Here is a 288358-nt window from a genome sequence, read left to right as displayed (position 1 = left end):
ATCCTTCCCTAGGGAAATTAATGCAATAACACTAGGTCATATAATAATCAATCATTAACAATGTTGAAAGATTAATCCTCACACAAAGATTTTAAGGGTTCCATTCTCCATTTGCACAATATGTATAAGTAGCAAGGACAATGCCAAAAATAATATACATGACAAGAACTATGCAAATAATAATGTTAGTAATAGAAATTACAGGTAAGGTTTCATGTATCAATCCATACACCTTTATTGGTATTTACCATGGGGTTTTATTTTAATTTTAATGAACTGATAAATATCACGAAATAATTCGAATGGATGTAACTCACCTCTGGTTCTACAACTTTCCAAGTGTTTCAGGTCTATCATGTTGTCTTTCTAACCTAAGAATTTTCAGTGATACACTTAGTTGTGTCCCTTAATTTCTCCTAGCTCCTATGCATTCCTGCTGCATTATTTCTCCTCCCTCACTACGCTTCCATTGTCTCCTCCCCCTTCATTTTTATGTTCTTCATTCTTTCCTATTGTTTGAATACATATATCGGCTATTTATGGCCTAGCTCCTCTAGACCAATCCCATATGTCCCCTTGTCCCTCCTATCCTTGTCACTGTTAATCAGGTTTCCTCAGCCAAATATTCCCCTACCATTTGGCCCCTTCCTAGGGCCCGTTCTAGAATCGACAAGGTGTGCGGAAAATATCTCTTCCACCATTCAACATTCTTGTAAATATTTGGATGTGTCCCTCATTCACAACTTCCTTAGCTCTCCATACTCTAACCTCCCTTCGGATATTTGTGTGCATTCCTTCCCCAAAATGGCCTCATGGTAACACCTCGATTTCAAAAGGGATATTATTGTGATCCAATGTTTAATGATTCATAAAATACCCACAAGGTCAATTCTTATACAAATCCTTTACTAACATCCCCTCCCACCAATATTTGATGGATTTTTTTTTATAAAAGCTAGTTTTAAAAGGCAGGTTAGAGTTATACCAAATTTCATAGGCCTATCTACTACACCTTGGAAACCTTATAAGTGAAACAACTTTAAAACACGTCATCTACATAGTTTAAGCTATAAGAACACCAATGCTTATGAATATATAAGAATTTGTTAGATCTTAGTATTGAATTAATATAGTATCTAACATGTGTTCATTCATAACAAATCATAACGACTGATAAAATAATTGCCTTATGTCATTTAGGTATTTTTATTATTTTCAACATGTATATGAGGATAACTAGGGAAATATTTACAATATCCATACAAATGCAAGGTGAATAATACTACTTTTACATTATATACATGCATGTACCATGATCACTACCATTAGTACAATATCTACATTCTTTGCATGGTGCCCAAGGTCATTACAACCCTCCCCCCAAAATAGTAACACCATCCTCTATGTTCTATCAATGTAACATACCTCTTACTTTTACCAACAATGAGGTGATTATAAATTAGGTCAAATTCCCAAGATGCAGTAGCAAGAAGGGGTTTAGAAGTTTGTTAACTATTGTGAGGGTGAGAAGCCCAAAATCTTATATATTGTACAACAATCACTCATATAGTATACCATTTAACATCAATATATTGATGCATCATTAAAAGGCTTAAACTACACCAGTTTCTAAATTCTTTTCATTAAAGTGATTTGTAACCACAAGTAGTGTTATAGCAAGAGTAAACAATGATCAATCCTTGAACAATATTACCATAGGTTAATTTTTATTATGGACCAAGTGTAGGGAACCCAAATATGGATATGAGAGTAGTTGATCTAAAGAGTACTTCTTCACCCCTACAATAGAAATTATTGGAATGTTCTTTTATTGAAAGCTTGATGTACAATTCTGAATAAAAAATAAAAAATAAAAATTGGAAGTTTAAAGTGGTGTGGCATCCAATTTCATTTCTCTTATAAGATTTGGGAGAGAGGAAGTAGAGTAGCATCGGGTAGCTGTGAGAATTTTAATAATGTCTTGAAAAATGTGTCCACTTCTTGCGTTGCAACTTGAAATTACATCGTACTGGGGAAATACAATCAATGCATGGGTAAGAAAAATATGAAACATGAAATGCAAGGTATTGTAAATTGGATCTGTAACAGGAAATAAGTGGGGTATAACATTATTTTTTTTTTGGACTCTTCCACAAAACCACATATTTTTCATTTAAATTCATAGGGGGGATTCCATGGATATTCAAATTCACTTTCTAACATTGGAACATTCAACCAAGATGATAATCATCATTCCATACGTCGAATAAACTGCCCTAAACAAGTGGAGAATTAGATAGGTGGATGGGTATGACCATTGATGTAATTTGTAATCAATAATATGATTCAGCTAGCCTTGTAATTTTGACAGTTTCATGCAGTTCTAATCACCTCACTCCTTGCTCTCTGGAAAACCATAGGTACTATGAACTTATTTCAACTGATGTAATATGATATTGTACTAGAAGTTTAGAAATGTTAGGCCAAGAGGTAACTCCTCAAATGAATTTTGTTTTTGCGTTAAGGTTGATCATAGATATATACATGGAGAGAGAGACTCTTGGGCTTCATCTCCCAGTGTCTCTTCATATTCCAGTTCTCCTTATTTTCTATTTACATTATTTTACATGGATTCACCTAATCCCAATTATTAGGTGTCAACATTTCCACCCTTAATATGAAGGGATGTTGGTGAGTCCAAGCATTGTTCTGAATCTTTTGAACTTTCCTCTTCCAAGCCCTTTGGTGAAGATGTATGCAATATTCTCATTTGTGGAAAAATGGCATAGATGGATTATCTTGGCCTTAAAATGATGTTGAATCAGATGGTATTTTGTATTGATGTGCTTTGTTTGATCATGGAACTTTGTTTTCTTGGCCAACTCTATTACAGAAGTGTTGTCAATCATGAGAGGAGTTGAATGCACTTGTTTCTCCTATAAATCTTCTAGAATTTTCCTGAGCCACACAATTTCCTTTGTTGCTTCAGTTGTTGCCAAATATTCTACCCCAATTCTAGAATCTGCTAGAACTAATTGTTTGTGTGACCTCTAGGAGAGAGATCCTGATCCAAGACTCATAGCATAACCTAAAGTATCTACCTCATTTTCTTTATCTCCATTGGAGTCTAAATCAAAGTATCCAATCAAGCTGAAGTCACCCACCTGTGTATACTTAAGTCCAAATTCTTGAGTTCCATTCAAGTACTTTAGAACTCTTTTTGCAGTCGACCAATTCCCCTCACAAGGCTTTTGCATAAACCTGAAGAGGATTCCAACATCAAATAAAATGTCTAGTCTGGTAGTAGTCAGGTAGTTGAGACTTCCTACAAGTTATCTATAATTTGTTGCATCCTCAAATTCTTTTCCTTCAATCGATGTGAGTTTTAAGTTCTGTTCCATTGGAGTATTCAAAGGATTGCACTCAGCCATGCCATACTTGTTCAAAAAATATCCATTGTACTTATTCTGAGAGAGGAATATAAACTTCAAATGTTGAGTTACTTCAATACCAAGATAGTAGTGAACATACTCCAAGTTTTTCATTTCAAAACCTTTCCTTAATTCCTTATTTATGGATGCAATATAGCTCTCATTGTTCCCTGTCATCAAAAGATCATTTACATACACCACAATATATACAATTGTTTTTGAAAATTTCTTGAAAAACAAAGTTGCAACATCAAGATCATAATGTTTGAATTTGAGTTTCAGAAGATGGTCAGTTAACTTCTCATACCTGGGTCGCAGTGCTTGCTTGAGGCCATACAAGGATTTTACAAGCTTGCATACTTTATGTTCTCGACCCTTCAAAACAAATCCTTTTGGCTAGGACATAAAAACATTCTCTTTCAGATCTCCATTCAAGAAAGAAGTTTTTACATCCATTTGATGAACTTTCCAACTGTTCTGAGTTGCCAAGGTAAAGAGTGTCTGGATGGTAGGCCATTTTTTTGTGGGGGGAAAGTCTCCTCATAGTTGACCCCTTCCTTCTGTGCAAAACCTTTTTCCACAACCCTATCTTTGTTCTTGTCAAGTGAACCATCATCTTTATACTTGTTCTTGTAAACTCACTTGCAACCTATTGGTTTGGTTCCCAATGGAGGATCAACTAGCTTCCAATTGCCATTCTTTATCAAGGCATCATACTCTTTTTGCATTGCTTATTTCCATTCATCATGAGAATCAACATCTTTTAAGTAAGTTGGTTCAAAATTTGAAGACAAATTCAGTTCACAAGCATAAGAAAACATCCATATCAACAAGTGAATCGAAATCTTCTACATCATCTAACCCATTCTATCTAGTAGAGCTCCTTATTCATGTCTTTCCAATCTCATCAGGTTGAACATTTTCAAGTGTCTTTGTCAGCCATTTTGGAGGAACTTTTTGAGATGGCCCAGATTACTCAGTTGACTAAGTTGGGGCTGAGTCAAGATTTAGTCTCCCAATTCTATCAATCACATCATAGTGTCATCTGGATCAGTGGTTGGAGCTTCATATGGGGGAGAAATTGCTTTAGAAGAAGATTCCACATATTGATCCATTATAGGAATCCCCCATTCAAGATGTGGAATCTCATTATCAAATTCTTGAAAAGACTTTGCATGTCCGAATATATCCAAGCGATCAAGCTACCACTAAACAACATTGTCAGCCTTGGAAGATTCAAGAAATATCACATATCTAGATACTACAAACTTCTAATTAACTTCATCATAGAAACAATATGCTTTGCAGGTATTTTAATACCACAAGAAAATACACTTACAACTCATTACACCAAGTTTTTTTCTTTGTTCCTTAGCTATCAAGGCATAACAGGTGGAACCAAAGACCTTGAGATGCTTTACCGAAGGAATGTGGCCATACCACATTTCATAAGGAGTCTTGTTTCTAAGAGCATTAGATAGACACCTATTCTTTACATACATAGCACATAGAACTGCATCGGCCCAAAAATTCAATTTAAAATTCTTGGAAAATGTCATAGAACTTACCATATTTAAGATTGTCCTGTTCATTCTTTCAACTACTCCATTTTGTTGGGGATTATAATGCACAGTTGTTTGATGTTTGATCCCATGATGGCGAAGATAGTTTTAAAATTCATTTGAAGTGTATTATTGTCCATTATCAATGTGAATAGAGCCAATATGAGATTCTACATCATTTTCAAGCCATGCATGAAATTTCTTGAATGTTTGAAAAGCATCAGATTTGTTCTTCAATAAATAAACCCAACACATTTTGGTGTAGTCATCAATAAATGTCATCATATATTTATTTCCATTTGCAAAAGGAACAAGCATTGGGCCACATAAGTATGAATGAATAAGTTCAAGTTTTCTATGTTCTCTAGAATGTGAATCATGAAAATATTGTTTGTTGTGCTTTCCTAAGATACAAGCATCACATTTCTTAAGTTTCCTAGGAATTGTAGGAAAACCAGTAACACCACTTTTCTTCAACATACAAAGGTTGCCATAATTCAAGTGTCCAAATCTAGCATGCCATAAAAGACTTTATGGAAATTTACCTTCATCATAGTGAGAACTGTATGAAAGGTTTTGTGCATGAGTAGAGGTAACTTGCAGCTTCAAAAGTCTTTCTTCTTCTATCCCCGTCATGACAAGTGAGTGATATGATTCTTTTGTGACCTCAACCTTGTCATAAAACATAGGAATGGAGTGTCCTTGCTAGTGGATGTGGACCAAAGACAACAAGTTTCTCCTCAGCTCCAGGAAGAAATTCTAGAAGCCCAGGCAGTTTGAGCCTGATGGTGTTAAGCCTTGATGGCTTGAGTTTTGATTTGTATGCAAAGTATACTACTCCATCAACATTGTCAGTAAATTATTCAAAAAAATATTTTCTAAAATTCGTGTGGCAAGTTTCCTCTTAATCAAGCAACCAATCATTTTTCCAAGAAGCAAGTGAAGCATTAAATAAGTCTTCAGTTACTCCAATATTGCAATGTGCCACAACATAGTGAGTGGATTCAAGTAATTTACCTTTCCCTTTGTCATTGTTTTTACCTTTTCCTTCATTTATTTCTTGTTCAATTTTGTCCCAAGGAAGCTTACATGTGGATGCATCATGTCCATCTCTATTGCACTGTATGCAATGAAGATCAAACTTTTCTCCTTGGAACTGTCTGCCCACTCACTCCCCTCCCCGTGCCCCCCCTCCCGTGCCTCTAAAATTCCTTCTTCCTCTTCCTCTAGAAGAATATTATGCATGATTCTTCTCTTTATGTGCAATATACATAACTTCTTCAAAAGGTTGAAGAGTTTTCTTCTTCCCAAAATCCTTCTCTCTCTCAGCAAACTTCTTCTCAAGGGAGTCAAAGGTAATCTCCTTGAGATTTCCACTTGCTTGCAATGACTCAAGATAATTTGAATAAGTGGGATATAGTGCCTTGACATAAAATATGAGAGGAATTTATATTTCAACACCAATGGTTTTTATATCATGCATAATGGATCTTACTTCTGATGCTAAAGCAAGAGGGTCATCATTTTTCAATTCAAGACTGAACAATTTAATCATCAATTGGACAACTTCAAGTTCAGAGTGTGAGTCATACAGCTCCTTCAACTTTTGTAAGGCTTCAAAAGCATTTGAAAATGGTGAAATATGGCGACTCACTTTTTCATTTACAGATGTTGCAATTAAGGCATACGCCTTATTGTTCTTATTTTCCAAAATGGAAATCTCCTTATCTGAATTGGGCTTTGCATGTTCATTATCTCCTTCTCCTACACAAACTCCTTTCCACAACTCATTGAAAATGAGAGTGTTTTATTTTCCTTGACCATTCAGGGTAGTTCTATTTTCCAAAAAGAACTACTCCAACAATTGATATCATTGAATGAAATTTAAAATCTGTGTGTTGGCAATATACTATGGAAAAATTCATGTAGAGTGGTAATTTCTGTAAAAATATACACTGCTAGTAGAAATATTGTTGTAAAAAAATACAATTATGGTGGAAATATATATATAACAGAGGCATTATATGGAGGAGGGCTTATATTGTAGGGGCGAAGATATATAACCGGGGGAGGTATCAACTGGGGAAGGTATTAGCCACAAGATATGAGGGAAATCAACAAAATGGAGGAGGAGTAATACACGGGTTTGGCGGTATATGGCAATGTTGTTAACCAGTGGTAGCTTGGTATGGTGGTGGTTGTTAACCAACGGAATGGTTGTATTATATATGATGGTGTGGTGGTGGCTCTGGTATGTTATGAGTGAATTCAAGGTAGGTCACCACAACGTAGTCATGCCAGGAGTTGTTTATGTTGTAAGTGTTATGTCGTTGGTTTGTAAGCGGTATGGTGGTATGTAGGTATGACTGTCACGGGTATGGGAGGAGTGCAACATGCAACCACACTCTAACACACAGTCAACACAATACCATTCAAGGGTTATATAAATGTGTGATATTATTCAATGCAACACAATCAGAGAAATACCATTCAATGGTGTGATAATCGGCTCAACGCAACGTTCACCAACACAGAAATATGATATCCAGCTCACAATCATAAAAGATTCGACATACCATGTTCAAAATCTCCAAGCAGCAACCCTCCAGCCAATGCATAGACTCGATCCTCGTTCTTCAACAAAGAATACGACCCCTTCAATAGAGAATCATAGCACAACCTCCAGCAACACAGCCACAATAACGCAACCTCTAGTAACACAGTCATAGTAAGGAAAATTCTCAAAAGATTGATATCTTGCAAGGTCGTTGGGTCTTCTACCAAATGCATAGCGTACTCCATTCAGAACCACACTCCAGGGAATAATAGATTGCAAATTCTATGCAGGGATTAGACATATTACAAAAAATAATAATAGAAGTGAGTTATAAGGGTAGAAAGGGAAACCAAAAATGGCGTTGACTCTAATACCATGTCAAACCAGGACGTAACCCCTCAAATGAATTGTGTTTTTGCATTAAAGTTGATCACAAATATATACATGAAGGGAGATACTCTTAGGCTTCATCTCTCGATGTCTCTTAATATTTCAATTCTCCTTATTTTCTATTTACACTATTTTACATGGATTCATCTAATCTCAATGATTAGGTATCAACAAGGAAGAAGCCAATTTGTTGGATGAAAAACATATTGGAAACTCACATCTTATCATATATCTTTCACTTCATCCTTTTATGAGACATTTTAGTTTACCAACGTGTCTGAGAGTTGTATTGCATTGTATCTTTCTATGCACATATTAATAATCATTAAATCGTGATGTTACAGTTTCATCAGCCTTTGTTCCATCCATTTAAATAAGAGTTGAGTCAATGCGCTGAGTTAGCTCATTTGGAACAAAATTAGTCTAATCTGATCTAACTCACCAAGACATAATGAGTTTGCTAGTTTGACCAAGACACTGCAACTTCTAATGAGTTTAACTGAATGTAAATTAGTTTGACCATTTGATAGATTTGGATAGGATTTGATAGGTATTTTCCTATTTAAAAAATTTCTTGAGTTTAACTTATTGGCCAAAGTTTTTCCAATATTTTCGGGTTCCAGTCATATTCTTAATTTTTGGCTTTAGCCTAGGGTTTCCCAAGTATGATTCATGTGATTATGCTCCAACAATCTAGTGGAAGCCTGTGACCTTTATCAATTTAAATTTATGTAATTTAAAAAGGCCTTAGATCTTGTAATCATTTAGAAGAAAATTCCCATCAATGTAATTCCTTTCTTCCTTCATTATGCAAGAAAACTTGAAGAATTATTTCAGATCAAATTTCTTAAGATAGCACAAGCTCAAAAGGAAAGCTTTCTCATAATGCGCCATATTGTGCATCTTAACTCTTAAGATGTAATTGACAAGGAGCCAAGAAATTTTGTTTATTTATTTTCTTTTCATGAGGTGCCACATGTTTTGTTGTCAATAAAATAATATTGACATTTTATCTTAATGATCTTGATTCAATAGCTAAATAGAAAATACGTTTGAAAGTGAAGCCATTGAAAGTTTGCAATGACATTGGAAATATTTGTGTTTCTTTAATGAGTCCATTTTAAACATATATCAGGTTCTCAAGATTCATGTAGGAAAGGAACATATCCTTCTTGCGTCAAACTTGAATATGTTATTTGCATTTGCATTATTTTTATAGAGCATTGGTCCTAATTTTGAATTTATTGTCAGCAACTAGAATAGCATGTATCTTGGTATTGGCATTACATGTTACCAGCCAGGGGAAATGGTAAGTGATTAAGCTACACTATTCAAAGGTAATGGTATGGATTCCTTGAAATACAATATACGCTATCATTACAGTGGTCTATTTGGCAGCCAAGAAGATAAATGAAAGTTGTATAATTTTATAGCAGTGTGCTAATTTTCATTACATATACCTTACCATGTATCCTTCCAAAAGCCTAAAACCTTTTCATATACCTTCTACATCAAAGAAAATAAAAAATAAAAAATCTATGTATTGAATGGGTTTTATTCCTTGTTCACATCGATCATTCAATAGGTTGTATGTTCTATCTCCATTTGTTTCCTATTTTCATAACTACAAATGGAAAAAAAAAAAATAGATATCAGTGGACCATGCACAACTATTTTGGCGGCTTGGATCCTCAGTGCTCCTCTAGGGTCATTCAACTTAGTGCTCAACCATTAGCATATTATACAGCACTTGTCTCCCATTATTTCACTTTATTGATAAGTTGATTCAGGAATCCTAACTCTCTTCTTCATTCTTACTGCAGCACCACCAAAAAAGTAAAACTATAGGTCATATTGTGACCACTATTAGGGTCTCAAGTATGAATATGCATAAAAAATACATGGTTATGGTCAAACTTTCTGATTTTTGCATTGTATAATGACCTTTAAGGCTTTATTTGCCAACTATGGCTTGTAATGCCAAGAATACTTTTTGGATTTTCCATCATTATGCATGTCAGTCTTGAGATAATCATGCACCTCAATGTATTATTTTCAATTCATTTTTGTAATGTCTCTAATGAGATAATGCATCAATCCAATCCTTCTAAGGACAACTTTGAATTTATTAAGCATGCCAGCCAGTAATTTTGAGTTCATTGGGTCCTAACTTGCAAATAATTCCTTGAATGTTGAAGATACTAGATGAATCCATGGATATAACATAGATTCCCCTCTTGATACTTATAAATTCCATATCCTTCCATTGCAATATTATTCAGTGCTTTGTTTTTTTTTTTGCATTTCCCAACTCATTGACGTTGGTGGTAGATTCACATTAGTTGTGTTGTGATTGTATCAATCAAGGATTTAAGGAATGCTTGTAATGAGAATATTGAGATTTTATCCAACCATATTTTTCTATATGGGTGTCCACCAAGACTCGTCTTAGCAGTCACCCAAACAAGGTCACACTATATTCACATCCCAGAGTTAAGTATTTTATGTGGTACATCACTGACTTATTTATAGCTCTCAAGCTCACAATATGATAACATTCAAGCTCACTAATTCACTCCCTTAAATTATAAAAGAAAACTGATATCATTTTCTCTACCCCAAAAGAGTATAGTCATTACATATGCAGATGTCTACACAGATCATTATAATTGAACATATCAGGGAGCCATCAGATGTGTATATAATTCCAAAATGGAGGGAGTTATTCCTCTAATATGTGAATCTAATGCCAAATAGATGGATTTCATCATTCGAACATGTGGCTCTAACATTGAAATGAAGAGATTCATATATTCATTTTTCACCCTGACGCCCAGTGTTAGAACCTGGGCTCTAATACCATTTGTAACACACCTCTTCTTCTTTTTTTGAGTGTGGTTATTTACCATTAGTTGGTTCCTTTCTCCACTTGAGGTGTTCTTTGAATAACTTGGACTTGTCCATTTTTCATGTTGATTTCCAACACCCTATCGCGAAGGTTGGGCTTACTATCATTGCTCTCCTTGATGTGTTTTAAAAGTTGGATTTTTATAGCTACATTTGCCAAACTGGAACGTTTCCCTCTAGTTTCAAGTTGAAACATTAAATATGTGGGTTTCCTTGCACACCCAAGCCTGGTGTGACTGTAAACCCTATTTTTAAGCTAAGATGTATGCATTGCCGCATAACCTATACTTGGTGAGACCAGGACCTTCTTGGGATTTGATAGCTTAAGGTTTGGGTGACTATCACTTAGTTTATTGTCATTTTATCAGGGCTTCCTCAAGTACTGGTGGATGACATACCATTAGAGGTGACCAGACAGATTCGTCTGTATTGCAGACGCTGGTATCTACTAGGCTTTCTAGGTGTTAAGACTGTATGCCATATTATAGTTCAACCTTGGAAATGTGTCTATGGGAGTTCAGAGTCTTCCCTATACCTAGAGTTTTATATGGGTGATTTGTTTTTGGTGGAGGTTCCTCATTGGTTCTCCTTGAAGCTATTGCAATTACAATATTGACTCTCTCTATACTTGGAAATTTAATTCCTACTTGCCTCAGTTGTGACTCTTCAATAAAGGAGTATGTTCCTAGATTTGTGTGTGGTTGAGATATTCTCTCAACCAAGTGATTGTGTGTCCAAGATAATCTACCTATCTTGAGAAAATACTAAATGTATTTATATGTAACATTATTTAATATGAATATAGAATTTAGTGTGAATTATCAAATTTTAAGTTGGTATCAGAGCCCGTATGGGCCTAGGCCTGGCCTCCCTCATCAGAGTGCTGGGGAATAGAGAGTATATTTTGTTTTAATTTGTATTTTTTCCATCGATCAAGGTTCTGAGAGTCAAGGGAGTGTAATGTTGTGCGTGGAGCATTGATTTTCCCTGTTGATTAGTTAGATCTTGGAGTGACAGTGGTGTTTGGATCTTGGAGCAGTAATGGTGTCTGATCTTGGACCTACCCACAGCTCCAGCAGTGCACGTTCTTCCTTTGGGATCTATTTGTGGGCTACTATGCTTGATCAGTTGTTGTACGGAAATAGGGTGTACAAGACCACTGAGAAGGGTCGATTCCTCGAAGGCTAGTTGTGATTTGTTGTCACCGGAGGTGTTAGAGCACTAGTAGTCATGGTGCATGTGACAGGCCACCATGCCATCATTATGTCGACGTGGAGCGATCGTGGTGTGGCTACTAAAGTGAACCTATTGAAGTATCGGTGGAGGATCAGTTGCAAAACGTGCCACTTGGGGGTCAACTATGGTTTCGTTGTCTGGAAGAGAGTAATTGAGGGTGTTGTTATGAGAGCTACCTTTGTGTCGAATGCATACGAGAGCTGCTTCGAGCCTGGTTGGAGAGGCTTTAAACCTGTGTGGCGTGGTGTGTGATCGCAGAGGGAATTTTTGTCAATATTCATCAGTTAAATTTGATCATAGTCGTTACAGTGAAAATATCTGTTGTGAAGGCATGAGTTTGAGGTGTTAAACATCGAGCTTGGCAGAGGAAGAGCGTTTGATTTCCACATCATAATGGGTATTCAGGCTGCTAAAGATATCACCATATGTATTTCAAGTCAATTCTTATGTAGGATATCTGAGTTGTGTTAGACGAGGGGGTGAATTCTAGGCTTGTTGCCAATGGGGATGCGGTCATGGCCCTTCCCGGACCAAGGGAGTATGTGTGTTTGTTCTACCTTATGCACAATGCTATGGAGGCCATCAGTTTGAAATGTGGATTGGTCATCTTGGTGATGGATGAGCCATAATACTTGGAGAGATTATAAATACTCAAGGGGAACAATGGGAACTTCAGTTAAAGGGTGCTGGTAAAACTCCTCTAGTAGCTTCAAGGTGTACGTGGATCACAGTTGGGTTCGAGTCTCTTCATTAATCTTTCACCATGGTAAAATGAAAAGTAATTTTTCTAAATTTACTTGGAGTTTGGTAAGTTAAATAGATTGAGCTTGATCAACTTAGTGTAGAAATGCAATTTATTAGAAATTATTATAATTGCATGTTTAGAAAACTCCAAAAGAAAAAAGAAAAAAAATTAATAGTGGTATTTATAAATGTTTTGGAATTAGAAGCATTGAGCCTAACTAACTCAATGGAGTGGTTTTGTTAGAATTAGCTACTCTAACAAATCGCGCAGGTGAATCCAAGACAAAAATTAAACCAGAAAAAGAAAGAAGAGACTAAAGGCACTTGGTGGTCAAGGTTGAAGTGCAACAAATATTGATTTTGTGCAACAACAACAATGAAAATTTGAGATGATGGACAACTAAGTTAAAGTTAGTGTGAGTTTGTGGAACAAACTCATGGTGTATTATGTGTCACATACATTTATTAGTAAGAAAGTCTAGGATGTTTTGTAGTGGTCTTTATAATGTATGTACCTAGTAACTCCAAGAGTTGGAGTGTGTAATGTAAGCCTGATGAGGCATGTGTACTCTCATAAAGTTCATGGTAATCTTAAAACCACTTTGTGATTGTAGGTTTGTGGTAAGCCGAAAACCACTTTGCAGTGTCGATTTGTGGTAAGCCAGAAACCACTTGTGAGAGTGAAGTGACAAGGATTCTTGTAGGCATGGTTTAGGGTCAGCTGAGAAAACCCTTGGCATGGTTAAGGGTGAGCTAAGAAAACCCCAGGCCTGGTTGAGTTGGGTCTATGGTGAGCCTTGTTGGCTAGATTATGAGCCTTGGTGGCTGAGTTGAGCCTTGGTGGTTGTGTTGAACTTTGGTGGCTGAGAGGCCTTGTGGGCATGGTTGAGGGTAATCTGATAAAACCTAGAGCATGTTTATGGTTAATCCGATAAAACCCATGATGATGATGATGGAGGGGGATTTGTAGGTACAGGTACATGTATGCAGATAATGGTTGACAGAATCGTGTATGTGAAGGGCATCCTAGTAGACTAGCAGTTGCACCAATTGGGCACCCATGCATTCTGGTGGATGGTTTCTCCTTTATATGGACATTGACATATTATTTTGTCATCTTTGACCACAACTAGACTTTTCATATTGAGATTGAGACAAGTAGATATTAAGGGGGTGACTTGGAAATTTAATTCCTAATTGTCTCAGTTGTGACTCTTACTATGTAAAGGAGTTTGTTCCTCGATTAGTGTGTGGTTGAGATATTCTCTCAATCAAGTGATTGTGTGTCCAATATAGTCTACCTATCTTGAGACAATAGTAAATGTATTTATATGTAACATTATTTGATATGAATATATAATTTAGTGTGCATTATCAAATTTTAAGTTCGTATTAGAGCTCGTATGGGCCTGGGCCAGGCCTCCCTCATGGGAGTGCTAAGGAATAAAGAGTATATTTTATTTTAATTTTTAGTTTTCCCATCAAGTAGGGTTCTGAGAGTCAAGGGAGTTTAATGTTGTGTGTGGAGCATCGATTCTTCCTCTTGATTAGTTAGATCTTAGAGCGGCGGTGGTGTCTGATCTTGGATTTTCCCACAACTCCAATGGTGCCTATTCTTCCTTTAGGATTTGTTTGTGGGCTATTATGCTTTATCGATTGTTGTACGAATAGAGGGTGGATGAGGCCACTGAGAAGGGACGAGTCCTCAAAGGCTGGCTATGATTTGTTATCACCGGAGGTGTTGGAGCGATGGTAGTCGTGGTGTGTGTGGCAGGCCACTGTGCCACTGTTATGTCGGCGTGGAGCGATCATGGTGTGACTGTTACACTGATATGTGGTGGATTGATCAGCGAGATGTGCTATGGAACCTATTGAAGTATCGGTGGAGGAGTCGGCATGTGCGGGCGGGGTTTAGTGGTAGAACGTGTCTGCTGGGGGTCAACTGTGGTTTCATTGCCATGAAGAGAGTAATAGAGGGCGTTGTTGTGAGAGATGCCTCTGTGGTGAACACATACGAGAGCTGCTTCGAGGACTCTACCCTTCTTGGGATTTGACATCTTAAGGTTTGGATGATTTTCACTCAGTTTATTGTCATTTTATAGGGATTCCCAGGTATTGGTGGATGACAGACCACTAGAGGTGACCAAATAGATTCGTATTTATTGCGGAAGCTGGTCTCTGCTGGGATTTCTAGATGTTAAGACTGTATGCCATATTATAGTTCAACCTTGGAAATGTGTCTGTGGGAGGTCAGAGTCTTCCCTATACCAAGAGTCTTATATGGGTGATTTTTTTTAGTGGAGATTCCTCATTGGTTCTCCTTGAACCTATTGTGGTTACAATATTGACTCTCTCTATCAGCATTTTTGTCTAGAGGACAAAATCGCTAGCACAGTTATGAGATCTTGGGACACTATGAATGAATCTGAACTATTGACCTAGGAATTTATCCAAGAGAGCCAACACAAGAAGACTATCTAGAGGGATGTATAATCATGAATCCTACAGCTAGTCTTCCATTCACCATCTAACTGCTACCCCTAAACAAACCCTATATTTTCCACAAAGGAAGGCCACTCTATATTTGTTATACATGCATCTTGTCTATGAGAAGATTTAATACGTAGTTACCAAGGTAGATGCAATAACATGACGTCCCTCAGTTTGTTTCAGAGTGTACAATAAATGGTATTCCATCATATATTGCAATCCATGCATTTCTCCCTATGTAATAAATGTCAAAATTCATATCACAAAAGCATCAACATGTTCATGACTATTCCAAGTTCCTAATGCTATAGATACCATACAAAAATTTATTGTCTACGTATTTAGGCTTATCATGGATACACCTTCAAGTAATTGATTCTCTTATTTGGAGCAAAACTAGCTACGATTTCAGCTTAAAAGACTTTATATCCTAGTCGTCTTTTGCAAAATTTGTACAACAAAATGGACATCCATTTATAACATCTATACAGTGGAATTCACATCCATTTTCAATGTATTAACATAGATTTGAGCAGACCATTAATTTGATTTTCAATTGTCAACGATTTAGTCATAACGATAACAATTCAATCATGACTATCTCTTTGTTGTTGTAGTTTTGTTTAGTGAACCCACATCATAGTTTGTATTAAAATAATGGTCACATGCCTAACCATGAATGACTCTGTATCTAGTATTACGGCTACACAAGACAGTATGCCCAAAAAAAAGCACTACGTCCTGCCCAACATTGATTCTAAACTATTACTTGAAAATATTATTACATCATGCTTAATTTTCAGTCAACTCAACTAGAACGTACAAAAATGCCATATCGTCACTAGCTTTTATTTCTCATACAGTTAATAGTTTTTGTTATTTTCATTAGAGAGGGCATATAAACTTAACCTTGGAATTAGCAGCTCAGGAACAAAACAACATATGTCAATAGAGCATGAACAATGCTACACTAGGATTAGAACAACATATGTCAACAAAGCATGCAGAATGGAGTCACAATTTAATATTCCCAATTTGTGCAACATCACTCAATAGAGCATGTGCAAATATTAGACTAGGAACATAATTATTGTAAGTCACAATTAATATGTCAAGTTTGTACACAAATTAAACAATATCACTCTAAGACTCCACGGAATGTTGGGTTCTGCACCTATGAACCTCACAAATTACAATTGAGGCAATAAAGGAAGACTTACCATGTTATCATATGGTATGTCAAAGTGTGAGATTGTGATATTTGGTGGCCCTGTCATAAGCGGACCTAAGACCTTGCCTTAGGTTTAATGTTTCCTAAGATAAATATCACCCCAGAGGTCATTAATACCATCCAATTTGGGGAACACATGTAGCATATGGGGTAGACACAGTGCCTAAGCGTACAACATTGTGTATGACTAAAAAATCAACCACAGTACCTAAATGTAATGCATTGTCCATAACTGCCAAATGATGACAAAATAGCATGCAATTTATGAAGCACTAAATTGTAACCCTGACATGTGGTGAATTGTCTAGATGATTCTGGACATGCATCAGAGTTAATAAGATACCTCAGAATGGCATTGAGATAGGGTTCATTTTTTTCCTCCCAACCATTATCAAGTTTCCAATAGTGCAGCTGCAACCCCCTAGCTTATGAAACTTGTCCCAATGTTCAGACTAGAGACTTCATAGGTTTTGTCCCACCTCCACCCTACATATAAGAACTAGTCCCAATGTATCGACCAAGGATTCCAAGGGTTTTTCCCCACCTCCACCCTGCATATAAAAACTTGTCCCAATGTATTAACCAAGGGCTCCAGAGGTCTTGCCCCACCTCCGACTTGCATATAGGAACATGTCCCAGTGTACTAACCAGGGGTTTCATAGGTCTTGCTCCACTTCCACCATGCAAATAGGTATTCAATAATAGGTTTTGTACTAAGATTCCAGAGGAAATACTTCTCCACCCCTCAGTCAATGAGGCGTTTTAGAGGTCAAGTTCCCCACCCTTTCTTATTTTATGGATTCCATGGATTTTCCTCCACCCTGAGGTTGCTCAGCAACTCCACCCAATACTGAGAATCCAGAGTGTGTTAATTCTAAGCAAGGAACTAGCATAGGGTAGACAAAATTTCTCCACCGTGAAATTACAATTGTAGTACCTCAACCTCATGTTGGGAATCTAGAAGGTACTAAATATGATTATTGGGAAAAGAAAAACCAGTGAATTCCTTCATCTAGCCTCCATCCATTTTGTGCTGAGGGACTCCAAAGTGTAATCCTCCACCCTAAATTTAATTAAGAACCCTAGAGAACCAATCAATAGATATACCTAATGGCGGGCAAAGGGTTTAAAGTTAGTTTACATTGTTATGGGACATGAAAGTTATCCCATTTATTCTATATCAAAGGTGACTAGCCAACATAATGGTTGTAGGCATCCTTCCCTAGGGTTTTATTTTGATTTTAATGAACCAATAAATATCATGAAAAAATTTGAATAGATGTAACTCACCTCTAGTGTTGATACTTTCCAAGTCTCGTAAAGTAACTTGTTGTCTTTCTAACCTAAGCATCGCCACTGATACACTTATTTTTGTCCCTCAATCACTCCTAGCTCCTCTGTGTTCCCATTGTGTTCTTTCTCCTCCCTCACTACACTTTCATTGTCTTCTCCCCCTTTATTTTTGTGGTCTTCCTTCTTTTATATTGTTTGCATAAAACTCTCGATTAGTTAGGGCCTAGCCCATACTGACCAATCCCAGAATTCCCCTTGTCCCTCCTTGCCTTATCACTGTTAATCAGTTTTCCTTGGCCAAAAAATCCCCTACCATTTGGCCCCTTCCCAAGTATCATTCTAGAATCGATGGAGTGTGTGGAAAATATCTCTTCCACCATGTGTTAGCATTCCTGTAAATATATGAATGTGTCCCTCATTCACAACCTCCTTCGCTCTCCATCCTCCAGCATCCATTTGAATATTTGTGCGCAGTCCTTCCCCAAAATGGCCTCATAATAACACCTTGATTTCAAAAGGGAAATTATTATGATCTAAGGTTCAATGATTTCGAAAAATACCCACAAATCCCATGATTATACAAATCCTTTACTAACATCCCCTCCCACCAATATTTGAGGGATTTTTTTTTATAAATGCTAGTTTTAAAAGGTGGGTTAGAGTTATGCCAAATTTCATAGGCTTATATACTACGTCTTGGAAACCTTATAAGTGAAACAACTTTAAAACACATCATCTACATATTTCGAGCCATAAGAACACCAATTCTTGTGAATATATAGAAATTTGTTAGATCTCGGTATTGAACTAATATAGTATCTAACATGTGTTCATTCATAACAAATTATAAAGACTAATAAAAGAACTAGATTATGTCACTTAGGTATTTTTATTATTTTCAACATGTATATAAGTATAACTAAGGAAATATTTACAATATCCATACAAGTGCAAGGAGACTAAGACTACATTTACATTATATACATTTATGTACCATGACTACTACCATTAGTACGATATATACATTCTTTGTAGAGTGACCAGGGTCACTACACAATGAGAAGATCTCTACAATTTTTGGCTCTGTGGAGACTTGTGACAAGGAAGTTTCGGCCCTAAAGTATAGACCTTTGACAAGAAGTTTTTAGGACCTATGGAGACCTTTGAAAATGCAATTTCGAGCTTTTCATAGTTCATAGACCTTGACCCCCTTTGTGGAATATCTCGACCTTATCTTAGAGAAGTTTTCAACCCTATTTTGAGAGAAAATTTGAAGAGCATACATGGAGCATACTTAAGACCATTGTTGGAGCTCTCTTTTCAATACCTTGTTGAAGGAAAATTGAAGAAGATTAATGTGCAAACTTATGCTCAGTTTTTGAAGCAGCCCCTCTTGTATTCTTTGGAACAAAGTTGAAGACCTTTAAGCCATCATTAGAGTAGTTATTGAAGATTTTTTGTGCAGACTTGAAGACAATGTTGGAGCAAACTTGTTGTGGAGACCTGAGACCCTTATTGAAGCAACCTTATTGAAGACTTGTTGAGATGATATAGGTCTCTTGTTGGAGTAGACATCCTTGCCTATACTTGGAGCATTATTGAAGACATTCTTGGAGCATTATTGAAGACATTCTTGGAGCATTATTGAAGACATCCTTGGAGCATTGTTGAATAAATTGTGGAGCATTTTTTAATTAAGTATTTCTTGTAAAGTTTTGGTTTAACCAAGTTGGAGCTTGGAGTTGTTGAGAGGATTGGAATCATCATTTTTTACCAAGTTTGAGCTTGGAGTTGTTTATAGGATTGGAGTCCTCATTTTGACCAAGTAGGAGCTTGGATTTGTTCAAGTTTGGAGCCTTGAAAAATTCATAGATTTTATTGTACAAGTTGGAACCTGAAATTATTGTAAAAGAGGATTGGAGTCCTCACTATTTTTTATCAATAAAAATCTTTGTGTTCTATCACTTGTGTTTTGGTTTATTTTGTGATAAAAATCTTAACTAGCATAACATAACAACTAAAAGGAATATTGATTCACCCCCCTCTCAGTACTTCCAACATAACATGCTTTTGAAATTTAATATTTTTCAAAAATTTAAATAATTTAATTAAGAATCATTTATATGAAATTCAATTTTCTTCTTGAAAAAGTATACATAAAAGGATGAAGGTGAGCTGAAAGATTGCTAGTTGGCCAAAATATCAATTTTGCATGGTATTCACTTTCATAAAAAATGATTTCTACATTTTTTGTTTTGATAACTTATCTACCAAATCACAAAGCTTTTCAAATTTTGAAAATTACATGTGTCACAGTGAAAAATAGTTTTCAATACTTTGTGTGTTTTGTTTATATAGATTTGCATTTATTAATTCAAATGAAATTTTTAAATATGTGTATATAAATAATATACATGTATATATTATAAATAAATAAAAATGACGCAACCATAAATTTGAGTAAAGTAAGCAATTTGTGGATGCACATAGGTGCAGAAGATCCAAAAGTTCATATCAAGTAACTGGTATTTTTGTCCTAAAATCATTGAAATATTGGTAACACAAAGATTCACAGACATAAACCCAACAAATATAGAAATAAGGAATGGGACTGGTTAATTGATCGGTTTGAAAAAAAAATCAGGATGGACACTCAAATGGTTGATTGTGGGTGGTCGCTTGACTCTCATTAAGTCTGTTTTACAAAGAATTTCAATTTACTAGATGAAATTTTTCATGGTGTTGATGACAATTGTGAAGAACATGGACTCGATCATGGCTAGATTTTTATGGTAGGGTCTCTCTCAAGAGTGGAAGTATCATTTGGTAAGATGGGATACAATTTCTAAGTTAGTGGAACAGGGGGGATGGGGCATTATGGACTCACATAATTTTAATCGGGCCCTGATCATTAAGAATATGTGGAGGGTGATGTCTAGTGAATGTTTGTGCTCCTATATCATTAGAGAAAAATATATGGGTGGTCAACATTTTTCTATATGGATCAGAGGAGGAGCCAAGGGGCGAAATGGAACTTCTTATATATGGAGAAGCATGCTAAAGAATAGTCAATGGTTGATGGGATTTCTGAGATGGGACATTGGGAAATGGACACAGGTAGAGATCAGTCTAGATGCCATCAAGGGTTTCACTAGAAACCACACTATGTCATAAGATCTCATCCACTTCCTTCATGACCGAGACATAAAGTATTTTTCCCAGATCAATGAGGTACACAATAATTTACCCTTCCTACAAAAATGGTCCAAGGCGTTGGATTTGGAATTAACTGGAAATCATGATATGGAATGGGAAACATACATTTATAAGTTACAAGTAGCATGAATTAGCATTTTGGAGAATGAGGATAGGATGATATGTGACGTCCTGCATAAGAAAAAATGGTGAAAGTTAAAGAAATATATCAAAGAATCCCAAGAGAAGTAAGGGTAGACACATCCTATAAATGGTTACAAATAGCCTGGAAGTGGGAGATGCCACAAAAATTCAAATTTTTTGGTTGGTTGGTTATTCATGATCAAGTGCTTTCAGGGAATTACCTGAAACGAAGGGGTTTCTATGGTCCCAAAATTTGCCTATGTGCAGAAACCATTATGAGGAAGTCAATAATCTACTGTTGAGGCGTCCCTTTGCCAGGGTGGTATGGGATGACATTCTGGATACTCTTAACATTGGCCATGTGAGGGACTTTCAATCCCTGGTTGTATGTTTTTGGATTTGGTTGAAGAACCTCACCTCCCACCATATTCTTCCCTTCTTTATCATTTGGCCTATTTGGCGAAGTGGAAATTCTATGATTTTTGAACTGAAAGTGCATGTGGTTAGGGATGTCATGGTCAAAGTAGTGGCATTTAATGAAGAGAATGGGATTAGGACAAATCCCATTCAGAAGAGGAATCCAAAATTTAAGAACATTTTGGAGGTTTTCCCTATCGGATTCTTTGATGGGGCATGCCAAAAGAGAAAGTGTGGCTATGGTGTCTTCATCATTCTTGAACCTGGATGCTATTATCATTTCTAGTGGGAGGGTGGAATTGGGACTAATAGTAAGGCCGATATTATTTCCCTTTGGGGCCTCCTATTATTATCCAACTGGATGGGTTTGGACCACCTTCAGATTTTTGGATATGCAAAGGGCATCATTGACTAGGTAAAGAACTTTTTAGGCTTCAACCCTCCTATTTTATCTAGCTGGATGAGGCACATTAGGATGTTGGTAAGCTCTTTTCAGGACATTACTTTTTAGCACATATATATGAAACAAAACTAGGTCATCGATATCCTCTCTAAAAGGGGCATCTCAAAGGTTATGGGTATTTTATATTTTGCATCCTATGAACAGGAGGTCCTCGTCAATGCAGGTAATATATTCTTTTCTTAGAAGGAATCACAGGAGATCCCTGTACATGCAAAATGGTGAAATTTTGTTTTAGATGTAACTACTGAAGATTACACAACTCTAGAACCATCACTGTGAAGGTGTTTTTTTGGAATCACAACAATTTGTAAGAAGAAGAAAGCACAGGGATATACTTTTTGATACACCAAATAGTTTGAAAGATGTAAAGAAATATAGTTTTGTACTATTAGAACTGAAGATAACTACAAACCAAAACTCTAAATATTGTACTCTCTTTTTATTTTCAATGAAAAGTTAGTATTTTTTTTCCTCTAAAAAAAAAAAAAGAAGGTTCACAGACATATTTAATAGTGGTCAAAGACTTGATAGGTGAGTATGCTGAAAAGAATAGTGGGTTATCTCTAGTTTAGCAAATACATCCCGTGGAAAAGGATCAAATCTGAGTCTTTTTGAGGTTGTGAAATCAACATGCCATGAAGCCATATCATTAGTTCCTGAAGGAGGCTAACAAAACCGCGTAGAGGTTACCACGCTATTGGGCCAACCCATAATTAAACTAATCACGTTAATTGTTTATGGTTGCCCAAGTTTTTATTTCTAATTTGCGAAGTAATTGGTAATATGATGAAGACCAGCTTACAAGGGGTGATGACAGAGAACCCTCTACTAAACTTTGATCAAGGTTGCTTAATAGAGAATTTTCTTCATCTTTATTTTATAGGTTTTTCCTCAATTCTTTATTGAAATATTTCTTCTCTTATTTTAAACCTTTTCTTATTTCACTATTTTCATATTTTTCACTTCTTAATTTGTACAAATAGTTTTTAGTATAATTTTTTCAATTAGAAAGTTCCTTAGTATTTTTTCCATTACCATTACTTCTTTGTGAAACATATTGACGAAATCTTTATGTTTTTGTTCTCATACTTTTTTATTTGAGAAAAAAGTCTTATACTTTCTCATACTTCTTTCAATTCTTGAACCATATGTTATTTTTATAACTTTGACAAAAAGTATCTCAAAATTAACAACTCGCAATCTATAATATACTCTCTCTCTCTCTCTCGATATTACAAAACTAAAAAATATATACACACCACTTATATATTACAAAACTAAAAGAAAATATATTTCACTATTTTCTTATTTTTCACTTCTTAATTTGTACAAATAGTTTTTAGTATAATTTTTTCAATTAGAAAGTTCCTTAGTCATTTTTCCGTTACCATTACTTCTTTGTGAAACATATTGACCAAATATTTATATTTTTGTTCTCATACTTTCTTATTTGAGAAAAAAAGTCTTATACTTTCTCATACTTCTTTCAATTCTTGAACCATATGTTATTTATTTTTATAACTTTGACAAAAAGTATCTCAAAATTAATAACTCGTAATCTATAATATACTTTACACATACACTCTATATATATATTATACAAAACTATATATATATATATATATATATTAGTTTACAAAACTAAAAGAAAATATATATATGAAATTCATAATTCCTTTAAGTTTAAAAATGAACTTTCTTATAACTTTTTATGATCTTCCTTCAAAATTAAATACATTGAAACTCGTATTTATAGATACGGTACACGAAAGGACATTGAAGTAAAAGGGTATTCAATATTTTAAATATATATAACCATTTCCTTTTTAAACCATTGAATATCCTTTTACTTTATTGCAATGTTCTTGTGTGTAACTTGTGAATATGTGTATAATATAAAATATTTTATATATAAATATATCTTAGAATGTCGGTTTTTTTAACTTTTTTAATCGAGTTTTATAACCTTGAATATCCAAAGAGTAGCGAGAATTCCTCATACCATCCACCACAGGCACGAGAAATACGAGGACACTCACAACTCCTTCGGTCTTCAACTCGCTTTACAATCTCGACTTAAGGTGATCTTTGAACAAACTGTTCTCAGACAGGCGGCCTAGCAGGCTTCAGAATTAATTCAAATAATTATGTTACATACCAAGTTATGCCTCAGAGTAGAGTCTTCTGGTCTCTGATCTCTTAAAGCACAGAATACAAACACTCTTTCACGCTCGCACACACTTGCACACCCTAAACATCTACACACACTTATTTATAAATCTAAAAACATATGAGAATTATTGAAGGTCCTGTCAGACATTTCTAGTCCAGACGGTGTCTATTCAATATTCTTGAGTACAATAATTAAAAGAAAACACACTACCACGGTCCCATCGGGCTTCGGTCACTATCATAATCTTGGTCCAGTTCATCTGCTTTTGACGAGGATGAGGGAAGTTTTTTCTTTAACCATGATCGATTTAACCATTCTAAATATTTTGTTTCCCATGTATGGTCTTGTTGTTCCTGAGCATCTTGGTACAAGTCTACGAAAATGGTTTCTTTGGTTTCTTTTTCCTCGAATACCTTCTCTTTTCCTTTTGCTGTAGCTGCTTTTTCTACTGTTGAAACTGTAAAAGATCCTCCTTTTACTGGTGCCCTTGATGATTGTCTTGTATCAAACTTTATCATGTCGGTTGTAACATAGAGATTCTTTTCTGGAAAGAGATATTGGTTGTCGACTTTCGTCCACCAATTTACATAAGCCATTGGATCTATCTCTATGTCAAGGAAGGAATCTTTTTTGCTTTTACGGAATTCAGGCACTGTTTGGACTGACAATTCGACTCCATCTAATAATTCCCACTTGAAAATTTGAAACATGCTGACTGAGCGTTCTATGGCGCATTGGACCCATAGCTTGCAGTTATGATTGATATTCTCTTGTTGTTGCCAACCTAATTCAAAGATCATAGATGAACATACCTTGGTTGATAGTAATAAATTTATCAAACAAACTACATCATCACTCCAACTTCCTACCATAACACTAACAGTGATTAATGCCTTTTGATTAATCAACAATTTTATTACTCCAAATCTTCCTTGAAGTGTTTCTAATGTTCTGATCATAGACAATTTTTCAGGCAACTTGAGGCTATGAAATTCTTTAAGCCAAAGAGTGATTTTCTTGATTTCTTCATGATTATTGGCTATCACAGATGCAGCAACTCTTTCGGGTCCATATAATTGTGCGAAAGGATTAGGGACAATAGGATTTCTAAATTCTAAACTTTGATAATCCCAGGGTGTCGAGAAAGTTCTTAGATACTGCAATGTCCTTTCAACACATTGAGAAGCTCTCATTTGTGGCTTCTTCTAGCAACGGCCATCTTTTATTTCCCAATCTGCAAATGGTTCAAAAAGTTCATATTGGGGAAATGAATCTGTTCCTACAAAATTTTCATCATTTCTTTGCAAAAATGCAGCATCAAGTTCTTCAAAAAGATCAGGAATTCTCAGAGACTTTAAAAATCTTCCAACCCTTTCAGTCATATTTATTTCATCCAGATCCAGCATTTTAGCAATAGTATAAACAGCAAAAGAAAAATCTATACCTCCAATGATCTGGTAATAATTCAAAGTTTGTAAAACCTTGATCATGCATTCAGTGTACTCTTTAGACCAATAATCATCAAGAGTCTTAAAATAAAGTTTCACCTTCATATTGGGTAGAGGATATACCTTTACCAGTTCTTCATCTAAACCCAATAAAACACCAACATTTTTGGACTGCCAGGCTTGACATCTTTGTATCCATTGATTTCTTCTCATTCTTAGCCCAACAATCTTTTTAATTTCTTCAACCAAATCACCAAGAACTAATTCAAGAATCTGAAATCTTTTTACAAAGGTTTCAAAATTATCATCTGCAGGGGTCTTACTAGGAATAACAAAAATATCAGTTCTCTGATTATGAACATGGACCTTGTTCATGTCTCTGGTAAGGGAATCGGCTAAATAATTTGAAATACCTAGAACCCATTCAACATCAAAATCATACATTTGAAACCATATCTGCCATGCCAATAATCTTCCTTTTGCAAGTTGTTTTGATATTTTTGCTGATAAGAAATATTTGAAATTCATTGAGTCTGTTCTTATCAGAAATTTGGCAGGGGCTAAATATAACTCAAATTTCTGTATGCCATTGAAAATGGCAAGAGTTTCTTTTTCTGTTGGAAAATAATTTTTCTGGTGAATTAAAAATTCTCCAAATGCATATGCACATAAAATTTCTTCTCCCATATCCGCCTTTCTTTCAAAAAGGATTGCTGCCCAAAAATTATCTGATGCATCAGTTTGAAGAATTAGAAATCCATTACCTGGCGGTTTGAGCTCGGGAAGATTTTTTCATTCAGCTTTTAATAATTGAACTGTCGTTGTAGCTTCTGGTGACCATCCAGAATGCAAATGTCTGCGAATTGGAGCAGTTTTTTCTGACAATCTAGGAATATATTTATGCACATAATTTAGTATTCCTAGAAATCGCTGAATCATTTTAGTATCCTGTAGCTGATCAGGAAATTCAGATAGTTTGGTTAAAACATGAGGCTGCATCTGAATTCTACCCTTTATAACATGGATACCCAAAAAATCAATATTATCCTAAAATAGAAGCATTTTCTTTTCAGACAAAACAATACCATGCTGTTTTACTTCTTCAAGGAATATCTGTAAATGCTTCAGATGTGATTCGAAATCTTGACTGTGAATTAATATGTCATCAATATAGACAACAATAAAATCATATTTACCAAAAATATAGTCCATTCTCCGCTGAAAGAAAGCTGGAGCATTCTTCAGGCCAAATGGAACTACTTTCCATTGGTAAAAACCTGCAGGACATGTAAAAGCAGTTTTGGGATGATCTTCTTCTTTGATTTGTATCTGGTAATAACCAGATTTCATGTCGAACTTACTGAAGATCTTGTTGTTCTGAATTTTTTGCATAATTGTTTCCTGGCGGGGCAGAGGATAATTAAAGCTCTTTGTTATTGCATTCAATGGCTTATAGTTGATTACCATTCGGGCTTTACCTCTGACTATTTCAGAGTGATTTCTTACCAGGAAAGCAGAACAAGAATAATGAGAAGAACTTGGTTCGATCAGCTTGAGATTTAATAGTTCTTCAATCTGCTTTTTTATTTCTTTTTCATCAGATGGAGTACAGGGTATAAGTTTTCCTGTAACCCCGTTGTCATGCAGAGTAACTATTTCTTGCTGGGGACTCTCTACATTCCAGAATGCTTGAGGATTTTCAGAACAACTTTTTAACAATTCATCATAAATTGCCATTTGTTCAGGAGACCAATCAGGATTTCTGTTTGCTTTTTGTTTAGTTTTTGTTTGACTCCTTTCTTCATAAATCTGCAATACTTCTTGCCAATTATGGGAATCGTTCTGGGGTCGTTTCATACCGGCCTTCTTTTGGCTATTTTCTTTTCTGGCTTCTGAATTAGCCAAAGTCAATCTTGGAACTGAGATTGCCTTCTTTTTTATATTTAGAATGACTTTGTCATCACTAATTGTAACAGGAAACACAGAATTAATAAACGGCATTCCAAGAAACAAACTTGCAGAAGCATCATAGTGTTGAATTGCAGAAATTTTTACAATACTCCCCCCAACTTTTAAAGATACGTTATCAACATAGTGGGTGAGATTGACGAAGCCACCAATGGTCTCAGAAATTAGAATATTTTTGTAGAGGCTTCCATAAACCTTTGAATAAAGATGGGCGAGCTAAATTATTGGAGCCACCTGTATCAATGAATGCATCCATAGTGATCCATTCTCCTTTAACTTGGACTTCAATAGGAATATAGAGAAGATTGTTAGTTTTAACAATCTTTTAAGAAAAGAACTTTCATCGATATTAACAGATGTGGGAACAGGCAAAGATGATGATGATTGAGAAATTGTCTTTGGATAAGGGCAAAAAGAATTCATCGTGGATTATGGAGGCAGAGAATTTAAAACGCATTGTGAATTCTTGGTACCTCTATCTATAGATAGAGAATGAATAGTAGAGACAGTATCATCTGAAGTATATTCAGTTTTCACATCAATATAGTCATCTGAGCTAAAATCTTCACTAAAATGCAAATCAATTTCATTCCCTGGGTCAGAACAATCATAGCATATATTCATTTTCTAGCACATGTCTTGAACTAACTCATCATCTGACAAGGAAGCATCAGTTAATATATACACATCTGATACTTCATCTTGAGAATCAACTATAAACCAATTATCTACAAAATCATCAATTTCTATACAGGCTTTCAACTTGTTAGAAGAGCTTTTTGGACATTTTCTGGTGAAATGACCTTCTTGCTTGCAAATGAAACATGCATTGTCTCTTTTTGGTTGTCGGCGCTTTTTTAAATACTTGAATTTTTGGAACGGCCTTCTGGGATTGGCTACTCTCTTTGGCTTGAATTTTCCATATCTTTTAGATTTTCTCTTTTTGAATGGTGTCCATGGTAATACAGAGCGACAAACATCAAGACCAGGAGAAAATTCTTGAGCTTTCTTCTGCCAACAGAGATACTTAACTTTTTCTTGACACCGAAATAAGAGATCTATCCAATAAGTCTGTTCAATATTTTTCCCTTGAACTTCTAGATCTTTCATAATCAAATCACCTAAATTACCAGGCAATTTGGACAGGAATGAAATATTCTGAGTAGAATCATTGGCAAGATTAGATTATAGATCTTGGCCATATAATCATTACCAAACTGATCTAAAAACTTTAAATCCTTCAATTCCCTTCTTGTTAGATCTGTTATAATCTATTTCTTTTCATCTGTTGGTTCAGGGACAGATTGAGTTTTGAGTAGCAATTCTAAGGTAGCTAATCCTGCAGCAGCTACATGCATTCTTTCTTCTTTTGATGGTCCCATCCACCAGTCATAAACAATTCCGGCCATTCGTTTTTCAGTTAAGGCAAAAATAGAGATATTATCTAATCTAGAGACAACTTGCATTTGATATAGGGCACCAATCCAAATTCTAATAGATTCTACTAGATTTGTGGATTTGTCTAAATCTAAAACATATCCAGTAGAATTGGCTGCAAACAAGTCTTCTTCAATCCTTGGATATTTTGGTCCTTCACGGAAAACATGGGCTTTTTGGAGAGACAGCAAAATAAAGGAAGGAAATTTAGAGGCAGCATTTTATAAAATGGCTATCTCACTTTTGGTTTTTGAAAATTTATTCATTTTACTGGCTCTAGTCTGTGTTCATCTTGGGTGCTGGATTCAGCTTCACTTCCTTCTTGCTTTCCATCTATATCCCAATAGTTAGGAGTATCCATTGAAATCGAAAATTTGGGAGTTTTTTATTCTCTCCTTTTCTTTTCTTTTTTTCTTTTTCTCCTTCGCTTCTCTTTTTGCTTTTTCTTCTTGTTGTTCATCATGGAGAAGCTTAAGATTAGCCAGAATTAACTCAGTCTGGGATCCTAAATCATCCAGAACGTCTTCAGCATGTGCACACCATGTAGTAAGGTAGTTACCTATTTGATAGGTCTGATCTAAGTCAGTGGTGTTTAATGCATTATGCTCTATCAGGGGAGCACAATCAGCTCGTGTTGCTGGTTGTTTTGACATAGAAGAGGTGGTGCAAAATTTTGTCTTGGGAGGCCATTTCCCACCTTTTACAAAACGATGATTTGCATATTGCCATTCGTCAACAGGAGGAAACTGGGTATGAGAGATACGATGCATCTTATTTACAGCAAGAAACGGTTTAGATTCAGGTATATACAGTTCAGTTGAAGATAACTGCGGTTCGGAGATACGGACTTCTTCAACTGGAGGAAGATCAACTCTTCTAGAAGAAGAAGCTTCAGTAGAAGGTACTGGAATTACATAACGACGAGGCCTAACAATGGGTCAAGGAATCTCTAGTTTTTTAGGAATAAGCTTGACTTGACCATTATCAATAGAGATTCTTTTGAGTTTCAACTCAGGCTTTCTATCATCAGCAATTGATTTGTATTGAAAATACCAATTGCTTGGTAATTCAATCTGATCATAAAGGACACCCTCAACTTGAGCATTAGAAAAACCAACAGTAACACAATCTTTCAAAATAGGTTGTTTAAGTTTAGGATGGGTTGTGTTGGTTAACTGAAAAGAAGCTTGAACCAGTGTAGAAAGATACTCACTATCTTCTATCATTTGAAGACCTTGAACCCCAATCAGGAGTTTCCAACAATATTTGAGATGGATATCTGCTAAGCTGATTGAATAATCAATAAATATTGTACCATATTGACAGCATGTAGACAGATTACCCATAATGGTTCCTATCCTTGCATGGTCATAAGTCTGGTGACAGGTATCAAATACTTCAGCTATGTAGGGAGTATTTAATCCATGTTGGAAAAGAGGAGCAAGACCAATTCTAATACCACCAAAATGAATATAGGAATACTTCTAGTCTTTAACATATTGTTGAAATTTCTTGATCTCATCATCAGAAAATAGATTTAAGGCGACAATTTGAACTGCGGGACCAGAAATTTTTATAGTGACTTCCACTTCTTTCAAAAAAAGATTTTCTTTTAAAAGCATAAGACAGAGGAACTTTATAAACATCGGTAATTCCATTTTTCAGGATGTTCAATGGCTTCATGAGTTTCAGTAGATTCTAAATCAGATTCGACAGCCCTAGAAGAAACTTCAGTTATAATTTTACGATCAATAGAAGAGAAAGAGCATAACAAATTTGCCATGTTTACAAACTATACTAGAGATTTACTAAAGCAGTGTTTATCTACTCAGTAATTGTAGAACAAGAGCTTTTCGAAGGCTTCCTGGCTGGCTTTAGACTCTGTAACTTACTTGAATATCTGAAGAGTACCTAGAATTCCTCACACCATCCACCACGAGCATGAGAAATACGAGGACACTCACGACTCCTTCGGCCTTCAACTCGCTTTACAATCTCGACTTAAGGCGGCCTTGGAACAAACTGTCCTCAGACAGGCGGCCCAGCAGGCTTCAGAATTAATTCAAATAATTATGTTACATACCAAGTTATGCCTCAGAGTAGAGTCTTCTAGCCTCTGATCTCTTAAAGCACAGAATACAAACGCTCTTTCACACTTGCACACCCTAAACATCTACACTACATTTTTTAATATCACTTATCAATAATGTCATCACAATGGTATTTTGAATCATTAATAATGTGTTTTAAGATTTAGTAAACCCCATTTAAGTGATTATTGACGTCACTAGTATGTAAGGTAATGGGAACCATTGACTATCATGATCAGAGTGAAAACCCACACATATCTTAATAGTTCTTCGTATGTTAGTAGGTGTGTGCAGGTTCGTAATGTATAACAAAGTTGTTTATAAGAGGAGTTGTAGTTTTTACTCGGAGGTTGGTCATACAAAATCCAAATCGCAGCCTTTTTCCTTTGGCATCAGTGCTCACTAGCCAAGTTCAGGTTTCTCAATTGTAGATTCCTACAAGAATATTTTTCATATCAATGGTGTTGTATATGTGTCATTTAGTGATTTATCTTTTGTTTTGGCAAGATATAGCTATCACTCCCTTGAAGAAAAGAGGTCTTTCAATGAAATTCTGGGATTAGAGGATAGAAAAGGCTCTGATGTCTACAAATCTGATGGTTGGTAGGAGTATAATAGAGAACCAAGATATTAAATGAATTAGAAATTATTCTTTTAACATCAATCAAATTGTACAAATATCTATAATAACTTATTCCAATAATAATGTTAAAGATATTTCAAACTATTGTAACAAGTAAATTTTTCGGGATGTTTTTTTCCTAAATTATAATTTCTACAATTGATATTTTACCCGATTTCAAAATTGAAATAGATTTATCTAAGTTTTAAATGACTAAAATATAATAGTGGTATAGGACCTAATAATGAGAGAAAATTTTGAAAAATGGGATTGGCTAAGGGCCTAATTAGACAAACTCTGAATGAAGTGTGGCCAATAACCAAGATTAGAAAACAAGGCTTTGATACCAAATGTGACATATCAATCTGGTTCAAATCACAAGTGCCCAAAATATTTGGAACATTGTAAATAAATCTATGTGAATAATATAAAATAATATATAAAATGTATGGGAGAGAATATAACAAGATAGAATGATAAAATACAATGAAGGCCATGTTGAAAATATACCTAGTGTCGGCCTTCACGGTGTAATAAAATGTATTTTTTATCATTGACATATTTATTATTATTATTCTTATTTTTTGTCAAAATGTGTTCTCCATGCTTATTGGAGTGAAAAGAGACAGAATTTATTATGAGTCAAAAGAAATGTATTTGAGTCAGTCTCATTTGGACTTTTGAAAGAAAAAGGAACATTAGAGAACTTTTGAGGTCTAAAATGGCCTCCTAAGAAAACAACCAAAATAAATTTTATAAGAACCAATAGGATTCAAGATGATGATGTCAACCATGGGGGATGATTCACCATTTTTGGAGTAAAAGAGTAAAAATATTAAAAACTAATAAAATAATAAAACTATTTTTTCAACTTGTATTTTCAACTTATCTCCCTAAGGTTTTACTCAAATTTCAAGTGGGAGTACTCGTTGGATACAAAATTATATTCCTCATCCAAGGATTAACTGTGTTGCATACTTTCGATGGACCCTGCTACACGAAAAATAAGAAATACATGAAATACATGATTGCAATCACTTTTTTCATGTATTTCTCATTTTTCGTGTAGCATGGTCCATCGAAAGTATGCAACATGGGTACTCCTTGGATGGGGAACCAAATTATGCATCTAATGAGTGTTCCCGCTCTAAATTTGAGTAAACCCGTCGGGATATAACTTGAAAATACAAGTGAAAAGGTAGTTTTTTCTTTTTTCCCTCTAAAATTTGATGATGTAATCTAAACTTATTTTATTATTTCCACTATTATTTTTTAATTTCCTTAGGAGGCCCATTTTAGACCTATTATTTTTTAGTCAAAGAGTCAACACAAGGCTAAGTCGGCCCTCCTTGGACAAGTCGGCCAGTAGCACATATTCGACCCTTCTCGATATCTATGTATAAGAGTCAAATCGACCTCTTGGAGAACCATTCATTCATTACATCATCTTCTATCTATCTTTGCGATTGATCAAGAAAAAAAAGAAAAAATCAAAGCCAAAGAAGAGAATTAAGACAAAGGAAAGAGAAGATTGAAGTTTTCTGCCATAATTTAGCTCACACATGTGAATTTTTCCAAGGCCTTTTTTGTGCTACTATAGGCCAGAAATTACAAGAGTTGACAAAATTTGGAGAAGGTTGACTACCGTTGACTTTGAATTGATTGGAGGAGGGTTGACTTGGGTATTTTTGGTAGCCTTGGTCTTGGTCATGGGTCTTGGATATCTCATTTTGATCTGATTCTATAAGAGAATGATTGTTTTGGTTTTCCCCTTGTGGGGTTTTGCCCTAGCTTAGAGCCTAATTTTTGGTGTTCTTTGTCTCTTTTTTATCTTTATGGTTTGCATATTTGTTTGATTACTTAATGAAGAAGATAATACAAGTAATAAGAAGCCAACAAACATTCACAAGTAATTATAAAGATAAGAGAAATCAATCATTATCTACTGGCACTTGGTTTCTCAACATGGGATCAAATCCAGGTTAGAGGAAGGTAGCTTGAAGATCACAAATTGTTGGCACAATTGAAGACATCTTTGTAGCAACCATCTCTTCTCTCTCTTTTCAATGGAAAGGTACATGAAGGAAGGCCTCAAAGCTCTAAGAAGTCTCTTTGCCATCAAAGGATGTAGCATATAATTTCAAAGATTGGGAAGAATTTTATATGTACGATCTACATCAAGAATTCTCAAATGTTTACAATGGAAAAGTCAAGGAGTGTATATGATAGATCTATACCTGTGAACAAATCCAAAACTTTTATGTCACATGAAATTTTTTGTGATACTATGACATGCAAGTTATGTAATCTTTGTGGCATATGAACTTCAGTGATACCCTCTCTCTATGACATGTGAAGTACTTCTACTTCTGAGGATCCAAAAAAAAATGTGGCAATATACCTATGTGATTATATGATAACTATGAGACATATCTTGTTTTGGGGACATTACTTTGTGTTACATACAAATAATAGAATATGAAGGTCTGTAGTGTACTCTTTGTCCAAGTTTGATAACTTTGTGGAAGGTTTGAAATTAATATTCTTGCTCAAATTGCATTGATATCCAAGATCTAGTTCAATACCAAGTTTTTTAGAAAGAAGAATATATGCACTCACTCAAGCAAGAAAGGAAGGTCAGATCTTTGCAATAATTACCTATGGAATATGAATTGTCTGAAGAATTTATTGACTGTAACACACAAATATATAAGGATCCTTGTGATGAAAGTTCCAATGGTACCTTTTCCTACAATGAAGTATGATCTCTATAACACTTATGAAGCTTCAACAATGGTTCTGAGATCTGAAAAAGGAACAAAACTATATGATGATGCAAGCCTTATGACATATCTCCTTATCTGAGATACGGATCTATGTCTATTGTGTATCCTCATTCAACGAAAGGAAAGAAAGACAATCTGAACTGTAGGCATCTGAAGCAACATATTTTTGAAGATTCAAGGCATCTAGAAACATCGATACAAGATCTACTTGAAACTATATATATGGAAAGAGAAAAATATGAAGTTATATCTCTATGGAAAAAAAAGAGGATTTCAAGGTTCCTATTTTCTGCTAGAAGGTTCAAGACTTCTCTTCATGATAATGCAAGTTCCTATAATATTTCTCTTACTATATACGAAGTCCTGAATGGATCATCTCTTAAGATTATAGGTTGTGACTTTGTGATCCAAATTATTGATGAGACGACTTATCAGTTTAAGAAACAACATTGTATCTCCTTGTAAGAAGGATTGTGAAGGTATAGGAAGCTCGTGGCACAAGCTTGTGAAAATAGCCATGATACCCTTCTCATACATAAAAGAAAGATGAATTCTATCAATCAAGTTGACCTGTCTATGCAGTCTTAAAGGAATGGTTTAAAGAACCTAAAGTGTATGCAGATATTAAACCCTCCCTTCATAATATCTTTGTGATTTATATCCAACATAAAGGACATTGCAAGTAGCCCAAAGATATCGTTGTGGTTTTATAGCTAAAAGATATGAAGTATGTCTAATGGAAGAAAAAGATACATTGAAATTGTAGATAACTCAAAGGACCAGATCTTTGCAAGAAGGGATAAGGTAAGGTCAAAAGAGGTGTGTATTATACTTGTTCATTTTAAAGTTGTCTTGCAAACTATTCTAGATCATGGTGAACTCACATGAGGAACAAGCTAATGAACTTACGCTTTTTTTAAACTTAGTGTTGTATTATGAAAAGATCTATGTAAATATGTTAAATATCATTGACATAACATTTGAAGTCTCCCCTTGCATTTGAAGAATATGTTTTTATGATCAAGGAATAAAATATTTTGCATAGAAGGCTTATCAATAGCATCTCTAGGTTTTTGTAGCTAACTCGTTATTATGCTTCTAGAATTTTCAATTCTTTAATGGCAGGTTTTGAATACTTTGGAACTTGTAGCATCTAGGGTTTGTAAACCCTAACAAATGTTTGAGTTAGAAAATCCTAGAAACAAAAACATTAACTAATTATTTTCGTTGTAAAAAAGAAAACATATATCTTGAGAATGATATGAATTGCATCATGCTGATGTGAGGACAAGATTGATGAAAAGGTCCAATTTTAAGAGGGAGTCGACCTTCTTCAAAAGATAAGTACTCTAAATATCCTTGATTACTATTATTACTATTATCTTTGTACTTTTCCTTTTGTTCTTTCATAGTCTTCTAATAAAGGTTGCAGGTCAAGACAAGATTTATCTAAGCTTCATTAACATATGGAAGAATTGGAAGAACATGGCAAAGCATGAAGATTAAGAAGGAGGAACTAGTTTTGAAGTATGCATCAAAGAAGTCAATTAGATGGCAGCATAAAATAAGTTCACATACCTTAGTTGGAAAGGAGTTGTAAGATCTTGGATGGATACTATACTAATTGAATCTTGACATAAAACCCAAAGAAGCTTGTAATCAAAAGGAAAAATGACAGATCTATGGAAATATCCTTTAGCAAGAAGTTGAAGAATTATGATGTGGTTGATGTTGATAGAGATGTTATTGATGGTTGGGGTTGGTATGACTTCTTGGAAGAAAATGAAGTTTAACTTTTTTGCAATGCAAAGGAAGAATATATGAAGGTTTATTAAGAAGTTTGACTCCATAAGGTGATTCGATATGAATATTGTTAGAAAACCAGGAAGGTCGAATCTCGTTATGACATGATGTAGATAGGATCCAAGAAGCTACAACAGATCTCTATGAAGGAATAGGTAGTTGAAGAATATATGAAGTTCCTTTTTGAAAGGATGAGTATTTTTAAGACAAGCTTAGGCTTGTGTTTATTTCTCCATGTTTCAGAGGGAGTGAGGATCTCCTCCTTGGTTGAGAGGGAGTGAGGGTGGACATTGTATTCTCCATGTGTCATGTACTATGGCCAGGACTAACAACGGTAATCCTAGTAAAGGCACTGGTAAGGAGAATGGTGGATTGGATAAACGTTTAGGACCGGTATTATGAGGATTTGTACTTTAACTAGGACTAATCACCAAAAGTCAAGTACATTAATCCAAGATAAGAATAAGACTTGAGGACCAATATTTCCAGGTTTCAAATATTCTGATAATGGATAAGGAAATAGTCCTATGAGGACATATCTAGTGAACACCTGGGTAGGGTATGTGCCTAAGAGGCGACAGTGTCTAAATTTATGCCTCCCAGCATTATGCTCTATTCTAGTGGGGAGATAGAGTATGTTAGTCAAGACCTTGCTATTTTTACAATGTTGGTTATGATGATGTAAATCGTGATTGATGCTTATCAATCTAGATCATTTCTTATATTAATATTTCAACTTGAGATTGTCATGTTGAGTCATTATGAATACCTCCCTAGTTAAGAGGGAGTGTTGAAAATGTAACTAGTGTCAGTCTTCATAATGTAATAAAATGTAATTTTTATCATTGACATATTTATAATTATTATTCTTATTTTTTGTCAAAGCATGTTCTCCATGCTTATTGGAGTCAAAAGAGTCAAAAAGAATTTATTATGAGTCAAAATAAATGTATTTGAGTCAAGTCCCAGTTGGAATTTTGAAAGGAAAAGAAAAACAATTTTACTTTGGGTCCAAGAGTCAAAACAAGACCAAGTCAGCCTAGTAGCACCTATTCGACCCTCCTGGACATATATGTATAAGGTTCAACTCGACCTCTTGGAGAACCATTCTTTCATCACATCATATTTTATCTATCTCTGCGATTGGTCAATAAAAAAAGGAACCGAAGCAAAGAAAGAGAAGCAATGCAAAGGAAATAGAAGATGGAAGTTTTCTTTCCTAATGAAACTCACATGTGCGAATTTTTTTGAGGCATTTTATGTGCTAATGCTAGCTCGAAATTTTAGGAGTTGACTAGATTTGGAGAAGGTTGACCAACATTAATTTTGACTTGATTGGAGGAGACTTGAAGGGTTGACTTGGACCTTTGTGGCAGTCTTGGTTTTGGACTTAGGTCTTGGATATCTCATTATGGTCTAATTCTATAAGAGAACGATTGTTCAGGTTTTCCCCCTTGTGGGATTTTTCCCTGGCTTGGAGCCTAATTTTTTGTGTTCTTTGTCTCTTTGTGATCTTTATGGTTTGCATATTTGTATAATTACTTAATGAAGAAGATAATATAAGTAATAAAAAGTCAACAAACATTCACAAGTAATCATCAAGATAATAGAAAGCAATCATTATCTACTAGCACTTGGTTTCTCAACAAGCCCCACTATAAATACCTACACAGTGTCACCAAGGTACATGTCCCTTCATTAAAGTGCCTTATTTATTATAATATATTTTCATTATTAATTATTATTTAATTATGTTGATATTTATATTTATCTATGTTTATTACATTTACTTGTGAATATAGGATATACTACTTCACACACAAAAGTGAATATTTACATATCCCAAAGTCATAAAGTGACTTTATTAGATAGTAAGCTTTATATTCTAACAATGATGACCTTATATGAATTAAAACAAATATTGTAGCAGTGATGGTCTTATATGAATTAAAATAATTTCCTCAAGCATGGAATGAAAAGATTAATAAGTATATTGAATCCAGACATTTCAAAAGAAGTGATTATAATCCTAACTTGTATATCAAATTAAAAAATAAATAAGTTATCATTATGGTTGTATATGTTGATGACTTAATTATTACATGTAAATGTAATAACTTGATTATAAAAGAAAAATACGATATTTGTGAAATATTTGATATGTGATTTGTAAATTGTCGTTGATATTCCACTAAATAGTTCATTACAACATATCTATTAAACTAATTTTAATTACATATTATGAAGGATTAATTCCTTTAGATTCTATATTTGTTATTACTTATTTTTTAATTTATGGATGTAATATTTAAAATGTGAAAAATGGAGAACAATGAAATAGAAACACACATTAATCATAATGAACACTAAGATATGCTCTAGGAAACCCTCTTAGGAGAAAACCTAGCTAAAATGTGAGGCTTATTTGCTCTCTTTTTGCCGAGAATGGAAATAAATTAAATACAAAGGTGAAGACATTATCTATGGAGTTATCTAAGTCTTGTGGCACATGCTCTACTACATAATACAAACCCCTTTTTATGTGTCTCTCTATCCACTCCTATTTGCTCTACTCTACTATGGAGCAAAATAAACTTGAATAGAATAGAACCATGTTTCCTCCTAACATCTCAGTTATAGCACATCCCAATAGCCAACTAGGGGTTAAGTTTGACTCTTTCAACTCTCAACTATAGTTACCACTTTGACCCTTCTAGAGTATTCTTCATAGTGTTCATGTGGTTCTCCCATTTCCCATGAGTAACAAGGTTTGACATGGAATCTTCTCGAATTATGAGGGTTAATCACGATAGGTCAAATTCCAAGAGGCATAAATTTTGCATTTGAACACTAGTTTACACAACTCTTACATCATTGGAAAGGTCTTTGAGCATAGAACGACATCATGGTGTCCAAAACTTGAGCAATAATTTTTTACCCAAAAAAAAATCAGTTGAGGCCTCAAACCAATCCCAAAAGGTTTCAAACCCCAAGTCTCCAAATAGGGTCATATCGATAAAACTACTTCTACAAGTTGATTCCTTCAATTTTTCCATTTTGAAAGCATCAAGATAGATGACATTATATAGTGATCCAATCCAAATCAATATGACTGAATTTGAGATTATTACATTATTTTTTGGGCATGAAATCTCGCAACCAAACAAGATTTTCATCTCACAAGAAAAGTGTGCTTTGGAATTGTTCAAAATGGAATATTGTAATCCCAGAAATGGAGGTAAAATTAAATCCTTCGAAAGATAATGCATCTAAAGTAGTTAATGAATTTATTTATCATCAATTTGTCAGAGAATTGATTTATCTTAACACTATCAGACCAAACATAAGTTTTGTGGTTCGAACATTATCAAGGTTTTTATTTTTTCCCAAGGAAACACATTCGAATGCAACAATGAAAGTAATTAAGTATATCAAAGATACCTCACAATTTGTATTGTACTAGATAAAAATGATAACTTTATGTTGAATGATTTTTCAAATGCAAACTAGAAAGGAAATATAGACAAAATGTGGAAAATCAAAAAGGAAGAAAGATTTTATTATATTGATAATTACTTGTGATATTCTTGTGTTCTTATTAGATTTGTTTATGTTCTTGTTTTATCTTCTTTTCATCAAGAAATAATCAAATCAAAACATGAAGATCAAGGACACCAAATATAGGCACTCAGCGAGGGCTAAAACCCCTCTCTAGGGGAAAACCCAGTCAAACTTCCACTAATCAAATTGAGATGGACCAATACCTTAGACTTGACCAAAATACATTCCTCCTCCACCAAGTCAGCCTTCCAATATGATTCAGCAAACTTCAGTAGTCTCTTCTAGTACAGCAGCTACAACGCAACAACAATCTGAAATTTTGACCTAGCTACTCTAGAATTTCATCCCAACAACTCTAAAACTTTAGCTCATGTACAATACTGCAATTTTGGCCCTTCTAGAAACCCAACAAATTCACACGTGTGAAACAAAGAGAGAGAAAATACCACTTCTTATGCTTGACAAATACTTCCTTCTTATTTTCTAAGGTTTCCTTCCTCTTCCTTGAATTTTGCACCATTTTTTGCCTCTAGCAATTGCAGATCAAACTTGTTGTGAATGTGCTCCAAATGAGGTCGAGTTATTTTATTTATATATTATATGGGCCCCCTCAATTAGGTCAACTTGTTCAAGTTGACGCCAACTTGGTGGAGGAGGCCTAAAAGGCTTATTTTACATAAAAATAAATTTCTTGATTGATTGATAAAGCCCAAGAAGGGTCTATTACATTATGACATGGATAAAGACACTTGACATATACCCTAGAAGCCTACAATGGAGGCTTTGACCTAAAAACCATTGACCCAAGCATGAAACCGTGCTTTAATAAGTCAATTTCTTTTATAATAAAATTTATTTTACTTTCTTTTGACAAATACTATCATGACTTAAATACAATTATGAAGAGCAACACTAGATGCATTCTTCAACATTCCCTCTTAACTATGGAGGTATTCATAATTACATACATATAGAGGTACATGGAAGATCTCAAAGTGATCTATGAAGAGTTCAAAATACACGCAGTGCTACAAATTAGATACCTGACCAAAGTACTATAATCGGGTGGGACTAAGGTGTACTCAAGCTTTAGCCACTTTAGGTACCATCAGGGTTTTAGTCTCTAACACCAACCCAAGGATCTAGGTGTGTATCCAAGGTCAAAGCTCGATGACGAATGCCACCCTCCCTACTTCGGATCTAGAAATCAACACATAGGCCAACTAGATTTCATCCCAAGGATCTTGTAGCCACAAGATGCTTCATCTCTCCTTTTCAACTAAATTAGATATATATCCACCACTCTAAGCATGCTTCAAGTGTTCAATCTTTTTACGGAGAGATCTTGCACAATCACAACCCCAATTAGTATTAAACCTTCAAATATATACAAGTAAATACAAACCTTCGAGGTCCTCAATCATTCAAATGCTATTTATATCACCATCACGTTATCCTAATACAACTTGTCAAAAGCTTTCCTTTCATTTCTTTAGTAGCACCAAATACAACCTCAGTACTTTTCAATTTTTTGCAAATTCATGAATTGTGAACATCTATCTGTAGTACTTCCATTCAATCTTTGGTTTCATTCTTTATTCAAGGTATTCATTATGACTGTCATAGTATGCCCTCCCTCTTTACTAGGGAGATATATGTTTTCTTCTATCCAAGTTCCCTCTCAACTTAGGGGAATCAACAACTTCTATTGGAGTAACTTTATCCATTTAAGGCTTCAGTTCTTTCTCGTGGCATCTTTGATTATCATCATACCTGTAGCTTCCTTTACCATGCTCATCATCATCTTTAATTACAAACATCTTCAACATCTTGAAGATTATGTACCTACAAAACTTTAATAGCAAGTACAACCAAATACAAATATATAGAGGTATGAAGTTAACTATATCAAAATCATATGGAAGCATCAAAACATTCAAGCTTTAGATATCAAATATCGAAACCTAGTTAGGTTCATACTCAACAAGGGTCACATCTTTTTACATACTAGACTTCAACTTCTTGCTAGGGTTTTGTCATAAACCTTAGACTCCAAAAATCCAATCATAGTATTATACATCTAAGGTTTCAACAATATGCTTTTAGAATTACATGTCAAATTTTACTAGGGTTTGTTGCAAACCCTATATTTTATCATCAAAGCTAAATCATAACAAAATAAAAAACAATATCATCATGTCCTAGAATATCAATCTCTACTAGGGTTTTGTTACAAACCCTAGATTTCACAAACTAAAACATGAGTATCAACAATTAAGTTAGCATACTTGCATATACATATCTAGGATTTCATTAGCATGCACTAGCATCTCATATCAATATCTATTAGGTAAACCCAAGATACAAATATCAATATATCAAAATAATTTTAATACACCTAGGGTTTCATTCCTGCACAATCACAACCCCAATTAGTAATAAACCTTCAAATATATACAGGTAAATACAAACCTTCGGGATCCTCAATCATTCAAATGCTACTTATATCATCATCACGTTATCCAAATACAACTTGTCGAAAGCTTTCCTTTCATTTCTTCAGTAGCACCAAATACAACCTCATTACTTTTCAAATTTTTGCAAATTCATGAATTGTGAACATCTATCTGTAGTACTTTCATTCAATCTTTGGTTTCATTCTTTATTCAAGGTATTCATTATGACTGCCATAATATGCCCTCCCTCTTAACTAGGGAGATATACCTTTTCTTCTATCCAAGTTCCCTCTCAACTTAGGGAAATCAACAACTTCTATTGGAGTAACTTTATCCATTTAAGGCTTCATTTCTTTCTCATGGCATCTTTGATTATCATCATACTTGTAGCTTCCTTTACCATGCTCATCATCATCTTTAATTACAAACATCTTCAACATCTTGAAGATTATGTACCTACAAAACTTTAATAGCAAGTACAACCAAATACAAATATATAGAGGCATGAAGTTAACTATATCAAAATCATATGGAAGCATCAAAACATTCAAGCTTTAGACATCAAATATCAAAACCTAGTTAGGGTTATACTTAGCAAGGGTCCCATCTTTTTACATACTGGACTTCAACTTCTGGCTAGGGTTGTCATAAACCTTAGACAACACAAATCCAATAATAGTATTATACATCTAAGGTTTCAACAATATGCTTTTAGAATTACATGTCAAATTTTACTAGGGTTTATGGCAAACCCTAGATTTTATCATCAAAGCTAAATCATAACAAAATCGAAAACAATATCATCAAGTCCTAGAATATCAATCTCTACTAGGGTTTTGTTACAAACCCTAGATTTCAAAAACTGAAACATGAGTATCAACAATTAAGTTAGCATACTTGGATATACATATCTAGGATTTCATTATCATGCACTAACATCGCATATCAATATCTCTTAGGTAAACCCAAGATACAAATATCAATATATCAAAATAATTTTAATACACCTAGCGTTTCATTCCTTGGATCTTACTTTAGTTATTTACAATGGTTTTGCTCATAAACCCTAATTCACCAAATTCTAAATATCTAGGGTTTCATTATATAACTTTGACAAACCCTAAAGGGTCGGGGTTTTATCATGACATTACCAAAACCCTAAACTTCAAAAGAATAGGATTTCATTATATGTTCTAGACTTTATCAACAAACCCTAAGAAGACTAGGGTTTCATTATCAAAATTGACATACCCTTAGCAATAATAGGCTAGGGTTTTACAGTGAACCCTAAAGATTAGGGTTTCACAAGAATGATCAAACAACGAGATAGAATAATGAGGGTTGATTCAATCTAATGATTAATCACCCTAACAAGAATTTTTATGATTCAAAATCCTAGACATAATGATGTCAGTAAAGAAAATTTCAATGCAGAATGATCATACCTATTGTATGAAGAGAACCTTGTACCAAAATTTGTAGTTTAAGACATACTTTATGTTATTCTTCACAAACCTTGTAGGACTTTAATTCTTGAATGACTTCCTTCACAATAAAACTTATTTCATGGTTCAAATCTTTTATGTTATTAGTATTCAATACAAACAAATCTCGATGTGAGGAGGAAACTAAACATAAAATAGGAAACAGGGAACAAGATACTTATCTTTTAGTAAAATGGTAGAGGCTACCTCTTAATCTAGTCCTTTGAGGGATACCTTCACTTTAAACAATCCAAAAATGTTCTAACAAGATATATTAGACCTACAAACTCTAGAAATCAAAACATAAAAGAAAACATTACAAAACTTAAAATAGAAGGATATGTGAGTGATAGTATTCCCTAAGAGTCTTTAGTAAATAGATCTTTGATTTCGGATTCTTCAATCTTGTTTCTCTTAGGTGGAGCTTCATCAACAACATTTGTGTGTTCTCGTTCTCTCTTCTAATTCCTTGGATCTTTAGGACAATGACTTTTATAATGACCCATCTTACAACAATTGTAACATTCAATCTTGGATATGTCAACTTTCTTCTTTGGCCCTTTGAACTTCTTGTATGTTCCCTTCTTGTGATGAGTACAGTAGGCATTTGAAGTGTTGTCTTCTTCATCTTCTTTGTTACTTACTAATGAGATGTGGGCTTCTTCTCGACTGCATGCATTCCACATTTGTTCAAAGGTTGGTGTATCCTTCCAACTGCTAATTCCTAAAGCAAAAGAGCTCCAAGACTTCGATAGACCTAGTAGTGTAGCAATCATGAGTTATTTCTCAGGTATAACTTCATAAAACGCTTGGAGTTCATCTGTTATTCTAGAGATCCTTACAAAATATGATGACACAGTATCATCTTTCTTCATCTTTATTGTTCTTAGCTCATTCTTGAGACTAGCTATCCGAACAATATTTTTGATAGTGAACAACTTGGAGAGGGATTCATACATTTCTTGAGCGAAATCTATATTGGATATGTATGGGATTAGATTTTCCTTCACTCCATCTACTATTAGATTCATGGCCAAGATGTCAGTTTCACTAAATTTCTCCTTTCCTACATCATATGTAGGTTTCTTAAATTTCCTTGAACAAGATCCAAAATTTTGTGCTTAACAAGGATAATATGTATCCTTCTTTTCCTTGCCCTGTAGTTGGAGGCTCCTTCTAGCTTGTTTTCTCCCTTAATTGTAGTTAACATAATTTCTATAGATAGTAGGCTTCTCTTCTTATATAATCATTTTCTTCAATGACCTTCCTTTGATCCCCTTTTCTTCAATAGATCTTCAAGTTGCCTTGTTCTTCCTTCTTCACCTTAGCTCTGATACCATGTTAGAAAATCGGAAAGGCAAAAAGATTTCCTTATATTGATAATTACTTGTGATATTCATGTGTTCTTATTAACTTTGTTTGATTTTTTTTTAATCTGTTTTCATCAAGCAATCATCAAATCAAAACATGACAATCAAGGACACCAAATATAAGCGCTCAGCAAGGGCTAAAACCCCTTTCTAGGGGAAAACCCAATCAAACTCTTCCACTAATCAAATTGAGATGGACTAAGACCTTAGAATTGACCAAAAGACCTTCCTCCTCCACCAAGTCAGCCTTCCAATACGATTCAACAAACTTCAGTAGTCTCTTCTAGTCCAGCAGCTATAACCTAATGACAATCAAGAATTTTGGCCCAGGTACTCTAGAATTTTGGCCCAGCTACATTACTACAATTTCAGCCCTTCAAACAATCTAGCAAATTCACACGTGTGAAACAAAGAGAGAGAAAATATGACTGTTTATGCTTGAAAGAGACTTCCTTCTTCTTCGCTAGGGTTTCCTTCCTCTTCCTTGAATTTTGCACCATTTTCTGCCTCCAGCAACTACAGATCGAACTTTGTGAATGTGTTCCAAATGAGTTTGAGTTACTACCTTTACATAGTAGATTTCTTCCCTCAATTAGGTCAACTTGTTCAGGTTGAGGCCGTCTTGGTGGAGACCTAAAAGGCCTATTTTACATAAAAATAAATTTCTTTGTGGATTGATAAAGCCCAAGAAGGGTCTATTACATTATGACATGGACAAGGACACTTCATATATATGCTATAAGCCTACAATGGAGGCTTTGACCTAAAAACCATTGACCCAAGCATGAAACCCATGCTTTAATAAGTCAATTTCTTTTATAATATTTGTTTTTCTTTCTTTTGACAAATACATTACATCATGACTTAAATACAATTATGAAGACCAACACTAGTTACATTCTTCAACACAGAATATATATGCATACCCAAACACACACACAAGATATTATGATTTTACCCTTGGTGGTGGTGTGATTTTGTGGACAAGTACAAAGGAACCTTCAATATTGTTTTCAACAACATAAGTATAATACAAAGCAGGTATTGAAGTAATGTGATTATGTATAATTTTATATGATTTGAAGTTTCCATAAATGCAACATATAACTTTACACTTTGACAGCGAAAGTGCCATCAAGATACGGAAAATAGGAAATAACATTCAGAAACAAAACAGTTGAAATTTAACATCATTATATTAAAGAACAAGTATAGATAAAAAAGATATAGTTGATTTATTGCAGGTTCCAAGATCAAGTGGAAGGCATCTTCATCGAGGAACTCAATTGGGATACATTTGAATTTTTTTATAAATGTTAAAAATTGTGGAAAATGAAATAAATATTGAGAGGACCCTCTAGATATTGTAATTTTTATTTCATTAATAATAAATGTATTATAATAATGATCTAATATCATAAAATGGAAATAAGTCATGCAATAAATGAATTAATGCTAATGTCATTATGAAATTAAGAATAAGGAAACTTGCTAGATACATATACAACATTATTTTATGCAATCAAATGCACATTAGCATTGACATATATCCAACACCACTTTATGTAATCAAATGTACATTAATACAATACGTCTTTTTTTTGTCTCTCCCTCGTCATTTAAATATTCTCCATAACATAGTTTAAAACCCTTCCCTCTCCCTTCTTTTTTAATTGTAGTCACTTCCCCCTTTTCTACTCATTTTATTAAAAGGCCCCTTCCCCTCCATTTTTTATTTCTCTGCTCTCTTATATTGTTAGTGTAGAGTTTCCCCCACTCCCTTTTGTTCTTTCACGCTTGTAGTCATCCTCATTTAATACCTTTATTTTCTCCTCCAATTAGCTTTTGTATTTCTACTTTTTTTCCACCTTTCTTTCATCAGCCTTTATCCTCTTATCTTAATTACTTACTCCCAACTTTTTTTTTTCTTACTAAAAATTTTGAATATTATATTCCTCTAATGCCCTAATCCTTTTTCATTTTGTCCAATGTTCTTTAATTTTATTTTATTTTTCCAAATACATATTGTATTTACAAATTTATGTACAAAAAGGCGTGCACACACACACATATATATCTATGATGGTAACCTTATCCTTATAACAACAATCACATAAATAAAGTAAAGAAAAAATCAATTAAGTCGAAATAGTGAGTATTTTTTATTATTACAGCCAATTTGGCCTAAAATTGATGGCATATTTCATCCCACCACATAGAATAAAAAGAAGACAAAAACTATCCTCATGCAACAAAAAATAAAATAAAAAATTACATAATTTTTCAAAGAATAAATAATGCAAAGATCATCATACAATGCTAATTCTATGCAATTGCATAGCAAACCTGAAACGAACAATCACCAAATAAAGCATGCCACTAGTGACTGCTACCCTAAAACACCCCAAAACACCAATCGTCAAGAAATCTCTAATGCCACTTGACAAGCTAACAATCCCAAAATATTTATTTAACCACCTTTGAATGCTAACAAGCAAGACAAAGGCCATCAAAGAATCCATCCTTGGCCAACATGGTATTGGATGAAACTCCATAATATATAACTAGCCATGCAAAAACTCTTAAATTATATGAAAGTTATAACCAAACATGGTGTAGGTGATAAATCCATCTATACTTTCAATCCATGGAAGTCATTGAGTATTCAAGACCAAGGGCAACAAATGTTTTTGATAAAACGTAAGTTACAAAAGACAAGAAATGCACTACAAAAGCAAGAGACCAAAGCACCAACTCCAAACCCTCCAAAATGGCCTAAGCATGTCAATTTTCATTTTAAAAACTCAAATTCTAAGATAAGCCTCCATAACTCCATAACAAAGAGACAATCAAAGGCAGGGAGGTCATACTCCTTAGCAAGAGCATGCCACTCCAAAGAATGAATGTGGTTGAATTCCACACATCACCTATGAGAAAATGAACGTCATACTCAATCTACGAGAACAGATGTGAAGCAACTCCAACACACATGAAACTTGAACCCTCCAACTCCAAATAATATGGCAAGTTAGGTCTTGGGCTTTCTTTATTTGCTTGAAAGTATCTTCTTTTCTTCTTTCTTTAATTTTAATTATCTCTCATCCTCTTTTTGAATACTTATTTCTCTTTACTTCAAAGTTTACATCACTTTTTCAACCTACCTTTTTCTCTATTCATTTTTCCTTTATCCTTGTTTTTCATCCTCTTCTTGAATACTTATTTCTCTTTCATTTAATATTTGTATTAATTTTTCAACCAACCCTTCTCTCTATTCATTTTTATTTTATCCTTGTTTTTAATTTATTTTAAATTTCTACTAGTTTTCATTTCAGCATTTCTTCTTTTTTCCATTTTTTTCTTCTTACTTCTAAATTTGAAATATAAATGCATCTCACCCATCTCACCCATTATGTTTGCAACATTGAATCCATTCTCTTTTGGCCCTCATGCTGAGTAAGTGCTCACTTGAAATATGTTAACTGTAAAAAGTTGTTACATAGTTTTAAACCAAACTAATCAATGGTATGTTATTTTTCTGAATTTTAACTTGTCAGCTACGTAGACCTTGTATCTATGGTATGTGGCTCTTATTAGTAATAGATATCATATATTGCCAAGATACAAATAGACATAGCTAGTCAAAACTTCTTCTGGATCACAAAATGTACCTTACAAACTGCTGAGATCTTAAATTTGTGTGGAGCTAATAGCAGTTTTACCTTGATAGATGTAACTCGATCAATGTTTGTATTTGTTTTCTCATATTAACACAAATTATTGCTTTTTCCTTATTAAAAATTGATAGAGGTAATTCCAAAGGATTTGAATACAACTTTGTTTATCATAAGTCAACAGTAAAAAGGATTTACATATGGTCATCCTCACTCTATCATTGCATTTTTGCAAGAAACCTCTTAAAGCATGAAAATTTCTCTAAACAAAAAAGATTATAAATCATCATAGCAAAATTCCTTATATTCTCTTATATAAGTTGGCCATTTTCTTGGGAAATGAGATGCTCAAAAAATATACACAAGGCACCTTTGTTATTGTCTAAAATTATAGCATGCCTCCTTTGCTGTCCAATATTAAAGATAAATTTAAAAAACATCAATCCAAATATAAATTGTATGAAATTGAAAATATATTAATTTCCACTAGACACCAAATTAGACAGCAGGATTAGAAAGTCTACAAACCAAAATGCCAATAATGGATCGACAAAAGCCATCTCGCAAGAGTAGAAAAATATGTTATAGTAAGAAGAAGCATTAACCATTATTATTCTCAAAACCAAGAATGACAATATTCACACCAAGAACATATTCAATGGTGTCCTATAGTGAATGGTCTCCATTGAATGGACCTTTGGGAGTGACCCATATTGGCCTTGCACATATTCGCTCTAGGCATAAGATTAAAAATTAGAGATAAGGTGGAGGCCAAGGCAAAAACTCTCCTAGCATCCAAGGATGAAGAACTCCTAGAAGGAGAAAAGTCAATTACCAATTCATGAATCATAGCATTGTGTTGGTGCCACCGTTGGGAAACTCTACTCCTTCCAATGCTAAACTCACCCTGACTTGGAGACCCACTAGAGTGTATCAAGAGAGGACTTCTAATTGACATGTGATTACACCTCTATGTAGTAATTAGCATCTATATAACCCACTTAGAAGTTGTAATGAGCTAGGTGGTAGTTGTGACTATTGCGCAAAGACGTTGAAACACATGTCTAAAGGTAGATGTCTCCATACAAATAGAGCCAAGCACCTATGATTGGGGTCTCTAAAGATATATATTGAAACTTTACGATCCCTAAAGGGCAATGGTATCTACCTTGTATCCCATGATAAACAAGGCAATAGAAGAAGTTTTCCTCTAACTCTACTTTATTAAGAAGCATAACTTGCAAATATGTTCCTCCCTAGAAATATGTACTCTATGTCCACCTCAACTTGTGCAAACATGTCAAAAGTTGCCCAAGAGGAATATGGAGCCCATGCAAAATGAGTACGAAACATAACCTGGTTAAACAACAAAGCCTTGAAATATTTGGAGGAAGTACTCACAATATCAAGACAATTTGTGACTAAGGATTCTATACAATGCAATCAAAAAGATCCAAATCTGGCTTGTGTGGATGTCCTTCTAATGGCTATGTTAATCTTCTATTTTAGAGCTACTTGGTGGGTATTGGGGGGCAATACTTGACATTTCTATCAAACATTTGTCCCCATGCAAGAGATCTCTCTAAAATAATGGGCCTTTGAAAGCCAACAAGGTCGTCTACTTGACTAGTCTAAGGATACCAATCTCTGAAAGGAGCTAAGGAATAGAGGACTAAGAAAGGATATATCTCACAACCTGAGGTAATGACTTCCATCTATTGCAACCTATGGAGGTAAGAAACAACATTGAAGGTGGTCTTAACGTGGATGGGGGGAAGCTCTAAACTCTACTTGGATAATACCCTAGGGGCCAATCTATTTGCAACAAATGAGTTGTTGAACAATAATTCTTTGAACTCACGCCACAAAAGCCCAACACAGCTGAACCAAATTTGATCCCCAAACCTTAGAACCATATAAGAATGTTGATTTGAACAACAAATCAAAAGGCTTCACTTTCAATGAGATATCTTAGGCTAGAAGTATTCTCAAGCATTGCCAAGGACGCATATAGTTTGTAGATGGGGGATGGGAAGTGTGCTTAAAATTGAAGATAGTTTGTAGATGGGGGATGGGAAGTGGGCTTAAAATTGAAGATGGGAAGTGGGCTTAAAATTGAAGATAGGACCAATACACTGGAACCCTAAATACGTATAAGCACTAATGATTTCCATTAGTTGATCTTGAAACATGAAATGAACGCTAGAGAGTGTCAGAAGGTAATAAAAATAAAATTGATATAGGTTGTCTAGTTGCCATTATAAACCCTCAAGAGATCAAGCCAGAAAAATCACGTCATCCACAATCAAGAGAAGTGAAATAAGGAGACAATGAAGGACAGAACCACCATCTACATGTGTGGTCTCCGTTATAAAGTGATCTAGTTCATGCAGATCCCAAAGGCAGTGGGGTAGAGGGAGTAGCCTTGTTTTACCCATATGGTACTACAACTATTCCAACTACTATAGGATGAAATTTTATACCAAGGTCCAACAGTTTATTCACAGCTTGCCAGATATCTGCAAATTTGGCAAAACAGTTAGGCAGGGTTTAGCGAAGTACATAATACTGTACTCAAAAAGACAATGACTAACTAATTTGAAGGCATTGATCTTCACTATCGTTTTGGTAAATATTGGAAAAGGATGGGCATATTGTATCACCATATGCAACTCCCATTTATACAATAAGGTAGACTTTGCCATTATAACCATAGTTCAAAAATATAAATGAGTGTTGAGTGCTTCCAAGTTAAACTCCGCTCAGACCTAAAGCTGAGCCTAGTTAACTCCCCAGTTTGACTCTTTGGCAGTCTTATGAGTGCTCTTGAATTAAAAAATGCTCAGACCTACTGTCAAGCCAAGTTAACTTGGGCCCAAGTTTGACATTTTGGCAGTGAGTTAAACTCATCAACAAGAAATCAGGCATGTCAGAACTCGTGAGTACCTGGGAGTAACTCTCAGGCTATTTGCTTCCAGTCCAACTCATAGGCAGATGGAAAATCTTGCTGGGATTAAATATAAACGCCACAAAGGAAATGGCAACCCTTGCTTTGAACAGATTCCTGCTTCCGAGCTTTTGCAGAGTCCAAGTCAAACCCTTACACTCCAGCTTTAGTGAGTAGTTTGCCAAGTCAAGTCTTTCAACAATTAAGAACCATCAGCCCAATACCCCCATTCAGAGGCTATGATAGTACCTTGGGTGAAATTACAAGGGCATCCTAAAAACCAAGTGAAAGACGTGCATTTTATGTCAGATAGAGGAGCGAAACAACATAATAATTGTTAAAATAAAGGCCAGCAAAGAGTAATAATGGAACTGCAAACACTCCAAATAAAAGTAGGCATTAAATCCATTGGGCATTGATGTAAGCTCTATAGAGTCTAAACATACCTTCAAATAAGTTTACACCGTATTCGTACCACATTTCAATAAGGGTACATGATACATTTGTTGCAAGATGCTTAAAAGCAACTCTCGAGTGTCAGATAGACTTCCAATGAAAGAGCAAGATATCCAACAATAAATTAACAGCAGAACCCTATAATACACAAGGCTTTGGGAACATAAGCACTTTTCTTTGGCTACCCCTAATTCAGAGGCTCTGATAGTCCCTTGAGGGGAATTACAAGGGCATCCTAATAACCAAGTGAAAGACATGCATTTCATGTCAGATAGAGCGGGAAACAACATGATAATTTAACTGTTAAGATCAGGCCCAGCAAAGCGTAATTATGAAACTGCAAACACTCCATATAAAAGAAGATATTACATCCATTGGACTTGGATGTAAGCTCTAAAGACATACTTTCAAATAAGTTTACACCAGTAATCACAGCACATTTCAATAAGGTTACATGACACATTTGTGCAACTCCCAAGTGTCCGATAGATTTCCAATGAAAAAGCAAGACATCCAACAATAAATGAACAGCCAAACCATATAATACAAAAGGCTTTGGGAACAGAAGCCACTTTTCTTTGTCTACCCTTGAACTGAGACTATGCATTATCTGTTATGTTCAGATAGGAGAAGGAAAAGCTCATCATCTGTAATAGCACCTATCTCCATTGCTCTCTGTAATGGTGTTTTACCTCTCCCATCAACAATCATTGGATTTGCACCCCTGAAAAAACACAGAAAAGGTTCACATTAAATTATGGATTGATTTAAAGCAAAGATGTACAAGATTTCTCTATTGACAAATAAAATCTAATCATGAATTTATTTGCTAATAAATACTAAAAACTAATATACCTTCTTATCAGCAGCTTTGCAAACTGATTCTTCCCTTTGAAAATACAATGATGAAGAGGCACTCTTCCATAATAATCTTGAGCATTTACATCTGCACCATACTGCAATAATAACTCTAACATACCCAGATCACCAGTATGGCATGCAAGATGCAGCAATGAGCATCCTTGCAATCCACCCTCGATTTCACTTAAATCGTCAGAGTAAGCTACTGAACTTGGGCTTGATGTTCCTGAATCTGGGAGCTGCAAGTTTCCCCTATAACTGTTTTGTGATATATCATAATCAGTTGGAATCCCCTTCGAAAAATTGGAAAGGCTACTTGACTTAGACTGCTCGTAAGTAGTTGTAACATTTGCATCATACATGACAAGAAGACGGTAGACCATTTGTTTGTTATTTTTTTGAACTGCATCCCACATACGATACTCCAATGGTGGTAACTCCGCATCAAATTTTTCCTTTGATACTAACCGCTTTTCAGCATACTGCACAGTTTTTATATTTTTGAAGAACCGCATGTCAATGTTAGCTCTGTTGCAAAATCTAAAATTAAATAATTCAAACGAAAGAAAACAAATCTGAAATCTGCAAAGAGAAAACACAATAGTCGAGGACCTGTTGATATTCTAAAAGTAAAACTGCAAATTTGTGGGATTTTCTCAAAGCCATACATCATAAATATCAGTCGAAATATAATTTTCTTTGATGTTTGAATTGCTCAGTAGGACATATTGCTTCCTATATCCATATATATGGTGGACATTGTTGACATTGAAATTTGTATATTCGTTAGTTTCTTTAACTAATATTAGGCGAAACATATCATAGTCAAAAAGTAATTATTTGAAGCAGGTTGATAGGAGGAAAGCTATAATGATTTTTTTTTGGAAAACATTTCAATTTGGCAAGGGATATCCTTCTGCAAAGCATGGAAGGAATGGTGGGAGCAAGCCACGCCTGAACAGCTCAGAAACTTACCTCCATTAGTCTGTTGGGGCATTTGGAATGCGAGGAACAGAGCTACCTCTATTCCAGATCGGGTAGCAGCAAAAGTGGTCACAGATTATGACATGATCCCAGTTGATGAAGTCTCTCATGCTCATCAGAATATTGTCACTGAGGTGGACAGATCTCAACCTTGGGCTTATTTTGATGGAGCATCTTCAGAAAAAGGAAATTGTGGCAGGGAGCTGTCCTTTATCTCCACGAAAATCATTTTTATAAACTTCAGAGCGGTCTGGGGAGGAGAACTAACAATTATGCAAAACTTCTAAGCCTTAAACTACTTCTCCTTTCTACTTTTTGCAATTGAAAAGGATTGTCATTCTCTACAAATCTTCAGCTTTTTGCAATTGAAAAAGATTGTCATTCTCTATAAATCTTCAGCGATTCTATGGTAATTATAAATTGGTTTATAATGTGACAAATCTCCAGCATTGTCACATTCACACACTTAATCCCATTCTTGAGGAGGTTTTACAGCTTAAACAATATTTTGATATGGTTTCTTGTCATCTGTTATGTAAAAAACTAAAAAAAAATATGTAACAGGGTAATTATGTAATTGGGTTTTCTCGAAAAGGCTCCCAATGGCTTATTTAAGCCAGGGCCCTCTTTGTAAAAATACATCATTCAAATTCTTAATACAATATATATATTTATTTTTCTATGAAGTAAGAATATTTTTGCTCCATCTAGAATCAAGAGCCATCTCGGTCCTCTGGCATCGCTATAGTCTGTTCAGTGTTGCTGGTCGTCTTCAGTCCGCTGTTTTGTCCGTCTATCCCTTGCTCTCGGGCAATTGCCAACCTTACAAGCCATTCTTTCCTGTTCCGTTGTGAACCCTTGTTTCATCTGCCGGTGAGCCATCCACAACCTACCACCACCACATCAACCACATCATTTCCCCGTCAATGAAATTCCAATCAGATTTTCAGGTCCATGAATCTCTGTAAACCTGCCAGAGTTTAACTAACTTCAAGCAATTCAATGGTAAGCAAAATATTCCTTAGATGGCGCCACAGGCCTTTTCTTCACTTGATCAACAAATTTATATGAGACCGGCCCTTCTGGTGGCTGTTAATGGCTATGCATAGACCTCCTGGTTAATGTTTCGAAAATACATACCGCAAGCCTTAGCTGCTCTAGCTTACAAGGGCTAGTTCTCCTGTTATTGATTTCTGGGCGGGAGGTGGCGCAATTGAGGGGGTATTCCCTCGCAGGTACAGTGAGGTCATAAAACAGTAAAAAACACAAGAGATTGGAAGGCCCTGTTAAGGATTCTGAACCAATTTGTAGATTGTGGGAATTCAGTTTTATTCATGATGTGCACCTCATTGTACGAAAGGCGTAAACAGGAAGGCAGCATGAACAGGCAGAGTGAACAGGTGGGCAAGCAGAGGACAGGGTTTTGTGAGCACAGTGGACAAGCAGCGTGAACAGAATAGGGTTTCGTGAGCACAGAGCAGTGAGGCAATTAACTTCTAAATAAGTAAACGTTCAGAACATGGAAAATGCTCAGAAGAGCCAAGGCGTAAAGAGCAAGGAAATTTCAGATTTTGTGGAAACAAATCATTTGGGTCAAGTCAAAATTGCTTCAACAAACAAAACAGGAAGGTGGATTTGGGTAAACGCAAAGCAATATGAGGGCATTTTAAGGCGTAAGATTGCTTGCCTTAAATGGGGACAAATGAGAAGAAAACCAATCAAGATCAAGAAAAAGAAAAAGAAAATAAATAAGAGAAACAAAAATAAAGAAGAATCAATCATTTATAGTCCCACATCTACACCTCTTACTTGGTCATGAGATCTATATGTCCAAGAACTGATGAAGGTCAAAACAAAGCTGGAGATTTTGGAAGCCAGAGAATAGGAAAGAGACCGCAAAATTTCAGAGATCACAGTTGCAAACCAATGTCTAATGGAAGGTAATAGAATTTTAAAAGAACATGTAACAATGTTACAAGAGGCTCTAGAGACAGGAAAACAAGAATGGCAAAATATGAAAGAAGTAATAACAGCAAACAAAGATGTGATAATTTCTAAACAAACTCAGGTAGATACACAAGTATCTCAGCAAACAGAGATTTCCAAAGGGAAGGAAAAAATGAACAGTGGAAAATATGGTCCAAAAAAAATAAAAGATAGAGCTGAAGACACTAATGGTTACATAAGGACAGAGGAAGAAGATGCAAGTGATCGCAGAGCACGGGAAATAGAACAAAAAGAAAGACATGACAGAAAATCAAACTTTATTATCAGGGGAATAAGAGATTATGGGAAGAATGAAAGTACTCTCAATTTGACAAGAGACTTTCTGAAAGAGAAACTACATTGGAAAGGGCAAATTTGCCAAGCAAGAAGGGTTGGGAGGATATGTGAAGAGAGGCCTCGACCCATAAAAGTCACCATGGCAAGCGTACAAGAAAAATGACAGCTTTTGGGCAAAAAGAAACTCTTGAAAGGCTCATACTTCTTCCTCAATGAAGATTTAACCAAAAAACAACAAGAGGAGAGAAGGGATGAAGTGGAAAAAATTAGAACAGCAAGAAATGAAGGGAAAAGGGCATGGTTGTACAATGGGAAATTCGTTATTGCAGTGTTTGGGCCTCTAGGCAAATCAGGGCAGCAAGCTGACAATAGACAAAAAAACAGAGAATTCAATAATAGAGACGAAAACAACAAGAAGAACATGGACAAAAATGGGTGAAGACTCAAATTTGATTCTTATGTGCCAAACTACGTAGCAGTCAAATCCTACCCAGGTCTACCTAAGTTTAGTTTGTTGGAATTGTAGAGGTTACCCTTCGAGGAGGGGACCTGGGTTAGGGCCTATTGCGGAAGGTAGAGACATAATTTGTCTCACGAAAACTCATGAGCATGATGGTTGCAAAACTCCTGTGTTTGATGGTTATTTGAAGTTGGCAGTTTGGAACAAGGTAGCAAAAAATGGCAAAAGGTATGGGGGAATACTAGTTTTAGTGAAAGAAAAAAGGTGGTCATCACATTCAGTTAATTAAATAAGATGCAAATAAACAATATTTATGGTTGAAAATATCAGAGAATGAGAATCACATAAGAATTGCAGCATGCTATTTTGCCCCTCAAGTCTCAAAAACTTACAAAAATAAGGGGCTTGACAGCAAGGATCCATATGCAGCTTTAAAACAAGATATTGTCGTGTACTCTCAGCAGGGAGAAGTTCTTTTAGTGGGAGATTTCAATGCTAGAACAACAAATAATCAAGCTAGCATCCTTTGTTGCAAAGAGGATAACAATCCTATTTAGCTCATTGAAGAGGAGAATCCCCAATGGATGAGGTGTTCAGAAGATGACAAAGTTAGCAATCATTTTGGAGATGAGTTGCTTACACTGTGTGGGGCTTTCAACTTAATTATTTGCAATGGTCTAGATAGATGGAAAAGGTCTGGGAACTTCACTTGCAACACATACAATGGGGCAAGTGTCGTTGACTATGTGATGTGTTCACAAAGCTTAATAGAAAAGATAGATGAAGTCAGTACTGGAGAGCATATTTGGGACTTAAAATCAGACCATAACCTAATTTTTATAAGGTTATCATGGTTGGAAGAAAGGCAGCATAAGAGGAAAACCCAATGCTCTCGACAATCACTATCAAGGGGCAAAATTCTTCTAACACAAGAAAATGGTACTATCTTCAAGACAATGTTAGAGAGATTAATTCAAAAGGAGAAAACTAGTTTCAAACGCTTCAGCAGCCATGAGTTAACAAATATAATCCAAAGTGCACTTGAGAAGTGCAAAAGAGCAAAAAATAGGAAATCAGAATCAAATTGTTTCCCTGTAAATGCTTGGTTTGATGAGGAATGCAAAATGGCAAGGACAACCTTGAAAAAGGCAGGAAAAGAGAATATGAATGTAAAGTTATATAAGCAGATACTAAAAAGGAAAAAAGACGAGTTCATGCAAACAAGGAGAGAAGAGTTAATATATTTAAGCAAGAATAATCCAAAACTTTTCTGGCAGGAACTACAACCAAGGAAGAAGCAAATTGAAAATAATATTACAACCAATCAATGGTTTGAATATGCAAGGCAACTCTATGAGAAAGAATCTGAGGCGGAGTCCCCCCTAGGATCAACACAAATTCAAAGCTCTTCACATTACAGGAGGTGGAGAATGGAATTAAGAAGTTGAAAACAGGAAAGGCAAAGGTCTTGGTTGAACTTCAAGCAGAGTATCTAAAATGGGGAATGAACGCTTTTGCACCGCACATCATGAAAATATTCAACAACATCATTCAGGAAGGATTCCCAAGAGACTGGACAACTAGCCTAGCAATACCCCTTTTTAAAAGTGGAGACATTAATAATCCATCCAACTATAGAACAATTATGATTAATCCTTTGTTTTCAAAGATTTTTGGCACCATGGTAGAAGACAGAATTAGCAAGTGGGCAGAACTAAAAGAAAAGAGGGCAAGAGGACAAGCGGGTTTTAGGCCGAAACATTCGATAGTGGATCATGGCATCACGTTGAGACACATTATTGAAAAGGTTTGGGAGGACAAAGAAGAAGTATTTTGCTACTTTGTTAACTTTAAAAAATCATTTGACACGGTCCCTAGGGATAAGTTGTGGCGTAGAATGGAAGAACTTGAAATTCCTGTGCATTATAGAGCCGTTGTCCATAGACTTTATGAAGTGAAAGTCAAAATTAGAACCTCATCAGGTATTTCAGAAAGCTTTAGAAGTGACATTGGAGTCAAGCAAGGTTGCCCTCTATCCCCCACTCTTTTTGGTCTATATATTGATAAATTGGAAGAGTGGCTAAATCTGCAAGGTGGAGATGGTGTTCGGTAGGGGGAGTTTGTGATAAAGCTTCTTTTATATGCTGATGATATTGTGTTGATTTCTAAATCGGCCCATGGATTGCAAATGCACTTATATGCCCTTGAACATTTTTGTAGAGCAGTGGGGATGCAAGTCAATACTAGCAAGACCAAAATAATGATTTTTTCTAATAAAAGGAAGCAGAGCCATCATACTTTCTTCTTTGAAGACAACATTCTTGAAGAAGTAAATGAATACAAGTACCTTGGGATTGATTTCAACAACAAACTCAATTGGGAGGACTGTAGAAAGAAGAGAATTTTAGGAGGGTGGAAAGCATTATATGCTCTTCAAAACAAATGTAGAGAGGCAGAGTTATGGGATTGGAAAACGATTAAAGTGCTTTTTGGACTCCTAGTTTGTCCAGTGATGCTATATGGGTGTGAATTGTGGGCTAGCAGCACTCCCGTCTCAAAATGGAAACGAATTGAGAAAATCCAAAAACGCTTGATCATGAGCAAGTTCAAAATAAAAAGTTTGGTACCTTATGAGATAATGTTGAGTGAAACAGGAGCAACTTCCATTGAAGCAATCGCTATGGTGCGGCTCATAAGATACCTAAAAAGAATTGAACAAATAAGAGTAGGTAGATGGCCTAATGTTATCTTCAATGAAGGCATCAGTGAAAGAAAAAAAAACATGGATGAAACAAAACTAACATGGATGCAAAAATGGAATATCTACCTCAATGCCTGTCCCACAAATAGCAAGGAGCTAAAGGAATTTGTTATGGAGAAGATTCGTAAAAAGATATGGGGAAAAGAGTTGGGTAGAAAGAAGAAATATTACATTAAGGAATTCAACCCTACGTGTGATTTACAACAAAAAGAGTTCATTGGAGCTAGCATTTCGTGGAGGGCAAAGGTTCTTATTGCTCAATTAAGGACCAACTCACATCAACTTCAGTGTGAAACAGGATGATGGAAAAGACCTAAAGAAGCTTGGGAAGCACGGGTGTGTACATTTTGCATGTCTAGGGCTGTGGAATCAGAAAAGCATTTCATTTTGGAATGTGATGCATTCAAAGACATCAGAGAAAGTTATGAGAACATGTTAGCATCAATTTCTTGGCATTTTAGCAAGGACATTGTTGGAAGGTTGGGTCAGCTCATCATCAATTTGAATAGGAAAAGCACTGAATTGCAAAGAGTGAAAAACAAGGAACTAATGGTCTCATAGACTATTTTTAGTCTCATGGACCTTAAAATATCATTTCATTTCAATAGTCCCTGCCGCCTTTTTCTGTATTATCCTTGTACCCAACGGTCATAGTCACTCTATCCTTTGTTGTCTTGTTTCCTTCCTGGTCGTCCCTTTCTAACCGTCGCACATCTCCCGTTGACCATTGTTCATTCTGGATTCTATGTCCGTAGGTTATTAAAGTCACACTTTTAGTTCAAATGTTAATAGTTATATGTGTAGTCTTTTAATTAATTATATAATTAATAATATTTATGATTAATTATATAGTTAATTAAATTATCATATATATAAAATAAATTTATATATATATATATATATATTAGGGTCAATGAAGGAAATTAAGTTGGATAAATATACACCACCACATACTCGATCAATGTCTTCATCAATGACGATGAACAATTTTAATTAGGAAATTGATAGATCTTGAGAATAAATTCACTGGACATGTTGAAGAAATTAAGGAGCTCCAGGGCACAATAAAATGTATAAAGAGTCAACTCGAGCAAAATCATAATGAATTTAAAATAGAACATGCAGCCCTTACAAATAAGGTTGATCAAAATCATAATGAAGCAATGGTGGCACTGAACTTTCTCTGTCAAAACTTGAATATTACAACTGATCAACTACATTAGAATAATGAGGTGACTCCACAACCAGATTCTTTAAATACATCAAGCCCATCAGGCTCACATCGTATCCATGAATCTCCACATACATCTCATTAAATTTTGCAGATTTAAAATTTAATTTCTGAGATCATAAACCATAGAAGACAGTGAATGAACAATGAGACACAAGGTTTGGTCCAAGACCAGGGAAAAACCCCACTATGGGGGGGAACTCTTTTTAAAATGTCCTAATAGATTGTCTTCAAATGTTCAAGACAGATACATAATCAGCGCGTACAAAACTCCTTTTACAGATGACAGTGGTAACAACCCTTTTCAATATGACAGCTTCAAAATACCACCACAAGCCTCCAAAGGCTTCCAAAACAAGAGCATTAAACACAAGTGCGTGAACAAAATGCACAAGTACGAGAGCTAAACATTGAGAGCAATATTCGCCAAATGCAAGATCAGAATGCTACTGAAGTCGGTGCAATATACCAACAATCAAACTCTGGTGCGAAAGCATCAAGAATAGAATATCTTTAGAGCGCGATCAATACAAGAGCTAAATACTTTCGGTGTGAGAGCAATACCAACTGCAATAATACTTCTCAACAGCGAGAGCATTAACAAGAACAAAAACCACTGGTGCAAGAGTTGAACGAGAGTTTTGAGATCTATCAATAGATCTGCCAAACAATAGATCTGCCAGATAATAGATTTGTCAAACAATAGATCTATCAGATAATAGATCTGCCAAACAATAGATTTGCCAATGATGATAAGAGATCTGCAAATCTGCAATATATCTGCTACTAATAAGATATCTGCAAATGATAATAAGAGATTTATCAATGATGATAAGAGATCTACAAATCTGCAATAGATATACTATTGAGAATAAGAGAACTACTACTAATAATAAGAGATCTTTCAATGATGATAAGGGATCTGCAAATTTGCAATAGATCTGTTATTGATAATAAGAGATATGCTACTGATAATAAGAGATATGCCAGTGATGATAAGAGATTCGCAAATATGCAATAGATCTGCTACTGATAATAAGAGAGATAAATCACTGATGAGAGGCATTGATCACCAATACGAGAGCTAGATCACCAAAGCGAGAGAGAGAACTCGATGTGTTGCAAATGAAGGCTTTAGGTGTTTTGGAAGCTCCCAAAGTGATCCATTTGAATTAGATAACTTAAGTGATTTTATTTTGCACATGTCTAATTGCTTCATAAAATACTTTTGAAATAACTTTTACTCTTATGAAAAAAAATTTGCTCTTCAAGGGTGAAAGGGGTTAACCACATAAAGTGATTTCTAGGGAAATTTCTCCCTAGTTGCTCAAAAATTCGACACTCCCTCTCAACTAAGATGAATTTCCATCAATAAAGCCAAAATAGCTCAACTCAAAAGCTAAGAATACATGTTTTTCAAGAACACCAGCATCTATGTTGTTCAAGAACACTAGCATCTTTGAACTTGAGCGAGATACAACTTACCATGACTGGTAAGGATCACCATCTGATCTCAAGTAACCAGCACCCATTGGCCAGATGGGTGGGAAACAAGATGCATCACTGGGGCATACCCCTGATTGGAGGTCCCTCATCCCCAGGAGCTCACTAGCTCAATTCCTCATCCCTAGGAGCTCAATCAAAGGGAAAGAGCACACATCTCAGTGTTCTTGATCAGTCGGGTCCCGAACCCGAAAGAGGTACATCTCTTAATCCAAGCATATCTCTTAAGACTAGAAATTTCTTCTTCGGTAATGCTTTGTTAAGTGTATCATCAATCTACTCATTAGTCTAAATATGGTGGAGTCTCACTGCTCCTCTCTATACCATGTCTCAAATGAAATGATATTTGATTTCAATGTGCTTGGATCTATCATGAAATACGAGATTCTCAGACAATCGGATCCCACTCATATTATCATAGAATATCACTGTAGTATCCAAGACTTGCTCAAATAACTCTCCAAAGAGTTTTCTTAACCAGATAACTTCACAAATAGCTAAGCTAGCAGCAATATACTCAACTTCTACGGAACTGAGAGCAACTGATTTCTATTTCCTACTCATCCAAGAGATCATGGCAGATCCCAAACTAAAACAACATCCTGAAGTGCTTTTTTTGTCCACAATGTTGCTTGCCCAATCAACATCAGCATAACCATGCAACTTTATGTTGCCAAGAGTGAAGACTAAAATTAATTGTCCCATGCAAATATCTAAGCACATGCTTAGCAACAACCCAATGATTATGTGAAGGCTTGGTCATGAATTGACTCAAGGTGTTTACAACTTAGCAAATATCAGGAGAAGTGTTTACTAGAAACATCAATGCTCCAATCAACTGACGATACTCAGATGGATTAGATAAATCAGGTCCAGCTTCATCACCACAGAGTTTCTTGAAGTTCATCTCCATGGGAGTGCTCATGGATTTGCACTCTACCATTCCAAACATTTCCAATAGATTTACAACATACTTTTATTGGCAGAATAATTTCGCCAAGTCTTTGTCAGACCTCCAGGCCCAAAAAGAAGTGCATCATCCCAACGTCTTTCATTTCAAATTCAGAGGCAAGCTCCCTCTTACATTGAATCATAAGAAGTTCATTACCTGTCAAAAACAGATCGTCAACATATAATACCAAAATCAAAGGCATACCTTGTACAACTTTGAAGTAAAGGTTTGGATCAACACTGCTCCTCGTGAATCCCAACTTTACAAAGTAGTTGTCAATGAGAGAATACCAAGCCCTGGGGGCTTGCTTTAAGCCATAGAGTGCTTTATTCAATCTGCATACATGGGTTTTTTTCATGTATTTCAAAGCCTTGAGGTTGTTCAACATATACTTCCTCCTAAAGAGCACCATGAAGAAAAGTTGTATTGACATCCATCTAATGGAGAGTCCACCCTTGACTAGTGGCTAAAGCAATAATAGAGCGAATGGTGGTAATAATATGTCTTCACAATCAATTCCCTCTTTCTGAGAGAATCCTCGAGCCACAAACCTTGCTTTATATTTTTCAATACTGCCATCGATGCCATCTTTTATTTTGAACAGCCACTTTGAAGTCACAATTGATTTTCCCTGAGGTCTACAAAAAACTTCGCATACATCATTTTGCATAATGGCTTCATATTCTTCTGCCATGGCATCCTTCCATACTTGGTGCTTTTCTACTTCTTCAAATGATTGAGGTTCACTCTGTATGATAGAACTCATAGCAGTATGTTTTTCAGCATCCTGTAGAGTATCAAGAAGCCATAGAGGCCTTTTCCTATATGGAGGAGGATTTAACAGATCCATAGGTTCAACAGGTTCATCTACATCCTCATGATCAGGTTCATGGGTAGAGGGATCCACATCATCATTTGTATCTTTAGAAGAGAGAGAAGGATGGTTAATTCTTACTTTTTCAAGAGTTGCATCTTCATCAAATGTTACATCTCTGTTGAAGTCTATTGTTCTTTGACCAGGTACATAAATTCTAAATGCTTTAGAATCTTCACAATAGCCCACAAACATACCTTTTTTACCTGAAGCCTCAAGCTTGTTCCTCTTTTCTTTGGTACATGAAAATAAACAAGACAGCAAAAGATCCTTAAATGATTGACATCAGGTTTCTTGCCTGTGAATACTTCTTCAGGAGTCTTGTCATATAATGCTCGATGAGGAGTCATGTTTTGTACATATACGACAGTTTTGGCAGCTTCTCCCCATAGGTACTTTGGCACATTTTGATCATGTAGCATGAGTTCTATTTTTTCTTTCTACCAAACCATTTTGTTCAGGATTATATGGTACAATGGTCTTGTTATGAATAATATATATATATATAAATAAATAAATAATATAAATATAAATAATGATGATATTTTTAATATTGATTAATTTATTAGTAAAAGTACTGAAGAGGCATGTCTAAATGAGACATGACCTTCCATGAAGAGATACCTGCCTAGGGTATATAAGCAGGCCCTCACTCTCATTTGTAATATCATATTCTCATTTATACATTTTAATATATATTCTTGTATCCTCAATAGGGATCTACATATTCCGAGTCTTCTAGAGTATTTAACTTAAGTACGAACTTTGTTTGTTACATTGGTATCAGAGCTATTCAATTCTTTGGCCGCTCAACCGCTGCACAGAGCTAGTCTGATCCAGCCTTTAGCCAGTGACTCTTTGTCAAACTTCATTGCTATCGCAATCAAAGCGTTTCACTACAAAAGTTCATGGAGATTCTCCATATTGCTGTCAGGTCTTTGGCCATTCAAAAAAAAAGAGTTTAAATATTTCAATAAAAAATTAAAAATTAAAAATTAAAAAAATTATATTTATAAAAATATTAAAAAATATACATACAAATTAAAAATGTAAAAATTAAAAAAAATAAAATAAAATAAAAAAATTAATTAATTAAAAAAATAAATCATTTAAAAAAATTATAGGGAAAAAAATTATAAAAAAAAGAGGAGTCAATATAAAAAGAAAAAAAATTATTAAAAAAAAATTAGAAAAGATTTATTTAAAAAATAAATAAAAACACTTACCTCGCTAGTAAACTGTCGTAGGCTGCACAGTCGCCTGTTTGCCTGACCCTGACAACCAGTCGTTGCCAACGCACAATTGTCGCTTGACAGGAGACGTTGTTACGAGCTCCAACAATACGACATTGCCACAAACTGAATCGCAAGCAGTTGTCGTCCTGCCCAGCTCGCACTGCACCACAGTACGTCGCCTCTGTGCCGCCGTCCGAATCTGTTGTGATCGGATCACCCTCCGATACTGCTTACCTCATTGTTCCATTTTCCTTCGTGGAGTTTCCACAACCACACTTCCCTACACTTCTATAGCCACGCTTCCCTACAAAAGCTTGGATCACTCGAACCTATAATCATACATCTACATAAGAGAATTCCTAATAATCAAACAAAGGAGTGAAGAACAATTCAACGTTGACCATCTGATAGCCTGTTGGTTATAGCTTGGATCCATTTGAAGAAGAAGTTTATTGAGGTTCAATTCATGGTGTTCTTCTTCCATTGATCTGTGGTATGTGCTAGTTGTGTGCCATCCTATATTGCGTTAAATGGTTTGTATGAATTGTTATTTCATTTGTCGATGATAAGAGCATTCTATTGGAAAAAATATATTTTTTTATCTTAGGTAATCTAATTCACCATATGATCTAATGATTTCACTTGAGAAAAATTATAAAGATCTGCTATTACACTAGCCCTTGGGCTCCAAGTTCACAGACTGTGGGAAAGAGCCGACTATGTTTGGGCTCTAGGATTTCTATATGGTATTTTAATTTTGCAGAAGGGTTTGTGGCCAATATTCTAATTTTTCGAAAAATACATTTATCCACTGCTATTATTCAAAAAAATTCTCCAAAATTTTAATTTGCAAAACATTGTATATTTGTAAATATTTTGTAAATAATTTGTAAAATAAAATTTGTGGATTATTTCTAATCTATTTCGTTTTGTAGCACTCGGTGTTTTATTTTGAGGTTTCATTTTTTGTATATATATCTGGGGCTTGGGAATTCTTTGATTCATTTGTGCAGGTGAGCTTCAAGGTGATTGAGAAAAATTTTGCAGGGGTTTTTGAGCTAAATCTAGGCCCTCGAGGCTAAGATCTAGTCTCAATCAATTTTGCAGGCTCAGCATTCAGCATTCTTGCAGTAGTTTCGTTGAGAAAATTTCATTTGCAGGTCCCTGGAAAAAAATTTAAACCCATGGGGAAGTCGTCCAACCTTCTTGGCCTAGTCATGAGCCTCTACGGCTCTCTCCAACCTCTCGCCCCCCCTCTAGAGGAGCCATCCAGCCTAAAGGAGGCTTCAGCCCTCCACTTCAGCCTAAGCCGCAGCCCTTTTAGGGCTTTTCTCCATAGCGGCAGCCCTTTAGGACTAGGCCACAGCCCGTAAGGGGCTTTCTCTCCTAAGCACAAGCCCTTTAGGGCTAGCAGCTACCCTACTAGGGCCTTTAGGCCCTAGCCGCGAGCCTTAGGGGCCTTTTTATCCCTGGCCACAGACCTTATTGGTCTTTTCCCTTCCATCGTTGGGGTTTTGTGGGGGTTTGCAACTATATTTTAGCAAATTTTTGTGATTGCAAGCTTGTGGCATCATTGAATATTATTTGGCATTGCTTCCTAGTAATTTAAATTGAGAGTTTGGGTATATTTGGCTAACAATTGGTTTTGAAGATCTACTAGCCTCTTGGGCTAGGGTTTCAAGGGCCACAAGTGCCATTCAAAGCCTCAACCAGCCATTAATGCCCTAGTTCCAATCATAAGAGGGCTAATCCGTTGGCTTTTAGTTGACAAATTTGTGTTGCGGGCCATTGGCGACAACTAGTCATTAAACTAAGCCATTAGGCCCAAGGGTTTGCTCTCTTTCTCCATATTTTCCTCCTTGTTTTGTTATGTAAAATCTGAATCATTTTATTACAGCACGGCTCCCTACAGGGCAAAAACGCCGTTTTCCGGATCTGATACGTATCAGGCGTTGAAACGGAAAAAAAACGCAGGAAATACGTTTTTGGGGATGCAAATACGTTTCCAGATTTTCAAAGCCGTTTTCCAGGCGTTTTTACCTGAAAACCCTCCCATTCAGCGAAAACTTGATACGTTTCAGAGTTTGCGGATCCGTATTTCGGATATTTGAAAACGTATTAAAAAATCTGCAAACGTTTTAACGAAAAACCAAAACGTTTTGCTTCTCAGCCGCCGGGAACGGATTTTGTGTGTTTTTTACCTTTTATACATTTTTTACCGACGGGTTATAACTTATGTTACATGTATGTTCATTATTCATTTACCCTAAAGCGTAAACGCTGAGTTTGTCGCCGCTGCCCCCGCTGCCGCCGCTGAGTTCCTGTTCCAGTGTTCCGGAGTGTTGCCGCCGCTGCCGCCATTTGCTGCTGAAGTCAACAGCTGTAGTTACAGTTTAAACTTTACTTCCGCCTTCCAAGTTCCGGTGAGCCTGTGCACTGTGCAGTGTGACTCGTGAGTCGTGAGGTTAGTTAATAGTTAACCTTTCTCAGTCTGGACGAAACGTTTTGGTTTTGGTTTCCGTTTTGGTTTTCATATATTACAGTACTAAACCTTACGGCTCGTATACAAAAACATATCTCTGCGTAAGAACAATGACTTTGTGCCTTATATTTGTATATGGCTCGCTTCTCCTCCTTAGAGGCTTACATCGTAATGATTGGTTAACACATTCTATTGCTTGTGATAGATAAAGGACCAATTTTATCACGAATGTATGAAGCAGTGGTATACATAGAAAGATAATTGAGTATATATATGAAGCTGAATTAAAGTCTGAAAGGTATAAATTCACTGTACACAGTATTAAATAACAAGTCCCATTTAATAACCCGCCGGTGATTTCCAAGACTCAGGGCTGCATTAGCTGTTTTCTGGCTGAGTTTGCTGCCATTACATTTAGATTTCTCCAAGTTTTTAGTACATGATTGTCGATATAACAAATATTGGACCCAAACGTGTGTCTTCAAAGTTCAATGTCTTGAGAATAGCCTTGTTTTGGTTTATTGCCAAATACAAGGGAAGACTTTATCATATTCATGGGATGCTAGCATGGTTGCATCCGAGCATTTGTTTCTACCTATGTTAGAGTAAGATAGTAAGAATAAACTCAAACTGAAAGCATTGTTTCATTTTATATTCCCTTTGGCATTTTTTCTTGTGACTCCATGGAAAATCCATTTTATGAAAATTTCAAACAATTACATTGTGAATTGTGTTATTTGGGACTACATAATGAGAATATGAAACTATCCCACCACAAGGTTTCTCTCCATGTTAGGGGATATAGCTAGTCTGGCATAGATTTGAGGTCCTCATACACTTGCTTGAGTGCACGCCCCCATATGGAGGCAGGTGTTACCCTTCATATAGCATGAGATTCTTGGTTCGCCATGATCCACTGACCTGGCATGTCACTGTTAACCTGTTGTGGTTTTTGGATAAATCTGGGCAACAATATGCTGTTTATTGAGCTAATTTATACACAGGTTTTTAAATCAGTTAGCAATAGCCCAGATTTCTGCAGTTTCCTCTTTGCACAATGCAAACTATACTCGAGCTTTAGCCTTTTTCGAAATATGCCAGACTGGTTGGTATATACTATATATCACATCAAACTATTAACATTGGGTGTGCTGTTTTGATTCTTATAACTAAAGTTGTTTAATTTGATTGAATTGATAATGATTGATTCTGTTTCCATGATAGGAAACAACTTGTTTTATCTAAAAATTAAAATAACACATAAGATTCGATATGCACTCTTGGTTTCTCGAACAGTAGGGATTCCTGTTGGGGGTGCTGATTTATCATTTGATGGATGCTGGGTAATATTTCACATAATAGTATAATACTTATGCCCAGTATTTGTCTTTGATGAAGGAGCCTTGGTTTCATGAATAAAATTTTAAATCAAACCCCAGATTTTGAAAGTTTGAAACTTGAATCATGAATGTTATAATAATCGTTAATGATGATCCAGATGATGGCAATGTTGAATCATGAATGTTTATGCCATATGACATATGTTGAAACTTGAAACTTGAATTGATGATTATGAATCATGATAGATCATAGATGATAATTTAGAAATTAGATTCTGAATTTTGAAATATGAATGGTAATATGAATTTTTTATTTTTAATATATATATATATATATATATATATATATATATATATATATATATATATATTATGTGCCGTTTCCTGCCGTATCGTATCCAGATTTTTTGAAAATTTGCCGTATCCGTTTCAAACCCCGTACCCGTATCCGTTCCCGTATCCATTTTCTGGTAACTTAGACTAAAACAATCTAAATCTAAAGCCTAAATCCACTAATTAATCATATAATACATTGAAGAATATTCTTGAGTCACCAAAGATTAAATCTTGAATCATATTGATTGCATGCAAGTGGATTTTGTGAGTTGTTCGATTAGTTTTCAGGTCTTATTCACATACTACAGCCATCTACATTTGAGTTACAACAGTGATTAAATTCATAACAATGACATAATGTAACGACCACTAGTCGTATGCGTGGCAGAAATATTTAAAATACTTCGTAGACAAAGACATCCATGGTAGGGCAGTAATTGTAAATTGTATATTGTATAAAGAATTTATGTAAGGTGATTACAAAGGAGAATGAGGGTCTTGTATATACAGTCAGGTTAGTACCCTCTCACGAACAGGCATGTCTCAAAGATATGCCTTTTCATTATTAACTAACCATTAGTTCATTTACTTATTATTTATTATTATATTTATATTATTATGATTATTTATTATCTATTTTTATTTATTTTTACATAATTTATGTTCATAATATTGCCTTCCCCTTCAAAAAGTTGTCCTAAAAGCTTGTTGATGAAAGGGCTTGATCTCTTTTTTTGCTACGAATGTCTTCTGCTTAATCTTTTTTTCTGCTATGAATGTCTTCTCGTCTCAAAACAGTCATCTTTGTTGATACAAGTTGATATAATCCTCTAAGTGACAAACAAAATTGTCGCACTAAGAAGGGATCTGACCAACCTAAATTAATTTTCTGTCGAATATTGCAGTGACTCAAAGTTTGTGATGAATTGTTATCACATGAATGGATTGCACTGAGATTAGTATTCTTCGGAACATCAGGTTATTGTTTCTGTTCTAAATGTGAAAATTCCTAAACCGGAATCCCTATTGCAACAACAAATGATATTTCCCCTACTTGTTAGATTTAAATGAACAAGTTATTTGTAGTTTTCTATGGAAAATATTGAAATACATACACTGCAGCCTTCACTTAATTAATTTTTATGCGGAAACAGGAGACTGAGCAAGAAAGAAAATACAACACAATAACACCGTTATTTTTGACAAATGTCCCCAAAAAAATCCAATATGGGAAAACTAGTGTAGCAGATTTGAGAGTTTTATTATTATGCAATGGTAAATCTAAGTAAAATTCTTGGATGCTCAACTAGCAATCTGGTATAGAGAGAAACTGGACAAAATGAATGGTGAAGTACTCTCACCCTGTCACTGGGAGAATATGAGCCTGATCACATTGAACTGGAGCCTCTGCATACCCTCTGCAAAGAACTGTGTAAGCCTCACACAGTCCATGCATCACCCCTGTCGGGTATCACGTTGCTCCTTCTTCGGACCCTTTGTTGGCTGGAAAATCCGAATCTTTGCCTCCCCATATCACACCCTAGCAACCAACTTCTGAAACTCAATTTCCTCAACAAGAATTCGATCTCCCTCTAAGGCGTGCACTGCCACTGCGTCATCTCTGCATGGGCTAGTGTCTCCCTCTCTCTGGACATCGTTCTGCCCTCTCTGCCTTGCACTCTCCGGCCCAGGAAAACTTCTTTCTTCAGGATACTCATTGCCTCTCACTGCAAGAGATCTCTTCGATCACTCCTCTAGCAACTGCTGTGCTGCCCTCTCTGAGAAATTCGATCTTCTTGATCTCTCTTGGTGTGTTTTCCAAATGACCCTCAAACCTCCTTAAATAATCTCTTCGTTGACATCCAACGGCCCAAATTAGAAGCTAATCAATGGCTAAGATCATTTCTGCTTGATCTTCGTCGTCTTCTATAATTTACACCCACAATTTATATTAATTAACTTTAATTATTTTATTTTCCTAAGTTTAGACTTAGGGTCCCTTTAAAATAATAATTTATTTTAATAAAATTGTTTCTGGGTGGAATTTCCCAAAATGCTTTCTGGGTTCTTAGGAATACATGTACCCAAGCCTCCCTGCAAAATTTGAGACTTAAAGCACAACCGATGCGACCAGAAATCAACACTAAATACATAGCTTGATTGAGTTGTCTACTCTCATGATTCGGGTGTCGATAAGGAATTCTGTTGATTTGATTTTCCTTTATCTTGTTTGTGTCGTTTTCTTGCTTTATTTGAAGTATCTGATTTCCTTTAGCTATGGAAGTTGCATGGTTAATTTATGGATCTTCACTTGAATCTTTTGTTGCTAGAACTGCAATTTCTAAGCACATCTCTACTTCACCTAGCTTGTCCTTTTTTAGAGTTGTGATATTGATGGAATTAGTATTTGTTGTTTTTTCGTCAACCAAAATTTCTACATTTGATGTTTCATTCTCGATAAGTTGTTGTACCTTGTTTTCTAATGACTTCTTGTCCTTCTTAATCTTTTTAATTTGTGTCAGTGATTTTTCACTATGGTCTTTAAGCCGAGAAACTTCTTCCTTTTTGTCATGGTGATCTTGTCTATTTCTCTTTGCAAGTTTTGTATTACTTATTTACCTTCTTGAGAAATTATTTTTGAAATATCTTGTATGTCCTCTAGTGTTACTGAATTTGGTTTCAGAGTAACAACCTGGAGTGTTATTTTCTTGTTCTTGTAAGAACATGTTAAAAACTTCTTTTGCATATTCAGGATGAAGGAACCAAGGGTTTCCATCCATGGAAAACCCAGAATAATGTCACTTTGATTGCTCCATAGTGTTTGAACTGAGAATTGTGAAATAGTTGTATAATCTTCAATGTTTAATTGTAAATTGGTTATGTCATATTTTTTGTTGCCATAACAGTGTAATTTTTCAATTATATTTGACACTGGAATCACTAATTGGTTTGCGATTTCATGCGTTATATAAATTTTATCTTCGACAGGGGAGATAGCAATAGTGACATCTTTTCTCGCAATAGACCCTTTAATTCTAAATAGCACTGAAACATAATTAACATCCTAGAGTGTTATTTTATTGTTCCTGTAGGAAAACGTTAAAAACTTCTTTTCCTATTCAGGATGAAGAAACCAAGGGTTTCCATCCATGGCGAACCCAAAATAATGTCAGCTTGATTGCTCCATAGTGTTTGAACTGAGAATTGTGAAATAGTTGTATCATCTTCAATGTTTCACTGTAAATTGGTTATGTCATATTTTTTGTTGCCAAAACAGTGTAATTTTTCAATTATATTTGACTCTGAAATCACTAACTAGTTTGCAATTTCATGTGTTATATAATTTTTATCTTCGGCAGTGGAGATAGCAATAGTGACATATTTTCCCGCAATAGACCCTTTAATTCTAAATAGCACTGAAACATAATTAACATCCTAGAGTGTTATTTTCTTGTTCATGTAGGAAAATGTTAAAAACTTATTTTTCCTATTCAGGATGAAGGAACCAAGGGTTTCCATCCATGGCAAACCCAAAATAATGTCACCTTGATTGCTCCATAGTGTTTGAACTGAGAATTGCAAAATAGTTGTATAATCTTCAATGTTTAACTGTAAATTGGTTATGTCATATTTTTTGTTGCCAAAACAGTGTAATTTTTCAATTATATTTGACTTTGGAATCACTAACTGGTTTGTGATTTCATGCGTTATATAATTTTTATCTTCGGCAGGGGAGATAACAATAGTGACATCTTTTCCCACAATAGACCCTTTAATTCTAAATAGCACTGAAACATAATTACATGAAGTTTCTGGAAATTTTCCTTCATTACTGGCCTCCATTTTTTTCTCTTCAATGGTTGATTCAAAATTTACCTTTTGTCAAAATTATAATCTTTTCTCGATCACTTTAATGAATTGATCACTTTTTTTCTTTTTAATCTTTTAAACCTTTATATATATTTCACTTAGTAATTCCTTGTCTTCAAGTGGTACTTTTAATAACTTTCTTATTCTTTTATATATATATATATATATATATATATATATAATAAAATACCTCCCCTTTTTTTAATATTTTTATAAAAAGTAAATAAATATATATAGAAATCACTTTATATATATTTCCATGAATAAAAATCCCCCTTCACTTGTATTATTATTATACGATAAGATTGATTGAAATTAGGATATTTTAATTTGTTAATTAAAAATGGCAGATTAATATAGATGGGCGAATGAACGCGATGGATAGGACAACACCCTTAGACGTGACGGTCGAATGAGGATGCAGGCTTAGACACAGTGGGGTTGTGTTATGTCAGTCAACAGTGTGTGCAATGGATGCATACAATTGAGCGAAGTGTGTAATTGTAAGTTGTGCTGCAAGAAGTGGTACGAGGGAGGGAAGGCTAGCAGCAAGGCATTAAAAACTGGTAGTGGAGCAGATGGTGGAGGTGTCGCAGAATTGAGAAAGTGCTTGAGAAATGTGGCAGCGGTGGCGTAGGTCAAGCTTCCTCAACCAAACTGCCTCACAGCTAGCCATGTTAGCGGCAATATACTCTGCCTCTACCGTCAGAATCAGTGTATCCATGAAGTCGTACATCACCAGTAGAATACTCAAACCAACGTTAATCGTCACATGCAAATATCTCAATACGTGTTTGGCAGCAAACCAATGTGCCTAAACGGGCTCAGTCATGAATTGACTCAAAGTGTTCACTACAAAGCATATATCCAGACGAGTGTTCACTAGGAAAATCAATGCCCCTGCTGACCACTGGAGTGGCCCTTGATGATTATATGAAGACTCCATGGCCAAGGATGAACCAAAGGACACTTGTCCCATTAGATATCATCATATTACCAAAGTTTCTAAATTCTATTTCTTCTTCATTATTTTCTGTTGTACCCAAATTCCACACCCTACTGGAGTACGACTTGATGGTGAGGCCTTGGGTGAGTCCTCGTGTCTAGGGTCAATGTTTATTACCATACTACATCACACAAAATTTGGTGGAATTTGGTTAGGTCTAGGTAGTCATTTTTTAATTTTATAGATTTCTCATAGCATGGAAGTTGCAATAAGTGATGTCTAGAGAAGTTGTATGTGGTATGAGTATTATAATGTAATAAGTGATGTCTAGAGAAGTTGTATGTGGTATGAGTAATAAAGTTTGCACCTCTCACCCTCAATCTTATACTATGACACACTTTGAAGGGTTAAAAATGTGTTTTGAACCCTCAAAACCCACTTTTCCTAAGTTTAGTAGGAAATCTGGCAATTAATTAAGCCAAAAATTAAATAAATGGAGAAATATAAATATCCACATATGCTAAATGTTGCGGAAATGAGATGGAAAATTATGGAGGAGTTAAAGTGAAGTCTCTAGGTGATGTGGACTCCCAAAATCAAGGAAATGACATGTGCGTAAATAAAATCGAATCTTTGGCATTAAATGAGAAAACTGCTTACTTGAAAATTCGAATTTGTGAAGTTAATGTGCATTTGGGAGGATTTGGGAGAATATTTGGTGGAGATATTTGTAGGAAATTGTCCCCACATGGGTTACCACCCATCTACACTTGTCATTCCATCATAAAATTCGAATCTGACACATAAGGAAAGAAGAAAATGATGTCCACTTGCCAAAAATTAATTTTTACACTTGGCATTGCAGCTCCATTCAACAAATTTGAATTTCTCATTGGGATTGTCACCTCATATCACTTGTTTAATCACTTCTACATTGGGATTTGCTCCCAACTCTATATAGTGGAGTCATGGACTCTCATATTGTATCACATTATGAGGTATTGGGCTTCAGGAGACTTTGTTTGTTTATACTTGCATATTTTTAATATAATGAAGACTTTGGGGCTACATGGTTTATGTTCTCTTGGCATAATGAGGTGACTTATTTTCATGCCATTGTTATTATTTTCATTTCATTTTGCATATTGAATGAGTATTACCATCTTATTTGGATTGGTGTGTGCACACTATCTTGCACACCCATTGATTTAGAGTAATATTCTAGGAATAGGCTTTCTAAATCATTTTAGGAGGAATGTTTGGTTATTTTGTTTATTGTATTGCTCTAATTCATGTATGAACTAATGTTTATTTCAAGCGTGTAGGGAAGATTTTTGTTTTGTGTGCAGGAATTCATCTGGAAGTGGGAGAAATCTTCACGAGATCAACCAACTCATAGAACCATAGCAATCCAAGACTTAGCCATCTTCCATTCCAAAGCCTTCCATCCAACAAAGCAAGAGGAAGTTTCTTTACCCTATAGTTACTTGATCATCATTTAAATATTTTTTTGATTCTAGTTTTTCAAAGTCATATTTGCTATTCAAGAGCAATAATCAAAACTAGGCAAGTATGGGGGTTTACTCCCAATACTTGAAATAGTATTTTTGTACATTAAATATGAATCCTAGTTTGTTTACTTTGATTTATTTTTAACGAACTCTTGGTTTTCATTTTGCGGCCCATAAGCTTGAAGCACTGGACAACAAAGAGCTTGGAGGAAAGACATTGAGAAACTACTTACTTGTGTGCATGCAAGAAACCCTCACCCATTTTAACAACTGATTTTCAAGGGAGACCGTGGACCTTATTACGCCTTGTAGTTTATTGTTTTATATTCTTGAGAGAGTGTCTAGCGTTGTTAAATTTTTGCAAATTGTAAAAATCACTCTCATATTGCGGTCAACCCTTTATAGGCATTTTAACCCCTCTCAAGCACTAATAAAATAAAAATTTTGTTTTGAGGAAGCTTGGGATTTTTCCCATGGCATCCCCTTTTGCTTCTAGTTTTCCTAACTTCTAACACTTAATTTCATGTTTAAAGAATTAACTCATGTTAATCCACAAACAATTTTTCTTAATTTTAAATTTCTCACATGCATAAGCTTCAACTTGTAAATTTTGAGTAAATTTTATCTTATGTGCAAACATTCAACATTGTGGGAAATTTTGATTTTGCCTTCAAGTATATGCTTCATTTTTTATACACATTGGTAACTTTTGAAGCAATTCTATTTGAACAATCGCAATTTTAAAGCAATCTACTTCATTTGCTTATTTTCCATGCAAGCACATATGAGTTCATTTACATGCTAAATTCTCAAAGTTTTACAAACTATCTCATTTTCCATTTATGAAGCATTTGCATGTAAGTATATTTTAATTGGGGAATTAACACAATCTGCACTCTCATCTAGGCATTTTAGTAAGGGAAAGCTTCCAAGCCTCACTAAAATTAACCTCCAAGCATAAGCTTGGTTCATAGAAAGTATAGGAAAAAAAGTTTTCTTGGAAAGTTCTTCCATCTGGTACGAGGTAAGGTAAAAGTGTTGTGACCCTGCAGTTATGAAGGTGGTTTGTCCCCTTGTAGGAATGAAGGCACATGCTAGCTCGTGAGACTCAAAGGACGGGTATAGTTAATGACACCTCAGTGTTTTCGCCCCCTCTTTCTTACAGTGACACCAATTTTTACTTTTTAGTAAGAGCTTAAGAAGAAGACCTCTCACTTAATTTGGACATTTTAGATTAAAAATAATCAAGACTAATTGCATCCAAATCTAGTATAAGTGCATCTCATACTAATACATCTGATAGTTTTACTTGCAATTGTTTATTCTACTTGTCATTGTTGAATATTTCATGTTGGCAAGCATTGTTTCATTTTCCTTTTGCAAGTAGAACACTAATTGTTTTTCCTTGTGCAAAATATCTCTTATGCTTTAATAACGACCAAAAGTCGTATACGTAGCGGAAATATTTAAAATACTTCAAAGACAAAAACATCCATCGTAGAATAGTAATTGTAAATTGTACATTGTATTAAAGAATTGATGTAGGATGATAAAAATGAGAATGAGGGTCCTATATATATAACCATGTAAGTACCCTTTCAGTAACGGTTATGTCCTTAGGGATAAACATTTTCATTAATTGCTAACTAATTAATCATTAATCTTATTTGTTGTCTTTTACATTATTTATGACTATTTTTATATAAATTTAGTTTGTTATAGCTTTGATTTAGGCATTGATTATATTTTGAAAGCATTTTATATCTTGTATTGATTATCTACTAACATCTTTGTTTCCATTTCAGGATTGTTTTTATTTCATTGTTGGAAGCATTCTACTTTTGTTTTGAGCAAATGTATCTTTTATTCCTGTTGAACAATTTATCTTAAGGCACTGGTTTTATGGTTTTATCATGTTAATGATTTTACTCACATCATATTTTACTCATATCATAGCTATGGACCACCCCCCATAGCTAACCTAGCAGATAGCTTAAACGGAGAAAGCAGGGATTTAGTGTGACAACCCCTTCTCTTAGTTCCCTACCACCATCTACACCCTATGGGGTTGAAAGCTTTTCTTACTGACTTGTAAGTAGATGTAGGCGACAGGATCAACATCTTTGGCATCGTTGACGGAGACAAGTTTTCTTGTACCTGGGAAATCGACTAACTTTTGGTTTTTGCATGTTTGATTTTAGAGTCAAGTTCCTATTCAAGTGGTGACTCCACTTATTTCATTTTTTGCAAGGATTTATGCTTGAAGCTTGCTTCTTGTCGACTTCTTGCTAATCTTGGACAGGAGCCTCTCTCTGGTATCCATTTGCTCTTTCAAGGTCAAGTGAGCATGACATAATGAATGATTTGTTCACCCCTTGTGATTTTGCTAACATTCCAGGCTATCCAAATTTTATTCTAGATGAAGCCATTGAGGCTATTGAAGAGTTGCCTATTTTCTAGGTAACAATACCATTACTACTAAAACTCACCTTAGGAATTTCCACCTTTGATGTGAGCAAACGGTGCCATGGTATTAACCATGAGGATGTCAAAATGAGACTTTTCATCTTTTCATTAGATGGAGATGTTATGGATTAGTTCATAGACTTACTAGCTAACAGTTTCGATTCTCTAGAATTAATCATTGACGCTTTTGAAGAAAAATATGGGGATGAAAGAAAGATTAAAGCAAAAGTTGATGAGAATGATAAGGTTCTCATCAAGGGGTTGACTCAAATGATTAAGGATATGCAAATCAACCAAGTTCAACTCATTAAGAACATGGAACTCAATCAAACAAGATTAATAGCAGAACATAATGAGTACCATGGAGGTTAATCATTCTAGTCAAATGGCTACTCTTCAAAACAGATTTCTTGCCATGGAAGAAAAACAAGTGCAATTAATCAACACCATGGAAACAAATCATGCCAAGGAAATAAATGTTATGAAGACTAATCAGATCACTTTTCAGAATAGGTTGGAGGAAATGGAAAGACTACAGGTACAAAAATTCCAACTTAGGTCAAATGACGAATGGTAAGAGAACAAAGACACAAATCATAAGCCTCTCGATCCACTAAAGCAATCTTCATCTCATTATGAGGAGGTCATTTACTCCATTGAAAAATGGCTAATTGATGGAGACCTAGATAGCAAGGAAACTAAGGGGAATCAGGTTTATACGTATGAGATTGATCCATCACCCATCTTAGAGCAGATGTGGAATGGAGAAAGACAGGTCACAGAAGTCTTGGATACTTTAAATTTTCCATCTGAGCATCTTCAAGATTGAGCAGAAAAGCCTACTTTTATTGCATCAACATCAACATCACAATCTATTAAGAAGAAGAAGAAAAAAAGCGAAGAGGATTTGGTAAATCTAACGACCATGTACAACACATTGTTGGGACAGATCAAAGTCCTAAGATATTCAGAATTGGATAGGGCACATCAAAAAAGCAACCCATGGATATGCCCGAAAGTAAGCATGTTCTCAGCATGAACTTCATAGAGGATATATGATGCCATGGGGCATCTTTTTGTAACATATTTCTAACCTTATCCCTTGTCATTTTTGGTTAAGTAGTTTTATTTCATGAATAAATTGTCATTCATGCTCTTGGAATAAATTTCCATTTCTTCATTTATGTACTTTACTTCATTTGATGATATTTTGAATGGATATTGCAGATATATGTCTTTTGTCGGCGGATGCAGATTCCAGGTTCTTGCACGCTATCACTTTATATCTAGCATGCATCCCCATATGGAGCCAAATGTTGACAACTGGAGTGGAACTTCAAGATTATATGAAGACTCCATGCCCAAGGATGAACCAAAGAACACTTGTACCATTAGATATCATCATATTACCAGAGTTCCTAAACTCTACTTCTTCTTCTTCATCATTTTCTGTTGTACTCAGATTCCACACCCTGCGGGGACATTGTAAAAGTGTTTCTAGTATGAGGAGTTTTAAGTCATGTAATAAACCTAGCTAGCTTGGGACCTTGTCATCAAGTGAGTATTACTTTGGGAGGTTATTTTCACTTCATTAATTATCATTTCCCTACCAAGATTTAATAGTTAATTGAGTTTTTTTCCTCCAAATATACGTCAAATCCAGAGTACGACTTGATGGTGAGGCCTTTGGTGAGTTTTAGTGTCTAAGGTCAATGTTTATTACCATACTAGATCACACACAAAAATTCGTTGAATTTGGTTAGGTCTATGTAGTCATTTTTTAATTTTTAGATTTCCCGCAGGGCGAAAATTGCAATAAAAATTGTATTTGTAATGTAATAAGTGATGCCTTGAAAAGTTGTATGGAGTATGAGTAATAAAATTTGCACCTTTGACCCTCAAATTTCTACTATGACACACTTTGAGGGGTTAAAAATGTGTTTTGAATCCTCAAAACCCATTTTTCCTAAGTTTAGTGGGAAATCTGACAATTAATTAAGCCATAAATTAAATAAATGGAGAAAAATAAATATCCACACATGTTAAATGTTGTGGAAATGAGATGGAAAATTATGGAGGAGTTAAAATGAAGTCCCAAGGTGATGTGAACTCCAAAATCAAGAAAATGACATGTGCTCAAATAAAATCGAATTTCTAGCATTAAATGATAAAGTTGTTTACTTGGAAATTCGAATTTGTGAAGTTAATCCACATTTGGGAGGATTTGGGAGAATATTTGGAAGATATTTTTATGAGAAATTGTCCCCACATGAGTTAACACCCATCTACACTTGTCATTCCATCATAAAATTTGAATTTGGCACATACAGGTGTTGGCATTATGATTCAAGTGTTGTCCTTGATGGCAACTCACTCAGAGGTTGGTACAGATGCTCAGAAGTTGGTACAGGAGATGGCAACTTAATCAGAAGACAGATCCTAGTACAGCTTGCCAAGGAAGTTCATACACACAGGTTTGTTAAGACCAAGTCGCGTGTACACGCAGGTTGGCTTCAGAAAAAGCGCGTGTATGTGGAAAAGTACCTTTGGTCCATGGCGGTTAGTCCTTGGAAGTTGTGCCTATGGTTTCGGACCATTATATCTCGACGGACGTGTTGATCCCTAGTTTCGAGGTTGATGGTATTGTGTTTCTATGGTTTTGGCTCTTGGTATTGAACAAGGCCTAAGGCTATATAAGGAGAAGATCACTAGGCAAAGGTGAATGGATTGTGGGTGTCTGACGCAGTGAGAAGATCTGGTATTGCTGGTTATCTGTTCGGGACGCTTGGCAAGGGTCGGATCTGACAGCAAAGGCAGAAGTAATCATTTCTAGATCTGCAAGCGGGTTGCCTTTGGAGAAAGCGCGTATACACGCGGTTTTGGTACAGTGAAGTAGCGTATGCATGATAAGTGTTAATATTTCAGGTTGCTGCTGATTCTGGTGGTTGTTGCAGAGTTCTAGATTCTGGTTTGGGTTCTGTGTTCTTGATGACAGGGTTTCAGTGATTCGGTATTGGGTTGTTTAATGAATTATGATGCAAGTATAAGTTGATGATTGTATTGCGGTAATGTTTGCTTTGTACTCTTGGATCCAGTATGAAAATGTATGAAACGTGGTCCCTGAAGGTTGTAGGGTCAGCACCTACGTACTAGTAAATGGATCAGCTAGTACAAGAGCTAAGGGGGTTGTAGCTCCCTTCCAAAAGTAGTTGGAAAACGAGAGAGGGTTGTAGCCCTCTGCAGGTTGTAGCCTGCGTACTGGTAAAGGACTGCACCAGTACATTGTAAAAGAAGTTTCTCATTAATAAAGAAAGAGACAAATTGCAGCAGGTGGTTTTCACCCACATTGGGTTTCCACCTTATATCATGGTGTTCATGTGTGTGGCTTTTGTGTGATGATCTATTCTGTTATACTGCATCTGTTTACTGTTAATATGCTTAATAATATCCTGATGCATTTACTGAAGATAAGATTAACTGAATCATAAGATCTCTGCATATACGCTAGTTGCTTTAGACACAGTCGCGTGTACACGCGGGTTCACTTAACTGAAGTCGCGTATATGTTTCTGAGTATGAAATTGAAAAGTTTTATCTGATCTGATAATACTGATTCACCCCCCCCTCTCAGTATTATTTCCAACAATTGGTATCAGAGCAGGTCCTTCAAAGAAAGCTTGATCGCTTGAAGGAAAAGATCCATCAAATGGCTAATCCAGAAAGAGAGGCACACATCAGGCCACCAGTCTTTGACGGGAACAATTTTACTCACTGGAAGATAAGAACCACTGCATATCTACAGTCGCTTGGAGCAGAAGTTTGGGGAATCGTAGAAGGAGGATACAAATTCCCATCAGCAACTCCTACAGATCCAGCAGAGAAAAAGCAATATGAGCTCAATGCCAAAGTAGTTACTGTCCTATTGAGTACTTTGACTCAATCAGAATTTATGAAGATCATGCATCTCAAATCAGCTAAGGAAATATGGGACAAAATCGTTACAAGCTACGAAGGAGATGATCAGGTAAAAATAGCAAAGCTTCAAACTCTCAGAATCCGATATGAAACTCTTAAGATGCGAAGTAATGAAAGCGTAGCTAATTATTTCCTGCGTATGGATGAGATTGTGAATTGTATGAGGGATCTGGGTGAAGAATTTGAGGAAGTTGTCTTAGTTCAAAAGGTTTTGAGATCTCTGTCTACTAAATTTGATTCTAAAGTATCTGCCATAGAAGAAAAGGAGAATGTGCGGAAAATTACCATGTCACAGCTTCACGGGATCTTAACTGCTTTTGAAATGCGACAAGAGGTACCACCAGAGGCCGCATTCGAAGTGTCAGAGGAAGAAGATGAGGTAAATTTTGTCAAGAATCTTGAACGGGGATCTGAACGGTTCAAAGATAAGCTACCTTTCAAATGTTTTCTATGTGGTAGAGTTGGTCACTATGCTGCTAGATGTCCTCATAACAAAGAAAAGATATATGAAGAAGATGGTAGAAGCTATTATACCCATATTAAAAGTTCATTAAATGATAGTGAGGATATTAGAAGTCTCATGGCACATAAGAAGAAGAATGCTTCATCCAATAATAGCGAGGATATTAAAAGTCTCATGGCACATGAAGAGACAAATGCAGAAACTGAAGAAGTTGCCAAACTAAAAGAACTATTGGAGACAGAAACCAGGGTAAGGGAGAAATTGCAGGATATAGCAAAAGATCAGAGCACAACTATTCAGAGACTTGAATCAAAGATCCTCTCTCTAAAAGAAGATCTTGAAGATCAAGAACATGAAGTGATCAAACTAAAGCGACAAGTGGAAGAAGGGAGAAAAGTTGAAGAAGACCTAAGGAAGAAGTATCTGAAAAAGGAAGAACAACATCAAGTTGAGGTAAATATCTTGAAAGGTAAACTAGAAGAAAAGGATAAGCTTTTACGATTTCAAGATAGTTCTAAAGTCTTGGATGATATTCTTAATAGTCAAAGATCTCCTGCTATCAAGACTGGTCTTGGTTTTCATGAATATGTTGAAGGTGAATCTAGTTCACAAGGTGAGACAAGAAATTCTAATGAGAAATCTGAAATGCTCAAGGAACAACCAAGGAAAGAAATTCCTCAAGGAAGATCCTTTACTCCTAACTATGGACGTGATAGACGATTATTTCCTCCGCTGAATAATGTTGAATGTTATGTATGTCATAATCTTGGACATGTTGCAGCCAGATGCAGAAGTAGAATGGTTCAAGAAAGATCATAGCATCCCAGGTACTTCAGAGGGTATTGCTTTGCCTGCAATGCATATGGACACAAAGCAATTGATTGTGATAGAAGGAACATGAAAAATATAAGGTGCTATACATGCAACAACTATGGGCATAAAGCAAGGGAATGCAGGAGCAGATTTCAAAATTCAAGACAAAAGGACCATACATCATCACAGTTGCAGGAATTGAAGAAGACAGAGACAGAAAGGTGTGGGATAACTCAGTCAGTTGACATAACAGACACAGGGGAATCTGAAAGTGAAATTCAGTATTCCATCCTGCATACGCTTATATAATGAAGACAAGTCGCGTATATACGCGAGTTACAGGCTGCAAAGTCGCGTATATGGATAAAGGGCAGCAGAACAGACCCAGGTTCAGTCATGGTTGGCTCAGGCTCAGGGGGAGCAGAACAGACTCAGGAAATGGTTCAGACATGGTTGGCTCACACTCAGGGGGAGCAGATTCTTCAAATAATTCATTGTTGGCATTATGGTTAGAAGTTGTTGATAAAGTCTATGAAGCTAAATGATACATCTTGCTGTTTAGGAATGGTATTGCAGGCTGATGCTTATGGTACAGATCATGATGCTGCTGGTGGCTTTCATAAGTTTTGGTCTAGATATTTCATCACTATGTCATGTATCTCTTTGTGATATCTCTTTTATGATGTCAAGGTCATGTAACGGCCTATGTTGGTTTCCCCACTATGCCTGGGATGAATGATGAAATGTTTATGTATTGTCACGAGTAAACTCTTAATGTATCTCCACATGGTTAGGTGGATGAGTCAATATTGGTATATCCCCACTAAGTTGGGTGATGAATGTATGTATTGAGTCTTTGGTGATAGGAAGGTCTTCTATAATATATAAGTCTTTGTTCTTCTTAAAGAACATCTTTTGCAGATCTTGCCTACAGTCAAGGGGAGCATGAACAGCACAATTCAGCAAGAGCAGGATGGATAGATTGGTACACTTTGGCATACACAAAGGGGGAGCACATTTGGAGATTTCAGCATGTACTCAGGGGGAGTATGGACAGCAGTATGGACAGGAGAGGGTATACCAAAGAAGAGAATATCTTGGTCCACCCTTTGCCCTTGATGTCAAAGGGGGAGAGTGACTTGGTGTGGTGGTTGCCATCAAGTCCAAAGGGGGAGATTGTTGGCATTATGATTCAAGTGTTGTCCTTGATGGCAACTCACTCAGAGGTTGGTACAGATGCTCAGAAGTTGGTACAGGAGATGGCAACTTAATCAGAAGACAGATCCTAGTACAGCTTGCCAAGGAAGTTCATACACGCAGGTTTGTTAAGACCAAGTCGCGTGTACACGCAGGTTGGCTTCAGAAAAAGCGCGTGTATGTGGAAAAGTACCTTTGGTCCATGGCGGTTAGTCCTTGGAAGTTGTGCCTATGGTTTCGGACCATTATGTCTCGACGGACGTGTTGATCCCTAGTTTCGAGGTTGATGGTATTGTGTTTCTATGGTTTTGGCTCTTGGTATTGAACAAGGCCTAAGGCTATATAAGGAGAAGATCACTAGGCAAAGGTGAATGGATTGTGGGTGTCTGACGCAGTGAGAAGATCTGGTATTGCTGGTTATCTGTTCGGGACGCTTGGCAAGGGTCGGATCTGACAGCAAAGGCAGAAGTAATCATTTCTAGATCTGCACGCGGGTTGCCTTTGGAGAAAGCGCGTATACACGCGGTTTTGGTACAGTGAAGTAGCGTATGCATGATAAGTGTTAATATTTCAGGTTGCTGCTGATTCTGGTGGTTGTTGCAGAGTTCTAGATTCTGGTTTGGGTTCTGTGTTCTTGATGACAGGGTTTCAGTGATTCGGTATTGGGTTGTTTAATGAATTATGATGCAAGTATAAGTTGATGATTGTATTGCGGTAATGTTTGCTTTGTACTCTTGGATCCAGTATGAAAATGTATGAAACGTGGTCCCTGAAGGTTGTAGGGTCAGCACCTACGTACTAGTAAATGGATCAGCTAGTACAAGAGCTAAGGGGGTTGTAGCTCCCTTCCAAAAGTAGTTGGAAAACGAGAGAGGGTTGTAGCCCTCTGCAGGTTGTAGCCTGCGTACTGGTAAAGGACTGCACCAGTACATTGTAAAAGAAGTTTCTCATTAATAAAGAAAGAGACAAATTGCAGCAGGTGGTTTTCACCCACATTGGGTTTCCACCTTATATCATGGTGTTCATGTGTGTGGCTTTTGTGTGATGATCTATTCTGTTATACTGCATCTGTTTACTGTTAATATGCTTAATAATATCCTGATGCATTTACTGAAGATAAGATTAACTGAATCATAAGATCTCTGCATATACGCTAGTTGCTTTAGACACAGTCGCGTGTACACGCGGGTTCACTTAACTGAAGTCGCGTATATGTTTCTGAGTATGAAATTGAAAAGTTTTATCTGATCTGATAATACTGATTCACCCCCCCCCTCTCAGTATTATTTCCAACAACAGGAAGAAGAAAATGATATTCACTTGCCATAAATCAATTTTTATACTTGGCATTGGAGCTTCATTTAACAAATTCGAATTTCTCTTTAGGATTGTCACCTCATGCCACTTTTTAATCACTTATGCATTGAGATTTGCTCCCAACTCTCTATATAATGGAGCCATGGGCTCTCATATTGTATCATATTATGAGCTATTGGGCTTGAGGAGATTCTGTCTGTTTGTAATTGCATATTTTTAATATAATCAAGACTTTGGAGCTATATGGCTTATGTTGTCTTGGTGTAATGAGGTGACTTATTTTCATGCTATTGTTATTATTTTTCATTTCCTTTTGCATATTGAATAAGTATTAGATTCTATTTGTCATCTTATTTGGATTGGAGTGTTCAAGTTATCTTGCACACCTATTGATTTAGAGTAATATTCTAGGAATAGGCTTTCCAAATCATGTTAGGAGGAATGTTTGGTTATCTTGTTTATTGTATTGCTCTAATCCATGTATGAACTAATGTTTCTTTCAAGTGTGTAGGGAAGATTTTCGTTTTGTGTGCAGGAATCTATCTGGAAGTGAGAGAAATCTTCACGAGATCAACCAACTTCTGGGATCACAGCAATCCAAGACTTAGCCATCTTCCATTCCAAAGTCTTCCATCCAATGAAGCAAGAGGAGGTTTCTTTACCCTATAGTTACTTAATCATCATTTAAATACTTTTTTGATTCTAGCTTTTCAAAATCATATTTGGTATTCAAAAGCCATCATCTAAACTAGGCAAGTATGGGTGTTTACTCTCAATACTTGAGGTAGTATTTTTGTACATTAAATTTGTATTCTAATTTGTTTATTTGATTTATTTTTAACTAACTCTTAGGTTTTATTTTGCAGCCCATAAGCTTGAAGCATTGGACGACAAAGAGCTTGGAGGAGAGGCATTGGGAAACTACTTACTTGTGTGCATGCAAGACCCTTTCACCCATTTCAAACATCGATTTTTCAAGGGAGGTCGTGGGCCTTATTGAGCTTTGTAGCTTGTTGTTGTATATTCTTGAGAGAGAGTCTAGCCTTGTTAAATTTCTGCACTTTGTAAATATCTCTCTCGTATTGTAGGCTGCCCTTTAGAGGCATTTTAACCCCTCTCAAATATTAATAAAATAAAATTTATGTTTTGATGGAATTCAGGATTTTTCCCATGGCATCCCCTTTTCTCATTTGAGAAGGGAATTCTTATGGTTTGACTGATTTTTTGCTTCTAGTTTTCTTAACTTCTAACACTTAATTTCGTGTTTAAAGAATTAACTCATTTCAATCCACATGCGATTTTTCTTAATTTTAAATTTATCACATGCATAAGCTTCGACTTGTAAATTTTGAGTAAATTTTATCTTATATGAAAACATTCAACATTGTGGCAAGTTTTGATTATTCCTTCAAGTACATGCTTCATTTTGTATACACATTGGTAACTTTTGAAGCAATTCTATTGTAACATTCACAGTGTTAAAACAATCTACTTCATTTGCTTATTTTCCATGCAAGCACATATGAATTCATTTACATGTTAAATTCTCAAAGTTTTACTTGCTATCTCTTTTTCTATTTATGAAGCATTTGCATATAAGTATATTTTAATAGGATAATTAACACAATCTACACTCTCATCTAGGCATTTTAGTATAGGAAGGCTTCCAAGCCAAGCTTCCTAGCCTCACTAAAATTAACCTCCAAGCATAAGCATGGTTGATAGAAAGCATAGGGAAAAAATCTTTTTTGGAAAGTTCTTCCATCTAGTACGAAGGTAAAAGCATTGTGACCCTATAGTTATGAAGGTGGTTTGCCCGCTTGTAGGAATAAAGACAGACGCTGGCTCGTAAGACTCAGGGGACAAGTATTGTTAATGACACCTTTGTGCCCTCGCCCCCTCTTTCTTACAGTCACCCCAATTTTTACCCTTTGGTAAGAGCTCAAGAAGAGGACTTCTCACTTAACTTAGGCATTTTAGATTAAAAATAATCAAGACTAATTGCATCCAAATCTAGTATAAGTGCATCTCATGCTAATACATCTTATAGTTTTACTTGCAATTATCCATTCTACTTGTCATTGTTGAATATTTTATGTTGGCAAGCATTGTTTCATTTTCCTTTTGCAAGTAGAACATTAATTGCTTTTCCTTTTGCAAGATATCTCTATATGCTTTGGTATAGGCATTGATTATATTTTAAAAGCATTTTATATCGTGTATTGATTATTGTGCTAACATCTTTGTTTCCATTTCAGGATTGCTTTGTTTTCATTTTTGGAAGCATTCTACTTTTGTTTTGAGCAAATGTATCTTTCATTCATGTTGAGCAATTTATCTCAAAGCACTAATTTTATGGTTTTATCATGTTAATGATTTTGCTCATTTCATATTTTGCTCATAATTTGTAAAAGTAATAGACTTTCACTTTAACATCTCTCCTAGAACCTCACATTTCTTTTAATTTAGTTTTCCATAAAGGGACCACCCCCATAGCTAACCTAGGAGATAACTTAAATTGAGAGAGTAGAGATTTAGTGTGACAGCCCCTTCTCTTAGTTCCTTGCCACCAACCACTCCTTGTGGGGTTGAAGGCTTTTGTCACTGACTTGTACGTAGTTTTAGGTGGCAGGGTCAACAGCCCCAATCAACTGTCAGTACTCAGAAGGATTCACCAAATCAGGTCCAGTAGCATCTCCGCATAACTTCTTGAAATTCATCTCCATCGGTGTGGCTAGGGACCTGCATTTAATCATTCCAAATCTTTCCAATAGCTTCACAACATATTTTTCTTGAGAAAAGAAAATCTCACCAAGCCTTTATCAAATCTCTAGTCCCAGAAATTAATGCATCATACCAAGATCCTTCATTTCGAATTCAGATGCCATCTCCCTCTTACACTCGAGCATCAGAGGCTCACTACTTGTCAAGAATAAATTATCAACATATAAAACCAAAATCAAAGGCATACCTTAGACCACTTTAAAGTAGAGGTTTGGATCAACACTGTTTCTTATGAATCCAAGCTTCGCCAAGTAACTGTCAATACAAGCATACTGAGCTCGAGGAGCTTGCTTCAAACCATATAGTGCTTTCTTCAACCTGTAAACATGAATCTACATGTCCTTCACTTCAAATCCCTTAGGCTCCTCAACATATACTTATTCCTGTAGTATGCCATGAAGAAATATTGTCTTTACATCCATCTGGTGAAGTGTCCATCCTTGGCTAGCGACAAGGGTAACAATTGATCTAATAGTAGTGTAGCGGGCAACGGGAGAAAATATATCGTCATAGTCTTCTCCCTCTTTCTGGGAAAAACCTCGGGCCATGAACTTTTCTTTGTACTTCTCAATGCTTCCATCAGCTCCATGCTTGATCTTATATAGCCATTTTGAAGTTGCGACAGACTTTCCTTTAGGTCTTGGCGCAACATCCCATACATCAGTCTTCATAATCGATTCATATTCTTCGGTCATTTCATCCTTCCAAACCTCTCCTTTTACAACTTCAAAGGTAGAAAGCTCAACTTGGATCATGGTACTCATAGCTACAACGTATCCTTGATATTTGCATGGCTTCTTACTTTCTTTAAAGGTCCTTTTGGCTGGAACATATCTCTGAGCATCCTGTAAAGTATAACAACGCCATAGTGATCTCTTCCTAGCAAGGAGATCACTTGGAGGAAGATCCAAGGGGTCCATAGGCTCCATGTTATCATCGACTATGTCCTTCTCAAATTCTGACACAGAAGGACCTTCTAATATGTCATCAACACCTTTCTTCTCAGTAGGAGGAAAATCTCTTTCTTTTCCAAGGGTGGCACCTTCATCGAAAGTTACATCCTTGCTAAACTCGATCTTCCTCTGACCAGATATGCATATTCTAAATGCTTTAAAAATTTTACAATAACCAACGAACATTCCTTTCTTGCTAGTGGCCTCCAGCTTATTCTTCTTGTCCTTTGGCACATGGAAATATATGGGGCAACCAAACATCCTGAGATGTCCAATGTCGGGCTTCACACCTTTGAATACTTTTTCAAGAATCTTGTTGTCCAATGCTTGATGAGGTACTCGATTTTGGACATATATTGTTGTATTTGTAGCTTCTCCCCAAAGAATTTTGACAACTTTTGAGCATGCAGCATAGTTCAGGCAGCTTCTACGATGGCCCTGTTCTTTCTTTCAGCGACTCCATTTTGCTTGGGTTTGCTTGGGTTTGTAAGGTACGATAGTTTCCTTCTTGATTCCAACCTGCTTGCAAAAGTCAATGAACTCATTTGAAATGTACTCTCCACCATTGTCGGATTGGAAGACTTTGATCTTCTTCCTTGTTTGATTTTCTATCAACGCCTTGAAGTCCTTGAACATATCAAAAGCCTCATCCTTATGCTTTAAGTAGTATATCCATGTCTTCCTAGAGAAGTCATCAATGAAGATTATGTAGTAGAGATGTCCACCAATAGAGTGCACAGGCATGGGTCCACATAGGTCAGAATGAATGAGTTGAAGAATATCATCGATCTTATTCCTGCTAGAGGGGAATGGTCCCCTTGTCTTCTTTCCACTAGCACACCCCAAACAAACTCCATCATGACTGGCTTGAACATCAGGCATCCCAGAGACTAACTTCTTCAATTTTGGTAGGGCTTCATAATGTAGATGTGCTAACCTTCGGTGCCATAGCTCACTTTGATGATTAATGTCATGGACCATTGCTAGAAGAGGTCTTCCATTGACTCTATAGAGTCCTTCAACTCTAGATCCCAAGGTGAAAGCATCTCTCATGCAAGATTCCATAGGCCATGTGAGGACTTTTCCTTTGATGAACACTACTCTCATACCCTTTTCTTCCAAAGAAAAAATAGATACCAAGTTCTTCTTTAAACCCGGAACATACATCACATCATGAAGAAGAATGGATTCACTAAATGAAATTTGATGAAACCAAAATACTTCACAAGATGAGTAGAAATGTCTCCAAGAATGATTGTCAAACTTGTCTCCCTCTCAACTAGGTTAGAGAGGACTTACTTGTACATAGAGAAATGACCAAAAGCCCCACTATCTACCAACCAACTATCATATGAATCTGGAGGGGAAGAACTAGAAAGAGCAGAAATAAGAATATATTCAAATTGATTAGCAATTGCATTGTTTTCATACCTGGAATTTCTTGTTCTCTTTTGAGGACGATGACCTTCTTCATAGCCATCCAGAGTATCCCTTCTCCTTATGTCATCACTTCTTTTATCATCTCCTCATCTTTGATCATCATTTCTTCTCCTATCATTGCACCTGTTGTTGTTGAAGCCACAGTTGGATCTAGGAGCATCTCTCTTTCTTGAATAGTCTCGAGCATAGTGACCATACATGTGGCAGTTGAAGCATTCAACTTGAGGCCTGTCTTTTCTCAATCTTCTCTTGGAGTCCTTCAATTCGGGAGAGAACTTTCTTGAATTCAATGGTCTTCCTCTACCTTTCCTCTTATTTTTTGTACGAAATATGGAGGATTCTCCTTCTTCATGCTTTTTAATCCTTGCTCGGGCAATCATCCTTGTTTCTTCTTGAGTGAATTGTTCAACGAGCTAATCAAATGTCAGAAGTCTATTGTTGTTGCTTATAGTAGTAATGAAGGTTTCCTAATTAGGAGGAAGAGCTTGAAGAGTGATCATCACCAACTCTCTATCAGATATAGTGTCACTAGCAGTTTGCAATTGATCCCTTAGTTGAGATACCCTCATAATACAGGATTGCATAGATTCTCCTTTATTCATTTTCAATTCTGTGAGCTTATTCTTCAAAGAGAGGATATGATTCAAATTGTTGACTTGATATGTCCCAACAAACTTATCATAAATGTCTTTAGAACTCTTCAAATTACCAACATAAAAAAGTAAATGATCTTGCAAACCATCAATGAGAATTTTCTTAGCTTTAAGGTCACCTTTCTTGTACCTGGACTTGATAGCAACAGAAGCATTCACTAGAGGTTTAGGTACCTTTCCTTGCACATATTCCAAAACATCGTTGTCATCTAATATACCTTCCAACCTGATTTTCCAAGCAGCAAAGTTAGATGAGTCACCCAGCTTCTCATTACCCTTGAAGTAAGAAGTAACATCTTGATCAAATCAAATAAGCTCCTTCAGCTTCTTTCAAGAGTGATTGCTCTTTTCTCTTGTATCCTTGGGCTTGTCTTCACCTTAGCTCTAGTTCCATGTTAATTTTCTATTGTTCTATGTTGTTACAATCACTTTAGCCCAATTCTTTTCTTTAATTAGCAATATTTCAATACAATTATTCTTCCAATTATCAAGAGCAATTGTAGATAGAACAGTAAATGCAATAGACAATAGAAGACAATCAAGAGCAATGAGAGACACAAGGATTTATTCAAAGACGAGGGGAAAACCTTTTCAAATTCTTCTTCTTATTAGATTGTCATAAAATGTTCAACAAAGAGAGAGTACAATGTTCCAATTCACCAATCACAAGACTATCCAGCAAAACCAACCAAACAATATCCAAGATATGAGCCCAATAGATAGATCAGATTTAGATCAAAGTTTCCAAGCCTGTAGTCAACAGTCAAAGTCTGCGGTCAAATGTCTAAAGTATCTTAGGTCACAGCCGTGTAGCTAGTGACCATGCATGCAGCTAAAGCTTTCCAACTGGAGGGAGCACCCTATCATGCGAGCAGCGACAATCGAGAATCTTCTATTCGAACCCTATGGCTACAAATCAAAATCCCTTCTTCACACATGCGAGCTCAGACCCTGCAATTTTGGACCTGTACAAACCAATTTCGTGAACCAACATCAGACTTGTGCGAGCCAAAACAAAGAAGAGAGAGAGAAGAAGATGATTGTTGATGATGTCCAAATGAGGGTCACTTGACTTGCATTTATATGCTTCCAAGGGTGTCCAATTTCTCTTTAAAGGCGACCTGTACTTTTGTGCACATGTGGATTTCCTCCTAAAAACTACATTTTCCCTAACTAAATTAAATTCTTCCAAGGGCTAAGACGGGTCTTTCTTGATGAGGAATACTGCCCAAAAGAGGGAATTTGTCCCTAAGCTGCAAAATTAACAAGAAAGACACCAAGATCCATGAAGTGTAGCCGCGAAATGGGCAATATGTGTCACCTACCGAGATTAGCCACGAGAGCTAGCCATCACTAAGTCAAGGTACAGTGCACAAAGAAGTGGCCAACAAGAGCCAATACAACAAAACAGACAGGTCAACCCAAGCATTAGCAGGAGCCACCATTGAAGGAAGAAAGGCCATAGGTTAGATCGAGAAATTTAGCCAATTGCCCAACAATAAGCAATCACTACAGAGATAAGTCGTACGAGTACAACTAGAGACACCAGTTAGAGTCGCATGTGGTGTGTAGGAGTTGAGAGTTGGAAAATCGAAAAGGCAAAAAGATTTTCTTATGTTGATAATTACTTATGATACTCTTATGTTCTTATTAACTTTCTTATGTTCTTCTTTTATCTTTGTTTCATCAAGCAATTATCAAAACAAAACATGAAGATCAGGGACACCAGATGTAGGCGAACAACGAAGGCTAAAACCCCTATATAGGGGAAAACATAGTCAAGAACTCTTCCTTCAATAATTCGAATTGAGACGGACCAAGACCCTAGACCAATAGACCTTCATCCTCCACCAAGTCAGTCTTCCAATGAGATATTGCAACCTTCAATAGTCTCTTCTTGTTTAGCAGTTACAGCCCAGCATCAACCCATAATTCCGATCCCAGCATCGGAATTTTGGCCTTCCCAGCAACTGCAGAATTTCAACCCCTCCAATAGCTTCACAGCTTCAATGCATCTTCACAACTTCGATGCAGCTTCACAGCTTCGATGCAGCATCACAGTTTTGATGCAATTTCCCAGCTTCGATGTAGTTTCCTAGCTTCGATGCAGCTTCAGAATTGCGTTACACATGAGAGAGAGAGAGAGAGAGAAACCCAAAAACTTCGATTCCAACTTCCTCCTTGAACTTCACACTTTTTTTGCTCCCAGCTATTGCAATTCGAACTTGTGAGAGATGTGCTTCCAAATGAGTCGAGTTGCTCCAATATATAGTGAGTTTGTGAGGTCGAATTCCTTTGTTGAAGCCGACCTGTCCTTCCTTGAGGCCGACTTGGTGGAGGAGACCTAATTGACCTAATTTACATTAAAATAATTTTCTTTCTTGAAAAATAATTCCGAAGAAGGGTTCTTTACATTGTGATATGGACAAGGATACTTAACATAAACCCTAGAAGTCTTCAATGGAGACTTTGACCTAAAAACAATTGACCCAAGCATGAAACCCATGCTTTAATAAACCAATTTATTTAATAATAAAATTTCTTTTTCTTTCTTTCGACAAATACATTTCAAATATAATTATGAAGACCGACACTAGATACATTCTTCAACACTCCCTCTTAACTAGGGAGGTATTCATAATTACATATATCTATAGAGGTACATGGAAGATCTCCAAAATGAACTACGAAGAGTTCAACATACTCAGTGCTAGAGACTAGATTCCTGACCAGGGTAATCTATCCAAGTGGGACTAAGATGGGCTAAAGCTTTCAGCGAGTCTAGGTACCATCAGGCTTACTAACTAACTATCAACCCAGGGATCTAGCTGCATATCCAAGGTCAGAGCTCCAAGTCCAACGCCACCCTTCCTCTTCGGGATCTAGACAACAAACACACATAGGGTTAGATGCTTCATCTCTCCGTAATAAACTAGATATATTTATTTGTCCAAGCATGCTCCCAAAGTGTGGTTGGTAGAATTGGCAGGGTAGCGGGTACATTAGCTTGATTTGCCAGCAGTATTGTTGGAGGCCAACCTTCAAAGAGAGAGAGAGACCATACCAATCAGTGGTTTTGGAGAAAATAATTATTTTGGGATGTTTCAAAGGAACAAAACACAAATCCATGAGAGATCCTAGCAAATCTATAAACCAACAATTTATTCTTCTGGGTGCTCGAATAGCTTAGACAACAAAAAATTATTAGACTGAGAGGTGGCAACAACCAGTCTTAGATTCAAGGACTGGTTGGATGGAGCGTCAACTTTCCTGCCCTAGCAGACAACGGTTATGTCATTGCTGAAGGAGAATGACCTTTGGGAGATTGTGGATAAGGAGAGCCAATCGCCAATAGATCCAATAATGTTGGCATCCCCTAAAAACGAGAACATTAGAGCTCAACATGTCATCATGAATTTCGTGAAGGATTACTTGATTCCTCAATTGGCAAAAAAGATGACAACTAGGGAGATGTACAAAGTTGTAGTGGACCTGTCCCAGAACAACATCAAGAACAAAAAGGTGATCTTGAGATATAAGCTCAGATCCATCCAAATGTCAGAGTCTGATAATGTTACCAGTTCATGAGGATCACCCAGACATAAAAACATAAAAACACAGAGAACACAAGATACAGGATCCAAGCCAAGCCAAAACCCCTCCAAGGGGAAAACCCAAAAAAATCCCTTCTTATATAATCAGATCAAATGAGACATCCAAGGCCCTTCCACCCTCTAGAAGCCAAGTCAAACCTTCCTTTTGCTCAAATTTTGGCCATCCTCTTTTATCTGCTAAATTTCATATCAGATGCTCCAAATTGTGTGTCCAAAATGATCTCCAACTTTCTTCTATTTATACTTGTCCAAAGGGTTGCGATCAGTCATATCCCTTGGCGTAGAGCCTACATGACAAGCAGGGCCAACTTGACTTCTAGAAGGAATTTTTACCCAAAATACATGTTTAAAAATTCTTCATCTTTTTTCTTTACAATAGGTCCAAATAGGACTTTGAATCAAGAAATCCTAGAAGCCTGAAGACCCTTCTTATCTAATAAAGTAATAATAATTATTATTTTTTTCTTCTTTTTCTTTTTACATAAAATATACAATGATATAGGTACAAAGACCATTACAAAGACCGAACTTAGTTACATTTTCTAACACTCCCTCTTAACTAGGGAGGTATTCATAATTCCACAACCGGTACAAGGATACATCTCAAATTGAAATATTCCCATAAGAAGAGATCCAAATTGATCACTCATCATAGCCAGCATTGTCACATTACCAAGGCCTTGACAGGTACACTCTATCTCTCCACAAGATCAGAGCACAATGTTGGGAGGCATTCCATGGGACACCACACCGCCTCACCAAGATACATACTCCACCTAGGATACCCGGAGTATGTCCTCCACCAGACCATTTCCCTCAAGGAAATGTTTGTCCACCGGACCATTCTTTATCCAAGTCCATGTACTTGACTTAGGATCTCCATCCTAATCCATCACAGTACATGACTCAAGAATGTTTGTCCAAGATGCTTATCCAATCCACCATTCTCCTTATCCATGTCCATGTACTTGACTTAGGATATCAATCCTAATCTATCACAGTACCTGACACAAGGAGAACCATGCTTATTCAATCCATTCTCCCTATCTGTGATGCATGCACTAGACTTATGGCAATTAGTCCTGGCCTAGTACATGACACAGGGAGAAACAGTGTCCAAACTTACTACCTCTCACCCTGAAAGGAGAAATCCATGCTCACTCCCTCTCAGATAGGGAGAATTCACCAACAAGTCTCAGCTTGTGTTAGATGTACTCCCTTACATCAATTACCTATTACAGTTGTAGCTTTCTCAGCCATCCCTCTTATCACTTTTGATCATCTTGCATCTTCTTGATAATCATGTACTTGAGGTCTTCACCTACTGCATCCTAAACTGTGTCCAACACTAATTCCTGCACTACGCTGCTCCTTGCATTGCTTCCTGCCTTGAACATAGTCCATCACACAATTCCTTCACCTAACTAATTATCACAATACAAGGTTAGTCAATTTATTGTTCAGTCAACCTTGAACACAAATTGGCTAACCTTTTCAATCAGTCTCTATCAGTCAACACAGTTGCATAGCCTCAATAATTATGCCCTCTAGCTACTATTCTCATCTTCCCAAAAATAGCCAACACTTAGGGTCTTCAAATAAACCATCTTGTCAGACATCTAGCTACCTCCTAGATGACTGTCCTTAGCCCTTTGTCTTCAAATTGAGAGTCCTTAGGGCACCAATCAAACTGCCTTTCAAAAGTGGCTTAGCTGCTCTAAGATTACTATCATAAGTTCTTCCAAGCACAACATAATTTGTATTGAATGTCCACTACTTCACTATCCTTAGGGTTTTTACTATTTAGAAATCTATCTTCACAATGGTGAACCAGCTCTTGCACTCATTGTACAAAGAGTTTCTTCAAGTCTACCCTCTAAACAATAACAAATCAGAGCTTGCACCATTCAACCCTATCTAGGGCTTTCTTGTACCTGCAAAAACAACAAAAAACTCTCACCAAAGGGGAAATAAAACATCATAGTGTAGATTTCAGATTTTCTAATATATTTTAGTAGATCCGATGTGACGAACTATCCAATGGAATATCCACGATGGTTTACAGATCGATTTGCATTAATGAATTAGATGAATCTCAATTGTTGATCTTGAGTGATGTTGAGATCTTATCTCAACCATCAATCACTTTGGATATTAGGGTTGTCGATGTTAATTTTTAGGGCTTGATTGTTCTCTGTTGTAGATAATTACATTTTCAAAACTTTTCATCATTTACATATTACATTCAGCCCATTACACAATATCATCATTAGCAATTATGGGGAGAGAACAATAACATCAACTATACAATAGAGTAGTAAATAACAACAAAAGAAAAACATGCACAAATAGAGACACCATGATTTAGGTCAAAGACCAAGGCAAAATCCCGGAAGGGGGAAAACCCAACCAGATTCTTCTTCTATTAGATATTCATCAAATTCTCAGCTGAGATACGAAGAATAATACCAAGAGACATTAGTGTTTCATCATCAACCACACTAGGCCACCTAGGGCCAACTCAAGTTAGTTCACAACTTCATTTGTGAACTGAGTAATCTGACATATGATAATCAAACAAGTCCAAGAGAGTTGCTATCATGGAACTATATCATTCATGTCACTACAATAAGTTTCATCAATATCAATGTCAGGAGTCATCATTGTTGTCATGTATCATAAAAGCAAGGTTATTGTCACATGTATCATTGTCACTGCCATATAAGAGTTACTGTCACTGTCACTATCAATAACAAGGTCACCGTCACTGTCTATGTCAAAGTCTCTATCATATATCAAGGTTTTGTCATATACATTACAATCATGCATCTAGGTCAAGGGTATAAAGATTACAATTGTTTCTCCAAGTCATTGTAATGTAGAATGTTGTCTTATATCAAATTGCTAGCCACAGAAATTTATTGTTAATTTTTAAGCCATAGAGTATGATCGATCAATGCCACTATTGTTGTAATATGTAAAAGCATATGTAATGACACACAGAACCACTGTAGAGATAATGATGCCATATAAACCATGGCGATGACACTCAAAGAATAGAGATGTCGTCAGTTTAATGCGAACCATAGGGAGTCTGTGATCCACTGTAACTACAAGCCACAAAGACATACAAGTTGAAGCATCAAAATTGTAGGCTTGTTGGCTTTCAGTAAAAATACACAAGAGGTATTTTGTAATAATAATTTATTAATATATAAAAATGTACAAGTGATGAATGTTACAATGAGGACCTGCATATATGTACCTAATCAGGTGTCCTTTCGTGACTAGGCATGTCTTTTAGACATGCCTTTTCACTTAACTTAATGGCTATTTAACATAATCAATATTTGATTATTTAATATTTACATTTATTTTATTTATTTACTTGTTATCAATTATATTCATAACATAGCCCCTTCCTTTAGAAGCTTTATCCTCAAAGCTTATTGTCGACATTTTCCTTCAGTTTGCATTTGTCATCTCGGCATATGTAATTTGACGCCACTGGCACCTCTGTCTGTATAGTTTGCTTGGTAACACTATCTTGAATCCAAGGTTATCTAATTTTTTTATTTTTTTTAATAACTCTAAATAATTTTTTTATAACTCTAATTTTTTTTAATTAAAAAATTTAATCAAATTATATAAATTAATTAATTAAATTAATCAATTTATATAAATTAATTAAAATTTAAATAAGTTATATATATATATATATAGTGTGTGTGTGTATATATACATATATATATAGTGTTTAATTCTATATATTTACCCATGTTTGATAATTATAAGCTCAAACCATTGAGTGACCCACCATAATTATACATTCGAACCACTAAGTAACCTACAGTATCGACAAAATACAACATGTTGTATGTATATCTCGAGCCAATTATATGCTCTTTCGAATGAACATGTTGTATGTACATCTCGAATGGACATGGTGCTTGATGGCAGAGACTGTATCAGTTGACCTACAAACACGGTGCTTGACGGTGGAGACTGTAACGTTTTAACTGTATCAGTTTGTCCGAATGGCAAGGAAAGGTTGCAGTGGACAGTAGAGGGGCAGAGTTGTTGGAGTGGTCGGGGAGCACGGCAGGGACGCAGGTGGACGCAACGTTTTAACCACTTTCAAGGCAGTGCGACGACATTCTCTCCATAGGTAGCTCTTGCATACTACCTGTGAATATTTTGTTGCCAGCCCACAGTTTCTTGCATTCTTGACCACAAGTTAATAACCAGAACCCCAGACTCAATTGCAACTTGTATACAAGATTTGGCAAGTCTCGACAATTTTATTGATTTGTTCTAGCAGCTCAAGGGGATTCTTTCCATAGGTAGCTCCCATTTTATTAACTCCTGATTTAGTTATTGTAGCATCACCAACTCCAATACGAATCCATGCAGAAGGAATCATATTATGGAAAGCAAAACATGTGCATGTGCTTCTACCAGGTCTCTCACTGCCACTATCAGAAAATTGACAGCTATGTCTATCAAATGAATCATCCTCCCACAAATGGTCTCCATTTCCTTTCCTAGGTGACAATTGTAGCGTCAGTCCAACAGATGCATCTAGATTATCCTTCTTCCATAGAGGTTGATCAGGATCATAAAAATCTGGTTCATTTTCTGCAAAAACAATTGGCATCCCATTTGTGCGTGCAACATCCTCATTCGCTCCATATTTAATATTCTTATTGTATGAGTTTTTGCTACTTAATGGTAGACTGGAAACAACAGTAGCTAAGGGTCCAACTGGCCCAGTTTTCATCCCCAACAAGTGCCCACCTGAAAGTGAAACTGGAAGATTGAACTGAGAAAGGCTCTGAACATTTTCTACAACAATCCTATTTACACCATGCTCCATTGGGCACATGTCCCCTCTAAGACAACATCCCCGCTCCTCAAAATCCCTGCACCGAGGGCGTCCCATGCCCATGGTTAATCCAATGGTAGGATTCGAAGGGGGGGCTCGTCCTTGCATTCCAGCATGTAGTGTATGCAACTGCTCCAAACCACCATCAGGCATTCCAGGAATTAGCCCAAATGCATTCCATAATGAATTTGCAGAATTTCCACGATTTGATATAGGCCTTGTAGGATACATATTTGAAGACGTAGGTCCCTGAGGCATTGCTGACGAAAAATCAACTGTCTCCATGGAGGTGAACCTTGAATCATGTGGAGCCCAGCTACCTATACTCCTTCCCCTTCCTCTTCCTAAAGGAGCATGAAGAAAGGAATTTTGCACATCAAACCGAGGAGGTTCAACACGATATGTATGACTTCCCTTCACCGATTTTTGACCTCCATCCACATTCAACTGGGCAAGGGGTGAAGAACCATGACGCTTCTTGTCAAACTTTACAGATCCTTCTCTCTCTATTTGTAATGGAGTATATTCCCTACAGCGATCTGAAAACTGTGCCTCACCTTCTTGCAATGGTTGGCCATTATCTAAAAGCTTGCCCCGCTTCTTGATAGGTCTCGTCTCATCATCCTCTTCACCATCCTGATCAAAAGATTGAGACTGAGTGACTCTCCTTATATGTTTATCGTTGAGATCATCATCAACTTCCTATGAATCTCCTTCACTACGACCAAGTTTATCTTCAACACTAATGTTTTGTGCATTATTCTCAACATTTTGATATTCATAATCTTCATCCACATCAATGTCTACTTTAGCATCTTCCTCATTGTTATGATATTGTTCATCTTCTTGTTTTTCGAGATAGTCCTCATCCACCTCATCTTCATCTTGATCTATATCAGCTTCATCAGTATATTGAACATTATAATCATCCATTGCTTCATTTTCTTTCGTTTCTTCACTGTCGTTATCATCTTCCTTATTATCGATTCCTTTTCGACATGATTCAACTTCTGCATATGATTTTTCTAAACGCTGAAATGATTATTGAATTTTAATAAATTGTTCTATGAATTCAGGACGTGAACATAATGGCACAATTGTGCGGCATTCAACGTTAAAAAACCCGCATGATTATATTGTGTGGCATGGCTCTGATACCACTAAAACATCAAAACTATAGGCTTGTTGGCTTTGAGTAAAAATACATAATAGGTATTTTGTAATAATAATTTATTAATATATAAAAATGTACAAGTGATGAATGTTACATTGAGAACCTGCATATATATACCTAAGCAGGTGTCCTTTCGTGACTGGGCATGTCTTTTAGACATGTCTTTTCACTTAACTTTATGACTATTTAACATAATCAATATTTGATTATTTAATATTTACATTTATTTTATTTATTTATTTGTTATCAATTATATTCATAACACGAGTCAATTGTGATACACATAAGTCACTAAGTGATAGTGTGAGGCACATACCCGACCCTCAGAGCTAGCCCCACAGACTCGAGCCTCATAGTGAGAAATAATAAAGAGGTGATATGCCATTGAAAGATGTGTCGCCATTGTAAGAGAGACATGCAATGCCTTTGTAAGATGCGGCCACTGTAATGTGTGATGTGAGCCACAAGAAACAAACATATTTGTAATGTATGAGCCATTGTAATCTAATCAAGTTGCAATGATGCAATCCATATTGAATGTGAGTTATTATGAGACCGAGCCACTATAAATTTAAATTTAATCGAGCTATAGAGATGCAATCAAATGTGATCGCCAAATAGAAATTGTGAGCCATGGAAGTGTGTGTGTGTGTGTGTGTGTGTGTGTATATATACACATACACATGTTAATTTTTGGTATGTTTTATGCTTAAGAGCAATTTACTTCAATTTTCTTATAAGCCCAATATCAATATCCAGATTAGCAATCACATCAGCATGATAGTAAAATGCAGATAGAACATAAACATAAACACTAGAAGACAAGCCAAGACAAGAGGACACAAAATGTGGCACCAGCCAGGGGCAAACTCCAATGTCGGGAAACCCTTGATCAATTCTTCTTGTATTCTTTAAGAGTTCAGCAGAGAGAGAGATAGTACAAATATACAAAACTGATATTTTATGACAGCAGCAGTAAAGCCTTGACCAGAGAAGGCAATGTTGGTCAAACATGGCAAAATTCTACCTCTAGGTAGCTTGATCGAACCTAGGCAACTTTGGCTTGCAACTGTAAATACAATCAGCCCAAACACTGCTCATAAATCTGATTTCATTTTGCAGTAGATAGCTTTTCTAATTAGGGTACTTGTAGCAGCCCTAAGCTTCCTTGACAGTATTGATTTGTTGATCTGGTTAGGGCACTTGAATAAGTCCTTCCTATGAAACTGTGGCACATCCTTGACTGCCCTTAGCAACCCTTACTATGGTGCTATGGCCTGCGGCCTAGCACATAGCCAACCACCCTTAACGCAACAGCATTTAGCCTATAAGAATGCCAACACTTTAACTTGCTGCAATGCTGCAATTCTGGGACTAGTTAGGGCACTAACCACAGTCCCTAACAGCCCATCAAACTGGCCCAGAATTGCTCCTATTGACTGCGGTTGTCCTCCAATGGGATGCTGCCCTCCATGCTGCTCCTTTGGGGCAGTTTCAAGCCCAACGCATAGACCTATCTCTCTAACACAACTGTGGCACCCAAACAGCCTCTCTTTCCCACGTTGTACCTATAGCATCCACGCTGCTTCTAGGGCTTCTTTTGCTCTGTCTTATGACTTCTCTTAGCTGTGGATTAGGGCTCCTTCTAGCTGTGTATAAGAACCTTCTTTTGACAGCAGCTAGGTCTCCTTTCAACTGTGGCTAGGGCATGCTTTTGCTGCGAATTAGGAGCCTCTATTAACTGCGGCTAGGGCCTCCTTCTTTGACTGCGGCTAGGGCACATCTGATCAGCGGCTAGGACTCTCTTTGATGGCTCTTTCCATAACGTCTTCCTTGAGAGAAGACAAACCCAAAACATGTGGAGAGAGAGATCATGAGATAATGTGTGCCTCAAATGATTTGAGGTCTCCTCTATTTAGATGCAACGTTGACGTTTAGCTGGGGGTAATTTGCTTGCTGTCCGACCTTGACAAATTGTTAATAATACAAAAAAATTCATATCTCCATAAATACATGTTGGAATTGGATGATCTTTAGATCAATCCTATACCTCTCGAAGAGAGGAATCCAAGAAAAATATCAGTTGCCATAAATAAGGTGACCCATATGGAGTTTGGCCCTAGTTGCCAATTTTAACGAGCCTCTACAAAAGTATGCGAGCCAGGGTAAATACAATACGAACTATTGTAATTTATGCGAGATATAGAAGAGTAGAAGTGAGATGTACCAAATGTTATCTTTAGAGATATATGTGACCCAACAAGCCATTGGTATATTGTGCCACTGCAAAGCGAGTTATAGAGAGAGATGAGCCACTGTGATATATAATGAACAATAGAGATACAACCTTAGAGAAAGATATGCAAGCCTCAATGTGTGATCTGAATTTGATATGCCCAATTTATAGTTGTTGCTTCCTATGAAGGGTCACGACCATTGGGCAAGCCGACATGTCAATAATGAGAGGTTGACTTGTAATCTTTGGAGGGAAACCACAAATTCTATTATCAAATATATTTTTTATGTTAACTTTAATGATTGCTTGCCCAAGCAATTTTTGTGCCATATTAAACAATAATATTTCTTTCCTTCAATTGAATTCTCTTTGGAGCAGTTGAGCTTCCTTTGAGGCAGTAGGGTCTTCTATGGTGAAATTTGTCCAATAGCTGCCCAAATTTCAACAGTCGATTCGGTCAATAACTCAAACTTATAAAAGAAAGGTTGATCCAAGGGAGAAAACAAATGTTTTAGCACAATACACAGTGAGATAGTGAGATCTTAGTTATTAGGTGGAGAAGAACTTTCATCCAAGTGTGCAGGGTTCAAGGAAGCATGCACGAGGCAGCAAGGGAGAAAGATCCATATCCGCCAAAAAAGATCTACAAAGAGCTTGATCAGCTAGATCATTTCTAGGTTTTTTTTGTATATGTATTTTTCCTCAAAGAGCCATTATCCCAGGAAGGAAGCCCTTGTATGCTATAGATAATTGTTAATGAAACAGCAGATATTGAAGGGCATAAATTATGTGTCTATGTGTTTGAGATTGGTTAATATTTGCTTTCATTGTTATCTATTTTATTTATGTGTTCAAATCTTACCCGTGCTTTTTGCTAAGTAGATCTGTGTAAATTTACAGCAAGTGATTTGCTCGAAAATAATTAGCCAAGTTGTTGGGATTAGAGAATTTAACAGAATAGTGTTGGAGTGTTTACTTGAAGGTACAGTTGTTATATTTTTGTCAATATTTTGTGGATGTGAATGTTAATCTAGGTTTTCATTGATGTCAATAGTTGATGTCAATCATGGCAATGGCCAGAATGGCAAATATTCTTGAAAATGCCAAAAGATGACTACAACTCTTGTTTAAGTTGATGAAGTGTCAATCATGCTTCTTGATGACATGTTTATGATAAAAGACTACATGATGACTTATGTGGACCATGATGATGACTTAGGTGGACTACACTTGGAAGACTGCCTATATGACATAAACATGATGACATGCCCTACCTCCAATGATCTTCATGATGACACCACATGATGACAAACCTCCAATAATGTTGAAGGAGACAAGGTGATGAAGAAGGCAATCAAGGACATGATGGTGTCCCTACATTGAAGAAGGCAAGCATGATGATGACTCTACATTGAAGAAGGCAAGGGCATAATAATGATGACCCTATGAAGACAAGGACATGAATATTAACGAAGGAATCACCATGAAGAAGCCCTACACTCCATTTCTGCACTCATAAAGGATTAGTCACATTAAAAAATTTTTTTGCTACCTTTGAGGCAGAATTCTTCCATGAGACCTACACCATTTTAAAGAGCATAATTTTGCCTTTCCAACGAGCTATTACTCAGCCTGAAACTCCAAGAGGTTTAAAAGTTATCGATTTTACAAATTGATGGTGTAATTCTAGTCACTAAGCTGCCCTGAAACTCGGACCTGTCAAAGGCTTGTTGAAACTTGTTTCAAGCTCAGGATTACACCTTGCCTTAGTACCTCAGTACTACACTCCTGTGATAAATTGCGGACTTTGGGACAGTGCTCATCATTGGCATCATTTGAAGGCAGCACTAAGTGAACAAACTTCTTGTAGGTGATACTTGAGGATCATTGTAAAGCAACACTTGAACCCTTGAAGAGGTATTGATCAATGGAGTGAAGAATTGAAGGCTTAGAACAGTAAACATTGCAGAGGCTCAAAATTGTTGGCATTTCTACCTTGGAACTTCAGAGATTGAAGATCAATTTTGAAGCAACACACTGACATTATTTTGGACTAGACATTGAACTAGTATTAAAGGATCTTGTGAAGGCTTGGTTCAGAACTTGTGCAGCCCATTGAAGAGACCTTGAAGTATTCTTGAAGGAGCATTGTTCTTGAAGCATCATGAAGCAAAGGTGATGTACATCTTGGAATTGTCTTGAGGATAGTCTTGAGCAAACCTTGGAGTATCATCCTAGAAGTACCTTGTGAAGATATTATTAGAGACCATGATGCATTGAAGACATCATGAGGTGACTTGAAGAAACTGCTTGGGTACGATGAAGTGTAGTGACGATACCTTCTAATTGACAAGGTTTTCATTGATGATGTGATGTGACAATTAAGTGAGGGGATAGCTGAAGATTGACAGGGCTCGGTGAAGAACACTTTGGGAGCCGTGAAGTACAACCAAACATATCTTGACAAAGCAAAGCTATAGGATTGGTGTCCTTGGAGTTGGTGCTCCTAAACTCAAGACCGGTGCCTTGGATAAGATAGGGTTGGAGCCCTGGAGCATCAAAGTCCTCAAAAAACCAAATTGGAGTCTGTTCCAGAGAAGGGTTGGTGCCGTAGGGGTTGGAGCCTCTAAACACAAGGTCGATGCCTTCAGAAGATAGGGTTGGTGCCCTGGAGGTCGAAGCCGCACAAAAGTCCAAGTTGGTGCTTGGCTACAAGTTGGAACCTGGGAGATTGAAGATTGGTGTCTTCATCTAAAGGTTGGAGCCTTATATACATTGTACTTGATTTATTGTGAAAAAAGAAATTAATAAAAGCATTTATTCTTATTGTTCATTTTGTGTTCTAAATATAAGTGATCTAACTGGTAAGAATAACAATTGAAAAGAAATATTGATTCACCCCCCTCTCAGTATTTCCAACAGCGAATGCTTGTTGAAGGGGAGTGTTACATAACCAGTTGCACATTCACATGTTAGCATTAGTAATATAATGACAATTAAATTAAAAAATATATTCTAGATAAGTCCATATATAATATACATAATTGGCATTAGGTTTATTTGCATTTTATTATACAATTTGTCACTTAACATCAACCGACATTTGAGCAACGACATATTTTATTATAATTATGAATTATCATCTTATTTTTGAAATTTTCATTGTTTGAAAATGAATATGGCATATAAATATATGCAATAGGCATGTTAGCTTATCATTTTATATTTTTGTATATACAATGCATACATTTCATGTTGAAATTTTGACGTTTTGTGTTGCAACAATTACTTATTCCAAAAACTTATTTCTTCTACAATACTAATTAAGCAACTATAGATAGAACATACACCATATAAACCATATGCAAAATAGAGGAAAGCCATGAACACAAGTACACATAGAGAATTTAGTAATGTTCCACCAAGTTTCAGGGATGACGGGGCAAGGGAGCGAGGATACGCAAGAGCGGCCTATGCAAAAGCTCCCCACCAATTTTTAGGAAATGTGGGGGGACATCGGGGTCTTAAAAACTTATAAATATAAAATATATATCATTGAAATTTTAATATTTATAATGTAATTGTCTTTATCATTATATAATACATATAATATAACACTTACATCATGAAGGATAAATGATAAATCGATGAATCATATAACTAAAACAAATTTAAAATGAAAAGCATGATATCATATAATCATACATCATACATGTTTGTAACTGTACAGTGTAACTACTAAGTTACTAACAATGTATAATGAAAATAAAATTATAAATATTTAAAGTTTTAAAGTTTAAGCCACTTTGATGTTCCAACTATGAACATTGAATATTGAATATTGAAATAAAATTATAAAAGTCAAGTCTGATACATCAAGCGTCAAAATTTTATAGAGTCAAGACTCAAGTATAATATATCATGATTCATATATCAAGATTCAAAATAAACTAAAGTCTACAACTGAAGTTTGAAACAGAAAAGCAAATAAGTTAATAACATAAGAACATATCAAAAGATAAATGAGCATAATTGCTAAAGGCAATGCCCCACTAGTCTCTGCATCCAGTTGTTGGATGAATAAATCAAGATCAACCATGTCACCATCTGATTCAGAGTCACTTCAAACATGCTAAGTGGCACACCAACCAACCCCATATATGTCTCATCAAGTCTCTCCTCCATATCTACCTATGCATCATCCTCTGGATCAGCATCCCATCGTGTTGTTGGTCCCTTCAAATACTCAGGCGTCTTCCTATGCTCAAGACGTAGGGCACTGTGCACAACAACTAACTTCTCAAATCTTTTAAAGGTATGCTTGTTCCTCTAGATATAGTGGATGAAGCTATATGTAGACCAATTCCTCTGTGTTGCAAAGGAACTAGCAATCTGAGACAACAAAGGCATAGCTAGAAGTTTGAGCTATGAAGCACCATCGCCATGCATCCTCCACCAACCAATCGGGTCATCTTGGGCTAGATCTATGCGATTTTCCCAAGCACCACGTGTGTTGAAGGGGCCACTAAGAGATGCACACTGAGCAAACTATCTTCAAAAAATTTCTCTGTCCTCCTCATTGTACATCTTTGCAATGGCATCTAGGAAGCCATTCTTTACCTCAGGATCATCAATAGGAGGCACTCTCCCAGGCCTTTCAACATACCATTTTGGGTTCAATGCATATGTTGCCATGTGCCAAGGTGTGTTCATGCAATCCCACCTATGCTGAACGATGGGTCAAATATGGGATGTATAGAACTCTAATGAGGGCTCCCTCTGTTGAATGGTTGCCTTCACATGACCCAATATGCTATCAAGGGTCTCATAGATTTCTCTGAGACTAGGAGCAGTTGAATCAATGTAACGAATGATCTCCACAATAGGGCCCAAGAATGACACCAAATAAAAACAATTTGACCACCAATCATTTTCCAACACCGGAAGCCTGACCTTCTTCCCCATGTTTGTCTTTGATTTTGACCACCTTCCCCACTCTAAACTCACAACCACGGATTGTAGAGGTGTTGGTACCTCTACCATCCTCTCCAATAAGAGAAAATAGCTAGCATATCTAGTATCAGTGGGCTTGAGGAATTCCTTCCTCGTGTGAGCCCTGTACATGGCCAAGGAGGTGTGGTGGTTGCAGATAAATATTTGCACATCTCTAGCAGTTGTCACCAAGCTTGATATCCACTAAATTTTACCAATGTCCTTCAGTGCATTATTGAGTGCATGCACACAACAAGGAGTCCAAAGAATATGTTGATATCGGCTTTGAATTAATAACCCAACTGATCTACAAATTGTTGTTGCATCTGTCACAACCTGCACCACACTATCAACCCCAACATCCTCTATAGCTTCTCGAGTAAGCTCAAATCGGAAAGATGCATCCTTGCGCTTTCCAGAACAATGAATAGCTTTAAGAAAGAATGGACCTTCTGCAGATGTCACTATGAAGTTGATTAGTGGGCGTTTTCGGATGTCAACCCATCCATCCATAACAATAAAGCAACCAAACCTCAACCATGTTTGTCTCATTCTCTCTTTTTGCACATTAATTTTGGACACTTGTCTATCTAAAATTGTTGTTCTTAGCTTATGTTCTCTGAGTGGTACATACGAAGGCCCTATTCTTGCAATTGCTTGGACCATTTCCTTGTAATAAGGAGAACCTAAATTGCACGATACGAGGAAACAGGTACGAGTTTCCGAAACGGGTACAGGTATGGAATGTGACCCCCCCGGCTCAAATTTTGGAAACAGGGAAATGCAATATATATATATATATATATATATATATATATATATATATATATATATATATATATATATATATATATATATATATATAAGGCCATTTAAGAAATATGTGCAATCATAAAGCATACATGATACATTATAATTTATTACATTATGATTAAATTGTCCAATGTCAATGCATAAATTGTAAATATCTAATTTACATCACATTTACTCATGAATGATCACATAATGAAAATAGCAATATCCAAAATCAACCACGAGAAATTTCTAATTTCTTGTCTCGTGCTTGATTGGGAGTCTCCTCCTACATAGTCGAACGACCTGAGTGCTCTTAATTAAATACAAGTTCCATACCCTAGTACCCTAGGTGCTCTTGATTATTGGAAGTCTCCCCTGCAAAGAGGGATTGGTTCTCTTGATTAAATATAAGTTCCATACCCTAGTACATGACAAAAGCCAATGGAAACATTACAATCCCCCAATCCTGAAATCTTGAAAAAATGATAACTTTGTTGGATTTTGAATGAGATCTAAAATTGTACTTTCTCCATATGAAATCCAATGAGGGTGAAACCACTCTCAAACATCCTAAGTCATTTCATGGTAATGTTAAAAATTTAAGTAAAATGATGAAAATGAAAGATAAACGAGAATGTCACTTTTACTTTAAGAATTTGACATTACCATGAACTACATATCAACACTAGGACCATAGGCTTGAACATTAGGCTACCCCACTCAAAAAAAAATGTTCCCAATCTTTAATAGCTCCCTCTATCACTGTTGAATTGGCAGGGAACGAAAATAAAAAATTAAAAAAAAAAATACAAAAAGAATATTTAAAAACTGAAAAAAAGTCACTTTATCACTGAAACGTGGTTGTACGACGTGGAAACACATTTCAGGCCGTACTAGGCCACGTTTCCCCCACGTGAAACGTGGCAATACGGCCTAAAACACGTTTCCAGGCCATACCAAACGCATTTCCGTACCCTTTTTGCCCAAAAACGAGCTCAGGCCTAGTGTTTCCTGCAACATAGACGAAAACGAACAATATGAAGAAATTTCAACCCCCACTTCGATTATCAGTTTTCCTTATCACTCCATGCATTTAGTTTTAAATCCAAGCATGATAAAAATTCTAAAATCTGGAAATGATAATATTTTTCTAAAAACACAAATTTAGAGATTTCACAACTGCTGAAATTGCAGAAATAAAACACAGCAAAATTATGACAGCCATACACAGAAAATAACACAGTGATTTTTGGTTAATGTGACCCTGTAAAAACCCCCGACAATTCTTGGGGAAAACCAGTTTGAGAGCTCTTCTTTATTTATGAAAATGTTTTTACAAAGAAACTGAAATACACAGTAAAAATTCTAGCAACCACAAATTACAACTTATCTCGATTTTCGTGCTTGAACTCCACCTCGAAAATCGTGCCAATCAGCAAACAGCCAAAATAGAAATTTTTACAGCAATAAAATAGCATTAAATTTTGTACGGCCAGCCTCGAAAAATGTGCCCAAAACTTGTTGTCCCTCTTCCTCGATTTCTGTGCCTTTCTCCTGCTGTATGGTTTTTCCTTGGGATGCGTGCCAATAAATGTTGTTGCCCAGATTTGTTGAAATGTCTTCTTGCTGCTCTCCTTCACTTCTTCACTGCTCAGAAATTTTCTCCTTGCTCTCTCCTCTTTCTCTCAAATGCTCATGAAAGAATGAATTGATATTTTCCTCTTCTCCTTCTCTTCTCTAAATGACCTTTTGGGTTACCCTAAGATCTAATGGCTGAGATTCATTTAGATCTAGGGATTTTTTAACTCACCCACTTAGCCTTTTATTTCCATAATCACTTTTTCACTTTCTCATTCTTCATTCACTTTAATAAAGTCAACTTTAAATTAGAAAGTAACTTTACCACTTATAAAGTCACTTTTAAATTAGAATGTAACTTTACCACTTATAAAGTCACTTTTAAATTAAATTGACTTTACCACTTATAAAGTCACTTTAGGAGAAAAGTAAAAAATAAATTTGGACGCTTTTCCCTAGGCCAAAGATCAAAGCCTTAGGGAACCACTTGTCCTCTGGTACCCAAATTTTAACACTCTCTCTTACTGAGGAAAGTGTTCCTCGCCACTCCCATCTTGTCTCTGAAGTACACATGCTTGCCCCGTGGTAAGGCTTTGGTGAAAATGTTCGTTACTTGCTCATTTGTGGAAATGTACTCAAGCTTGACAGATCCCTTTTGGACATAGTCTCTAATGAAGTGATACTTGATCTCAATAGGCTTTGACCTGTCATGAAAAACTGGATTCTCCATGAGTTTTATTCAACTCTAATTATCACAGTAAATTACTGAAGGTCTCAATGCCTGACCAAATAGACCAACCAACATCTTGCGAAGCCATATGGCCTCACAACTAGCCAAACTAGCAGCCATATACTCTGCCTCAGCTGAACTCAATGCAACTGACTGTTGTTTCCGGCTGATCCATGACACAACTGCCAAACCCAACCCAAAACAACACCCGAAAGTACTCTTCCTATCTGAAGCACAACCTGCCCAATCTGAATCCATGTACCCTGCCAGTCTCACTCCATCACCCTGTCTATAATCCAAACCAAAATCCATTGTCCCCTACAAGTAACGAAGAATGTGTTTTGCAGCCACCCAGTGCACTCTCCCGGGCTCACACATGAACTGACTCATAGTGTTAACTGCAAAACATACATTTGGTCGAGTGTTGACCAAATACATCAAACAACCAATCAATTGTCTATATAGAGTAGGATCCACCAACTTGGAATCAGAAGCATTAAGCTTCTTCCATTAGTGATCATAGGTGTAGACATGGGTTTGCAGTCCTCCTTGTTAAATCTGCTAAGAATATCCACAATGTACTTCCCTTGTCCCGGGAAGAAATGCCCCTCCTCCTGCCACACCTCCAATCCCAGAAAATAATGCATCAAGTCGATATCCTTCATCTCAAACTCTGAAGCAAAATCTCTCTTGCAACCCTCAATGAGTTCCTCTACACTAGTGATGATCAAGTCATCAACATACAACACCAGAATGAGAGGCTCCTCACCCACCATAATGAAGTATAGGTTCGGATCAGCCTCACTCTTTGTGAAACCCAACTGCTGCAAGTATGTATCAATCCTCGAGTACCAAGCTCTAGGAGCTTGCTTCAGGCCATAGAGTGCCTTTTTCAATCTGCATACATGGGACTCCTTCCCGTGCACCTCAAAGCCTTACGGCTACTCAATATAAACCTCCTCCTGAATGAAGCCATTGAGAAATGTGGTCTTTACATCCATCTAGTGGATTTTCCAACCCATCTCTGCTGCAATCGATATAATGGAGCGAATAGATGTATATCGAGCTACAGGAGCGAAGGTCTCCTCATAGTCAACTCCCTCTACCTGTGAGAACCCTCTCACCACAAATCGAGCCTTGAACTTCTCGATGTTGTCATCTGCAGCATGCTTTATCTTGTAGAGCCATCTGGAAGTAACAACTGATTTACCTTCAGGCCTCAACACTACCTCCCAAACATCGTTCTTCATAATAGAAGAATACTCCTCCATCATGGCCTCTCTCCAGACCTGCTAGCCGGCTGCCTCCTCATAACTAGAAGGCTCGGAGTCAACAATGCTTGTTACTAATTCCATGTAACCACAGAACCGCTTAGGTGGTTTACTCTCTCTAACCTGTCTCTTTGGCCCAACAACTGATGTGGCCTTGCACAAGGTATCTTGAAGCCACTTGGGCTTCCTCTTCCCTGAGCATACTTCTCCCACTGGAGTGAAAGAATCCTCATCATCATCAGAAGCCTGAACTCCTGAAGGCCTGCCAACTGACCTCATGCCTGAATCTGTGCCTGTAGATGCTGAAGTACCGTGCGAACTGTCCATTAGTGGACTACCCTGTGAACTGCTCTGTGGACTGCCCTGCATGCTGCCCGAAGAACCACCCACCTGACTCTGAGAGCCACTGCTCACTGATGGACCTGACACTGTAATCGATGTACCTCCTAATCCCTAACCACTGGATCCATGTGACTGACTCAACTGCTCCTGAGGGTCTGGTGACTCTGGATACTCTAACTCCCGTGACCTCCTGAAAGCTCTCTCCTCCTCGAACTTCACATCCCGCCTGACAAGCACTTTCCTCTGCACACGAATATAAATCCGATAAGCTTTCGAGGTCTCGCTATAACCCACAAAGGTGCCCTTGCCTTCAGTGGGCTCTAGCTTGGTCCTGTTTTCCTTGGGGACATAGGAATATTAAGGCACCCAAAGATACGAAAGTGCCCAACATCAGGCTTCATCCCAAAAAAATCCTCCTCCGGAGTCACATTCCCCAAGGCACGATGTGGACTCTTGTTATGCAAGTACACAACAGTGTTGCAGGCCTCTGCCCACAAAAATAAAGATAACCCCTAATCATGAAACATGACTTTGGCAGCCCCTGCAATGGATCTGTTCTTCCTCTCTGCAACCCCATTCTGTTGGGGGTAGTAACGAACTGTGAACTCCCTCCTAATGCCTGCCTCAGCACAAAAATCAACAAACTCACCAAGGGTATACTCCCCTCCATTGTCCGACCTGAGGACCTTGATTTTCCTACCTGTTTGGGTCTCAACAAGAGCTTTGAACTCTTGAAACCGCTTGAAGACCTCACTCTTGGTCTTCAAGAAATAAATCCAGCTCTTCCTGGAGTGGTCATCAATGAATAAAACATAGTACTCATAGCCACTCAATGATACATGATACATTCGACCAATCACATCGATATGTATCAAGTCAAGGATCCCGATCGCTTTGTTGTCATTGCTAGGAAAAGGGGATCTGACAAACTTCCCAATAGCACATCCTCTGCATACATCAAGGTGATCAGAACTAAAATCTGGCACACCAGTGGTGATCTCTGGCAATTTACTCAAGGCCCCATGATACATATGCCCCATCCTGCGGTGCCAAATCTCACACAACTCTTAACTGCTAGATCTATGGTCGGTCCTGTCTCGGGTGCTGCTGCTCAATGCCATCAGGGGCTGGAATGAGAACTTGTACACCTTGGCATGGCGCACACCAATCTCTCTAGTTGAAGAAGATGGAGTTCCCCTAGGATGTATAAGCACCTGCCCTCACCTGAACAACACATCATACCAATGTTGCACTAATCGTTATCGGGATAATATCGGCACAAGGAAAAAATCGGGAAAAATCGTAATAATCAGGAAAAAAATCGGTAATAATCAAGAAAAAATTGTTTGGTACAAAAATATTCATTTTTTTCAATTTTTTAATATCTAAATCATCTACAACATAAAATAAATACATTGACACATAAATATGATAAAAGAACTAATATATAAGATGTTTAATATCATTTCTAGTGATAAAATCACACATAATAGTGAATCATGTCCTGGATAGTAAGTCCTAACTCCTGAGTCCCAACTCAGCAAATATCAACAAAAAATATAATAATGTATCTCATATCATAAGTCATAATGTCATATACAATGAAATGAACCAAATAACTAATACTATTGATTTCCTTTGCCCCTCTTTCGAGAAAATGCTATAGCTTTCCCTTTCCCTCTAAATGTAGATGCTGGTGCTGGTGGAGTTGGCAGTGGAGTATGCTGTGCTCTAGAAGCTAAAGAACTAGAAGTAGGAGTTGTAGGAGGTAGACCATGTCCTCTACTGGTGGCAGTGGTAGCCCGGGCAAGTGGTGTCACCTCCTCCTCCTCCTCCTCCTCCCCTTCCACTACATCCTGCACTAACCAATCATCAACAGACTCCATGAGAGGCCTCTTGGCCTCAACCTTCCATGCAGCAGTGGTGTCAATCCCATCCAATGAGATGGCCTCTATATCAGGTGCCCTCTCAAGTTGTCTCACCCACAATCGAAGATTGTATTAGACGTAGACCATGTCATTAAGTCATTGGGACTCCAACCTGTACAAAGATCATGAAATAATAATTAATAATTATAAAAAAAAATATTCTTTAATAAATTCAAAAATTTATTTGGAAATTTGCAATATTTTAAATTTTTAAGTGTTAACCTGTTGCACTTCTTGTTGTGTATTTTTTCAAATACACTCCAGTTGCGCTCACATCCTGAGGAGCTACATGTTTGGCTGAGGATTCGAATGGCAAGCTTTTGCAAAAGGGGTATCTTGGGACCATACATCCTCCACCATGCATTTACAACAAAATTACAAATAAAATTTTAAATAAACATAAGAAAAAATGGAATTTGAAGAGAATGAAATTTGAAACAAAGTTACAAACTAAAAAATACCTGGCATTTTAATCGTCCTATCAGTCACAGCCATGTCAAAGCCAAATGTGCCACCTGCCATCCTATATGTCTCAAGTTCTTTAGAGATCTCTATACGTTCTGCTAGAGATCGCACCATCTTCTGGACATAGGATAAGAATCCATCCATGATCTCAGCATCAAATACAAACCCACATGCGTAAGAAAATGTGGGGTTCAAGAAAAGCCCAGCAGCATGAATGGGATGATGGAGTGTGTTGTCCCATCGCTCATCAATCACTCCCCATAGGAGGAGTTGTCTCTAAAACCCCTCATCTCCCTTATCATCATAGTAGGCCCAGATGGCTTCTTTGGCCCTATCCATGGCCTCATACAAATAGCCCATTGCGGGCTTCTCACCATCAACTAACCGAAGAACCTTTACCAAAGGTTCAATAATGGCGCACACCTCCTGCACTCCCACCTAGAAGTCTTCCTGGTATGAAACTAGTCTGCATATGGCCTCTCCCTCTGGTTTGTGGCTCATTGGCAAAGCACGCCACTCCTCTGAAAGAAACATTCTCTTCACATCCCACATAGAATTCAAGAGGGATTGAAGAGATATGAAACTGGTGGCAAACCATGTAATGGTGGGGCGCACTAACTCTTTGTTGTTGGTGAATCTTCTCATCAAGCTAAGCACAGATGTATGGTTATATATAAATTTTGTAATGCTTTTGGATGACTCAACAATATCTTTGACAAAGGGAATTTTCCCTATGTCCTCCAACATCAAATCAATACAGTGTGCAGCACAAGGTGTCCAAAATAAAGTAGGATGTCTGTCCATAAGCATCCTACCAGTAGCAACATAATTTGCAACATTGTCCGTTATGACTTGGACAACATTTTCTGCACCCACCTCCAAAATAAACACATCTAGCAAATCACATAAAGTTCTTGCATCTTTGATTTGTGCAGATGCATCAACAAATTTGATAAACATAGTCCCCTTGCGACAACTAACCAAGAAGTTTATAAGGGTTCTCCCCTTTTGGTCAATCCAACCATCTGACATCACAGTGCATCCTGTTTGTGCCCATGATGCCCTAAAATCCTCTAATCTTTTGGTGCATTCAAGCTTTTCATTTTGAAGAATCCGGCCTCTGAAATCATGATAAGAAGGGATTTTGTACCCTAGGCCAACAGTTACAATAGCATCAATAGCAGGTTGGAAAAATGTATTATTCCTTACAATGCTGAAAGGAATATCACTCCAAAGGAAAAATTTTGCCAACACCTTGTCAGCTTGTTCTTTCTCAGTTTTTTTTAGCATTGAACTGATAGATGGTTGTGAACCAGGTGTGGTTTGAGGAACAAAAAACGATGAGGCAGCTGCCGGATTGGTTAATGTTGCAGTAGAACCAGTGCCACTTGCTTTTTCAGCTGACTTTTTTAGTTGCCTCTTCACTTCTTCTTTGACCTCTCTATTCTGGTCTAAAGTTTCCAATGCTTGCATGGCTCTTTGGATGAGTTCAGAATTTGTATTTTTGCAAGGCCCTACATCAATTGCAAGGTGATACTTCAATCTGTACACCCCCCCGGACATATGTTGCCAACACAACTTGCAAGTCAAATTTAGTCTATCATTCGGAGCATCAAGGTCACCAAATTCCCAGAAAGGGTCCAATTTCCTTGGCATGTTTCATTTTGATCTTTGAAGTTGAAAACTTGAATGGTGTTTCAGTGAACCTATGGAAAAATAAGGATTACAATTTAGTATTTACAAGTTACAAACTTACAATTTAGTATTTTACTATTTACATCATACAAAAACTAAAAAAAATTACATACAATTTAAGAAACCCCATTCCAAACCCAACCAAAAAAACTAAAAAAACAATACAATGGACAAATGTCAAAAACCCCATTCCAAACCCAGCCAAAAAAAATTACATTGGACAAATGACAAAAATTCCATTCCAAACCCAACCAAAAATATTGAATAAAAACAAAAACAAAGTTTCAAAACAATGAAAACAAAAAACATTGGTGCCCATACCGTTTTTATGGAGATAATCAGTCTCCTCCTTAGCACACTCTTTGATTTTCTCCTCCACATAGTTGATTTAGCTCCAAAATGGCAAAATCTCCAAGCCTCTCCAACACTCCAAGTCTCCAAACCCCTACACGCGCTCTGCTGTCCAAATGAAATAAACAAAAATCATGTTTTTCCCTTTTAAAATCGCGTTGCCCGAGCCTCCCGCGATTTTTACCAAAAAAATCAGCTATATTTACAAACAAACAAACAAAAAAATCCGAGTACTAACCGCAATTTTATCTTTTTGTTGAAAAAATCGCGATTAAATGATAATATCGCGATTTTAACAACACTGCATCATACCCTCTATCCTCAAGTGCTGAGACAAATATCAGGTTCTTCTTCATTCCAGCACATATAGAACATCTGACAATTTCAAGGGAGGTTTGGGTCCTCTATCAAATGTCAATGTCCCCACACCAACTGCTCTAACAATGTTGTCATCACCAAGTACTACCTCCATATCAGTATTACCCTCTGAAAGCTCTGAGAAGTACTCTGTGACTCCTGTCATGTGGCAGGAAGCGCCACTGTCAACATACCAAATGCTAAAAGATGCTCTGCTAGTAGCGGGGAAGGCACACTCCCTCTGAACCTGTATGGCGGTGATCCTGCACTAATGGCCTCACAAGCTATGAACCCAAACTCTCAATCAAATCTCTCTGAGAAGCTCTCTATCTCTGCAGAAGCTGCCATGGGTTTGTCTTTCCCTTTCTTGTTCTTCTTCTCCGAACACACAACAGCATAGTTTCCCAACTTTTGACAATTCCAACATTTGACTTTGGAATAGTCCTTCTCCTTGTTCTACTGCTTGGCTTTACCTTTGCTTTTGCCTCCACTGTTGGAAGCTTGCTTCTTTGCTCTGCCCTTCTTGCCTCTTACTAACAATGCCGCATTGTCATCCTCCTCCACCTGTTTGGCTACCCCAAGATGGTTCCTTCTGATCTCATTCTGAATGCAATCATCCCACAACCTCTCCCAATCGGGAAGGTTTTCCCGTGCAACAATGCCATCCACAAAATTCTCCCAAGTCTTAGGAAGACCATTCAAGGCAATTCTCACCAACTTAGTGGGTGCAATGATCTCACCTACAGCTGCCAACTCATCTCTCACTGACGTGATCTTTGTGAGGTATGTTGTAGCATTGTCAGTCTTAGCCAATTTAATGGCCTTCAATTCTCCTTTAAGACCATTTTTCTGTTTTCATTTGAGCTCTGGTAAAGATTGGTCAAGGATGTCCACATCTCATGTGCATAAGTCTTTCCTCTCACATGAGGAATGACATGGTCTTTGATTCCTTCCAGAATCAATCTTTTTGTCTTAGCATTCTTTTTGTTAAACTCTGCCAACTGTACAGGGTTAGCGGGTACTGCAACTGGGTTCTGTGTGGTATTTACCATCATGCTCCAGACTTCTGCTTCCTCAAAAATGCTCTGGATTCTCTCCTTCCATGCACTGTAGTTGTTCAGCCCATCCAACTTGTCTTCAACTCTCAAACCCAAAGACATGTTTCATTGTCCTACCAAATTGAAATTTTCAAATCTGTGGTAAAGGTTTCTATTTTTTGTGTAAAAATCAGCTCGCTGTAACTTTCACTTCGCTGTCCCAAACTGCACTTTTCCGCCAACCAACCTCTGATACCATGAAGAAATTTCAACCCCCACTCCGATTATCAATTTTCCTTATCACTCCATGCATTTAGTTTTAAATCCAAGCATGATAAAAATTCTAAAATCTGGAAATGATAATATGTTTTTTTAAAACACAAATTTAGAGATTTCACAACTGCTGAAATTGCAGAAATAAAACACAGCAAAATTATGATAGCTACACACGGAAAATAACACAGTGATTTTTTGTCAATGTGACCCTGGAAAAACCCCCTACAATTCTTGGGGAAAACCAATTTGAGAGCTCTTCTTTATTTCTGAAAATGCTTTTACAAAGAAACTGAAATACACAGTAAAAATTCCAGCAACCACAAATTACAACTTATCTCGATTTTTGTACTTGAACTCCACCTCAAAAATCATGCTAATCAACGAACAGCCAAAATAGAAATTTTTACAGCAATAAAACAACATTAAATGTTGTACGGTCAGCCTCGAAAAATGTGCCCAGAACTTGTTGTCCCTCTTCCTTGATTTCTGTGCCTTTCTGTTGTTGTACAGTTTTTCCTTGGGATGCGTGTCAATAAATGTTGCTACCCAGATTTGCTGAAATGTCTTCTTGCTGCTCTCCTTCACTTCCTCACTGCTCAGAAATTTTCTCCTTGCTCTCTCCTCTTTTTCTCTCAAATGCTCATGAAAGAATGAATTGATCATTTCCTCTTCTCCTCTTCTCTAAATGACCTTTTGGGTTACCCTAAGATCTAATGGTTGGAATTCATTTACATCTAGGGATGAGAATAAATGTGCATTTAATTCTCACTTTCTATTTTTTAACTCACCCACTTAAATAAAGACCCACTTAGCCTTTTATTTCCATAGTCACTTTTTCACTTTCTAATTCTTCATTCACTTCAATAAAGTCACCTTTAAATTAGAATGTAACTTTACCACTTATAAAGTCACTTTTAAATTAGAATGTAACTTTACCACTTATAAAGTCACTTTTAAATTAAATTGACTTTACTACTTATAAAGTCACTTTAGGAGAAAAGTAAAAAATAAATCTGGACACTTTCCCCCCTAGGGAACCACTTGTCCTCTGGTACCCAAATTTTAACACAATATGGAAGGGAATTCCATTGGCAAAAAGAAATTTTCCAATTGCATCATCTATCATCTCGATCTAGAACATTGTACATCCCAAACACTGTAGCACCCATTGCACAAGAATGAGATGCACCAATAGAACCCTTTGTCTTTTTTGATAAAGCACTGGATGAAGGCATATTTGTGCGTGGATCAACATTTTTGCTAGAAACAGTCCTTTTCTAGTGGCTTCCCTTTCTAGCCTCCAAAGTTGCTCTCTTTGAGTTGGATTCACGTTCTTTAGGGGACACATATTGACTCCTTTACTAGCCAAAATATGTTGCTTCACCCTGGTATAGTTGCCAACAAAGTGATGCCCACAAATATTGCAGAACCAATCACGTGAGCCACCACCAACTTTTGGAATTTTTTTTCAAAAGTCTGGTTACATAGATTAGAAGCAGTTTTAGAGGATTAAATGTCCCCTTTGCAAATTTTTCCAAATCTCTTGGTGGGCCTTCAGAATCTACACCATGCAAAGGCCTATTCTGATTTCCTGCCCTCCTGTGACTGCTTTCAATTTCTTCTTGTGCATCATGTGACTCACTACCACTGTAGTTGTTGTCACTGTTCCCATAATAACTCTAACTCATAGTTGTAAGTTGAATGTAACTTGTATGTTGTAGCCTGCAACAAGGGTTTACCGTTTAAATTTAAATTTTATTTTTAATAAAACCTTTAGGCTTTATGGCATATGCACATTGATACATAGTGAAAATAAAAAAATTTAAAAACATTACACAGGCTTACGAACACTATACGTAGTCAACACTGAAAAATATAAAAAAAATTAAAAAAAAAAATAATACACAGTCAACACTGAAAATGAAAAAAATTTAAAATTTACAAAAAAATGAAAAAAAATTACACAATGACAAGCTACAGCGTTACTTACTGTGTAGTGTGCACTGTGGTCACGCAGAGGTGTGATGTATATGGTGCAATGGGCAGCACTAAGCACAGTCGAATAATCTCAATGGGCGTCGGCACAATGTTAGGAGTTGGCAAAATGGATGGGAGTCGGATCTCGATGGGTGTCAGCACAGTGGACAATCGGCCCTCAGCATAGTGAGGCAACGCTGCAAAGTCGATGGGCGAGGCTGCAGGCACAATGAGGCAACGCTGCAAAGTGGATGGGCGAGGCTACATCCAGCAGCGGATCAGCAATCAACAACGTCCAGCAGTGACGGTGGTGTCCGATGGATGGACCATGGCACAATGCAATAAATTTTAACTTGCACAATGAAATAAAGATAAACCCTCCAGGCGACGTGTAAATTCTAAAAATAATAAAATTATGATTTAAAAAAAAACTTGTTTCATTAAAAAAAATTGAATCTTGTCCAAGGAAACAACCCCTTATGACCCCCTTTTGAGGATTCAACCCTGAAAGTAGAGGACACTACCCCTTCCAAGTTTCCGCGCGTACCCTGCTTTTTGGGAGCGTGGAGAAACGACCCCTAGTCGTCCCCAAGTCCCCAAAGCGTGAGGGAGCTAAGAAACTCAACCCCCAAGTGGGGGGGCGTGACCCTGTGGGACACTAGAATTTAGGTACAATGACCAGGGCAAAACCCACAAGGGGAAACCCAACCAGATTCTTCTTCTATTAGAAATCAATTGTTCAGCAGAAATACATAATACAATGAGAGAAAGAATAAGTTCACCCAAATCTGAAGAATATCTTTGATAGTTGTAACTGATGCAAATAGTGAATTACTTTGGCTCACCAAGATCTGCTCTTACTCTTCAAGACTCTCTCTCTCTCACACAATTCTTCTCTAGTCTCTCTAACTCTCTCTTTCTCAAGTTCGTACTCTTCTTTCACAATGCACAAGTGAGAAATAGAGAGGATGAGAGGCACAAATATATAGGAAGAGCAAGGAGGTCGAATTCATGAAGGAGTGACTCCCATGCCTTGAGGAGGAGTTACATATACCAAAATAGGAGTGTAACTTATGCCATAAAGGAGGTTCACTTTGCTTTAATAACTCATGCCATCAAGAGGGAGTATGCATGCCTTAGTAATTTGAGCCATTAAGGAGAAGTGTAACATATGCATTAAAGAGGTGTAAGAGGAATCTTTTATGACGAGTCATTAAAGTCTGTAAGAGTGTAGGAGGTGCATAAGAGCATTAAAGAGAGAGGAAGAGAGAGTAATATAACATTGAATGAGAGAGTTTGATTTGCCCTCAAGGGGGGAGAGAGATTTGAAGTGGCATGATTTCATGCCAAGTAAGAGAGGTGACATAGAATTTCATTTTAAAAATAATATTATAGTATCATAAAAATAAATTAAAAATTAAATAGTAGAGATTGATTAAGGATAATTTAAGTGATTTTCCATCATATATATATATATATATATATATATATATATATATATATGATTAACAATTGAAACAAGGTGACTTGCTAATTTTAGAAAGTCATGGTTGCAATGATAGACATGACTTTCTATTTTTAGAAAGTCACTCTAGAATAGTCAGAAATGAAATTTTATTCAAGGAAATTCATCCCTTAGCTGCCAATTTTCAACATTTCTTATATGCCAAACCTTCTAACTTCCTTTCCCATATCATGCTTGTTTCCCATTTCTGTTAGTTTAGTGCTTAGATGTGTGAAATGTTGGACAAATAAATATGTTCAACTTACAACAAAGAATAGAAATACTAAGATATTTATGACACCAGTAAATCTTGGGATGAAAATGCCTTCCATAGTTAATGTTTAAATTACAGGAGGCTTAAATGAGTCAATTTCAAATTGAACTGTAGACATGCTCATTTCACTTAACAACAATTAATATTACCTTGATATATTCCCAATGCAAAAACTACATTTCACTTGTATGCTTTTTGGGTGAGACACCATTTTTAGACATTTCTCAAACTGCAGCTTGCAGCTTCTATCAACACGGAGCTAATTATAGAACCATATTTGTTTTAACCATTTGAAGTTTGTAAAGTAATGAGAGCAAAGCAGTTGCATAGAACAATGAACAAAGAAACGAAATAAAATATGTAATACCTTTGACTGGATAAACTTCTCCTTAGTTGAAAGAGCATCCCTGGCACTTGGTTTGTTGATGGATATGCAATATGCCTTATGTTCACGGCAATCTAATCTGCATGAAAGAATCATTTAAAATGAACACAGTTTTATCTTCAGTCCATCTAATCCAGGTCCAGCACTCTACTGTTCTTCACTAAAAGATGGTGACGTTATAACAGTAATGACTTGGAACCTTTCAAAAGGAGTTTCCCAATCTTATTTAGTTACTCACCTGCTATTGCAATCAATGTTGTCCTGCCCAATTTCTAAAAGCTCCTCCCATATTGAATTTGCATACATATTACCAAGAGACTGGAACAAATTAATAACCGAAGGTTCCCAAACCTTTACATCCAGCGTTAGAGATCTAACCTGCATCAGAAAAAAGCGAACTGTTAATGCACCAAGCCATAGTGTTCTATGTGACATAAATGGAAATATTTATGTTTATTGGCTGAACAATCACTGCTTTATAATTGCCACGAGATATTTGCTTCAGGATACCAACACTACTGGCCAGAAGTTCCATTATTTATTTCCCTGATATGCATTATACATGATCTTTGGTGTCCCCTCAACAGCATTGCATTGAACTAAACATTACTCCCCTGTTGGTTTCTTGGAATCTGCCTTGCCTTTTTCAACTAATATAAGGTTTTTCCTTCATAGTAAATTAACAGATTAATTCCCGTTTATATGCAACTGAAAATCAACGATATAGATGGCTATGAGCCCTAAAACCATGTCTTCCCCTTTGGTGATTGCTGGAAAGCTCCTTTAATAAAAGGTAAGCATCGTTAGTATTTACTAATATGTACATTACACAAGCCCATTTCAAAAGGTAGATACTTACACCTGACTATGAAAGCGCCTAGAGAACCATTTTGGCAATCAACATGATAAGATGTAAAAGTCTTGTTTTTAACTAGATATGTAAATGTATAAAGCTATAAATGTTGTGTTTGAACATCTATCGTTTGTAGAGCACCCTGTATAAGTTTACTGAGACTCTTGCTGGAGCTTTCACTAAATTGTAAACCAGAAAAGGATTATACACATGTACATTAATGCTCTTGCACCATTGGATTATAATGTAAAGATTATATGTCTTTGAATGTTTTAGTTAATCTATAGTTTGTTGTTTTTCTAGTGTAATCAAGACTAGTACAATTTTTCAAACAGATAACTACTTCCAATGATACAAATTGACTTCTTATAGCATTCCCGTTATTAAGAAGTTATACATGAAAAAATTCAACCATTCACTTTCTTCAATAGGGAAATAGAGATCACAGTAGGCAGTAAAACAGGAGACAAGAGACACCAATATTTAGGCTAGCAGCCAGGGGAAAACCCAACCAATCTTTCCTTATGAGAAAGAAATTCAGTCCATCAATAGTACATCAAAATATTCCAACAAGATTACAAATTTCCTGACCTCAACAAATGCCAAGTCAAACCAGTCAACGGAGAGAGAGAGTACAGTCAACGCTGGTGAAAGTTCAGTCTGCAACAGAGGGCCAAATTTTGGCCTGAGGTAGCTGAACAGAGGGGCCGAAATTTGGTCCTGAAATAGCCATAGAATCACAATCAACGAACCAGTCAAATATCAGTCAAAGTACAGAGTTGACCTGTGGGCAACAGGCCCATGAACAAGAGTAAAGTCACAGTCAAACAGAGTCAAAGTATCCATGAAATATTCGGCCTCCAAAACAGTCAAAGAATTCGGTCAAACAGAAGTAATCTCTCCAATTCAGTGCTTGTCAAACAGAAAACTAGAAGGCTGGTCAACGCAGAACAGATTCTCCTTTGAATTCTTCGCACGTGTGGATGCCTGCTTGCTATTTCAGATTGAATGAAGTGATGTGGATGGATGCCAAATGAAGTTCAACAAGCTCTTATTTACGTGTTTTAGGAGGTGGCTTTTCCACATGTGGGGCTGACTAGTGCACTTTTGGGCCGACTTGGTCAAACATCAAAATATAAATTTTCTCCATCAATTTGCCAATGAAAATACCGATCATAGCTCCCAAATTTTCAACACTCCCTCTTGGCTAGGGAGGTATTTTTCATTCTCTCTCAAGATCAATCTCCCTGACCAATCCATAGGTCTCTCAGCCACAGCCCAAGGGAGAGATCAGATGTACAAGTCTCTCTTTCTATCAAGATCAATCTCCCTGACCAATCCATAGGTCTCTCAGCAACTGCCCAAGGGAGAGATCACAAGTCTCATCATAAGGAAAGATACATATCATCAAAACACATCCCATAAGCCAAAACCCAATGGCATCCAAGTCAATGCCCAACTGACCAATGGGATCAATCAATGAGGCAACATTCTCCAATCATATACACAGGGTCCATCTCCCAGACCATAACAAGGTCTCTCAGTCCACAACCCATGTGTTAATTTTTTTGGTATGTTCTATGCTAGAGCAATTTATTTAATTTCTTTTTCATATTAGCAATCACATCAGCATAAAGTAAACTACAGATAGAAAATGAATATAAATTGCAGAAGACAAGCCAAGACAAGAGGACACAAAATGTGGCGCTAGCCAGGGACAAACCCCACAATGTGTGGGGAAACCCTTTGATCAAATCTTCTTTTATCTTCAAAGTTCAGCAGAGAAAGAGAGAGAGAAAGAGAGATAATACATTGACAACAGAAGTCAACACTTTGACTTATCTAGATCTGAGCATAGATCATTTCCTATAATGATGAGATCAGTTGAAGACATTCTGCTTCAACTGAATCTCCTAGGTGACGACTTCACCTATCCATTTCATTCATCTGCTACACCTTACCGTGTAGCACCATCATGCTCCTCATGATCACTATGCTGCCCATACATCAAGTCGTCCATGACTTCATACTTCATGCTGCCCATGCTGGTATGAATTATCGTCATCATGCTGCCTTTGCATCATCATGTTGCAACACTACAACACTGTCAGATCTGCACTGATGAAGGCTTACGATCACCCAATCAAGCCTCCAAATTTGCTCCCACAGGCTGCCCAACAATCTGATCCAAAACTGGTCAACTTCCTTGACCCAACACAAGGCACAAATTGTTGTTCCAATCTGTTTTCGCTGCTGTTCCTAACTGTGACTGGTTAGGGCATCCATATGCTGCAACAGCCCTTAACCAAGTCACCAAACAGCCTTCAAAAACTGCGTCCTACCCTTGTATAAGTCCTCTGCCTCCACGCTGTTGATTAGGGCTCAATCTAACCCCAAAACAGTCCCACGCAATGCCTTTTCAGTGGGGTTAGGGCCTGCGGCCTACCACAGGTGGCTTCCTGTACCCACGGCCTGCTGAAACAGAGTTTCCAACCCACACATAATATTCAAAACAGCCCAGAATTTTGTCTCCTTTATTGTGGCCTTTCTACTGGTTAATTTTCACTCCAAAACAGTCATAGGAGTGACCTAAAACGTCCCTTTTTCCTTCACTGGAAATGCCCTTACCTGCGCCCAATAAAACAGAGATTTAGGGCCCAATAGACTGCAGATTCACCTCTGTTTAGCGTGTAAGCGCCTCTATGGACAGTGTATAAGGGCTCTTTAGAACTGCGGATTTAGGCCTTCACATACGGCTGGTTCAGCCCTTTCCAACTGCGGCTTAGATAACCTTTATGACTGCGGCTAGATCTCATTTAGGGTTTCCTTTGACAGCGTTCAAGCCTCCCTTTACTGCGTTATGGAAGCCTCCTTGACTGCGTAGATTAGGGCTGCTGATTGACCTGCGGCTAGGGCACTTGAGCTCCAATCAGACTGCGGTTATGCCTTCTTTGACTGCAGCTAGGGTAAGGCTAGATCAGCCTTTAGAACAACGTATTCTCCTCTAGATCTCTCTGTCCACAAAACCCAAACACGTGGAGAGAGATCACAAGAGATGTGTGTAAAATGTCTTCAAGTTCTCTTCTATTTATACTAAAAACGTAGAGGTTGAATAGACATGACGTTTGGGGTTCTAGAGCCTACATAAGAGCTGGTCGGCTTGATAATAATTACATAATCAAAATAAATTCATATCTGCTTAAATACTTATCAGAATCGGATGATCTTTAGATCAATCCTACACCTCTCGACGAGAGGGATTCAATAAAAATATCAGCTGCCATAAATAAGCTGACCCACATGAAGTTTGGCCCTAGTTGCCAATTTAACACTCCCTCTCAACTAGGGAAAACTCCATCCACTAATCCATATGCCCAGTTGTACTATCTCTGCCATCAGTGCTTTACACTGCTCTGCTCAGCTCTGCTGGCTCTACTGGCTCTACTCTGCTCAGCGTTGTTGGCTCTACTGGCTCTGCTCTGCTCAGCTCTGCTGGCTCTGCTCTGCTCAACTCTGCTCAGCTCTGCTGCCTCTACTGGCTCTGCTCTGCTCAACTTAGCTCTGCTGAACCATGAGGAAGAAGAATTGATCGAGAATGAGTCATACCATTCTCCACTGACCCGAAGTCAGTCTCAGAGTGCGTACCACTGATCCTAGACCAGTCTCAACCGACCCAAAGTCAGCGTCATAGTGGGTACCACTTCTCCCACTGGTCCCAGACTAGTCTCGCAGGCTTAGAGAGTGTACCACTGGTCCCAGACCAGTCTCACCGACCCGCAGTCAGCGTCATAGTATGTACCACTCTCACTGGTCTCAGACCAGTCCTGCACTGACACGAAGTCAATCTCAGAGTATGTACCACTGGTCCCAAACCAGTATCGCAGGCTTAGAGAGTGTACCACTGGTCCCAGACCAGTGGTGCACTGACACGAAGTCAGTCTCAGAGTATGTACCACTGGTCCCAGACCAGTCTCAACCGACCCGAAGTCAGTGTCATAGTATGGTACAACTCCTACCACTAGTCCCAGACCAGTGTCATTGATCCCAGATCAATGGAGGTCATCCTAGCATAGGGAGTACGGTAGATACAACGATGCGTCCATCGGTACTACTATTTGGTCCCTAACTTCATTTCCCTGCACATTGATCAAATGAGAGGTATTTTCCATGAGTCCCACACTGCATGGGTGTGATGCCTGGACAGGAGAACTAATCAATCTTGTCCTCACAGGAGAACACATCAATCCTGCTACAATCGCCATGGAGAACACATCAATCCAGGTCGCCATGGAAAACACATCAATCTAGGCCTCACAGGAGAACACATCAATCCAGGCTTCACAAGAGAACACATCAATCCTGCTATAATCGCCATGGAGAACACATCAATCCAGGCCTCACAGGAGAGCGAATCATCCTATTCCACAAGACAGCGAATCATCTTGTCCCACAAGAGAGTGAATCATCTTGTTCGAGTGCGCACCACCAGGGGACGGTGAATCACCCTGTGGTCGTATGTTGCTCCAGTAAGAACCGCAAGCCCCCCCCCGAGCTCCCAGGGCTCAATGTATGCAACATGAAGGACCCTTTTACAAAGGCCTCTCGACAACTCCAAGTCGTTCAGGAAAATCACAAATTTGATCTTTCCCCCGGGGCTGTAGCGACCTATACATCATCTCAATGCGATGGAGCCTCCTTGCTCATCGACTTTCCATATCCCAGATAAGGCAATATCTGATGTCTATCTGCTTGAGCAATTGTCGAATACAGGATTCCTCAATAATTGAATCCCACCTGTGGTTGTCACAGAGAAAAACAGCTCACTTAAGAGCTTCTGCAACCATGCAGCGTCATACGAGATCATACTCGTAGCCATGTATTCGGTCTTGGCAATGCTTATAGCGAAAGACTTTTGCTTCCTGCATCGAAGCAGAATCCAAAGAAAACCAGCACTGAAAAGTGCTCTAGTGATCCTCCACACTGCCTGCCCATTCAGCATTCGAATAATAATGCAATTTCATCTTTCTGACAATGTATCTCAATCCATGAGAGATTGTGCCCTGAAGATATTTCAGAAGATTCTTGGCACCAATCCAGTGAGGCTCAACCAAATATGAGCTCACCAGGCTAACTGCAAAACATATGTTCGGACGGCGGTTCACTAAGAACATCAATGCAAATGAGTTTATCAAGTCCGACATCACTACCATATAACCTCTGAATGTTAAGATCTTCGAGGTAGTCACAGGCTAGCAGTTTATCTTTCCACATTCGGAATCCAACTCCCTCTGTCTTCTACAAATGAGAGGGCCTGTACCTATCAGACATAGGTGTCGGTATGAGAGGCCTCTCATCCACAACCTTCAGATGGTTTGGATAGATTTCACTCCTAGTGAATCTCAGCTTCATCAGACAGCTGTTGATCCTCTCATACTATGCTCGGTGTGTCTTGCTTCAAGCCATAGAGGGCTTTCTTCCACCAGCATACGTGAGATTCCTGATCATCAATCTCAAACTCCACAGGTTGTTCCAAACCTGTGGACCTGTTACATGAGGGGAAATGGACCCCTTGTAAGATTTTCCTTCGATACATCTCAGACATGTACCTACATGCTCTTTTGAATTTAGGCATCTCTGTCACCATCTGACTCACAGACCTCTTGTGCTGTGTCTATGGTCCCCAATGGACTTCCTGCAACTTGATACAACCCTGAACTCAAAAACATCTTCGAAAATTCAATTTTCAAACATGTACCTTTCCATTGACGAATGCCACCATAAAACCTTTGACTTCCATTCCCTTTTCAAGATAGGTGGCATCGGCTCCAAGTGTAATCCCACGATTGTTTCCATCTCTATCAAATTAGAGAGTGCACCCTTCTATCCGATGAAGTGCCTTGAAGCACTACAACCAATATGCCAGATTCCCAAAGAATCTGAAGGAGAGGGCCAATACAAGATAACACTTCTTTATCAGAAACAATATTTGATTCTTCTTACCAGGGTTCATTGCTTCCTTGAAGAGTCGGCCATGTCTTTGATGACCTGCATCTCTGTCATTCGAACACTCCTTCGCATAAGGGCCGAACTCATAACCAAGACATCTACCTTTCCATCCACCCTTAGATCCGAACTTCCCAATGAAGTGATCTTTAGGTATACCATCAGAAGTTCTGTTACGCCATTCTGATAATATGCTCTGCTTCGACTTCACCCTAAGTGAAGTGTAAAGAACCCATTGATCCTTTTGTCTTGTCCCAACTGTCTTTGGTGATTGCTCTTTCACTCTTGCTTGGGCATTGTCTTCACCTCAGCTCTGATTCCATGTTAATTTTTTTGGTATGTTCTATGCTAGAGCAATTTATTTAATTTCTTTTTCATATTAGCAATCACATCAGCATAAAGTAAACTGCAGATAGAACATGAATATAAATCGCAGAAGACAAGCCAAGACAAGAGGACACAAGATGTGGCGCTAGCCAGGGACAAACCCCACAATGTGTGGGGAAACCCTTTGATCAAATCTTCTTTTATCTTCAAAGTTCAGCAGAGAAAGAGAGAGAGAGAGATAATACATTTACAACAAAAGTCAACACTTTGACTTATCTGGATCTGAGCATAGATCATTTCCTATAATGATGAGATCAGTTGAAGACATTCTGCTTCAACTGAATCTCCTAGGTGACGACTTCACCTATCCATTTCATTCATCTGCTGCACCTTACCGTGTAGCACCATCATGCTGCATCATGCATCTTCATGCTGCTCATGATCATTGTGCTGCCCATACATCAAGTTGTCCATGACTTCATACTTCATGCTGCCCATGCTGGTATGAATTATCGTCATCATGTTGCCTTTGCATCATCATGTTGCAACACTACAACACTGTCAGATCCGCACTGATGAAGTCTTACGATCACCCAATCAAGCCTCCAAATTTGCTCCCACAGGTTGTCCAACAATCTGATCCAAAACTAGTCAACTTCCTTGACCCAACACAAGGCACAAATTGTTGTTCCAATCTGTTTTCGCTGTTGTTCCTAACTGTGACTGGTTAGGGCATCCATATGCTATAACAGCCCTTAACCAAGTCACCAAACAGCCTTCAAAAACTGTGTCCTACCCTTGTATAAGTCCTCTGCCTCCACGTTGTTGATTAGGGCTCAATCTAACCACAAAACAGTCCCACGCAATGCCTTTTCAGTGGGGTTAGGGCCTGCGGCCTACCACAGATGGCTTCCTGTACCCACGGCCTGCTGAAACAGAGTTTCCAGCCCACACATAATATTCAAAACAACCTAGAATTTTGTCTCCTTTATTGTGGCCTTTCTGCTGGTTAATTTTCACTCCAAAACAATCATAAGAGTGACCTAAAACGTCCCTTCTTCCTTCACTGGAAATGCCCTTACCTGCGCCCAATAAAACAGAGATTTAGGGCCCAATAGACTGCAGATTTAGGGCACCTCTGTTTAGCGTGTAAGGGCCTCTTTGGACAGCGTATAAGGGCTCTTTAGAACTACGGATTTATGCCTTCACATACAGCTGGTTCAGGCCTTTCCAACTGCAGCTTAGATAACCTTTATGACTGTGGCTAGATCTCATTTAGGGTTTCCTTTGACAGCGTTCAAGCCTCTCTTTACTGCGTTATGGAAGCCTCCTTGACTGCGTAGATTCGGGTTGTTGATTGACTGGCGGCTAGGGCACTTGAACTCTAATCAAACTACGGTTATGCCTTCTTTGACTGCAACTAGGGTAAGGCTAGATCAACCTTTAGAACAACGTATTCTCCTCTAGATCTCTCTGTCCACAAAACCCAAACACGTGGAGAGAGATCACAAGAGATGTGTAAAATGTCTTCAAGTTCTCTTCTATTTATAATAAAAACATAGAGGTTGAATAGACATGACATTTGGGGTTCTAGAGCCTACATAAGAGCTGATCGGCTTGATAATAATTACATAATCAAAATAAATTCATATCTCCATAAATACTTATCGGAATCAGATGATCTTTAGATCAATCCTACACCTCTCGACGAGAGGGATCCAATAAAAATATTAGCTGCCATAAATAAGCTGACCCACATGAAGTTTGGCCCTAGTTGCCAATTTAACACCATGGGAGGAATCCTTATCTCAATCCCCGACTATATAGTCTCTCGGTCCACAACCCAAGGGAGAGAACTCATCCTTCTTGACCAAACTCATGGGGCCTCTCAATCAACAACCCAAGGAAGGGAACTCAAGATCAATCTCCCCAACCAATCCATAGGTCTCTTAGCAATTGCCTAAGGGGGGGATCACAAAATCAATGTCCCCGAACAAACTAGTCTCTCAGTCATCATGACCCAAGGGATCACTCTATGCCTCAAGAACCAAGCTCCTCGACCATACTCACTAGTCTCCCGATCAACTGACCTAAGGGAGTGACAATCTTCCCAACCAATCCATTTGTCTCTGTCGCAACCCAATGAAGATTGAAGATTATCAATCATATGATGTTGTACAATCAGTGCTCCCTCTCTCCCAAAGAGGGGTTCTCAACCATAGTTTTTAAAACTGGTCGTCCTAACCGATAACCGGTCAGCAAGGTCATTTCGCCTATTTTAATCCCTAACCGGTCCTAACCAGCCGATTTAGGACAGAACTGGCCAGTTAACTGCCATGGTTGCAGAGGACCCACGCAGCGACTTTAGGGTCTGTGTACTTGATGTCACTTTCATCAGTAGAATGTCTTGTGGTATATATTATCTAGCAGGGTTCAGATTGCAGTTTTGATAGAAGATTTCAGTTCTCTGTTTTTTTGAGTAGGTAGATTAGAAATTAGACTAGGACAGTTATCGTGTGCTGAAGAATTTTAACTTAACTGTGGTGTGATTGTGAAGGCCCTTTTTTTAATTAAATCTTACTGCAGACTGATATGATATCTGAATATTTGGCAGATCAATGTTCTATCATCAAGCCCATTACAACAACAATGCAACCACCTATAGTGTAACTATGTAAGATACCCCACTTGGAATATCTTGGAAATCCACGAAATTTTTCTGAGTTTTTATGTAATGGTTTAGTCACTAGTGTGGTAATTTTACAAGCAATTTGTATATTGAGTGTTGTAGGTGATTGTTTTGGGGTTTTAACTCCAATAAGAAAGCACAATGAACATTTATGCAATACGAAACTTGAATATCACATAAATAACATAACAATCATACAGTAGCAAGGATTTTGAACATGCCAATACCACTTGTATTAAAATTGAAAGTACACCTACCACTAATAGCCCATGTGCCAGCTAAGAAATGTGAGATAGACTAAGAGATACCAACAAGAAAATAAGAGATATATGAATGTATATTAGTTTCGCTTTAATATATACAAGATATCATGATCCCCCAGCAAGGTGACCAATCATATCCCATCTATTTCATCCCTGCTTATCATGCTTTTCCAATGTTGCAAAAAATGAATATAGTTGTTCATTCAGGGTATGAAAAAACAAATTCTAGTATGCCCTTCCAAATAAACATGAGTATTATATTTGTCAATGCTCTAGTTGTTTACAATATCGATGTTCTATGACAGTGACTATCATCAATCCCATTACAACAACAATGCAACCACCTATAGTGTAAGATACCCCACTTGGAATATCTTGGAAATCCACGAAATGATCATGTGTACACTCATCACTGTAGACTTGTAGTAGGCCAATGGCCTCATAGCTTGCAACATTGTTTTTGGACTTTATAGGCCATTTAGAGCCTCATTGCTTATGTATTTTACTATTTTGTCGATGATATGTATTGCACTCGGTGCCATTTTGATATATTCACCTTTACATGGTATATAAATGAGCAAACTTTGCATATTTTGTCTCTATTGGCTTGGAATCATGGTTTTAAATTTTAAAAATAGTTTCCTTTCATTAAAAATTAATTATTCAATGTATTTTTCTAAAACCGATTCGATTAGACTTCGATTCCACATTCTTCGGAGCCACTTGTATCTCATCATCAAAGTCCAAGTGTGAACCCTTGGACTTCCAAAGCAGCATCCTCATCAAAGATAACATCCTTGGAACTTTCAATAGAATGTTGTCCTGGTACATAGACCCTAAAGGCATTTGAATTTTCACTGTAGCCAACAAAAGTTCCTTTCTTCCCAAGATGTTAGGACTAACGAACATCTGATGCAGAACCCTACCTCTCTTCATGGTTGAAGGTATGCCTTTGATATTTGGTTTTACATGCTAACAATTTATTTCTGGCAAGATCAAATCATCACCGTGTTTAATGCTAGAAGAAGTTAACCTTTGGTCCCTGAGATTAGAAATATAACAAAGAGATGATGGGGACTTCGTTATGGGAAGTATGTTGCGACTCGGCATGATGGATTACACTGAAACAGTTGAGAGAAACTCCTCCTCGGGTTCAAATTTGATGAGTTGGCAGCCAGATGAATACTTGCTTTGCATTATGTACTTTGAGCCAGATAAAGCTTGTATGTATATTGGGTTGCTGCTAAACATGTGTTGAGATATCTACATGAAACTATTATTCATGGACAGGGTATTGAGAAATCTATAGGGAAATGATTATATTGATTTCTCTTTACTTGATAACTGCTTGTGATGTCTTTTTACTTATTAGCTTTGTTACTTATTATTATATGTGTGTATCATCAAACAACTACCAAAAACAAGAAGAACAAGAACATAGAATATAGGTTGCAAGCCAAGGCCAAAACCTCTCCACTTGAGAGGAAAACCCGCAAATCTCTTCTCTTCCTTATAGATTCTTCAATTGACGAATTCCAAGACCTTAAGACTGACTTTAGAACCCTCCAAGACCAATACCAACCTCTCTGGATGATGTGCTAACCTTGATCCAGTCAAACCCAGTCAAATCTCTTCCAGTAGCACTTCTTCGACCTCCAGCTGCAAAATTTTGGCCTCCACTGCAGATCTGAAATTTTGGCCCCCCCAACAATTGTTGTTGCCACACATGTGAGCTTCAATCTGCCTTTTGAGCCTTCCCTTGACCTTCGCTTGCCTTTCCCTCACTTCTAGAGCTTGAGGATGACCCTTGGTGACCTTCACTTGACCTACTTGCCTTCTTTTCTCCAAGATCAAACTTGTAGATAGAAACCCTAGATCTGTTGCAGAAACCCTAGTTCTCCTTAGCACATGTGAGAGAGAAATAACCCAAATAAATATCTTCTTCGTCCTCTTCCTTCTTCACAGCCTTCTTCTTCCTTCTTGTTCGCTAGAATGAGAGATGAGTGAATATATCTCAAGGAGGACGAGTTCCATCCTATATATAGGCCCTCTAAGGTGGATGAGGCTCTTCCTTTTAGGCCGACTTGCCCGCTACCAGGCCCACTTGGTCTTGGAGGGTATCTGGACCATTTTTAAGACAAATAATTTCCTTTACAAGATACAATGTGCCCGATGGGGTCTTCATCTTATGACAATCACTCTTTTGACTTCTTGACCTAGGAAAAACCCTAGAAGCACTTAATGGGTGTTTGACCTATAAAATAAAAGACCTTGAGCATGAAACCCATGCTCCAAAAATAATAATAATAATAATTTTTCTTTCATTTTACACTTTACAAGAATCAAAAGTACATTTCATCTATATGAAGACCGAACCTAGTTACACATTTTTCAACACTCCCTCTTAACTAGGGAGGTATTCATAAATGGTACATGGACATTCTCAATCTGAAGAGATCTCATAAGAAGAGTTGGATTGGTAACCCATCTGTAATAGCATCATACCAACCAGCATTGTCACATAGCAAGGCCTTGACTAACATCTATGTCTCTCCACAAGATCATAGCACAATGCTGGCGAGACCAATGATTTATAGACACCATAATCATTGTCTCTCAAGGTACATACTCCACACGGGTGTTCACAGGGTAGGACCTTTTTTGGACTATTCTTATCTTGGATAGTCAGTCCTCAAAGAATATCGGTCCATGACTACTCTCATCTTGGATGCCCTACCACAGAGTATCGGATGCCAAATGATTACCCAATCCTCCATTTTGTCTTCCCAAGTGAAGACAAGATTTATGTGCCTATCTCTCTCTCTCAACTAGGGAGGATATATCAACCAAACCAAGCTTGTCTCTCAAATACACAAGCTTCTTATTAGGAAGAGATTTTGTCAAAATGTCAGCGACTTGCTCATCAGTGGAGTTATACTGTAGCTGCAATACACCATCTTGTACTAGCTTCTGAATATAGTGATACTTGTTTTTTATATGCTTTGTCTTTCCATGGAATATCGGGTCTTCAAACAATCGTTTACAACTGGTGTTATCACAATGTATCATTGTAAGGTCCATAAGTCCTGCAAATATGTCAAATAGCAACTTCCTTAACCAAATCGCTTCTCTGCTTACTTCACAGGCTACAATGTACTCAGCCTCAGCACTACTCAAAGCAACTGTATCTTGCTTTATGCTCATCCATGAGACCATGGAGGATCCCAAACTCAAACATCATCCTGTAGTGCTCTTTCCATCTTGCTCACTGCCTCCCCAGTCGGAATTTGTATATCAAATCAAGTGGGCATCATTCCTTCTATTGTACTTTAGGCAATTGTGGATGGTTCCTTGCAAATATCTCAAAATATGTTTTGTTGCTATCCGATGATCATGCTTTGGTTCCACTTGGAATTGACTAAGAACATTTATTGCAAAGCATATGTATGGTCGAGTATTCACCAAGTACATCCGTGATCCAATCAGTTGTCTATACTTGGAAGGATCCACTAGGCTCGATTCAGAACTCCTTAGCCTTTTCAAGTTTGTGATTGTGAGAATTTCTAAACTGAAATTCTACTGCAACCACTAATTTATTTCACCTACTTATTCTTCACAATAAGTTATTTATAAAATCCCTTCAGCAAATATTAAAATAAATTCTACTGCAGTTATCACATAATTACACAGAGAAAATACATGCACAAGAACCAATCACATCAACACAGTGGTTTTTGCACAATTGTCTTCGGAAAAACCTAATGCGGGAAAATTGGTGCAACAGATAAGGGTTTTATTAATCTTCAGCAACAGTCGCTTTTCCAAGAAATGATTTTATAGAGAAACTTAAATAAAACACCTAAGACTTTACCTTTGAAACTTTCTAACACTTTGGAGACCCTTCTCCCACTCCTACGTCACTCTACGTGGCTCTGCGTCAGCCTGTGTGAGGGCTACGTCTCTCCTCTGGACTGCATCTCTCTCTGCGTTGTCTCTCACTATCCCTGTGTCACCTCCTCCTCAATCACTGACTGCTGTTGATGCCCTCCTCTTCCTCCACCCTGCAACTCTCCCTCTGAAATCGATCTCCTTCTCTTGAGAATTGATTTTCCTTGAGATATTGAGTATCTATCGTTGTGTCTCCAAATGATCCTCAAGTCTTCTCTTATACTTTTCTTGTTGATGAATCAACGGCCGAGATTAAGTCCCTAATCAACGACTAAGATTAAAACAAACTTGATCCTCATCTCTTAGAAGCTTCTCGCCCTTATCTTTATTAATACCCATTAAAATTTTTATTTTCCTAAGTTTAGACTTAGGAACCCATTAAAAATATTATTTATTTTAATAACTCCTCATCTGGGTGGAATTTCTCAAAACGATTTCTAAGTCTTGGAGATCTCATGTGCCTCAGACTCTCCCCCAAATTTCAAGGCTAGAGCACATCTGATGCTGCCAAAAATCAACACTCCCTCTTAGTGAGGAATGTTCTCTAACAATGCCTAACTATAGAAACATCACACTAATCTTCCGCATTGGTACTTGTGGCAATGCTTGGCCTACTGCCTCACATCCCCTGCATTGTTGCTTCTTGTACCGCTGCCTATGACACTATCACTGCTACATCTGTACTGCATCTCCCTCTTAAAATGTTGCCCATAGCACTGCCACTTCTAACCACTGCACTGCAACTCCCAACATTTATCCATTTCTGTTACTGAAATGGATTCTTCACCATCCCCATCTTCTCCCTGAAATAAACAAAGTTTGTTCTTCCTAAGGCCTTGATGAGGATGTTTGCCACCTGTTCTCCTGTAGAAGTGTACCTCAACTATACTACACCTCGCTGGACACAGTCTCTGACCAAGTGACACCTGATATGAATGTGCTTCGACCAATCATGAAACACTGGATTCTCAGAGAGCTTGACACAAATCTGATTATCACACAAAATCTTGGTCGCTTCCATCCTTCTCCTGAATAGATTCACAAGCAATTTCCTAAGCCATATGGCTTCGCACGAAGCTGTGCTAGCTGCCATATATTCTACTTCAGTTGAGCTCAAAGCCACGGATTTTTGTTTCCTACTACACCAGGAGGTTATTCTTGATCCAATGATGAAATAGTACCCAGTTGTACTTTTCCGATCTACTGAACTTCCAGCCCAATCTGTGTTAGTGAACCCACTCAGCCTGATGTCATTGCCTTGGGTGTACAATAGTCCATGATCGATTGTTCCTTGTATATACCTGAGAAAAGGTTTGGTGTGAAAATTTCTAAACTGAAATTCTACTGCAACCACTGATTTATTTCACCTACTTATTCTTCACAATAAGCTATTTACGAAATCCCTTCAGCAAATATTAAAATAAATTCTACTGCAGTTATCACATAATTACACAGAGAAAAAATACATGCAAGAACCAATCACATCAACACAGTAGTTTTTGGACAGTTGTCCCCGGAAAAACCCAACGCGGGAAAACTGGTGTAGCAAATGAGGGTTTTATTAATCTTCAACAACAATTGATTTGACAAGGAATGATTTTACAGAGAACCTGAAAGAAAACACATGAGACTTTCCCTTTGCAACTTTCTAACACTTTGGAGACCCTTCTCCCATTCCTGCGTCACCTCTGCGTCACTCTGCATGGCTCTGAGTAGCTCTGCGTCCCTCTACATCAGCCTGTGTGAGGGCTACGTCTCTCCTCTGGAATGTGTCTCTCTCTACGTTGTCTCTCACTGTCCCTGCTTCACCTCCTCCTCAGTCACTGACTGTTGTTGATGCCCTCCTCTTCCTCCACCCTGCAACTCTCTCTCTTGAGAGTCGATTTTCCTTGAGATATTGAGTATTTGTCGGTGTGTCTCCAAATGATCCTCAAGTCTTCTCTTATACTTTTCTTGTCGATGAATCAACGGTCGAGATTAAGTCTCTAATCAACGGCTAAGATTAAAATAGACTTGAACCTCATCTCTTAGAAGCTTCTCACCCTTATTTTTATTAATTCCCATTAATATTTTTATTTTCCTAAGTTTAGACTTAGGAACTTACTAGAATAATGTTATTTTAGTGTTTAATGCTCACTTATGTATTTTATTCGGATAAGATCATCTGTGATCTTATTAGCAGTTTCTTATTAGAAACTTGTTGTTTCCGTTTCTTAGTAGAAACTTGTTATTTCTATAAATACATCTGTATTATTTATTGAGCTTCATTGCTCATTGTAAATCAATTCAATTCATTCATTCATTACGGTATCAGAAGTCGGGTATTTTTTTCGAAATAATTTTTCATTGTTTGAAAATTTTCGTGCTTCATTTCGAAATTGCTCTCTAGGAGTCTGAAAATTTTTTTACTGGGGCATACCAATTTCTGAGCCGCAATTTTTTTAATTGGGCGTCGCGTTTGTTTTCCGCTGGAGTTCGATAGGTGCGAGTTAGTTTGCGATTTGGGATTCGAAGCAGGCCTTGGCAAACACCACGAGAACCTCCGTAGATATCATCCTGACATTCTCGTCATCTGACTTCATTATCGTCTTGTGTTAGTTTTAGGTATGTTCTATGCTAGAGCAATTTATTTAAATTTTCACAGTTAGCAATCACATCAGCATTAAGATAAACTGCAGATAGAACATAAATATAAATCGCAGAAGACATGCCAAGACAAGAGGACACAAGATGTGGCGCTAGCCAGGGACAAACCCCACAATGTGTGGGGAAACCCTTGATCAATTCTTCTTTTATGTTCTTCAAAGTTCAGCAGAGAAAGAGAGAGAAAGAGAGTACATTTACAACAGAAGTCAACACTTTGACTTATCTAGATCTGAGCACAGATCATCTCCTATAACAGTGAGATCAGTTAAAGACATTTTACTTCAACTGATTCTCCAAGGTGACTCCTTCACCAATCATCGTGTTGCAACTGGTCCTCTAACTGCACCACTGCATACTGCACCATGCTGCACTAATCATGATTATCATCATGCTACCCATATTCATGATCTTATCCATCATTATGCTACTCAAACTAATGTGCATCATCATCATGTTGCTGCCTCTACTCCATGTATCATTGTGCTGCTCATGCACATGATCTCATAGTGTTGCCCATCATGCTGTTGCGTCTGCCTTCTCGTTGCTTCATCATGCTGCAACAATTTGCTTCTGTTGATATCAGCCTTAGCTGCTTGCTATGGCTTGCAGCCTAGCAAAGCAGCTAGGCTATAGATCCTATTCGGCAGACTTCTTAAACTATCCTTCTTTCTGCGTTAACAGGTCTCCATGTGTTAACAATTTTCCATTACAGCGTTTACAGGTCTCTATTACAGCGTATAGGGTTTCTCCATGAACCAGTGTATCATGTAGTTACCATGACAGCGTATGAACAGCGTGTGTGATTCTTCAAGGTGCGTATAGACCCTTTATCATGAAGTTGTTGCGTATGATTCCTCCTGCGTGTATATATATCCATGAATCCTGTGCGTTTATATATTCATGAATTTTGCTGCGTATGATTCCACCTGCGTGACTGTATATCCAGAATTCACCTGCGTGATTGTGGCATCCTAGACCAGTGTATAGGGTTTCATCATATTGCTACGGCTATCCCTCATAGTACTGTGGCTACTCAACTCAAGGCGAATACCCGAGTTATGCTTCATGTGAACAGCGTGTATATATATAACATTGGGCAGCGTATATGCTCCATAATGAACAGCGTATATGCCCAGCGTGTATATAACCTTGACTGCCCAACGTGTATTCATTGCCATGACTGTCGAGCATGTATTCATTACCATAGTTGCGTTTATTCAACAGCGTATATATGCATGGCTATTCATAGCAGCATGACTGCGTTATACTAATGTCTGCATTCACCATAATGCCATGTATGTGTTATTCATAACAGCATGTACGCCCATACCACCTGCATATTTTACTGTGCGTGTATATTTCATTGATTTGCTGTGTATCCACCTGCGTTGTGCATATATGTATTCATGAAGTTGTTGCGTATATAACCATGTGACTATGTTCCATTTATATGTGACTGCATTCCACTGCTGACGTTTATCCCTTGAATTTGTGTGGAGTTTTAGCATATGAGTGCTCTCCATGTGTTATATCACCAGCGTATAACCTCCTCAAAGAACAGTGTATCACCTCAGGCTGAGAAAGGCAAACTCCAAGGCAATATCAAACCACTTAGCCTCGTAGCTAGCCCTACGGGGTAGGAGAGGGCTCTCTCCGGTATATCTCAGCAAAGATCTTCAAAGGGCGGAGATAACCAATAAAGAACACTGATTTTAGGCTAGTAAACTGATAAAAGGTTTGATTTGAGATTTTTAGGATTTTGGTGGAAAATCGGGGAAAGGCAATTTTGGGTGCGGGGATTGGACACAGTTTTCGCAGGGGGCTCTTTGGGGCAAGATAGGAGACTGTATTGATGCCTTTGAAAGAGTTGGATGGATGAGAATGACTGGTGAGGAGCTAAGGAGAGCAAGCAATCACCTTGAATTCCCCTTAAACAGATGAAAACATTGATATTAAGCAAACTTAAAAGCAGAGCATGGCAATCATGAATTCTACTTTAACACTTCATTTACCTAATTTGCAGAAAGAAAAGTAAGAAGATGATTCACATAACAAACTTACAAGTACAAAGAGAAACACACCATCAATACATGTAACCACAGGAATCCCAAAAAGGACTGCAAAACCCTGGTCTTTCTTCCTTTGCCAAAATTGCAGAGATACAATGAGTAATACAATAGAAGCTTTCTCCCTCAAGAGTCCAACCATGAAAATGACCAAGAAAGTACATAATATAGGCAATCTAACATCTTTCCTTGCCTCTAGGAGTCGAGCTCACTATCCTAGGAGTTGTTTCAACCAATTCCAAACTGAGAACTAGAATCTAGACAGTCAAAACAACTTGCCTCTATAAGCTAGGAAACCAATTCATTCATTAAATTTTTGCCTATTTCATGAATGAATCTTCTAGAAGAGATAAATAAGTGTCAAAGTAACATAAAATTACATCATTTACATCAAGGAGGATCAAAAACCACTCCAAAAAGTCAAACCTAGTCAAAATTGCGTTTTGCTGAGCTGTAGGTGCATTTCTGTGAAAATAGCCTAATGCGTAGCGCCTTGAATCTCAACGCGTAGCGCGCCTTTGGGCCTGCTTTTGAGGCACTTCCCGAAGTCCAAATGAGGCAAAAGTGGGCTTGTTGGAAAGGTCTGGATGTCTACTTTCCAACCCAAGTGGAATTTCTGAATTTGGTGACCATTTGCCCCTCCAAAATTGCAATCTCCCAAGACTGCTTCATGTGTGTCAAAAAAGTGGCAGAAAGTCATTTTTTGCATGTTTTTTGACCTTCTGGAGGCTCAAAACTTGGTGAAATTTCTTGGCAATTGCTGAGCAAATGTGTTTTTGCATGACAAATCCAAAAATGCTGAGTTTTCATGAAAAGGAGTTGCCCATCTTCAGGGTAGCGCGCGGCGCGCTACGCGTTGGGGAAGAAAACCTGTGTTTGGCACAAAAAATTCAAAATTGACCAAAATTGCTCCAAATTTTTTGAAATTTGAGCTGGGGGTGTCTCATCAAGTACCATGCTCCTTCAAAGAGGCTTCGGCCAAAATTTGGAGTGGATCGGGACTTTTTCTCCGTTTTAGTGCTTTGCTCAACCTCCTTGGATCTGGCGATTGTATTTTTGACATTTCTCTAAAACCATGACACCTGTGTAAAAAGTGAAGGAGGTTTTTCTTCTTTGGCATGTTGTGGACAAAAACCTCTCTCAGTTTTCAAAAATTCATCTTTGATTGCTCTGAAACATCTTTTGAGTGAAACTTATCCCGATGTGTGAAACAAGGAATTTTGTCGAAATGAAGCGGGATGAAGGGGATAGGGGGCTTCTAAATTCTTGAGGAAATTTTGGGGAGTAGGGAGGGATGTTAGGAAGTAGGGGAAAGTGGAATCTCAGAGATTGAGTGAGGGGAGGGGGTCCAAAAGGGAAAAACACAGGCCCGACTTAGAAAATTGCCAGGTTGTAGCAAGAAACTAGGGTTTGTGAAAAAATGAGGAATTTGGTGGATCTCAGTGATGGGAAGTGTTTGATAAGGTACATGAAAGATAGGGGAAGGTGTATGAACATCTAGATACAAGTTTTGCCAATGATTTGACCGTCCAAGAGAAATTAGCTTTCAAAACCCTAGGAGAGGGAAATGACCTTGCCTAGGTGCAATTGAAGAATGAACAAGGTGTAAAATGACTCATTAGACACTGACATGATAATGACAGCCCTATGAATGATGATAGACTCAACTGAATAGTGACATAGATTGGCGTTTGGACAACTTTAGAAGGAGTGAAAGCAAACCCTAGATCTAATGCCTAGTGACCAAATTTTGCTTGAAGACTCACTGAAATGACAAAATTTGACCTTAACACTCTGAGACCACTTTGTAAGAGCATATTTGATCACTGGAGGAAGACCGGAAAGACTAACACTAACAGCTTCATCATGTTGCAACAATTTGCTTCTGTTGATATCAGCCTTAGCTGCTTGCTATGGCTTGCAGCGTAGCAAAGCAGCTAGGCTATAGAACCTATTCGACAGACTTCTTAAACTATCCTTCTTTTTGCGTTAACAGGTCTCCATGTGTTAACAATTTTCCATTACAGCGTTTACAGGTTTCTATTACAGCGTATAGGGTTTCTCCATGAACCAGTGTATCATGTAGTTACCATGACAGCGTATGAACAGCGTGTGTGATTCTTCAAGGTGCGTATAGACCCTTTATCATGAAGTTGTTGCGTATGATTCCTCCTGCGTGTATATATATCAATGAATCCTGTGCGTTTATATATTCATGAATTTTGCTGCGTATGATTCCACCTGCGTGACTGTATATCCAGAATCCACCTGCGTGATTGTGGCATCCTAGACCAGTGTATAGGGTTTCATCATATTGCTATGGCTATCCCTCATAGTACTGTGGCTACTCAACTCAAGGCGAATACCCAAGTTATGCTTCATGTGAACAGCGTGTATATATATAACATTGGGCAGTGTATATGCTCCATAATGAACAGCGTATATGCCCAGCGTGTATATAACCTTGACTGCCCAGCGTGTATTCATTGCCATGACTGTCGAGCATGTATTCATTACCATAGCTGCGTTTATTCAACAGCGTATATATGCATGGCTATTCATAGCAGCATGACTGCGTTATACTAATGTCTGCATTCACCATAATGCCATGTATGCGTTATTCATAACAGCATGTACGCCCATACCACCTGCATATTTTACTGTGCGTGTATATTTCATTGAGTTGTTGCGTATCCACCTGCGTTGTGCATATATGTATTCATGAAGTTGTTGCGTATATAACCATGTGACTATGTTCCATTTATATGTGACTGCATTCCACTGCTGACGTTTATCCCTTGACTTTGTGTGGAGTTTTAGCATATGAGTGCTCTCCATGTGTTATATCACCAGTGTATCACGTGGCTTAATTAGGGCATCATCTTTTGGATCTTTTCTCCATCAAACCCAAAACAGGATGAAGAGAAATCACAAGAGAGTAAGTGTGAAGAATGGCTTAAAGTCTCCTTCTATTTATACTAAAAACGTGGATGATGAATGGACATGACTATTGGGCTTTCGAGCCTACATAAGATGCAGGGCGACTTGACAATTAGTCTTATAATACAAATAAACTCATAACTCCATAAATACTTATCGGAATCGGATGATATTTAGATCAATCCTACACCTCTCGACGAGAGGAATCCAATAAAAATATCAGCTGCCATAAATAAGCTGACCCGCATGGATTTTGGCCCTAGTTGCCAATTTGACATCTTGATTCTCGCGAGAAGGAGACTGTGATTTCTGAAATCGACAGCGTGCCCGATTTCCTGCATCTGGTTAGCCCAGAAAACCTCGATCTATTGCTGCTGGTGGTGAGAGTCTGAGACCGCTGTCATTGATGCCTTCGCGTTGCCCTTGTGACCCGCGTAGTACTCCCGCCACCCGAAGGTGCCGATGCGCAAGCTCATATTCAAATTTGAATCCAGCGTGGACAGGATACCTGCTGCGTCTAGACTAGCGTATCTGATATCGGGATCTGTCGGCGACGGAGAGAAGGTCAAGAGAATCCTGCAGGCGATTTATCATCCAAGGAATCAATATCTCTTGCACTTGGACAAGGCAGCTCGCGATGCCGAGAGGATAAGTCTCGGATTACACGTGCAGTTGGTGCCTGTTTTTGCAGCAGTGGGAAATTTCAATATAATTGGACGTCTGCCATTGCCGTAATTCGATCATTGGTCGGTTTTTTTGCGAGGGATTGGTCTCGTTGCTCTCAATTACGTCTAATATCACTCCCAATTTGCCCCTGACAATTCTGGTAGCTCTGACTTTCAAAATTTTTACCCACCCCTACCCGTATCAATCTCTCTCAGTATATGTTTTTGGTTTTTCAGAAAACATAGATTTTTTTGCATACATGTTAGTTTTTAGGCATGCAATTATCCTCCAAGTTTCTCCCTGCCTAAGCTTCTCAGAATGATTTCTGGTTCTATTTCATATTGCACCAGCACCTATCAGATTTTGTCCAGATCAGCCGGCATCTGCATTGAAATCCGTGCCAGACTCCTTTGTTGTTTTCTATGTCTTGGGAAACGTGCAGATGGCCTCGCTAACCAACCTGATGTTGGAAGGCAATCAACGCTTTAATGGCACCAATTATAACATCTGGAAACAGAGAATGTTGACCATTTTTTAATATAGGCGTCTTGACCAACTCGTTTTGGGCAAAGAGCTCAGTCCTGGTACACCTGGTGCAGATCAAGATAAATTTGATGATCGAAATCGAGAGGTTGTTATGCTTCTCAAACTCTCTGTGACTGATGATCAATTACCACAGATTCCTTCCAGCAAGACAGCTGTCGAAATCTGGCAACATTTGAAGGAATTGCACGAGACATCCGACAAGAGCAGAGCTTTCTTTCTAAAGAATCAAATGTTCTCCATCATGATGGACGAATATATGTCTTTACAGGAACATATTAACAAGATTAAAGACATTCAAGATCAGCTCGAAGCCATTGGTCGGACCATGGAGGAAGAAGATATGGTAGTCATCACTCTGAAAAGTCTACCAAAATCTTATGAGCACTCCATAGAAACACTCAACATTACCTCCACTAATGTTGATATGAAGTTTCCGGAGTTGTGCACCAAACTCCTGCAGCAGGATCGTTGAAAACAACAGTTTGGTAGTGGTGCTTCATCAACCTCCTCAGAAAATGCTTCTGTTGCCAAATATCAGTTCTCTCAATCCTTTCAGCAGAAAGGTTTTTCTCAACCTTCTGATCCTGCTAAGAAGAAAAATGTGCAGTGTAATTACTGTCACAAGTTCGGCCACATGAAGAAAGATTGCCGACATAGGATTGCTTCTCAACAGAAGAAGCAAGGAGGGTCTCATCAGAAAGCGAATGTTGCAGAACATTCCGAGCAGAAGGAATCTGCCTTTTATGCCTTTATGGCTAAGAGGTCCTCAGATCATGCCCCATCTTTTGCCTAGTACATTGACTCTGGTGCATCACGTCATTTCTCTCACAAGCGTGACTGGTTTACTAACTTCTCATCTTTCAGTGATTCCATGGTATTTGGCGGAGGTGAGGAGTACACAGTGGTTGACAGAGGTACAGTTCAAATCCAGTCTGATGGGCGCACACTCATCTTCCTAAATGTGTACTATGTTCCTAGTATGGAACTTAATCTGTTGTCTGTCAGCCAGATTATGAGGAACTCTCCTCAGCTCGATGTGGTGTTCAGTGCACAAAAGTTCTCCATTATTGACAAGGAAACTCATCTTACGGTTGCTGTTGGCCTAGAGGATCATGGCCTATACATGCTTCTTGACACTGGTGATTCTCCAGAAGTGGCTCTAGCAGCTCGTTTTTCTCCCATCAGCACTTTGTGGCATCAGAGATATGGGGATCTAAACATTCAATATCTCTCTCAGCTATCTCGGGAGGGACTTTAGTCAGGGTTACCTGATATTCAGACTCAGCATTTGGGAGTGTGTGGCGCCTGTCAAGCTGGCAAGCAACATCGGTCTTCATTCAAGGATGGAGAATCTTGGCGCGCATGTAAGGTACTCCAGTTAATTCGTGTTGAAATTTTTGGTCCTATGAATACATCTTCAGTTACTGGTTGCAAATATTTTTTGCTTATTGTAGATGATTTCAGTAGAAAGATGTGGGTGTACTTTCTAAAACATAAATCTGATGTATTTTGTATCTTTCAGAAGTTTAAGGTCTTAGTTGAAAAAGATTCTGGCTGTAATATCATAACTCTTAGGATAGATAATGGGGGGGGGAGTTTTGTTCTTCTGCTTTCTCCAACTTCTGTGATACCCATGGCATCAAACGCTAGTTAACTACACCCTACACTCCTCAGCAGAACAGTGTTGTCGAACATCACAATTATACGGTTGTTGAAATGGCTCGTTCCACGTTACAACACAGGAGTGTTCCAAACAAATTTTGGGTTGAAGCAGTGTTTACTACTGTCTATCTTCTTAATCGATCACCTACTCAGGTTGTTAAGGGGAAGACCCCAGAAGAGGTTTGGTCTAGTCGTAAGCCTAAGATCAGTCACCTCAAAGTGTTTGGCTCAGTTGCATATGTTTGGATTCCAGCTGGCTAAGCACTCTAAGTTGGATTCCAAAAGCCGAAAACTCATGATGACAGGGTACACAGATCACCACAAGGCCTATAGGCTGATAGATATAGACACTGATTGTCTTATCTTCAATTGGGACGTAGTATTTGATGAAGACAGAGGGTTCTTTCAATCCCCTCCTTCTGGGCAGTGTTCTGAGGATCAGCCTCACAGTGTTCTTCTTCCGTTAGGTCCACCTGATTAGAGGGATGATGCAACATCAGTGTTTGATGATGCACTACCTGAGTTCCCTCCGAAAAATAATCCTCCTCTCACTGCTCTTGTTGTTCCTGAGCCTCCTCCACCTACTCCAGATATTGGTTCTTCTATTCTTCAGCCTAAATGGTGGGCTAAAACTATTGGTGATCTTTGGGATAATGAGCTCCTTGAAGGTAGAACTTCCAGAAATAAGAGCAAACAGCAACCTATAGTAAATTTTGCTCTTATGGCTAACCTACACATTGTTTTTGAGCCTCAAACCTATTCAGAGGCTAAGGGTATACTTGAGTGGGAACAGGCTATGGAAGCTAAATTCCAGAGTCTTCAGAAGAATCACATTTGGACCCTTTCTAATCTTCCTATAGGGAAGAAGCCCATTAGCTGCAAATGGGTGTATAAAGTGAAATACAAAGCTGACGAAACCCTAGAAAAGTATAAGGCTCGCCTTGTTGCTCAAGGGTTCTCACAGAAGGAAGACATAGACTATGAGGAGACCTTTGCTCCTACAGCCAAGAGGAGTACCATACGGCTCGTCCTTGCCTTAGCAGCTCAGTTCAGTTGGAAAGTCCATCGGATGGATGTAAAGAGTGCTTTTCTGAATGGTGACTTACAAGAAGAAGTCTACATGACGCAGCCTCCAGGATTCAAGGTTGTCGGTCATGAACAGAAAGTTTGTAAATTAGTCAGAGCACTCTATGGTCTGAAACAAGCCCCTCGGGCTTGGTACATGAAAATTGATAAGTACCTAATAGATCATGGCTTTCAAAGGAGTCCATCTGATGCAAACCTGTATATCAAGCATACTGGTGATGATATTCTGTTTGTGGTTGTCTATGTGGATGACCTTATCATTACTGGCAGTTCAGCGCATTTGATCCATGGGATCAAACAGGATTTGTGCAGCACTTTTGATATGAAAGATTTGGGACTTCTTCATTATTGTTCGAGGGTAGAATTCTGGCAGACTGAGAACAACATCGTTCTCTCTCAGTCTAAGTATGCCAGAAGTCTTGTGGACAAGTTCAGAATGCAGGATTGCAACCCTACCACGACTCCTATGGAACCAAGGCTCAAACTTTCAACTCAGTCATCCTCACCACTTGTGGATGAATCTTTATTCAGGCAATTAGTGGGTAGCCTCATCTACCTTACTGCCACTAGACCTGATATCATTTTTGCAGTAAGCTACATTTCACGCTTCATGACAACTCATAAGGTTGATCATTAGATAGCAGTGAAGCGTGTGCTGCGTTATGTGAGTGGCACTCCTGATTATGGACTTCTGTACACTCGGAGTTCAGATCCTACACTCAGTGGTTACACAGATTTCGATTGGGCACGTTCAGTTGATGACCGTAAATCTATAGATGGGTATGTGTTTAGTCTAGGATCTGGTGTTGTCACATGGACTAGTAAGAAGCAGCAAGCAGTGGCTCTCTCCTCGAGAGAAGCAGAGTATCGGGGAGTAGTTAAGGCATCTTGTGAGGCAGTTTGGCTTCGACGTATGCCTGCGGATATGCATGTTTCCCAGGCTACTCCCTTGTTTTGTGATAATCAGGGAGTGCTCAAACTCGCCAAGAATCCAGTCTTCCATGAACGAACAAAGCATGTGGAAACCCATTGTCACTACATTCAACAGCTTGTTGAAGACGAACCCATTCAGTGGATGTATGTTCCCACAGCGGAGAAGCCAGCAGACATCTTCACCAAACCCCTTGGTCCTGATAAGTTTGTAAATTTCAGAGGGTCTATAGGTGTTGTAAATAGATTAAGCATTAAGGGAGGGTATTAGAATAATGTTATTTTAGTGTTTAATGCTAATTTATGTATTTTATTCGGATAAGATCATTTGTGATCTTATTAGCAGTTTCTTATTAGAATCTTGTTGTTTCTGTTTCTTAGTAGAAACTTGTTGTTTCTATAAATACATTTGTATTATTTATTGAGCTTCATTGCTCATTGTAAATCAATTCAATTCATTCATTGATTAGAACTCATTAAAAATATTAATTATTTTAATAACTTCGCATCCTGGTCGAATTTCTCAAAACGATTTATGTGTCATAGAGATCTCTTGTGCCTTAGCCTCTCCATCAATTTTCAGGGCTAGAGCACATTCAATGCTACCAAAAATCAACATTCCCTCTTAGTGAGGAATGTGCTCTAGTAATGCATCACCATAGAAACATCACAATGATCTTCCGCATCGGTACTGTGTCGATGCTTGGCCTGCTGCCTCACATCCCCTGCATTGTTGCTTCCTGTACTGCTGACCATGACACTGCCACTACCACATCTATACTGCAACTCCCAACACTTATCCATTTCTGCTACTGAAATGGATTCTTCACCATCCCCATCTTCTCTCTGAAATAAACAAACTTTGTTCTTCCTAGAGCCTTGGTGAGGATGTCTGCCACCTATTCTCCTATAGGAGTGTACCTCAATTGTACTGCTCCTCGTTGGACACAGTCTCTGACAAAGTGACACCTAATATCAATGTGCTTCGACCGATCATGAAATACTGGATTCTCAGAGAGCTTGATGCAACTTTGATTATCACACAAAATCCTGGTCGCTTCCATCCTTCTCTTGAATAGATTCACAAGCAGTTTCCTAAGCCATATGGCTTCGCACGAAGTTGTGCTAGCTGCCATATATTCTGCTTCAGCTGAACTCAGAGCCACGGATTTCTGTTTCCTACTACACCAAGAGGTTATTCTTGATCCAATGTTGAAATAGTACCCAGTTGTACTTTTCTGATCTATTAAACTTCCCGCCCAATTTGCGTCAGTGAACCCACTCAACCTAATGTCATTGCCTTGGGTGTACAATAGTCCATGCTCGATTGTTCCTTGTATATACCTAAGAACATGTTTATCTGCTACCCAGTGCGCCCTTTTGGGTTCCACCATGAACTGACTGAGGGTGTTGACAACATAACAAATATCTTGCCTGGTATTGACCAGATACATCAAGGACCCTATAAGTTGCCTGTACAAGGTGGGATCAACGTCTTTATCTTCTGATGCATCAATCTTCTTCCAGGTGGTGATCATTGGAGTAGCCATAGGTCTACAGTCCTACATCCTGAATCTCTTCAAGATCTCACCCTTCTGCTGTCAAACTTCCAACCTTAGGAAATAATGCATCTGTCCCAAATCCTTTGTCGAATTATGTGGCTAGGTTCTTCTTGCAATCTTTGATGAGCCTGGATGATCCTATCAGGAAAAGATCATCCACACATAACACTAGGATTAGAGGCTCATTCTCTATGACAAGATAGTAGAGATTAGGGTCTGTGTCACTCTTGACGAACCCCGTCTTCTGCAAGTAGCCATCAATTTGACGATACCATGCTCTAGGTGCTTGTTTAAGTTCATACAAGGCTTTCTTTAATCTGCATACATGAGATTTCTTCTCATGTTTCTCAAAACCCTCTGGTTGTTCAATGTATACTTCCTCTTCTATTACCCCATTCAAGAATGTTGTCTTGACATCCATCTAATGAATCTCCCACCCCATCTGCGCTGCAAGAGATATCACGATTCTAATAGAAGTATACATGGCTACTGGAGCGAAGGTTTCTTCGTAGTCTATCCCTTCCTTCTGAACATACCCCTTAACAAACCTGGCTTTGTATTTCTCCACATTGTCGTCTACAGCATATTTGATCTTGTAGATCCATCTGGAACCTACCACTGACATGTCCTAAGGCCCAGGTACCACTTCCCAGACATCATTGACCATTATAGAGTTGTACTCCTCCACCATAGCATCTACCCATACTTGATGTTGAACAGCCTCCTAAAAACTAGAACGTTCCCCAACCTCAGCTACTAAGGCCTAGTATCTGTCTGGGTGTCTTCGCTCCCTTTTATTATTCCTAGGTGCACCAATGAAGTCCTCTACATCCCGTGGAATCTGTTGGAGTTCCCGGCTCGTTCTTCCACTGGTAGTGGGCACATCTATTAGCTCTTCCTCTTCCTGAGATTCCTCCTGTTCTGAAGCTTTGTCTTCAGGAGAATTTCTGGTACTAGTTTCTACTGGTCAAAGTGCTTGGACCAACGGATCATCTTTCGACTGCTCCTGGAAAGGCATTTCTCGGGATTTCCTGAAAGCTCTGTCCTCCATGAACTTTACATCTCACTGAACTACTACCTTACTATTCCCTGGAAGATAGATTCTATATGCCTTAGCATTCTCGCTATATCCCACAAGATATTCTTTCTCAACAGTTTGATCTAATTTCTTTCTCTTTTCCTCGGGTATAAGGAAATACGCAAAACTCCCAAATATCCTGAAATGACTGACTTCAGGTGTCTTCCCGGTGAAGACCCTTTCCAGAGTGATTTTGCCCAATGCCCTGTGGAGTCCTGTTCTGGACATAAACTGTCGTGTTGCATGCTTCTGCCCACAGGAATTTGGGCATATCCTAATCATACAGCAGCATTGCTCCGGATTGTAGGGAGTTGTCCACTCTCTTCAAATGCCTTCCTTAGTGCAAAATTTCGTGAAGTCCTTGTCAACATACTCTCCACCATTGTCTGAGCGCAACACTTTTATCTTCTTTCTTGTCAAATTCTCCACTAGAGCCTTGAACCCTTTGAATCGACCAAAAACCTCATTCTTGGTTTTCAGAAAGTAGATCCAAGTCTTCCTGCAATGGTCATCAATGAAGGTGACGAAGTATTCGGCAACGCTAAGAGCTTTTGCGGACATCGATCCGCAGATGTGTGAGTCTGTCAATCCTAGCACACTCTTACCTCTATTGTTACTTCTGTAAAAAGTTGATTTGGCATACTTGCCCAGAGCACACCCTCTGTATACATCATCTCATTCAGTACTTAGTTCTGAAACTCCTCATACTGTTTTCCTGAGAATTCTCAGAGCCCCATGGTGTAAGTGTCCCATCCTACTGTGCCATAGTTCATTCAAATCTTTGTCTCCATTGTTTCCTATCAATGCCATTGGTGATTCTCATTGTAATTTGTATAACCTGTTACTTCTGATTCCAATCTGGGCCTTCCTTTTCCAACTCGGGTGTTTGACATATACTTTCTCCTTAATGAAGAAAATGTCATATCCCTTGTTTTGAAGTTGAGATACAAAGAGTAAGTTCATCCCCAATCTTGGCACATGCAGCACATTGGTTGCTCAAAGCAGCTCTCCTGCTTCAGTTTGAAAGACTACAGTACCTCTTCCTACTAGGGTACACTTTGCCTTATTTCCCATAGTGATCTAAAAATTCATTCATTCTTCCTGATAATCTGAAAAACATTCTCTAATTCCTGTCATATGCCAAGAAGCTCCATTGTCCATGTACCAAACCTCCGAGGAGACAGAGCTTGCTAGGCAAGCAACTTCTTCTTCCAATCTGGAAGCTAACATAGAATAATCGTGATTCATGTCCCTTGTGCATTCTTCTGGAAGTCTGTGTGAGTCCCTTTGAGTTGACGCCTCTGCATCATGCTCTTGACCCATAGTCGATTTTTTCTCTCCTGTTGTCGGATCTCTCCTCTCATACAATGTGAAAATTTCTAAACTGAAATTCTACTGCAGCAACTGATTTATTTCACCTACTTATTCTTCACAATAAGTTATTTACGAAATCCCTTCAACAAATATTAAAATAAATTCTACTACAGTTATCACATAATTACACAGAGAAAAATACATGCACAAGAACCAATCATATCAACGCAATTGTTTTTGGACAATTGTCCCCGAAAAGACCCAATGCAGGGAAACCAATGCAGCAAATGAGGGTTTTATTAATCTTGTGCAGCAATTGCTTTTACAAGCAATGGCTTTACAGAGAACCTGAAAGAAAACATCTAAGATTTTCCCTTTGCAACTTTCTGACACTTTGGAGACCCTTCTCCCACTCCTATGTCACCTCTGCATCACTCTGCGTGGCTCTAAGTAGCTCTGCGTCCCTCTATGTCAACCTACGTGAGGGCTATGTCTCTCCTCTAGACTGTGTCTCTCTCTGTGTTTTCTCTCATTGTCCATGCGTCACCTCCTCCTCAAACACAACCTATTGTTGATGCCCTCCTCTTCCTCCACCCTGCAACTCTCCCTCTGAAATCGATCTCCTCCCTTGAGAATTGATTTTACTTGAGATATTGAGTATTTGTCTGTGTGTCTCCAAATGATCCTCAAATCTTCTCTTATACTTTTCTTGTTGATGAATCAATAGTCGAGATTAAGTCTCTAATCAACGACTAAGATTAAAACAGACTTGATCCTCGTCTCTTAGAAGCTTCTAACCCTTATCTTTATTAATGCCCATTAATATTTTTATTTTCCTAAGTTTACACTTATGAACCCACTAAAAATATTAATTATTTTAATAACTCCTCATCTGGGTGGAATTTCTCAAAAGGATTTCTGGGTCTTGGAGATCTCATGTGCCTTAGCCTCTCCACCAATTTTCATGGCTAGAGCAGATCCGATGTTACCAAAAATCAACATTTGGCTGTTGCCCACTGCGCCCTCTTGAGTTTCACCATGAACTGACTGAGAATGTTGACAGTGTAACAAATGTCTGGCCTGGTATTGACCAGATACATCAGGGGCCCTACAAGATGCATGTACAAGGTGGGATCAACGTCTTTATCTTCTAATGCATCAATCTTTTTCCAGTTGGTGATCATTGGAGTAGCCATAGGTCTACAGTCCTGCATCCTTAATCTCTTCAAGATCTCTGTAGCATATCTCCCTTGTCCAAGGAAGATCTCACCCTTCTGCTGCTAAACTTCCAACCCTAGGAAATAATGCATCTGTCCCAAATCCTTCATGTCGTGGCTAGTTTCTTCTTGCAGTCTTTGATGAGCCTGGATGATCCTGTCAGGAAAAGATCATCCACATATAACACTAGAATTAGAGGCTCATTCTCTACAACAAATTAGTAGAGATTAGGTTCTACGTCACTCTTGACGAACCCCATCTTCTGCAAGTAGCCATCAATTCGACCGTACCATGCTCTAGGTGCCTGTTTAAGTCCATCCAAGGATTTCTTCTCATGAGTCTCAAAACCCTCTGGTTGTTCAATGTATACTTCTTTTCTATTACCTGTTCAAGAATGTCGTCTTGACATCCATCAAGTGAACCTCCCACCCCATCTGTGCTGCAAGAGATATCACGGTTCTAATAGAAGTTGTTGTCGCGCAGATTGACACGACAACGCTCAGACCGGGGGCTGTCACTCTGATCCCCGATCCCTCCGTTTAAGCCTGTCTCCCGCGGCTAAGGGGGGTAGTCCCTGTGAGATGATGAGACCAACTGTCGACCAGTTGGTTGGGAGACACGAGACACGATATGAAAAACACCAGATAGATTTGATTAACTTAGCAGACCAGTGCCTTAAGAGATTGTGGTTAAAACGATTACTTGTGAACAACAATCATTTGTCATCAGCTAAATCACAATGCTCTTAAAATGACCAAAACGATATCCAGTAACTGAAAATTTTGAAAGATGAATGCTTTAAACCACCACGAGTCATGAACCATTAACCAGATATCATATTTCGTATCTCGACTTGAAAATTTAGATCTCAGCATGAAAGATATAACGTGAAAACCACTGAATCTGGCAAAATAACTTTCCACGAAATTTTTATATTTTTTCGAATTTTTAAAAGAAAAACGAAATTTTTTTTTTTTAAACTATATTAAAATCTAAATAAAACCTAACTTAAACTATAGAAAATAGATTAAAATCTAACTAAAGTTAAATTTAAAAAAAAAATATAAAATTAAAATCTATTAAAAAAACAAAACAGAACTACGCTTACCTCTTTTTTTTTTATATATTATATAAAATGAAACTTTAAAAAATCTAATTTAAAATCTATGTAAACTTTAAAAACTAAGGACTAAATAAAAAAAAATCTATATACATAAAATCTAAAAGATTTCCTAACACTAATGATCCCTTTATACACATATATCAAAAGGCCTAACGAAGTTTGATTTAAAGCTTTGAAAATAAAAAGGAAAAACGAAACAATATAAAAAACGATAAGCGCTCAGCTGTGAAATGATATGCAGGCAGAACCGACCGGCGAATACGCAGACATAAAAAATTTTACCCTAACTGCGATGGAGCATTACCTGCGAGTTTCTAAAAACGATTTGGAACGATCATCTTACCTGGCTGCCGACGGAAATGATACGCAGACACAAGAAGTAAACCTGGACAGATACGTAAAACCTGAGCCGGCGTGAATGAGATCTGCGTTTTATGTTTGCAGGTGCCACGTGAGGAAAGATTTGCAGGAATGATTGACTCAAGATCTGCTGCCTGAATGAAATTGGAGGCTTCACGAAATATACACTTCGTTGTTCATTTGAACGCTGGGCATAATGAGCAAATGATTTGCCCAGTCAATGCCCAGACTTGTGGTCTCCAGCTCCCGACGGCGGAAAGAACAGCGTGTGGATACAAGCGTCTGCCGATTTGAAATGTTTAAATGAGTTGAAGGATTTTCGATCTGCCTTTGATAACTGGTGTCCACTGCATACCGACGAGATTTTGATAGCCACCTGAGCTTTTGAACAATCTACGCAGCAACAAATTACCTCACCATCTTTATTCTCTCAACTGTTCCCTTAAACCCCACACGTTTGAATCAGAACTTCATCAATCACTGCCGGCGGCTTGAAATGGATTTTGGTAATAATCTTTTATATGCCACAATGATGCCTTGTAATAACAGATATTCAACGACACAGGGCAGACACTAATCATTTGATAATGCTCAAATCAGTGAGGATCAAGGCAGGCGGGAAGTAAAAATGAACGAAGTATGCATGATTTCGTTAAGCCATCACTGAAAACCTCGCAGCTGCAATCACAAGAAAAGAAAACCCTGATTTAAAACTGTGTAAAGCAGAAATTTAAAACCCTAGATCAAAAAAATTGAAACCCTAAGACAGCTGATTAATTTACAAATTTGGCCCCTTAGCAGCCAGATTCATCAATAAGCACAGAAAATATTTAAAGAACAGAAATTTCAGATTGTCACTGTGAAAAACTTCAGAAAATCTCTCATGCAGATCAGAAAAATAAAACTGAATGATAGACCCAGGATCAAATCCAACTGGGCTCAGCAAAAAAAATGCTTGCGGGAGTTGGCTGGTTCAGCCGAGAACTTCCCCGAACGCCCACAAAATTTCCTTCAATGATGTTTTCTGCACAGCTCAAAACAACTGTCAATAAAGAGGGCAAAAATGCTGCTAGATCTCAGGAAGTAATGGAGATACCTGCCATTACTTCAGAAACCCTAACAGCACCCAAACCCCAGCAAGTGAACAAGATACCTGTGCTCACAATACTCTACAAAAAGCTATTATTAACGGCTGAAAATAACATATGCAGAAAATGAAACAATCTCACAGCATTTTAAGAGAGTAACACCAGCAAGATATGGACCCCAAAGTCTTCTTTTATTAACCAGAAACAGATTTACAATAGAGCTTCTTCAGTCTCAGACTCACAGATCGAATGATCTGAAATGACCACCTAAGACCCTATATAAAGGAAATGATCCCAACGGCTAGTTCGAATGATCCATGTAGAAATGATCTCGACCGTTGATGAGGATCAAGACATCTCTTGATCTCATCCGTCGATTTATTCACTTAAAATATTATTATTTTATTAGTTAGGGTTTTTGCTTTATTTTTTTAATTTTTTATTATTTTTTTATTTATTTCATTTTTTAAATTTTTAAATTTTTTATTATTTTTTTTATTTATTTCATTTTTTTAAATTTTTAATTTTCTTAAATTTTTTATTATTTATTATTTTATTTCATTTTTTAAATTTTTAAATTTCTTAATTTTTATTTATTTTATTATTTTATTTCATTTTTTAAATGGATCATCGAACTAAGCCTTCGGAAACATCACCTAGGACCTAGGACTTAGGACTCACGAGGGGATTTAAAACATTTTCAACCCTCAAGACACATTTCATGATGACTTTTTACAATTTACATCTCAAGGGGACAAACCCACTTAATACAGACCCTCACAAAACACCCAGTTCTGCGACACAACTATAATCTAGCAGATCAACACACTAGGATTCTCCTAAAGTTCTAATGACAAAATCCATCCCGGCTTTGGGGTCAGGTTTGAAGGAAAACTCTGCTGATCCATGGATCGGTGAGACGAAAAACCTTCCGGGATGTAGATTTCCACTAGAAAGTTAGGTCCACCTAGGCAATACACATACACGACTCATGTCTGCTAAGATTATTTACAATTCATACATGCAGACTGGGTTTACAATCAAAATGATCAAGCTGCTGATGACTGCAGGATGGCACGGAAACGCTGATCAGGTGCTGCCCCTTTTTGCAAAGAAAAGGGGGGTGTACTGCATGGGTAGTTGACCAGTAGTGGTCAACAGAAGTATACCTGGCTACTGGGGTGAAGGATTCTTCGTAGTCTATCCCTTCCTTCTGAACATACCCCTTAGCCACAAACCTGGCTTTGTATTTCTCCACATTGTCGTCTACAGCATATTTAACCTTGTAGATCCATCTCGAACCTACCACTGACTTGTCCTCTCCACCATAGCATCTACCCATACCTTATGTTTAATGACCTCCTGAAAACTAGAAGGTTCCCCACCCTGAGCTATTAGGGCTTAGTATCTGTCTGGTTGTCTTCGCTCCCTTTTATTATTCCTGGGTGCACCAATGAAGTCCTCTGCATCCCATAGAATCTGTCGGAGTTCCCGGCTCGTTCTTCCACTGGTAGTGGGCACATCTATCCGTTCTTGCTCTTCCTGAGATTCCTCCTACTTTGAAGCTTTGTCTTCAGGAGAATTTCTGGTACTAGTTTTTGCTGGTCGAAGTGGTTGGACCAACGAATCGTCTTTTGACTGTTCCTCGGAAGGCATTTCTCGGGATTTCCTGAAAGTTGTCCTCCATGAACTTTACATCCCGCCGAATTACTACCTTCCTATTCTGTGGAAGATAGATTCTATATGCCTTAGCATTGTCGCTATACCCCACAAGATATCCTTTCTCAACAGTTTGATCTAATTTCTTTCTCTTTTCTTCGGGTACGCGGCAATAGGCTAAACTCCCAAATATCCTGAAATGACTGACTTCAGGTGTTTTCTAGGTGAAGACCCTTTCCGGAGTGATTTTGCCCAATGCCCTGTGTGGAGTCCTGTTCTGGACATAACTGTCATGTTGCATGCTTCTGCCCACAGGAATTTTTCATATCCTGATCATACAACATTGCCCTAGTTGCTTCCACAATAGTCATGTTTTTCCTTTCTGCTACACCATTTTGCTTCGGATTGTAGGAAGTTGTCCACTCCCTTCTGATGCCTTATTTAGTCCAAAAATCCGTGAAGTCCTTGTCAACATACTCTCCACCATTGTCTGAGCGCAACACTTTTATATTCTTTCTTGTCAAATTCTCCACTAAAGCCTTGAACTCTTTGAATCGACCAAAAACCTCATCCTTGGTTTTTAGTAAGTAGATCCAAGTCTTCTTGGAATGGTCATCGATGAAGGTGACAAAGTATTCGGCGCCACTAAGAGCTTTTGTGGACATTGGTCTACAGATGTCTAAGTGTATCAATCCTAGCATACTCTTAGCTCTATTGTTACTTCTGGAAAATGTTGTTTTGGAATACTTGCCCAGAGCGCACCCTCTGCATACATCATCTCGTTTAGTACTTAGTTCTGAAACTCCCAATACTGTTTTCCTGAGAATTCTCAGAGCCACATGGTGTAAGTGTCCCATCCTCCTGTGCCATAGTTCATTCAAATCTTTGTCTCCATTGTTGCCTATCCATGCCATTGGTGATTCTAATTGTAATCTATACAACCTGTTACTTCTGATTCCAATCTGGGCCTTCCTTTTCCAACTCGGGTGTTTGACATATACTTTCTCCTTAATGAAGAAAATGTCATAGCCCTTGTTTTGAAGTTGAGATACAGAGAGTAAGTTCATCCCCAATCCTGGCACATGCAACGCATTGGTTGCTCGAAGCCGCTCTCCTGCTTTGGTTTGAAAGACTACAATATCTCTTCCTACTGGGGTACACTTTGCCTTATTTCCCATGGAGATCTGAAAATTCATTCTTTCTTCCTGATAATCTGAAAAACATTCTCGAATTCCTGTCATATGCCAAGAAGCTCCACTGCCTATATACCAAACCTCAGAGGAGGCAAAGTTTGCTAAGCAAGCAACTTCGTCTTCCAATCTAGAAGCTAACATAGAATAATCGTGATCCATGTCCCTTGTGCATTCTTCTGTAAATCTGCGTGAGTCCCTTTGAGTTGATGCCTCTGCATCATTCTCTTAACCCATAGTCGATTCTTCTCTCTTGTTGCCAGATCTCTGCTCTGATACCATGGGAGAATTTCTAAACTGAAATTCTACTGTAGCAACTGATTTATTTCACCTACTTATTCTTCACAATAAGTTATTTACGAAATCGCTTCAACAAATAGTAAAACAAATTCGACTGCAGTTATCACATAATTACACAAAGAAAATACATGCACAAGAACCAATCATATCAACACAGTTGTTTTTGGACAATTGTCCCCAGAAAAAACCCAATGCAAGAAAACCAGTGCAGCAATGAGGGTTTTCTTAATCTTCAGCAACAGTCGCTTTTACAAGGAATGATTTTACAGAGAAACTGAAAGAAAACACCTGAGACTTTCCCTTTGCAACTTTCTGACACTTTGGAGACACTTCTCCCACTCCTGTGTTACCTCTGTGTCACTCTATGTGGCTCAGCGTGGCTCTGAGTGGCTCCGCTTCCCTCTGCATCAACCTACGTGAGGGCTACATCTCTCCTCTGGACTACGTCTCTCTCTATGTTGTCCCTCACTATCCCTACGCCACCTCCTCCTCAATCACTGACTATTGTTGATGCCCTTCTCTTCCTCCACCCGGCAACTCTCCCTCTGAAATCGATCTCCTTCTCTTGAGAATCGATTTTCCTTGAGATACTGAGTATCTGTCGGTGTGTTTCCAAATGATTCTCAAGTCTTCTCATATACTTTTCCTATTGATGAATCAACGGCCGAGATTAAGTCCCTACTCAGCAGCTAAGATTAAAACAGATTTGATCCTCATCCCTTAGAAGCTTCTCACCCTTATCTTTATTAATACCCGTTAATATTTTTATTTTCCTAAGTTAGACTTAGCAACCCATTAGAAATATTAATTATTTTAATAACTCCTCATCTGGTGGAATTTCTCAAAACGATTTCTAGGTCTTGGAGATGTCATGTGCCTTAGCCTCTCCTCCAAATTTCAAGGCTAGAGCACATCCGATGCTACCAAAAATCAGCATTGATCATCAGAGATGTCATTGGTTTGCACTCCATCATGTCAAACCTCTTCAACATCTTGATCACATACTTCCCTTGACCCAGATAAATCTCATCAGGTCCTTGCCAGAGTTTTAGTCCCAAATAGTAATGCATCAGCCCCAGATCCTTCATGTCAAATTATGGTGCTAATTGCTTCTTAAATTCTTCAATTCGAACTTCTATACTTGTCAAGAAAAGATCATCTACATACAAAAGAATGATTACTAGTTCACCCTTCACAACCTTAATATAAAGGTTCAAATCAGCAGAACTCTTTCTGAAGCCTAACCACTGAGGTTATGTATCCACCCTAGCATACAATGCCCTTGGTGCTTGCTTGAGGACATATAATGCCTTCTTCAATCTGCAAACATATGCCTTTCTGTCTTTAACTTCAAATCCCAAGGGTTGTTCTATATAGGCTTCCTCATCAATTGTGCCTTTCAGAAATGCAGTCTTGACATCCATTTGGTGGATGTTCCATTCCATCGATGCTGCCAAAGAGACCAACAAACGTATAGTTGCATACCTTGTCATCGGAGCAAATGTCTCTCCATAGATGATTCCTTCAAGCTAGCCATAAATGTTGCCTTATACTTGTCAATACTTCCACCTGCTACATGTTTGATCTTATAGATCAATTTGGAAGTTACCACAGATTTGTCATCGGGCCTAGGCACGATCTCCCAAACTCCATTCTTCATTATAGATTGATATTCTTCATTCATGGTGTTATCACTCAGGTTGTTCCCAAAAGTTGTCCAATATGTTATCACTCAGGTTGTTCCTAAAAGTTGTAAGAAAGGGAATACGGCCGAGGTAACCACAGACCAATCTTTTGGATACAAATTCTAGCCAATCTGCATCCAGAGAGAGCCCTCTTTGGATGCAGATTGGCTAGAATTTGTATCCAAAAGATTGGTCTGTGGTTACCTCGGCCGTATTCCCTTTCTTACAACTTTTGGGAACAACCTGAGTGATAACACATGGCATCCTTCCATTCTTGATGATTGACAACTTCTTCAAAAGTAGATGGCTTTGCTTCTATTAGTTTTGTAATGTAGGTTGCATACCCATATCGTTTGGGCTTCTTGCTTTCCCTAAATGTGGCTCGAGTTGCTCCATGACCTTCTGCATCAGGTAGTGTTGATTTCAACCAATTAGGTCTCTTTCTTGATTCGAGGATTACCATAGGTTAAATAGGTTCACTGGGACCTTCATCTTCATGGTGAGATTCTTCTTCCCTGTCAACTTCTTCAAATATTGGAAGTTCTTCATTATCAAAGGCCATGGGAAGTTCCTTTGATTTCTTAAATGCAATAATTTCATCAAATATGACATCTTGACTGACTTCTATACAGTGTCCTTTTATGTAGATTGTATAGGCCTTCGAATCGCTACTGTAGCCAACAAATGTTCCTCTCATGCCTAATGGATCTAGCTTCTTTCTTTTGTCCTTCGATATATGAATATATACAGGACAACCAAATATTCAGAGATGATCTACAATTGGTTTCTTCCCAATGCATACTTCTTCCGAAGTTTTGTTATCTAGTGACCTATGGGAACTTCGATTTTGAATATATATAGTTGTCTTAGTGGCTTCTCCCCACAGAAATTTTAGTAGATGTTGATCATGGAACATGGCTTCTACACTTTCTTCAATGGATCGGTTCTTTCGTTCTGCAACTCCATTTTGTTTGAGATTGTATGGGACTATCAACTCCCTCTTAATCCCAGACTCCTTACAGAAAGTTATAATTTCCTTAGATGTATACTCTCCTCCATTATCGAACCTTGGTATCTTGATTTTCCTTTCTATAAGGTTCTCAACTTCAACTTTGAATTCTTGAAATTTTGTAAATACTTCTTCCTTGGATTTCATTAAGTAAACCCAAGTTTTCCTTGAATGATCATCTATAAATGCGACATAATATAGATGACCTCCAAGTGATTTAGGAGTCATAGGACCACAGACATCAGAATGAATAAGATCCAAGATTTCTTTTGACAGTGAAGCACTGCTTCTAAATAGTGTTTTGGTATTCTTACCCAATGCACATCCTTCGTGATCTTCTTTCAATTCGTGGACTCCTTCTACTATAGAACTTAGAGTTGGAAGGATTTTGAAATGAAGATGGCCAAATCTTCTATGCCAAAGTTCACATGGGCTGATTTCAATGTGAACCAAAACTTGTGCAAGAGGAGATATCAACCTGTAAAGTCTTCCTTCACAAATACCAATTACTCTAGCATTCTCTATGCTTGAGTTCTTACTCCATACTACAACTCTTCCATCAATGAAAGCTACTCTATCACCCTTATCTTCTAAACTTGAAATAGAAAGTAAGTTCTTATGCAAACCTGGAACAAATAGGATGTTGTTGAGATGAATGTTGCTTCCATTTTCTAGCTCTATAGAGGTTGATCCAATTCCTCTTACAGGATAGCTCTTATTATCTCCAAGTTCCACTGAGTAAGAAGATTTTCATTTTCAATAATGTCTTCAGTTGTTTGTGATGACCAATCATGTGTCTAGATGCACCACTATCGATTACCCAAATGTTCTCATCTTGGAATGTGCCAGTGAGTGTTGAGAAGAGTCCTTCATCCTTTATCTTGGTTACTTCCTTCTTTGCAGTGAATAGAAGATTCCATGCTTCCTTGATGCCTTTCTTGAGATGGCTTGCTACCTTTGAAAACTTCTTGAAGAGCTTCCTCAATGTAGTAAAGATCTTCATAACGCCGTTAGCCAACCTTAGCTCTGAAACCATGTTGAGAAATCTATAGGGCAATGATTATAGTGATTTATCTATACTTGATAACTACTTGCGATGTCTTTTTACTTATTAGCTTTGTTACTTATTATTATAGGTGTGTATCATCAAACAACTACCAAAAACAAGAAGAACAAGAACACAAAATATAGGCTGCAAACCAAGGCCAAAACCTCTCCACTTGAGAGGAAAACCTGCAAATCCCTTCTCTTACTTATAGATTCTTCAATTGACAAATTCGATGACCTTAAGACTGACTTCAGAACCCTCCAAGACCAAGACCCACCTCTCCAGATGATGTGCTAACCTTGATCCAGTCGAACCCAGTGAAATCTCTTCCAGTAACACTTCTTCGATCTCCAACTACAAAAATTTGGCCTCCACTGCAGATCTAAAATTTCGGCCCTCCCAGCGGTTGTTGCTACCACACGTGTGAGCTTTGATCTGCCTTCTGAGACTTCCTTTGACCTTCGCTTACATTTCCCTCAATTCTGGAGCTTGAGGATGACCCTTGGTGACCTTCGCTTGACCTACTTGCCTCATTTTCTCCAAGATTGAACTTGTAGATAAAAACCCTAGATCTGTGGCAAAAACCCTAGTTCTCCGTAGCACGTGTGAGAGAGAAATAGCCCAAATAAAGATCTTTGTGCTCTTCCTTCTTCGCTGCCTTCTTCTTCCTTCATCTTCGCTAGAGCGAGAGATGAGTGAATGTCTCAAGGACGACAAGTTCCCTCCTATATATAGGCTCTTCAAGGGGGGCAAGGCTCTTCCTTTTAGAGCTAACCTGACAAGTGCCAGGACGACTTGGTCTTGGAGGGTATCTGGACACTTTTTAAGACAAAAAGTTTACAAGTTACAATGTGCCTGATGGGGTCTTCATCTTAAGCCAATGACTATTTTGACTTCTTAACCTAGGACAAACCCTAGAAGCACACAATGGGTGCTTGACCTATAAAATAAAAGACCTTCAGCATGAAACCCATGCTCCAAAAATAATAATAATAATTTTCTTTCATTTTACACTTTACAAGAATCAAAAGTACATTTCATCTTTATGAAGACCGAGCCTAGTTACACATTTTTCAACACAAAGAGACACTATCAGAAACTTGATGTATGTACCAATGCTAAATGAGGTTGAAAAATGTAGTTGACGAGAAAAGCACATGTGGGTGTTGTTGTAGCTTGGGGTCTACCATGATTTCCTGGATGAGCCAGAAACGAAAGTCAGATTGATTTTAGTATTGCTGAGGTAGAGCAAATTGTTGCTAGCATGGCTAGTTGTGAGACAATGTGATTGAGAAATCTCTTTGGAGAGTTGTTTGAGCATGTGTTGGACATGACTGATATACTATGATAGTATGAGTGGGATCTAACTTTCAGAGAATCCTGTGTTTTATGACCGGTCCAGGCACATTGAGATTAGATATCACTATATCCGGGATATGGTGCAGAGAGGAGTTGTAAGACTCCATCACATTTCAACTAATGAGCAGATAGCTGATATACTTACCAAGACTTTGCCGAAAGGGAAGTTCTTTGTCTTCAGAGAGCAACTTGGACTGGTGAATGTGACCATTCCAGGAAGTGGTCAGGGATGATCGAGTACATTGAGATATGCTCTTCCCCCCTATTTAAGCTCCCAAGGAGAGGAATGGAGCCAAAGAGCTCTTGGGCTTGAGGGAACTCTGGACAATAGGATAGTTTGTGATCATTACCCCTTACGGTAAGTATGTATCTCACCTACTATCACTATAGGGTGTGTTTGATCCTTGCCACTTGTGGTAAGTGTATATCTCCCCCCTACTATCAAGTTAGGGATATTGCCAACCATTTGGCCAATGGGTGAGGAGACTTGAGTGTGTGTATGATCCTTACTTCTCATGTTAAGTGGTATCTCGCTCAAGTGATGGGATGCAAGTGTTCTACCACTTCATTCATGAGAATCAAGGTGGGAATATTGGCAGACAATAGGATAGTGTGTGATCCTTACCTCTCATGGTAAGTGGTACCTCGCCTATTGTCATTGGATTTAGGGTGGTAGATTGATCTCCCCTGTGATGATTCTTTTTCTTTAGATAGAGACATCATTGCTTACCTAATGATCAAAGAAGACAATTTAAGACGAGATGTGATGAGAGGAATGTCTTGTCGATGCAGCTGACATAAACGTCATGGAACATGACCTAGAGACTTGTAGGGTTTAGAGGATCTAATTGATCTCCCCTACCATCGGTTGTGGATTATTCTTCTTCTATGATACGACATGATATGAGATGAGACATGATGCAACAATGATGAGACATCCTAGACGAGACATATGATAAGGATGGGTAAATGCTAAAGAGCGATAACTAGGGCATCACAATTTAGCATCCTTGAAGGCAAAATTTAATAAGATTTTGAATCATATAGACTCCATAGCCCACGGGTAAGGCACTAATCCAAGATAAATTAGTGACCACCCTCATTTCTCTACTCTTTTTCACCTTTCAAAAAATTTTGGCCCTTCCCTAGACAGCCAACTAGGGTTGCCTACAAATTGCATTAGAGAGGAGCTCTTGCAAAATCGCTTGGAAAGGCTACTATGATAGTGTCTTCTCTAGTGCTCCTCCAAATTTTAGGCAATTCCTACAGTCGATTTGTAAGAAAACTCAAGCCCTAGTTGCATTCCTGGAAATCATCTTGAACATCTTAGTGAGAGATCTTCTCAAGGGTTTATGTGCATAGTATTCAATGGAATAAATCATTCAAAACCCTTTCCCTACACTACCTTGACCTAGTTGGCTCTTTGGAGGATCTCCTCCCATAGTTATTCATAAACCCTAGGTTACGTATGGTCCCATTCTAGGTTTCTCAAAAACAGTGAAAGCCTATTTAAAGGTATCTAATCATATAAATCTTCTTGAGACATCCTAATCATATTTAGAGCCTTGACCTTAGGCATTCTTGTCATTATTGAGTATCACTAACCCTAGGTCTAGGTCCCCTCATAGGTCTTTCTTGGAAATCCCTCAGCTTCTCTTAAGGCATTGAGCCCTAGTTGAGCCTCTCCTTGAATGGGCGTTGGAAATCACTTTATAACTTGTCATTGATCTCAACATTTTAGGTGATTTCCCTCATACTAAGACACCTCCCATCAGTGAAAGTACGTAAAGAGCAAGGGACATTGACTGAGGTGACAATGGGTCTTTGTCCCATTGTTATCATTTGGTCTAGTAGTTGTCCCTTAGGTACCCCTCATAGGACCTCTGTTGGATAGTGTGGCAACAGGTCTTTGGGGTTTGCATTACAATTTCAGTGGCTCGCTTTATTGGCTCAGATTACATTCAACAGTGGCTCGTATGACTCGTATTCATTTTCGTAGCTCGCTCAACGCTTCCATTACAGTGATTCTATGGCTTGGCTAATTTTTCCTGTGGCACGCTATATACTCTGAGATCGTTACAGTGACTCGTTCTTTATGACTCACACTTCATCACAGGTGGCTCACACCTCCCTGTGGCACGTTATGTACTTTGAGATTTGAGATTTTTACAATGACTCATTCTTTATGGCTCGCAATAGTTCACATATTAATCTTTGTGTATTGTGGCACGTATTATTTACTGTGTGGCTCGCATGATCTATCTATTTGTGGATCACACTGCATCTTCCTATGTGGCTCGTGGATTGCATCGCATCTCTATATGGTTCGAATAATATACAATGGCATCACCATGGTATTACTCTCATGGCATCGAAGTTTATAAAGTGGTATCTCTACATTGAATGTTATACAGTGTCATCACTTCATTGAATTTTATATAGTGGCTTCGCTTGACTCTGTGAAATCGTATTACGTCACTGTGGCTTGCCATCACAATGGCTCATATTACAATGGCTCTCTTTTGAGGCAACTTGTCTTAATTCTAAGAACTATATCTTTGTGGCTTGCATCATGATGGTTGGACAATGACCTTAACATGAGATAGTTATCTATGTACCAATGAGGTTGTTATCTATATCAAATACTGTGACAATGATCTTGATCTATATGACAAACCCTTGAGATGGCAGTAACCATATTACGACTATGATCTTTGATATAGAGCAGCAACCTTAGATAACAATGAGCTTGTTGCAGAGCCTTAAATGACAATAACCTAATTGCAGTGACTTTGATGACAGTGACCTTGTTACATATTAGTGACCTTATAACAATGATGGCAGAGTCTCGATGACAGCTACAATGATGTAGGGACAGGGGCAATGATGTATATTGTGTCCTATGACAGTGTGATATCCCTGCTACTGGATTGTCCTAAGAGTACTAATGTGTTGGATGTTGAAAGTCTGATGTTTCACGATATCTGTACGTTTTATCTCAGTTGAACATTTGATGAATATCTAATAGAAGAAGGGGGTTTTGCCCTGGTCTCTGACCTAAATCTTGGTGTCTTTATTATGTACTTCTCTTTTGTTATTCTTTACTGTTCCACTGCATTGTTGATGTTATTGTTCTCTCTACATAATTGCTAATGATGCTAAGATGTTATGGGGTGAATGTAATATGTAAATGATGAAAAAATTTGAAATGCTATCTTCAGCAGAGAACAATCTAGCCCTAAAAATTAACACTCATTTCCAATATTTAATTTCGTGAAGATTGTTGTAGTGAATTAATCATTATTTATCGTAATTTTCTGAAGACAAATAAACTACATAAGTTAGAAGAATAATATCCAGTTGTTGCAATCGCGGAAATTTCACATGGTATTAGAGCAGATCTGGGTGCAGAGGGTTTGCAGTGGTAAATCAACGCAGGGCACAAGAAGAGAAGCACACATGGGTTTTTACCCAAATCAATTTTCTATAGATTTCTCCAGTTTATTTGAGTTTGCAAATTTTTCCAGAGATGGCCTCATCAGGATTGAGAGATCAGGACAAGTTGGATGGAGCCTCAAACTTTGGAGTCTGGAAGGCCAAGATATTGTTCTTGTTGGACGAGTTTGGTCTGAAGGAGTTTGCTACAGAAACTATCATTGTATCAGCAAATCCCATCTTGATTCCAAAGTGAAGAGGATGATTCTTGATGGAGTAAGAGATCACATCGTACCACATATCGCAGAGAATAATACAGCGAAGGAAATGTTCAATGCCATCATCAAACTATACCAAGATCCTTCAAAAAACACGAAAATGATCCTCAAGAAGAGGCTGAGAACCATCAAGATGCATAAGAGCGAGGATGTAACTTCCTATCTCACCAGGGTCTGGTATGTCAAAGATGAACGAGTTGCAGTTGGAGAGAAAGTGAGTGATGACGAGCTAGTGCATGTAGCACTCGATAGGTTCACCAAGGAATGTGTAACAGCCCTTGGTTGATTTTCCATGTAAATAAAACAACACCAAGGTCCTGGGACACGTATTACAAGTTGAAAGTTGGGCAAAACGTTATAGTGGACATCACTTGTGATTAAATAATGGCTATGGAATTTGGCAAAGGCATTTGCAAAGGCAAAGAGGCAATAATTGGCATTTAATTATTAAAATAAAAGAAAATAGGAAAAAAGGAAGGTGAAGAGACACAAATTTGCATGCAAGGGAAATTATAGGAAAAATGTAGAAAAATGAAGAAAATGGAGGCATCAATAATAAAAAGGCATTAGAGAATCAATTGCTAGTTTTTTGAAAGTTTTAGTTGAGCTCTTCTTTCATTCTCTCGTACTCTTGCACACTTAGAGCATTCTTGGAGCATGCTTGGAGCACTCTAGCATTCACTTGGATTTGGAGAAGCAAGCAAGGGAAAGCAAGGAAGCGCAAGGAGACAGTTGGATCGGCAGCTACAACAAGCTTACTTTCCAGGTAACAGGTTGCATGTGTGATCTCCTTATTGATTTTTTGATGCAAGGTATATGCATGTGGTTCTTTGGCTCTGTCTTGTCATTGGCATGGAGATTTTCTAGGATTGATAGTGGTTTCATCCTTGCCTTGCCATTTCCTGGATAGCCATGCTATTGTGGGTTTCCCAATTGTTTTTCTGATTGGTTCTCAAGTTCCCTATGGTTGTGGGTTGGAACAAACGCTCTAGAGCCCTGGAATAGCTTGGGTTGAGTTACTAGTTCCTGGAGCCTATAGGTTGGGACAACCGCTCTGGAGCCTTGTGGGTTGAGTTATTAGTCCCTGGAGCTACGGGTTGGAACAAACGCTCTAGAGCCCTGATTTAGCTATGGGTTGAGTTTACTAGTTCCTAGATGTTAGTGATTTCTGGATCATATCGGTCAGATCACTACGGTTGAGGGTTGAGGTGGTTTGGCCTCTGGTAGCCCTGGGTGGTTTTGTTTTGGTTTAACCCTTATGATTCCACATTCATACTCGAAATATAGTGCAAGGGTGATTGGCAGAAAGAGAGATTTGGTTCAGCCCAATCTACGGTCGAGTGGTACGTGGAAGTCCCTGAATTGGTTGGCATCTTCATAGGTTAATATGAGATATTTTCCTATTGTGATCTATGAGCATTTGTAGTCATTATGTTGGTGATTTTGTGGCTAATTTGCCATGGTTTCCATTATGTTTATATGTTGGTTATATGATGTATTTTATCTATGCATCTTGACATGTTTTGATAAGTTATTGAATGGTTGATGAATGCGTGGTCTAACAAGTGTTATTGCACTAGCTAAAGAGGGATTGGAGCCTTCTTGGTGATTCTTAGATGAAATTCAAAAGTTTTTGTTCAGATATGCATTCATGACCTGTAGCTTTCAGGTTTACCATATCTTTGACGAAATGTCTATCATGGATTAGGCATGTGTAGGTCAATTTCTTGCTTGAGTTATGAATGGTTAGCATTGTTAGCATCTTGTTTATGTTTCTAGAATGTTACAGGCAGTTTTGTGCAGTGGTTTAGAGGCTAGCTTGAAAAAGTGGCTCAGATCTTAGAACTGCTAGAACAAAATTAGAGATTTTGGGTCATAATCGCAGGAAAGCAGGCCAATGTGTGTGGTTGGGACATCATAACTACATTGGTGTTGTGTTGTGCGCGTAGTTGAAGAGTTTTCCTTGTGAAAAGAAATCCAGCACAGGGATTGATCACCTGGGGTGGTGTGCAAGCTCTTGAGTGGTATGTAGTCCCTGAGGGATGTTTGTAAGTTATCAGTGTGTCGGCCCCACTTCCATAACAGATTTTATAGCAAGACGGGTCACTCACATAGACCCTGCAGTTTCTACCAGTACCGACCAAAACCTGCATAAAACTCGTCTACCCACATTGAACTCGTGAAGAACCGCATATGACACGCATAAAACCCGTGGAGACCCCCAAAATTCGATTTTTTTTATTTTTCTTATTTTTTTGGAGATCATGTGAAGGGAAGAAAATGGAGGCCAAGTCTTATACGAGTCGTTCCCGAGTCTTATACGGGTCGCTAAGTCAATAGTCAGATGAGTCTTATACGAGTACAAGTCGTGCAACATTGGATGAGACTAAAGGAAAGTGGGCTAAGAAGCAAGGAAGACCTCAAAATTCAGGTGATAAGGAGAACGTGGCACCTTATAAGATGTTCAATGTAGTTAACAGAGGACATGGATTTCAGTCTGAGGAGCAGAATAAGGGGGATGGCAGGAAGCCTTTGCAGTGTTGGATTCATGGTGGAGAGCATCGCAGGAGAGATTGTCCATTACACTAGGTTGGCAGACCTCAGATTTACAATGCTCAAGAGGCATAGACAATTGGAGATGTTGGGCAAAGTATTCCTCGAATTTATGCAGCAATGGATAATAGGCAGGTTGATCATCAAACATCCATTATCAAGACGGAATGTAAGTTTTGTGATCAAGTTATTTCCATTTTGATTGACCCTGGATCTAACTATAGTTACATCAATACTGACCTGGTGGATAAGTGTTGCTTCAATAAAGAAGTGCACGCAGAATCTTGGTTGGTGCAGTTGGCTACAAAGACCAAGAGAAGAGTTCATCATTGGGTGAGAGCTTGTGCATTTGAGCTTAATGGTATGCCTACTTTAGCACATCTAAATGTGCTTCCTTTGCGATCATATAGTATGATTTTGGGCATGGATTGGTTGTTCATTCATAGGACTAAGGTAGCTTGCTATAACAAGGTTATGGAGTGTCTAGATGATGATGGGGAAAGGAGAATCTTGCAGGGAAAGAAGAAGCCTATATCAGTGAGAATGGTTACAGCTATGCAGGCAAAGCACAGTTAGAGAAAGGGGTGTGTATAGCAATTCATATTGCTAGAGACAAAGAGATGGATGTTGAGGATGATGAAGTCCTGAAGAGGTATCCTATTTGCAGCAATTTTAGGTTGTGTTTCTTGCAGAGATTTTGGAGTTGCCTCCTCATAGAGAGGTGGACTTTTCTATTTAGTTGATGTCAAAAGAACACCAACATCTAAAGCACCTTACAGGATGAGCACTCCAGAGTTGGTGGAATTGAAGTTGCAGCTCAAGGAAATGCGTGTAAAGGGATACATATGGCCAAGTGTGTCACCTTGGGGTGCACCGGTATTGTTTGTTAAAAAGAAGGACATTACTCTCATGTTGGGTATTGATTACAGGGAGTCGAACAAAGTGACTATCAAGAACAGGTATCCATTGTCGGGGATTGATGATTTGTTTGATCAGTTGAAGGAAGTCGCAGTGCTTTTAAAGATTGATTTGATATTAGGATATCATTAGGCACGCATCAAAGAAAAAGACATCTACAAGACTACATTTTGTACCAGGTATGGGCATTATGAGTTTGCGGTGGTTCGATTTGGTCTTACTACTGCTCCAACCACTTTCATGTGTTTGATGAACAGTGTTGCATCCTTACCTAGACAAGTTTGTGATAGTGTTTATTGTTGATATATTGATGTATCCTAAGAATGAGGAAGAGCATGTAGAGAACATAGCAGCAATGTTGAGATTGTTGAGAGAGCATCAGTTGTATGCCAATCTCAACAAGTGCAGTTTCTTTTAGTCTCAGATTCATTACTTGGGACATGTTGTTTCCAAGGAGGAGATATCGATGGACTTAGAAAAGATTAAAGCTATCATGGATTGGCCTCCGAGGAATCTGGATGAGGTCAGATCATTCATGGGACTAGCAAGTTATTACAGGAGGTTCATCAGGAACTTCTCAAGGATTGGTTATGCTATTACATCTTTACAAACAAAAGGGAAGAAGTTAGAATGGATTATCGAGTGTGCAGCTAGTTTTGAGCAGTTGAAGCATTTGCTTACAAATGCTTCGGTCTTGAAGATTGCATATCATGATAAGGAGTTTGTAGTTTGCACAGATGCCTACAAGGAAGGACTTGGTGGGGTCCTTCATGCATGAAGGGAAGGTGGTATGTTATGAGTTAAGGAAGTTGAATGAGAACGAGCAGAACTATGTGACGCATTATCTTGAGTTGGCAGTGACCATTCATGCATTGAAGTTGTGGAGACATTATCTTCTTGGCAGGAGGTTTGCCTTGATGAGTGATCATAGCAGGTTGAGATACTTGTTTGACCAACCCAATCTAAATGTCAGGCAAGCTAGATGGTTGGCTACCCTCAGTGAGTTTGACTTTGAGATCAAATACATTAAGGGTAGGGAGAACAGGGTTGTGGATGCTCTCAATAGGAGAGTGCAGGTGAATCACATTTCAACTATGAGTTCATATGGACAGATTTACTGGAGCGGATCTTGCATGCAGGGCAGCATGATGATAGGTACCTACTACCAGCAGCTGAAGCAGAGATTGCAGTAGCAGGGTGAAGGTGATAGTGATGAGGAGTATCACCTCACGGTAGATGGCTTGGTCAGATTTAAGAACAGGATTTATGTGTCAGATTGTAGTGAGCTCAAAAAGCTTATCTTGACGAAGTTTCATGTCAGATAGTAGTGAGCTCAAATAGCTTATCTTGTTTGGACTGTCAACACGTGAAAGGAGAGTGTAAGCATCCATTTCGTTTGTTATAGCCTATTTCGATTCCAGTGTGGAAATGGGAGGTCATTTCCATGGACTTCATTACAGGTTTGCCGAGGACATCGAAGTAGAATGATTCCATCATAGCTGTGGTTGACAAGTTGAGCAAGGTAGCTCATTTCATTGCAGTGAAGTCTACAAATTCAGCTAGTGAGGTAGCTCAGATCCTCATCAAGGAGATAGTGAGATTGCATGGTGTTCCAAGGAAGATCATATCAGACAGAGATGCCAAGTTCACTTCCATGTTTTGGAAGGAGTTGCTTGCAAGCTTGGGGATAGAGTTAGCCTTCTGTACAGCTTATTATCCGCAAACAGATGGACAGACATAAAGGGTTAACAAGATTCTTGAGGATATGTTGAGAATGTATTCATGCATTGGCAGAGGAAGTGTGAGTATCTTCCACTGGTGAAGTTTGCATATAATAATGGGTATCAGGAATCCTTGAGGATGAGTCCATTTGAGGCTCTTTATGGGTTGAGTTGCAATACTCCTATCAACTGGAGTTATCCAGTGAACAGGGTGTTTATTGGACTGGATATGTTGGCTGAGTTGGAGCAAGAGATGCAGGTTACTAAGAGGAATTTAAAGACATCACAGTACAGGCAAAAGCGCTATGTGGATCAACATAGAGCATTCAAGGAGTTTCAGGTTGGGGAGCATGTGTACTTGCACATCAAGCCCAAGAGGAGCTCCTTGAGGATTGAGTCATGTGCCAAGCTGACACCTCGGTATTGAAGGCCTTTTGAGATCCTTGAGAGAATTGGACCAGTGGCCTACCGACTTGCATTGCCACCAACTATGAAAATCCAAGATGTTTTCCATGTTTCATTGCATAAGAGATATGTCTCGGAAGCTAGTCACGTGATTGATTGGTTTGTATTGCAGGTGGAACCAAAGAGAGAATTCTGGCCAAAACCTCAGTAAATTTTGCAACGAAAACAGCTCATGCTCCAGAAATGAGCAATAAAACAAGTTAAAGTGCAGTGGAAGCACTTTGGGCCCGATGAAGCTACATGGGAGATGGTTGATCAAATGCGGGCTTTGTATCCTTCTTTATTTGTTGGTTGAGCAGATGTGTTTGGTTTATGTGTTTTGGTTTATATTTATATATGCATATGTGTATTGTAAATACTGCAATGAGCTATGTTATAAAGCTCCAATAAGCAGTATGTTGTAAATACTGCATCGAGTTGTGTTATAAAGCTTCAATAAGTAGTATGGTGTTCATGGTTTTAGCAATTCGGTATGTTGTAAATGTTGCATTGAGTTGTGTTATAAAGATCCATCCGCAGCATGTTTTGTTGGTTATAAGCATTATTGAACACCAAAGACGGTGTTCCCCCAAGGGGGAGTGGTTTGTAACAGCCCCCGGTTGATTTTCCATGTAAATAAAATAAGACCAAGGTCATGGGACATGTATTCCAAGCTGAATGTTGGGCAAAACGTTATAGTGGGCATTACCTGTGATTAAATAATGGCTATGGAAATTGGCAAAGGCAAAGAGGTAATAATTTGGCATTTAATTATGAAAATAAAGGAAAAGAGGAGAAAAGGAAGGTGAAGAGACACAAATTTGAATGCAAGGTCAATTAGAGGAAAAATGAAAAAAATAGAGGCATCAATGATAAAAAGGCATCAGAGAATCAGTTGCTAGCTTTTTGACAGTTTGATTCGAGCTCTCCTTTCATTCTCTCATTCTGTCATACTCTTGCACACTTAAAGCATTCTTGGAGCACTCTAGCATTCACTTGGATTTGGAGAAACAAGCAAGGAAGCGCAAGGAGACAGTTGGATCAACAGCTACAACAAGCTTACGTTGCAAGTAGTAGGTTGCATGTGTGATCTTGTTTCTTTTTGGATGCATGTTATATGCATGTGCTTCCTTGGTTATGCATTGTCATTGGCATGGAGATTTGTCTGGATTGATAGTGGTTTTAGCCTTACATTGTCATTTCCTAGACAGCCATGGTGTTGTGGGTTTCCCACTTGTTTTTCTAATTGGTTCTCAGGTTCCCTATGGTTGTGGGTTAGAACAAACGCTCTAGAGCCTTGGAACAACTTGGGTTGAGTTACTAATTCCTGGAGCCTATAAGTTGGGACAAATGCTCTAGAGCCTTGTGGGTTGAGTTTCTAGTCGTTGGAGCCACGAGCTGGAACAAACGCTCTAGAGCCCTGATTTAGCTGTGGACTGAGTTACTAGTTCTTGGAGCCCTAGACAACTTGGGTAGAGAGCGATCTCGTTGATGTTAGTGATTTCTGGATCGTATAGGTGAGATCACTATGGTTGAGGGTTGATGTGGTTTGGCCTCTGGAAGCCCTGGTTGGTTTTGTTTTGGTTTAACTCTTACGATTCCACATTCATGCTTGGAATATGGCCTCGGTTGATTGGCTGAAAGAGAGATTTGGTTCAGCCAAATCTATGGTCAAGTGGTACGTGGAAGTCCTTGACCTGGTTGGCATTCTCACATGTTAATATGAGATATTTTCCTATTTTGATTTATGAGCATTTGTAGTGATTATGTTGGTGATTTTATGGTTGATTTGCCATGGTTTCCATTATGTTTATAGGTTGGTTATATGCTTGTTATATGATGTATTCTATCTATGACACTTGACATGTTTTGATAAGTTATTGAATGGTTGATGAAAGCATGGTATAACAAGTGTTACTGCAGCTAGCTAGATAGGGCTTGAAGCCTTCTTGGTGATTCTCAAATGAAATTCAGAGGTTTATGATCAGATATGCATTCATGACTTGTACCTTTCACGTTTACCATATGTGGTGATAGTGAGCTAAGAATCCACCGTTGCCCTTAACCTAGCAGTTGCCCTCTTAGGAACCCCTTTTAGGTCCCCTGCTGGTTTGAGTGGTAACAGTGAGCTCATTGATGATGTAGATGGTGTGAACTCATTGATGATGTAGATGATGTGAACTCATTGATGATGAACTTCATGGATGTGAACTCCTTATTGATGTCTCTGATGCTGATATGAACTTCTTGATGATGTGAATGATGATATGGACTCCTTAAGGATGTTGATGTGGACTCCCTAAATGATGCATACTCTATGACGTTCAAAATGTGTATTCCTTGTTGATGATGATAAGTACTCCTTGCTGACGAGGATGTATGACTCATTGATAATGTAGTTTGTTTACCACTGGAGTGGCACCTAAAGATTTTTTGAAGCATCCATGCCCAAGGATGTACCAAAGGTTGCTTGTACCATCAGAGATCATCATATCACTAGAGTTTTTCAACTCTACTTCTCATCTTCTTCTGTTGTACCCAGATTCCACAAGCCCTGCAGGGATGATGTAAAAAGATGCCAGTATGATGAGTTTAAGTCATGTAACAGACCTAGGTAACTTGGGACCTTGTCATCAAGTGAGTCTACTCTAGGAGGTTTTTTTCACTTGGTTAATTATCATTTTCCTCCAAGGATTTAATAATTAATTGAGTTTTTTTCCTCCAAGCATACCCCCAAAGTCGAAGCACGCCTTGAAGGCGAGGCCTTGGGTGAGTCCTAGTGTCTAGAGTCATTGTATATTACCATACTAGATCACTCGTAAAATTTGGTGGAATTTGGTTAGGTCTAGAGGTCATTTTTAGATTTCTCGCAGGGTAAAAAAATTGAATAAAATCTTATTGTAATATGTAATTAGTGATGTCTAGAGAAGTTGTATGGGGTATGTGTGCTCAAAATTACACCTCTCTGTTATGAATATAATTCATAACAATTAAATAAATATAAATATTAAATAATTAAATTAAGCGAAAAGGCATATCTAAAAGACATGCCCATTCACGAAAGATCACCTGCTGAGGTATAAAAGCAGGGCCTCATTGTAACATTCAAATCATCATATATCATCTTATACAATTTTATATATAAATTAATTAATATTACAGAATACCTCTTGTGTATTTTTACATTCAAGCCTTCAAGCTATCAGTCTTTTGTGCTTCAGCATAGTTTTTATGCTACAGTGGTATCAGAGCCATGGCACACGATATAATCATGCGGGCCTTTGAACGTAGTTCGCTGCACAATGTGCCATTACATTCACATCTTGATTACGTTGAGCAGTTTAGTATTCAAGAAGTATTTCAGCATTTAGAAAAATCATGTGCCGAAGCTGCAACATGTTTTAAAGAGAGTTATGCAAAAATCGATAATAAGGAAAATGATCTAGATAATTATTCTGGTGAAGTTGATATAGGTCAAGATGACGATCCAAATAATGGTGATTTAAAGAATTGTAATCATGAGTGAGGAAAGTGTATTACCACAGCTTAAACTGGCAATTAGTAGTTACAACACCAAGTTTAAGCTAGAAGTTGTTGGTACAGGTGATCTTGATATGGCTGTGGAGGCAGAGTCAAAAAGGAATGATGAGTCCTTTGAAGCCATGGGCTATGTAAGTGGAGAAGAGTTGCGCAAGGATCATTTTGTTTCTCCAACAAATGCTTCTCAACCATGTGATCACCATCTTTTGACAGGGGTTCAAAATCAATTGAAATCAACAAATATTGTAAAGCCCATAGAACAAGGAAGGAATGCTCCAGGAATACCACCACCTTCAGTTGAAACTGTAGGCACCGGCACTCGCTTGAATTCAATTAGCCCAGCATCATCTTTGAAATCCATGTCTTCAGCAAAGGAGGAGTCCATTTCAGGACCAAACCATCTTCAAGAGCAGATTAATATTTCTCTCCATCTCATCGATGTATTTCGACCCCAGATTCCGTCAAATGACCATACTGGATTCCGACAGGCCGTGGCCATGGCGATTGTAGAGGGCCACAATGTTACCTATTCATTCACTGTTGATGACTACGGCGTATCGGCGTGTATATACAAGTCCCGTGACAGGGACAAGATGCTGAGACACACATTAACGGGCACCGTCTTCTGGATGGCATCGGAAGTCATATTATGTGGAAAGGCGGGACTGGGAGGATATGACTGTAAAGCTGACATTTGGTCTTTGGGCATTGCCGTCATTGAGCTCGCTCAAGGCCGACCTCCTTACTCTGGGAGTTAGCCGCTGCGAGTCATTACAAACCTGGCGAAAGGCATCACTTCAAAGCTTACTGGTGCAAAATTCTCGAAGTCGCTCCGGGAGATGGTTTCGTTGTGCTTGCAATACGATCCAGCGAAGAGGCCGTCTGCTAAGGAATTGTTGAGACATCCCTTCATCACGAACAATGCCCATTCGGCTCAGTATCTTGTTAAGCATTTATTGAAAGGACTGCCAGAGCTACCACAGCGTTTGAAAATTTTTTGGGAAGAGGAGTGTCTTGTTTTCGCTAAGAAGATGCAGTCCCCGTCTTGTTAGAGAGAATTGTTATTTAAATTGGGCCACCGCTCAACATATACAACCAAGTTATGTCTCACGCATTGGAAAAACCCTAATTACGACATTACCTTTTTGCTCGACAATAACACCAAGCAGTTCTCTGCCCACCATATCGTTCATAACGTGCACACTTAATTCAGGGGTCAACCGCCATATTTCCCAAGTTGCAACCTTTGGCTACACATATTAACCGATGAATTAATTATTGGTTTATAACTATATAAATTATATAATATATAATTTATAGTTATAATTATTTTAAAAAAAATTGAGAGTTAAAAATAAATAAATAAAAATTGGACTTGAAAAAAAAAAATTATTATTATACAAGTTGAGTAGTGACATCAAGTTACTTATGCCAGGGTGATGAAATTAAGTGAAGAAAATTCTTCTGGATTAGGGTGAAGGAAACTACCAGCAATATAGCTTTGAGGACAAAGCTTCCGAAGGAAGAGGCTATGTTATGAATATAATTCATAACAATTAAATAAATAAAATAAGTATAAATATTAAATAATTAAATATTATTTAGGTTAAATAGTCATTAAATTAAGTGAAAAGGCATGTCTAAAAGACATGCCCATTCACGAAAGGTCACCTGCTGAGGTATAAAAGCAGGGCCTCATTGTAACATTCAAATCATCATATATTATCTTATACAATTTTATATATAATAAATTATTATTACAAAATACCTCGTGTATTTTTACATTCAAGTCTTCAAGCTATCAGTCTTTTGTGCTTCAGCATGGTTTTTATGCTTCACTCTCACTCTCAACTTTGTAATATGACTCACTTTGAGGGGTAAAAAATAAATTCTAGACCCTCAAAACAAACTTTTCTTAAGTTTCGTGGAAAATGTCGCAATAAATTAGCCCAACAATTAAATAAATGGAGAAAAATAAATATCCAAACATTCTCAAATGATGTGGGAATGAAGTGGAAATTCATCTAAAAGTCAAAGTTGAGTTACCAAGTGATGTGGACTCCACATAAGCCACAAATCAAGCAAATCAGATTTTTGTGGAGAAGACAAAGAGTTCCAGTGACAAGATCCACGATTTGAGCAAGTTAACTCAGGCTTCAAGGAGATATCAGGAGTTGTCTTGAGATTGGATCAGAGTTCACTTGAGTGACGTGGAGAGTGGTCTCTTACCACTCCAATTCACTCTTCCACATGATCTCTCATCTAATTTGAACTCCCTCATCAAGGATTGCATGGGCCTCTAAGGAAGAAATCAAGTTGCCACTTGGGAAATTCGAATTTTCTTGAAGGAGCATTGGGATGGTCATCCATTTGTCTTGGGATTGACACCATTTGCCTTGGGATTGGCTCTCAAGCTTCTATATAAGTGAGCATTGGTCTCTCGCTATGAAATCATTTTTTTACTAGCGATTATGCTTGCGGAAGCACTGTTGCTTTGTACATTTTTCAAGAGTTTTAATAAAAACACTTCAGGGGTCCATTCATAGGTGTTTTTTTTTGGAGCATGGTGCATTGTGAACTATTGGTAATATCATTTCTATGCTTTGAATTTTTCATTTTCCATATACTCTTGTAGACTTGCTAGTGAAAAGATATCTTGTATTAGCATTTGATTTGGAAGTAGGCTCTAGTTATTGGAAGTTCTAGTTTATTTCAAACAAATTTCTAAAAGTTTCAATTCATTGTTTGCTTATCAAAATATATATGGACTAATGTGTGATTAGAGTATTGTAGAAGAATTATTTTTGGATCAAGCGTGAAGGGAAGTCCTTGGGAGACTAACCCACTGTTGAAGCACTTTCAAAGGAACTCTCATTTGTTATTTGGATTTTCAAATTTTATCTTACGAAGAAGTGTCGTATAGGGATTCGTTGGGGCATAGCTTGTATATAAGCAATCATTTTAAATTTTAAATCTTCTGAAATAATGCTTCATTGATTTTATATTAGCTACTTTAGAGCCTTTCTACACTAAACCAAATGATGGGGTTCACTTCCATCACTTGATTTGGTTTCTTCTATACTATTTGTATTTTATCTAGTTGTTTTACATATTCTCTCCACACTAATTTGTCTCTTGATTTTGCAACCCATACGTGAAGTATTGGTGACAGAGTATTGAAGAAAAATCACAGAAACTCTAACCATTTTCTTGTAGGACATCTCAAGCCATTCAAAGTTGATTTTTGAGGAGGTCGTGGACACTTAGAGAGGGCTACTATTTGGCAAGGTCGTGGGCATTTGAGGACGATTAGCTCCTTGTCTTGTGCAAGCTTCATTCACCATTGGAGGCTAAGCTTGGGAATACCAAGCGACACTTAACACCTTCAATCTTGAGAGCATTCTCATTGTACTTACCTTAGTTACTAATTTTAACTTTCAAGAAGGAATTCTAGTGCTTGAAAAGCTTCATATACTATAAAGATTATTCTTGAAGTTTTACTTGAGACCTTTAAAGAAGGTTTCTCATCTTTGTAACAATCTAATAAAAAACTTAGTTTTTCTTGTGGGAGTTTGGGTTTCACCCAAGGCATCATTTTCTCCTTATTTAGAAGGAGAAACATGTGGGTGGATTGATCTTGCATTGTTTTTCTTAGTTTTCATTTTTGCATGCCTTAAGAATTAACACAATCTCACCATCACAATCTAACTTTCTAAATTTAAGTTTGCTTCTAGTTCCCATTTTATGTCCTGTATTTGAAGTTTTGCTTTTAAGTACAACTTGGAATTTCATTTTTGGAGCAACTTATTTCATTATATGCAAGCATTTCAATTGAAGAGGAAGGAAAAATCATATTGGAACCTGGAGCAGTCATAGAAACAAGAACCCGACAACTATGAAAACGATCAATTTCAGAGTATCTCATCAATTGGAAGAACTTACTCGCTGAAGATTCCACATGCGAGGACAAGAATTTTATACAGAAGCATCAAGAACTACTAAAGCGTTGAGGACAACGCTTTTTGAAGGAGAGGGGCATGTTAGGCCCCTATACTACTAGTGTAACCCTTTATTGTTATTAGTACAACCCACTTATTATATTGATATACCCATGTAGTGCCCATATTGTTACTATTGTGCCACATAGAAGCCCACTATTATTATTATTGTGCCCTTACATTATTATTGTTATGTCGGCTCTGATTATGTTATGACCCCTTAGACTCATATATATAGAAAGGATGTCTTTTCATTTGTATCATCCAAGAATTGTTCATTTGTGTAATGTAAAGGAGGTTGCCCCCTCGAAGAGGCTAAATTCTAAGGCGTTGATCTCTCTTTTCTATCTTTTTGTGAGTTGGTTTCATAACATGGACTCGTTGATGATGTGGACTTGTTGATGATATTGATGATAATGATTTTGACTTGATGATGATATGGACTCTCTGATAATATAGATGATATGGAGTACCTATGTGGACTCTTTGGTGATATGGACAAGGTCAACTTCTTGATGATGATATGACTACTTAATGATGATGAAGATGTGGACACAATGACGATAATGATGTGGACTGCTTGATGACTTGGACTCCATAAACTCCTTGTTAATGAGAACTCCTTAATGATGATGTGGATTTCTATGATGATGGTATGGACTCCTTGATGATGTGACGAGATTGACTCAATTTGAGAAGGCTAAGATCAACAAGGAGTTGACACACTCTCAAAAGATGAGTATTATCTTGATTGTTTCTATTGATTGTTTCATTATGAGTCTCTTGGCTTGCTTGGTTGTTCTTGTTCTTCCATAGAGTCCTCGTGAAGATTGCAGGTACATAATGAAGACTACCAAGGTGTGGCATATCGTTGGAAATATTGGAAAAACAATGTGACAAAAGGACTCATGATAGGCATTGTACTCAGAGGGAGCAAACAAGACCAAGCACATTTCTATCAAGGTGGCTAGAAGTTTTTGAACACTGATGTTGATATAGATATGCTAAAGATGAGCCCGTGACTTTTCTGCTATGTAGATGACTTCTGTGTAAAAGGGAGTTGTTTTTGAGGCATGAACCTAGTGATATCCTTGGCACAATGGACTGCAGGTCCATCGACATCTCCCTGATGAATGATTTGAAGAAGCTACAAGAATCTAATATTGATTGGTTCATTGATCTATCTGATGATGTTTGTTTCCACCGAAGCCACTTATTATCTTTTGGATTCGATAATGGTCTGTTGAATTCTCCTATGGTTGTTGATGTCTGCATGGTGAGAAGTCACTTATCATTTGATAGATTCGATTATGGTCTACTGGATTCTACTATAGTTGTTGATGCCTGCTTCTGTGAGAAGCCATTTATTATCTATTGGATTCAACTATGGACATTGATATTTGCTTCTATTGTTGTCGATGCTTGCTTTTGTGAGAAGCTAATGTCGAAGTCTATTATTGTCCGTTGATAATTGCGGATGTTTACTTCTAAGAGAAACCCTAGCTAAAGTGGAATGAACAACTGAATGTTGAGACCCACCGTGGCTACATTTTTGAGGTTGAATTGGTGCTAATGTGAAGAAACAGGAATGACTGAGAATCCCCTTGAAGAAGGAGAACTAATCACATAGCATCATATTATGGATCATCTCCTGTAGGTTGTGTGCTATGAGACCTTGTAGTCTGAAATATGTATTGTCGATTCCTCATGTAGGTTGTGTGTCGTCAGAGCTTGTGGTCCGAAAGATGTATTGTTGATTCCTCATGTAGGTTGTGTGTCGTCAGACCTTGTGGCCCAGGAGATGTATTTTTGATTCCTCTTGTAGGTTGTGTGACGTGAGACCTTGCGGGCCAAGAGATATATTGTTGATTCCTCCTATAGGATGTGTTGTAAGACCTTGTGTTCCAAGAGATGTATTGTTGATTCCTCCTTAGGTTGTGTGTTGTGAGACCTCATGGTTGGGGTGATGATTTGAGATGGATGCTATGTATTTTTCCTTATAATGAGACTGATGATCTCTCGCTCAGTTTGTGGGTTGTGAGACCTATAATTGGTCGAGGAGATTGATCTTGACAGAGAGAGAGAGATTGGTATTTGTGATCTCTTCGTTAGGTTGTGGGTTGTGAGACCTATGATTGGTCGAGAATATTGATCTGGAGAGAGAGAATGAAAAGTACCTCCCTGGCTAAGAAGGAATGTTAAAAAATATGGTAGCCATGGTCGGTATTTTCAACTTGAAAAAGAAATGGAAAATTAAATTTTTATGTTTGCCTCCAAAATTATTAGGTCGATTGGGCCAATAAGAGGCACCCATTCGACCCCAACTTGAAGGCTATATAAAGGAGATCATTTCTCCTCATTTGGGCACATCAATTTGGTCTCATGCATCTTTGATCCATCGAAATTACAGGAGGGCCATAATTTTAGGAAGAGGTTGAAATTTTAGAGGAGGCCGAAATTATAGGGCGGGTTGAAATTTCGGGGACTTGTATTTTGACATGGCACTTCATCATGATTCTGGATACTGGTTTGGTTAGTATTCTACTATTGTTATTTATGATGTATAGATGAATCTGGAAACTCTCTCTCTTTCATAAGGAAGAATTTTTATTGGGTTTCCCCACGTGAGTTTTCCCTTGGCTGTGTGCCTAATTTTTTGTCTTTTGTCTCTTTGTTTTATGGTTACTTTACTTCTCTTTCATGTTTATTAGTTGATGTTTTTCTTCTGTATAACTTCATAAATGATATTAAATTTAATGCTATGTGAAACTAATGTTTAAATTGATCGTTGAAGTAGTTACCAGGTGAAGAAAACTTTATTCTAGCAGGTGACCTAGAAAATCTACATTGTTGAGTGGTGTTGGGAGGTTGGCTAGATAGTCGCATGGGCTCCACGAGGGCACAACATGGCGAGCTGATGGTGTGCCACCATTTGATTCGTTTAAAGTATAGGTGGTCATATCTCTCGATCTGGAGGTCGGATTGGGACAAAATTTATACCACCATAATCGTTTCAATGATACAAACGCCATGAAAGCATCCATATGGAGCTTTAAGAGAGTTGAGAAAGATCGAAATTTTAGACCCCATTTCCATAACGTTGCCTTGGATCTCGAGTCAACATAGTGACCACCTCCTTCTAACCTATGTTTTGGTGGGATTTAAGAGGGGGTGTGTTACAATCTCCCTTTCAGAGTCTTCTAGATAGCTATGTTACCAAGTTAAATTTCTAATACCAGCTAGATTTATTTTCTCACGGCAATTTAAGCTATCCCCTAGTAAATTATTTATTTACCCAAGTAATCATTGAATCAACGATACTTCTAGATATGTGTAGCAAAAATAAACCAAAGATATCATCATGCGTAACAAAATAAATTCACCCATAGCAATTCTCTGTGATTTCATTATCTAGAAATTCTGGGTTTTTCGACCCACAAACATACAAGGAAAAATACAAAACCCTGGAACATGTAACACAGCGCCCTTAGAATGAATTCGGCCCAAGATGACTCGACCTCAAGGAAATCAGCCTCTAGATGAAATTGACCTAGAGAACTCAGCGCAACAACTCTGGTAGCAACTCGACCTGTGCCCTTCTTCTGTGCCATTGATGCGCACTACGGAAAACTCGATCCTCCAGCAAATCAACCTCCTCTATATTAATTCAATCTCCCTCTAGCAACTCGGCCTTACAATTTCCTCCAACTCGGCCCTTTTGGATTCGCATTGGTCCACTGAGCCACTTGCACTTAGAGAAAATGACTTTCCCTGAATGATAACTTACTCACACAACTTGTGCTCTTTGTGTGCTCTTCATGTGCCTTCAGCTCCTCACTAGGCTTCCTTTATAATCTTCATTGAGTCCAAATCCCTAACCCTAATCTCCCTTCTAGAATCATCTTGGAGATCAACGGTTGAGATTTTTTCTAAGTCACTTAAATAATTAAATTATTATCCCCAGAAAATAACTCAATATTCCACAATAATTAATTTACTTTAACTATTGTACTTTTCCTAAGTTAGACTTAGGATAGAAGACAAATCACTAGAAAAGGCAAATAATTTTGTCCACTTGCTAAGACACCAAGCCTATGTAGAAGACCTTGTGAAGCTACCACTCACATCAACAAGTGGACCCCTGCCCTGTATGTCAATTGAGCAAATTACTAAAACCTTAGCAACCCTGCTAATCAGATCAGTAACAAGACCAAATATAAGGTTACAATAACCTGGCTCCAATACCACTTGTCACATACATGAACACATGATGAAGAAGCACCAAATAAAGAATACGAGAATATAGGGGCATATCCAGCCAATTACAGATGTCAAGAACGTAACATTTCTTAATGCATTGTTGTCCTGTTAAATGGATGGTAACTTTAAATATATTGCAATACTTTATTGTAAATAGGTGTTCCTTTTAAAAGGATAGTATCTTTAAATATACTGCAATGTTTTTTTCAAAATAGGTGTTCCTTTTACTATGTCAACTACATCCCTCTTTTTTTTAAATGCTTCTCATATTAACGACAAAAATAAAAAAAACATAGTCCATATTCAGATAACCATACAGAATTCCTAATATATATCAACTACATATTATTAATCCGTTTCCATGACAACTATCTTAAATTTTAGTTCTTAAAATTTCTAATAGCATTCTTTCCAATTCAATAAGAGCTTAGAATAAAAAGTACGATCTGTTTCTTATTTTGAGATACAGATAATTGTCTATGATTGGACATGAACCATGCATTATGTAAGATTACCTTTGAAATATGAACACCAAGATTTCTATGAACACCGGAACATTCAATGCACAGCAAAATACCCAGATTTAATGAGGCCCAATCTGGATCATGACAACCACAGTCTGCACACACATCATTGCCATCAACTTTTCGCAGTATCTCAAGGGGCCTTTCCTGATGTTCAGCTGCCAAGAAACCCTGCATAGCTCTGACAGAATTATCATAATTGGATGGAACATAACCCCTTGCTGATGTAAACTCTTCAGGCATTAAGTGCTCAAAATCCGAAGAGCCACTCAATGAATTTGTTTCAGACGGTGCGCCTTGATGTCCGGTGCCCATCATATTTTGAGAAACCCTCTGGCTATAACCCACCTAAACAATTCCAAAAGTTGGAAATCAATTCATTAGAAATTCAGAGAAGAGCTCCACATCGAAGAACTTATCTATTACATTTTTGTTTATCTTGTTCATCCCTTTTCAATCAAATGATTAGGTATTTAATTTTGGTTTCTGGCCAAATAAAGCATACACTGAAATTGTATTCAATAAGGATGGATCCTTTCATAACCGGGTCAAGAGGTTGATTGTCATGACAGATTACTGATAAATTTGAAATAGGCACAAAGAAACAAAATTCTCCTTGCCTGTTCAGGCAAGTGAGAATTCAGAAGCGATGCAATCACTGCAGTTATTTTGTCAATCCAATCCATTCGATCTATAGCATTCTCTGCCTGCAAAGAAGAAAGCAAGGAATATCCATAACGTTATCGGATCAACTGAGACCATTCTGATCAACGGGCAGCATACATACAACTTAATATGATAAAAAGATACCTATAATGAGACTTTTTGAATTTTCTTACTCAATTAAATTCAACAAAGAAAACACTTTCAACCTTATTCAATTATAAATCCTATAATCAAATTGATGTAGAAATATTTAGTTTGAGAAGATTCCATGCATAGACACCTGTGAGAGATTAAATGTGGACATGTACCTGTAGAGTATAGATCTTTAATGGAGAAATTATCCTGAAACAAAAACGTAAATCTGTCTGCTCTGCATCAACCTTTATGGTAGATGTAAGAAGATTCACAGTATGATGTGTCACAGACTTCTCATCCTGGGGTGTCCCATGGTGAGAAGAGAGTAACCGTCCCAGCAAACCAGTTACATGCTCAGATGAATGGGAAGCTTTCTGAACTGGCTGTTGGTTTGCAGCTCCCTGACAAACAATCAACACAAATAACTTGCGTTATAAAAGCTATGCTAGAGAAAAGAGACTTACGAAATTATTTAAGTGGATTGGGAAACTTGGGAAACTTTTGTGAGCATATACTCCCTCTTGACAACAACAACAAATGATAACCTACCACTGGCTTGCCCCATTGTTTGCGATAATAATACAGCATTCCACGGCTATCGAGTACAAAAAACCTCCTCTTCCAATCACCCCTCAAATTTGAAGATCGTTTCAACAAGTATCCTTGTTTTATTGTTTGCACCTGAATCATTAAGCATGAAGATATATGAACTATTTACAAACATGCTACGATACACAGGTATAAAGTCCAAAAAGAATGTATGTTTGAATAGCCTTCAATTTTTTAATCAGAATACAACTCCTCAAATCTAATATCTACCATAAAAAGTTTTATAGTAACAACTGCAATAAGTAACCAACATCATTTGTTCTGTGCAAAAAAAGAAATATGTCAATCCTAAAATAAAATTATCAAAGGAGTACTACAACATGTACCTTCCCCTTTGTAGTAGATTGCATAACTGCTTCAATCATTTTATGGGAACTCCTGCCAACTGCCTGAATACCATCCCCAGAAGGAGAAGTCTCCAATTCACTAAAAGAGCGCTGATTTTCTTGTTCTATCTGCCTTCTAAACTCCTGCATTCTTTCTACAAGAGCGGCTTGCTCATAATTTGTCCTTTCCCTGGACTGTTGTGCATATGTCAAAACCTGAAGACCATAGACACAGAAGAACAGTTACACCTTCTGCCTCAGCACTGCTATCAACATTTTGAATTCAAAAGTATACCTATCGAAAAATATCTCTACCAGAATTATTGAAAGGAGGTAAGCAGCCCATATACTACAGTGATCACAGGCAAATCATAGCTCACATGTGATCAATTTCTCCACTAAGTAGTACTGAAGATGAATACAAATCAAACATGGGAATTTGTATTTTCCTCCAATTTCCTTCAAACCATCAACAGAGATACAATGATGCACCAAACCCAGAGGTACTGTTCTAACTTCTAAGCATAGAACCATGATACTAAACAATTAAAACTAGCCCAATATAAAGTTCAGAAAGAGAGCCTTTCATCTTGCTGACATATTGTAGGTTTTAACCCTGTACAATTCATTGTTGCAAATAGATTCTTAATAAAACAGAAAAGGTGCAATGGAAAACACACACATTAACACAGATATTTACCCTAGAAACCCGTACCTAGAAAAACAGAATGTTTTTTCAATATATTCCTGTTTACAGTATTACAATACTATATATATATATATATATACATACAACAGTAGTTCCTTAACCGAAACTACAAAACCATGGGCTAAACCACCATGCACCACAAAACCACTAAAAGTGAAAACTGTGAGCTGAAAACTGCCAAAAAAACGGATGCAAAAAAACAGCCTAAAAAATATTTCAGGGGCGCTGCCCCCAAACCCCCACGCAAAAGTACCCCCTGCAAAACCTCCTGTGACTCCCTCTGCACCCAGCGCACCATAGAGTGCATTGAGGTGGTCGTCCAAAGCATATAACAAATACCCAACACATATGTCATAATCCTGCTCCTAGTGGCAAGCAGCCTATAACTAGTCATGAAAAGCTAGTCATTATTGTACGGGCAGTCTCTTGATTAGGACCTGGGAGAAAGTGAATCAATGGCACAGTAGTATTGGTGTTTCCTTCAATTCAAAATTAGACTTTCAAAAACTTAAGTCACTGTGATTCAATTAGCATTGGCACACTTTTTCAGATGGAACATTTTATAAAACTTCTGATTTCATCATGATTAGACAAGACCATTTAGAGAACCAAAAATGCTGGTTATATTAGAAAAATGTTCAAGTTTGTATGCCCCAATCATCAGCACAAACTATACTTCGAGGATAACAAGTAGAAATAAAACCTTTCAAAGTGCTTTATGTGACAGATTAATTTTGGCCAAAGATATATCTTATTTTGGTTTCATATAAATTTATGAAATGTGTCCAATATATCAACCTGGTGTATGTACGGTTCCATTTGATGCAGCAACTCATACCCCTGCGAATATACAAAACCAGTCAATATTCAGGCAAGTACATGTCTTGTTTCGAACATAAATCATCCTTGCAACTGCAGTGTTACCTGCTTAAAATAGCGTAGATGGGCATCCATTGTTCCACTCACAGCTTCCAAGAATTCAAACTTTTTCTTGGCCTCAATATTTGAAAGGGCAGTTACCTGGACTTTTCAAATACAGTTCACTTGTATGAACTTGGGGTGGGCAATTAAACTAGATGCACCAATATTACATTTTGTGGCAAATAAGATTGTATCTAAACAATGGTAACATTTATGTCGAAATCAACATGACAAGTGAGTGAAGTCATACATACTAGATTGAAGCGGGCTTGCTCAAATGCTGATCTTGCATTGCGCAATTCCTGCGTTCAAAGTTGAGCAAAATTTATAAACTGGATAACACATCAGTCACACATACACTTTTGCAATGATTTCTACTTAATCATCTGATCCCAATATGTCATACTTACCTCTTCTGTTTCTGAAACAATGTCCATCCTTGTACTTTTTCTCAATGACATAAATTTTTCACGTACCTGAAGTGAAGGCACAGGATTAGAGTTGTCAACAAAAAAGAAAATTTGTCATCTTACTCATCCTAACTAACAGGCCTAATTTCTACACGTTCCAATTTTAAGTGAACGATATATCCATAGCTAGTTAAGTTTGATTCGCATTCCCAAAATAACTGCCTTGGTGTCGGATTCCTTGTGTTTCCTGGCTCTTGATGAAATCTAGTGTCGAACTGGGAGAATTCTCCTTGCCTTTCAGCTATTCTACCAGGGATCAACAATTACTCTGCCCTTAGCAGAGAGGCCAACTTGGACTGTACTCAAAGAACAATAGCAGACAAAGTCCACACCACAAAGAACAATAGTGGGTTCTGTGCATGTACCAGTCTGGTTAGAGCACACCAACAAGCTTACACCGGTGCCCTAATCTTCTCCAAACAAGCCGCTTACTTCAGCTGAAGGATCCACCACTCCAACACTGTAAACAAGCCTAACATATAGGGAGAATACCCCTGTTTTGCCTCGTTGTCCTTAGAGATGACTGCGGCCTGGTTAGGAGGGCCTTTCTAGGCCTCTCAGCCATCTAAACTTCACCTCCCAACTGTTGTTGTAGCAGTCCCTCACTGCGGCCCTATAAACAGAGATATACACCCCAAAACCATGCACAAAACAATCATTAAACTCACCTATAGTCTGCGGCCTGATTTGCAAGGTAAGACTGCTCCAACGTGTCACAAAACAACCCTCAAGCCATCCTTCTTGCCTCCTGCAATGTGGCTAAGAGTTGCGGCTCTTCTTCTCTAAAATCCGCACCCAAAACAGTGAGAATATCTCCACAAACTCGGCTACCTTCTAGACTGCGTAGATACCAACGTATAGGTTAGGGTTGTCCTCCTTGTAGCGTTAGGGCTTCTCACTTGACTGCGTCCTCTTGGTTAGGGCAGACTGTGGCTAGGGCATCCTCCTCCTAGATCTCTCTTCCACTAAGACCCAAAGCGAGTGGAGAGAAATCAAGAGAGAGATGAGTGTGAAATGACTCTCAAGTCATCTCCTTTTATACTAAAACGTTGAGCACATGTGGGTTTATTTGGTTGCTGGCCGACCTTGATGAATTGACTTATAACACAAATAAATTCATAACTCCATGAATACTTATCGGAATAGGATGATCTTTAAATTAATCCTACATCTCTCGATGAGAGGGATCCAAGAAAAATATCAGCGACCATAAATAAGATGACCCACATGGAATTTGGCCCTAGTTGCCAATTTTAACAATATTTCTATCATCCATACAGTTTTTGACAAAAGGCTTCTCAATCTTGACTAAATATATGTCCAAAAATACATCCTCGCAAAGCAATGTTCCACCAAGTTTTCGAGGAAGGGAGGACACAAGAACAGGGAGATGCACAGGAGGATGTCAGGGTGTGTGCGTGTGTGTAGAAACATAATTCAAATTCAATAATGAATATACACCATAAATGATTCAATGAAATAAAAATAGTAAAATATTGTATACATTGATTTAAATTCATTATTCATCATTCTAGAATCTACATTGATTTAAATTCATCATTTATCATTCTAGAATCTACATCAATTTAAAATCATCATTCAATATTTTAGAATTTGATTAGTACTAAGCAAAATAGTAGATACTAATGTTTGAAGACTAAAATAGCAAAATTGAAATTACTCAAACTCAAAAATAGTAAAAAGTGACAAGTCAAAGACTCGGTTTGAGGTTATCATTATCTAGAGCCAAAACTCAAAAGTTAAAACTGAAAATGAATAGTGGACAATGAATCAATGTTATCAGAACCAAAACAGTGATCAAACCACTTGACCCCAAAATCGGGAACCAAAAAATAAAGAAGATTAAAAGAAGGGGACCAAAAAAACGATCAACCAAAAAATACATAAATATTCAAATTTTAAGAAAATACGTAAATATTCATGTGCATCCATGAGTCCAAACCACAATACACAACATGCAAAGCTTCTCATATATATTTCAAAGTTTTTCACTAGGGTCATGACAGAGGAGTTCAACAATCACTGCAACCAACTCTGAGGTGTGTGTATATATATAGCAACAGAGAGAGAGAGGGCTTGGTGCTCTTTATTAAATGCTAGTTTCCATACCCTTGTACACAACAGAATCTAATGGAAATGTAGCAATCCCTTCAATCCTAAAATCCTAAAAACCGTTAAGTTTGCTAGATTTGGAGTGAGATCAGGGGGGCCAAACTTGTGAAAGATAGCCAACAAAGTGCAAGACAAATATCTGGAGACCAATTTCTCCAAGTTCCAATAGTTGCGCTTATTTGTATCTTCAAAGGACCATTTTTGTTAAAATCTGAAAGTTCTAAAAGTTCTACAACAATTGTGGATAGAACATAAACTTAAGGATCATATGAAGACAGCCAAGCACATATATGAGACACTGAGAGTTAGGTCCAATGACCAGGGCAAAATCCATTAGGGGAAAACCCAATTCTTCTTCTATTATATTTCTTCAATTTTTTAACAGAGTATAGAGAGAGAGAGAGAGAATAAGAATGAATAAAGTCACCAATGTTTGATCAAATTGCAGTTGAAGTGCTCTTGCTCTTTGCTGGAAAATCTCCTCCGCTTGATTAGATCTTGCCCTACAAACTTGCTCCTGCTCTTCCCTTGCTCTTACTCTTCACTTGCTCTCACACTTCTCTTGCACACACTCAACTCTAGCTCTCCTTCTTCACAATGAACATGTTACTCTCAACTCTCACTTGCTCTTGCTTAAATAGATGAGAAAGGAGAGTTACAAAATGAATTCATTCCTTGAGCCAATAATAGGAGAATTGAATTCCATGAGGGAGGAGTTACTTGAGGAGAAGTGTAACTCATCCCAAGAATAGAGAGAGAGGTACACTTGTCTTGAGGAGTTACAATTCAAATTAGGGAGAGAGAGAGTATTTGGTGAGAGTTACAAATCGAATTGAATGAGGGAGTTACAAGTGCATTTAATGAGTAGCAGTTACACTTCTGTTATACATTGAATTAGAGAGGGAGAGTTACATTCTCTTAAGTGTGAAGTTACTATTTTATTCCAAGAGAGAGGTTCAATTTGCCAAGTAAGAGATTCTCAATTTAATTTACTTATTTCATGAGAGAATTCGTTTTTATTAATCCATTAAAGGTGAATGACTTTAGACTATTTTATAAATAATAGTATCATAATAATAATAATACTAGTAAGGATAAAAATATTAATTCTTGACTTGTATAATCATGATTGATTTGATTTTAAAGTGGATTCCATATGTCGAGATCATCCTTGATTATTTAGACATGACTTTCTATTTTTTGAAAGTCACTTCCAAATTGAGATGTTACTTAATATTTTTGGAAAGTCATATTAGAATTGTTAGAAATGAAATTTTATTATATGTGGTTCAAACGGAACTGAAAGATATGATTTCTTTTAGGAGAAATTCATCCCTAAGCTATCAAATTTTAACAATTTTCCCTAGTAAGGGAGCCCATGATTTCTCTGAGAAAAATTAATAAAAAGAAATTGGAGGGTTAAAATAATTGTTGTTCTTGTCTAATTTTTTTGGGTTATTTTCTGAAATATTTTTCACTACAATTCATTTACTAGGTAAAATAACTTCTGACGATAAAATAATTGCATGAGACAGTCTAAAACTGGCGCTTGAAAAATAACATGGTATCATAGCAAGAGCAAGCTATGTGAGGGAAACATCAATGGACAAGGGTTTCAAACAGAAAAACTTTTTTTTATAGCATATTTTCTTATCAAAGGTTTTGTGGCTAAAATCAATCTATTAAAGATGGCATCATCAAATCTGAGATTTCAAGACAAGTTGGAAGGGGCAGCAAACTTCAATTCATGAAAGAGGATCACATTAGTTTTATGGGCAATAGCTTGTGGGAATTCGTTGATAAACAGATTCAAGTTCCTTTGAATCCTACACAAGCACCTGAACACAATCTAAAAGATGTGAAGGTTAGCCCTGAGTGGTTTTACGAAGCAATGGGCTACCTTTGTAACAGGTATCCTTGTTAGAGACAAGCTTCATGATTGGACTAGGTTATGGGACAACTACACCCAAAAGGAGATTTGGAGAATTCGATATCTGGTGGAAAGCATAGAGGTGGAGATGAGGAGAATTTTCTCTTGCTAGGCAAGTAAAGAAGGGCAAGGGAAAATGCAAGCAAAACCAAGGTGGACAAACATCTTCACAAGGAGAGAAAAAAGACATGTGCAAAGTTAAGTGCTTTGCATGTCATGAGTATAGTCATTATGAAGGATAGTGCCCAAACAAGAAGGGAGGCAAGAGGAAGACATCAACGGTTGCATCAACGCATATGATGGCAGTGTCGAGAAGTATAAGGCGAAATTCGCGGCTAGAGGGTTCTCCCAAAAGGAGGGAGTAGATTATGAGGAGAATGTTGCACCTACCACTAAATATGCATCTATTAGGGTGGTCATATATATTGCTTCAGAGAAGGGCTGGAGGGTACATCTAATGGATGTGAAAACTGCTTTCTTCAATGGGGTAATTAAGGAAGTAGTGTATATTTAACAACCTCAGCTATTTGAGGTGCATGAGAGAGAGTTCCATGTATGTAGATTGAAGAAAGCCTTATACGAATTTAAGCAGGCACCTTGTGCATGGTACTCTAGGATTAATGTACCTAGTTGGGTTGGGCTTCACCAAGAGTGAAGAGGAATCCAACCTTTACTATGTACTTATGATGGTGAGCCGTTCATCCTAGTACTTTATGTTGATGATCTCTTTCTAACAAGATCAGAGAGGCTCATAGGGATGTGTAAGAAGGACCTTGCTTTGGAGTTCGAGATGAAGGATATTGGATTGACGCAATACATTTTGTGACTAGAGGTGTGGCAGCAGCAAGGAGAGATTTTCATTGGATAGGGCATGTATGCCGTTGAGATTTTGAAGAGATTCATAATGGAGGATTGCAAGCCTATGTCTACACATATGATTACTAACTTGAGGACACAGATGCTTCCAAAAGTGAGTTGGTGGATCCCACTTTGTATACGCAATTGATTAGGTCACTGAAGTATCTGGTCAATACTAGATGAGATATATATTTTATTATGAACACATTCTGCCAATTTATGGTGGAGCCAAGGAGGGTTCCGTGGGTGGTAGCAAAGCATGTTTTTAGGTATCTTTGTGGTACAATGGAGTTTGGACTAAGTTATGTCATAGTTGGTGGAGTGTTGTGCAGGGCTACATAGATTCGAATTGGGATGGGAGTTCAGTGGAGAGGAAGAGTACTTCTTGATGTTATTTTAGCTTGGGGTCAGCAATGTTCTCACTGTTTAGTAGGAAGTAGCACTCCATGGCACTTAGCTCACAAAGGTCGAATACACGGTAGCGAGTCTGGCAAGTTGTGAAGCCATATAGCTTCGCAAGATGCTAACAGGATTGTTTGGTCTTTAGATGGAACCTACAGTAATCCAATGTGATAACCAAAGTTTTATCAAGCTTTCAAAAAATACAATATTTCATGACAAGTCCAAGCATATAGATATCAAATTCCACTTCATCAAACACAGGGTCAAAGTGGTGTTGTGAGATTGCAATAGATATCCATAGAAGAGCAAGTGGTAGATATTCTCACCAAGCCCTTAGTGAAGGGAAAGTTTGCTTGCTACAGGGACAAGCTAAGGGTGGTGGAGGATCCCTTCCTTGCTAGGAGGGAGTGTTGATTTTTTTGCAACTTCGGAAGGTCTTCTGCATGCAAAAGAAGTCCTCTTTAGGTGGATGTTCAGGAGAATTCTTTTAAATTAGGAAAATTACATTGATTAATTATTTGATTAATGTATACTTTGGGCTAATGTATTTCTAAGGATAAATAATTAATTACTTAGGTGACTTGGATCTAATCTCCACCATTGATCAAAGAAAGCTAGGATTTAATCCTAGCCCTCAATCACTATGGAGATTATTGATTTGGCCTATGGAGAATTATAAAACCAACCTAAAGGAGAGGATGGAGTCACACAAGAGAAATTTTGAGAGAGATATTTGGCGAATGAGAGATTCATATGCTGAATAAATCAGAAAAATGTAATATTCCTAATTAGCCATGGCTAATTGGAATATTCGATTTTGTCCAAACTTTGCCTTCTACAGTTATTTGTAAATAATAATAAAAAGTGAGGAAGGGGGACATAACTCACTTTTAGAATAAAAAGTCACTTCCTAGTAGCACAACGTTGTGATTTAAAGGGGAGCCAAGGGGGCCAAAGGGGGACGCAGAAATGGAGCCCACGCAGACACATGGAGGGACTACGCAGGAGGGAAGACACACGTGGCAAGAGGGGAATCACGCAAGAGGAGGTGAGCCTTGGGATTGAGAGAGGAGCCCCCTCACTTTGATCATTCTATTATGATCATTTGTGATAGTCATTTCGACTTAGAGCACACTGGCTATTTAGATAGTCTGCAGCACTGTTTAGTGCATTGATGTCTCCGTTCAGAGATCTCACCCTTAGCCCCGGGGGACTTCGAGTGCCTGCTCAGGCAAGGTATTTCCATTAGCATTTCAACAGTAGCTTCATCAGCATTCCAGCAGCAGTTTCATCAGCGTTTTGGAGGACTACGCAGCACTGGGAGAGGGACGCAGTTCTTTCTGGCAGGAGTCTGGGTTGAGGGTTTTCCGTAGGATTTGTGTTGAGAGATTGAGCAGGGGATCAGCCCTTGCATATTGGAGAGTTTTGGCAGAGATTTCAGGCAGATTTTTGAAGGGTTTCATTCAGTAGCAGCACAGAACCCCAAGGGGGTGATTTTCGAGGGTCAGCCATTTCAGAAAAGCTTTCTGAGTTTTTCTGGGTTTCTTGAGTAGAGTCTAATTCCAAAGTTTCAGCCTTTTCCGAGGAGGAGAGCAGCCCCAAATCCTCATTTGATTTCTAGCAGCAGCAGCATCATCGCAATTTCCCAGCAGCTTGGACGCAGATCAGAGAGGGGCCATTCCTTCGCTATTCTGAATGTATTTCTTCACTTGCCTAGTGCAAGTAAAGGTGCCATCTTCCTGATCACCTCCTGTACTCATTTTATTACTCAGTATAATAAAATGGCTTAGCATTCTCTTTGCATTTCTTGTGTATCTGCTTATGGTTTATATATTGTATCATTGTTATTTGTACCTCTTTGAGCATTCTCGGCTATTATACCACTTGTGTGTTTCTATTATACTCTTAGACAGAGTCTGGAAAGGGCCAGGTAGCCTCCGGATCTTGTTCTCTCTTTAGAGGCGACATATCTGGTAAATACCCTCCCAATCCATCTCTGGTTGGAGTTTGCTTGTGTTTGGGGTATATTCCTGATAAGGGATATTACAAAAAATGTGTAGCTGAGAGGTCGATTGATCACAATTTTGAGGTGTATTGCACAAGAGGAGGGTCAAAATTCGCTTGAGGATGAGGCTGAGGCATGTCACAAGCTTGGAGAGGCTAAGAGGGTCAAGGCCAAGTTTGTGGAGTGGTGATGCAAGTGCAGGGAGGCCAAGAGGATTGAGGCCACACTAGTGGAGGGGCCAAGCAGATTCAAGAAGGCTAAACTTGTTTAAAACAACTAGCAAAGTGCAGGACAAATTTCTGGGGGCCGATTTTGCCAAGTTCTATTTGCTGTATTTTCTATGAATTTTCAGAGGGCCATTTTCCTTGGTAAGGGAGTCTGTAATTTCTCTAGGAAAGTTCAATGAAGAGAGATTGGAGGGTGAAAATAATTGTTATTCTTGTTTGATTTTTTCTGGGTTATTTCCTGAAATATTTTCCGTTGCTATTTGATAAGTTAAAGTGCCAAAGAATTTTCTATTTGTAGCTTTCAGATTTTATTTACAACGAAAAATTTGTTTACTGGGTAAAATAATTTCTGAGGTTAAATATCTGCATGAAACATTTAACCTGAAACTGGCACTTGAAAAATAACATCCTAAAATAATGAAAACTATTAAGTCTATTGGATTTTGATTGGGATCTAAAATTCTTCTTTCTCCATATAAAATCCAATGAGGATGGACCGCACTCAAACATCCTGAAACAATTAATGGTAATGTTAAAATTTTAAGAAAAAGATCACAGGCGACATTGAATGTTGCCTGTCACCTTTTACTTTAAAAATTTAACATTACCATTAGTTAAATAGCATTAGTAAGGCCCTAGGGTTGAATATCAAGCTTTCACTATCATAAATTATTGATTTTAGGCAAAATTAAGGGGGAATGTCCAACCCTTACCCCAAGCGCCCCCCACACCCCAGGAGCATGGAAAATGTGGGTAGAGCGCCCCCACCTTGGGTTATGCATCCTCGTGGAACATTGTCACAAAGTCAAACAATTTACTTGCATATTTTGCTATGACTCTCTAACACACACTGCCTCTCACACTCTTGTTCTAAAGCCCAACTTTTGGAAAGGCATATAGAGTGCTACATATATGCTACTTGCAGATGCCATGAGCACAAAACTATTTATACTTGAAATATTTGTATTAGATATCCAGGAGCAAAGTTATCCTAGTTAGCTCCAACATAATATTCATTTTGAAATGGCCACTAACAAGGAAAAAGGAAATAAAGGATTCGCAGACCTGATCATAATGAACAGTAGCTTTGTCAAAGCGCTTCCGGACCTCCTGTATTATATTTCCCAAGTACGTCAGTATAGTCTCCACCAATGTTCAATCAAGAAAACAGAGATAGTCATCTATAACTAGAATAAAGATGATATACCATTCAAGCTGTATTCCTACATAAAATTTGCAACGTCTTTCATGTATAGAGAAGGTCCAGAGGGCCTAGAATGAACATTGGTTCTCAGAAAAGAATCAGAATTGGATGTATTGCAATGATTTGACTGTGAATCACCCAATTTTTACCTCTCTACATAACTTGTTTGTTATGTGAGAATTTTATAGCTTTAGCCAAAAAACAATGATTAGACCAAAAATGAATGTTATCATGCAGCTTTTTCACCAAGGTCTGCACTTCATCTATGTTAGATTAATCCTCCCTAGAAAATTCCACATAACACATTGTTCAGAACCCAGCTACATTTGTAAAGCAAACCACTGCCGGTCATAGGACAATTGAATTAACTAAAGAACAGTGATCATGCTAGTTACAACAAATGCATACTACAGATGTGGGAAAAGAAAATATGGATTAAAAACCTAAAAAAACTGCAAAAAAAGGCATGTAGCATCTAACTGCTGGATATTCTCTATGCTGGTTACAGAAAAATATGCAAAGACAATTTTGCTTTCCAACATGAGCAGGTTTACTGGTTTTAACACTCCTTTGGAGAATTACAAAATGCATGGAAATTATGATTCATCCCACTTTCTACCACTATTCTTTGCATTTTATTTCTCTTTGCGTTCAACGAAGGGAGAGTGTTTCACTTCATTGCCAATCTGCAGAGAAAGTATCAGATAAAAGTACCTTCACATCCTGTAGATCAACAGTCACAAACTCCATCAACCTGTCATTTAACATATGCTCCACCTGAACAGGAGAAAGAAAACAAGATTTTCATGCAGTCAATCAGATGTTGATCATGTGAACCAAGACTTCACTAATAATATGCACAATTGCAAGAAAGACACAATGAAAGTTTCAGGTCAATTCTTCCAGCAAAATCAAAATTGGTGAATGGAATTATGGAACCCTTCTTATTGCAATAAAATAAGTTAATAACCCCTCTTAACCATGATTATATAGTAATATTTAATATTTCACCTTTTTGTAGAATCATGAAAGCAGCATACGAATGATTTCCTGTGCTTGCTCATCTCAAGCTAAGTTTCTCAGAAAAGTTACACACTGGTTGGATGAAATAAATGAATCATGGTCCAAAAAAATAAATGTTGCCACTATTGTAAAAGTAAACAATAACTGGAAACTTGCAGGTGTGTCATAAATGTTAAATCTACAAGAATGAGCACCTAAATAATCACGTATACATAGACCTGACATCCCTATGTCACAGAAACTTGGGCCTCAACGACTTGCTACTCTACTGGAAATGTTTCTGTCATGGAAACTTGTACAAAACACGAAGAAAACAGCCCAAAAATGTTTCCCAGCCATTTACTCTGAGAAATTTCAGGAAATGCCCAAATTAATGCTAAAGTTTGTGTGATAATTAATGCTACTAAGAATGCCTCTGCAAGGGCATACACAGATCGCATTGCAGCATTGACTGCAATCAGGTAGGCTGCCTTGATTTATGTATTCATGCCTTTTGTATAATATAAGAAGCATCTTTTCAATTAAAAATATTTCAGGAAATGTTTTCTAGATGATTGCGACAAGTTTCTTTTGCACAAGTCTTTCTGGCCCGAAAAATTGGTTCACTTTATTGTTTTTCCGTGTGTGGTGTGAAAACCGCCCCAAAGTATAAAACAGAAATGAAAAAAACACAGAAAACGTGGATAAAACAACATAAGAAAGTAAAGTTGTATCTGCTATTATGAAAATTCCACAATTTTTCAGCCATGGGATGCAAGCTAGGTTGGTGAAACGGGGCATTATTACAGCCCTCAGCCAGGCCAAACTCCTCAAGAAAGCAGCGGGTTTGCCTCAGAGCTGGCATGTTCCTGCAAGGTGGCTGTTGGTAAGTGGTAGAGTTGTGGTTATTAAGTTAGGCCTGGCCTCATACCTCATGCCTCCTAAATGTCAACAATGTCCCACCTCTTGATAGATGGTGGATACTCAATAAATATAGGTAATTTGAAACATCTTCAGTCATTAAATTTTAAACCCACAATTTTTTGCTAATAATTAAAAATATCTAAAATTATATTTACATGTAAATAAAATTATATGTTATATTTTTAAGTGCTTCCTTTAAACTCTAGAAGCATTACAATTGACGTGATTATGTCAAACACCAGAAGCAGCCTTTTGTCATAAACAAGAACACACTGAATGGGTGAACCAATAATCACAAGCTCCTTCCTTCAGCTATGTTGTCATGATAGTGCGTACACTTCCATCAAAACCACCAAGGACTTGCACTAGTTCCCAACCACTTATTCAAGGCTTTGGAGGAATTGAACCTTCATGGGTGGCCTTTGATCCACAAACTGCTGTGGATATTCCACCGGACAATGTCACTACAGATCTAATAAAACTATATTTAAAAATCTGAAACTACACTATTAGGGTTTTATTTCTCTTTAGATTTCTGAATCTATAGATTACTGCTAATTGTGTATGCATGCAAATTAAAATTATGCAGAAAATAGAGAACAGCAAAATAAAAACTCACAAAACCATGATTTGGTACAAAACATAACGTGGGAAATCCTTTTGGGAGAAAACCCAGCTAGAAGGTGAGGTCACTTTGCTCTCTTTCTCTAAATAGAAAATGGTTGCAAGTACAAGAAAGTAAGTGTTGAATGGGATTGTTATTGATGCCAACGTCGGTTCTTGAACTCTCTTAATATCTGTCTAGATTGCATTAATTGAAGCTCCAATGGTCAAGAAGCCCTAGAAAGCCCTAGAAGCCCCGCACTTGTTGATGACTTTGAGGATGAAGATCAATGGATTTGCTCCTATGACCAACATCACTGGATGCTCCTTGTCGTGACGATTCCAACAATATATGGCATGCCTTGTGGCTCCTCATGGTTTGAAAGATATGCTTTTTGGAAGGTCAAAGCCCCCTTGTTGTGGTCAAAGTCCCCAAGTGTGGCAGCTCATCAGTTGAAGACCAAGGAGAAATTTCATTAAAAATTGAATTAAATATGTTGTAACTAGTGACCAATGTGCTTGTGGGGTTTCGGGTTCATGTCAAAGTCAATCTCAAGTATTTCTCCTTGTTGATCAAGTCAGCCTCACATTATGGCTCTAAAAGACTTTCAAATGTCAAGGTCAAGTATGGCTCCCTGCCAGATCTGACTTCAAAGCACTCCCTTGAAGATGGGAGTATGGAGAAGAATGCTATACTACCTCTCAAAATAACTGTTGATGATATACTGTACTGATTATCCACATGATGCCAAAAGTTGATCTGAGCACTGATTTGGAGGTAATGATGCCACAGGGCATAAATAGCAGGAGAATAAGGTATGTCCGGGAAAAATCAAGCTAAAATGTGGGATAATTATTAATGGCATCAAGGAATTCATCCAGCAGTGAATATAATATGACTTTTCAAGAGGCACTGACAAATTCCAAGCAATCAAGAGGACTCTTACTCATCATTGCTGGAAATGAGTGGACAATGGATGATCATGATGAAGAGTTTTGGGCTGCAGTAGAACTCAGAAAATCTCTTCCAGTCTTCTATTGGTGCTGGAAATCGACAACATGGTGATAGAAGTGGTCTACAATGGAGGGTTCTATGCTCAGCTATTTTAGCTTGTTTCTCAAGTCCAGGAATATTATGCTCTAAGTCTAGTGAGTTCTGTCTATATTTTGTCATTGCATTCTAACTATATGTTTGATAGGAATGAGCTGAGAGCTCCCTTTTATGGATTATACACATTTCTGGAGGCTGTTACAAAGCCTACAATTGAAACTGCCTCTTGTATCTTCAGTCTTCAGACCATAATAAAACCAAACAATTATAATCTTTCAACAGATATTTACAGTGATAAGCCAGTGGAGCCAGGTTCAATCATTCTGGAGAGCTTTTCCATTTAATTATACTCCTATAAAACAGATGGCCATCGATGTATGCAATCTTACTATTTCTGTTTCTTTTTTAAATACAATTAATCAATGACAAGCAAACCAGTCACAAAATGATTATAAAAACTCAGCTAAATGCTAAACTGTTTTTTCCTTAAACAGCAGTCACTAACACTAAACAATAAATAGAATACTACTTTCTTAGATTTGCTCCTATCAAATATAAAAACATCAGTGAAAAACGAAAAAAAGAAATGAACATAAAAATTTACCTGGGACCGAAGCACTTCCTTGTATGTCCCTATCTCACGCAGAGCAATAGTGAATTTTGTCATCACAGGCCCTGTGACAAAGATGAATCAAAAAATTAAATGACTAATCCCAAATTCATGGGCAGCTCAAGTCCAGTGCATTATATGCTATATTAAGGAGATCCAATATATCCCTAATTCCCAGTTACATCAACATACCTCTTAATATTATCACATTAGTACATTACATGTCATTTGTAACCATAAATATTTCTTTAGCACTTTAAATGAACATATTCATGATAAAAAATAGTGGTTTGTTGAGAAAAGTTGACAGAGGCCTTTGCAAAGCATTTACCTTCACCAACAGGTGCGTACAAAAACCTGCCTCAAAAACTCTCACCTTTGAGACTTCATATTATCTAGATACCAAAGGATGAAGCTAACGGCACATCCAGGTCAAACAGAAACTTGCCCATCAATTTATTTTCATATCATTTTACACATGCTTTGATAGCAGACAAGATCAATAAACAAGTTTTTCCATAAAGACCTTATTTATTTGATTATAATAAATTGAATATTAAGTACAGCAGAAACCCAATAGCAAGAAATCAGATAAATAAACATCTTAATCATGAATAAACAAAGTGAAACAGCATTTGTATTGTTACCATTGAATTCACCCACGGTGAATTCAAGTATTATGGTTCATGAGCACATTCAATATTAGGCTGGCCTCTGGACTTCTTAGTCCATCTTGATTTTTTGGCATTGATGGTTCATGAACACAATTTGTATAGATTCTATAGCCATGATCCTTACACCAGAGTTGTTAGATTTCAGTTTCCAGGGTTTCAGTAACATCAGTGTTTTAGCAGGTCTTTGGTTCAGGCTTGCAGAGCTTGTAGGATGCTGTATCCATGTTTCTTATTGCCATGAGTCAGTGGAGATTATTTTTGGCGACGTGCAAATGGCTTGTGAGACTACTATGTTTGGCAAGTAGTGAGGGCAAACTCGCATGGCAGATTTGATGGTATATTATTGTTCCTTGTGATCATGAAAATCTATTGGGGCCATTTTCACTGACAAATAAGTCTGATGAGCATGTTTTCAATGACATGCGAGGTGGTAATATTTTTCGTAGTATCTATTTGCCGACATATTATTTATAGTACACGAATCTGTTGCCCTCGTAGAGGGAACTACTTCCAGAGACACCCTTTCAAGAGGAGTTGTGTTGCTGCTTGCATGATATCTCTTGCTCATATTCACCAGACTTGAACTACTCTTTCGCTTTTCTCCTTCAGACATATGATTGTGTTAGCTCGGACATGGTATATCAGTTCCCGTCTCTCACATCTCAGATGACACATGTTTTTACAGTTGGCACACTATGCTTTCATTGCACATCCTATGGCACTTTGGTCTAGAATGTTTACTTCACTTACTGTGCCATGTCCGTGTGTATGGGTTTGACACTTAGACATGTTATAACTTCAAAGCTAGTTGTAAAAGTGGTAAATATTAAAATGAGATCTAATTACACTTCATAACATCAAAGATTTTACTATCTGCCTCATTGTACCATGAGGGACATAATTATCCTTTAGAACTGTTATCAAGTCTCAAGTCAAGTTGTACTACGATGAATCTCGTTAAGGTAGCATGTTTCACATCTTAACCATACTTGACACTTTCCAATTTTCCCCACAACACTTCCATCCCATTCATACAAAAATTATTCCCAGCCATGTTTGATTTGTCAGTTGTCATTTACAAAGGTTTAAAAGAGAGCCTAAGTCAAATAAGCCAAACACGCTAGAGGTGAAGAGCAAATAAAATAGTTATGAGCAAAAAATGATAAAGACTGAGCTATGTGACCTCACTATGAGGTCAATGCCCATGCTTGTCTATGAATATGTAAAGAAAAAGGGACTTGATAAATGAAAGAAAGAAAATGAACAAAGAAAGAAAACAAAAGAGTATTAAGAAACAATTTCAAGGAAATGGTAACTCAAAGCTAAAGCTCCCTCTTGAAGGCTTCTATATTAAATCCTAGCTCATGAAATCTGGTCAAAGTTCAAACAAGTCACCTACTTATAACTTAGTGATCTAGGAACTACCTATTGTCTTAGGATTTGTCGCATGTATAAAAGTTAAGGTTATCCTCCCAGTATAGAACTTAGGCTTGTCACATGTATAAAAGTTAAGGTTATCCTCCCTGTATAGAACTTAGGCAAATTTTTAAAATAAACTTGTGTTATGTTGTTGCTAGGGATCCATTTACAATGCCTCAAGATCCATGTTCTATTTACAATGCCTTGAGATCCATGTACTCATATTGAAATTGGTGACACAGCATTGGGATTTGTGATCTTGCTTTGGATCCATTTACCTGCATACATCCATATATCTACATTAGGATCCATTTACTTCATTGGGATACATATCACTACTTTGGGATCCATGGCACTGCATTAGACGATGACATGGACTCCACATCAAAATCATTTTCCATGTGGACAATTATTATAGAGTCCTTGCTTTGCTAAATCATTATTCCCATATGTGTGGCTTATTGTGCTTCATTATCCACACGTGTGAGGTTGTTTATGGGGTGGTTGCAATTAGTTATATGTTGTTACAATTGACCACTTTATTGGGGGGAGCACCTAGCTTGAGGTGTCGTGTGTGCCATTCATCTTGAGAGCATTACATTTGATGTCCCACATGTACGCCATTGACATCATCATTTTGTGGGGAACATTTCACTTTGAGATAATATATTCCTTGCTTCATGAGGTTTGTATTAGCACATTGTATTTACCCATTGTATAATGAGGTGCCTTATCTATATAAGGACTGAGGAGGGTGCCTCCTCATTTGCACTTGTTGGAGAATATTGAGAAAGTCTTGTCTACTTTTTCTTTTGTTGTGTTCCTACCTTTTCTTAATTGTGTTCAAGGGTAAATTTTAAGGAATTGTTTTTTTCAAGTATGTTGGAGGAAGGAACCAATGCAACGTCAAAGAAGGGCACCATGCTCCATTGAGAAGGGAATTGAGGTATAGTGTCTCTTACCCAATTCCTTGTAATCATCTATTTTTGTTTCTCTTGCATTGAGTGTGAACAGCCTAAGGTTCTACCCTCTTGCATTAGGCCAAGGTTAGAGTTCATCGTGTAATACTTGGGAATGGTTTTTTTAAGGCCCATCCCCGCAACGATACTTGAGGGATAGTCAATGCCCATAAGGTAATCCTTCTTGGTGCCCATGACTTTGCCAACATAGACATAGAATCACACTCAAGAGTGTATCTAGTGACCCCATAGCCCATTGATAGGCACCGGTCTTCATTCTCAACTTTTGCAATGAAAAATATAAATTATTTTCCTTTCATTTTCTGTTTTTAAAGTTGAATTCTAGCCAAAGTGGGTAATTTGCTTGACCGCACTTATTTGGGTTAAAATCCACCCTCCAAGACTGCACAAGCAAGGTAACCAACAATATTGCAAGTACCAAATTGTAATGCTCGGCATGCAACAACATTTTAATTGAACAAGACTAAAACATATTTTAGGTCTAGACCCTACTTTAAAAGGCACCATTGCTTAAATGCATCATCATCTAACATTCATAGTAAGAAAGCCAATGCCAGTTAATTCTTTAAAACCTTTTTGCTTGTCATTTCCCTAAGCACCTATGCCTTTATCTCCTTGCCTTGACTAGAAAATAAGACTTACGCATCATCTTTATTTATTGACTCCATCTCCAAGAAATTATCCATCCATAATGAATTATTTCCTTAACTTTCTTCTATTTTAAACAATTTTTCAAGAGGTGATTTGTCCCTCTCCCTCGCCTGGTCTATTCCACGATTCTGTCGTCAGCTACTAAGTGGGTCTGAAAGCCCAATCGGGCTGTGAACCCCCTTTTTTCTTTTTTTCTTTTTTTAATTTTTTTAACTTTTAAAAAAATTGAGTTTGGTCATCTTGATCTTCAACCAACTGCACTGTACATTGTACGGCTCTCGATCTCAGCCCCCCTTTAAAAATTTATTTTCCCTATATGACCGCAGCCAAAACCTAGCTCTAGGGATCCTGTACAAACCTGCCACCCTGAGATTGGTTCTCAGAGTCTATTACTCTAATACCATGTTAGATTTTCTTGCAAACCTAGCACCTGACACTTGCTTACTAGTTGATTATTGATCTATTGATTAATTGCACAACTACATTCATTAACATAATAAATTCAATGGACGCAAAATATATCAATCTCAATTACGAAATAGATGACACAAAAAATTCTACCTAATCATAGTTCTTCATTAACTTTCAAAACTTACTTGGGATCTCGTCCTAGGAAAATGGCCCAACTGAAGAAATATATACAACAATTGTAACTGGTCTAGTTGATCAAGCCCTCCTTCATTGATCTGGAACTCCTTGCTACCCTCTTCCTTCGATCCAACACACTCACTGAGATGCCTCTCTCAATCTTGTGTTGTTGTATGGTGTGTCTTCTCCTTCTCCTTAGCCTTGCTTTTATAAATTTACATTGAACTATATCCATAAACCTAATCTCCAAAGGACGATCGAGATTAGATCTCGCCTCACTTGAAATAAAAGGTTGAGAACTTGAGATTAAAACATAATGACTAAAATATATGCTATACTTTATCTAATATTCTTTAGCTCAATTAGCCAACATCATGTGTTTTTCCTAAGTTAGACTTAGGCTAAGTTACAAATGCAACATGTTCACACTTGAGCAAGTGTTCTATGGAGACTTTGTGTTGAGCTTGGGGCAACGATAGGACGAACTTCCCCATTGGAACCAAACAGCCCTAAAGGAAGCCCAACTGCCCCAAAGAGAATTCAAAAGGAAGAAAGAAATATTATTATTTAATATGACACAAAATTTGGGCAAAGAAATCATTAAAGAAAAATATATTATTCTGAATAAAATTTGAATTTATGGTTTCTCCCTCCAAAATATGTCAAGCTGGCTTGACCTTTTAAGGCATCTTAAGTGTATATAAAAAGAGGGTCTATTTATCTCCAAATATGGAATTTGGATCTCACAATGGAGAAGGTATGAGGTTACTTTATTAAATCGTGTGAAAATTTGTGGCTAGTTTTTACTCTAAGGCTCGATTATATAATGTTCTTTGTGGTTTGCTTTGATATGTGAGGCTCGCACTCTGTCTCTGTAACCATTATTATATTCACAGTATGACTCGCATAAGTTTATCTGAGCTACATTATGACTCGCATAAGTTTTTTCTGAGTGGCTCACTAGATCATATTGTGGCTTGTTTTCTATTGAATCGTATGACTTTTCTATTGGCTTGTATGACTTTGCTTTTCTATTAGCATGTATGGCATTGCTTTCTATTGGCTCATCTGGCTTTGGTTTTCTATTGGCTCGTATTTGTCAGTGGTGTCACTCTAGCATTGCTACATTGTGGCATTCGCATCACATTAATAGCGAGTCGTATCGCATCAGTGGAATCACATTATACAGTATGACATCGCATTATATAATATGACATGGCATTATACAGTATGGCATCGCAATCCTCACAGTGGCTAGTTCTTGGCATTGCTAGACTTGCAGTGACATCGCTTGGACTTTCAATGAATCGTTCTTGGCATCTGTGACATCGCTTGGACTTTTGTGCATCGAATTACCTCACAATGGCTCGTTCTTGGCATTAGTGACATCGCTTGAACTTTTGTGCATCGAATTATCTCACAGTGGCTCATTCTTGGCATCAATGACATCACTTGACTTCTATGGTTTGCATATGATCTTTGAAGATTGCATTCTAAATGGTATCTCGCATTGTTGATGTTGTTGTTCTCTCTACATAATTGCTAATGATGTTATAATCTTATGGGGTGAATGTAATGTGTAAATGATGAAAAAGTTTGAAAATGCAATTATCTTTAGCAAAGAACAACCTAGCCCTAAAAATTAACAAGGTATCAGAGTTGGGCTGAAGAAAAAACATTGAGATCACCCCCATGAAGACACCTATGATGAATTTCAAGAGCAGAGTGAAAGGGATGAAGATGGTAGAGACCTAAAAGAATGCTAGGGTTTGAAGAAAACCCTAGGGAAGCCTTTGTTCTTGCAAATAGAAGCTAGGGTTTGGGAGAAACCCTAGGAGTGGTCTTGATATGGAAAAGGCCTTAGTATGATTAAGAATTTCTTTATATGATATGATTTATGAGAAGTTATTAAGTTACTTGGGACAAATTCAGAGAAACCCTAGGTGAGGATATGATGCAAGATCTAGTGGTCATCAATAGTTGAGCTTGGCCACTGATGAAGGAAATTAAGATGGCGCATTTCTTCTGCAAAACAATATTGACATATTGGACAGTTGCGACTCATGGAGGCAGGATCAAGAGGTAGCTAGTTCAGGAAGAGTAAACGCCATGACGGAGCTGGTGCAGAATAATGAAAAATCTATTCTCATATTTGGAAAAGATAGACAATCCTACCTCATCATCAAGTACACTTTCATTATGCTTATTTATTCTGCCATTATTACTCTTGCCCTTGTCCTAGGGTCATCAGGTGCAGCAGACAAATGTGAGGACCAAGTCCTCTATATCAAGATTGAGAAGAATGATGAGCCATCCCATGATTAGCGTGGCACTTGATAAATGGACAAGAGGTCAAACCTTGAAGGAAGGATGCTGTCTCTAAGGTTGATTTCTCTGGTTGAAGAGGTTTCCTATTCAGAGGGAGTAGACTGTCAAGTTGAATGCAACTGTTTGATGAGATGATGAGAACAATATGCCCTTCATGCAAGGATCATTCTAGATGACATGTAGTAGTGTCAGATGCTTCCATGATATCAAGCTCAACAATGATAAGGAAGATATTCTCAGAGGGAGAGGACTGTGATAATATCCTAGCACTTGTTGCCAAATGTATGTGAAGATGGTTTCTCCCATGATATTTAAGAAAGTAGCATACTTAAGGCTACTTCAAGGCTTTGAGGCACATGAGATGAGACCCATGATTACAGAATGAAGAAAGTCCCATATGGCCTCAAGAAATTCCCCTGGACATGGCATGCTTAGATTCATGGGCACCTGATGTAGACCCCGACCTCATCTCATCATACCTGAGAGAGTTGACCTTTGAGCCTCAGAAATCTACTTATAAAGAATTGTATCATTGAGATGATGAGGACTTCCTTGTCAAGAGAAGTTTATTGACAAAGATTTGGCATGATGACTTACACTTAAGCAATTGAGAAAGACTCTTCTTCAGATTCACATTTGATGTATCCCATGATGAGCTAGCAATCAGATGAATTCTTGATTTGCAACATGAGCCAAATAGAGTCTGGATATGTATGTTGGGTTGCCAAACATGTGTTGAGATTTCTACATGAAGCTATTAATCATGCACTGAGACACACTACCGAAAACTTGATGGATACACCTGTTGACCACTACGTGTCAACGACCCATAGCAGTACACCCCCTTTTTCGCAAAAGGGATAGCACCTGATCGACGTGTTCCTGCCATCCAGCTATCATCGTCAGCCTGAGGATCATCTTATAATGTAAACCCAGTCTGCATGTGTATAATGTAAATAATCTCAGCAGAGCCGTGTCATGTATGTAATCACCTAGGTAAACCCTTAGTCACCAGGTTTGGCGAATTTGAAGAAATAAGTTCAAAATTCGTCGAACTTCAAACGAATACGAACTTATTCGTTCAAGTTCGCCGAATTTTATGGCGAACTCGAATTTAATGCCAAATAAAATCGATTAAGTTCGTTTTTGGTTCAAAGAAAATCGTTTTGATTCAAACTTTTTTGTTGTTTTAAAAAAGTTTCCAAATCAATTGCGGGCCCGTTTTACCAAATCAATTGCGGGTTTCATTGTTCGTCAGAGGGTTAGTTTCATTGTTTGCGTCGTGCGGACGGTTTCAGTTTGAATCGTTTGATACACAGTTACACTGCCAGTCTACAGACTATCTGGTTTTCATATAGTGGGCGGATCTCCGTTAAAGAAAGCTCTGCGATGCAATAAACTTCATTAGCTGCGAGTGACGTTGGGGGACTTATAACCGGATTGTTGACATGTTTTGGGTGGGTTCGGGTAGGAAAGAGCAAAAAGTGAATCGCCGTGACGAGAGCTTCCCAACTTTTCCTGCGAGGAAAGATCCTTGCTTTTCTTATATTTCCCTTTTTATTTTCAATGAAGTGATCCTCTCAATTGAGTTTAATATTTTTTTGGGGTCATGCATTGTGCAACTTAATGGCTTTTGATGGTCACATTTTCTATCCAATGAGAAGGCAAGATTTATTATTGTATTTCCTTGGGCACATTGATTAATAAATGGTAAATTTATAGTTATATTTTATCAATATGAAATTTTTAAAAAAGAATTTTTTTATTGGTGGAAGGTTTTTTTTTAATTTAAATAATTATATTTTTAAAAAATTACTTTATTTGAAGTGGTTTGTTTTTTTAAGTGGTTTGTTTGTTATGTTGTATTTTGGGTAAAACTCAATTTGGTGGAGTGTGTATTTATGTGTTTCTAAGGTTCTAATTTAAATAGAAACTTTCTCTTTAATTATTATTTTTATTGGAATTTAATAATGATAATCATTAAGTTATGATTTTTACTATAAGTTCATTTCGAGAATGACTTTGCAAACAAATTTAACATAAAACTAACAACAATATATATATGAAATTGATAATAAATATACAAATTTATTAGTCAAATAATAATGAACTCAAAAACTAGTTTAAAAAGAGACAAGGTTTCAAAGTAAGAAAATGATTTGAAAATGTTTCATATGACAAAGGGCGGTTACCCATGGTTGATGGGAAGTGATTGTCATGCATTTAACATTTAATCAAATTGCTCCAGGGTTATCTATAACCAACCTTCCACTCCATATTTAAGGGAGAAAGAAACTCACAATTGTTCTTAGTATTGAGTAGCCAAAACAAGATGTATGGCTAATGTGCAAATTATGATGAACTTATAATGTAGGTAACACCTCTAGAAGGTTCGTACAACATCAATAGATTGTGGGAACAATGTAACATGCAAGTTTCCCATGAGTTTGACCCCCTCCTTGGACACAAAACTTGTTGGAATTCTATGACATGAATAGAAACTCAACTAAAGAATTATAACGATCAGTGTCCCTTAATATATATACATTTTTTTCGAATTTCTATATGTCGAATTTTATGTCGAACTTTATCGACAAAATTTTAGTTGCTGAACTTTATTCGAATTTCAAGGTCGTCGAACTCGAACTCAAACACGAACTTAGGGCAAACCTAGTTTTCTGGTAACGATCTACATTCTGGGAGGTTTTTTGTCGTCACTGATCCACTCTCGGATGGTCGGTAGAGTTTTCCTTCAGCCTACCCCAAAGCCGGAATGGATTTTGTCACTGGAATCTTAGGGGAGTCCTAGTGCTCTAGATGGAGTCTATGTAAAAGTGATTTGGGAATATTCCTAACTATTTGGTTAGGTTATTTTATTACAAATTGCTTGATCTACTAGATTATATTTGTGTCGCAGAACTGGATAGTCTGTGAGGGTCTTTTGCAAATGGGTTTTCCCCTTTGAAATGTAAAAATGTAAAAAATCATGATGTAAAGTGTCTTGAGGGTTAGACAAATAATTTATCCCCTCCTAGGTCCTAGGTCCTAGGTAAATTTAAGTTTTCCAGAGGTAAAATTCGTGCAACCTTTAAAAAATTAAACCTTAACAGGTCCAGGGACAGAGGTTAATTGATTATTTTGCTAAATTTTATGTCTTAGGTCCCTGGGCTCAAGTCAAAGTCAAAGTTTTGAGGAAATAAATGCAAAATTTTAATTTTTGAATATATTAAAATTCATTTAATTGAAAAATTCGAAATTTCTTCAATATTTAAAATTTCGACGGATGAGATTAAAAGAAATTTTGATCCTCATCAACAGTCGAAATCACTTTGACAAGGATCACTCGAACTAGCCGTTGGAGGATTTATCTTTAAATAGGAGGTCATTTGTCAATCAGTAAAATTCGGTCTTTGAGTCATGTGCTAAGTGAAAGCTTTCTTGTAATTTTTTTTATGAGTAATAAAGGAAGACTTTGGGGTTAATTTCTGCTGGTGTTACTCTTCATGGAAATGTTGTAAGATGTATTATTTTCGTGCGTAATTTCTTTTTTGCCTTTAATAATAGCTTTTGAAGAGCGATTTGAGTACAGGTGTAATGGCCCATCTAAACTAATCCACTATATAAAGTTTTAAACTTTATAATAAAACAGATATGATGAACTTTAAATAATAAATATGATTAAGTTTTATAAATATAAGTTTAAACCTTATAAAATATATAAATTAAACTTTATAAAATATATAAATTAAACTTTATAAAATATAAATTAAACTTTATAAAACTAAACTATATAATAAAAATAAAGAAAATCAATAGAAGCACCCTTATACAAAGGGGACGCTTAAAACCTGCTGGATATTTATAACCGAGCGCATATGAGTTCAGGAAAATATCTGAGAGCCGTAAATGCGTGGAAGGCGTGTCGGGACGAGGGAAGGCGGTGGCTGCAGGTAGGAGGGCGGTCACCGCCAGGCTCGCAGATAAAAACCGGAGGTCTGAACCAAGAGAAGGGGGCAAGAACGGAGTTAGAAACGAGGAGGAAATTCAGCAGTGAGAGAGGTCTGCCATTGGAAGAGCTTTAATCCGTCTGAGGTTCTGGGCACGGGGGACAGTGGGCTTCTGTGAGAAGCTTGCTGGATTGAGCAGCCAGTCTCTGCTCAGTCAGGCTGGGTGGAATTGGTCTCCCTGGGTAATTGGAGCAAAACAGCAGCAGCATCATCAACTTCACGGGATCAGATAGCAGTTCAGGTAAGTGCAAATCAAATTTTTTTATGGTTCCTGCTTTCAAAGTTTATGATTACTACACATGGTATCAGAGCCTGTCGTTCAAACCCTTCGGGACCTCACAGGCCCTACACAGTTAGAATTTCGTATAAACCTCTGTCTAAGCGTATAAACAGCTACCTGAGCATCTGTCTGACGGCTAGAATTTTCAAATCTCTGGTTAAGTGAGCGTGGATGGAACACGTGACCCAGTAATAAACCGAAATTGCTGTGAATTTCTATTAATCCGTAATCAATTTAATTAGTTAAAAGGGTAATGTTTCTAACCACGCAGATGCCAAAGCCCCTGGTATCATCAGACCGAAAATTGCAGAACAAAGACATTTTGTACAGGGATTTGCCCTCGATCAGCGGTTCGAGAACCCTTTCCTCGCGGCGGGGGTTGGCCTAATATTCTCGAGGATTCGTTTTTTTTTTCTGAAGAGCTTGAGAAGATGCGTCTGCCGCGAGTCGAACCCGCGTCTTTCGCTTGAAAGGCAACGGTATTTATTATGCTTTCCGATCGACTGGAAATACTCCGCAGAAAAGCGCATGAGAACGCTTAAATTAGATGTGTTTGTCGGGAGTGGAATCTGGGTTAATCAGAGGAGAATCTTAAAAAATCCATTTAGTGCGTAGTTTAAGGTTCATGCGGTCGACATTGACATTGTGTATGCATTATTTAGGGAAACCGCAGAAGGATTCGATCCATGGACATTGTATATGCATGCGTCCAAGGTTCTGTTTCATTATGATTCGTTCTTTTATTTTTTGATTCACTGATGTAAAGCAGATTTGCCGAGCGTTTACGGCGACGGGAGCGTGTCCGTACGGCACGAGGTGCCGCTTTATTCATCGCCTGAATCTCAACCATAAGAACGGGCACGAACTCAATTTGCCGGCAAGCGTGGACGAACTGCTGGACGCTACGAATAGAAGTCAGTGTTGGAGCGGGAATCGAACTCTCGGCCGACGGCTGCCAATTTTTGAACAAATCTGTCCGATTTCGGCCGACTCTGTTTCCCTCAAATAAATTTACATTTTTAATCTTTATTTTTCATGTAACTCAGTGCATCTAGACTTCTAGTTCTTAGGAAAGATCTGGAATATGGTGAGTTTCTGTGATTTCCAGATTTATAGAGCAGAAATAAAATGAGTCTCTTGGGACTGCTAAGTACATCAGTGTTGAATATGAATAAAAGGATTTCGTTAATATAGAATTATAGATGTGTATGAATCCTCTATGAATCCTATTTCAGTCAAATAGCGTTTTGCATCAACCATTAAAGTATTATGTGCAATTTATAATAATAAAAAAAAAAAAATTGTACTAATTACATCCTTGGACGGAGCCATTTTTGAACAAAACTGGTTCTCGAAATCATAAATCACATTTTATCCTAATTTATTTTATTTTTCTCCGTTTAAATCCAATCTACTTTTATGATACACTGATGAACTGTGTCTCTTCTAGATTTTAATCAGGACATGTCTATGGTAAATTTTACGGCTAAAGGTCAAACTAATATGGAAACTTTATATAGTGGATTAGTTTAGATGGGCCGTTACATAAAACTTTATATAGTGGATTAGTTTAGATGGGCCGTTACAACAGGTATCTTGCTCAGTCACCAGGGTTTGAATGATAATTTAAGTTTTGAATATAATAGCAGGTATCTCTATTAGATCTGAATTTTATTATTGCTTTCTCGCTCTATGTTGACGGTTGAATTGAGTTTTGTAGGAAAATCATTGATTATTAGATCATCGGGCATTCAGGGAAGTTCTCGGCTAAACCAGCCAATCCCGATCCGTGTTTTCTGAAAAGCCCAGTTTGAATTTGATCTCGGGTTTATCATAAGATATTTTTATGGGTGATGCATGAGGGTTTTGAGCTCAGTACCTCTTTTAAAAATTCAAAAAAAACTTAATTTTTTTTTTTGTGCTAAATCGTTAGATTTGGCTATTAAGAGCCTTAGATTATCAAATCTGGGAGCGAAGTTGGACTCATACTCCTCAAATATGATAGATCTATAGATTATTTGTATAGATTTGTTGTTTACTTGTGTAGAACTGAAATTTTGTAACATAATTTTGAATTTTAACACTTGGGTTTTTGGAATTTTCTCTATTTTTGTACATATTGGGTATTGGGTTTTTCTCTTTTCACTTGTGCAGAAATAGATCTGAGAAATCAGCCAAGAAAATCTTCAAATCTGAGCTAGATCTAGACCCTAGAGGGCAAAATCTTGGCTCAAAGATTGTTTGCAGGAATAGATATGAGAAATCAGCTAAGTAAATCTTCAGATCTGAGCTAGATCATAATCATCTTAAATCTGGAATACCTTGCGTGATACAATTTTGGGCATTTATTGATTAGTCATGATTATCATTATTCGTCACATATTGAAAATCGTTCTAAACAACTTTTTTTATTTAGTTGATGGTTAATTCAAATATTAAAGGCACTGGTCTATAATCGTTTCTATCTTGTGGTCGTGTCTTGTTTACATTGGCAGTTAATCTATTCTTTTGATTTACTTGAGATTCATCAAGTTGTCCGTTATTAAAATCTCCTAGAGTCTATTTGTCACAGGCTATCCTCATCTATTCACCTAGGGACTACCCCCCCCTTTGACTTGTCTAGGAGAGAGTCTAAACGGAGTGAATATGGTTTTAAGAGTGACAGCCCTTACTCTAAGCGTTGTCGTACTGCTTGGACATTCTGTGCGACAACATTTTTTCGCGCCATTGCCAGGGATATTTTATTCTCGGCGTTTCAACGACTTTTCATTTCTCATCTTTTCATTTGAGTCGGCAACGACAACATTTTTTGGCATCATTGCCGAGGATCAATTTATTGGGCCTGGGCTTTATGACATTCATCTTTCATCTTTCTATCATTCATTTTAGCCGGCAACACCAACATTTTTGGCGTCGTTGCCGGGGACATTTTATTCTCGGCGTTTCAACATTTCCTCGTCATTTTTAATCATCTCATCTTTTCCGCCATTCATTACCCTGTCAAGAGGCACAACATTTCTTGGCGTCTTTTGATCTTTTCATCACCGTACCTTTCGTCATCTCGTTAATCGTTTCATCTGCACCTTTTAGCACTTGGACATCTCGGTTCGTTTCTTGTTTGGGTGGCGACTCCACTTCTTCCGTTTATTATTTCTCAAACAATAAGCCCTCCCTTATCTCCAGTTGTTTGTTGCCTTTTGGATCCCAGAGTTAAATTCATGTTCAAGTGGCGACTCCACTTCTTTCATCTCTTGATTTCTTAAGCAGAAGTCTCTCTCTATCATCCATTTGGTCCCTCATTATTCATCATGGATTATTCGTTTACCTCGTATTATTTTACTAATGTTCTCCACGATATTCCGAAAGTGGCCATTCATAAATTGTCTTTGTTCTCGGGTGGTGATTCAATCGCTGTTAAAAAGCATCTATGCAGGTTTTCTCGTATAATGCTCATATATTGTAGTTCTCCCCAATATGATCATGAAGATGTCAAAATGCATTTATTTGTCTTTTCTTTAGAGGGTGATGCTTTGAATTGGTTTACTAATTGTCCTAAAGATTCTTTCACTTCTTTACAAGACATCATTCATACTTTTAAAGATAGATATGGGTATCAAGATAGCTCCCCTTGTACCCCTAAAATTATGCAATAGAATGAAAGTGATCTTGTGAAGGGTCCAGCTGTCGATGAAAGATTTCAAGACAATTCTCCATATCAAAATGTGCCATCCACTTGCACCGTTACAGATGAAATCCATAACAGTGGAAAAGCAGGAACAAGTTATCGAATCAGTGTTGACAATGAAAGGGAAAATCATAAGCAAATTATAGAAGAACTAATGCGGCTGGTAAAAAATATGGAGCTTAATCAAGAAAAAATTGTCACTGCTTACGTCAAAGATATGAGAACTTTATACACCCTCCTGGAAAAGCGAGACAAGGAGATGGAAACCATGAAAGCTAATCATGACAAGGAAATTAATTCTATGCAAAACAAGTTATTAACTATGGATGAAGAAATGACCATCATGACATTCGGTTATAATAATCAGTTGGCTACCATGCAAGCAAATCATAAGAAAGAGATAAACCATATGCAAAATTGTTTCATGGGCATGAAAGAAGAGAATGAAAAAATAACAAAAGATGTGGAAGCTAGTCAGATATGTCCTCAGAATAAGTTATTGAGCATAAAGGAAGACCATGCCAAGGAAGTCAAAGCTATGAAGGTTGAACACTCTAGCCAGATGGATGCCATAACAATACAGGTACAGAAATTTCAACAGCGGTCAAAGGATGAAAGAAACAAGGAGACGGTGACAGATCAGAAGCGTCCTTATCTGCTGCAACAAGCTCCATCTTATTATGAGGAGGTCATTTGTTCCATTGAAAAGTGGTTAATTGAAGGTGACCCGAATAAAATTCAAAACGATAAAAATCAGATGCAAAATGAAGAAAGATATGTCACACATATCTTACATACTTCATCTAAGAGTTTTGAAGCAGAATGTTCCATGTCATCAGTGATACACCCTACCACAACGAAAAAGCGCAAGAGAAAGAGAATGAGAAAGCGATTCGATGCATCAAATGGCCGCAAACAACTTGATTTTCAGATAGAAAAAAGTCATACCATATGCAAAATTGGACATGGCACATCCGAGAAACAGCCAACAGATTTGCCTAAAAGCAGGCAAATGCTCAGTATGCACTATATTGAATGCATCTAATGCCATGGGGCATCCTCTGTATTGTATTTCTAACCCTACACCTTGTCATTTCAGCATTTCATTTCTGTTTTAGGATTAGATTTAGTTTTCATGTTACTAGATAGTTAATAAATGAAGAGCTTATATCTTTCCTGTGCTTAACATTATATGATGATTTTTGGATGGATGCTACTTATGTTTTGTTGTGTGTTGCGTGGATGCAGATTCTGGATTCTCACATTCCTTCAGTGCAGCAACGTGTCCCCAAGTTGAGCCAGATGTTGACCACTACGTGTCAACGACCCATAGCAGCACACCCCCTTTTTCGCAAAAGGGATAGCGCCTGATCGACGTGTTCCTGCCATCCAGCTATCATCGTCAGCCTGAGGATCATCTTATAATGTAAACCCAATCTACATGTGTATAATGTAAATAATCTCAACAGATCCCTGTCGTGTATGTAATCACCTAGGTAAACTTATTTTTCTGGTAACGATCTACATTCCAGGAGGTTTTTTGTCTCACCGATCCATTCTCAGATGGTCGGCAAAGTTTTCCTTCAGCCTACCCCAAAGCCGGAATGGATTTTGTCATTGGAATCTTAGGGGAGTCCTAGCGTTCAAGATCAAGTCTATGTAAAAGTGATTTGGGAATATTCCTAACTATTTGGTTAGGTTATTTTATTACAAATGGCTTGATCTGCTAGATTATATTTGTGTCGCCAAACTAGGTAGTCTGTGAGGGTCTTTTGCAAATGGGTTTCCCCCTCGAAATATAAAAATGTAAAAAATCATGATGTAAAGTGTCTTGAGGGTTAGAAAAATAATTTATCCCCTCATAGGTCTTAGGTAAATTTAAGTTTTCCAGAGGTAAAATCTCTTGTAATTTTTTTACAAGAGAAAGCTCTCTTGTAAATTTTTTTTTTTTTATGAGCAATAAAGGAAGACTTTGGGGTTAATTTCTACTGGTGTTACTCTTCATGGAAATGTTGTAAGATGTATTCTTTTCGTGCGTAATTTCTTTTTTGCCATTAATAATAGCTTCTGAAGAGCCATTTGAATACAGGTATCTTGCTCAGTCACTGGGGTTTGAATGATAATTTAAGTTTTGAATATAATAGCAGGTATCTCTATTAGATCTTAATTTTATTATTGTTTTCTCGATCTATGTTGACTGTTGAATTGAGTTTTGCAGGAAAATCCTTGATTATTAGATCATTGGGCATTCGGGGAAGTTCTCGGTTGAACCAGCCAACTCCCGATCCGTGTTTTCTGAAGAGCCCGGTTTGAATTTGATCCTGGGCTTATCATAAGATATTTTTATGGGTGATGCATGAGGGTTTTGAGCTCAGTACCTCCTTAAAAAATTCAAAAAAAACTTAATTTTTTTTGTGCTAAATCGTTAGATCTGGCTATTAAGAGCCTTAGATTATCAGATCTGGGAGTGGAGTTGGACTCATACTCCTCAAATATGATAGATCTGTAAATTATTTGTATAGATTTGTAAATTATTTGTATAGATTTGTTATTAACTTGTGTAGATCTGAAATTTTGTAACATACATTTGAATTTTAACACTTGGATTTTTGGGATTTTCTCTATTTTTGAACATATTGGGTATTGGGTTTTTCTCTTTTCACTTGTGCAGAAATAGATCTGAGAAATTAGCCAAGAAAATCCTCAGATCTGAGCTAGATCTAGACCCTGGAGGGCAAGATCTGGGCTCAAAGACTGTTTGCAGGAATAGATCTGAGAAATCAGCCAAGTAAATCTTTAGATCTGAGCTAGATCATAATAATCTTAAATCTGGAATATCTTGCGTGTTACAGTTTTGGGCATTTATTGATTATTCATGATTATCATTATTCGTCACATATTGAAAATCGTTCTAGACAACTTGTTTTATTTAGTTGATGGTTAATTCAAATAATAAAGGCACTGGTCTATGATCGTTTCTATCTTGTGGTCGTGTCTTGTTTACATTGTCGGTTAATCTATTCTTTTGATTTACTTGAGATTCATCAAGTTGTCCATTACTGAAATCTCCTAGAGTCTATTTTTCATAGGCTATCCTCATCTATTCACCTAGGGACTACCCCCCTTGACTTGTTTAGGAGAGAGTCTAAACGGAGTGAGTAAGGATTCAAGAGTGGCAGCCCTTACTCTAAGCGCTGTTGTGCTGCCTAGACACTTTACGCGACAAGAAGTAGTAGTGTCAGATGCTTCCGTGATATCAAGCTCAACAGTGATAAGGAAGATATTCTCAAAGGGAGAGGACTGTGATAATATCCTAGCACTTGTTTCCAAATGTATGTGAAGATGGTTTCTCCCATGATATTTAAGAAAGTAGCATACTTAAGGCTACCTCAAGGCTTTGAGGCACATGACATGAGACTCATGATTAGAGATTGAAGAAAGTCCCATATGGCCTCAAGAAATTCCCCTGGACATGGCATGCTTAGATTGATGGGCACCTTATGCAAACCCCGACCTCATCTCATCATACCTGAGAGGGTTGACCTTTGAGCCTCAGAAATCCACTTATAAAGAATTGTATCAATGAGGTGATGAGGACTTCCTTGTCAAGAGAAGTTTATTGATAGAGATTTGGCATGATGACTTCCACTAAAGCAGTTGAGAAAGACTCTTCTTCAGATTCACATTTGATGTATCCCATGATGAGCTAGCAATCAGATGAATTCTTGCTTTGCAACATGAGCCAAATAGAGTCTGGATATGTACGTTGGGTTGCCAAACATCTGTTGAGATTTCTACATGAAGTTATTAATCATGGACTGGGACACACTACCGAAAACTTGATGGATACACCGATGTTGACTGCCATGTAGTAGTGTCAGATGCTTCCGTGATATCAAGCTCAACAGTGATAAGGAAGATATTCTCGGAGGGAGAGGACTGTGATAATATCCTAGCACTTATTGCCAGATGTATGTGAAGATGGTTTCTCCCATGATATTTAAGAAAGTAGCATACTTAAGGCTACTTCAAGGCTTTGAGGCACATGAGATGAGACTCGTGATTACAGATTGAAGAAAGTCCCATATGGCCTCAAGAAATTCCCCTGGACATGGCATGCTTAGATTGATGGGCACCTGATGCAGACCCCAACCTCATCTCATCATACCTGAGAGAGTTGAACTTTGAGCCTTATAAATCCACTTATAAAGAATTGTATCAATGAGATGATGAGGACTTCCTTGTCAAGAGAAGTTTATTGACAAAGATTTGGCATGATGACTTACACTTAAGCGGATGAGAAAGACTCTTCTTCAAATTCACATTTGATGTATCCCATGATGAGCTAGCAATCAGATGAATTCTTGTTTTGCAACATGAGCCAGATAGAGTCTAGATATGTATGTTGGGTTGCCAAACATGTGTTGAGATTTCTACATGAAGCTATTAATCATGGACTGGGACACTACCGAAAACTTGATGGATACATCGATGCTGACTGAGATTGAAAATGTTATTCACAGGAAAAGCACATCTGGATGTTGTTGTAGCTTAAGCTCTGCCATGATTTCTTGGATGAGCCGGAAACAAAAGTTTGTTGACTTGAGTACAACTAAGGCAAAGCAAATTGTTGCTAGCATGACTCGTTGTGAGGCAGTGTGGTTGAAAAAGATCTTTGGAGAATTGTTTGAGCATGTGTGGGACATGACTATGATATACTACGATAATATGAGTGGGATCTGACATTCAAAGAATCTTGTGATCCATGACAGGTCCAAACATATTGATATTAGATATCACTATATATGCGATATGGCGCAAAGAGGAGCAATAAGGCTCCAACTCATCTGCAAATGAGCAAATAGTTGATATTCTTACCAAACCTTTGCTAAAATGGAAGTTCTTGGTCTTTAGAGAGCAACTTGGACTGGTGGATGTGACCCTCCCAGGAAAGGGTCACAGCTGATCGAGAACATTGGGCTATGCTCTTCCCCCTATTTGAGCTCCCAAGGTGAGGAATGGAGCCGACGAACTCCTAGGGTTGAGGGAACTCTGGACAATAGGGCAGTGTGATCCTTACCACTCAATGTAAGTGTTATCTTGCCTATTGTCACTGTAGAGTGTGTGTGTGATCCTTGTCACTTATGACAAGTGGGTATCTCCCCCTACCATCAAGTCTGAGACTTGACAGAGTATACCCCAGTATGCATCCTACGCACAAGTTGGGCTTGTTGGGATTGCCAACCATTTGGCCAAAAAGTGAGGAGACTTGAGTTAGTGTGTGATTCTTACCATTTTTGGTAAGTGGTGTCTCTCTCAAGTGATGGGATGTAGGTGTTCTACCACTTGATTCTTGAGGATCAAGGTGGGAAGATTAGAGGACAATTGGATAGTGTGTAATCCTCACCTCTCATGGTAAGTGGTATCTCGCTTATTGTCATTGGTCAATAGGATAGTGTGTGATGCTTACCTCTCATGGTAAGTGGTATCTCGCCTATTGACATGGGATATAGGGTGGCAAATTTATCTCCCATATGATGATTCTTCTTTTTTAGATTGAGACATCATTGTTCAGTTGATGATCAAAGGAGACAAGTTGAGATAAGATGTGATGAGATGGATATCTTGTTGATGTAGCTGAGATGTTCATGAAACATGACCTCGAATTTAGTAGGGTTTGGAGGATCTAATCGATCTCCCCTATTGCCAGTTGTGGATTATTCTTCTTCTATGAGATGAAATGAGACATGATGCAACAATGATGAGACATTCGAGACGAGGCTCATGATGAGGATGGAAATCCTCTCTAGCTAAGAGGGTGTGTTGAAATTGGGGCATTTATGGGACGAATTTCCCCATTGGAACCCAAAGACCCTAAAGGAAGCCCAACTGCACCAAAGAGAATTCAATAGGAAGAAAGAAATATTATTATTTAATATGGCACAAAATTTGGGCAAAGAAAACATTAAAGAAAAATATTTTATTATGCGTTAAATTTGAATTTGTGGTTTCTCCCTTCAGATATATCAAGTTGGCTTGACCTTTTAAGGCATCTTGAGTGTATATAAAAAGAGGATCGATCCATCGCCAAATATGGAATTCAGATCCCACAATGGAAAAGGTCTTAGGTTAACTTATGAAATCATGTGAAAATTTGTGGCTCGTTTTTAATCTAAGGCTCGATTATCTAATGTTCTTTGTGGTTCGCTTTGATATGTGAGGCTCGCACTTTGTCTTTGTAACCATTATTATATTCACAGTATGACTTGCATAAGTTTATCTGAGGTACGCTATGACTCGCATAAGTTTTTCTGAGTGGCTCGCTAGATCATATTGTGGTTCATTTTCTATTGGATCGTATGGCTTCGCTTTTCTATTGGCTTGTATGGCTTCGCTTTTCTATTGGCTCGTATGGCATCACCTTCTATTGGCTCGTTTGGCTTCGCTTTTATATTGGCTCGTATTCTTTAGTGGCATCGCTTCACTGTGGCATTCACATCACATTAGTGGCATCACATTATACAATGAGTCGTATCACATCAGTGGCATCACATTATACAGTATGGCATTGCATTAGTGGCATTGTATTATACAATATGACATCACATTAGTGGCATCACATTATACAGTATGGTATCACAATCCTCACAGTGGCTCGTTTTTGGCATCGTTAGACTTGCAATGACATCGCTTGGATTTCTAGTGACTCTTTCTTGGCATCAGTGACATCGCTTAGATTTTTGTGCATCAAATTACCTCAGTTGCTCGTTCTTGGCATCAGTGACATCTCTTGGACTTTTGTGCATCAAACTACCTCAGTGGCTCGTTCTTGGCATCAGTGACATCGCATGGACTTTTGTGCATCGAATTATCTCACGGTGTCTCGTTCTTGGCATCAGTGATATCGCTTGGACTTTTGTGCATCAAAGTATATCACAATGACGTCGCTTGGAATTTTGTGCATCAAATTATATCACAATGACATCACTTAACTTCTATGGTTTGCATATGATCTTTGAAGCTTGCATTCTATATGGTAGCTCGCATTATATTTCTCTGTGAAACCAATAGGACTATGACCTAAATTTTGGTGTCTCTATTGTGTATGCTTTTCCTTTGTTGTTCCTTATTGTTTTGTTGCATTGTTGATGGTGTTGTTCTCTCTACAAAATTACTAATGATGTTATGATCTTATGGGGTGAATGTAATGTGTAAATGATGAAAAAGTTTGAAAATGCAATTATCCTCAACAGAGAACAACCTAGTCCTAAAAATTAACATTTGGGCGACTTCTGCATGCCTAGACACTTAGGCTTGTGCAGAAGTACCTATCCGAGTTACCAACAACAACAAATAGTTAAGTCCTCTTTAAGGACATGATGATACACTCACTCAATCGTCATTTTTTAGACAGATAACAAATCCAATAGTTAGGTCTTCATCTTCCTTTTGAATGAAACTCTCTCTACTATCCTAAATGTGCAAGGGATGATTATCAGTCACACGCAACTTGTTAACGGAGTGTTGTAGCATTTCTAATTGAATGCGATTTTCTTATAAGAAGTCAAGCTAGCAGGCTTTGAGCTTTGAAATCAAATGAATTAAAGTTGGAATTGCCCTCTTAGGACTTAAAAGTATTATCAAGGGAATGGAAGCATGGTGGATGCCCTTTCGTCCTATTTGTAGAATTTTTTCGTAGCTTTAGGCTCAAATCCAAAGGATTGATGTCTTTGGATCACTCTTTTGATTCAAGATCAATTAATTCAATAGTGTGTGGTCTATGCTCCTAATCTCAATGTGCAACATCATAGACTCTAGGACCAAATGGATTTCTCACTCCCAACTGCGGAGTGGATTACTAGCAAGGATTTTAACATTGTGGAGAGGAAGGATGATAGATGTGGAGGCATAAATGCACTAATTAATGGGGCCAAGAAATAGAAATGGTTTCAGTGTAAGGGCTTACAAATATTTGACCCTATTACGCCTTATATTGCATGAGGTATTTGATATACTTGAAGATCCTACTAGGTAGGCTACACTTGGAGCATTATGGTTTTGAACAATATCATGTTACTAGAAGCATGGATATCAACGACAATCAATTGGCATTTTCCCTCACGTAAGTTAGTCAAATCCAATAATATCAATGGGATACCATGATGTATAGAGGGGTGACTTAGCTTGTGCCCACATTTTCCTCGACACTTCTCTAATGACTTCTGTCAACCACCTCTAGGTGGGTTTTGAGGTGTATTGAGTAGGAGTGTTGGTTAGCCTAATGTTTTTCTTATTATCCCCACCTCCTCCACCCTAGATTAACTTTCTCTGGAGATTGCAGGGATTATTATTTGTGTACTTTGGTTAGAGGATGTATATTGTCTTCTTCGTTTGACTATCTAGCAAGGTGTTTGATTATTCATGTGGAATGCTCTAGACATGCACACATTATTATGGTGATCCAGCCATCCAAAAAGCTATATTTATGTATGGTTGGTTCACAATACATTGGCTTGGTGAGGGACCATTCTAATGGAGCTTAACCATTTGGAATTGTCATGGCTTTCTTTCATTGACAAGTTGTTAGGGTGAGTTCAACACTCTCCTTGTTGTAATCATTGCACATTAATTCACACAACTACCCACATTAATTGCAATCTAAGGTGCACTCTATTTGCAGGTTATTATATTATTTTTTGATGTGAGGCTCTAACCACTATGGAACACTTCTCAAGGGCAGACCTATATCATGGATTATTATATGATTTTGCTTGGTCAGGGTGCTTCCATAGCCACTGTCCATGCACATATCTATAGGGCACACTATCATTTAGGAGTTGGTAAGATACGCATGCACATTGATAGATATTTGGCACATTTATTGAGAAGACCTAACCACTTTTGCACATTTATTGAGGTTGTTCCACTCCTTTTAGTTGGTTATAACAGCTTTCTAGACCATTTTTCACACATCTCTAGGTTATTTACTTGAGGGTCAAAGTGGTTATCTTCCTAGAGAAAACACCCTAGCAAACTAGCACTATTTGGGCATGTTCAACCTTCTCTAGATGATCCAGTGGAGCACTCCCTTATGTGGACGGTGCTCCCATAGCCACTGTCCATGCACATATCTATACGGCACACTATCATTTAGGAGTTGGTAAGATACGCATGCACATTGATCGATATTTGGCACATTTATTGAGAAGACCTAACCACTTTTGCACATTTATTGAGGTTGTTCCACTCCTTTTAGTTGGTTATAACAGCTTTCTAGACCATTTTGCACACTCTAGGTTATTTACTTGAGGGTCAAAGTGGTTATCTTCCTAGAGAAAACACCCGAGCAAACTAGCACTATTTGGGCATGTTCAACCTTCTCTAGATGATCCAGTGGAGCACTCCCTTATGTGGGCCTTCTATTCTATTTTTGGAGGCTTCTAGTAGACTAAACCCTTAGAGGGTAATGTTTATCATTCTATGGAGATTTTTTCTTGGTCAAACCCAAAGTTCTAGGAATTCATTTTGCATGAGATACGGGCAAGTGGAATTCCCACTATCCAGTCCATTTTACTTAGTTATTTTATTGTTAAGGTTGTTGACTCGTCAATTGTTAGTTGGAGGATATTGTTGTTTACTCCTCCCTAGGAGAGTCTAGGGTCTAGAATTGGTTATTATTATTTGAGTCGATGAGATTTTGAGCTCTTCATTGATATAAGATAAGCTCCTCATATTGTAGTGGTTATTAATGGAATAATGAAGAATACTCTCTTTGGTTTTTCCTTATCTTGAAGATCTTTTAATGGCCATGTAATTGGACTTTTCATATGTGTCTCATTGTCGATCCTTCATATTGTGCTGATTTTATATGTTGGAAATTTTCTTCAAGCTACTACAAGGTTTCAAATTTCAAGCTAAGGGGCAATTTTGTTAGTTGGAAAAGGCTTACAATTAGGTTCATTCTATCTAAGTGTTTTATTGTTTTTATTCCCTTGTTGAATCCTCTATGTTAGGCCATTTTTGCAAAATACGGCATGTTGATTTTCAGCTAATAGTAAGATCACACTTTATTCTATTGCATATGTAAAAGGCATCTTTGGAAGAGGCTTTTGTTGATTTTTCCATGGCACTTAAGAATCAGGTTTGAGTCTAAGATCATGATCACAAACACACTCAAATGCCACAACACAAGCACTTTGCACAACGGAAAACATATAGTAGTGAATCAATCTCGTGCACATGATAATATTAAACCCAAAATTTATTATATTACAAATCTTAATAGAACAAAGATAGGGCTCCCATACCAAGGATCATGGCCCTTACATATAGCACTAACACAGGATGACTAGGGCTTGGAGTCAACAACCTATGACTACCAATCTTTCCCTGAACAAAGTACACTTGACCTATTTGTTGATCACATCTGGCAAGTGTTTTTCCTCCTCTTCTGTTGATCACTGTAAATTTTGCAACCTCATAAATGCTTGTATCTTCAGCCGTCCAATCTGCCACTATCAATCTTCTAGCTTCTTCTAGAATGACTGAACATAGGTTCACTAATCTGCCCTCTAGTAACCCTCTTGCTCCACCAAGATGGATTGCTCTTAGGGACTTCACCACATGCAAATTTGAATTTCCCAAGTAGCCATTTGATTTCCTTTAGAGAGGCCCACGCAATCATTGAGGTGGAGAGGACATGTGTATGTGAGTAGAGTGGTAGGAGACCACTCTCCACTCATCTCTTGTGGAACTCCAAGTCAAGGCCCACCAATGGGTGAGTCACCTCCCTAACTCGACTTATCCTCCTAAAAAATGCAATTTTCTTTTGTGAAACTCGTGGTCCCCTCAAGGAAATTCAATTTCCCTTTTTTGTCGCATATTTCTCCTTGATTCTTGGTCCACACCACTTTATAACTTGCCTTCAACTCCTTGAAGATTTTCCACCTCATTTCCACATCATTTATCATGTGTGGATATTTATTTTCTCCATTTTATTTAATTGTGGCTCAATTTATTGCCACATTTTCCACTAAACTTAGGAAAAGTGTGTTTGGAGGGTCTAGAACTTATTTTTTACCTCTCAAAGTGTGTCATAGTAGAAAGGTGAGGGTGAGAGGTGTAATTTTGAGCAAACATACCCCACACAACTTCTCTAGACATCACTTATTACATATTACATTCAGATTTTATTCTAGCCATTGGTTCAATGACAGCCAGTGGTGTCAGATTTGTTTATGGCTCATCTTGATCCTCTAGATAATTCTCCATCTTAACAAGAATTGTCTATGAGTCCATTGGAACTCGTTCCTCATTGTCCAACGCCAGCAATTTTGTTGTAGTGTCTTGGTTAGAGCTCTCTACATTGGGTGCAACATTTTTGTATTTAGTCGTAGAGGGTGCAACACACTTCTCTATATCTTTCTTCTTTAATTTTTTTCTTCACATGTTTACTTTCTGAAGGTCGCAAAACACCCTCACCTTCTCCTTCTTTGACACTATTTTCTTTTGTACAACTTTCTTAGTTACCCGATTTGAAGGAGTAACACTTTCATCCCCTTTACCTTCACCTTCCTTGTCAATTTTTATCTTAGAGGCAGTTTGTGTGGCTTTAAACTTTGCTAGTATACCATGCTCTTCACCATTTCTTTTGTCGGAACTCATCTTCTTGGGTGTAGTTTGTTTCATTTTAGACTTAAAGGCCATAACACCCTTTTCACTATCTCCTTTCCTATCAATTTTCGCCTTCATTGCCGAGTATTTGGCTTCAAGCTTTGATGACTTACCATCATCGTAATCACCTACTCTTTTGTCAATTTTCACTTTGGGTGCAAATTACTTCGCTTCAACCTTCAAGGGCACAACACCCTCTTCATCGTTTACCTTTCTATCACTTCTCGCCTTCGGTGTCAATTGCCTGGCTTCAAGATTTGTTGGCTCAGCATCCTCATCCTTTGACTTGTCCAACTTTTCACCATTTATAGCATGGTCAAAACTTGTTTTCCTTCCAATTTTCCTGCTTTCAGATCCTTGCCATCCCTATATCTAGAGTCCGAACCTGAACCAACAAAGCCATGGCCATAATGGAGAACCTTTGAAATTTGATTGCTTCCATTGTCATTGTTGTTTTTCCTCTTTCCCATTAATTCAAGAATCTCTTTGGCATCTGAGACCCATTTATTTTCATTTTTTGTTCTCAAGGTATGATCTTGTCATCTTGAATTCCACAAAGAAAAGTTAGATGAATGTCCCTTGTTATAAAATTCACCATCTGAAGAAGTTTGGTGTTCACTAGCATCAGAAGATTGAGGTCTTTTATTCCTTACCTCTTCCTTTTTTAATGCATGTGTTTTAGCTACATCTAATCCAAGTTGCTTTCCTTCCAAAGAATTTTGGAGCTCCCTAATTTCCTGCATTATATTCTCTTTATAAGGGATTTCAAGCGTTGTAACCCTTAAAACTCCTTTCAGAAAACATGTAACAGCAAGCCTTACCTATCCATCTTTGTTCTTCAATAGCCTGTATTCACTCAAGTTAGTCACTGTTGGGACCATGGCTGCTAGAGTGAATAAGGAAAGTGGCCAGAAACTAAATGTAAAAAGCCTTAGGAAAGTGTTCCAAAACAGTTGATAGAAAGAGACGATATATCGGTTAGGATGGGATCATAACCATCGACACCATTCAAAAGAAAAAGGTGTTGAATTTTTGTAGTTATGGTTGGTCTTCATAGTTTATATTTTAGCCCTTGTAATGAATAAAGAATTTGTAAGACATGTTCTTCATGTCATTTTGATTATTTAAGCACTTGAAAAAATTATTATAAACATTCTTCATGTCGGATTTAAAAGAGAATTTCTAAATTTGAATTTTGAATTTTTGGCTCCAAAATAGTCAAGTCAACCCTCCCTCAAGTCAAGTCAGCCCAGTGAAGAGACACACCCATTTTGGACAGGCAAATCACTATATAAAGGCATTTGACCTCCTCCATAAAGGCACCATTCGACCTCACACAACTAAGACAATCTTTGGGCATCCAAGCAAAGGACAAGAAGGATGAAAAGGACGAAGATCATCTTTCTCTCTCTCTAACTCACATCTCTCTCTCCTAGCTCGCACTTGTGTTTCTGGGCAACATATTCTAGACATGCCAAAACTTTGGGCAGGCTGAAATTCTGGGAAGGCCAAGTTTCTGGACATATTCTAGAGGTCAAAATTCGGCCAAGGGAAGATCTAATTAGAGCAAGTTGTTGGGGATATTTTGGTTTGTTCGACCTCATAGTTGACTAGTTGCATTAGATGTATCTCTTGTTGAACAAAAGAATTTCTCTAAGAAAAAGGTTGTTGGGTTTTTCCCCCAAGTGGGTTTTCCCAGGGTAAATCTTGTGTTCCTTTTGTGCATTGTGACCTCTATTGTCCTTGTGGTTTTATGGTAGAATTTCTCAAGTGTAATTGCTTAATGATAAAATGGAATTGTTAAAAGATCTATATCATTTGAAATAACTATCAATGTTTCAAAAATTAGTGCGTGTGTTTATTGCACTTGAAAACTCAAAAAAAGGGTCTTAAAACCCTCAAAGCCTCAACTCACAAAACAGAAATATCCATCCACAATGATGAGAAAACGATTTCTACTGTCTTATTTATAGATTCGTTTTGGGGGGCCCTTCTCCTTATTTTAATGTGAGGGGGTTACAAGTTTCCCTCCACTTAGCCCCAATTCTAACTTCCTTCATAAGTTTTGCGCCAATTACCCCAATTTACCCAATGTTGCCCCAAAAGCATTAGATAATGGGTTTCCCCCTTTATCATTGACTATAGCCTACAGTGTTGGATAGGCTACTTCATCCTCCCATGGGCAATTAATTAGAAGGGAACATTTCACTGCCAGCCACAATTAAACGTTGATATGCCATGTGCCTCCACCATTTGCATCAGCGATGTGCCTCTCACCATCTAACATTAACACTTAGAGGAAGGTGGGTTGCTATTCAAAAGGTACTTTGATCATTTTGCAATCAAGTGCTTGCACTTGTTTGTTTTGGGCATTCAGTATGGATAGCCGGGTGATCTGGAAGATTGACAGACCTTGACCGTATTTTTGTTGTCTCACCTTTCCAAGGGGGTTAATATTTGACCCTAGTCCACTGGGACCTCCCTTAAGGCCCTTTAGGTTATAGGGAGGGCACTACCTTAAATGATTGGCATAGCATGTTCTATTTTATCTATGTCATACTTAGCACCTTCCATCCCACATTTGTTATGAACATAAATTATGTAAAAATAAATAAAACTAGATAATAAATAATAATCATAATAATATAAATATAATAATAAATAAAAGTAAATTAACTAATGGTTAGTTAGTTAATAATGAAAAGGCATGTCTTAGAGACATGCCTATTTGTGAAAGGGTACTTACCTGGCTATATATACAGGACCCTCATTCTCATTTGTACTCATCCTACATCAATTCTTTTATTCAATATACAATTACAATTACTGTCCTACGATGCATGTCTTTGTTTACGAAGTATTTTAAATATTTCCACTGCGTATACGACTTTTGGTCGTTACATTGGTATCAGAGCTGTTCGATCCTCTGGTCACTCAACCATTGCACAGAGGCGTGTTCTCTGATCCAGGTCTTTGACTGTCAAATTCATCAACATTGTTGTCGTTTAAGCATTTCGCTACAACAATTTGGAGTTTCTCCATTTCACTATCAAGCATTTGGCCATTCAAAAAAAAATTAATAAATATGGAGAGAAAATAAAAGTAAAAAAAAAAAAAATTCAAAAAAAAAAAAAAAGAAAATAAGTACATATAAAGATTATAAAAAAATATTTAAAAATAAACAAATAAAGTTAGTCCATGTAAAGTTTGAAGGAGAAGATTCATATATATAAAAAAAGTTCTACATTATTGATAAAAAGTCTATAATAAAGATAAGAGAGAATCTTTCCAAATATATTTAAAACTATACGTAAGAAAAGTAAGAGAAGGAAGCGTAGATAATATTATCTTGATTCTTCATTAAGTGGTTTACAAACCTGTGTTTATAGAAACCCATGTTAATTGCCCATGGTATTTTAAAAGTAAAAGAAAAGCAAAAGGAATACAGAATCTCTTTATGTAAATGGTAAGTTTTACTTTTTACATGGAGAAACCCATGGTTTAGAAACCGTGGTAATTTAGAAACCCGTGGTAATTGCCCATGGTATTTTAAAAGTAAAAAAAAACAAAAGGAATACAAAATCTCTTTATGTGAATGGTAAGTTTTACTTTTTACGTGGAGAAGCCCATAGTTTTAGAAACCCATGGTAATTGCCCATGGTATTTTAAAAGTAAAAGAAAAACAAAAGGAATACAAAATCTCTTTACGTGAATGGTAAGTTATACTTTTTACGTGAAAAGTAGATAATATTATTTTGATTCTTCATTAAGTGGTTTACAAGCCTGTGGTTTTATAAACCAATGGTAATTGCCTGTGGTATTTTGAAAGTAAAAGAAAAACAAAAGGAATCCAAAATCTCTTTATGTGAATGGTAAGTTTTACTTTTTACGTGGAGAACGTTAACCAAGTCAAAAGTACATAAGTGAACACATATTTTATAATATATGCCAAAGGTGAATAGCCACGTTTCACTAGGGTTGTAACTTTTCAAAAAGAAAAAAGAAAAAATATTATAAATAAAATATATATAAAGAGAAGTATTATATTATAAAGGGGTATTTAAAGAAAAGTTCACGTCATAAAATTATTGAAAATATATATAAGTACAAAGCAAGTATTATTATAAAAGGTTTCATAAGGAGAGAATATCAGTTAAGAGTTAAGAGTTTACGTTAAAGTGAAATCGAATTAAATTTTAAAGAGTTATATGAAATTTAAAAGACAATAAGATATTTAAAAGAAGTCAAATGAAACAATATTTAAATATTCTTTTTAAAGTACAAAAGGAAAAAAAAAAAATAAGTAGAATTATATAAAAAGAATACAAAAGAGTTTTGAAATATTAAGGATAACAGGAAATTGGATTAAAAGGGTTTTGAAGAATTATATATATATTAAAAAGGCACTTTTAAAGGAGGTTTGAAGTACAAAGTCCAAAGGAACTTTAAATATAATACCTTAAGTCATCACAACAAAACAAATGGGATCAATCATTGAAAAAAAAATGATGGGGCTCAATTCTAAAATGATGAAGAAAGAAAGGTTTTCCTATAATGGTCTTTCAGTTACAGATCATAGAGTAATTACATTAAAAGGAAATATCCAAGGAAGAGAAGTTAATGTCGCCATCAACCCAAGCAATGATAAAAATTATATCAACCTCAACTAGGCAAATCAACTATTAATGCCAAAGCTAAGCATTGGTGTAAAGAAAAATAAAGTTGACCAAAACGAGTATAAAATTAGTGATCTACAAGTGACAATAGGTCATTATGACTACATATCTCAATTTCATGTTGTAAGGACAGATAAAAACACTGACATCATACTCGGTCAACCCTAATTTAAGGATTTGGGTACATTCATGTTAAACATAAAGAAACAAGTTTTGACATGTCCTTATAAAGGGAAGATGGTCATGTTTCGAGACATAACAAGTAAATCAAAATCAATAAAATCTTCATTAGAAGACCTTAAGGATATCTTAGATTTGATGTTTCAAGATAACGAAAAAACTATATCAAAGAAGCAAAAAGAGCTTGAAAAAGTCATCTGCAACAGAGACAGAAATTTCGTGCCTAAAAGATCACCAAGAAAAGCTACTCGAACAAGTCAAGAAAACTAAAGCATCAAAGAAGGAACTCAAGGAGCATTTATTAGAACAAGAAGAAGAAAGATTGCGTTTAAAGAGCCTTAACCAAACATTAGTAGAACAAATCAAGTGTTTAAAAGACAAGAAATGTGAAGGCCAAAATAAAGTTGACTCAGAGAATGAGGAATGCTTACGTCTCAAAAATCATAATCAAAATCTGCTCAAACAAAGTAAAAAACTTAAGGACGATAAGAAGTCATTTACGAATAGGTTCAAAGAACTTGTCGCAAAGGAAAGATCAAAATCTCCAAATGTAGCAATCCAAACTGAAGAAACAAAGATCAAGACCACTAATCTCGCAGTTCAGGCAAATCCAAACCTTATTGAAGTAAGAGTATACTCAGATGTTGTCGTTCAAACAGAGGACACCCCAAATAAAGATTCAGTAGTTAAGTCAACAACAACAATGCCTGATGGAAATCAAGAAACTGTCATAAAAACATTAAAGGAAGTTCAAACAAGACAAACTCCTTATCTACATCTGAATCACAAGAGTAGACACCTTAATCAATCTACAAATCTGTATCACTCAGAACATAAACAACAAACTTATGTTACAAAGAATATTGAAGTGAGCTCAATTCAGTCTACTGATAACAATTTGTTACAAAATTCCAGTGATCAGAAGATTCCACAGAAGGTTAATCTAGGATGGTCTGATCCATTCTCAGTAAGACAATTTTATATATCACTCCAAGGATCATATCAACTTGTATCGACAAAGATGATTGTTCCGAGACGAGAAGACATTCGTAGCAAAAAAATATATCAAGTAGAAGACATTCGTAGTAGAAAAGAGATCAAGCCCTTTCATCAACAAGCTTTGAGGACAAAGCTTTTTGAAGGAGAAGGCAATGTTATGAACATAAATTATGTAAAAATAAATAAAAATAGATAATAAATAATAATCATAATAATATAAATATAATAATAAATAAAAGTAAATTAACTAATGGTTAGTTAGTTAATAATAAAAAGGCATGTCTTAGAGACATGCTTGTTTGTGAAAGGGTACTTACCTAGCTATATATACAGGGCCCTCATTCTCATTTGTACTCATCCCACATCAATTCTTTATATAACATACAATTTACACTTACTATCCTACGATGGATGTATTTGTCTACGAAGTATTTTAAATATTTCCGTTGCGTATACGACTTTTGGTCGTTACAACATTACAAGCCCCAAATCTCATCTCCATTATTCGAGTACAACTTGTCATTGGTTCTTGGGGATTTGGCAATCATATGTTGACATACCTTGAGTAGGGACCAGAAACTTGGCCCTGGGAGGTTGGTGTGGCTAAAAGAAAAGGAAAGAGCATATCATGACTTCAAAGGATTAGGTCTCCCAATTTTAGCCTACAAAGACTTCTTATGTCTTAGTAATCTTATCCTAGCAACACCCACCCTGTAACAACGGACACCCAATCTGAAGTGAGGAGGGTTTCTGTGGTGACATTGGCATCCCTCTTGAGTTACCCTTGGCTTGTATTTTCTCTTTGGACAATCAACTGTAAGTGCAAGATTAATTGGTAATAGACCCACTTGGGACTCTATTAGGGGACAGGGATTTTATTACTTTGATCACATTTGGTTATAAAATCACAACCAAGGCATTGGTTTTAAAAAATCCATTCAATTATCCAATATGTGGGGTTTCACAAGTAGACTAGTTTAGTTCATGAGAATTTTATCCTTGACACAATGGTTTATGCATGGGAGGGTATAGAGTGGACCTAGGAGACTGGCCAACAATCCCTTGTCCTTTAAATTATCTTTAACAAAGCTTATGATCAAGTGGAGTAGTTGTTAATTCCAAAGATGTTGACTTGCCTTGATTTTGGCCTATGTTGTGTGGCTATGGTTAGTATCCTCTTCACCAATGCTCTCGTCTTTGTCTCAAGCAACAATATTTTTACCCTGCAATTTTTGTTGCATCAATCCATTCACTAGAGGTGCCCCCTTGATGCTTATCTATATGCATTAATGACTGATGTTCTAGATGGCATGTTGGAATCTACTCCTATTGCAGGGTATCCCTTTTCGGGTTGCTTTGTGGCTAATAGCTATGTGGGATTGGTGTCTTTAACACATTAGAGCAAGTTGCAAGTCTAGCATCATAAGGACCTTCCCTTTGCTAGGAAGTCCTATGTTGTTGGATGCATTCTTTCGACTCCCCATGCCTATTATGCTTATTTTTGGTTCCCGTTACCCACCAAAAGTGGGCAACCCATAGAATATAATTTTTGTCCCCTTTGGTCAGCTAGCCAACCAACAACCCTATGATGATACATGGATAGATTTTCCTTTAGGTCTCTTCGCCTATGCTCCAACCAGTGCTCTCTCCCATCTAGCATGCTTCTTGAAGGAAGGTGGGCCATCCATCAAAAGGTATGTTAATTTTTGAAGCCAACATACTGGCACTTAATTCCTAGCAAATTTATCACAAATATACTGAATAAAAGCACAACTAGGTTCTTAACAAAAATTCAGCATAAATAAAATATTAACCAATCCCAATCATACATTTGACACACAAATATTGCCCAATCAACAACTCTTCATTAAATCTTAATCAGAACCTATTTGGGCTCCCATCCTAGGATAATGGCCCAATTGAGGAAAATACATATAAAACATACCCTAGAACGATCCAGTTGATCAAGCCCTAAACTTTTCCTTGATCTTCTTGGATGATCAGGATCTCGTATGTTGCACCCCTACACCTTCCTCGGACCCGGCACACTCAAGTATCTCATTCCTCACGATAAAATCTCTTTCTCAATGTCTTGTTTCGTTGTATGGTGTGCCTTTCTCCTCTTCTTAGCCTTGCTTTTATAACTTCTCTCATCGAGCTAAATCACTAACGCTAATCTCTAAAATGATGGATGGCCAAGATTAAATCTCACCTCCCTTAACATCAATGGTTGAGACTAAAAAATAATCACTTTTCCTAATTTTCTTTAGCTCGGTAGCCAACATAATTAATTATATGTCTTTCCTAAGCTAGACTCGAGCTAAATTACAAAAGCAACTTACTCAATATTTGAGCAAGTATCCTAAAGAGATTTTGGACAACTTTTGCATGCCTAGACACTTAAGCATGTGCAAAAGTACATGCTCCAGCAACAATCATCAACAAGGTACACTAACCATTTATGTAATCATGTTTTTTCATTTAATTTTAAGCGCATTCTAATATGAATCATAGGCTAAGTTGGAAGATTAACCACTCATAATTGTACCCTTATTCCTGCACTTCACTTGGGAGGTTATCCTTTGACCCTAGTCCAATGTTACCTCCCTTGAGGCCTTTTCTTTCCCTTGTTCAGGAGAGGCATGACTAGGAGGCACTAATTGATATAGAGTGCCCAAAGTAATCCATACTTGGTCATTTTCCATCTATCCCTGATATTCATTTCCATTCTTTGGTTACTGGAAACCTAGATCTACATCTCTGAGTGAGGGCCTGGAAACATTGCCCTGACTCAAGAAATTTATATTCTGTTTTTGGAGATCTTATCCACACTTCTCTCAAGAACTGGTGCACTTCACTTAAAATGTTATATTTTGCATGGTGGCTAAACTATTATCCTCTGGTGGAGCCAAACTTATTAGGAAGGGACCAGGGTTCTAGTTCCATGCATGGATAATAGTGCAGACAACGGTGTTCCACTAGGGTTTATTCTTGATTTCTCTCTCATTTTTTTCTTGAAAACTCTCCATGTCCACCATCATTCTCATCTATAAAAGAGGTAGAGAGGCAAAAGATGAGACATTGACCGTTATTTTCCTTGATTCTTCTTACTCTTCCATTATTTTGTCCAGTTAGAGAGCGAGACAATGCATCTTTGGTGAGAGATTGGAGGTCGCTTCTGTGGAGAAGCCTTGAGTGTATTGTGGTTCTATACAGAGGTAAAGCAATTGGGAAGGATCTAATCCCCTCAATTGCTCTATGAATATAGCTTGAATTTTTGAAAATTGTATTTGCAGCTCTGGTTATAAAGGTCATACTTTTGGTAGCCAATCTGGATGTGTTTTGTTTACTATTTCTAGTCTCTTTCAAATCATACAACTTAGATTCAGCATCTACTTATGCAATTTTCATCTTTCCTAACTCCATAACCTAGTCCATTTTAAAGATAAAAATCATTTATTTTATGTTTTACAGAAGTAGTACTTGCAGATCTGTGGGTTATTCTTGCATATCTAAAGGTACAAATCATGGATTTGTATAGCAAACGAGGTTTAAAAGTCATTTTATGTGTAAACATGTACTCTTCAGCTAAGCTGTTTACTTAATTAACAAGCAAAAATATAATTTCCAGCAAACTGGTTTTCAATCTTACAGCCCTCAAGTGGCTAGCACACACTATCCCAAATCATAGAGGAACCAGATTGTGGAGACAGTAAATCTGATTCCTAGTTACCATTTCAAGTGCTAATTTGTCAAGTAGAATATGCTTCCAAAAACAATTCAAGAGAAAAATCTTGCAGCTGAAATTCACAAAAACTTGGTTTTTTGGCATCATTCCCAATGGCCAGGGCATAGCTCTAGTTCGGTGGAATTTTTGCATGTTTTGAGAAGGCTATAATATTTATTTTCCATACATTTTGAATGAATCAAAATGCTAGTGCTCAACACTTACTGTTGATCAGAAAAAGGTGTTACACAAAACTTTGTGTTTTGGCACCATTCCCAACAGCCACGGCATAGCTCTAGTTTGGTGGAACTTTTGCATGTTTTGAGAAGGCTGTCACATTTCTTTTCCAGACATTTTGAAAGAATCAAAATGCTAGTACTTGACACTTACTATTAACCAGAAAAAGGTGTTTCTCAAAAACTTGGTTGTGTGGCACCATTCCGAACAGCCAGGGCATAGCTCTAGTTCGGTGGAACTTTTGCATGTTTTGAGAAGGCTATCATATTTCTTTTCCAGACATCTTGGATGAATCAAAATGCTAGTACTCGACACTTACTATTAACCAGAAAAAGGTGTTTCCTATGAGTCCTGAGTTCAAAGTGTAAACAAAGGCAATATAACACAAAATGTGGTTTTTAGCATTTACCTCTGAAAGTCGATTGCAAATGCTAATAAACAAGAATAGAACAAGAGAAAATAGAAATCAGCTACTGTAATAAATCTTCAGACCACAAAAGGGAAATGATCTTTTACATGTGAAAGAACAAATTCCTGATCTAAGGAAATCAACCACAATAGATAATCTAGTTCAAGGTACAAATCTAGAAATAAACAAGCTCGAACAAACACATGTAAAATGTTAATGGGAATGAAAAGGCACAAACTGAGGTATATTGGGGTTTTGGAACAAAATATATTCAAATCTACTACAAGTGCCGCCACTTAAACATTAGAATGTTTTCCGTCACTTTTCATGATAGATGATAGCACAATAACTGGTAAATAAAGCAAAAGTGACAAAGTACAGCTGTGATTACCTCCAACAGATATACTAATAGGGTCATCATGCCCCCCTCCAAACATTTCTAAGGAACTTGCAAAAGCAATGTCTCCATCATAAGCTTCTCCAAGACCTTCACTGCAAGCCAAAACGAAAAGACAACACACAAAAACGTGAAAGTATTGTGAAAGAAAATGCAGAAAAAAACAAAATCATGAAAAGAATAAAAGTATATGCATCATGAAAAAGGACTGTTTTCTTGGTGATAGTAGCATCGGATAGGTATTTCAACACAGGTCTAAGTGTCTAGACATGTGGAAGTCGTCCAAAAGGGCCTTTAACCCTACCAATTACTTTAATTAAAGGAATTATTAAAGTAATTGACTTATATAAGAAAAAGTGAGTTAACCTAATGAACTAAAAAGGTGTTTTGCATTAGTGAATTAGATAAATCTCAACCATAGAACTCAAGTGATGTTGAAATCTAATCTCAACTGTCAATTACTTTGGAGGTTAAGATTGTGGACTCGTTCAAAAACTCAAACTTATAAGAAGAAGGCTAGGCTAAGGGAAAAAACAATCTGGTGAGCACAAGACAGTGAGATAGTGAAATCTCATTGAGTAGATGGAGAAGGCCATTCAAGCAAGTGTGCAAAGTCCAAGGAAAAAGAACACGGGGCAGCAAGGAAGAAGAATCCAGCAGTCAGCATGATTGAAGGACAGGTATTGCAGAGGGTTTTAACTTTTATCAGCCGAAAATAATTTAGGTTTTGCTTTTGTACTTTTTCTAAGAGAGTTATTTTCCCAGGAAGGGAGCCATTATATGCTGAAGATAATTTATTAATGAAACAGCAGATTTACAGCAGATTTGAAGGGCAGAAATTTTATATGTGCAAGTGAATGAGATTGGTGTTAGTGTGCTTCTAAGTTGCACGAAGCGTTGACACATTTCGGAGTTTCCGAAACGCGTATGTTTAGAAACGTCACCTCCCAAAAATGGAAACGTTGGCCAAAACTTCATATATGTTTATATATATATAAAGAAATTTATAAATAAGTGAATAACACATTATCTTGCAAGAAAAAAAGGGAATAAGACCCATATATGACAATTTAGAAGGAAAACCAAGTCTATATTAACTCTCATATGGTCGAGTTTCAGCCGAGTTTCGGAGTTTCGGGTACGGGTACGTCCCGAAACGCCGAGTTCCTAGAAGTTTCGTGCAACATAGGACTTTGCTTCCATTGTTTATCTTTTATTCACCTGTTGAAATCTCAACAGTGCCTTTATTCAGTAGATCTGCAGTTAATAATTTTTACAGCAAGGTATTTACTAGAGAATAAATTGCCAATAGCTGGTATTAGAAACCGACATATGTTTGATATATATCCTTGCTTAATAAAGGCAACACAAAAGTCGAATTCAGACCTTGCAGTATGCATCCCCCTTATTCAGTAGATCTGCAGTTAATAATTTTTACAGCAAGGTATTATTTACTAGAGAATAAATAGTCAATAGCTGGAATTAGAAATCAACATATTTGATATCTATCCTTGCTTAATAAAGGCAACACGAAAGTCGAGTTCAGACCTTGCAGTATGCATCCCCAATTAAGGAGTGACCAGATACAGGAGTTTCTATGTTTTACTAAATGGTTCATTTAAGTGATCCATTTACCCAAATGTTCATGTTTTAAATGATGTTCATGTCTCTAGTACAATGTTTTAAATAATGGATTGTGCCAACTTGAGGAAAGGCACAAATCTCTTATATGGGGTGAATAGGCTACAGTTTCCTGAAATACGCTTGTGATTTTCATCTTTCAGACAACGGTTTCGCTGGGAAGGGTTCAACCTTCCCTACAAGATCATTCATATCTCTTCTCAATGATGATACTGAAGGTTTAATGCCCATATTGAATAATTTCAATGTCAACTATGTATATATTATACTAAGTTGCACGAAACGGGGAAACGGGGAAACGGGTACGAGTTTCCGAAACGGGAAGCGATACGAAACGCGACCTCCCCAAATTTTGGAAACGGGGAAACGCGAATATATATATATATATATAGAAAATATTTAAATATATATATATATATGTGTGTGTGTGTGTGTGCAATCATAAAGCATAAATGATACATTATAATTTATTACACTTAAACATTAAGATTTAATTTACATCACATTTACTCATGAATGATCACATAATGAAAATAAAAATATCGGAATATCCAAAAGCAACCTTTATTAGATATCCAAATCTCAAAATCAGCCTTTATTTATATTAATATATGAGGCTGCAAGTACAATAAAGACTATAAGGCTGCAAGAGAGAGATCCAAATCAGGATTTTCTGCATCCACATCCCATTCTTTAGAAGGACCACTATTGTATTGGGAGTCTCCTCCTACATAGTCGAACAACCTTAGTGCTCTTGATTAAATACACGTTTCATACCCTAGTACCCTACATGATTTTGATTATTGGGAGTTTCCCCTGCATAGAGGGCTTGGTTCTCTTGATTAAATAGAAGTTCCATACCCTAGTACATGATAAAATCCAATGGAAACATTGCAACCCCCTCAATCCTGAAATCCTGAAAAACAAATAAGTCTGCTGGATTTTGAGTGAGATCTAAAATTCTACTTTCTCCATATGAAATCCAATGAGGGCGAAACCACTCTCAAACATCCTGAGTCATTTCATGGTAATGTTAAAAATTTAAGTAAAAGTGATATTCTCCTTTATTTTTCATTTTCAGATGAAAATGAAAAATAAAGGAGAATATCACTTTTACTTTAAGAATTTAACATTACCATGAACTGCATGTCAACGCTAGGGCAAAAATTCACTTTTATAACTTTAGACACACATCTAGAAAATTAAAAAACAAATTTGAAAAAAACAAAAAATTAAAAAAAAACACAATTCAATTGGGAAATGCGGGTTGTACGGCCTGGAAACGCGTTTCCGGCCGTACGGCCACGTTTCCGTTTCGGGAAACGTGGCCGGAAACGCGTTTCCAGGCCGTACGGTACGCGGAAACGCGTTTCGTTTCGTTTCCCGGGAGGAAACGACCCCTAGGGCCACGTTTCCTGCAACTTAGATATTATATAAAACAATTAAAAAAATCCTTATGATTTAACACATTTTCTTGGTGTATTGTTCAAATTCAAAATGATGTGGAATTTTTTCTATGCTCAGCAAGCAGTTGACACATGGCATATATATATATAAGGAACGAGAAGCAGCATAGATCCATCTTAAACCTGGATCTATCAAGCTCAGAACGTCCTTTTTGTAGATGGATTCAAGCACAACCTATTGAGTGTGAGTCAAATGTGTGACCAAGCGTATGATATTTCTTTTCACTGCCAAGGTTGTGAGATAAAGTCAGCAAACACAGGCAAGGTAGTAGCAGAGGCTATGAGAACCTCGAATAATGTGTACATATTCAAGGAAGAAAACAAGAAGTGTTATGTAGGGAAGCTTGATGGTAGCCGGTTGTGGCACACAAGATTGGGACGCTTGAATTTTGACCATATTGTGAAGCTCAGCAAAAAGGGACTTGCCAAAAATTACTAAGCCAAGAAATACAATTTGCAAATCATGCCAAATTGGCAGCTGGAAAGCACGTTTGAGTGCCGTTCAAAACCAAAGTAAACACATCCACCAGGCCTCTACAACTAGTTCATACAAATTTACGTGGGCACTCAAGAACTGAGACTCCAAGTGGTGAGCGATACTTCATGCTGATTATTGAGGATTACACCAGGCTTACATGGGTTGCATTTTTAAGGGAGAAGTTGGAAGCATTTGAAAAGTTCAAAATTTTCAAAGCACTGGTTGAGAACCAAACTAGTTGCAAATTAAAGTGTCTAAGGTCAGACAGGGGTGGGGGGTTTACTTCAAATGAGCTTGGTAACTTCTGTGAAAAAAATTGCATAAAAAGACAATTCACAATTGCAAACACCCCATAGCAAATTGGTGTTGATGAAACGCAAAATGGATCGGTACAACAAATGGCAAGAGCAATGATAGATGAAAGAAATCTGCCAAATACGTTTTGGGCTGAAGTTGTTCATACGGCAGTCCATATTTTAAAGTTTAAACAAAGCACATCTCAGGCCAAACAGTGACAAGACTTCTTATGAATTGCGCCATGGAAAACCAGCATCAATAAAGCACTTCAAAATCTTTGGCAGCAAGAATTCCATAAAAAATAATGATGACAATTTGGGTAATTTCGCTGGTGAAGGGATATTTTTAGGATATTCAACAAAGAGCAAAGACTACAGATACGCCAGTAAAATTGCGCAAATATTTGAAAGTATTGATATAAAATTTTAAGAGGAGTTATCTCTCAAAAGCAAGCGGCCAAGATTTAAAAGTCAAATTCTTTGTAATAAGGAAGTAGGAGTTCAAACTAGATGAAAACTAGTAGGCACTCGTAGTCAAGCCAAATTGCCATGCTATCCATGATTTAAAAACTTTTCTTAAGCAAGTCAAGATAAGCATTGGATAAGTGCAATGAATGAGGAATCAGATCAAATCAACAAGAGTCAAACTTGGGAATTGGTTCCAAGACCAATAAAATAAAATGTCATAGGTACAAAATGGGTCTTCAAAAACAAGTTAAATGAGGATAGACAAGTTGTTAGAAACAAAGCCAAATAAGTGTGCAAAGGTTATGCTCAAGTTGAAGGAATAGATTTTGAAGAAACTTTTGCTCCTTTAGCAAGATTAAAGGCAATTAGAATGTTTCTAACATGTGTCTATCATAAAAAATTCTAAGTATATCAGATGGATGTGAAATCAGTGTTCTTGAATGGAAAACTTGAAGAAAAGGTTTCTATAGAACAGCCTAAAGGTTTTCAGTTGTCTGACAATCTTGACAAGGACGTATGCACGCTGAAAAAGGCATTGTATGGACTAAAGCATGCACCAAGTGTTGAGAAATATAGGGCATCAAGATTAGGTGATTTCTCTATTAATGATAACTGCTTGTGAATGCTTTTTACTTCAGTAGATTAGGACTTTTAGTTAGATTCTTATAGTGTTCTTCTTCATCAAACAGCTACCAAAGCATAAACAATAAAGAGACAAGAGACACAACATATAGGCTATCAGCCAGGGCCAAAACCTCTCCACTTGAGAGGAAAACCCAAACAAATTCTTCTTCTTATAGAGACTTCAATTGACAAATACCAAGACCAAGGCCCTTGACCTATGTGCCACTCCAAGACCAAGACAAAAGTTCCCTTTCAATGCTTTTTTCATGCGCAAGTCAACAATTGGTTCAACTGCTTGCATTCTTTTGTACCTCAGCTATCTTCAAATCTCGACTTCCCTTTTCTCTGTTTCAGATCGGCAACTTCTCGGCTTCCTTTAGAAACCCTAGCACGTGTAAATTATCAACTTTGGAACCTTGATTCCTTTTGCTTTAGGTGGAGGTAGCTTCCTTGGCAACTCGGCTTGATAATGAACTTGTTCTCTTCCTTAATCTATCCTTCAAAGGAGACTATGATAACTCGGCTTCTTATGCAGTGAACAGCACCCTTTCTTCGCACGTGTGGAGTAGATCAACCCAAAACAGATCAGAAATTACCTCAGTTATATTCTCCCTTCCTTCGCTTGGTTATAGACTTCCTTGATGAACTTCGCACCTCCTGTTGCAGACTTCTCCTTGGTCGAAATTTTTGTCTCTGAAATGAGGTTGAGTTGCCCTATTTATAGTGGTTGGAGCATCCATAATAAGCCAACTTGAACTATGGGTGAGACGACATGTCTTTTAGAGCAAATTCATTATTTCATTTAAGGCCGACTTGAAGGAGATGCTTGAGCTTGGTCTTGGAGGGTTATTTGACTCTTTCATTGACTCATATACAAATGTAACATGCCCAAGAAGGGTCCTTCATACATGACATTGACTCAATTTGACTTTATGACCAATCCTAAGGGCTCACAATGGGAGCCTTACTAAAAATAAAATTCCTTGCTCATGAAACCCATGAGACAAGCATTACAATAATAATTTTCTTTTTCTTTTTTCCATCAATTATATAAAATCACAATTACACATGTCATTAAGAAGACCGAACCTAGTTACACTTTTCAACACCAAGGGCATGGTATTCCAGATTAGATAGATATCTATAGTAGCAAGGCTACAACATGTGAAAATTCCTAAACTCGGAATCCCTACTGCAGCAAATTAATGTTACTTCTCCTACTTGTTAATCCATGCAAGTTATTTACGGTGTTATACTGTAAATATTGAAGTAAATACAACTGCAGCCTTCACTCAATTAAATTATATGAGGAAACAAGAAACTGAACAGGAAATAGAGACAACACAATGACACCATTATTTTTGGACAAAAGTCCCCGGAAAAACCCAATGCAGGAAAACCGGTGCAGCAGCTCTGAGGGTTTTATTATTATGCAATAGTAAATCTGAATACAATTCGTTGGAAGCCTGACTAGCTATCTGATACGGAGAGAAACTGGACAAAACAAATAGTGAGATGATCTCACCCTATCACTAGAAGAATCTGACCCTGATTTAACGAAAGGAGGCTCTGCATCCCTTCTGTGTCAACCTCTGCGCAGTTTCTACATCAACCCTACGCAGTTTCTGCATCACCTCTGTTGGCGACTACGCAACTCCTCTTCGGAATCCTCTGCTACCCAGAAACTTCGATTTTCTGCCTCCCGGTCTCACACCCCAGCTCCCGACTTCTAAAACTCGATTTCTTCAGCACAAATTCGATCTCCTTCTAGGCTTTGCACTGCCATTGCGTCAGCTCTGCGTGGACCAGCATCAACCTCTCTCTAGACGTCATTCTGTCCTCTCTATCTTGTACTCTCCAACCCAGGAAAATTTCCCTCTTCCGGATGCTATCTTTGCCCCTCACTACAAAACCTCACTTTGAATTTCTCTCTGGCAGTTGCTCTGCTTCTGATATTTGATCTTCTAAACTCTATTCGCTGTGTTTTCCAAATGACCCTCAAGCCTCCTTAAATAATCTTCTCGTTGACATTCAACAGCCCAGATTAGAACCTAATCAATAGCTAAGTTCATTTCTGCTTGATCCTCGTCTTCTTCTAGAAGTTACAACCACAGTTAGATTAATACCCATTAATTATTATAATTTCCTAAGTTTAGACTTAGGGACCCATTAAAAATAATTAGTTATTTTAATAAAACTGTCTTCGGGTGGAATTTCCCAAAATGTTTTTCGGGTTCTTTGGAATACATGTGCCCAAGCCTCCCTGCAAAATTTAAGACTTAGAGCACATTCGATGCTACCAGAATTCAACACTCCCTCTTAGCGAGGAATGTGCTTTAGCAATGCCTCCCATTGAAGCATCACCCAGACTTCATAACATCGTCCTCTGCACTGCTGATGTCTGACATGTTGTCCACCAACTATTGCGTTGTTGTTGCAACTGTACTTTTGTTGACACTGCCACTGTCAACACTGCATCTGTACTACAAGTCCCTCTGAATTTTTACATCCATGCCGTTGTTGGCACTGTAACTACCAATTGCTCATGCACGACAAACTACTGTTGCTCTTGCATTAGCAACGGAAAAACATCCCAAATTACTAAACAAGCATTCAGCATAAATGCATCTCGATGTTGAAGATCTGACTACTGCTAGTCCCACGCTATCCCTCTGAAGCTACTGCACCGCTGCTGCTACCGCATTGTGCCTACTCTACACTACGCCGCTCAGACTTGGCGTTCTAGCCACTGCATCTGTCGCTCCAACACTCCTTAGCACCAACTGACATTGATCCATCCTGCTACTACTAATTTAGGCTCGCGTAGCAAGGTATTGATCCAAGAAGTGGACTCCTCAAGGATCCTACCCATCTGTAGCTCTATGGGGCTACAAAACCAAACCACCCCACCTCACTCCTAGAGGTATGGTTGTCAACATGGCAAAATATGATATACTCATACTGCAGTTGCTACTGCTCTATTGATGCTTTTGCACTGCTGCTGCAACTACTGCAATAATGAGTTTGATCTCCTCAAATCCAGAAGTACTAGCTTCCATAAGGCTGCTCCCTTTGAAACTAGACTTCATATGAGTCTTGATCTCCCTGTGGAAAATCTTTGTGCTCCCTCCTGGCAACTCACACAGTCCTCCCGCACTGGAAACTGGACTACAAAGCTTTGCACTGGGAATCTCCTGGCTAGAACCGCTCCTACATACTGCATCTGGGCAATTCACAATGTTTGTGTCACTGCAACTAGATCTACAACTGTCTTCCGAAAACTGACTGCAACTAGCTATGCAACTGTCATTTGAATGACTAGCTACGTCTGTTGACATTGTGATCCTCTTGCTACTGATTTTGTTGGGCTCCTGTAGCAAGGATACTGATCCATTTGAGAAATCTGCAGCAACTGTATCTAATTTGTTGCTCTTCCATGGATCCTTCCCATCTGTGACCATCTTGCTAAAATGACAAATTACTCCCTCTCTCCTCTGCGCAGCTATTGGGCTAGCCTACGCACTCCCTGTTGGAGTCAGTAGATCTGTTGCTCCCTATTGTTGCTCAGCTAGTAATAATTTGGACTCCTTGGTTGGAAGCCCTCTGAGGAAGACTTCCCTCAATCATGTCTCTCTCTTCCCTCTAACGTCTCTCTTCCCTACAATTACCTGCAGAAAATTGCGTCCCACCAGAAAACCCCTCGTTGAAGCCTCTGTTGCGTTGTTCCCTCTATCGCTGACATATTTCGATCTAGAAATCTTACCTCCCTGTCGACTCACTTAGAGAGAGATTTACCACGAAAATTTAGCCCTCCTGGCCAGAACTGCGCAAATCCTTAGGGGATTCGAATTTCTACCTCTGCAAGGATTTCAAACTCCCTTCTTCCTTCAACGTTGGGTTTTCCAACTTTGTTCTTCTTGCTTCACCTGTAGCTCTAATACCATCTGAAAATTCCTAAACTCGGAATCCCTACTGCAGTAAACTGATGTTACTTCTCTTACTTGTTAATCCATGCAAGTTATTTACAGTGTTCTACTGTAAATATCAAAGTACATACAAATGCAACCTTCACTTAATTAAATTATATGCGGAAACAAGAAATTGAATAGGAAATAGATACAACACAATGACACCATTATTTTTGGAGAAAAGTCCCCGAAAAAACACAATGCGAGAAAACCGGTGCAGCAGCTTTGAGGGTTTTATTATTCTGCAGTAGTAAATCTGAGTACAATTTGTTGGAAGCCCGACTAGCTATCCAATACAGAGAAAAACTAGACAAAACAAATAGTGAGATGATCTCAACCTGTCACTAGAAGAATCTAACCCTGATCTAGCGAAAGTAGGCTCTGCATCCCTTCTGTGTCAACCTCTACGTAGATTTGCATCAACCCTACGCAGTTTTGTGTCACCTCTACTGCCCAGAAACTTCGATTTTCTGCCTCGCGGTCTCACACCCCGGCTCCCGGCTTCTGAAACTCAATTTCTTCAGCAAGAATTCGATCTCCCTCTAGGTTCTGCGCTGCCACTACGTGGGCCAGCGTCAACCTCTCTCTAGACGTCGTTCTACCTTCTCTGTCTTGTACTCTCTGGCCCAAGAAAACTTCCCTCTTCCGGATACTATCTCTACCCCCACTACAAAAGCTCACTTCGAATTTCTCTCCAGCAGTTGCTCCGCTTCAAAAATTCGATCTTCTGAACTCTATTCGATGTGTTTTCCAAATGATCCTCAAGCCTCCTTATATAATCTTTTCAACGACCTAGATTAAAAGCTAATCAATGGCTAAGATCATTTCTACTTGATCCTCATCTTCTTCTAGAAGTTACACCCGCAGTTAGATAAAGATTAATACCCTTTAATTATTTTAATTTCATAAGTTTAGACTTACGGACCCACTAAAAATAATTAATTATTTTAATAAAACTGTCTCTAGGTGGAATTTCCCAAAACGCATTCTGGGTTCTTTGGAATACATGTGCCCAAGCCTCCCTGCAAAATTTGGTCAATACCATAACTCAAGAAGATGAAAAACCAATTGAAGTAAAAACATATTCAAATGTTGCAATTCATACGATGAAAATTCCAAGTGAAGATACTATAACCAACTCAACAACATCAGTATATGAAGTAAATTAGGAATATGCCACAAACATGATAAGGGAAAATCAAATCACAAGAACTCCTTATCGACATCTGAATCACAAGAGCAGACATCTCAATCAGTGTGAATATATGTATCACTTAGAATGTAAAGAACAAACTTATGTTTCGAAGAATACTAATGCCTATACAATCCAACCTTATGATAGCAATTTATCCCAGTTATCAAATAATTGCAAAGTTCTACAAAAGATTGATTTAAGATGGTCAAATACCTTCTCAATTCGACAAATTTGTTTAGCACTTAGAAGATCATATCATCTTTTATCCTCGAAGATGACAAATCGAAGAACTCCAAAGGATACGAATAGATTACATGACAAAGTAACAAATGACACACCTTGTCAGCAATAAGCTTTGAGGACAAAGTTTTTCTGAGAGGAAGGCAATATATATATATATATATATATATGAATAACTAGTGATTAGTATAGAAGAGGTGTGTCTCTAAAGACATGACCATTCATGAAGGGGCACCTGTCTAGGTATATAAGGCGGGCCGTCATTTGTAACAATCTCATATATATATATATATATATATATATATATATATATAATCCTATCATGGATATTTATATATTTCAGATCTTATGAGTATTCTTCGTTTATAATAGTTGGGGCCTCTTGTAGGTTGGTGCCTGGATAAATATGTAAACTGAAGTTGGTGATTGCATTTTCACTAAAAGTTTAAAAAAAATGTGGTTTTCTCCCTTATGGGTTTCCACGTAAACATCCTATATCAAATTCTTATGTGATTGATGTGTTGTTGTAGTACTGAATCTTTTTTACTGGCTAAATAATTGTTTAATATTTTTAGCCATAGGTCCTTTGAACTTGTTACCCTATTTCACTCTAAGCATTTCATTTTTGAACATTATCCCTGGGTGTTTTATCAGTGGAGCCCATAAAGGGTATTTGGCTTGGGAGTTCTTGGGTTATCCAATCTCCGAGTTGCATTGGGAAAGCCTCCATCTTGGGAATAGCACCCATCCACAAAACCTCCCTAAGACATATGAACAGAGGTAAGCAGCAGGAGCAGGTTTATTTTGTTTTTTACTGTTGTAACAAACCAATAAGAACATTGCGATGTTGAAAAGTATGAGTGGAAAGAAGGCCTCCAAGGGAGTACAAGCAAAGTTGTTTCCATAGCAAAGCAATACATATCCAGGACAGCCATCAGGATTCAATTTGACATGTGGATTAGCAAAATGAAGTAAAGAGTGGCAAAGTTTGGCTACAAAATGTGCACCAGTGACTGGACAAGCTAAACACTTTGCAGGTCATGGCAGGCACAAAAGACCTAGTATTTCAGCAAAAGTTTACTATGCTACCAAGATGTAGAAAATGTGCATTTATTGGAGGACAAGCAAAATTATGCATCAACAGAAGATTGTCTGAATTTTTCAGTTATTAATGATTCCAATCAAGCTAGTGAATCAGTGGATGATCAAATGTTTGATGACTCAGTATCAACAATGCTGGATATAGGGTTTACAATCAGCTTATCTTGTGATGTGGCAGCATCAAAGAGAGGTATGTGGCACATAAACAAGAAAGAAAAATGGGAAGTCGTAAACCTTAGCCTGTTGTACAACAGTTGCACTACTCAGACTCCAGAGGTAACTTGCAGACAGTTTCTACAAGTTGCACTACTCAGAGGGGGGTTGCACACAACTTCTACAACTTGCTTGGTTAAGATAAGTTGGTTATATTTTGGGACAAGCAATCATATCTAGCATGACCATGAAGGCAGGGTGTTAAAGTAAATATTTAATAATGGTCATATTTGTAGCTTAGAAGTTTATATTATGAGCTATATTTTAAAATAAAATCATGTTGTAAACTTAATTTGTCATGGCTTATCATTAATTAAGTCATATTTAATAATTAGATGTTGGGGAATGTAAAACAAATATTGACTCTCATTGAGGTTATGTGAATGACTTGTATCTTTTGGAGTTCACGTTACTTCCTAAGGTTCTGTCTAAAATTGCTCCCCTGAATTTTCTGCTAGTATGTATACAATATTTGATGAACCAGTGAATCTCACGGATCACAACACAACTAGAATATTCAATTAACCTAGTACACCACATACTTTCTTCAATATATCGAATGCTATTCTTAGAGAAACATTCAGAATAAGAATTACAAGTTCCTTTCTGAGTATAGGCTTATGTGATGTGAGCAATTTTAATCAGATTCTTCTGGCTCCATCACAATGTGTTTTTGAGTCAACGTTTCGAGCCAGCAAGTGTGGTTCAAAATCTTATCAAAATTACAAGTTCCTTTAGTGTTACACTGGACAATTTCATTTGAGACCACTAATATACTGTTTACGTTGCTACAACAAACAACCATATAAATAAGAGAACAGCAATGAGGTCTATCAGAAACGCACGTATATTTTCTACATCCTTTGTAAAATTTCTGACAGCGCTCCCTTAAAATCTCTGCACTTTCCTCTGATGCTTGTACCTGAATCAGAAATCAGATATCAGGTGCTGAACAGCTCAGATTTCTATCAAAAAGTAGCTTTGAAATCTTCGATAACAATGTTACCAAAACTTTGCCCAATGAAAGGAACACTAGAAAACCATGTTCATTTTAATTTAGATTGACGTTATAACTTCTTATATTACAATTTTGTTCACTTGCCTAGAGTACATAATTCAAAATCCCACTACCAACCCATTAGTTTTAAAGGTACGTAAACTGTACAAATGTGGTTAGAACAAAGATGGACCAACAGTACTTGATTAAAAATACTTATATTAGCATCTATAAATTTGCAAAACGGCAACAATTCCACTTCCTTAATGTTATCATCTCTTTCCTCTTTTTTGTTTTTGGTTTTGAACCCCCACTCACCATTCAAAACTCACACAAATCTTTTCATCTTGCATGAGAATACCATCATGATTGCATTACATTGTCATCCATGAAATTATCAATACCATAATATAATCAAGATCAGCACAGTATAGTTATCATTTTAGTTGTCATGATTCACAAGCATGAATTCATCTCAGCCCCAAATTTAATATTTATTAAGCAATGAGAAGGATAAAATACTCAAGTTGTAAACCTTGACATTTTTTTATCCCTCTAAACACAAAATTAAGATTAATCTATGCTAGTTTATCCATAGATGTGGACCTTGTTTTCTAGTATCAGATCTATTTTTCTTTTTGGTTCTTTTGACATTACAGTAATTATTGAGAACAAAATAGAACATCAGTTTTTTTTTCGATTTCTTTAATATTAAGCATATGCGTGCACAAGTGCGTGCTGAAGATATCCCCCCACGAGAGCTGTATGTAATATCCCTAGGGAATTTTTGCTCTTAGGATTATAAGATCACAAGATAAATTCTACTGATTTTCACAGTATTCCTTTTAATTCCAGGCAGAGATGATATAGAATACACAACATTGTAGTCAAGCAGTAGATTTCATAATACATTCAATAGTTCACATCAGTTTCAATTTATCAATTACTTCCAGGGCTATTACACCTGTAGGCCTGGTTGTATAGCATCCATAGCAGTGACAGTCTCTCCAATATAACCCTAGCAATTAATATATGATTGCAACAACACTGAATACTCTAATCCATAAATCTGACCCAACAACCAACTTACAGGACTTGCTGTCTCAGGAGACAATTTGATAATGACCTTTACAATTATGCTAGTGACATACTAACAGTACTTGTATTTGCTGTTGCCTTTAGCTGCATGTCCTGCTGCTACAAACCCTTGTCGCTGCCCAGAATTACCTACTGCGACCGATCAGTACTAGGGAGAAGGCCGCTGACTCAACAGAATCTTGGAGAATGGGTCCGCTGCCTCAGGGTACACTCAGGACTTGATCCGCAGTCCTAGAATGGCCTCCACTGGTCTGTAGAAGGGGATCCGCTGGCCCAATTTACCTTCAACCTTATGCTGCCTTAGATCACTGCTTGGAAGAGCCACTGTGAGTTTGGAGGAGGTCCGCTGCCTCCTGAGGTTTATCTGCATCCCTAAAAGGGGCCTCAGGAACCTCAGTACTCTTTGGCAGCCACAGAATCTTGTGCTGATACAATTAAACCCTAGAGGGGGTCCTTGCTGCTCCAAAATTGCCTTAGACTAGCCCTCAGTGCCACAGAAATGAAGTCTGTTGAGTGGATTAGGGTTCTGCTGCCCTGGAATGACCTCAGCTAGGCCCTTGAAGGTTCTGCTGGCCCAGATAGAGGTCTGGTGTTAGTTTATGCTCCACAGAAACCCTAGGCTGCCTCGCTGTCCTTGATGTTAGCCTCAGAGAATTCAAAATAGAGGAAAGATGCCACAGCGTGTCCCTTTTAAGCCAACTTATCCACAGAAAATCTCCCCTTGCTTGCTAAAACCCAGATGAAAGTGCCTCAGATAGTTATGCCAAATAGTGGAGATAGAGAAAGGGGATTGGCTAGGGTGGGATCATCACCACCGAAACCAATCAAAGGAAAAAGGGGTCTTAAAACCCTCAGAGCCTCAGCTCACAAAACAGAAATATCCAATCAACCATGATGAGAATAATGATTCTCCTCTCTCTTATTTATAGACTCCTTTTGGGGTCTCTTATTTTAATTTGAGGGGTTACAAGTTTCCCTCCACTTAGCCCCAATTCTAGCTTCCTTCACAAGTTTTGCCCCAATTACCCCAATTTACCCAATGTTGCCCCAAAAGCATTAGATAATGGGTTTCCCTCTTTATCATTGACTACAGCCCACAGGGTTGGTTAGGCTACATCATCATCCCTTGGGCAATTAACTAGTAGGGAACATTACACTGTAAAGCACCTCGCTTCTCTTGACACAATAATGAAGTGTTGAAAATATCGGTATCGGCAAAATATTGGCAAGGGTCCTGGAAACATCTTATCAACAATATCGGCAAAATATCGGAATATATCAGCAACCGTAAAAAGTCAATTTTTTCAGATTTTTAAACATATAAAGCAATAATGATATTTAGTCGATATTTTCAAAATATGGCGATATTTAGCCAATATTTTCAAAATATCGTGATATTTAGCAGAGATTTTCAAAATATCGCGTTATTTACTTGATGAAATATTGTTTGCCTACAAATATCGCGATATTTTGCAAAATATCGCCAATATTATCGACACTGCAATAATGGGTCTTAGTGTGGCAATCATGTCTTCATTAGCATGTGATTAGGTAATTCAATATCTGATTAGAAGCCTTCTATGTGTGGATGTGTGTTACGTTCTATTTTACTAGCCTTTAAATATATTGACAGTTCAGTATGGAAGCCACGTCACTGTGCCAATTTTGTCTCAGTGATGAAATGTTATGACACCAACTTCCATTCCCAAAATAAAAACTCTTCACAATTATACTATCTACATCTAGGGACATGTTACCCTTCATGACAGCAAGGGTACACATACATTTTTGCAATACATTTCACATCATTGTAAGCCCAAGGCCACAAGTTAGAGCCTTGTAACAGCCATGTGAAGCATTGTATTGGGTATCCTAGACCTTGTGTTTGGTCAGGCCATGGCCAATCCCTTCGAGTTTATCACTTGCTCTTTTTGTCCTGGATAGGATTGGAGGGCCTTGGATGGGCTTACTTGAAAATGCATGGTTTTAGAGGAACCTATTTAATTAGGGGTGATCACCAATGTATGGGTGAGTGACGAGTCCAACCCATGTCATGATCCACCTATGTCTATTGAGTTTGTATGTGGCATTACCCTTGGTCTTGTGTCTCTCATATAGTTCAACTTATCATACATGACATTCTCACAAAGTCAACTTTTTGCATTTCCCAAGGAAATTAATGTTTCCCAATGCAAGTGGCCCTAGAAGTCAAAAAGTCAACTTGGTCCCAAATTGTTTAGTTTGATGAGAGGATGACATGCCACCTTGAGTTTTTCTAAACATTGAAGGCATTGTCAAGTTACGTATGGTCAAAGTCAGTCAATAGGTACTATAGGTTTTCAGGTGGCAGAACAAGGGCAGTGTTGGGTAATTTGTGAAATGCATTACACCAAAATTGGTTTATAGAAGGAGAGAAACAAAACCCGTGTCTCAAAATTTTCAAATCCCTCAAAGCATTAGAGATCTAGCATAAGGGCATGATGACATGGCAAATAAGTGATGATGAGGCAACACAAGACATGATATGAAAAATTGGAGCAACACCTAGGTGAAATCATGGGCAGGCTGCAACAAACCCAAGTAGCAAAATCATCAAATTCACCAAGGCATTGGAGTTCAAGCAAAAAGGTAGTAAAGTCGAGTTTACTAGTCATTAATGGTCAAGTCAGCTAGTCATTAGAGCTTCAAACCAGCTAGTATAAACAGTCAAGTGGAACATTGGAGTGTTGTGGACCAAGATGTTGATGAGTGGACAAAAATGTAGTTGCTAGAAACTCAAGAGTCTTCTCCTCAACCAAAGTAAATTCCAAGAGGACCAAGTCGAGTTGCATGGAACAAGTTGAGTTTTCCAAGTGGAATGTTGGGATTCCAAAGTTTACGATGCTTTATTCTTGGGCCTTCCTAGGACATAGCAAAGGGAACGTTGGACTTCCAAGGGGAATTTGAGTCAATTCGACCCCTTAGTAAGCAATTCTATGAATATAATTGTAATATTTGTATTAAATTACTTAGTCTCCAACATGTGGATAACAAGTAAATAAAATTCTCCATAGGAAGCATCAACTAGCCATTATCCAACTCTTAGAAAAGTTTTATAAAAGGCTAGCCTCCCTCTAGGTTGTTGTTGTTTTGTGAGATCATATGTCATAATAAAAAGAAGTTAGAACCCATTTTGCAAACCTGTGTATTATTGTTTTACATTGTATTATTGTTTTACATTGTGGATTGGTTTTAACTTTTTACCATCTTGTATTTTCTTGGCTTATTGTGGTAATTGGGCTAAAATATAAGACATTTTCCACTGAGTAAGATTGCACAGTGGTTGGAGGAATGATCCATTGAGCGGTTACATAACCACGCCGAGGAAAAAAATTGGGGCACTTGCCCACTTTGCTTCTTTGTTGCAACTGGGCCACTCAAACAAAGGTTGGACCATTCCGAAAGGGAGCTTCAACTTGGTGAAGAGTTCATATTTCACCACATAGTCGATCACAAGATCAAAGAATGCCATGCTATGGGCCGCTCTTAGTTGGATCTGAAAAGTGGAAGGGTTTTAAGTCAAAATTGGAGACGACTTCCTTCAGAAACCAACCTCACTTCCCTGATCAAGTGCAAGGCTAACTTAGAGATAAGTGTGTTTCAGAACCCAGGTCATGAGATAAATTTGTTGTGGCAAAGGGTAAGAAAAGCAATGCAACCATCTTATTTATAAAAATCGAAATCTTTTTTATTCTGTTTTAGTTTAGGACGATTAGCTTGCTGATTTTTCAGGTTTTATCATAAGAAAGCAAGTTTATTTACCTTAGAGTTAATGAAAATAAGGTCATATCTTAACCAAGGACTGTAACACTAATTATTGAGATTTTAGTTCATATATTTTTTATGTCATATCTAGTTTTCTCTTGCAAATCTGCATTTTTAGTGCTGTTACAAAATAGGTCTGCAGTCTTTTTAAGGTTCCACACTCTCACCAAATAAGTATTTTCATTCTTGTGCATAGCCTCTAATATTAATATCTTGTTGATATGTCAATTTACAGTCAAAATAACAATTATTTCCGGTTCTTACTCAATTGAATTCTTTGTTGGAACTTTTTTGGGCATAGTACACAAGGGGTTTGATCCCAAAGCTTCAGAAATTTGATTTATAAATTGCTGGAAATTGCATTTTGTTGTTGTCCAAAGTTTTGGAAGTGATCTTTAAGGTCAATCTAACAGCTCCTAGCCTTTCCACTCCTAGACCTTTGATCTAGAGTGCTTTGGCACTAATTGGGAGGTCTTCTAAGGGGAAATCGGTTTTGTCCCTGTATGTTTATGGAGATTTTACATTCTACAGTTACAGGGAAGCAAGTAAATTAATTCTAAAACCCATGTAACCACTGTTCTAAACTTAGAAATAACTTTAGAACTGGTTAGGATATTTTCTACACACTTAGTTTGACTATTTACATGCTATAACTTGTGCTTTTAAGTGTATCATCTTGTTGGTTCTGAGTTTCTGCTGCAAATTTACACATAGAAAACCAGTACGACAGCATAAAACTAACTCCTCCACCTCATCATGTGACACTAAAGAAGGCACTAGTCTTGACTTGGTTGGTTAAGGCACTAATTGGGCATCCTCCCTTAACCTTCTCGGAAGATGTTGGCCTTAAAGAGTGGGGGCTTGGAGCGAGTTGACAGTGGGCCCTTACCCTGTGTCTCCCCATCTTGGCAAGTTGCATGGACCTTTGCAACTCTGCTAATTAGATCGGTAACAAGACCTTTGTCAAACCCCATTTACTTTTGATGGGAACATATAAACTTATTTTATAAAATTCTAGGAGGGTGAGAGACCTTATTTTTGGAAATCTAGCTTTGCCATAAGTTTCCTTACATCCTTCCACATCCCTCCTTTTATAAAGTTGAGTTCTTAAGGGCAAACAGGGCTTTTCCCAGTTGATGTTAATAGCATCAGACACATACGTCCACAGTAGTCTAAGTGTCTAGATGTGTGGAAGTCATCCAAACCCTTCGACCCTCCACACAGCCATACAACAAGTTTTGTAGGTGAAAGGACACTTGTGTGGATCATACAAAGCAGCAGTAGGGTTTGCCACAACAAACAACACTCACACATGAGGTTTGCACGTGAGGCAGGTCGGACAAGCAAACCAGGGAACAACAGCAACGAGCAGGCCATACTACTGCCTGTACATGTGCCCATTTAATTTTCAAAAAATTGCTGTAGCTTGTATATTTCCTCAAAGGGCCGTTTTCCCAGTAAATAAGCCCTTGTATGCTAAAAAATTAATTAATGAATAGTAGATTTGAAGCACAAAAAATTTCGTGTGTGCATATGTGAGATTGGCTCAATTTGGTTCTGCTGACTTTATTTCATTTACCTATTAAAATCTTAGTTGTTCAATTCAATAATCTGCAGTTTAATTTAATTTACAACAAGGACTTACTAGGAAATATTTTTCCTATTTGTTGGAATTTAAGAAATTTGACATGGTATCTAAGCTTGCACTCTGAGAGGAAGGTCGATTTCAAGTTTTGCAAAGATCAACCAGTGGTGATATTGGTGGAGGTCATACACTTCAAAGGGAGAGGCAGCAACAAAATCTTGTGGGTTTTTAAAGGACCAAAACACAAATCCACAAAAGTTTGCAGTAGATATTTCAGATATGCGAAGAGATCTCAACAGATCTATGAACCAACAGCAATTATATCCTTGTCGCTGATTAAAGGAATAAGCACATGTCAGATCTTTATCAAATCTATAAATGGTAGCAACATGTCTCAGGTTTGAAGACAAGTTGGATGGAGTTTCTAACTTCTTATCCTAGAAGACGAGGGTGCCCATGCTTTTGAAGGAACGTGACCTTTGGGAGATTATGGAAAAGGTTGTTACTACACTGACAGAGGTTCATTCAAAGGAGGACATCATAGCCCATAAAGTGATAATGGATGTCGTAAAGGATCATTTTCCCTCACTTGGTAGAGAAGCAGTCGACCAGAGAGATGTTCAAGGCTGTAGTGGATTTGTTACAAAGTGACAACATGAATAGGAAGATGATCTTGAGGAACAAGCTCAGATCAATCCAAATGTCAAGGTTTGATAACATTAGTAGCTACTCTATGAGGATCACCCAAATAAATGATCAACTTGCAACAATTGGAGAGAAAGTGGAGAATGTAGAACTTGTAAATGTAGCACTAAATGGTTTCACCAAACCATCAGAAACATTTGTCCAATGTCAAGGAATTGGGAGAGGCTTTGGGATGATTGCATCCAGGAAGAGGCGCAGATGAGTATCAAGCCATCAAGCAAAGAGATGGAGAGGAGAACCTAGCGCTAGTCAGTCAGGCCAAGATGGGCAAAGGGAAGAGTTCCAAGGGTAAGGTTGAGGGGTCAAACTCACAACCAGGGAAGAAGAAAGACTTGAGCAAGCTTAAGTGTTTCATTTGCCACAAGAATGGGCACTATGCATCATAATGTCTAGAGAAAAAGAAGGCGAAGGGGAAGTCGTGGCAAACAACAACATCGGCAGAGACAGTGACATGAGTTTGTAGCGAAGTTCAAGAAGGAATTCTCACTAGTCTCCTGTCTTTCTACTAGCACCATCACCAGGAGTGGCACTTGGGAAATGGTGCATCATATCATATGACAGAAGCATGGGAGTTGTCTAGCAGGGGTGATGCCAAGTACGTAGTGAAGGGAGAAGGAACTATCTTGTTACAACTCGAGTTAGGTGGATCATTGGAGGCCAAGGACATGCTCTATGTACTAGGAATGAAGAAAAAACTTACTCTTAGTATTAGTTATCAAGGACATAGGCTTTGTAGTCATGTTCAAGAATGGGCAAGTGCTCATTCGTCCAAAGGACTCTAACACTGACACAACAGTAGCCATCGAGGTTAGAGAGGGCATTTTATACAAGTTGAAGGGGAAGATCGCCATGTAATGTCCCTTTTTCAGAGCATTGGGAACTCAGTAGCCTAGCCATTCCCATATGCTACAAATTAAAAAGTAATAATGTAATATCTGGGAATTAATTAATTAAAAAGTGACTAAGAAAAAAGAATATTATAAGTCACTTTAATAAAAGAAGAAAAAGACCCATGGTATTTTGATAGTCCATGACTATTAAAGGATATGAGAGCTCACTCCTTAGGCATGCATTTAGATTCTTGTTTTGTTGTTGTTGAGTTAGCTTTTGGAGCTTGTATGGGTGAGAGCCCACATTATGTAGAGGGTTAGTTTCGGTGGTAAGTGATACACCCTAATTGATCTAATCAGGATGGGTTTCGGTATTGAGATCATATACCCTAGCCACACAAAGAGGAGGGATGAAATCAGATCCAGTTGCAAAGGTTTAACGAGGAGATCATGAGGAAAGGTCAGTCAGTTCTCTCACGGGTGCGTAACATTTGGGGAAGCAGAATTTCAAATGCCAAGTTTCGTGTTGCTGCATTCATCTTTGGAGGCCATAGCATCAGCTGATTATCCAGCCAAGCATGCCATGTAGCAGGGGATATTTATAGATCTGTTTCAGGTTCTATGACTGAAGTATTGGCATGTAATTTCATAATGCATATTAAAAAAAACAAGGCTAAGTTTTTCTATTTCTCGTGTTAACTTTGAGTTGCAATTTTTGGGTTTTTCCATTGCAAAATTTATTTGTTGTGTTGATAAGCTAATGGCGCAAATTGTGCAACTTGATTGGGTTTTGGAAAAAGAAATTTAAAGTGTAGTTTTATGAAGCAAAATTCTAGAAAATTTTGTCAAATTATTTTTCGGGTTGTTACATGTCACTAATCTCCCAAATTTCAGTATTGAACAACATGTGTAGAGGTTGTGCGCTTGGCAAGAATGCCAAGGTTGCTTTTCCCAGTAGCAAGAGTAAGTCCAAGGGGATATTGAATCTTATACATTCAAATGTGAGTGGACCAATGTCAGTAGCATCAATACAGGGAGCACTATATTATGTGACATTTATTGATGACTATTCCAAAAAAACTTGGATCTTATTTATGAAGTACAAGGATGAGGCCTTCAATCCATTTCCAAAAATTCAAAACCTCAGAGGAGAACCAAACAAAGAAGAGGATCAAGGTCTTGAGGTCACACAATGGGGGTGAGTACAACTCCAATAACTTCAAGGATTCCTACAAAGAGGTAAGAATTAAGAGGGAGTTGACAGTCTCATATAAGAGGGAGTTGACAGTCTCCTATAATCCATAGTAGGACAAGGTTGTGGAGAGAAAAAATTGGTCCATCATCAAATCTGCCAAGGCTATCATACATGACCAAGATCTGCATATGTTATTTTGGGCAGGAGCATGTAACATAGTAGTATATGTGCAGAACAAGAGCCCTCACAAAATATTGGGGGACAAGACTTTAGAGGAAGCATTCACAAGAGTGAAGTCGAATATAGGACATTAGAGGATCTTTGGTTGTCTAGTATACATCCATGTGCCTGTGGAGAAGAGGACAAAGCTAGAGCCCTCAAGAGAGAATGGGATATTGTTAATTGAAGTTAGAGATGGAAGGGTTCTGATAAATTTAGAAGTGCGTAAATTTGGCAAAGGGACCCACAAGTGAAGCTAAGGTGTAGTTATACTTTCACTTAATTTTGACTTATGAAAATTCTAATTTTCCTATAGTCAAAAATAGTAAATCGATCTTAGTAGTTTGACTTGAGTTGATGGGCCAGTTTGATTTTATAAAAAGGGAGGGCGCAGACTTGGCTATCATCATTATGCACTAGAGACTTGTGTGTTTTAGCTTAGCAAGAAGAGATTCCAATTCAGCGTGCTAGGGCAGAGAGATGTAAGTTAAATAGCCTCCGCGATTTCTTTAGTAACGTACTCACTTTCCAACACCGATTCAGCCTGCGCAAGAGGGCCAAATAGCATGTACGAGTCTGTATAGTTGTGTGTGCAAAGGCCGAGTTGGTTAGAAAGATGCAAAACAGTGTGTTGAGGGACAGCAAATTGAAGGGGAATTTTTCCTAGTATTTGTAATCAAGTTTCTAAGATTTTTGCTAAGTAGAATAATAATAATAAAACACAAGTAGGCAGGTTTTCCCTAGTTGGGGTTTCCTGGGTAAATTTTGGTGTATTGTTTATTTTTATTTTTATTTTTTTTGTAAGCTTGGTAGGACTACATCTTCATCATGTCCAACTTCTTACCCCAATCGGAAGGGTAGCACAAGATTTGAACCCAAGACTTTCGGTTCGGTGAGACTTCATTTCCACGGCCATTGCCAATTGAGCTACCCCAAGCGGACTGGTGTATTGTTTATTGATTTCTTATGTCTTTGTGAATTTATTTTTCAGCTGCCATTATTTGTTAAAATACTCGGCATATTTGTTAAAATTGGCAACTAGGGCCAAACTCCATGTGGGTCATCTTATTTATGGCAGCTAATTGGATTCCTCTCTCCGAGAGGTGTAGGATTGATCTAAAGATGATCCGATTCCGTCAAGCATTTATGGAGATATGAATTTATTTATATTATTTGACAATTTGTCAAGGTCGGCCAGCAAGCAAATTACCCCCAGCTCAGCCTCAATGTTGCATTTAAATAGAGGAGGCCGCAAGTCATTTGTTACACACATCTCACTTGATCTCTCTCTCCACATATTTTGGGTTTGTCTTCTCTCAAGGAAGACGTTGTGGAAAGAGCCACCAAAGAGAGTCCTAGTTGCTGTTCAGTTGTGCCCTAGCCGCAGTCAAGGAAGGTCTAATGCTGCCCTAGCCGCAGTCAAAAAGGAAGGCTCCTATACGTTGTCTAGAGGAAGCCTATATCCGCAGTTGAAGGCTCTTATATGCAGCAAAGGAGGCTCTCATAAGCATCAACAAGTAGACCCTACACGCAGCGAAAGAAGGATCTAGCCGCAGCCTAGAGAAACCTAATCTAAGGTCATCTATCCGCAGTCAAGAGGCCCTAATTCCGCAGCAAGGAGAGGCCATATCCCAGCAAGAGGAAAGGAAAAAGAAGCCCTTAACTGCAGCAAAAGGAAGCCCTAGCCACAGCAAGGAGAAGACTGGACAGCGAGGACAGAGTGACTGGTTGGAGGGCCAAGGCCCTGTTCTTGGAGGCAGAGGCAAGGAGGGTTTGTTGGAGGGTGCAGCAACTGTTTTAGGGTGTCAAGTCCATGCGTTGGGCTTGTAACTGCCCTAAAAGAACAGCGTGGAGGGCAGCATCCTATTGAGAGACAGCCGCAACAAGAGAAAGGAATTCTGGGTTAGTTTGAGGGATGTTAGGGACTGTGGTTGGGTGCCCTAACCAGTCCAGAATTGCAGCAGCCTAATTACCCTAGAATAGTGAGCTAGTGCACACATTTTTGGAGTGTATCTTGTATGTGTTGACACAGTTTGATAGGCAACTTGTAGGAGTCCTTAGGACAGCTAGTTTGCTGACAGAGTGGAAGGTTAAGGGCTGCCTATTGTGCCCTAACTGAAATTGAAGGAACAGCAAGCAATCAAAGGAATGTTGCAGTTGTATTATGTTGAAGGCTTCTAGATTAAGGATCTCCTAAAAGGGTATGCTTCAACATTCTTAGTGATTGGTTGTAGACTGTCATGAGAATTCAGGGTTGCATCTTTGAACAGTCATCATTAGTATAATGATGGACTTTCTACTGCTGTCATAAATATCAGTTTTGTATATTTGTACCATCTCTCTCTGCGCTGAACTATTGAAGAATATAAGAAGATTTGATCAAGGGTTTCCCCACATTGGGGTTTGTCCCTGACTGGTGCCACATCTTGTGTCCTCTTGTCTTGGCTTGTCTTCTACTATTTATGTTTATGTTCTATCTGCACTTTACTATCATGTTGATGTCATTGCTAATCTGAATATTGACATTGGGCTAATATGAAAATTTGAAGTAAATTGCTCTAAGCATAGAACATACCAAAATTTAACAATATTTAGTAAAAGAGTTTGGAGTTCAGTTTTCAGTTTCTTCATTATAGAATTTTTATTAAATTAGCTGTTGGGTATTAGAAAGCTAACATGGTATCAGAGCGGGTCTTTGATTAAAGACTAGAAAGCATGCCATTTTCTTCAGGAGCATGTGAAAGACGCAGGATATGGGACACAGTTCACTTCAGGGTTGCGCTAGGGTGTTTGGCTGTGTGACCAAGGCATAATCTGCATAGGGGTTTTTTCTAACAAGCTTTGCGCAAGGGTTTTTGAGCAGTTCGAACATGAAAAATGGCGTATTTGGGGTTGATATTTAAGGAACGCCTTGAAGGGGCCTCAAATTTTTGTTCTTGGAAGGAGAGGATTGGTGTAGTTCTGGAGAAGCAAGGAGTGTGGGGATTTGTGGACAGTCCACCAGTCCAACCACAAAACCCTCAACAGTTGGCTCAGCATAATAAGAAGAACACGAAGGTTAGAAGGGTAATTCTTGAAAGAGTCAAGGATCACATCATACCTCACCTTTCGGGAAGCTCAGGCCATGTGGATAGCTATCTTAGGGTTGTACTAGGGTTGGATTGAGGTCAGGAAGTTGGTACTCAAAGATAAACTCAAAAATATAAGATGACCAAGTCTAAGTAAGTGATTTCATACCTTACTAGATTCACCCAAGTAAGGGACGAGTTAGTTGGAGTTGTGGAGATATTCTCAGACAGAGACGTTGTCAGTTTTGCACTATTGTGTTTTCCCAAGTCATGGGAAAACTTCACTGATGCAATGAGTGGCAGAGAAAAGCTTCCAGATTGGGAGCGGTTATGGAGTGATTGTGTGCAAGAGGAGATCCAGAAGCAAGCTAAATCTGGCTCTCATGTGAAGATTGAGGAAGTGTAAAATTTTGCCCTAGTTGGCAACGGGGGCAAAGCCAAGGGCAAGAAAAATCCAGGAGGGGTCGAGTCCAGTTCAAAAGGCGAGAAGAAGTAAGATCTCAACAAAGTGAAGTGCTTCACTTGTCATCAGTTTGGGCACTACTCCACCAAGTGTCCAAACAATAAGAAGGGATCCAAGAGGGATCACGTGGCAGCATTAGCAAAGGTGGAGGAGCTCACTTCTCAATTTGAGGATTTTTCTCTCATAGCTTGCATGGTAAGCTCAGTGGCCAACAATGTGTGGTATATTGAGTCTTGACAGTGGAGCATCTTGTCATGTGACCAGGAACAAGGGATATTTCAGCCAATTGATAGAGAGGTATATGTAGTTTCATGAGATGGGAGATGATGGCAGGTACATAGCACAAGGCATGGGTACTATAAAGTTTGAAAAAGAGTCCGAAAATCCTCTCTACCTTAGAGATGTCATCTATGTCCCATGGTTGAAGAAAAACCTTGTTTCAGTCTCAACCTTGGAAAACAATGGTTATGAGGTTATCTTCAGCGGAGGAAAGGCTTTCCTCAAGCCCCTAAATTTTGGAGCCATGAAGTAGATTGGAGTTAGGGTGCAGAACCTCTACAAGTTACAATTTGAGATAGAAGTGGCCTTGAGCAACAAAGAGATCAATGCGCATAGATGTGACCTTGGGGAGCTTTAGCATGGGCATATGGGCTACTTACACCATGGAGCGTTGAAGATTTTGAGGGAGATTGCTACAAGTTACCACAATACAATGTAGATCAACATGATGTGTGCAAGGGTTGCACACTCGGCAAGTTTTCCAAGACATCCTTTTCCAGCAGAGACGGCAGGGCCAAGAGCATCTTGGAGTCGGTACACTCGGATGTATGCGGACCATTTTCCTCTTCATCCCTAATGGGTTACAAATATTATGTCAAATTTATTGATGATCACTCAAGAAAGACACGGATATTCTTCATGAAGAAGAAAGATGAGGTCTTCTCGAAGTTTGTGGAGTTCAAACCTTGGTGGAGAACCAAACTGGTAAGAGGATCAAGGCACTGAGGTCAGACAATGGTGGGGAGTACATCTCCAACACTTTCAGGGACTTGTGTGCCAAGGAGGGCATTAAGAGAGAGATCACTGCACCTCATAACCACAGCAGAATGGGGTGGCTGGGTGCAAGAACCATAGCATTGTTGGAACGGCCAAAGCTATGTTGCATGACCAGTGGCTACCTATGTTTCTTTGGGCAGAGGCATGCAACACTGCAGTCTTTTTTCAGAACAAGAGTCCACACAGGGTGTTAGGCAGAGTTACACTAGAGGAGGCTTTCACAAGCATGAAGCTTGACGTGTCTCACTTCTGGATCTTTGGCAGCCTTGTTTACTTCCATGTGTCTTTTGATAACCGAAAGATGTTGGGAGCCCACAATAGAGAAGGGCATTTTCGTGGGCTACAACGAGACATTTAAGGCATACAAGGTCTATATTCTAGCACTCAGGAAGACAGTGATAAGACATGATGTCAAGTTCGAGCAAGAAGGGCTCTCAAGGAGTCCTTGGAGCATGAGCAGGGTGCAGCACAGGAGGAGGAGCAAGAGGCTCAGCGAGTTTCTCAGGCTTCATCACAGCCAATTGTTGGGCAGGCCGACCAGCACGCAATTGAGGAGAAAGTGCAGGAACAAGAGGAGAGAGTAGAGTTAGAAGGGCCCACTCAGCGAATGACTCCCAGTGCAGGAAGAGGATGAGGCAGTTGGGCAGATAAGTTGATTAAGGAGGCTTGGGAGAGAGTTGGAGCTCCTAGTTCCACATTCAAACAGAGTAAACAGCCACAGAGATATACAAGGTACATGGCACTTATGACTGAGGTGATAGACTCATAACCTTGTTTCCATAAGGAGGCAGCTTCTTAGCAGGTATGGCAAGATGCCATGGTGGAGGAATATTCCTCTATCATGCAGAAGGACAACTAGGAGATAGTGCCAAGACAAATTGGCAAGTCATTGGTTGGTTCACATTGGGTGTACAAGATTAAACATGCAGTTGATGGGAGTGTGGAGAAGCAGTGTTGATAATATCGCCGAAATATCGGCGATATTCGGAAATATCGCGATATTTTCGGCGAGCCGAAATATCGCCGACAAAATATCGCGATATTTCATATCGCGATATTTCCGAAATATCGCCGATATTTCCGAAAATATCGCGCAATAATCGAAAATATCGCCCAGTGACTATAAAATTTTTCCGCATGGCCTATAAAAATCCGATTTTGGTTTTTTCCATATCATTTTCATTTTTTGTTGCTGGAGAAGGAAGGGGAGAGCTATGTGGTTTCTACCAAGGAGGGTTTGAGCGTTCTAGGCCCTAGTATTGATATGGTATTCATGGTAATGTTAAATTCTTAAAGTAAAAGTGACATTCTCCTTAATCTTCATTTTCATCCTTTTACTTAAATTTTTAACATTACCATGAAATGACTCAGGATGTTTGAGAGTGGTTCCGGCCTCATTGGATTTCATATGGAGAAAGTAGAATTTTAGATTTCATTCAAAATGCAGCAGACTTGTCAATTTTTTAGGATTTCAGGATTGGGAGTTTGTAATGTTTCCAGGTGACACCACTTGCCCAGGCTACCCCTGCCACCAGTAGAGGACGTGGTCTACCTCCTGTAGCTCCTACTTCTAGTTCTTCAGCTTCTAGAGCATAGCAAACTCCACTGCCAACTCCACCAACACCAACATCTACATCTAGAGGGAAAGGGAAAGCTGTGGCATTTTCTCGCAAGAGGGGTAGAGGAAATCAATAGGATTAGACTTTAGTTATTTTCTTATGTGCTTGTAAGTTGTACATGAACAATGAACATTGAATATTCAAGAATCAAGACCAAGCATATCACATTCTAATTTCTAAATAGTAAATTTTGATTCTATTTATTTTTTAAAGTGAACTATGAACTTTGAGAAGTAATTATATTTTAATTTGATTAGATAGGCTGCAACCTGCAATTTAATATGGATAAAAAACTATATTTCGGTATATATATATATATATATATATAAAATGTGTCCCCCGTGTCTTGTTTCCAGGTCGTTGTGTTTCATATTGAATACTCGTATTTACGTGTCCTCCGTGTCTCGTGTCCTCGTGTCATGTGACTTAGCTTAGAAAATATTGATGTATTGTCTCCATGGAGGGTGGAGTCTGAGGAGCCCCTCTTGGAGGAGTCACCTTCATGGTTAGAGCCAGTGGCAGTTGATCCATTAGAGCAGGGGTAGCAAGAGGAGGACTCGGAGTCAGAGGAGCAGCAGCACTAAGAGGAGTAGGAGGAGGAGGAGGACACTACGGGAGCATCGACATCAACACCATCTGCTATAGATATAGGAGAGCATAGCCCCATACCTAGCACTCATTATTTGACATTAGGTGCAGAGGCAGGGTCAGGGCCTCCTATTACTAGGGGCAAGCCTGGCAAACAACCCATCATGTTTTCCCGTAAAAGGGGGAGAGGGTAGTGATTTCAGATAGATAGTTGCTATTTTTATTTGTTATGCTACATATAACTCATGATGATGAGATACTTTTATATATGTGATGTTATTTTGTATTGGTTCTCCACATTTGAGTCCTTGAATGGACAATTATTAGGGATCAGTAGGATTTGGTATCGCCTTTGATGTATCATTTCTATTTGACATCATATATATTAGTGTTTTCTTCATATTTATGTGCCAATGTGTTTATTTCATGTTGTTATTGCTTTATATGTTTAAAATCTAAAAAAAATGAATATATTATGCATTTTTTATGCTTGCCGATATTTGCCGATATTTTGCCAATATTTTCGCCGATATTGCCGATAAGATATTTTCTGGACCCTCGCCGATATTTTCCCGATACCGATATTATCAACATTGTGGAGAAGTGTAAGGCTAGATTGTGGCCAAAGGGTTCTCTTGAGTCAAAGGAATAGACTATGATGAGACGTTCAGACCAGTGGCTCGATATTCATCCATTAGGACTATTCTGGCAATTGCAGCACAGATTGGGGGGCACAAGTGATTGGGTGAAGGAGGACTTTCATCCAAGAGTGCAGGTTCTGGAGGAGAGAAGACAAGCAGGAAAATTGCAGCAAGAGAAATCAGCCGTCCAAGCAGTCATACAGCAACTTTTGCAAGTGAAAGGACACCCGTGTGGATCGTACAAAGAAGCAGCAGGGTTTGCAGCAGGGAATATCACTCATTCATGAGGATCAGAGGTGAGTCAGGTCACACGAGCAAACCAAGGAGCAGCAGCAGGGCGCAGATCATACTGCAACCGCAAGTGCAAATTGTACAGCAGGTCAGACGCAGTCCGTACAGGCTGTATAGCAGATCAGTAGGCTGGAAGGTTGTTCTAGGAGTTTCTGAGGGCCATACAAACGCCCAATTAATTTTCAGAAAATTGTTGTAAACTGTATTTTTTCTCAGTGGGCCATTTTATAGTAAGGGAGCCCTTGTATGCTGAGAATTTCATTAATGAATAGCAGTTTTGAAACATAGAAATTTCTTTGTGTGCATGTGTGAGATTGGCTTAATTTGCTTCTGTTGATTTTACTTTTATTTACCTGTTAAAATCCCAGTTGCGCAATTTATTCAATAATCTGCAGTTAAATATAATTTACACTAAGGAATTACTAGGAAATAGTTTGCCTATTTGCTGGGGTTAAGAAAATTTAACATTCCCCTTCCGGCATTGATTGTTCAGAACTATTTATGGTAACAGTACAATTGAATTTCAACCAGAATGTGCAAGGAATTTTCCATGCCTGCACTTTTCAATCAGCAAATTCATCATGCCAATTCTATGATACACATACCAAGTGGTATTGTTTGTTCAAGAAAACCTAATTACTTTTAAGAAATGATTAGTTTATTTAAAAATTTCACAGATGGTTTCTGTTTTGGACTCATAACTTATAAGTGTGTCACTGCTACAAGTGTTTATTGGGCCACTTATAAGGTCAATTTACCTGATAAATGTGTTACCATGTAAATGGCCTTCAGCAACAATCAATTATGCCCTTTCAGATCCAAAATGTTGATATATCCAATTTTCAGACAAATTATTTGATGGTTTCTTACTTTTGTAGGAGGTACTAAGTTCTAACTTCTAAGTTCAGCTCCTTATGACCACAAACTTCAAATAACATACTGTTAACATTTATAGTTTACGATTCCAACCAAAGGCACCTGTTTGTTTGTATGTCAATCTCATCTTTCTAATGCATTTCAATTTTTAAACTTTTCAATTGAAAATTCCTAGAGACTTCTGCCCATTGTAGGATCTTTATGGCCATATTCAATCTCAGAACTATCATATTGTTGTTGTTTCTGCAAGGACGCTACGATGCTTTCAATGAATGAATTACCATAAGACCTTGGTTGTTTAAAGATTAACAGTTGGCTAACTTCAACTGTGCATCCCAATATACTCATAGACAATTGAAAATTTTATTTTGGGATTGTAACAACATATGTGAGAAATATAATAACTTTGGTTGTTTTCATCTCCAAGCTTCGAAATTTCTTTAAAAAAAGAAATAACCTAGATCTTTCTGTTTTGGATCTACGTCTTGAATGTAAATGATCAAAAAGTTATTTATGGCAAGCCTTAACTACTCCACTTACTTTCTGAAGCCAAATTTTAAAGATATTTCAGATCTAAAATTAATACAGGCTGAAGTGCTTAAATCAATGCCAAAGAGGGTGAAATTTGTTATTCAATGCATTCGTCTTTATAAACCACGAGTATGTAATGTCCCCAATTTTTGGATTGCCTTGTGGTGAGATTAGGAGAGATTTCTAGAGCCTATGTCAGCCAGGTCACAGAAGCAAGACTTTATTGGTGGGACCATAGGGTTTTGAGAAATTTTATGGAGCCGACTAGGATCGCTTGCCATATTTCACCATCAGGATCAGTGCCACACTGTTCGTTCTTCGTTCCGTTGCATTCCGACGATTTATGTAAAACAAAGTTATTAACAGGGATATTTTTATTATTTACGCTAAAGATATTGTTTCTGGTTGATTACTTGCAAAAACACCTTACTGTAATAGCTCGTTGGAATTGGGGCGAAAAGATCTATAGGGCAAGATGATGAAAAGGGCTTTGGGTGGACGGTGTGACCATAGAGGCGGATTAAGCATTTTCCGAGGTTGAAAGTGGCTTTAATTAGTTAATAAATGTCACTTTATTAAATAAGATAGGAAAAGTGATTTTATTATTCTAATGGATAGAAAAGGTAAAAAGGGTGGCAAAAGAGTCGAGTCATAAAAAAGGAAATGAGGGGGTCTCTCCTCATTCTAGCATTTTGCCATTTGAAAAAAAAAAAAATCTTAGAGAGCTTGTTAAAATTGGCAACTAGGGCCAAATTCTACCTTAGGACAGCTCATATGATGGAGATGATTATTGCATTGGATTCCTCTTTTCAAGAGGTCCAATTTTGATATAAAGATCATCTCATTCTGACAAGCAACAGTGGAATTTTGAATTTACTCTTTCTCATGCACAAATTGTCAAGGTCGGCCTCAATTAAATGTAGGCTCAAGAAGCCCAATACGAATTGTATAAATAGGAGTGACCTCTCCACTCATTTGGACATCATAAATCTCTCTCTCCTCTCTTGATTGGTTTGTACAACTTGGGCAGCCTCTCTCTCTCTTCTTCGCATGTGTGGCAAGAGGCCGTAAATTTCAGGACGAGGACAAGCCGAAATTTTAGAGAATCAGACTTGCGTTGACGATCGTTGACCAAGTTTGACTTCGGTTTTCAAGGCTGAAATTCATTTTTCCTAGGCCGAGTTGTTGGGCACAGATACCGAGGTGTTTTGGGCAGGTTGACTTCAAATTTGACCGCATAAATTACAATAGTGTTTATCTCTCCTTTGACTGGGTTTGACTGAACTGTTTTGGGCTGACTTTGACTCTCCTTGAAGGCCGCATTGGACTGTTGTTGACCGAGTTGCTTGGAGGACATTTTGTTGCTGATTTGACCAACGTTGACTTTCTAGTTAGGAATGCAGTTGACCGTTGTTGACCATTGATTTTGACAGTGTTGTTTTGACTATGTATTGAGCAAGTGAATCTGATCTATGTACTCTCTCTATCTGCTAAACTATTGAATAATAAGAAGAAGATTTGATCATAGGGTTTTCCCCATATTGGGATTTTTCCCTAGCATCCGCCAAATCTTGTGTCCTCTTGTCTTGGCTTGTCTTTTGCACATGATTTTATGTTCTATCTGCATTTACCATCAATGTGTTTAAGTTAATGTGATTGCTACTGGAAATTGGAAATTGTCATTGGGCTGATAAGGAACATTGAAGTAAATTGTGTTAAAGCGTAGAACATACCATTGTTATCTAAAATTAACAGAGCTCTTGGAGAAGAGTTTAGGGTTTTGGAGACCCTATATTTGGTTGTTAGTTTCAGTGTTGAAACTTGAAACCATACACCCTAGCTAGATTGGGAGTGAGATCACTCAGATTTCGCCATTGTGCTTCAACAGAGAACAAGATTCAAGGAAGATAAATGAGGTAATTGTGTTGTCAGTTAGTTAAATTTGGCAACTAGGGCCAACTTCAACCTTAGGACAGCTCATATGATGGAGATCATTACATTGGATTCCTCTTTCCGAGAGGTACAATTTTGATATAAAGATCATCTCATTCTAACAAGCAGAAATGGAATTTTGAATTTATTCTCTCTCATGGACAAATTGTCAAGGTCGGCCTCAGTCAAATGTAGACTCATGAAGCCCAATGAATGTGTCTCCTCACCCTCAATGAATTGTATAAATAGGAGTGACCCTTCTCTCATTTGGACATCACTCATCTCATCACATCATCTTCTCTCTCCTCTCTTGATTGGTTCGTACACTTGGAGGCTCTCTCTTCTTCGCACGTGTGGATGGAAGGCAGATTTCTGGACTGGTTTTGGAGGTCGAAATTTCTGTGATTAGGGCAGCGTTGACTTGGGCACTTTGACCATGCGTTGACTTCTATTCTGAGGCAGAATTTCAATCTTTTAAGGCCGCATTCTTTAGCACAAAATTCAAAGTGATTGGGGACTGATTGACCGTGTTGACTGTAGTGTTGACTTTCTAGGTTGACAGCAGAAATTACAGCAAGATTTGTTTGGGTTTACCAAGTTGTTTTGGGTTGACTTTGACCCTCTTTGGAGGCCACATTTTTGTGTTGTTGACCGAGCTGATTAGAGGATAATTTGGGGAAGCTTTGACCATCATTGACTTTTTGGTTAGGGTTGCATTGGCTGTTGATTTCGCAGATCTGTTTTGGGCTTGTATTTATCATATTTGTACCCTCTCTCTCTCTCTCTCTGTTGAACTATTGAAGAATAATAAGAAGATTTGATCAAAGGGTTTCCCCACATTGGGGTTTGTCCTTGGCATCCGCCACATCTTGTGTCCTCTTGTCTTGGCTTGTCTTCTACATATGATTTTATGTTCTATCTGCATTTACTGTCAATGTTTATAAGTTAATGTGATTGCTACTGGATATAATTGGAAATTGTCATTGGGCTGCTAAAGGAACATTGAAGTAAATTGTGCTTAAGCATAGAACATACCATTGTTATCTAAAATTAACATGGAATCAGAGCTCAGGTGAAGACAAAGCCCAAGAAAGAGTGAAGCAAAGCAACCTCTTGGACAAGGACTTGGAACTAGTCCCAATGACGGCTACATCTTTCTTCAAATCCGAGGATAAGCTTAAGGACAATCTGACTATCATGCATGGAAAATGACTTTGGATTTAAAATTAGAAGAAAATGATGCCATGGACTATGTCAAAGGAAGAACAGCAGAGCCTCCTTCAAATGCATCCGCTACTGCACAAACAAAGTACAAGAAAGGTGAGGTAAAAGCTAAGAAGATTATTGTTGATTCCATTCATAAGCCTTTGGTTGCCTATATTTCTAATTTGGAAACATCCAAGGAGATGTATGAAAAGTTGGTTGGGATGTTCAAAGTAAACAACGTAAATCAAATTCTCTTTCTCAAGAACAAGCTGAAAGATATCAAGATGGATAGAGGAGAATCCATCTAATCCTACTTCATGAGGATTATCGAGATCAAGAATGATCTCCTATTTATTGGTGAAGTCAATAGTGACCGGGAGTTCTCTCTTATTGCACTTGGGGGCCTTACAAGAGATGGGGATGTGTTCAACACTACCATTCTCAACAATGACAAGATTCTGGGATTTGATGAACTATTGGCCAGATACACTCAAAAAAAAATAAGGATGATGGAAAGAGACAAGCCCTCAAATGCATTTACTGTCAACGTTTATAAATTAATGTGATTGCTACTAGATATAATTGGAAATTGTCATTGGGCTGCAAAAGGAACATTGAAGTAAATTGTGCTTAAGCATAGAACATACCATTGTTATCAAAAATAAACATGGAAGACAAAGCCCAAGCAAGAGTGAAGCAAAGCCCAAGCAAGAGTGAAGCAAAGCAATCACATGGACAAGGACTTGGAACTAGTCCCAATGACGACTACATCTTTCTTCAAATCCGAGGATAAGCTTAAGGACAAATCTGACTATCATGCATGGAAGATGACTTCGGATTTAAAATTAGAAGAAAATGATGCCATGGACTATGTCAAAGGAAGAATAGCAGAGCATCCTTCAAATGCATCCACTACTGCACAAACAATGTACAAAAAAAGTGAGGTAAAAGCCAAGAAGATTATTGTTGATTCCATTCATAAGCCTTTGGTTGCCTATATTTCTAATTTGGAAACATCTATTAGTGAAGTCATTGATGATCGAGAGTTCTCTCTTATTGCACTTGGGGGCCTTACAAGAGATTGGGATGTGTTCAACACTACCATTCTCAACAATGACAGGATTCTGGGATTTGATGAACTATTGGCCAGATACACTCAAGAAAAAATAAGGATGATGGAAAGAGACAAGCCCTCAAATGGAAACAATCCTACCGCCTTCTTCGCTCATTCTAAGAGAAGGAACAATGTTGGTCCAAGGAATCAAGGACAAGGGTTCAAGCCGAGGTTCAAAGAAGGAAGGAACAGAAAATGCTTCAATTGTAACAAGTTTGGCCACTTCGCTAGAGAGTGCCCTCACAAGAAGGATACTCCAAGAGATTATGACAACAATAACAACTTCAAAGGCAATGGCAATCAAAGGAACAATAGGTTCAATAACAAAGGAAAGAGGAATGCTCCAGCTACTCGAAATGGAAGTGATCGTCCTCCCAAGAAGTCGAGAAACCCCATGTATGATGAAATTAGTGTTGTAAAGCAAAAAGAATTTTATCTTATTTCTGCCCTCTCCACCGCCTTTCCTCCAGATACATTGGCCCATTGGTTGATTGATAGTGATGCCTCAAGGCACTTCACTGGGTACAAAGAAGCTCTCTCAAACTTGGTTGAAAAGAAGACAAATATGGAGATTATACTTGGGAAAATGCCACTTATCCCATGAAAGGAATTGGGACTATTACTCTTCACTTAAATCAAGGTCAAACTCTTCACTTGCAAGAAGTGCTATATGTACTTGATCTGAAAAAGAACTTGATTTCTATTTTTGCGATGGAAGACAAAGGTTTTAATGTGACATTCATTGATGGGAAGGTTTGTGTTTGGCAAAGGAACTCAAGAGATGCATTCACTCTTGGATTCAGGGTTGAAGGTCTCTATCAAGATGGAGGAAGTCCATTGGGAGCAATGACTTGTGATACTTCTCTTCAGTTTCAATTATGGCACCGAAGATTTGCTCACCTTCAATTCAAAGCCTTACCCAATGTAAGGAATATGGTCACAGGGATGCTCGAATTCAACTTAAATCATGAAGGTGTATGTCAGGGATGTGAAGCTAGAAAACATACAAGGGGACCATTCCTCTCGAGTGAAACTCAAACCACTGATATTCTTGAATTAGTCCATTATGATCTATCAGTTATGTTGCATGTGACATCTTTGGGTGGATAATTGTATTATGTTATTTTTGTGGATGACTTATCTCGCAAAACATGGATCTATTTCTTTTAGAAGGATGAAGTATTCAAATGGTTTCGCTCCTTCAAAACCTTGGTCGAGAATCAAACAGGGAAGAAGATCAAAATATTGAGGACCGAATATAAGTCAAATGAATTCAAAGACTATTGTAGAGACGCTGGCATTAGGAGGGAGACTACTACCGCATATACTTTTGAACAAAATGGTGTTGTCGGAAGGAAGAATCATACTATCATAGAAGCCACCCATGCTATGTTTCATGATCAAGGTCTTCCGTAGTTCTTATTGTGAGAAGCTGCCAACATCGTTGTGTATGTCCAAAACTGATGCCCACATCAAGCTTTGGACTTCAAGACACCCGAAGAAGTATTCACCGATAAGAAACCTAATGTTTCTCATTTTAAAATTTTTGGTTGTCCCATATACTTTCATGTGCCAAAAGAGAAAAGAAACAAACTAAATGCGTCTGGGGAGAAAGGAGCGTTTGTGGGCTACAGTGAAACTTCAAAGGCATATAGAATCTATGTGCTTGGTCAAAGGGAAGTGGAATTAAGTCATAATGTCACTTCGATGAAGATTCTGCTCTTAGAAAGATCCGAGATCTTCCTATTCCTAGGAAGGACAATGATGATGTTGATGCAGAAAAGCCGGATAAACTTTCGTTTGATGAACCGATGCCTGATGTTGAAGGTCTGATGGATCCCATTGATCCACCTCCTTGTGAGCCCTCTACTTCAAGGAAAAGGCTTTTGAGGCTCAAAGATACTCTTGAAGATGTCGAGAAACATATTGCACCGAGGGGGACATTTCGTGAAAGCAAGAAGCCAAATAAGTACCATGGGTACTTAGCTGCCATGAGTACCATTGTACAATCTGAACCTTGTACATTCAAAGAAGTCGTGAAGCAACAGGTTTGGAAGGATGCAATGAACGAGGAATGAGTCGATCATGAAGAATGATGTCTAGGATGTGGTTCCTAGACCCAAGGACAAGTCAGTGGCCACTTCGAAATGGCTCTACAAGATCAAACATGACGCTAATGGGAGTGCTGAGAAATTCAAGGCCAAATTTGTAGCTCAAGGCTTCTCTCAAAAGGAAGGAGTAGACTACGAAGAGATATTTTCCCCAGTTGTCCGACATACCACCATCCGTTGGATTATAACCCTTACCACCTGCCAAGGATGGAACCTACACCAGATGGATGTCAAGACTCAAAACTACCTTCTTGCATGGTTCACTTAAGGAGGAAGTGTATGTGGAACAACCCGAGGGGTTCGAGATTCAAGATCATGAGACACATGTATGCAGGTTGAAGAAAACCCTCTATGGGTTGAAGCAAGCCCTTAGGGCTTGGTATGAGAGGATCGATAGCTATCTATCTTATGAAGCTAGGATTTACAAAAAGCAATGCTGACCCAAACCTATACTTCAAGGTTGAAAAGGATAGACCTCTCATTCTGGTCATTTATGTGGATGATCTCTTTCTGACAGGTGATGAACTTCTCTTTCATCAATGCAAGAGGGAGTTGGCTTCCGAGTTCGAGATGAAGGACCTAGGACTGATGCATTATTTCCTAGGGTTGGAGGTCTGGCAAAAGCTAGGTGAGATGTGGGATGGTGGACTACAAGTCTGTGACTACTCCGATGAAACTCAACTTTAAGAAGCTATGTAAAAGTGCTACTGGGCCCCGACTGGTGAACCCTTATGAGTATCGTTAACTTGTGGGGGCATTGATGTTTTTGGTCAACTCCCATCTTGAAATATGCTTCGTTGTGAACACGTTGAGTCAATATATGGTCGAGCCTCATCACATTCATTGGATTGCTACCAAGAATCTCTTAAGATATCTTCGAGGCATAATCCACTATGGTCTAAGATACACTACCGGGAATTTGAGGCTAAATGCATATACAGATGTTGATTGGGCTGGCAGTGTGGTGGATCGTAAGACTATGTCTGGGTGTTGCTTCTCTTTGGGGTCTGCTTCTATATCTTGGATGAGCAGGAAGCAAAAATCGGTTGCACTAAGCACTGCCGAGGCCGAATACATTGCTGCGAGTATGGCCTATTGGGAAGCAGATTAGTTGAGGAAGCTCATCAGTGAGCTATTTGAGCATGCGCTAGCTACCACCGTGATCTTCTGCGACAACCAGAGTGGGATTCGTCTATCAGAGAACCCCATGTTCCACGACTGCTCCAAGCACATTGATATCTGGTACCACTTTATCCGGGATATGGTACAACGGGGAGCATTTAGGCTCCAACACATCAGGACGGATGAGTAGGTTGCAGACATTTTGACAAAGCCTTTAGGGAAGGTCAAATTCTTAACCTTCTGAGAGAGACTTGGATTCGTGGAACGACCCTCCTATGAGGGTCTCGTATGAGTTGGACACAGAGCTCTGAGAGATCTTGGGGGCATGGGGTACTTCTTGGAGCTAGCTATGAGCGACCATAAGGTGAGTGGTTCACCTTCCCCTAGTGGTGCGCTGGATACAAGGTGAGTTGTTCACCTTCCCCTACTCGGAGACATGAATGTAGGGTGAGTGGTTCACCTTCCCCTACGAGTGACATATGCATAGGATGAGTGGTTCACCTTCTCCTATGGCATATGAGCAAGATGAATGGTTCGCCTTGTCCAGCTGATGCCCTGGCACACATCCAACCCATAGAGTCTAGGACTCATGGGAAGTATGTCTCATCTGGCCAATGAGTTGGGCAAAGATGGTTAGGGACCATAGCACTACCGATGGACGCATCGTGTACTGTCGTACTGCCTATTACTAGGATGCATGGTCTTTAATAACTTGATCTGGGATCAAGGACTGACTTTAGTCAATGGAGAGTGGTATGATCTTATGACTCACTCTCAATCGCTTCTTCTTCATTATTTCTTCATGGTTCAACAGAGCAAAGCAATACAGGACAATGATGACAGGGATGGTACAAGATGACAAGTTGGTATCATGATGGATTGGCAGGTGGAATTCTCCCTAGTTGACAGGGAGTGATAAATTTGGCAACTAGGGCCAACTTCCACCTTAGGACAGCTCATGTGATGGAGATGATTACATTGGATTCCTCTTTCCGAGAGGTAAAATTTTGATATAAAGATCATCTCATTCTAACAAGCAGAAATAGAATTCGGCCCCAATGAAATCTAGTCTCATGAAGCCCAATGGATGTGTCTCCTCACCCTCAATGAATTGTATAAATAGGAGTGACCCTTCTCTCATTTGGACATCACTCATCTCATCACATTATCTTCTCTCTCCTGTCTTGATTGGTTCATACACTTGGAGGCTCTCTCTTCTTCGCACATGTGGATGGAAGGCAGATTTTTGGACTGGTTTTGGAGGCAGAATTTCAATCTTTTCAGGCCGCATTCTTTGGCATGAAATTCAAGGTGATTGGGGACTGTTTGACCATGTTGACTGCAGTGTTGACTTTTTGGTTTGACCACAAAAATTACAGCAAGGTTTGTTTGAGTTGACCGAGTTGTTTTGGGTTGACTTTGACCCTCTTTGGAGGCCGCATTTTTCTGCTGTTGACCGAGCTGATTAGAGGATGATTTGGGGCAGCTTTGACCACCATTGACTTTCTGGTTAGGGTTGCATTGACTGTTGATTTGGCAGATCTGTTTTGGGCTTGTATTTATGATATTTGTACTCTCTTTCTCTGCTGAACTATTGAAGAATAATAAGAAGATTTAATCAAAAGGTTGCACATTGGGGTTTGTCACTGGCATCCGCCACATCTTGTGTCCCCTTGTCTTGCCTTGTCTTCTACATATGATTTTATGTTCTATCTGCATTTACTGTTAATGTTTATAAGTTAATGTGATTGCTACTGGATATAATTGAAAATTGTCATTGCGCTGCTAAAGGAACATTGAAGTAAATTGTGCTTAATCATAAAACATACCATTGTTATCTAAAATTAACAAGATTTGATCAAAAGGTTTTCCCCACATTGGGGTTTTTCCCCGGCATCCGCCAAATCTTGTGTCCTCTTGTCTTGGCTTGTCTTTTGCACATGTTTTTATGTTCTATCTGCATTTACCATCAATGTGTTTAAGTTAATGTGGTTGCTACTGGAAATTGGAAATTGTCAGTTCGCTGATAAGGAACATTGAAGTAAATTGTGTTAAAGCATAAAACATAAGGGTTTTTCAAGACCCTATATCCGGTTGCTAGTTTCAGTGTTGAAACTTGAAACCATACACCCTAGCTAGATTGGGAGTGAGATCACTCAGATTTCGCCATTGTACTTCAACAGAGAACAAGATTCAAATGAGGTAAAAGTGTTGTCTGTTAGTTTTGTCTTCTAATATTGAGTTTTTCATATATCTTTGACAGGCTGGGAATACCCAAGAAGATTTTGAGGTTTCAAGCCCAAATGTGAACCAGAAGAAGGAAAGGTGCACTGTTAAAGAGATTGTGGATCATTGTTGAGGTGGCTGAGTTTATCTCTGCTAAGAGGTCAAGTTCCTTTCTGCTGAGAGTGGTAGAATCAGTTTCCCAAAGGACCGAGTTCCCTTCAGACTACTGCTGGCCAAGTTTCTCATTTTCTGGGTCAAAGTTTTCAGAGAAAACGGGTCGAGTTCCCTTTAACCAAGCTGCTGGTCAAGTGTCTCTTTGTGGGTCAAGTTCTACTAATTTCTGGAGGTTGAGTTTCCTTCCTTCTTGGCTGGACGTGTGCTCCTCAAGTGACAGAGTCTGCTGTTGGAGGGATATCGTTGTTTGGTCCTAAGCTATTGGTAGAAAAAGGGGGAAGCGAACTCCATTGCATCTAGTTGGGAGCGTGGCATCAAAGGCAGCATACAGACCTCACACATGGACGAGTCTCTCTTGCTGGAAAAGTCCACGAACTTCCTCATTACCGCTGTACAAGTGAACTGTGTAATATTAGTGGTATCTCCTTGCTGGTATTATGTAATTTGAAGGCTGAATACATGTCATAGCTCCAGCTGAAGGTTATTTCGCCTTGCTGGTGACATTCTGGTACTATACAGTCATTCTATCGTCTAATATGCACTGGTATTTCGAACCTCAGAAATCATACTATTGCTGGACTGTATACTTTCAGTGGTGCGTGCGCTTTTAAATTTAATGCAATATTCTGAGTGGGTATCTTATGACTGACTGATATAAATGAGTACTTTTGGGGCTGAATCATTTCTGGGCACAATATATGTTTCATGCTTGTGATTTAAATACTCTACGCTGTTCCTATGGTCATTGTATAACTGTGTTCAAGTAAATGGCAAGAAAAAATACACCTACAGCAATGCATCTATAAGCTGTTTGACAAAACATCTCACTGAAAAACTCAACAAAACTCAGAAATTACAGTGGGTTTATTGAGCCATTTCCAAGAGGAAATAATACAAAATGAATTAGGGCATCTTTATTTCCTGTCTATGAATGCCTGTTATAGGTTAAAAAATTAAAATTTGTAAGCCTTTGTTGATGCTACTATCAGACAGAATGGTTCTCCTCTTGTCAATTATAAATTTTTAACAGACTGAGATTTCCGTCATTAACAGCCTAGCTTATGGTAACTTGTAAATGTTACTAATTTCAAGCACTAGGTACAACTGACGAACAAGTTTCTAATTTATTTTTCAACTTATCTTTTGTTTAGATGGCCTTGATTTAATCCCACCATGTTATAGTGATCCTAACTATTTTGTTGTATAATCTAGGATATCCATGAGTAGATTCCATGATTCCACAGCTGCAGTACTAGTGATTAGTTGGTCTCGAGTCTTGACTAAACCGACAATTGAGAGATCTATGTCGGTGTCCACCCTATTCAAATTAAATATGCAATCTACATGCACAAGTGGTGCCATCTCTGAAATGGCTTTATTTTCGTGATAGCTCATCTTTCTTTCCCGGGTTGATGTATTAACTTACCAATGAGCATCCTGCTTTCCCAAACAGAAGTCTATTTATATTGATCAAGTGTCATGTGACCTGATAGGAAACAGTTTAACTTTGTTCGAGACTTCTTTAGTTGTCAATGGCATTTGAAATTTGATTGATTCAATTCAAAAAGGAATTCTGTCTCACCCACCTCCAGAAAGTTATAGCAGAGCATCTCGTACGTTCTGTACAATGTAATAAGCATCAAAGCAACTTGTTGGACTGAATGATCATGTGAGTATTATGTATTAGATATTTTATAATTAGATGTCATTGTGGCACGATTAGCTCTAGTTCTCTCAATGGCAGTTATGAGGGGCATATTAATTCAATGAGTATAATCACCGCCTCTGTTTTACAAAGGGCATTTTCCTTATTTATGCAATTGATCAGTCCTCATGATATATATTTTATCGATCGAAACATATATTTCATGATATTATGACATGATTATCTCAGCTTCTTTCAATTGGTAGTTATGAGGGACACATTCATTCAGTGAGTACAATCACTGCCTCTGTTTCATAAGGGGCATTGCCTATCTTATTTATGCAAATGATCCCTCCTCGTGGCATATATTTATCGGTCGAAATAGGTGTCTTATTTTTTATGCATATTTTGTATAAGAAGGTAAATGATGTTACAGATAGCATAAATGAGGCCCCACGCACATTTTAAAGAAGGCTGGAAAATAGGATCGCCAACATCGGATCTGAAGGCCCATAAACTCTGGATAAGTTAGAGGCTCTTCTCTTATGAACCTAAGATCAAAATTGACTAGAGAACAATTAGCGAATAATAATGAAGTCGACTTGCATAACAACCCCGAATAATAATAAAGATCTCTTATGAACCTAATTATCAAAATTGACAGGAGAACAACTAGCGAATAATAATGAAGATGACTTGCATAATAACCCCGAACAATAATTGCATTACAACCCCAAATGACTTGCATAACCACCCCAAGCAACCTCAAAAGTTAATAATAGAAAAATCGTATACAACTGGAGTCAAACTAAGTGATTATCTTCTATATATAATATTTCATAATCTTTCAATACTTTGAAACAATTTCCTAGCAGACCAACTAGGTGACCCCTTACATTGACTAGAGAGACCACGCAGAGTCTTAACAGCCTGCCCTGCCACTGGCAGGATAACTGGGGCATCCGAACAGCACCCATTTCTTTAATGCCTTCTTCACAACAATATAAGCTCTAACTATAACATGACCAACAACAGCTCCCTTCAGTTACTAATAACAACTAAAATCACAAGTAGCCAAGCCAATAACAGAGACCCTAGATCATAATTCGTCAATACAAAAAACTTTGTAGTTCATTGTGATTGTTCTACAATTCGTCAATAGAAAAACCTTTGCAGTTCGCGATGATTGTTCTATTGTCAGTGAGATCTTCGTGATCTGAGTAAGAAATTTTGTGTTGAGTTTAATCTTAGAATAATTGTTTGTGAAAATGAATAAAGAAGCATCTGCGACTAGCTAACCTGCTTGCGGAACATAGGCGAATCGTCCAGCGTCCCCCAATACATGGTTGCTGAGCTCGACAGAACTTTTTAACGGGGAAATGCCCTTCAATCTCAACAGCACTTATTGAAATGCCTCAAAATTTAAGGGCATTGTTAGTCCTCGATGCCCTAAACACCAATCTCGCAGTGGAAGACCCGTGTCCCTGCAATGAGAGGAAACGCTGCGACTGTACTGCGGCCGATTCAGTGACTACAATCTCTAAAGCTTCGCTAAATGTCAGAGCGCCACATGTTAAAGGAGCCCGCGGCGTTTCCCCTTCTCGCAACCCTTCAGACCGGTCCACTCCAGACACGCAACCCACGTGTTCGCAAGATAGAAACGGCCCTTTCCATTTGGATTTTGTCTCAAATCAAAGGCGAGTCGTGGGCTTCATCATTTTGTTTTCGGACAACGATCGGCAGCCTTCAGCTGTATATAGATAAGCGTTCAGCAATCGCCGATTGTTCAAGCCGGGTGGTGATATTTTTCCCATCAGACAGTAGTTATGGTTTGATTTGTCAACGACCAGGGCTGCCAAGACTAGCTTAAGCATGTTCGCTGATTCTGTACATCGTTTGAACCTCGGACAGCATCATTGACTCATTCACTGGTCAGAGTGTTCATACCGCGAGTTTATTTGTGATTGGGTATTTTTCCCCATTTTAAGGATTGTAATAAATAAATAAATAAAAATAATCAATGTTTTAAGGTTAATGAACATCTTAATAATAATTGGCTAATTTATTAATAATAAACATGTTATATGGTTGATTTATTAATAATAAAGATGTTATCTGGTTGAATTATTAATAATAAACCTGTTATATTGTTGGGTGGGAAAGTAAACCATTATATAAAAATAAAAATAAAAAATTAATATTAATATTAACATTAACATTTATTATATATTTGTATATATGATTCATATGTATGTAGTTTTTAGTTAATTAATTATGATGTTATGTGTGAAGAAGAAGATAAACTTATAGCTTAAGTTTATATTTATAAAGAAGGTTTAGATCTAACTAATTGCTTAAAACAAAAAACTTAAATGTTTTGATAATATCATATTTTTTTTGAGCTCATTCTATTTTTATTGGTGTGTATTTATATGAAATGGGAAAACAAGTTTTTTTTGCAAGAATTATTTTTAGCTATGTTTTTGCAAAATGGCATTTGTATTGATGTTTTTTGGTTTAATTGTGTACTGATATTTACATATATCAGTTTGATAGATAATTTGTTTGCTAAAACAAATAAGTAAACAACGAGAGCAACTTGATATTTGCTTCACTTTGCATCAAATCAGTAAACAAGAATAGACAGTACAAAAGGGTATTTGTTGGTTATTAGTTTTCAAAAGTTTAATTGTCTATGTCATGGTCTCACCAAAGGTTCTAGTATGAGCTGCATTGTAAAAAAAATGTACATATGTTGTAATATTTGGAATGACAAAACAAAGAGGTGACTAAATATGAGCACATGGATTGTAGAACTAGGAATGGAGAATTATTGTTAGGAATGATACCGTTTATTGTGAAAAGAAGAAACCTGAACTTGACAATAGGAATTAAAGGCTTAGTGCTCCATGAAGTAAAGGGATGGTTCATGAAATTAAATGGCATTGTGAAAATATTTAGGCCCATGTTTTTTTTTAAATAATACAAGAAGCAAAAGGGCGCAGAATTTATGGACTGATTGCAAGAGCAAGGATGCAATATAAAGATAGGAACGGGAAACTTGCTCCAAAAGAAAAAGAGGCATTTGGAAGAGATTATGTGGATAGAGTGCCAGGTTTAGTTTTACTGCAAACAAAAATGATAAATATTGTATGATTACAATTTCCAATTAATGGGTTATGATGCATTGTCATTGTAATAGATATGGATAAATAGCAAGTGCAATATGTGTTGTTTTGAATATATCTGTAATGCAACTGTGAACTGATATTTTCCTAATTTGTATATTGATTGTGGTTATGATTATGCATGAGCACATGTGTCCTATGGTTCCATGAAAAAATAAATAAGTTAATATAGTAAACAATAGTAATTACAAAGTGTTTGAAGTTCAGACTGAAGAAGAGTCCCATAACAGTTTTTCCTAAATGCTTAATGATATCATAAAAATTCAATAAATGAAATTAAGGATTTTAATGATATATTCAAATTGCAAAACAAGATCAGTTAGAACAATTAAGTTTTGAGAGTCTTTGTATTAATGTACAAATCTATACCAAAGATGCTCTGTTTGACAGAGACGGTCAATGTGTACATTAAGATATTTGTTTACAAAATATTGTTCTGACAGGAAAATAGTATGTGAAAGATCAAACAAATGTACTCAGGTCGATTATATCTTGTTGTAGTGCTTCTATAG

General features: G+C 37.8%; 2 protein-coding genes across 3 annotated transcripts; both read right to left on the bottom strand.

Annotated features, from left to right (window-relative positions):
- Positions 1-52393: 52393 nt before the first annotated feature.
- On the bottom strand, positions 52394-286586 carry LOC149233296 (ADP-ribosylation factor GTPase-activating protein AGD3-like). 2 transcript variants are annotated; one of them, XM_089379727.1, is made up of 19 exons: positions 285958-286586; positions 254408-254484; positions 241867-241967; positions 204957-205027; positions 201487-201549; positions 200634-200678; positions 191954-192019; positions 191798-191845; positions 191547-191642; positions 191421-191462; positions 189914-190129; positions 189528-189659; positions 189152-189379; positions 188798-188884; positions 188169-188525; positions 124127-124266; positions 123871-123967; positions 53188-53675; positions 52394-53056 (listed from the first exon to the last, which is right to left on the bottom strand). In XM_089379727.1, exons 1-19 carry the CDS (start codon positions 286000-286002, stop codon positions 52939-52941), a joined length of 2517 nt encoding a protein of 838 aa, XP_089235853.1. In that variant the 5' UTR covers positions 286003-286586; the 3' UTR covers positions 52394-52938. The 2 variants fall into 2 exon arrangements, with proteins under 2 accessions (XP_089235853.1, XP_089235854.1); XM_089379728.1 differs by lacking the exons at positions 241867-241967; positions 285958-286586 and having other exon boundaries at positions 254408-254467.
- Positions 91837-101454, bottom strand: LOC149233297 (uncharacterized). Its single transcript, XM_089376900.1, has 3 exons — positions 101329-101454; positions 99914-101223; positions 91837-92248 (listed from the first exon to the last, which is right to left on the bottom strand). The coding sequence occupies exons 1-3, from the start codon at positions 101452-101454 to the stop codon at positions 91837-91839; spliced, it is 1848 nt and encodes a 615-aa protein (XP_089233026.1).
- Positions 286587-288358: the final 1772 nt, after the last annotated feature.

This window comes from Pinus tabuliformis, chromosome J (assembly GCF_031772625.1).
Source record: "Pinus tabuliformis cultivar Carrire ecotype Pingquan chromosome J, CPIR1, whole genome shotgun sequence".
Taxonomy (NCBI): domain Eukaryota; kingdom Viridiplantae; phylum Streptophyta; class Pinopsida; order Pinales; family Pinaceae; genus Pinus; species Pinus tabuliformis.
This window is presented reverse-complemented; position numbering and strand designations above follow the sequence as displayed.

Bases quoted from the DNA above. Each gene is read 5' to 3' on its own strand.
- LOC149233297 (XM_089376900.1), bottom strand. From the start codon at position 101,454: ATGGATGATTATAATGTTCAATATACTGATGAAGCTGATATAGATCAA. The intron at 101,224-101,328 runs GTAGACATTGAT...GGAGATTCATAG, and splicing joins ACAATGAGGAAGATGCTAAA to GAAGTTGATGATGATCTCAA. The intron at 92,249-99,913 runs GTATACAAGTTG...TTGGAAAATCAG, and splicing joins GTCGAGACTTGCCAAATCTT to GTTGGAAGGTATATTAGATG.
- LOC149233296 (XM_089379727.1), bottom strand. From the start codon at position 286,002: ATGTATTGGGGGACGCTGGACGATTCGCCTATGTTCCGCAAGCAG. The intron at 254,485-285,957 runs GTTAGCTAGTCG...TTTCTGATTCAG, and splicing joins CGCCTATGTTCCGCAAGCAG to GTACAAGCATCAGAGGAAAG. The intron at 200,679-201,486 runs GTACTTTTATCT...AATATAATACAG, and splicing joins TTGATCTACAGGATGTGAAG to GAGGTCCGGAAGCGCTTTGA.